At 36.6% G+C, this 288,358-nt stretch overlaps 1 protein-coding gene and 1 long non-coding RNA gene across 8 annotated transcripts; both read left to right on the top strand.

Moving 5' to 3' along the window:
* The first annotated feature begins 67,015 nt into the window (after nt 1–67,015).
* On the top strand, nt 67,016–248,598 carry ZEB1 (zinc finger E-box binding homeobox 1). 7 transcript variants are annotated; one of them, XM_057304735.1, is made up of 12 exons: nt 67,056–67,141; nt 110,725–110,884; nt 119,565–119,650; nt 126,393–126,535; nt 189,129–189,329; nt 215,898–215,960; nt 223,659–223,820; nt 231,281–231,483; nt 235,303–235,408; nt 241,883–243,690; nt 245,781–245,961; nt 246,080–248,598. In XM_057304735.1, the coding sequence occupies exons 8-12, from the start codon at nt 231,454–231,456 to the stop codon at nt 246,670–246,672; spliced, it is 2,718 nt and encodes a 905-aa protein (XP_057160718.1). In that variant the 5' UTR covers nt 67,056–67,141; nt 110,725–110,884; nt 119,565–119,650; nt 126,393–126,535; nt 189,129–189,329; nt 215,898–215,960; nt 223,659–223,820; nt 231,281–231,453; the 3' UTR covers nt 246,673–248,598. The 7 variants fall into 7 exon arrangements, with proteins under 7 accessions (XP_026339269.3, XP_026339270.3, XP_057160718.1 ...); XM_057304734.1 differs by lacking the exon at nt 119,565–119,650 and adding an exon at nt 113,511–113,608; XM_057304736.1 differs by lacking the exon at nt 119,565–119,650 and adding an exon at nt 112,219–112,368.
* Nucleotides 248,599–269,240: 20,642 nt separating this feature from the next.
* Nucleotides 269,241–273,401, top strand: LOC113244277 (uncharacterized). The gene is made up of 3 exons (XR_006408153.3): nt 269,241–269,351; nt 269,532–269,633; nt 271,716–273,401. It is a non-coding gene; the product is annotated as an uncharacterized LOC113244277 (long non-coding RNA).
* The last annotated feature ends 14,957 nt before the right edge of the window (nt 273,402–288,358 follow it).

Here is a 288,358-nt window from a genome sequence, read left to right as displayed (position 1 = left end):
GGTAGTAAGACGTTTCTAGAAATCACTCCTATACCAGTGCAGCCGGCAATCAGTTTGGGGTCTCAAAAATGTCATTGGCCCTTTCAACAGTAGGGAAAGTGAGACGGGAAAGAGACAGGTTAACCGTAGTTTAAAAAAAACTTCTCACGTTTGCAAAGTTTACCAGAATGTATGACCACGTATGTTTCTAGGGTCTCTCCCGGAGCATCAGAAGGGGCCCGTGTGAGTGAGGGGCACGGACACTGGACTTCTTTCACTTCATGTTAAATCTGCTTCCGATTTAACGTCACATTGTAATAACTTACGTCCTCATCTAATTATGCCTTCTTTATTGGACAGCCTTTTACGCTTCCAGTTCCTGATACAGTTCTTTTCAAATAGAAGCAACTCAGTGGAATTAATTCTAAGTAATTCTATACATTAATGGGCAAGTTAGAATAACCTGATTTCTCTCCCAACATGACTTCAGTGTGCAGTGGAATATTCCAGGCTGTCCACCTCTAGGCTGTGCCTCCTCCTTGGTTGGGGGGGGGGTGGTGCAGTGGGGCACCACTCGATAGCTTCGGTCTTGAGCTTCTCTGGAACCACAGAGCTTCTTCCACTGTCTCAAGAGGTCAGAGGCTCCTTGGTGAGGATTTCTGTAAGGATCATAATTTATTAGCTTAAATAACAAACTTTTTACTATAATTTAAAACTGTTTACCATAAGAGACTGGTCAATTAAATTATGATACATCTGAGAAATGGAATTCTATATTAAAATGGGTGAGATAGAACTATGACTTTTGAAATGGAAAAATATCCAGGGTGTATCATCAAGTGAGAAAAGAAAATGCTCCACTCTGAAATCAGTTCAAAGCTCTCCAAGCAGCACCTCGGTCTTCCAGCTTGTCTGCTCAGGTATCCCCACTACCACTCACTCTTCTGCAACCTCCGTGAAAGGTCTACCCCCCAAACTCTCCCCTTCTCCCTTTCTCCACTTCCTTCCTATCCAGTTTGGATTCCAAGACCCATTATTTCAACTATTCTCTTGCAAACTGTACACTCCCTTGGCCCTTGTACCTTTGCTTCCCCCCCACCATTTTTTTTTATTGTGGTAAAATATCCAAAACACAGAACTCACCATATTTCCAATTTTTAAGTGTACGGTTCAGTAACATCAAGTACACCCACGCTGTTGTGCAACCATCACCGCCATCGATACACAGAACTCTCTTCATCTGGCAAACCTGAAACTCTGTCTCTATTAAACACTAACTCTCCAATACCCCCTCCTCCAGTCCCTGCCAGTCCCTATTTCACTTGCGGGCTCTGTGATTTTGAGTAGTCTAGGTACTTCACATAAGTGGAAGTATACAGTATTTGTCTTTCTGTGACTGGTTTATTTCACTTAGCATGCTTTTTTCCAGTTACCTTGGAGTTGACTTAAACCAAGAGGAAAAGGTTGTAATGTTTTCCTGCAGTATATGCTTCATTCTTTAAATGACACTTGTGACAGCAGAAGGAATTAAGGAATGCTGCACTTGTGATCCATACAAAACACCAACATTTTGGTGTGCGCACAGATTTTTTTATTATGTTATGTTAGTCACCATACCGGGTTGTACAAAACTAGGAGAAGTGTCCCAAATATTTTGAAATGCTGTAGTAGCCAATGCATAGAGTCGTGCTTTCAGTGGAATAGGAAAACAGTTTAGGAAAGAGAGGTCATGCTGGAACTACTCAACGTCTCTAAAATCACTGAGCAAGAAAAGCCACGTTGGACTTCCATCCTGACATAATGTCATCTAACAAGGCTCATCTATGCCATAGCATGTGGCAGAACTTCCATCCTTTTCCAGGCTGAGTAACATTCCATGGTACATGTATGCCACACATGGCTTATCTGGACATTTGTGTTGCTTCCACATGCTAGCTAGAATTTTAGTTTTTAATTTTACATCTCTTTATAGATATTTCCATTTTGTTCACACACTGTTCACTTGGCTTTCTCCTCATCTTCTTTTAGTTCTTTGGGCATCTTTAAGATAGTTGTTTTTAAATCTTCGTCTAGTAGGTCTATCATCTGGTTTTCCTCTGGGACAGTTTTTTTCACCCTTTGAATGGATCATATTTTCCTATTTCTTTGTATTTTTTGTGTTTTTTGTTGTTGTTTTTATTGTTTAAAACTGCAAATTTGCTTCTAATGATCTGACAACTCTGGAAATCATATTCTTCCCCTGTCCCGGAGTTCACTGATTTTTCTTTTGCTTTTTATCTTTTCCTTTTCTTTCTTTTTCCCTTTGATTTTTGTACGCTGTCTTTATGCTGAGGATCAGCCTGAGGTATAAACTTAAGTCTTCTCGGGTCTTTTCTGAGCCTGCGCCTTTGCCTGGGTATGTGTAACTTTCTAATGATTCCTGTATATGCAGTTCCTTTTGAATATTCTAGTCTTTAAGGTCTGGCTCCCAATAGGGGACAGAGAGAAAAATGAAAGAAGGGAGTCACCAGACTTTTAAATGCCCTGGAAGTCACTTCGGCCAGAGGGGGACGGGCTTGCAACAATGGCTGCAGTCCTCTGTCGGCACATTGTGGTCAGAGCAGCAATCAGCCATCAGTGCACAGATCCCCAGTATTTGAAGGACAGGATTTTTATTGCCCATCCTAGCTCCCCAAAGTGGTGCAAGCTGCTTTAGGAACACACACATGGCTGCTTGCCAGGGAAGGAGGGCAGTTTGGAGAGGTTGAAAGGATGCGGAAGTTTCCACATAATAGCTGCTAGCATGCTGGGAGCTGAAATGGACTGAACGTAACCACAATTTACGGTCCAAGTTTTCCCTTGGAACTTGCTTGACTCCAGTTCCAAAATAGTTACATAGGAGAGATTCTGCCAGTGCAATTACGGTCTAAGTGGGAACATAGATTCCAGTGCTCTCTCTTCTGCCATCTTCCCAGTATCCTTGCTGTACCTTTAGTTTTTAATGACGCTTCCCTCGCTGGCAAAAACTTCAACTTTGGACCAACCCGGTCACTCCTCCTTGTTTGCCATCAGGCAGTTGAATCCCACTAGAGAAAATCATTTTCCCGGATAGAGTTCTCACAACCACAAATTGATGACCACCAAGCACAACCGGAATCTACATAATGCCAACCAACCTTTCTCAAAAAAGTTGAATCCACTTCTTCATCATTCTCTTAGTCTTTTTTTTCCTTTTAAAAATATGGAACGTTTTAAACACTCTCTAACACGTAAGTTCTCTGAAGCTGGGGATTTTTCTTTTTTGTTCAATGCTCTATCCCCAGCTCTTGAAAGAATGTTTGGCACATGCTAGGTATACATTTCAAATAAAGAGACCCAGATAAGTACACATTAAAATTAAGTACAAATTAAAATAGAAAATGCACTTGTACCCCATGTTATCAGATTTTGACATATTACCATATTTGCTCCACATTTTTTAAAGAAACTAAGCATTGCAGGTAAAGTAGAAGCCCCCTATGTACTCTTCCTGGATCCTTTTCACCTCTCTCCATGCCCAATGAGAGTTGCTGGTGATAATCTGGTATTTATCTTTCTATTGTTCATCTCTACTAGATATTGTCCAATTATTCTCCAAATATTTTGTGCAAATTAATATTTCCAACAGAAACATTTGAAAGTTCTCCTTGCTCCACATCCAAGTCACCATTTGATATTGTCAGATTTTAAATATTATTTCTAATCTCATAATGTGAAATGGCAACTTATTTTGCATTTCTCTCATTACTGGTAAAAGTTGAATAATTTTTCATGTTTATTGGTCATTAGCCAATCCTCCTCTGTAAATTGCCACCTAACTTTGCTTATTTTTAAAAATTAAGACTTTATTCTTTTAGGGCAGTTTAATGTTCACAACAAAATTCCCACATACCCCTGCACCCACATATTAATTATCAGCATCCCCTCAAAAGTGGTACGTTTGTTACAACTGAGGAACCTACATCAATAACCTACATTTCCACCCAAGGTCCACAGTTCACATCACGGTTCTCTCTTGGTGTTGTGTATTCCATGGGTTTGGACAAATGTATAATGACATGTACCTATCATTACGGTGTCATACAGAATTTTCACTGCCATAAAAATCCTCTATGCTTTGCTTATTCATTCTTCACCTCTCACAATACTTTGCTTATTTTTTGAGTGTTCTTTCTCCTTCTTTTTCTTTTCTTTCCTTCCTTCCTTCCTTCCTTCCTTCCTTCCTTCCTTCCTTCCTTCTTTTTCTTCCTCTTTCTTTCTTCCTTTCTTCCTCTTTCTTTTTTTTTTCTTTCTCTTTCTCCCTTTAATTTTTAGGCAACCATTATATACTCTGGTAACTAATCAACTATATGCATTGTCAATATCTTTTTTCAGTTTATGCTGTACCTTAACTTTATAGTATCTTTTTTATAAAGGAGTTTAATATTTTAAAGGAGTCAAATTTATCAATTCTTTCTTTGATTGCTGTGTATGTTAAGAACCCTCTTCTTTCCATCTTCAAGTCTTAATGACATTTTTAATGCTATGTTGTAAATTTTTAGAATGTTACTCTACACATTTAGTATTTAATTCAGCCTGGGGAATAAGCTAAGAACTAAGTTTTATCTTTTTCCTATTGATAACTAATTTTTTCCACCACCATTTTATTACTCCACTGAACAGCAATACGACTCCTGACAGATACTAAATGTCACTGTATGCATGGGACTGAGCTCTGTATTCTCTTCCGCTGGGCATCTTGTCTATCTCTGTGCCACAATTGTATTGTATTAATCAGTATAATTTTGTCAAAAATATTGATCTCTTCCCCAGCTTGTTCTTTAAATATTTTTTTAGCTATTCTTGTCCTTTTGTCTATCATATGAATATTAAGGACACTTGTCAAGTTCTATATAAAACTGAGATGATATTTTAAATGGAATTGGATTTTACACTTAATTTATAAGTTAATTTGCAAATATTGCCTTCTTTATTATAATGAATCTTCCAATCCAAAAATATAGCTTTTATTCAACACTCCTCCATTTATTTGAGACTCCCATTACTTTGGCAATGAATTATTTTATTTATAATTTTCTAGTAAAACTTTGTTGGATTTATCCTTAGGTAAATTATTGTTTTTGTTGTCACTGCAAAAAGTATGCTTTATGTGTTGCTGTTGTAATGGATTATTTGGAATGTTATTGATTCGACTGAGCTTGTATGCAAAAATTTGGACCAACATTCAATTTTGTTTTAGAATTTTGTATTGGTTAATTACTAGAAATAATATTACATTTAGGTTTTTGATGTATATAAATATGCCTCATGGCTTTCTTTCAAATTCTTGTACCTCTTATGTTTTTGTCCATCTCCTGGATTGTCTAGCACACTGTTGAATAGAAGTGGTGACATGAAATACCTTTATTTGGTCCCTGACTTTAATGCAAATGTTTTTAAAGTCTGATCAAAATGCATGATTATTGTAGGTTTTGAATACTAAGTAATGTTCCCTTCTGTTCCTACTTTTCTAAGATTTTTAAAAATCATCATGAATTAATTTAACATATGCTTTTTCTGGAATTATGGAACTAATCATAAAGATTGTCTTAATCTCTGTATCAAAAGATTTTAGAATTCCTTCTGAAATCACCTTTCCACTTCTGAGATGAGCCCAATTTAAACATAAATACTGCTGAATTTAATTTGCTACTATTTTATTTAGAATGTTTTGCTGCTGTGCTCCTAAATGAAATGTATATATTACTCAGCTATCAAAAAGAACGATTTATCAACATTTGCTGCAACATGGATGGCACTGGAGGAGATAATGCTAAGTGAAATAAGTCAAGCAGAGAAAGACAATTATCATATGATTTCTCTCATGTACGGAACATAAGAACTAGGAAGATCGGTAGGAGAAAAAAGGGATAAAGAAAGGGGGGTTAATCAGAAGGGGGAATGAAGCATGAGAGACTATGGACTCTGAGAAACAAACTGAGGGCTTCAGAGGGGAGGGGGTGGGGGAATGGGATAGGCTGGTGATGGGTAGTAAGGAGGGCACATATTGCATGGTGCACTGGGTGTTATACGCAACTAATGAATCATGGAACTTTCCATCAAAAACCAGGGATGTACTGTATGGTGACTAACATAATATAATAAAAAAATGTTATTATAAAAAACAAAAACACAAACAAAAAAATCCATCTATAGTTTTCTTTTCTTACGTTTTCCCTGATCTCAACATCATACTAGGTTTAAAAATGAGCTAAGTAGCTTTTCTTCTTTTCCAGTTCCCTGAAATAATGTGTCTAAGTTGGAGACTATCTGTACCTTAAAGATATAACACCCAGACATAAAATCATAAGTACCTGATGTCTTTTTGGTGGGGAAGAGAGTTTTGATTACTGATTTAGTCTTTTTAATGACTCAGAATATTCATGTTGTCCAATTTTTCATTCTGTTAATTTTTGTGATTCTTTTTAAAGAACTTTTTAATCTAAATATTTAAATTTGGAGCATAAACTTGTTCATAATAAACATTTATTTTTTTTTTAAATCTTGATCTGTCATTAGTTTTTTCATACATCAGTTTTTTATTGTTTATCTTCTCTACTGTTCTTTTATTTTTTTATTTTTATTTATTTTGGGTTTTTTTACTTTTTTAATTATTATAATAATATTTTTTATGGAATAATATTCCATTGTATATATGGACCACATCTTCTTAATCCAGTCATCTGCTGAAGGGCATCTTGGCTCCTTCCACAATTTAGCTATTGTGGACAATGCTGCTATGAACATTGGGGTGCATATGGCCCTTCTCTTCACTACATCTGTATCTTTGGGGTAAATACCCAGTAGTGCAATTGCTGGATCATAGGTGTTCTTTTATTTTTTACTTAATTAATTTTTATAAAATTATTTCTGTTTCTTGGCTTCATTTTACAGCTGTCTTCTAGCTTCTTAATCCAATCACCAACTTATTTTAAATATATCTATTTATATATATAAATAGATATATTTTATTTATATATATTTTATTTATATAAATATATATATTTATATATATGTAAATGTATATATATATATATTTGATATAGATATATACCAAAATATATTTTATATATATTTAAATAAAGGTATTTTGGTGCTATGCATTCACCTCTAAGTACCATAACTTTAGCAGTTTATCATGTAGTACATTTTTGGCTGCTTAGTGCTAACTGTAATTTCTAGTGTGATTTCCTCTTCAACTTATGCTATTTAAGTTTCCAAGCATATTTTCCCTATCGTTATATTGTTGATTTCTAACTTAATTTCATTCAGATTAGAGAATTTCTCTACATGTTAACAATTCTTTAAAATTTATTGTTTTTTTTGTCATTTGATACATAATTAATATTTGGAAATATTCTAAAGTTTTTGAAAAGAAAATATATTTCCTATGGGAAGGGGTATGCAACCCTCTATATAAAACTATTAGATCAAGCATATTAATTTTGTGTTTTCTGTAGAAAAATGGTCTACACTATTTGTAAGCAAAGGTACATTCTATAGTACTGTAGTGAGAACAAATCACGCAGTGAATATGGAGTAAGTTATGAAATGAGGTTGCAGAACGACTCTTCTATGCAACTTATAGATTTTATTATTTTGTAGTATGGTTGGTTACACTTGACAATTTATCTAAATCTTATCTTGAAACTTACACTTTAGCACTAAAACAGAATTCCAAAAGCCATCTGAAGAAAGAATGTGGTTTGAAGTTTCTGAATCTAAATCAGCCTTGGAAATGTGTCTCTTTGTCTTTAGTATACACAGTGCAAAACTTCATATAGCTTGTATGGTGGCAGAATGATGACCCCCTCGGAGATGTCCGTGTGCTAGTCCTGGAAGCTGTGAATATGTTACCTTACGTGGCAAAAGGGACTTGGCAGTCATGATTAAGGATTTTGAGATGAGGAGATTATCCTATTATCTGAGCAAACCCAATGTAATCACAAGAGTTCTTAGAAGTGAAGAAGAAAGGCAAGAAAGTCGGAGAGTTTTATAGATGCCCCGCAACTGGCTTTGAAGATGGAGGAAGGTGTCACAAAACAAGGAATCCATGTGGCCTCTAGAAGTAGAAAAATGCAAAGAAATGGATTTCCTCCTAGAGCTCATGGCCCTGTGGACACCTTGATTTTAGCCCAGTGGGAACCATTTTGGTCAGAAATGCTTGCTTCACATTTTCATTCTCATTATAGGTTATCTCAACTTCGTATTTTCTGCCATATCTTTTGTTTTCCTTACTAATTTTTGTCACCTTGATCTATTCATTTTTTCTAAAGATTCATTAAAATCTTCAACGTGGATTATAAATTTGCCAACTTATCTATGTGATTATGTCACTTTTTGGCTTTGCATATTTTGATGCTGTGTCTCGAGCTAATTCATGATGATTTGTTTTTTTGGTGATTATTCCCTTATTATTATGTAATTTCCCATTTTATCCCTTCCAGTGCCTTTTTCCTTAACTCAATTTGACTTCTAGTAATATTGTTCTAATACAGCAGAATTCACTCTTTGCCCAACACATATTCCCTCAGCGCTCATCTCTATGTGTACAGACTGCTTGCTGCAAGAAGCTGTGACTTTCTGCTCGAGGGCTTTTCCCCCGGCCACGGTAGAACTCTCTACTTATCCATAAGGCAAGCCAAGAGAGCCAAAGAGTTAATGTCCCCAGAGCCACCACTCAGCAATGACGGTTAGAGAGTTGGTCAATAAATGCTCAAGCTTCCTTGCTCCTCAGGTGAGTTGGCTCTGAGGCACATTCTCTCTGTCTCCCAGAGTTCCTCAGGGGACTATTCTCCAGTTGCCTAAAGTGGTAAATGGCTGACAATGCATCTTTGATCGATCAGCTTCTTCTCTTCCCTTTCTCATGTCTCCACTTCCCTGCAGATGTTTCCTGAGATTCCCTCTCAACGAACTACCTGCACTTGAATCCTTGCCTCCAGGTCTACCATTTAGCTTCCCTTGGCTTAATATATTTGTAAGTATATATTTTCCCACTCTTTATTGAAAATCCTTTATGTGTTTTAAGGTTCTTCTGAGAAGCACATAGCCGGCTTACAAAAACAAAAAAAAAGCCCAGTCTGGAAATTTTTGTCTGTTAAAATTTTAATCCAGAATTTGACCAACTCCTCCCATAGGCTAAATGTGGCCTTAATCTGTTTTTGTATGGCTTGCAAGCTAAAAAAAAATTTTTTTTAGGTCTTTAAAGGATTGAAGAAATTGTATGTGACCCACAACACCTAAAACATTTATTATTTGATCCTTTACAGAAAAAGGTTGTCTACTTCTGATTTAATCCACTCATATTTATTGTGATTGTTGGTATATTGCATGTATTTCCAACATTCAAAATTTTAATTTACTCTCATTCCCTTTGTTGTTTTCCTTTTTTCTATCTTCTGTTGGATTGATCAAGGTTTTGATCCTTCCACTTGTTCAGAAACTATCAAAAACTAATGATGTACTGTATGGTGACTAACATAGCATAATAATAAAAAAAGAAACCATCGATTCTATTCTTTCAGTGATCACCATTAACATTTAAAAATATATTCCTACCTATGATTTCTTTTGAAAGCTAAGTCTGAAGTTGTTCAGCATTTTAACCTTCTCCCACTGAATATTTCATATTGTTATTTAAAGTTTCGATTTTGGGGCGTGTGGGTGGCTCAGACAGTTGAGCGTCAGATTCTTGATTTGGGCTCAGGTCATGATTTCAGGGTTGTGAGATCGAGCCCCACATCAGGCTCCCCCACTCAGCACTCTCTCTCCCTCTGCCCCTCCCTGCTCATACACACAGTATCTCTCAATATATATATATATATATATGTATATATATATGTATATGTATATATGTATATGTATATATATACATATACATATATATATATAGCTTTAATCTTTTATAACCCTAAAAACTTTTCTAGTAGTCAGTAGTTAATATACTATCTTTTATTTCTATTGACATCTGTGTTCACCATTATCTTGTATCCATACCTTCCCTCTGGGTTTTTTTTTTTTTTAAGATTTTATTTATTTATTCGACAGAGACAGAGACAGCCAGCGAGAGAGGGAACACAAGCAGGGGGAGTGGGAGAGGAAGAAGCAGGCTCATAGCAGAGGAGCCTGATGTGGGGCTCGATCCCATAACACCGGGATCACGCCCTGAGCCGAAGGCAGACGCTTAACCGCTGTGCCACCCAGGTGCCCCCTCTCTGGGTTTTTTTAAGTGTATCCTACCGTGAGAGACTCTGATTGGTTAATTATCTAAATCTTTGTAATTATAAAAATGTCTACCCATTTTTAATAGTTTTGCTGAAGATAAAATGTTAGATTGACAGTTAATTTCTCTCAGGGTCATGAAGACATCACTGTCTTCTCACATCTATTGTAGTAATGACGATCGTCCATTCGTCCAGCAAGTGCTCCTCTGCATGGAATCTTTTATCTCTGATAGCTTTTAAGGTTTTTCTCTTTAATCTGATGTTCTTCAATTTCACTGTTTTATACTTATTTTCATTCACCTCACCTACTACTAGGGTACTTTTTTAAAAAAAGATTTATTTTAGAGAGAGAGAGCATGTGGGGGGGTGGGAGAGGGAGAGAGAATCTCAACCAGACTCCCCGCTGAGCATGGAGCCTGAAGCCAGGTACAATCCCACAATCCTGAGATCATGACCTGAGTCAAAATCAAGAGTCAGACTCTTAACAGACTGAGCCTCCCAGGTGCCCCAACCTCTAGTGTACTTTTAATGTGAGCATTCGTGCTGTCTTCCAATCCTAGAAAATCTCAGCTCCTCTTTCTTCAAATATTGCTTCTCCAGTCTCCTTTTCTTCACTCCTATTAGGCATATAGTAGAAGACTTACGTCCCTCCCTACCAAAATCCCTACTATTATTCACAAGGTTGTAACAATAATGCTTGTCCATCCTTACAGATGGAAAATTAAGATAAAATGTAAATAGTTAAGTACTTAACTCGTATTTTCGTAAAGCAAAATCCATTCAAAAATGCACTGAATCACATTATTTAACACAGGGCCATTTAGGCTATAGGATTATTGCAAAATCCTGTTTATTATACTATAAGACTAAAATAAATTCACACATTGAATTTCGTAAGCTAAAAATCAAAAATATTCATGAAAAAAATGAAATTTACAAGCAACAATGACATTACTGTCAAAGTCTAGGATTTCAAACTAATTATGTGAATTCTCTAATTTTTGAATCCTGAAGTCATTAGAAAACTTGTTGATGCATGCTTACAGGGCAGTGGCATGTATCTATGCTCCTGGATGCATGTATATTACAATCCTACAGCAATTAGCATCCTCCAGCAGCCCTTGCCTGCCGAAGTTTTCTACATAGTAATCACTATCTCATAATCATTTTTGACACAATTATCACTATCTGATATAGTGCTCATTTGTCTGTCTTCTTCTTCTAAAATATCAACTCCATGAAAGTGGAGACTTAGTCTCTCCTGCTCATTACTGTATTACCTGGAACGCATATTCCCCTCCACATAGGACTTCCTTAACATTTGTTGAATGAATAGTAAGCTTGTATATTTTTATATGTTCCAGATTTTGATTTAGGTTAAAATTAAGCCAGAGAGACATTTTTGGTTAAAATACATAAAACAGAAGAGCATTGTAGGTTATGTTGTGGGCCCAGGTGGGTCACAGAGACGACGGAGCAGAGTGTGTGGTAAGGAAGGTGGAACTCGGGCCAGGCCACCAGTCCGAGGATGCAAACAGTGCACTCGCTCTGGTCACGGGGGAGGTTAACTGTGGAAAGGAGAGTAAGAAAACTAGCCAAATGACTGAGACCTTATTAACTTGCTCAGATGGAAGCTTCGATACTAGCACGTCAGAATCAGTAAATGGCTGTTCCAAGGGAAACACGGTACAGAGCACGCATCCTTCGGCAGATCCCAATTACATTCGAATGACCTAACCTGGCAGCAATGGGCCTTCACAGTCATCATTCCACTGTTGTTCTACTCTCTGCTCCCTCCACTGAGAACTAATCACACTTCTCTGAATTGGATCTTCCTGTTTCTCACAGGCTCTGGCCTGCTCTTCTGCATTGAATATTTTCTCTCTCTTCCCCTTATGTCTCCTGCTTATCTCCTACTTTTTCCTTTAGGTCTTCGCTTAAACAAGGGAACTCATGGAAAGTGTTTTCTGCTCCCTAAGATCACGTATAGCACCTTTCTGATGTGTCCGCATAGCACCTGCTTACCCCCACGTAAGGTCCATCATACAGTTTTGAAACTGTCACTTTTCATGGTTATTTCTCCCAACAAGGCAGTATGATCCTCAAAGACAGGGACTGGGTAACATTCACAGATGTATCCCAACACCTAGCATGACAACTGGCACGTAGAGGGTAGTCTGTAAATGGTTCCTAATGCATGATGAGTAAATGGCTGCAGAATGGATGAATATGAACAGGTCCAAGAAGGCAGCTGAGTCACAGACAGCCTAAGCAGGCACGGTTATATAGCTGGTTAAGACTCAAACCCACCAAAGAAGAGTATGTGTTTGGCTCCAGAGTCAAGGAACTTTGGAGGAGACCGGGAGGACTTGCTATCACAGCTGAGGTGTATTAAGCAAGGTGAGGTCAAAGGCAGGGTAAAACCATCAAGTAGCCAGAGTTGGTCTATGGAAATTCCAGCCTTTCCTTTCTGATGCTTTTGCCAATTCCTGCTGTAGCGGTTCCTTATTTAAGCTGACTCCAGACAGCAAATTCCTTCCTACTCTTTCTCCTTTCTATACTACCGGCTCTCTAGACATCTCATCTGTGAAATCTCAGACACAGACTGGTGAAGGATGTGCTCAGAAACAGGCTGCTAGTTAGACGGGTGTGGGGCTCAGCACTCACTACATGGAAGACCAGAGAACCTCCTAGGAGGACACGAAATCAGCCTGAGAGAGGCACTGAGGTGCTAAAGTTGAAGTGCCTGCTCTACTTTCAGTGGGCTGGATCTGACCTTTCATGATGAACAAATCATACGTATACATGTTCGACCAACTGGAATCTACCATTTTTCTTGAGCCAGCTGTTCTCTGGGCTTTGTTCCCTATAATGGAAGGAAACTTTGAGATATTATATCTTTTCAAACCTACATCCTCAGAAACCTATACTGATACTTTAATGAAGGGACTCGTTTCTCCCTCCAAGAATCCCCCTGTGACAAAAGTATGTTTGGGTATAGCCTAATGCACTCATAATAAATACATACAGCCATAAAACAGAGCAAGAGTCCTGGTAGCCTGTTATTTACAGTAATTGTAGATTGTGAGTGGACATTTTAAAGAGACGCTTACAAGTTAGTTGTACTTTCTGGTAGTAATTACCTCCCACAAACATGACTCACTTCGGCAGTTTAAATGCAAGAGTTGGGTGTCCCAAAATCAACAGTCTTATAAATAAATCTCTGAATCATGAACTGAACGCATAAATGTTTAAATATTTCTCCCTGATCTCAAAGACAGCTTTAGATTTAAGATTTTATGCCTTAAAATTCCTGGAGGGAGGCAAAGCACGAAGATTAGGGAAGTCTCTGTTGTACTGGGGGGTAAAGCTTTCTCCACTTTGGAAGTCATCATCTTCTCAGGAAGCCATCGAAACTCCAGCAACCACGGTGTTGGGTGTATGTTTTCTTCAATCCAGGAGGGGAGGCTGCTTTTTGTGCTAATGCAGCCCCTTTGTTTTACTCACAGGGTAGACTTTTATGGTAATATAGCAACCTTAACGCTGTTGGGTGGGACGGCCCAGGAGTCTCTGGGGTAACAGAACATGTAACCGAAGCAACGTGGCTGTGTCAACGAGGATGGCGAAGAAAGAACAATCCATGCCAGAATGACATATTCACTTTTTTGGAATGCTCACTCAAAGACATTGTGTATCTCAATAAGCTTTGGCTTTCCAATCCATGAAACATTTTTTTTTATATTAAAAAAAAGCACACTTTGAAAGTATTAACAGAAATTTCGGCACTGACATCATCCACCTACTAGATTCATTTTTCGGTTAAGCCCTTAAGATTTCTTTGTGTCTGGATGGAAATAGAGCTATCTTAGAATTTTCTCTCCTTTTCTCATTATACCCATGTCTTTAGCACGTGATATTAATCACCCACACGGGTCTAAGAGTAAAATCTATAGTCTGCACACTTACCATCTGCATTTAAGATATGCACTCATGTGTCAATATACATCCCGTTCTTTTTTCCCTGTTCAAAACTGCCATGTGGCAGCCAACCTAGCACTGGATCCTACAGCATGTGCAGTGTCAGAAGAGAGCTGCTTCTGTTGAAATTCTTTTTCAGTATTTTCGTGAACTTGATGTCTATTTTGCTCCCAGTTATTTTCATATCTCCAGCTGCTTCTGCTGCATTCCCATCTTTTGGAAAGATTCAGAGAAATACAAGGTTCCTCTGTAGCCAAGGGGAAAGATGCCTGCCAGGATGCTGAGCTTCTGGTGAAGGTTACTGAATACGACAAAATGGACTAAGGACAGCAAATAATAATGTTGGTGCACACAAATGAATAGCCAATGGCGATGGCATTTTGTGGAGAAATTTGATATCATATAACAACACTACGGCATCTAGACACGGAGGAGCACAGTGAAATACCTCCAAAGGGCATGCGGCAATTCTGTGGTTTCGCAAGGAACAACCCAAAGCTCAGAGCGTCCCAGGATAATCCTCCTGACAAAGAACTGGCATAGGCTGCACGTATTAGAACCCCCGTGCACAGCTCAGCATCGCAGACCAGGAACTTAACCACCTGGCTCTCATTAAAAGTCCTTTGAACAAGAGGGAAAAACCAGGTCCGCACAGTTATTCTCTTGAATACAAAATGATCACCTTTAATTGACTCTCAGATTCATAGCATGTCAAAATATGGGACAGATTCCCTTTGTATATCTACAGAGATTCCTACAGTACCCAGGATATTATTTCTGGTACAAGAAGAGTTTAAGTTTGAATGGAAAAAAGTGTTTTGGAGGACATTCATCACATGCCCATTCACAAATCATTTTTTGAACAAGAGTAATTTAGTGCTAAGGACAGAGCTCGAAGGGACCTTAAAAGGCATCTGGGCAGAAGAGAAGTTGCCGTGAGACAGATCATAAGAGACTTGGGATGAGGGCACAGGATATTCACTGACCCTCCGATGCTAGGCTCCTTGGCCAGGGAACAAGTGAGGTCTCATTCCCATAGACAGCAGAAAATCCTTTATTTTTTTAATGACTTTAATAATAGTACCAAACTGTATGAATTTTCTCTGTAACTAAGGGAGGCTACCTTACAAGGACTTGTAGTCACATCATTAATATATAAAAAATTAATAAATTTGTTAATTTGATCCTGACAGAGACAAATCGAAGAGAATGTAAGAACATGCCTTTAGGAATAAGTGGGGAAACTCCCTTTTACAAATGTTATTGCTATGTTCCAGAACAAGAAAACTGGTTAATATGAAGATGTTAACTAATCCAAAATTTTCTTTCTCTCAGGATCTCCTCAAATGCTCTCAGCTTCACCTACCTGCTTTTGCTTCACTGACCGTCCTGTGTTGGCTTTGCCTGGGCTCTCTCTGGGGCTTCCCTCTGATATGTGGGCATGACACGCCATGGGACACACTGGGTGCTGCTGGGTCATGTTCAAGCCTGAAGTGTATGGAATAGGCTCCCAGTGTGGTGATATTTTAACCAAAGAGATATGAGGGCTGGTGGGAAAAATCCTCTCCCTTCCTCCACCTTGGACTGACTGGGTTGAGATACTTCCCAGAAGGCAGTACCATGAGGTTGAACAGTGAGTTGCACAGAGCAGCAGTGAACTAGGTGACTGACACCTTCTTGCATGGGCTCCCTCTCTCCTTCCCTGAATCACTCCCCTGTCCCTCACAGTGTCCCTTGGGGTTGCACACCCTAATATGCTTAACTCCTTTGTCTTGGCTTCTACTTTCTGGAGAAGCCAGGCTAAGACATGCTTTTCCAGGGAAAACACTACTGTGCAATTCATTTGGAAGAATAAGCCATCACAAATAGTGTTCAATTGCTTTATTAAATATAAGCAAATATAAACATGATAAAAGACTAGCCCAATCAAATATTAATACATATTATAAATCTGCAACGATTAAATCAGTATGCTCTTCCTGTAAGGAGAGCTAGGCAGAAAATTCAGTTAGGTAGAGTAACTCAGAATCAGATGCCTACTGTGTCTCTGGCCCTATACCATACACGCTAAATGAATGATCTCATTTCATCCTCACCAGGGCCCTGTGTAGTAGGTATCATTTAGTCATTCAGTCATCATTTCTAAATTAAAAGAAACTCAAGGCCTGGGAACTGTCCCACACTCACCCAACCAGTATATTGCAGAGATAGGATTTGAACTTCTTTACAATAGAAAAATATATAGTAATATTTAGTGAAAAAATAAGTGTATACAATTATATCTATAATCCATACATGATAAAATGTTAAAATGCATAGGTTAAAAAGCTTAGAAGGAAAGCAGTACGAATTCTGTTTTGTTTCCAGATTGGGATTAAGGACAATTTTTTTCTGTTTCTTTACAACTTTTTGTACTGTGGTAGACACAATGCTGTATGTTTATGAAGCATTTCACTCCTGCTCTCAGCGCACAGGAGGACTAAGTTTCCAAACATCCTGCCAGGTATGGTCATGTGACCTGTTCTGGTCAATGGGATATGGGCATTAGGTGTGAATTACTGCCAGGTCTCGCCCTGACAGGTTGCATAGACTCAGGCTCATGGTTTCAAGTTCCCAAAGGACTCCAGAGGCCCAGAAGGCAGTGGAGCCACTAGAGGAAAGAGGTTAGATCCCTAGTTGCTGCTAGAAGAGCAACCCAACCAGCAGGACTGTGAAATGAATGAGAAATCTTCTATTGTGTTTATTTCTCAGTGAGGATACTAAGCTTCAGGGTTATTTGTGTAAGAGTCATTTTATTTATTATTTTGGGGGGGGGCAGCAGCAGAGGGAAAGGGAGAGAGCATCTTAAGCGAGCTTCACAATCAGCGTGGAGCCCAAGTGGGTCTCAATCACACAACCCTGAGATCATGACCTGAGCCCAAATCAAGAGTTGGAGGCTTAACTGACTGAGCCACCTAGGCGCCCCTGTGTAACAGTCATTTCAATTATCTTCATAAATATACATACTTGCCATTTTTAAAAAATTGAAAGTAATTCAAACAAAATATAGCAATGTATTAGTTTTTTTGCCTCAAGAATTCCTAATTGAGGCAGTGATATTTTTTAACTCCCTTAAAATTCTAAGAACCCCATTCAAGGCAGCAATAATGACAGCAGCACTAGCAACAACAATAATAATTAGCTCACTTTAAGTGTGAATCTTCACAAATTTTGGCAATTGTGTATAGTCATGTAACCACAATCAAGATCTGGAAGGTTTCAATCACTCCAAAAAGCTCCCTTGTGGTGATCTTCTCCCCAGGATCCTGCCCCTAGGCAACCACAGACCTACAGCGCTATATTTCGCCTTTCCTAGAGATTCACACAGATGGAATCACACAGTACCTAACTTTTTGTGACTGACTTTTTTAAAGATTTTATTTATTTATTTATTTGAGAGAGACTGAGAGAGTACGAGCAGCGGGAGGAGCAAAGGGAGAGGAAGAAGCAGCCTGAGGTGAGGGGAGGTGCGAAGGGCTGGGTCCCAGAACCCTGGGATCATGACCTGAGCCAAAGGCAGATGCTTAACCGACTGAGCCAGGTACCCCTGTGATCGACTTTCACTTAACCTAATGTTTCTGAGATTCAACCATGTTGTTGCATATATTAATATTTTGACCCCTTTAATTGCTGAGTTACCCCTTTTACTTGTCAGTAATAGAGTGCTCCAAGTTCTAGTTGGGTACCCACAGCCCAGTTAGAGACTACATTCCTTAGGTGTGGCTGCAAAACTAAATTCACTCCAATGAGAGGCGGGCAGGAATAGTATATGCAATTTCCAGGCAAGTTGCTCCCTAACGACAAGTTGCTCATCCTGAATTTCTCCTTCCTGCAGGCTGGAAAATTTGATAACCAGAACAACCTTGGAAGCCATGTGGTCAGGGTGGCAGAACACCCCTATCGCCATGACTCACTCACTTATGGACTGCTACAGAGGGAATAGGTAAATTTCTCTCTTATGTAAGCCACCATATTTTGGATCTCTTAGTTACAGCAGCCAAGTAATTAGCCTAACAAATGTGCTCCCCATGAAGCAGGGGCTATATTTTATTTCTCTTTGTAACCTCATCATGATATAGCTCAATGGGTTACACTGAGTAAGCTTTCGTAACTATTTATTGGAATAAGTATTGAATAAATGAGCAAATGGATTCCATATATGTCTAATGTTAGCACTGAGAGAAATATTTTAAAATTTAAAATACCACATAACTTTTACTCTTTAAATGACATCAAGTGAAAGTATGTTCTGCAAGGTTTGGCCTCGACACATCAAAATATGCCTAAAACCAAAGTTGGTAATGTCAAAAGTGCAGAAAACGAGATGCCTTCCAAAAATGGCACCTATATAATAATGCTTTGGGTTTTTTTTCAGTTTTTAAAATATTATAGAGTTATAAAATAATACAAAGATAAATTATTATAGATTAACCATTTAAAGTAATTTTACATACAAATTTCTTTTTCTTTCCAAGAAAAGTGATCCATTTGCAAATCAACTGAAACATTGCTGTAACAATTAACTGGAAGTATGTTTCATAAGAGGTAATCAATATGAATCTAAGGGCTTGATTCCCCACTGAAACAAATTCGGTATCTTGCTGACAAAATCTGGTCAAACAATTCATAAGTCTATCCTACATTCCTTGGAAAAATAAGTTGTGTGAAAAATTTTAAGTACTTTAAAATATTACTTAATTCATCTCTAGTTACTACAATTAACTTAAACACCTAAGTCATTTTTTATTATTATGTTAATGTTAGTCACCATACAGTACTTCGTTAGTTTTTGATGTAGCGTTCCATGATTCGTTGTTTGCTTATAACACCCAGTGCTTATTGCAATACGTGCCCCCTTAATACCCATCACTGGGCTAACCCATCCCCTCATCCCCCTCCCCTCTGAAACCCTCGGTTTGTTCCCAGAGTCCATAGTCTCTCATGGTTCATCTCCCCCTCTGATTTCCCCCCCTTCACTTTTCTCTTCCTTCTCCTGATGTCCTCCATGCTATTCCTTATGTTCCACGTATGAGTGAAACCATATAATAATTGTCTTTCTCTGCTTGATTTATTTCACTAGCATAATCCCCTCCAGTTCCATCCATGTCTATGCAAACAGTGGGTATTCATCCTTTCTGAAGGCTGAGTAATATTCCATTGTATATATGGACCGTATCTTCTTTATCCATTTGTCTATTGAAGGGCATCTCGGCTCCTTCCACAGTTTGGCTATTGTGGACATTGCTGCTATGAACATTGGGGTGCCTGTGCTCCTTCTTTTCACTGCATTGTATCTTTGGGGTAAATACCCAGTAGTGCAATTGCTGGGTCACAGGGTAGCTCTATTTTTAACTTTTTGAGGAACCTCCACACTGTTTTCCAAAGTGGCTGTACCACCTTGCATTCCCACCAACAGTGTAAGAGGGATCCTTTCCTCCACATCCTCTCCAACATTTGTTGTTTCTTGCCTCATCAATTTTTGCCATTCTAACTGGTATAAAGTGGTATCTCAGTGTAGTTTTGATTTGAATTTCCCTGATGGCAAATTTTTTATAGCATAAAAATCAATCTAATTTCATGTAGTTTCACAAATATGATTTTTAAATGACTGTGTTGCTGTTCATGGCTAAACTACTTCTACTTTGATGTCATTCCTTCTGCTATTAAAGCTTCAGTGAAAAGTTCTCTCTCTTTTTTTTAAAGACTTATTTATTTACTTGAGAGAGAGTGAGAGAGAGGGCGCACGCACGTAAGTAGGGGGAGGGGCAGAGGAGAGGGAGAGAATCTCAAGCAGACTCACCGCTGAACTCAGAGCCAGATGCGGGGCTCAATCGCACACCCTGAGATCCTGACCTGAGCCAAAATCAAGTGTCAGAGGTTTAAGCAACTGAGCCACGCAGGTGCCCCCCAAAGCTCTCTTTTTAATGCAAAACCAATGAAATTTAGTATGGAGTCTAGATGTCAATATAGAAATATTGAGTTTTAGGGCTTATACTATTGTCAAGTGTCAGTGTCTTGTTTATACCAGAGAAGCTAAGTCAGTCCAGCTCTTAGGAAATTCTACAACGGTTCTCACTTCTTCTCACTCCACTGTCCTCTAACGGTTCAGTTTTTTCTTAAGGTCAAACTACGCCTTAGCAACTATAATTGTGTGTTCTTACCACCAGTTTACTTAGTAAAATCAAGTACTTGTTAGAGCAAATTCTGACTCTAAAAAATAGCAGGTCGATCTCCTTTCCCCAGTGAATGTTGTTTTAAACGTAATGATTGATTAGCATCCTTTTAATTTAATAAACTATAAATAGTATGTTCACATTGCACTATGCGTTGATATCTCAAACTACTTACCATTCTTTCATTTAGGATAATGAAAACTCACTTAAAGCCATTTACATAGCTGGCATGCAAATTTAAAGGGACTATTCATCACTGAAACATCACATGCAATCACGAAAATGGCATTTCATTGTACAGGCATACGTCCCTGTATTGTGTTTCACAGACACTGCTTTCTTTTTCCTTACAAATTGAAGGTCTGTGGCAACCCTGAGTGGAGCAAGTCAATTGGCACCATTTTTCCAATACCATCTGCCCACTCATGTCTGTGTATCGCATTTTGGTAGTTTCTGAGATCTTCCAAGCTTTTTCATTTTTATTCATTTGTTATGGTGATCTGGGATCAGTGATCTTTGGTGTTACCATTGTAATTGTTCTGGGTGCCAGAGAACACACCCATGTCAGATGGCAAACAATCAATAATGTATGTACATTGCCCTTTTAGACATACTACTATTGCACACTTAATAGACCACAATATAGTGTACGTATAACTTTTATATGCACTGGGAAACCAAAACATTCATTTGACTCACTTTATTGCGATGTTAGCTTTATTGCAGAGGTCTGGGACCAAACCCACACTATCTCCGAGGTATGCCTGTACTCAAAAATAGTTGTTCTAATGTGAATTTTAAGTGGGAAGTGAGCTAAATATATTCCCCATGTAATTTCTCCTCAAAAGCCTTGACAAACTGTTATTTGCAGAAGAATTTCAACAAATAATGATTATTTGCCCTACAATTAAAACTAGAATGGCTGCTTGACATTTAGAATTCAAAGTGGAAAGTTCTTTTTATCCACCCTGCCTACCTTTGGGATTGCATTTTTCTTACTATTTGCCTGTGAGGGACTCAGCTGGTTTTCCGACTTTGGACCACAGAGCCTTGGAAAACTATTGTATTATTTGATAAATTACCCTTTTACTAAAAAGGGTTTGCCTAAGGACCTCCCTCTATTTGCCTTTGATTCTATTTGCCTCTTGGGTGGGGAAGAGGAAGAGGAGTATTGGAAGGGGTGGGAACAGGGCAGATATGCCGGGAAGTCCAAAGATACATAAGGTCAAGGTGAAAGCATCCGTCTCCTATGTCTTCTAAGGCAGTGCTAGTCTTGAGGCGGCTGAGAGGGACAAATTGTCCCGGGGTAGTACACACCACCTGGAACTGACAAAAGGGATTAAGAATGATGATGGGTGACTGTTGGCTCTCAGACTGTCATCCGTGTATTTTATACAACCAGATGCTTTCTTGGACTGACCAGATTAATTCCAGGCCCAAAGAGCAAAAGAATCATAGAACAGAGTCATAGGATGTGAGAAGTGAAATAAACTGTGAATATTACTACCCTGATATGTAGAAGACCAAATATTTCCCAAGACTTGCCTGGATAGCACACAGGGCAAGTGGCTGAGCTGGCAATCTAAGTGCCAGGCTCCTCAGTCCATATGCTCATATGCTACACAATATTCATAAGGTGGTCCCAATCTTTAGACCCTGTCTTCCTTCTGCAATCATGCCTAAAGCAACAGGGCCAGTGGGGAGTTGAGAATGAGACTTACTTTGCTCCCTGGCTCAAGCCTTCTGAGAAAGATTGTTTTGGACTTTGAAACACTCTCCTTCCCTTCCCCAAATCTCCTACTTCCTTTCCTCTTTACTGTGCCTCATCTAGGCAACCAAGGGTATGGAGCAGAGAAATCTTGGAGTCCATGAAAAGATGACATAGAGATTACTACCACTAAAGGGCCTCAGAATCAATCACTGAGGCATGATATAGACTCTTGATAATAAATTAATAAATCTAGGGGCATTTCATCCAAAAATTCCTCCACTTAGGAGGGTAAATTCTCACACCATCACTATGATAGGTCTTTATAAGTAGGGCACTGCAGGGATGCCTGGGTGGCTCAGTCAGTTACATGTCCAACTCTTAACTTCAGCTCAGGTCATGATCTCACGGTTGTGAGACTAAGCCCTGCATCTGGCTCCTTGCTGGGCATGGAGCCTGTTTAAAGATTCTCCTTCTCTAGGGGCACCTAGGTTGCTCAGTCAGTTGAGCATCCCACTTCTGGTTTCAGATCAGGTCGTGATCCTGCAGTCGTGGGATTAAGCCTTGTAAGGGGCTCTGCACTTAGTGCTGCGTCTGCTTCAGATTCTCTCTCTCTGCCTCCCTCCCCCTCTCCCCACCTTGCTCGCTCTCTCTCTCTAAAATAAATGAACAAGTAAAATTTTAAAAAAGAGATTCTCCCTCCCCCTCTGCCACTTCTTCCTCCCTCTCTAAAAAGATAAAAAATAAACAAATAGGGGCACTTCAGGAGTCCCCGTCCCTTTTTTTCTCACAATTCCCACTGCAGAGTGTTTTCTTGTTGAGACGTGCACTGGCCTTACTATCAATAAGACTGCCCACATTTATCAGTTTGCAAATCATAGGACATGTGTTTTTTCTTATTAATAGACATTCATGGTAATCAGTCATATTAAAAATGAGATCATCTTAAAAAATGATATTCTTTAATATCAGGGTTCCAATGACCACTCTACCTGGGTCATCCATAGATGTAGTACTCTTCTCCTCTTATGGGATTTTTAGCAATAACTTTTATCTATTGAATGCTTCCTCTGTGCACACATGATTTAAAATATTTTTCACGCAAGACTCATTTATATCTTATAACAACTGCATGGGGTACGTTCTGATACTATCTCATTTTACAGATAAGGAAACTGAGTTGCAGAGGTTAAGTACAATCATTTGTCAAGTGCCACACCTAGTAACTTACAGAGTCAGGATCTGAACAGGGGCAGCCTGGTCCCATGACTGTTTCCTATTAACCATGTCACACTACCTCTCTAGAGGTCTGTTAGTCTGCAATAGCTCTGCGTGTGTGTGTGTGTGTGTGTGTGTGTGTGTGTGTGTGTGTGTGAGAGTTGAAAGGAGCACAGATTTTAAAGTCAACACAAGACTGCGCTTAATCCCAGCTCCTCCTCTATATGTTATTTGCTTTAAACAAGTTCTAAATGACTTAGTTTTCTCACCTATAAAATGAGAACAGAAATGACTACCTCACTGAGTTAAGGAACTAAATAGGAAATGTACAGAAAGTGTCTAGGTGTGCGTGACTCCTAGCAAGTGCCCAACATAAGTTAGCACACTCTCTTCCCTCTGGTTCTGACCCGATTATTTAATCTGATTGATCTGGTCAGTCCATTCTCATTAATGTAAACCTTAAGACAAGAAGTGTTAGAGCACATTATGGAAATTATGTACAGTACTTCTTTTCAGCCTGATTCTTTGGCTTCCAGACTCTTAGGTGTTTCATTACTGTCAGAAGCATGAAAGCAATCCTTGGGAACTGGATTTTCAATGAGAAAAAGATGAGGTAGGATAAGGAAACAGATTGACCAATATATAAAATTTCGGTACATATTTTTGTTTCTTGTATTTTTATAGTCTCAATATCTTAAGTTGTTTGCCCTGGGCATCTTCCTTTCTAGGACATTGCTCAGGATCACAAGAATAACACAGCCCATCACCTCCTTCAGCGTTTGTTCTTTTTTGCATTTGTTAAAAATGTTAAGAGGTTTTGACTGGTAAGAAAGGCAATGATCCTTTTCAACCCAAGCTAATTTATATTATTTCTAGTTCAAAAGTTGTCTAATATAAAAAACTTGTCCAAAAGTATCCAGATTTAAAAAAAAAAAAAAGCACATTTTCCGGTTCCAAAATGAGAAGTGAAACCTATGGTAGACAGCTCGGCTGAGCATCCCACGCTCCTCGGCACAGGACAGAACTAACTGACAGGGTGAGGGCTGAAGATCTGGAAGGTGTTCAGCTCTCACGGCTCTTGACCACAGGGTGGGGATAGGTCAGGAGAGCTTCAAGGGACTGAACTTGGTGTGACTGACTGGGAAAGTGTCATAGGGAATGTGGATGGTCAATCTGTTTACTTCTTCTAGAGAGGACACTATGTCTCACTTGTTTTAACACATGCTACACGTATCAGTTGGCAACGCTCTTAGTGCACTACCAACTAAAAATCATCACAGCTTTAATTGAGACAAACCCTAAACTTTGCATGATGTCACAGAATTGCATATGTGGAAAAGGCATCATCCCAGTCCCTGCCTCCCCCCCACAGTGAGTATCTACTATATTTGGGGCAGAGTATTGTCAGTGTATCTGGGGAGCATCTTCAAGCAAATACTCTCCACTGTTTGGTGACCTAACATTGACCTTGCACACTATTATGTTTTAGAATGGGTGAGTGAATTGTATACATGAGTAGAAAAAGAGGACATGGAAGGAAAGATGAGAATACCTTCAATGAAGCATCAGAACACAAAGAGCATAGATTTTAAAGCCACAGAAGGTAGTTCCAGCTCCGCCACTTGCTAGCTGTGTCACCTTGTGTAAGTAATTTAACCTCTGAGCCTCAATTTCTTCATCTGCAAAATGGGGATAATACATAAATTGGATCATAAATAATGCTAAAAATAGATATCTATTATTACTGAGTGCTTACTATGTACAGCATTTGGTCCCAGAACTTTATGTATTCATTTAGTATTCAAAACAACTCTAAGGAGATTTTATTACAATCTTGACTTTACAAGGAGGAACTGAGGCACAATAATTGACACAGTCGTAGCCATTACTATGAATAATTGTGGTGTCATTAATATTGTTGTGATTTAAAAGCATTAACAACTAATAATAAAAGTGAGTAAAACCAACCGGAATTTCTTCATTTAAAAAATATTATAAAAGCAAGATATATATAGTGAAAAAACTGAGTAGGGGTAAGATAAATCACTCTTCAGATTTACACTTGATTTCCTCCCCCTTTATCTCTCTCTCCAAAATGATAGGTCATCATGAAAACCATTTGCTATAAATGAGCCTTATGGTCTAAACAGCTCTGTAAAAAGGTGATTAAAAAGTGAAATTATTTGTAAGTCCTAGTGAGAACAGAGAAAATGGATGTGGGAAAGTATAAACAAAATAATTCTCCAAAATGTTCCCAAATTAAAAGATAAGAGTTTCCAAATTGAAAGGGGCTAGCACAATGAACAAGAAAACACCCACACCAAATCACATCATCATGGAAATTTAAGAGTGCTGACAGGAAGAGAAGACCCTAAAATCTCCCCAAAAGGACAAACGAGCAAACTGCTTGCAGATGGTCAGGTGTCAAATAGTATCAAACTCCCCAACAACACAGGAAACTAGACAACGATGGTGAAATTTCTTCAAAAGTTTGAGGCAAAACTACTTCCAACCTTAAACATTACACCCAAATTACCAATTTTCTCAGATATTTTATGAAATTCAAAGGCTCAAGAACTTTACCTCCTCTGTATATTCTTCAGGAAACTACTAGGGAATCTGCTCAACAAAAAAGAGGAAGTAAATGAAGAAAAAGGAAAACTTGAGATACGGGATAGAGGATGTAGGAGACTGAGGAAACTCTCAGGAATTAGTAAAAGAATGTTCCGGAATGACAGCTGTGCAACAGCCCCGGACCGCAAGGCTACATTTCAGCAAGAAGATCAAAAGCCATTGGAGAGAAATCTCCAGAGAGGGGAAATTGGACTTGATTGATGTGCTGTAAGTTATCTTTTAGTTGTTTGGCAAGTATGTCACAGCATGAGAGAAAAATATACAGTGATAGATACACAGAAACTAAGCAAATAAGCATAAAAGCAAGGTAATTATTAATTCTAGGAAGAATAAAAAGTGCTACAAGAAAGGAAACAAAGTATACTACCTGAACGAGCATAGAAAAGACTTATGTAGTCCTGTTCATGTAAACAATAAGTGCTGATTCAACCAAAAATTGAAATTTCACTCTATAGGGAAGATGGGAGAGAAGGTGTGGGGAAGGTGGGACACTATAACTCCACCTCCCAAAATATCCAGTTGACATTGTCTAGAATTCATAAACCAAGAAACTAGATTCAAGTATATTACTTCCAATGTTGAGAGGCAGATAAAAGAATTGAATTTGGCTGCCTCTGTGTCGTCAGTCTGGGGGGTGAAGAGGGATAGTGAGGGGAGTATTGTTTTTCACAAGACTTTTAGGGTTTATTTTATTGAGATGTACTTGATACAACATGGTATTAGTTCCAGGTGCATGGACTTCAGGTTTTTAAATCTCAAAATATGTAAATATGCTCATGTACTTACCTTACAGATGAAAACAATAATAATACATTTTAAAAGGACTAATCTTGAGTTGGAAGTCTTCATCAGAGAAGCTATACTAACTTTAAGAAGCTGATTTTAGGACTATGTTAAATGATTCCAATCTGATGGCTAAAGATTATAATTTTGCTCTTTTAAAAAAAAATCTTGAATTTAGGAAGTTAATTTTAGTGCCTCAAACTGATGGACAAAGATGAGAGATATTCAATAAGAGAAGTAGAAATAAAGAGGGGAAAGTGAGAGAAGAGAAAATAAGTTAGAAAAAAGAACTTGAAAAGGAAGTAACATTGAAAGCCAAGCAACTGTGGAAAGGTTTATGTACTGAGTAGAAAGTGCAAAAGGAGACAGACTCGCAGAGACCTGTGCTGGTCATTCACAAGCACAAACAGAAAGCAAAGGGAAGGAAAACATTCAATGAGGGAAAATAGAGCAGTTTAAATTTACTGGTAACTTGATTTGAAACTAATTCCTAGAAAGGTTTATTTTTTTCCTTTTGAGACTAAGAAAGGAAACTCATGAAATTATTTGAATATTAATAATTCGTTAAATACATGAATTATATATTTAATTATAATTAAAGAGACTAGAGCCAACGCTTTGAGAGGGAAAAAGAACACTTCCAAAGAGGCTGAAAGCTCTTCTCCGGTGTGTATGTAACAGGGGATTCCATGCTGGAGAGCAGTCTTCTCTGGAAGACAGGAGGATGTAGGGCAAATGAAGATCTGGGAAAAAGATCTTGGAAGTGTAGGGGTTGTTTTTCTTCCCTAATTGGAAACAGGTTTAACTCTGAATTAATAGTCTTTTCCTTCTATGCTTTCATAACTATTTGTGTTACATAAATTTCCAAATGTTCGGAGTTTCTGGGTAAAGTGATATTTAAAGCCTCATTTCCATGCATCTAATGCATTGTGAAATCTGAAAGCCTGTCTGACACTGTGGAAACTACAGGTCACAGGTAGATGGCTGTGGCCATTTTGATGCCACCATTATTTATGGCACCAGAAGTCTGAAGCCCTTTCAACTGTGTGGAAAAAAGGGAGAAAAATGCATTATCTTTTCTAGAAGGGAAATGTAACAAGACCCGCTTACTTTACAATAATTTATACAGTAATTCATTTTTTAATCATTTCTAACTATATTCACACGAATTCTAGGAATAAAAGTAGCCCTGGTCTGCAGTATTCTTTTCCCCCTTAAGTTCTGGGCCTGTCTTCTGAAGAGGAAGAGCAAGGCAAGTCTTTCTTAGAGATCCTACCAGGTTCCTACACCCAACTTTTGTCTTATCATTGCTCTTTGCCTCCTCGCCAGTTGGCTCATGAGTTGTCTCTAAGCAACACCCTCCTGGAGACTAATTACTGCAAAAGGTACCACACAATTTAATTGATTTAGTTGAATATGACTGAAAATAAACATGAATATAGAAAGTATATAAAATTGTTCTTCCTTTAGATAAGAACCATATGATCATTTCAACAGATGCAGAAAAAGCATATGACAAAGTACAACATTCATTCATGATTAAAAACCCTCAAAAAAGTAGGTTTAAGAGGGAACATACCTCAACTTAATAAAGTCCATATATGCAAATCCCATAGCTAACATCATCCTCAATGGGGAAAAACTGAGAGCTTTTCCCCTAAGGTCAGGAACAAGACAACGATGTCCATTCTCACTGCTTTTATTTAACATAGTACTGGAAGTCGTAGCCACAGAAATGAGACAACAAAAAAGAAATAAAAGGCATCCAGATCAGTAAGGAAGAAGTAAAATTTTCACTATTTGCAGAGGACATGATACTCTACATAGAAAAACCAAAAGACTCCACCAAAAAACTGCTAGAACTGATAAATGAATTCAGTAAAGTTGCAAGATACAAAGTCAATGTACAGAAATATGTTGCATTTCTATATGCCAATAATGAAGCAGCAGAAAGAGAAATTAAGAAAACAGTCCCATTTACAACCGCACCAAAAATAATAAGATAACTAGGGACACACCTAACCAAAGAGGTGAAAGACCCATACCCCGAAAACTATAAAACACTGATGAAGGAAATTAAAGATGACACAAAAAAATGGAAAAGCATTGCATGCTCAGGGATTGGAAGAACAAATATTGTTAAAATGTCTATACTACCCAGTGCACTCCCTATCAAAATACCAATGACCTTTTTCACAGAATTAGAACAAGCGATCTTAAAATTTGTATGAAACCACAAAAGACCCCAAATGGTGAAAGCAATCTTGAAAAAGGAAAGCAAAATTGGAGACATCACAATTCTAGACTTCAAGTTATAATACAAAGCTGTAGTACTCAAAACAGTATGGTACTGACACAATAACAGACACGTAGATCAATGAAATAGAGAACTCAGAAATAAACCTACAACTATATGGTCAAGCTTTAACAAGGCAGAAAAGAATATTCAATGGGTAAAAGGCAGTCTCTTTAATAAATGGTGTGGGGAAAACTGGATAGCAACAAGAAAAAGAAAGAAACTGGACCACTTTCTTACACTATACACAAAAATAAATTCCAAATGGATTAAAGACCGAAATGTGAGACCTGAAACCATTAAAATTCTCAGAGAGGACAGAGGCAATAACTTCTTTGACATCAGCCATAGCAACTTTTTTCTAGATTTGTCTCCTGAGGCAAGGGAAACAAAAGCAAAAAATAAACTATTGGGACTACATCAAAATAAAAAGCTTCTGCACAGTGAAGGAAACAATCAACAAAACTAAAGAGCAACCTACGGAATGGGAGAAGATTTTTGCTAAAGGACATATCTGATAAAGGGTTAGTATCCAAAATGTATAAGGAACTTATCAAACTCAACACCCAAAAAACAAATAATACAATTTAAAAATGGGCAGAAGACATAATTACACATTTCTCTGAAGAAGACATACAGAAGGTGGCCAACACACATGAAAAGGTGTTCATCATCACTTACTCTCAGGGAAATACAAATCAAAACTATAATGAAATATCACCTCACCCCTGTCAGGATGACTAAAATCAACAACCCAAGAAACAACAGGTGTTGGTGAGGATGTGTAGAAATAGGAACCCTCTTGCACTGTTGTTGGAAATGCAAACCGGTACAGTCACTCTAGAAAACAGTATGGAGTTTCCTCAAAAAGTTAAGAATGGAATTATCCTATGATCCAGCAATTGCAGTACTATTTACCCAAAGAATACAAAACACTATTTCAAAGGGATACATGTACCCTTTGCTAATAGCAGCATTATTTCCAATAGCCAAATTGTGGAAGCATCCCAAATGTCAATCAACTGATGAATGGATAAAGGAGATGTGGTGTATATATACAATGGAATATTATTCAGCCATAAAAAATGAAATCTTGCTATTTGCAACAACAAGGATAGAGGTAGGGTGTATTATGCTAAGGGAAATAAGTCAGCAGAGAGAGACAAATACTGTATGATTTCACTCATATGTGGAATTTAAGAAACAAAACAAATGAACATGGGGGGGGGAGGAGAGGCAAACCATAAAACAGACTCTTAACAATAGAGAACAAACTGAGTGTTGCTGGAGGGGAGGTGGGTGGGGAATGGGTTAAATGGGTGATGGGTATTAAAGAGAGCACTTGTTGTCTTGAGCACTGGGTGTTATATGTGAGTGATGAATAACTAAATTCTACTCCTGAAACTAATATTACACTATATGCTAACCAACTGGAACTTAAATAAAAATTTGAAACTACAAAAAAGAAGTGGCATATATATATATGTATACATATGTGTGTATATATGTGTACATATATATATACACACACACATACAATGGAATATTAAAAAAGATGAAATTTTGCATTTGCAACAACATGTATGGAGCTAGAGAGTATAATGCTAAGCAAAATAAGTCAGTAGAGAAAGACAAGTACCATATGATTTCACTCATATGTGGATTTAAGAAACAAAACAAACCAGGAAAGGACAAAAAGAGAGAGAGAGAGAGAAATCAAGAAACAGATTTTTTTTTTTTAAGAGAGAATCTTAAGCAGGCTCCATGCCCAGTGTGGAGCCCGACATATGGCTTGATCTCAGGACCCTGAGATCATGACCTAAGCTGAAATCAAGGGGTGGACGCTTAACCGACTGAGCCACCTAGGCAACCCAAGATACAGATTCTTAATTATAGAGAACAAACTGATGGTTACCAGAAGGAAGGTAGGTGGGGAGACGGGTGAAATAGGTGATGAGGATTAAGGAGGGTACTTGCTGTGATGAGCAAAAGGTGATGTATGGAAGTGTTGAATCACTATATTGTACACCTGAAACTAATAAAACACTGAATGTTAAAAAAAAGAAGTTTTTCCTTTAGATAGACAAGTATATGTACATAGTCCATGGAATACCTTTCCACATTAGAAAATCTATGATTATAAGTCAAAGAGCTTGGATTAAATTTTGTAAATTTAGTTTAGCATGTAATTTACATTGTTATGACTAAAACACAAGCCATGTTCTTGCTGGGCATTGGTTCTCACTAAAATACTCATGGTCCTCACATTCCTAGAGGATGTTCAGGCAATTCAGTCAATTTTATTTTTCCATCATGGAAAACTTCCTCAAGAAAACAATAGAAAAAGTAAATTTATTCCACAAATATTTGTTGAGCACTATCTTCTGGGTGCTAGGGATTTAATAGCAGGCAAAACATTCAGAAAGCCCTACATTAATGAAAACTACTTTGGGAAGAAAGAAAGCAGCAAATGAAAATCAACGTAAAAGTAGCCTTCTTTTTTCAGAAATGTGCTGGTTAGCTATACACAGTATTTGCTGTGCAAAATATTCTTGAATTTGGAAAACAGGTTGAAGATTGGTTAGTTTATGTGGCTAAAATTCACTAAAGTATAATGAAAGAAATTAAATTATTCAGTAACAACTACAGTATAGATTTAGTTATGGAGGAAACATATATAGTGTTCAGATTTCCCTTCTTATACCATGGAGAGCCTACACATAAAGTATTATCTTATATCCTAATTCCTATATCATAACATGGTTCTACTTCAATGTGGCAAAATCTGCATTTCTGTAACATGTTTTTTATATACTTGAGTACTACCGTCTGAGATTAATCAACTACTATCAGCCTCAGGAAGTGTCATATCTATTATATGAGAATTCTCCACTTATTCCCACACGGCAGCAGCAACAATAACAACAAAAAGAACAGTAGACCCAGACTCATGACAACTATTCAGATTTATAAGGGGGGTTAGAGAGGTGGAAAGGGATGAGCAAAGAACTGCCCCATTAACCACTGGCTTCTGTACAGAATTCCTCCTCGATCTCCCCCTGCTAGGCGGATGACAACAAGAAGGAGAGTGAAGGGGTGGGCAGTCAGGGAGTCACGGTCAGCATGGAAGAGACCCTGGCACCATGGCTTTGGAAATCAATGTTCCTTCTAAATTCTTCATCAAATGAGGAATAAGACAGCTAACAGAATAAGATGAGGCTGTTCTTAATCAAGACAGAGAACAGAGGGGATTCTATATGGCCCAGCACCGAAATAAAAGGCCAGTGGGTGAAGCACTGGTTCTCAGACTTGAGTGTGCAATCAACACCTCCACGAGGGCTTTTTCTGACACAGTAGGTCTGGAATGGGACCTGAGGATTTACATTTCCAAGTGGTATTGATGCTGAGAGTCCATGGATCACACTTTGATGATCACTTGGGTGAGATACACAAAAAGATGAAGAAAAGGGAGGGGCGTATGATAGGCAAAATGCGAAAATGGCCCCCATTATTTTTGTGCCCCTCTCCTTGAGTACAGGTGGAATCTACACATGTGACAGAGTATCACTCTGATGATTAACAATAGTTAACTACGAGTAATCAAAAGAGAGACTGTCTTGGGTAGGTTTTACCTAATTGTGTAAGCCTTTAAAGAAAAGTGAAGAGTCAGAGACGCATGTTCCAACTGGCCTGGAAAAAAACATCTGTATTGTGAACTGCCTATGGGGGCCACATGTCCCCTATATTTAACTGGACAAGTATTTATTAACTGACTAGTATCTGTAAGACTCTAGTGGGCTCTGCTGTGAATTTTTTTGAGAATCACAATTCTGTTCCTCAACGGGCTCAGTGTCTAATAATACTAGAACACAAATAATTTTTCTTCAAGGAAGATTATAATAAAAGTCCTAAGAGAGACATAAGCAAAGTATTAGAGCAGTTTAAAGGAAGAACAGGTCACATCTGGCTGGGAATAGAAATATTTACTAGAGAAAGAGGTATGGGAGAGAGTACTAAAAAATAAGGAAGATTACCATAAACAGAGAGATTGGAAAAAGAAAAGCAAAGAGGTTGGATAAAATGGGAGGATATATGCCAAGGAGATAGGCCAAATAAACAAAAGCTTAGAGGTATAAAAAATACAGGGCATATTTGCATAATTGCAGGTGGTCTACTAGGGGTGCAGTATAAGTACCAGCAAGGCAGAAGGGGAAGGAAGATGAGGCCAGAAAAGTAAGTTATAAAGACTTCTCAATGTTAAAAAGGATCAGTAATTGGAAGAGTTAAAATGGGAATCAGTGATGGGGGCTGTCTATAGAAGTTAGTGCGACTAGAATTAACTGGTGACACAGTAAGTTGATGATTTACCAACCTTAAAATTCCTTTTTTTCTGCCAATAGTTTCAAAATTGTTCCAGAGCATTATATTACCTTAATTTTAAATATAAATGTGTGTTTGGGGATATTAAGAGTAGAATGGATATGAGGCACAGAATTGGATTACACTTAGAAAGATAACCTTCATGGCAAATTGTAAATCTCTCATATATTTCTCTAGCTGTTTATAGGTACTACAAACAGCTTATCCTAACTTTCATTACTTACTCTTAATGCTAGCTGGGTACCTATATCCCAGTAGCTTATCCTTTGCCAATTTAGTCTTCATTTAGAGGGATTTTATCTCCTTGGCTTTTCCTTTCTAAGGACAGAAAATCTCATTCTGCTTTTCTGAACTAGTCATTAGAAATGTAGCTATCCCTATGAGTCAGCAGAATTCCTTATCTTGTTGATGTTGGTCAGATGTGTCCCTTTCCCCAATCCTAGGAGGTATCACGTGGAAGAAAAGAGATAACACACTTTCTCCATGTTGATAACACCCCCTTCCTGTAACATACAGAAATTTTCTTACCTTATTTTTAATTTTAAAAAGAGTATTTGAAAGGCCTTGTTTGGATTACAAACATTAAAAATATTTTTTCTTTAAGTAAGAATTACTTCCATGGGGCGCCTGGGTGGCACAGCGGTTGAGCGTCTGCTTTCGGCTCAGGGCATGATCCTGGCGTTCTGGGATCGAGCCCCACATCAGGCTCCTCCGCTATGAGCCTGCTTCTTCCTCTCCCACTCCCCCTGCTTGTGTTCCCTCTCTCGCTGGCTGTCTCTCTGTCAAATAAATAAATAAAATCTTTAAAAAAAAAAAAAGAATTACTTCCAGACTCCTCCTAAATTACATATAATTTATCTGACATAAAGTGCTTAGTATTTAAATAATAGTAGTAGTTGACCCCACTCAGCAACACACAGAAAATGTGGATCTCTTAAAACGTGGTTCAATTGGAAAGTTTAATGTGAAACAATCAACTTTCATTTTAAGGGATATACCTTGGAGTACACCAATGCTCCCCCTGAGGAAAAAAGAATAGACAAACAGAAGATGAGATGCATAAAACATCTATTTAAATGCATCAATGACCTGCTGAAGCAATGAGAAAGAAGGGAGGCCAAGATTCTAAAGATTCTTGAGAAGAAACAACCATGGAAAGAAAATCTGAGAATCTGTAGCTGCTCTTTCCCTGGGGAAATTTGGCAATGCTGGATCCTAGAATCTGAGAATTGGCTAATAGGGAGACACACCAGCAGAGTTTTGGGTGGCCTTTCAGTACTGGAGATACAAAATTAGAGATTTGTGGGGCTAGTACTCAGGTGAAAAGGATTGCTGAGAGTTTAGCTGAGCTACTCTACAATATTGCTGCTTCAGCACACATTTTGTTTAGCCAAGTGGCCTGCAGGGGTTTCAAACTGACACTAGCCCCTTGTGTAAGTGCACAACCTAGATAACAGCCCTTGGAGTCACAAGCAAATTGTGGTCAATAATCTCCCCTGCCTCCTGGGGACTTCTTCTTTGTGTACCCCATGCAGCTTATAAAAACCTCATTCTTTTTGGTTTGAATTGACCAATCTTAGTTTGGGAACCCCAAAGCACTCTTCCCACAGACCCTAATAAAGACACGCGCCTAGGTCCTGATTCTTTCTTTGCCTGCACTTTGCCTTGACCTCTTGGTGTTGCCTCTTGATTTACCATGTACTTTCCCCAGCACCTGTGAATAATAAACTTCTCTATTTCTATTTCAACTTCTCTTATGGTCTTTTGTTGAACCATGCCCCACCATCTAGTACTCTGTGCTCCACTTAACAAATGTTCATTTAACAGAGTCATAAGAGGGACAGATGAAGCACTAGATTTGGGACATGGTATTTTCTCCAAGATATTTGTTGAATTCTGAAGCTGAATGAGGTGGGAAAATAAGAACCTAAAAACAAAGACCACAAAATTCAGATCTGAGTTTCTGACTGAGGAGAAAAAAAGTAACAAAAGTAAGGATTAGACAGAAGGAGAGGCTCCAGTGAATACATCAGGCCTCCAACTGAAAGCTCAAGAGAGCTGTACCCTGGAGAGGTAAATGGAGCTCTATCTCCTGTGAACGAAGCTTAGTTCTCAATTGGATTTTGGTGATCAGTCTTCACTCCTGCCTAGTAGAGAAAAAGGTCAAACTGGAAAAAGATTCCATGACCTGGAGCCTCTCCGATTTTTTAATACCCAATGTCCAGAATTAATTTAAAAAAAAATTACTTAGCATGCCAAGAAAAGGATCATATAAACAAAACTCAAGAGATTAAAAAGACTTCTATATGACTTGGTGATTGGAGTTAGCAGACAACAACTTTGGAATGACTACGATTAACATGTTCAGTGAAATACAGGAAGAGGACAAAATACATTAAAATACTGAAAAAGAAAGAATTGAAATTAAAAAACTCAAAACACGGATTTAACAACAGGTTATATACAAGGGATTAAAAAGGAAGGTAAACCCAAAGACAGGTGATTGTGAAATAGTAATACTAAAGAACAGAGTAAAAAATGAGTGGGAGATACAAAAAAGAATATGAAACGCATGTGAAGCATAGTGAAAAAGTCTAACAAAAATGTAATTAGAGTCTTGTGAGGAGTGGAAAGAGAGAAAGAAACTGAAGAAATATTTGAGAAATAAAGATGACTATTCCAAAAGATGAAAGACATCAAAATACAGATCAATAAGCTCTGTAAACCTCAAGAAGGATAAAATACAAAGAAGGATAAATATTCATAGCACACCAGAATAAAACTTCTAAAAAAAAAAAAAGACAAAAAGAAAATCTTCAAAGCAGCCAGAGAAAACTTTTACTTGAAAAGGATCCACAGATTGGATGGTAATTGTCAACAATAATAAAAGCCATAAAACAATGGTGTGACATAACTAAGAGTACTGAAAAATCATAACTGCCAATCTAGAATTGTACTCCTCAAAGTCTTTCAAAATGACAGTGATATACTTTTCAGAAAAACAAAAACTGATATTGAGTTAATCTGTTGCCAGTAGACCAAGAGAAGGAAAATTATCACAGATGAAAACACCAAATATAATAAAGTCACGAAGAGTTAGAGAAAAAGTAAACATTTAATTGCATACTGACTGCACAGCATGATAATGATGGTGATGTCATCTTATAGAGCTCAAACTACAAAAGAACTAAAATGCATAATATAAAAAAGACAGAATGGAGGTAAATTGAATTAAGAACTTATTAGATCTTAGCATTATCTGGGAAGTGTTAGAAGTAATCATTTATATTAGCTTGTTATAAATCAAGAACATAAATTATCTCTAAGGTAGTCACTAAAGTTAAAGAATGACTAACAACATGTGAAAACAAAATAATAAGAAGCATTAATACAACAGTAGGCAAGAAAGGAGGAAAAAAACCCATAATACAGTTGAGTCAAATAGAAAACAACAAAAGACATATTTAAACCCAACAGTGTTAGTAGTTACAATAAATATAAGCGGGCTAAATATTCTAAGTAAGAGACTAAGACTGTCACACCGGAAAAAAACAATTCAACTATATTCCCAATCTGACACATTTTAAATATAAAGACACAGATTGAAACTAAAAGTATGAGAAAAGTTGCTTCAGTTATATTAGCATCAGATGAATAGACTTTAAAACAAAAAACATTATCAGAGATAAAGAGGAACTTTTCATAACAATAAAGAGATTAATCCCCAGGAAATATAAAAGTTCTAAATCTGTATGTACTCAAAGACAGAGATTCAAAATATAGAAGGCAGAAATTAATAGTACTAAAGGAAAAAATGGTCCAAATTATAATCACAGCAGGGAGATTTTAATATGTTCATCTAAGTGGTTGATAGAGCAAGCAAGTCAAATCTTAAAAGGCTATAGAAATTCTGAACAACACAAATAGCAAAGTTGGTCTAATTTATGCAACAAGAAGAAAAGAATTCACATTCTTTTCCAATATATATGAAATATTTAACAAGATCTACCATTTTTGGGTCACAAAAATGTCTCAACAAATTTTAAAAGACAAAATCATTTAGAGTATCTTTTTGACCACAATGGAATTAAGCTAGAAATCGATACTAATCCCAACTCCCTGCAAAACAACAACAACAACAAAAACAACAACAACAACACACTATAATCCATTAAACAGTTGTGAAAAGGAGCATTTTAAGAGGTGCAATCTCTTTAAAAAATGGATCAAACTCTTTAATTCAACATACTTGATACGTTTGTAAACTTATGGCATGAAAAAAATATGTATTATAAAATAATTCATGGGAAAAAAAGAAAATCGAAAAGAAATAGAATATATTTTGACCTGAACTGTAAGGAAGAAATAACATATCAAAACTCATGGGTGGGGTGCCTGGGTGGTGCAGTTGTTAAACGTCTGCCTTTGGCTCAGGGCGTGATCCCAGCGTTCCAGGATCGAGCCCCACATCAGGCTCCTCTGCTGGGAGCCTGCTTCTTCCTCTCCCACTCTCCCTGCTTGTGTTACCTCTCGTGCTGGCTGTCTCTCTCTGTCAAATAAATAAATAAAATCTTAAAAAAAACTCATGGGATGCAACTAAAGCCTTACTTAGTGAAAAACTATGTCCTTAAAAGCACTAATGAAAAAAGAAAAAAAAAATCCTAAAAAGCAATTTTTTAAGCTTCTATCTCAAAAGCTAGAAAAAGACTATAAGCCCTAAGAAAAAAATAACAGACACAATTGCAGAAATCAACTAAAACTGATGAAAATCTATCAAGATCATCATTGGGAAAAAAAGCATACAAAAATTACATCAGGAACAAAAAAAATGAACATCATTACAGATCTTACATAAAGAATATATTAAAGGACTAACTGAAACAAATTTATGCCATAAAATTTGGCAGTTTGGTTGAAATGAACAAATTCTTTAAAAATAGAACTTAGCAAAGCTGACAAAAGAATAAATACAAAATCTGAATAATCATACACATGAGCACACACGCACACATGTTAAATAATTAAATATATTATTGAACACTTTACCCTGAAGAAAACTCCAAGCCCAAATGGCTTCATTGGTGAAGCCTTCCACAAATTGTAAAGAAGACGTATCACTAATAAATTCTTCTAAAGAACAGAAAAAATCAGAATGAATCACAACTCTTTAATGAGATCAGAATAATCTTTTATTTATTTATTTTTTTGGTATGCATTACAATTCAGGTAGCTGCTCATTTAGATTATTTATTTTTTTGGTAATCACACAATAACATTTAATTGCAAATCAAGACATGGTATGATATAATGACCATGTATGTTCCCAAATAGGTTCAACTATTGAGAGAGTGGAAATAAGACCAGAATAATCTTGATACCAAAATCTAACAAGGACATTACAAGAAAATTACAATCTCACTCTTAAAGATAGATGCAAAATTCCTAAACCACATAATAGCAAGTCAAATCTAGCTATGTATAAAAATAATAATAGATTATGACTAAGTGGAGTTTTTTTTTTACAGGAACAAAAGGGTAATATATCATTTGAAAATTAGTTAATATAACTTACCTCACCAACAGAGAAAAAATGAGAAAAAAATGGTATGGTCATTTCAATAGACACAGAAAAAGCATGTGATAATGTTGAGCAATACAAGGAAGTTCACTGTGTACCCAGAATGGAGAAAAGGTTTCTCTAATAATGAAGAAGGAAATGGGAACAAATGACAGTTTGGAACCCGGTTTTCAGATGGGGGAAAGTTCCAGGCCCAGGGCACTGATTGGGCAAACCACGATAGGGATAGCAGGTGTAGTAATGGCTGTTTCCCCAACAGAAAAATACTCATTTACCAAATTCAACACTCATTTATGATATAAACTTTTAGCAACAAGGAATAAAGAGAATTTCATTAATCTGGTGAATGATCATTTACAAAAACAAAACAAAACAAAACTTACAGCAGGTGAAAAACTTAATAGTGAATTATTGAAAGCCTTCTCCCTGAGACTGAGACAAGCACATCCAATACTAGCATTTCTATTCAAAACTGTATCAGAGATCCTAGTTAGTATAATAAGGCAAGAGAAACTTAAAGACATTTGCAATACTGTATGTGACTAATAATTAGAATAAAATAAAAACTGAATTAAAAATAACAAGGCAACTGGTGGGAACTTAAACAATAATATTTAGAGGAATAAACATAAATGAAAAGAAGTAGTCAGGCTTCAGGGTGGGCTTGATCCAGTGGCTCAACAATGTTATCAAGGACACAGTTTCCTTCAGTTTCACCAACTCTACCTTCAGCAGTGTCAACTTTATCCAAAGGCTGGCTCTCACTGTGGTCAAAAGATGGCTGTCAATAACTTCATAGCTACATTCTTTCTCAGTCAAAGACAGAGAGAGGAGATTAAAATTGAGATTGTTCAAACATTTTAAGCAAGGGACCTGAGATTTACTCTGACTGGGCTGATTTGGGACACCTACTCACCTCTTATCAAAACCTAGAGAGTGTACTGCATTGATGAATTTAGCTTTTTCATATATACCCCTCCCTTGGATCTGGGGGTAAATTCAACGTCTCAGATCCACGTGGATCCTCAAAGAGAAATAACATGTTGGGATGGGGGTAATGCAGAGATGCCCAAACTTCCTCTTTCACGGTGCCCTTAGTGCCCCAGTAATTTTTTTTCTCACGTCAAAAGAAATATCCAACAGGCCCTTTTTATTCCTTTTATTAAGTAGTCAGGCCCAAACAACTTAACAATAGCAGTTCATGTAACACCCAGCTGTTGCAGTGTTTCTCTTGAAAATGTAAAGGATCTCACAGTGCTTCTGTGAGATCTCTGTGGCACCACGCCACAGAACACAGCAATGCAGTTTGGTAACTATGATAATAATGGCTGATGGAGAAGCAACCACACATGGCCACTGACTTTATAAGTCAACAACCATGATAAAAAAAATCAACCACCAATTGTTTTGGCACAAAGGCTAGAAACTTTCACACAGGAGAAACTAAGAAAGCATAGCTAGTGACACTACTTATCAACATCACATTTTGAATATCCATTACCTTTAATGAGACCACAAAATATCAGGACAGATGGAGCTTAGAGAAGAGGCAAAAGAGAGATGATAAAAACTCGTCCCCTCCTGCTCAACACTGAGCCAAGAGCTTTGAAAGATGATGAGAATTCCTGTGCTTGCCTTTGAAACGCCAAGTCCTGGTCGGGTATCTTTGTCTCTCTTCTACACTGGCTCCTATGCAATCTGAGCTCTGAACCAAAATAGTTAAACCACTTTGTAGATTTGTGATCAAATCAAAGAACAGGCTTAATGGCAAATAAGGATTTTTGGGTAGCAAAAACATAGAGACAAAAATAAGAGAATATTTAATAGCCTTTATTTTAAAGGCTATGGGTTTTAAAACTAAAATTAAAAACTTACCTATAGCTAACTAGCATAATTCTTATTTTGGTAGATCTTTCTTTCACTTGTGAACACAACATCTCAGGTCTCTAAAAACCTGCTCCAAGTGTTTTGGGAATTCCTGCGGACTGTCTCACATGAGCTCATTAACAAATCTGGTTTATTTTCACCAAGAAGTTAGAAAAAATGAAGATAACTCATCATCGTGTAGAGTTCTAATCCATTTTTTCTCTGTGTCCCCTCCACTGATTATCACTACATCCTTGGGCACTGCTGCGTCCACTGGGTCTAGCCAGGCCTGCCAGGCCTATCAGGTACCACTACATTTTATGTGCATGACTGGACATTGTTGTCATCTTCTGTGGATAGCACCTTATCTATAGTACATAGCTATATGGTTTTCCACTTGAAAAAGCAGAGATTTAGTCATAAGATTACAGAACAGTTCCCTCCCCAGTACCTTACGACCACAACAACAGGGATCCAGTCTAAGAGTGGATTACAACTGGCGAGACACAGACTCTATTTAAGAAGGAGTTCTTAGGGAAACCTAAAGACAATGGGAAGAAAAAAGCACACCAAAATAGACAAACAAACCCACACATGAAAACAAACAAAAAAACCCTACAGGAAACTGAAGCCTCTGACACAGCTACAGCAAACAGTAAACACAGCCCAGTTCCTGGCTAGATTAACATAACACCTCACACTATAAACCTGATTGCCTCAGTTCCTATTCCCAGGCATATCATATCCAGCTTTTAGCAAAAAATTACAAGTCATCCTAAAAGGCAAAAGTTTAAGACACCCAATCTCACAAATGGTACATACATAGAAATATATCTGCCCTTGTCTAGTCCCTTTGCCCAATGGCAGGGAGAAGCCTCATGACCAAATGACACTGTGTGCTCTGAAGTGGGTGAAGGCAAAAAAGATGTGGAGCCTCAGGCCTCAGAAATTCAGAACTGAGTGAAATTCCACTTCTAGTGAAATAATTAAGGGTAGGGGCTCTGTAGCCATATTACCTGGGTTTGAACACCGGCTCTGCTACATACCAGTGTCTACTTTGCTTAGCATTTGTACACTTCCTATTCCTAATCTGTGCAATGGTGCTTTTTGTAACATTCACCTTAGAGGGTTGTTGTAACAGGTAAACAAATAATACAAATTGGTGCACTTACAAGTGCACCAAGCACATCATAAGCACTCAAAAACTAGCTATGATTATTCACAAAGCTAAAAGTCATTCAGATACCTTCATTTCCACCATGTCTCCTGTTCTTTCACTATTAACAATGTTGTATTACCGTGAAGAAAGACTGTATTTTGATGCAAGGGTATAGGTAAATAACAAAGAGCTCGGGTACTAATTTTCTGGCTGTAAAAAAGAAATTGCATTCATTCCATCCTAAATTCAACTATTTTTAGAGCACATTAATACAAATGGTGTCCACTGCTTCATTTCTAAGAGGTTCTGATGCCTTCGTTTCCTGGTGTTAAACTAAGGATCACTATCAGCAGTAGGTACAGACTCAAACGATCAACGATTCTGCAACAGAAGAAAAACTCACTTCTTAGAACAGCATGACTCAAGGATGATCGCCTTTTAGAGTAAATGTGGCCTCATCCTGAGAAGACAATTTCTAATTTTAAGGAATCTAAGTCAAATATTTTACTTGACTATTACTATTATGAATTTGTGATTTAATTATATTACAATTTCTGTTTGTGAATAGAGGCTGTAATTTTAAGTTTTGCCTGTTCATTCTACATTTGACATTCAAGTGGTTCTTGTGACTATGGGCTTGGAGCAAGGGAAAATTACCTCCCGTATGTCTTTTTTTCTACTAAAACCCCACACCACTAATGGTTTAGTATACTCTGCCTTAAAAGACTCATTGGTTCCCAATTTGGGGCTTTACTTGACATCAGTTTTCTTGCTATGATGCTATATCCAATTCTCAGTGACTATTCACAAAAGTAAAGTTTGGTTTGGGTTACTGTCACTGTCAAAAAATATTTATACTCTTGACTCAGCAATTCCTATACATATACTCTCAAATAGACACACACACGCACACACACACATATTTGTTGTAACATTTTTGTAATGACAAAAAAAGATGGAAACAATCTACCTATTAGACGAAAGACTAAATAATGAAATTTCTCTATGTTGGAATATTGTGCAACCATTAAAAAGAATTATATAGATGTTATCTAGATTTAAAAGAATGATGTAAATATTTATGCACTGATATGCAAATATGCAAATATGCTGAAACTGTATTGATGAAAAACAAAGTTGCAGAAGAGTATGATCTCAAAGTCTGTAAAAAAAAAAAACCCAAAAAACCACATTGGCATACACAAAGAGAATTTATGGAAGGATGCAGAAAACAATCTGCTAACATGCTTAATTTTAGGAAGTAGGGATGGGGAGGGGAGGAATAAAGGGGAATTTACTTTTCACTCTATGGTCTTTTTCGTTTGAATAACTAAATTTTATAAAAATAAATTAAATGACTTCAAACATGTTTTAGGTATAAAAATAAATTTCAAGATAAAATTAATTTACGATCCCATTTTATCTTTTTAAAAACTATATATTTTTCCATGTATTAATAAATGCAGGTATAAATTAAAGTCTGGAACCATAGAAAAATATTTTAACTTGGAATTAAAATATTATTTGATAAGGTATTTACTTGATAAAGAATGCTTAAGATTTTGTCCACATGCTTGCTACTTGAAAATATCCAGTAAAATATCCAGTCATTTTTCACGTCAAGATTATGATTTCCTGAGGTGCTAATATATGTATTAGTTCACATAATGCCTTTCCCAACAACTCTAAGACACTGTACAGAAATACATGATTGACAAAACTGGTAAAAATGGCACCCAGTAAGTAACGGTTGCTATACTGCAATGGGTATTTTAAAAAAAACTCTTAAAAAATCATTTAGTATAGGGGCGCTTTTGTGGCTCAGTCAAGTGTCCGACTTTTGTTTTTGGCTGAGGTCATCATCTCAGGATCATGAAATCGAGCCTTGAGTTGGGCTCTGCACGCAGCTGGGAGTCTGCTTGATTAGTTGTCTCCCTCTGCCCCCACCATTCGTTCTCTCTCAAATAAAATTTTAAAAAATTATTAAGTATAAAAGACATATTAAAGTGAAAATCATAAACTCAATGAATTATCACAAGGTGAACACCTTTCTTTACCATCACACAGGTCAAGAAATAGAACATTACTAGCACTCCAAAATACCCCTCCTGGTTTCTCTCCATTTATAAATCCTCCCTCCTCCTAAAAGATAATCAATGTTCTCATTTTTATCACCATAGTTTTATCTATTTTTGAACTTCATATAAATGGAATAGCAGTGATTAGTTTATTTTCATTGCTTGAATGAACATTTCACAATGGTATTTGTTTGTATGCTGGTATGAACATTCTTGTATATGTCTTCTGGTATCTGTGCACATATGTATGCATTTCCACCAAGGAATGGAATTACTGGTATGAACCTGTTTGGTTTTGGTAGGTAATACAAAACAGTTTTCTAAATTACCAGTACCAATTTATATCCCTCCCAGCAATATGAGTACCCATTGCTCCACATCCTCCCCATAAAATACTGTCAGGCTTTTTTATTTTAGCCATTCTGCTGGATTTGAAATGCTATCTCTTTGTGGTTTTAATTTCCATTCCTCTGAAGAGTAATGATGTCACCTTTCCATATCTTTATTGGCCATCTGGATATCCTCTTTTGTGAAGTGTCTGTTCAAGTCTCCTGCCCACTTTTCTTTTGGTTATTTTTTTCTTATTGGCCTAAAAGAGTTCTTCACATATTTTGGATATGAGCTCTTTGTTGGTTATACAATTGGCAAATACTGTCTTTGACTCTGTGGCTTTCATTTTTATTCTCTTAATGATTTGAGTGGTAGTTCTTAATTTTAATGTAGTCTACTTAGTGTGATGTAGCAATCATTTTCTTTTTAGGTAGTCTTTCTGTGTTCTACTTAGGAAACCTTTGCCTATCCTAATGCCGTGAAGATAATCCTCTATTTTATTTTCTGCAAGATTTAATGTTTATTTCATATTTATATCTACAATCTACTTGTAATGGATTTGTGTAGATGGTATGACGGCTCCTGTTTCATCTTTTATCATATGGATAGCCAGTTGACTCATACCACTTATTGAAAAGATGCCACCTGTCATAAACCAAGAGTCCACAGATGTATATGAAAAAGTTTTGAAATCTCTTTTCTGGTCTTTTGGTGTTCTTCTCAAATCCTTTGCCAATCCACACTCTTAACTCTTCGATTCTATAAAAAATCATGATATTTGATAAATGAATTTCTCCATACTTCTTTTTCTTCTTTAAGATTCTTTGCTATTCTTGGTCCTTTGCATTTCCATATAAATTTTAGAATCAGCTTGTCAGTTTTCATAAAAACCTGGAGTTTTTATCTGGTTTGGTTGAATATATTCATTACATCAAAATCATTGAATTTAGGGAGAATGAACATCTTTACCATATCAAGTTTTCCAATGCATACATATTTATTAAGGTGTTCTATGCTTTTGATAATGTTTTATGGTTGTCTGGGTATGAAAAGCTTTTTATTAAGCTTTTATTAAGCTTATTCTTAGGCATTTGGTGCTTTCTAAGATTATTCTATATAGTGTCTTTAATTTTTTTTTCTTTTTCTAAGTCCTACTTATTGCTGGTATGGAGAAATACAACTGATTTTTGTATATTGCGTACTCAGCCTTCTTGCTAATACCCTAATTCTAAAAATTTATCTGAAGATTCTTTTGAATTTTCTTTGACCTAATCATGTCATCTGTGAACAAAAAACATTATGTTTTACTTTCAGATCCTGTATGTTTCATTTCTTTTTCTTGACTATTGCACTGGGCAGGACCATCATATTATAATTATAATACTGATTAGACGTGCTGATATTGGGCATCATTACTGATCTTACTGAGAAGGTTTTCACCAGTTCACTAATAAACTCAGATCTTACTGAGAAGGTTTTCACCAGTTCACTAATAAACACAATGTTTAAGTTTTTGTTTAGGTAGTCTTTGTCAGATTAAGTAAACTTCCTTCTATTCCTAGTTTGAGGTTTTGGGTTTTTTTTTTTTTAAATAAACGTTGAATTTTATCAAATGGTTTTTGGTGCATCTACTCAGATAAAATTTTTCTTCTTTAATCTATTAATATAATTCATTAATTGCTATTATAATGTTGAGTAAGACTTGCATTCCTAGATTCATTTAACAGTCATATGTCTTATTACCTATTGGACAAAGGCATTTGATAATCTTTGTTGCAAAATCACATGGGCCTTTTCCATTTTCTCTCTCTCCTTCTCTTGGATTTTGTTTCTCTCATTCACCACTGTATCCCTGCCTAACATGAGACTTGACACCCGTGTGGTCAAGGTAGATGCTAGCACTTAATAGGTACTGTGAAAATTTGCAGGCATTACTTAGATGCTTTTAGCTTAGATAGTCTGCATCATACATCACAGAACTCTGTTACATCTTCTTTTTAGTTCCATAATTAGTTTAAATTAGATTTTAGGAAATAGCCCAGCAACATGAAGTAATATGTTTAGAATTCCTCTTAATAGGGGCATTTAAAAATCAGTATATGATTTAGGTACTATGTTTCTATGAGAATATTCTGACTCGGATTTCTGGAGAGTCTCTATATAAATTATTTAGATTTAGGAACAGCATTTGGAATCTGAGAGACCTTGTTTCCAACCCCTTCTCTAGGGCAGAAACATGCTTAGCATATTCAAGGAACATTGAGGAGGCAGATGTGGTTGAACAGGGTGAAGGATGGGTACTGTAGGGGGTAGGGTTGGAGAGTTGGGTGTGGGAAGATCATGTAGACCTTGAAAACCATTGTAAGGACTTTGGCTTTAATTTATTGAGAAGGGAAGCCATTGGAGAGTTTGAGCAAAGACCATGATCTGACTAAAGTCAGGATAACTGTGGCTGGTCTATTGAAGCAAGCCAAAAGGCAGAAATAAGAATACCCAGTGAGGGAGAGAGTCACAAGAAAACTGATGAAAAGTGGTCAAATTCTGGATGTATTTTTAAAGTAGAAGATACGAATTTTCTGGGGGAGAAAATGAACACAGAGTTTAAGAAAATGGGGAGTCATGATTAACTCCCAAGGTTTTCACCTGAGCCTTTAGAAGGATGGAGTTACTTTTGTGTGAAATAAGAAGTTGAGATTGCAGATGATGCAGATTGGGGGGTGGATACCAGCAGCACAGTTTGGAGCAGGTTAAGTTTGCAATGTCTATTGGCCGTCCAAATAGAGAGGCCAAATAAGCCTGAAGTTCATGGATTAGGTCCAGGCTAGAGATATTTATTTGGGAGCCACTGGAATGTAGATAAGAATTAAAGCCAAGAAAAGCGGTAAGATCACTTAGGGAAGGCATGTAGACTGAGAAGGAAAGACATCCATGGACTGACCCTTGGCATTTTAGTATTTAGAGACTGGGAAGAGAACAATTAAGATGGAAAGGAAGAGCTTGAGAAGAATTAGGGAAATCAGGCAAGTGCCCTAAAGCTAAGTGCAGGAAGTATTTCAAAGAGGACAGAGGATCAACTATGAGGATTTGCTTATCAAACAAGGTATATGAGGACTAAGAATGAACCACTAGGTCTAACAATATAATAGCACATTGTATTACTGAAGAGAGTATGGACGCAGAAGAAAGGAGGTAACTTCCATCCCTGAGTAAATGAAAAGCTGTGGGTTTCAGTGTATAAGTCAAAGTTAAAGAGAAAAACAGAAGAAAATCCAAAAACGCAAAAGTGGTAAGCTGTCTGAGCAATAAAAAGGTTATCTTAATAAATCTGTAAAAATCTGAAGTGAGATTCTAAATCTCCTTACCTGGGGAATCACTTCAGTCTTTAGGGACACTTGATAAACGATACAGTGATTTTCACCTGGAAATGGGGTAGGGCACTTCTGCTGGATGCTACATTTCATCCCATTATTCAACAAGCAATTAAACTTGCTTAACAATTCCTTAATAGAGAGCACATGCATGCACACCTATGTGTGCATGTCCACGTGCGTGCACACACACACTTCCTCTAAGAGTATTTTTGAACAAGGAAAAAAAACCTTTAGATTTCAAGAACAGTAATTTTTTATTGTCAGTTTCATAAAACAAAATGTGATAGGCTATTCTTTTGCAAGCTTAGCTAATGGCCAACTTGAGAGACCTGAAGCAAAGCCTATGGCAGTTAATGTTCTAGACACTAATATACAGTAAAAGACTAAATGTTCAGCATTTCTACTTCTGTAATAATATGAGTATAGAGATTGGAAAATTTCACAAACTTGATTTTTAAATTTTGGCTTGATCCATAAATTGTGTGCAATGTAGTAAAAAGCTGACTTTGAAATATTAATTTTTACAACACTCATTTTGAGATTTTTTTCAGTCTTAAAAAATCTTGAATTAAGAATGACTGTACAAGAGATATTATTTCACTCAGAAAAATTCTACAGTTCATATTCTCAGTGAGCGTAACATTAAAAATAAGCCAAGTAAAATTTTTGGGCATCCTTTGTCAGTTCCTTTATTGGAGATTACAACAGTTCTGTTTCTGCCCTGGGAGATGAGGTGAACTAAGCTGTTGGCTGAGGCAGAGAAAGAACGGTGGAGCAAGAAGAAAGATGCTTTATCATTTAATGACAACCATTTACCTAGACAATGCATGTCTAGATTTGGTGAACTCTCTTTTACTTTTCCAGTTTTCACAACAAAACCAGGTCACTTAACACAGCTTAAATGTTGGTTTTTAAAGAACTGTAGGCTTCATCTCAGCCCCATGCATTGTGCTCTCCACCCCACCCCTACTAATTAGTAACCTTGGTAAAGTAACCCTCTCAGAGCCTCAGTCTGCAAAGAATCTTCCTGACATCATGTTATCATGAGAATTAAGTGAGATTTTAAGTGGTAAAGAGCACAAAGCTCTTTGAATTATTATTATTGTAGTTTAATAATAATACATTAGTTTCCTATTTCTAATGATCTTTCAAGGGTTGAGAAAAGGAGGCAGAAGTTCCTATATCCATGTGGTCTTGAACTTACATGTCATTGATAATGCTGCTGCATAAAACTGAAAGACCTACTAAAAGGTACATGAAGCTAGACCCTTCCCCTAACTTAATAAATCCCTGTGCAAACAGATGAGATGTGCATATTCATTTGTGGTAAAGAAATTATTCCTATTTTTTAAACATACTAAACACAGAAAATTATACTATCATTAACAATGATGGAAAGAATGTAATGTAAATGTTTTATGACTAATAGTGCACATATGTTCAATTATTTTGTTTTAAAACAGTAGTGAAATAGTACTTAACAAATGAAAAACAAAAGTAAGGTAAATAAAAGGAACAGGTGTTAGGGATTCAATTAATGGGATACATCACAGATTTTGTTTATTATAGCACTCATAAAAAAAACTATGTATTTCTTTTATGAGAATTCCACAACTTACTTTCTGCTATGACACCTGCTGTGAACCAAACAAGAATTACTGAGTAGTTAAAATCAAACAGTCATTTACTGGACATATCCTAATGCTTAGCTCCACTGACCTCCTCAATACACTCACGTGCATCTTTCTGAGAATCTGTTACATAGCCCTGGAATTTTGTGTTTTGTAATTTAAAAGAGCAACCATGATCTTTCCGCATCTCCAATCACTCTTATACTTCTCTATTTTTCCAGAGCACTTAAACCTCTTCTAACATATAATTTGCTTATTTATTTTATTTGTTATTTGTCTCATTTTACTAGACTATAGGTTCTGCTAGGCAGGGATTTTTGTCCATCTGTTTCCTTACTGTACCCCCAAGAACTTAGAACAGTGCCTGGCACAGAGAAGCAGATCAATAAATATTTGTCAAATAAATGAATGAATGAATGCTTAAGTGTCAATCTTTAAAAAGATTAGGCACTCTCCTTTGGTTTCAGACTAGGTTTACAAGATTAAATGGTATGTTTTGACATCTTTGGCTTAATATTTTATAACTGTTTTACCATCCTCAGACACACAGTTCCGTACAGTTTTTTAAAAACAATCCAGCAATATTTTCTGTAATGATCTTACCACACTGACCTTCCCCACCAATGAAAGAATAATTTTTATGCCTTAAACCCAATAGCTGGTTCCATCCAGAAATTCCTTTAAAAAATCTGTTTCACTACCGACTTCTTTTGTTCTTTGTTAACGACTTGATTTTTTTTTTTTAAGATTTTATTTACTCATTTGACAGAGAGAGAGCACAAGCAAGGGGAGCGGCAAGCAGAGGGAGAAGCAGCTCCCCATTGAGCAGGGAGACTAATGCAGGGCTCCATCCGAGGACCCTGGGATCATGATCTGAGCCATAGGCAGACACTTAACCGACTGAGCCACCCAGGTGCCCCATAACTTGAGTGATTCTTAAAAAGTATTCTTTCTCTGTTGACATTTCTTTGTGGAAAATTATTATCTATATTCTTTCCTGGTTTTTTTTCTTGGATGTTAGATTTTCTCCCAACTCTCATGTCTTTTCATCATTATCATTTTCCTCAGGTATACAGTTAATATATTTTTTATTTCATTTCACTCTTTAATTACTTAATCACTACATCTCGTGTGTTTCTGTGTAACACTATCTTTATTCTTGTAGAATCAGTCTTGGTTCTGAAACACAAGTGCTTTAAAACTTTTTTTTTTTAACTTTAAAATTTTTACTTTATTTTTTTTAATTATAATATTTTTTATTATGTTAGTCACCATACAGTACATCCCTGGTTTTTGATGTAAAGTTCCATGATTCATTAGTTGCGTACAACATTAACTTTTAAAATTGTTTTTTGGTAGGCTTCTGAGATTTCTTCCTATTCTGCAGGCCTTTGTTTTTGACTATAGTCTTGGTTTTGAAAAAAATAGATTGCCATGATATGAGTGATACATCGTTTTGAGATCTTGCCCTGCTACTTATATTTCATTCAATGAAAACCAGTGACAACTAGAACATCTTGTGTTACTTTAAAAGAACATTTCCTCCCCTTACCTCTATTTCTACCATTTATTAATTTTTCCATTGGCTAATCTAAAATGTGCATATTGAGGGAAAGATACCCTGAGAGTTCTGCAAATTAATGTTGTATCTGGTTGGTAATTTATTCTGTTCCAGGAGGAACTACTATAGTCATGGCCTCTTGGCTCCGCATACTACATTAATGCAAGAACTTTAAAATTGTTTCAAGAGAACCTTTTTGTTTGTGGGTAATGTTAATATCAATGTAGTATTAGATTTTTTCCAACTCTTAGCTTTCCCCACTAGAGGTATTCAGTCTTCTAGATACATTCTTTTCTGTCCCCATAACTCTAAAGAGGTATTTTCATGTGTCCTCACATCCATGAACAACATAGATTCCTTTCTATTCCAGAGCTACTAAATTCTAATTCAGAATTTGAGTTATTTTGGAGGGTGGATATGTCAACTTCTGACTCCTGTGTTCCTTTTTTGTTTTTGCCTTGTCACGTTAAAGGTGTTACTCCAAAAATCAATCTTTTCTTCCTTGGCTCTCAGAACTCAGGTAAACTAATTTCATAATACCATTCGTAATGGTACTAAAATGTAATGGCTAATCCCTGGCAGCTCATTTAAAAAGGGCTACCACTTTTTCAGCTCCTTTGTTTCCTACTGGGTTAAGTTCAGGCTATCAAGTACACGGAAGAAAACTGTGGTCTCTTTCCATATCAGCATTCAATCAGGATCCCCCCCCTTTTTTTTTACCCCCCCCAGAGATTTATTTTAGTGAGCACACGTGTGCGAGAGAGCGGGGGGAAGGAAAGGGAGAGGAAAAGAGAAAAATCCCCAAGCAGACTCCCCACTGATTGTGGAACCTGACCTAGGGCTCGATTCTAGGACCCTGAGATCATGATCCAAGCCGAAATCAAGAGTCTGCTGCTTAACCGACTGAGCCACCCAGGCATCCCAGGATCCTCTTCTTATACCAGCCGTAGATGGTAGTTATCTATCATGAAAGATATTTAAAATAGATTTTTTCCAGATATGCTCATCACTATAACAGGAAGAATTAGCCATGGTCTCTATCATAAATGAGTTTATAATAGGGAACAAGAGACAAGATATGAAACAACTGATTATGAAATAAAGATGATAAAATTTGTGGTGGGTGGTCAGAGACAAGGTGAATCAATGAAGATTAAAGGGCAGATGGGAGTGGGAAGGAAGGAAAAAGATCTGAAACGGGGGTTAGGAGACAATGTTTTATGTTCATGAAACAGAGAAAATGGAGTATAGGAAGAATTATATACCATTCAAAGTTTTGTATGAGAAAATAGAAATACTGAACATATAAGAAAATATTCACTAAAATATTTCTGTTCATAATTCTTTTTCTGAATATTAATTTAATGCTTTAGAATAAAGTTTTATGTTTTAGAATCTTGTCTTCGTACAGCCCTGGATATTTTATGTTTATTGAGTACAGCAGAATTTACACATAATCTGTAGCTATCTGAATTTGAGTCCTAGTCTAAATTATATGAACTGGGTGACTGCAGCCTCCGAATCTGTCTTATACATAGGAGATGGAAATAATATCTATTAATGCCATAATAAAGCTCAAATAAAACCATATATAGATTATAAAGGCTCTACAAATAGTACATTCTCTATTAACATTGGTGTGTATAAACTTACATAGGCTATATCCTTCCTTTTACTTGTTTTTTATTCTAGAATCTAAACAGAGGATATGTGATTCACCATTTTATTGTGAGAAGAGCTTTCATTCTTTATCTGGAACATGGCAGCAATCATTCTCTAGTTAGATCTAAATGACTGAATTGCAAGGTGAACCGTATTGGTGACTAACTCATTTTCCCTCACCTCCAGCACCCTCTTTTCCCAAGATCAAGCAATTTTCCTGTGTAATGAACTGTATCTGCTATCAAGTGGCCTGAAAATTAAGAGGTCCAAAGCATCTCCCAAGTCCTCATTTCCTATTTGGTATCATGATGTCTTTTGCTGCTACATCACTGATCTATGTTTCCCAAGGCTATACAAAGGAGAAATGCAAAAATGAATGGGAACTACAGAACAATTTTATATATGGGGGAAAAGCTTCAATCGATTTTGAATTATTCAGGTGACGGTTTTCTAGCTAATGGGTTGTCAAATTCTTTGCATCAAATGCTTTTGTCGGCTTGATAGTCTTTTGGTTTGTCTGATGCTGTCTAGCACTGGAAGGAGAGCACATGCAACAAGGACATGATTTAAAACCAACCTCAACCACCAAAAGTGGATTTTAGTAGTTTGATGTATGCCCATATCATACCCGAAGTCTGAAGAACTTGAGTTCAAGGGAGAACAAAAATATAAGCAAACTAGGTAATCAGGGGGAAAAAATCAGGTTGCATTTTCTTCTATAAGCACAGAAAATAAAATAGGGAAGAACTACAATCAATTTATTCAATCATCTCAAAAACCTAATTATATTTTTCTCATAGAGTCAATGTTTTTTTTTTCTTTAGCAGATATCTGAGTAATTTCTTCTACTAACCATTTCTGCTATTTATAAAGTTTATGCTGAACATATGATGTTTTATATTCATATATTACTTTTGGCATTTACTAAAAATGTTATCAGTTAGCTAATGAAAATACGTGCCAGAAAATTTTTCATACTATTATGACATTATTTGAAAAACAGTAACATATTTATCGGTGTCTTTATAGATCAAAAGCACAATATCAAATGGGCAGATTCAGGAAAGAAGTTGAGCTACTAAAAAGATACTTATTTAATGACAGTAATGAAATCAGCATACACAAAATGACTAGATTCCACAACTATTTACAACATTAAAATAGTGTAAATTGTTAGTTGTAATAGCAAAACACATTGAATAACGTTGGTTCTAAATGTGCATGCTTTACATACATTAACTATGAAATCAGCATACACAAAATGACTAGATTCCACAACTATTTACAACATTAAAATAGTGTAAATTGTTAGTTGTAATAGCAAAACACATTGAATAACGTTGGTTCTAAATGTGCATGCTTTACATACATTAACTAGGAATAAACTGAGCTGTAACTATTAAAATATGGTTTCTGAAGGTAAAACAACATAATTACCTAAACACATACCATATAAACAATATTAAATGTAGGAATAAAACAATAATTTGGCTCTTTGTGGACATTTTTATGATCTGTAAAAACACTTTATGAAGTAACTTAGAAAGAAAAATGTGATTAAATTCAATTGCATTTGACAGTTGGCCAAAATCTAAGTAGATAATTTCAAAGACAAAACTGGTCATAAAACCAAAGCCAGTTCTTTGCAAACACCTTTAAGAAATAAAAAGCAAATATTTTTCAGAACTATATCAAGGTAGATTTAACATAATAGCCAAATATTTGATATACCAGGTCAGTTCAGACCTGTTTTTGACATTTTAACTCCATCACAGGGTGAACAAGAGGAAGAAGTAAAAAAAATATAATCAACTCAATTTATGTTACTGAAATGAGTAAATATCATAGGGACTGTAGCAACACACAAAAGAGCCAATTATTCAAAACTCATTAGTATTTGACTCTAGGAAGAGTTATGTTGATCTAGCAGGTTTGTACAGTAAAAATTCAAAGTTCTAGGTCTTACAGCTTTTAAAATAACTTCCCCATACATGATCTCATGTGACACTCACCAAAACCATTGAATACGTAGGGAATTTTGGTGTGTAGAGAAATTAGATTTGATTTTGCAGAGAAGGACTCAGGCACAGAGTCAGAGAAGTTAGGTGATTTATCCAAGGTTAAACCCACAGGAATGAGTTGAGTGTGTACTCTAAAATCTCATTCATTCATTCATTCATTCATTCATTCATTCATTCATCTTTTGTTAATATTGAAAGTATCCTTCCATTCTCTAAGTGACTTTTGCCAGTTGAAGGCAATCTTGATAGAGCAGAGCAAGAAAAGCCACCTGAGATTAGGAACTTACCATAGAAAATCAGCAAAATGGAAAACTGGCCAGAATTCTATGGTTTGGATATGAATTAAAACTATAAATATTGGCTAACAGAGATTTGTAATTTTGTCAGACCATGCTATGCTGTCTGTTAGCTGGGTTAAGAATTGACTATGTCTCTACCATACAGCTTTAAATGGAATCACTTTTATATAGAGAGAAATAAATAAATCTTAGTGGCTTAAAATAACACAAATATATTATCTTATAGTTCTTGAAGTCAAAAGTCAAAAGTGGGTCTCACCTGGCTAATCTCGAGATTTTGGTAGGATTAGATTCCTCCAGAAGGCTCTGGGGGGAATCTTTCTTTGCCTTTTCCAGCTTCTAGGGGCCACCCACATTCCTTGGCTCATGGACCCTTCCTCCATCTTCAAAGCTAGCAACATTGGGCAGAGTCCTTCTCATGCTGTCAGCTCACTAGTTCTTTATATTTCTGCCAACCCCTTCTGTTTTTTTAAGGGTATTTGTGATTAAATTAGGTCCACCGAGATAATTCAAGATATCTCCCTATTTCAAGATCAGCTGATCAAAAAGCTTAATTCCATCTGTTTACCCACTTCTGCAGCCTCATCTGAAATAGGCAGGTATCCCTTTTATTCGATGCTCTTACTCTATTGGATTCTCTGCCCCCAAAACACTGTACTTCCTTCTGGAGGGGTCTGCATACACTGTAACTTCTGCCTTTAACATTCTTTCCTCATTTTCCTGATAAATTCTATCACTTCTCCAAGAAAGACTTCCCTGACTCCAGGTTAGTTTAGAAGTCTCTCCTATGTATACTGTATCTCCTGGACATTTATTCAACAGTCTTTTTGTCAATGTTTCTTTCTGCACTTCTTGAGGTCAGAAAGTGTATGAAGCATTTATAGCCCCACACAGCATTTGTCACACAGAATATGCACAAGAATAGTAACTGAATAAATGAGCTAATAATGGAATCATAATTTTGAGTACTGCAGTCTTTCTAGTTTACAAAAACCACCCCTTAGTGAATAACCTTACGCCCAAAACAATTTTTAGGATTATCATCTAGCCCTTTGTATCCATTATTAAAAATTACCATTATCCGTGGTTTTGAATGTGTTCATAATACAAAATTCAAAAAATATGAAGCTATTCAGTACAAAGTAAGTTTCTCTTTCCTGTGCTTTAGTCCCCCAGAACTCCACTCTAGAGGCAAACTTTACTACCATGTGTCCTCCCACATAAAATCTATGCACTTACACATGCGTGGGTGTGTATAATTGTGTATGTGTGTGTGTATGTAGTAAATAGTAGCAAACTATACACACTGTTCTTTACCTTGCCTTTTCACCTGACTTTACTTTTTATCTTTAAGAGCTTTTCAGATTAGCTGCTTCATCCTTCCTAAATGATTGCATAGTATTCCTAGGAATTCCTTTGAATTACTCTCCAATTTATTTTGTAGTAAGTACACTTACCCAAGAATTCCAAAATGGTTAACTTTTGCTAGCATATAACAGGAATCCTTGCAGTGAATTGATTATTGCATAAGAGCTAGCAAGAATTTGAAACTTAGAAAAATTCTAAGTATTAGACATTTAAAAATCCACTAATAAGTTTAGTTAGAAGCTAAAAGAAATACAAACTGTTCTTTCAGTAAGAGTATTTTAAATAAATACACATATAGATTTTTTTGCAATACTAGGCATAGAAGAGTTTGAGTAGGTTGCAAGATCCAGAGCTGAGATGATTATTGGTTTAATCCAGTATGGAATTTATTACACATTTAGGTGTTTTCCTGTGTACATATTCTAAACCATTACGCAATTCATGTTTTCAATCAGCGTAAATAAACTACCAATTTTCTTTTCCAATTTTTATTTAAATTCTAGTTTCAGGTGTAGAATTTAGTGATTCATCACTTAAATATAACACTCGGTGCTCATCACAAGTGCCCTCCTTAATAGCCATCACCCATTTAACCCATCCTTCCACCTCCCCCCCAGCATGCCTCAGTTTGTTCTTTATAGTTAAGAGTCTGTTTCCTGGTTTGCCTTTTTTCCCTTCCCCTACATTCATCTGTTTTCTTAAATTCCACATATGAGTGAAATCATATGGTATTTGTCTTTCTCTGACCGACTTATTTCATTTCGTATAATACTCTCTTAGCTCCATCCACGTTGTGCAAATGGCAAGATTTCATTCTTTTTTATGGCTGAGTAGTATTCCATTGTATCTGAACCCCCTCCCCCACATCTTTATCCATCCATCAGTCAATGGCCATTTGGGCTTTTTCCATAACTTGGCTATTATTGATATTGCTTCTATAAACATTGGGGTACACATATTCCTTAGAATCAGTATTTTTGTATCCTTTGGGTAAATACTTAGCAGTGCAATTGCTGGATTGTAGAGTAGTTCTATTTTTTTTTTAAGATTTTTTATTCATTTATTTGACAGAGAGAGACAGCCAGAGAGAGAGGGAACACAGGCAGCGGGAGTGGGAGAGGAAGAAGCAGGCTCCCCATGGAGGAGCCCAATGCAGGGCTCCATCCCAGGACTCCGGGATCATGCCTTCAGCTGAAGGCAGAAGTTTAACAACTGAGCCACCCAGGTGCCCCTCTATTTTTAACTTTTTGAGGAACCTCCATACTGTGGGACTGCAAACTAGTTCATCCACTCTGGAAAATAAGCTACCAATTTCTAAAAATTTTTAATCATGGTGAGACAAACTCATGTATTTTCAGTGGCATCATATATTGGAACCATCCTTTTCAAAAGTAAGCTGACAATAGGCTTAAAAAGATACAACCATATTTATTCCCATTGACTAATTCCAGTTCTGAGACTATTTTCCCAGGAAATGATCAAAAAAACAAACAAAAACCATACAACAGTGCTCATCATTCATAAAACAAAAAATGTAAGTGATTCAAACGTTCAATAATATGTAACTGGTTTAGTAAATTATAGTATACCAATTCGAGGAATGTTATAGTCAAGTAAAAAATTTAAGTATAAGGTTATGTGCCTATATAGGAAAAGGTGTGTGATATGTTAAGTGAAAAGGCATACTAAATTACATGTAGTTCTCGTATGTATATGGAAAAAACTAGGCATCATTGTAACTATATAAACTATACATGTGAAAAAAGTCTGAATAAAACTAGTATTGGGGTAGAAATAGGGATGATGGCTTTTCCTCTAAGTATCCTGTAATTTTATAGTGGACACATTTCAGTGTCTCTTCATACGTCTTTTGAGTTGATAGCACCTTCGTGCGCAGTGGTTAATTCCTGAAAGAAAAGTGAAACAGAAGTGCAGAGATGCAGAGGTAAGAGATGGAGAGGTGTTCCTATCTATCGAAAGGTGTTCCAACTCTTTACCTATGAGACCTGATTGTTCTCTTACTCTTGGATTCTATGAAAAAAAATCATAAACTTATATACTTATTATAAATTTCTATATTTTTTTTCCTTGGGTCTGTTTGAACTGGTGTATGTTACACACGAACCAAGAAATAAAACTAAGGCAGCTTTTATATTTCTTTCAATAATCTTTAACTTGTATCTTTAAAAAGTGCTATTGCCATCTAATTACATTGCAAATAGTGTTATTTATCCTTGGGTAGTAAGTTCACTTATTGTGCAGACAACTCCTTAGGTAATAGTTAATGGAAGCTAACAGTATTTCTAGATGATATGACAAATATTCCAACTAATGCTAAACAAACAACATGTTAATGTCATCTCTTCTTTTTGCCCTTTAATTAGAATCATTCCACCTATGCCTGAAGTGACATTTTTGGGGATAAAAATTATCTCTTAGCCTTGTTGAACAGAAAGGCATGGTGTGGGTTATGCTCCAAATATCTGGCTCTGATCTTTGTCTAAGAATTTGCTTTTGCTGTATTACCTACTGTTTACTGTTTACCATGTGCCAGGCACCATGTAAAACACTTCACCTACAAGATCTCGTTTGCTCTTCACAAAAGCTCCTGTGCCAGAATCATTCACAAACGGCAGGAACTTTTGCTCTTTTCCATAGTTACTGAGTCTGCTTCCCGTTTGACAGGCAATGCTTTTGGTATTAGAAATACAAAGATAAAAATTGCATGCTAGGAGAGAAGACAGATGTAAAACATAGTAAAAGTGGTAAATGCTACAACTGTGGTGTGTACGAGGCACTCTGAAGGATATCAGGAAATTACTAGCTATGTGAGGCAGGTTGTCTAATTCCCAAGATTTCTGACACAATTGGAGAAGTGCTGAGATAATTTGAAATCCAGGAAAAGAAAACAAGTCTGCCTTCTTGGAAATATAGAAGGTAATTTGGAAGACAGAATCTGAATGGAGAGGATGTTAACTTTAGTGCATTAGGCTGTTGTAAACATAATAAAAAGAAAAATAGTATTAAAAGATACATTGGAGACTTTTAAAATATTCGTTCACTTATCATATAATTTTGAGGGCCTGGCATGTAGTAAGACAGTTTTAGGAGTTGGAAAGACCACTACAAGAATGTCCAACCTGAAACTATTATTGTTATAAACATCGAAATATTAACTATGGTTTATATTAAGATTTGACAATAGTACTATACTACTTGTTAACATAACCTGAACACATTATTCTTCATCGGTGCTTCATTTGGTTAGCCGCATCTTGTGTTTGTATGGCTCTTAGTTGTGGAGTTCTTCCTTTATAAATGATTATTCAAGAGGAAAAAAACCTTTTATTAAAGTTCCCTTGATGACTGCTGTTCTGCTCACTTTTCTTCTGCTCCTCTTGCTATCTCCCCACCATCAGAATACCTGTATAATGTGGACACTCTTGACTTTTTAAAAACCCTTTCATGGATTACAATTGCTTTCATTACAAGGTCCCCAATCCTGGATAGGATCTTTGTGATCTGGTTCCTGTTTACCCACTTCTTCAGCCTCATCTGGAATAGGTACTCCTTTTGATGCTCTTATTCTCTTGGATCCTCTGCCCCCAAAACACTGTACCTTCATCTGGAGGGGTCTGCGTATGCTGTAACTTCTGCCTTTAACATCCTTCCCTCATTTTCCTGACAAATTCTATCACTTCTCCAAGAAAGACTTCCTTGATTTCAGGTTAGTTTAGATGTCTCTCCTACATATACTGTATCTCCTGGACATTTATTTAACAGTCTCTTTGTCAATGTTTCTTTCCGCACTTTTTTTTTTTTTAAAGATTTTATTTATTTGACAGAGAGAAAGACAGCGAGAGAAGGAACACAAGCAGGGGCAGAGGTAGAGGGAGAAGCAGGCTCCCTGCTGAGCAGGGAGCCCGATGTGGCGCTCGATCCGAGGCCCCTGGGATCATGACCTGAGCCAAAGGCAGACGCTTAACAACTGAGCCACCCAGGCACTCCATCTTTCTGCACTTCTTGAGGTCAAAAAGGATATGAAACATTTATAGCCCCACACAGCATCTGTCACATAGAATCTGTCACATACTATAAGAATAGGAATTGAACAAATGAACTAATGAATAATTATTAAAACTATGTGGCACAATGCTAAATGTTACATAAAAAGCAATGACCAATTACCATGTTAAAGCTGTTTATAAAGATGAACAAATAAATCAATAAAAACATTTATCAATCATGAAACTTAGAGCCTGCATACTTTGGTAGGCAGAATAGTGGCCTCCAAAGAGGTCTAAGTCCTAATCCCCAGAACCCGTGAATATGTTATGTGGGAATTGAGGTTGCAGATGGAATTAAGCTTTTTGATCAGCTGATCTTGAAATAGGGAGATATCTTGAATTATCTGGGTGGACCTAATTTAATCACAAATGCCCTTAAAAACAGAAAGGGTTGGCAGAAATATAAAGAACTAGTGAGCTGACAGCATGAGAAGGACTCTGCCCAATGTTGCTAGCTTTGAAGATGGAGGAAGGGTCCATGAGCCAAGGAATGTGGGTGGCCCCTAGAAGCTGGAAAAGGCAAAGAAAGATCCGCCCCCCCCCCCCCCCCGAGCCTTCTGGAGGAATCTAATCCTACCAAAACCTCGAGGTTAGCCAGGTGAGCTCCATTTTGGATTTCTGACTTCAAGAACTGTAAGATAATATATTTGTGTTATTTTAAGCCACTAAGTTTGTGATGATTTTTTGCAGTAACATTAAGAAACTCATATACATACCTATATCAAACAGGATTAACTTTGGCTGCCTACAACAGAAAATCTAAGATAATGGTGGCTTAAAGAAGATTTGTTTATTTCTCTCTCCATAAAAGAGATCTGGAGGTAAGAAGTCCAGGGCTAGTTATGTTATTCTAGTGTGTGAAGGACTCTGGCACCTTCAATCTTGTTGCTCTACCTTTCCTAATTTTAAGGAGCTCTAGCTAGCAGTTCTGATTCCAACCAGAAAGAAGAGAAAGAATGGTGAACCACTTGCTTTTGAAGGACAGACTTCCTCAACATTGCATACATTGCCTCCACTTATCTCACTGGCCAGAACTGAGTAGCACAGTAGCACCTAGATACATGCAAAGACCATTCAAGAGGCCATGGGTATGAGGGGAGGGTTCCATTATTAAGAAGAAGAAACATATAGGGGACAACCAGCTATCTCCACCTTAATACTGTGGTATATGAGTTTCTTTTCCCCTCCATGTTTTAAGTATATAAAAGTAGTCTCTCCTAGATTTTACATCATTAGCACAGGGGCCTTCATTCTACAAATAGTTATTGAATAATTATTATGTAATAGACTCTGGCATATTTCTAAGTATTTGCCAGATTTTGCATGTACACACAGTACAACATAAGTATATACTTAGCCAATGAATGACCTAAGATATTTGTATCTTTACAAACTTCAGTGTTGTGATCAACAGAAATAGAATTCTTGATTGACAAAGGTTAAATACATTCTCTATGTGTAGTACTGTGGGGCCTGGCAGGAAACAAATGGCACACTCAAAGGGTAAATTGAAGAGAGTTTGATTAAGAGACTCTTTACAGAGATGTGGGCAGGCTTTAGGGGAACCAATACGGGATAAAGTCTCCAAGGACTCGCAGCATGAGGACACCATTGCCATCCCTAGGCCTGAAGGGACAAAGGGAAGCAGTTTCTGGAACTTGCCAAGACCTGTCACCATGAGACAGGGTTGTATGACTAGAACCATGGCCCTAGGTAGAGGAATGAAGCTACTGCCAAAAGCCACAAACAGGCAGGAGGGACTGTGGGGGAAGGTGAAATAAATATCCTGACCTCTCTCTATTTCCTTCCTGTGATCATTTGCCAAGGCCTCCAAATTGGCTGAAGCCAAACAGAAACCAGAAGCAAAGGAGCCTGGGTGTTGTGGTCCATAAAAATCAGCCTCTAAGAACATAGAAAAGCAGAGAATGGACGTTAAGGGACACAGAAAAACCAGAATATGAAAAATCAAAGCATTTTACAGAGTTGGGATGACTCACAAAACTTTGAACAAAGAGAGAAAGGAATTGATCCAAACAGATCTGTATTAGACCTGGCACAAATAAAGATGAAGAGAATGATTAAAACATAAACCAGCGGAGAGGGGCAGAATCTGTGATCTATTTATGTAATTAGGATAAAGAGAGTGAGCTAGAAATAGAGACATAAGAAGGAACGAGAAGGATCTGACCAAGGATCTTAAAGTTGTGGATGTATTTGACCATAGGATGTTTCTTATTGTCAAGTTTTTCATGTGAGCTTAAGACAATTGGGGGACACTGAAAACCTGTTACTGACTGCAAGTATTTTAAATAAATATACTCCAAGGAATGAAAAGTGGCAGTGACTGTAACTGAGGATCTGTGGATTATGGGTCAATGAAATAGTTATACTCTGCACAGAACCAGTCGGTTACTAAAAAAAATAAAATAAAAAAAAGTCAAGATGCCAGTGAAAAGACATACATGGAGACAAAAGAGGGAAAAAAAACAGCAGTAGAAACCAGGTATCAGATCTCTGATGTGGTAAATTACTTAAAATTCACTCAAATCCAGAATATGCATGTAGCTCTTTAATTTACCTATAGTTGTCAAGCATACAAAAAAATGTTATTGATGTTCTAATGGATATCAGTAATAGAAACTATCTTCCATGAAGGCAGCCTTTGCAAACAATCATATTAATTGCTGTGATTTTATGGAAAGATTAGTTTTTGGATGTTCATTAACACCCTTCAAACATCTTTTTCTACATTCATTTATACTTACATCTCTCTGTACTAGACATGGTCCTGATAAAATACCCCCGAAATAAGAAGCTACGTGTGTTAACATTTCATTGACTTATATTAAAAATAGGAGCCTTATTCCCCAGAGGGAAAAACCATTTTATGGTGTAATATATAATAAAACCACAGGGAGGTTCAGGGAAAACATTTGTCCCTATTATTACCTCCTGGGAGACTTTATTAGAAAAACTGGTGTGGGTCCCAAAGGCAGCTGTTGGTTCTGGATCACTCAGCAGTCATGTTTCCTTCCTGACTCAGCAACTGTAGAATTTGGTCAAACTGCATCAGTTAAACCACCATTGCCCTCTTTTGTCTCACTGTGAACCCCATGTCCAGAGTCACTATTGAGCTAAGGATTGAGGGGCAACATTAGGGGATTTCTAAATTCTGTACTTTGATGGATAACCTGTGTCAAATTCATTCTTTTGCTTTCAAAGCTCTAAGATTAAAATTACATGGTAATGTAATTAATTTAGTTGATGCAGTTGATGTTATCTTTCAATGAAAATAACCAACTTCTTACTTGGATGAAGATTATAGAATCATATTAAAAGTTATACTTTGCAAATGTGTTCAGGAAGTGAGGTATGTGAAAATAATATGCTCGATATAGAACACCATGAAATATCTACATTTTAAATTCAAAATAATTTTATGTCAAATTTTATCCTAACTTATACATGAATTGTACATGGAAAGCAAACAGCAGGTGCAAAGGGTTTATGAAAAATTTATAGGAAAAAACCTCAGTATTGAATACTCTTCCCATTTACATTTTCCCTATAAATTTAAAAAATATTGTATTAATTCATTTTTACCAGAATACCTCTTTCAGCACATGCAATCCCAGTGCACACTAGAAGCAGAATATTAACATTTCATTTACACTTAAATTAGGAGCATATATATTGAATATATATTGTATAATGACACTATAATAACTAAAATTAATGATATAAGATACATGTTAAACTCTTACTAGTATCCTGACCATGGTTGATTTAAATGAACCTAAAATTTTAAATAAAGCTAAATTTTAATAAAGCTCTTCCTTTTCTAAATTTATTCTAAAGATTTTTTCCAATTCTTTAGTTACATTTAAGAGATAAGGAGCAACCATCACATATGCATAAAATAGCAATTTATTCCGAGATATACTGTTGTCTGCTTTCTTTTCAGTCTAGATTTCAACAATTTTGGGAATGTTACAGTGAACAAAATGTATTAATAAAATATTCAATTTGTAATATATATCATTATTCCAGGATTTTAAAAAACGGAAATTTTGTATTATAGAGGATTTAGGGTATCAATAATATTACCAATGCATATTTAAAACGGGAGTGAGCACAGTTAATCATTTGGGGAAAACCATTATGAAGACACTAAAATCAAGATCAATTAGTTTCAAAATAAGGCAGGATATAAATGACAGTAATCAGCTTTTACATCCATGATTTCAACTGTTCCTAACAACTAATGTGATGAAGGCAGACAAACAATTTTCAGTTTATATAGGAAAGGTCAAGAATATTAATTTAAGAAATATTTCCCTACTGAGCATCTACTATGTAACTAGGTACTCCACTAGGTTCTGAGGGCACAGAAATGAACAACAAAAAAAGTCTAGCCCAAGCTAACTAAACCGGTAACCATGAAAGTAAGGAAGACAATAACTACCTACTTGTCCCTTTGTCTCTTTGATTTTAAGGTGAGGCTGAATATTGAAGGAAGCTTAATAGGACCGACACTTCAGAAAGAGAAGAGGACATGAGAAATACTTCCTAAGTTTAAGAGTAGGTAAAACCACACACTTTCTACTTAGAAAGTATTTTCCCCCCCTTTCGACTGGAAATTAGGGTAGCTATAAAAAAGTTGTGTGTGGTGGGAGGAATCGCTGGATTCAGAAGGCAATTGAAGAACACTGTACAGCTTTTAGGAGGCAGGAAAAAATTACTGCTTGAACCAAGCAAAACATGGGCATGGTTCTGGTTCTGACATACACAAGTTCAGTTAACATGGCGTTAAGGAAATTGAGGACTGCCTGTACTTAAAATGATCATTAAGAGTAATGATTCTAGTTTTGGCATTGAGGATGAGTAGATATATAGACATAATGTATAGCAAAGAATATTTACAGTCACATTTCATGCACTAATAAATAATGCATTCACTTCTCAAAATGCCAAAGAATATGTGGAAGAGAAAATTTTCATCTATATTCAGGATTAAAGTTTCTAATTTTAAATTACCAGACTTCAGATGTAAATTTATTTCAGTTGAAAGGTTTGAAGACATTATTAATGGGTCTTCTAAAATTCTAGAGTTTTTAAAAGATGATTTTATTATAATAATCTTGCCATAGGTATGGCTAAAATTATAGACAAATTTATTGATCACCTACTATGTGACAGCACTGTGCTGGGCGACTTTACTGTGCTATTTCTAATACTCTATGTCACACTTCAGTTTTCTCCATTTCTCTATCAGTAACTTTTACATTGTTAATTTACAACTAAGTTATTTGAAATACAGCACATTTATTCTATAAAACTGGTACCAAAGACATGTCCTCATCTGAACGGGCTGGAGGGAGGGGAGGAAGGGAAAGCTAAATCCTACTGAATACTGAAGACTTGACTTGCTCACTATTTGTAGTGTTATCTATATGGTCTTTCAGAAATCCCCAAACTTGTATAAAGTCAGAGACTTGAGATAAGATCAGCAATCTATCAATTTCAAAGACCACGTTTGTCTGCCGTTGTTTCTCGCCTTAAGGTCCTATTCAGCGATCAACTGCCCATTTGGGTAGTAAATCATGGCCTGTTAGTACCTTAACTCTATGTCTCAGCGCCTCCCATCTCGTCCGTCTACTCTAAGGGGAAGCAGGGAGGAGGGCCCAGAGCACCGCGGCGGGGCGGGGGAGGCCGAGGTGACAGCAGGTGAGAGCCTGGTGCGGATGAGGAAGTGAGACAGGGGCCGTGTGGGTATTACTCATTCCGCTTTACCGCCGGTGTTGCCTGCAAGCGGAACTTCTCGCCTCTCTTTCGGTCCAGCTGAAGTTCTATCTAATTGAAGTCACTTCCCATCCCGGTTCGCTTGGGGGAAAACCGTGCGTCCGCGTAAGGGAAGGGAGTCAGAACTGCGGCGTCAGGTAGCCTCTTCCGTGACGCCGCGTGTCCTCGCCGTCAGAGGCCGAGCTTCCCAAATCAGTCCCTACCGCTCCCCGAACCCGCCCTCCCTCTACTCTCGGGAACTCCCCGGGTAGCCCGGAACACGACCCTCTCCCGCGCCCCAGGATGCGCTGACAGAACACACGCTGTGTGGGAGCGGAACCCAACCTCGACCAAGCGGGAGGACAGGTTGCTCCGGTCACTGCGAGGGGCAGCTCTGAGGGCACAGGGTCCTGAGAGCAATCAGCCAGACCCGACCGTGCCCCAGGCAGGCGCGGCGGGTGTGGCCAGTTCACAAGCAAAACGCCGCTGAGCCTCCTATTTTACCTTTCTCACTCCGACTGCCTGCCGCCCTTCTGACCACGTCCCCACAGTTTCCCAACGGCCCCCTCCCCCATCCCACGACACCTGAGGGAAACTTTTCCCTCTCCCGTCAATTCAAACTCAGCTGCTTCTACGGTTGCCGCAAACCGTCCTCTCCCTAGCAACAAGGTTCCGGCCGTAGAGCGAGCGGCTCTAGGTGTAAGGAAGGTGATGTCGTAAAGCCGCGAGTGTCGTAAACCAGGTGCGGTGGGGAGGGGGGAGGGGTGGAGGCGGAGGGGTGGGGGGGAAGGGGGAGGGAGGGGGAGGAGGTGACTCGAGCATTTAGACACAAGCGAGAGGATCATGGCGGATGGCCCCAGGTGTAAGCGCAGAAAGCAGGCGAACCCGCGGCGCAATAACGGTGAGTGGCGGAGGGGACCGGGGAGCGGCGGAGTCAGGGGGAGCCGGGCAGCCGGGGCGCCCCCGGGGGTGAGGGGGGCGAGCCGGGCTGGGGGCGGCCGGGGCAGGGACGGGCAAAGTGGAGTGGGAAAGTAGAAAGTAGTGCTCTCTGCCCCCCTCCGCTGCTGCCGCTGCCGGAGCCGCGCCGCGGCCGCTCGCTCTCCCTGAACCGTTATGTCTCTTACCTGGTCTCTCTCCGCCTAGCGGCTCCTGCCGCCCCTGCCGCCTCCTTGGACCGTTAGCCGCCGCATCCCCGGCGCAGGGCGGGCGGCCGGGACGCGGCCGGCCACTTTTCTGGTCCCGGGTGGAGCGGCTGTTGCTTCTTTTCGCACTTTTCCCCACTCTTTTGCCCCTCGGCGCCTCCCCTCTCCCCCTCCTCTCAGCCCCCTCCGCGTAATTCTCCCTCAGCGCGGAGGCCCCCAGGAGCCGAGGAACAAACTTGTGGCCGGCGCTGACCGTGCAAAGTGGCTTCCGCGCGCCGCGGCCCCGGCCAGCGCCGTCGCTCGGGCCCCGCGGCTCGGGCCGGGCCGGGCTGCGGGCGCGCGGCGGGCGGCGGCGGCGGGACGCGGCGGCCGCGGGCTGCGTGTTGTCCGTGCGCGCGTGTGCGCGGGCGCCGGCGGTGCGCGCCGCTGGCGGACCGGGCTCGGCCGGCGGCGGTAAAGTTGTGACCGGCCGGCGAGGCGCGCTCGCGGAATGGGGATTAGCGGAGCGGAGGCGCGGGTCCCTAAGCGCCCCTCCTCCCCCGCGCCTCCGGCCACTGTGCCCTGGGCCCCCGGCTGGGGACGCCCAGGCGAGCCCCGCGAGTGAGGTCCACGGGGAGCTGGCGGGGCGGCAGGGGAGACGGGGCAGGAGCGGGCACCTACTTGCTGCTGTGGGAGATCTGTGGATGGCGGCGAGCTGGGCAGCGGGTGTGTTTGTGGAGTTGTTACCTGGTCTTAGAGACAGGGAAGCACCACAGACAGATCCCCCCTCCCCGGGGGAGACTCCTTCTCCGCGCTGGGATGGGGTTCTTTGCTTACGCCTCTCATTTTTCTCTTTCGGTTTTTGGGGAAGTTGTTACCTGGGCCGGACACACGGAGCGCTGAAGCCGGATAATGGAGCTTGGATGGCGCTCTCGGTCTCGGGTGGAAGGAGGGTGGGGGAGGGGGCAGACGGACCGACGGACGCACGGGTCTGCTGCTCTCGCAGCAGCTGCAGTGTTTATTGATTTGTGCTGATGTGCCGGGGCAATACACACCCCTCTGCCTGGCGTGAGAGTTAAAAAAAATAAATAAGAGAAAGAGAGAGACAGCAAGAGAGAGCGAGACCCGAACATGTGGTTGTTGTTGCACAGTCGCCTTTTCCAGTTTGGAGAGACGTTGTAAGTTGATTGTATTTCTGCTTATCTTGGGGGCGATTCTGTGCTTTCTCTCCCTCTTGTTCAGCAGCGAAATGTCTGCTGATTGTTATTGTCTGGACAGTTCCTGTGGCGAGAGGGGCGAGACTTCTCCGCCCGGGGGCGGCGGGAGCGCGGGGCGAGGTACCCCGCCCGCGCCGGCCCGGTACCTGTTTGTATAATAATGGGCGGCAACGGCCCTGCCGCTGGCTGCAGCCGAGTCTATATAAGGAATTACATGTACATTTCGGACCGAGGGGCTCGTTTTGGTTCCTACGTTATTTTTAAAACGAGTTTTTAACTGTAGGGAAATAAATGCGCCTATAATGGGATCGCAGTTTCTTCCAGAAAATGAGGAAATACGTGTTTAAGTAAAAACTCTCGCGCGCTCCCCCCGCCCCACCCCCTCCAGGCTCCCTTTCTCCCTCCCCTCTGGGATGCGAAACGCGAGGTTTTGTAACCTTTCCTGGCAATTTTAGATTTTGTGTGGGATTTCCTGTCTAGAAGCAGATACGAAGATTTTAAGCTGTTTCAAGATGTTTCCTTCCAATCGTAAAAATATTTTTAATATATTTGAGCCGACATTAAAATCACTGCTTTCATGAATGATTTTAGTTATTAAAATAAACATTTGCGTTTTAAAGACGTCTGTTAGTTATGATTGATAACTAGTATTTGGTATCGTCATTGTGGAGAGATGACTTGTTACAGCAAGGAGCGGAGCATAGGTTATTGCAATTTTAATTTCCTGTTTTAGCGTCAAATAGTGTGCTATATTGAGCTGTTGCCACTGTTGCTGATGTGGCTTTATGAAAGGTAAGTTGGTTCGGAAAGGGCTGCTCGCTTTTTACCTTATTTAAAATGTTCATCGCCAGAGAAAGGGGCTTTTCTTGTTGCTGACGACATGTGTGTGACATGTGAGTCTGAACCACCCAGCGTCTGTGCAGCTGCTGTAAACATGTTTACCTGAACAGGAAAGAATGGATTTTTCTCCTAAAGATCCTGTGATATGAATATTACACTCATAAGGCATATCAACAGATGACTTAAGGGGAAAAAAGCTATCCTGAAAGGTACTTGAAATCAACAGGAAAAAGAGGTTCTCGATCGCTGCAGCAAATGGCAACTTGTGCAGGTAGAAAAAAGATGGTGTTTAGTTTTCTCCTGCATGTATGTCAGCCCCCTCCTGTCTGCTGCTTTCATTCTCAAGGGAGGGATTTATTTACCACGCTTGCTGTCAGTGTTTTTCCTTTGTGTTTAATATTAGAAAAACAGATTTGGGCTGTTTAGCACAAAATGTCTTGTCTGCAGTATGCATTACTCTCCGAAAACAAAAGGTGTTTAAGATAGCACCGTACTACTACAGGTATCTTCCATTTTCATCACTTTTGGCTCTGTCCTTGTATTTCTTTTTGTTCTCAAATGCATTTCATCCATTGCCGATGATTACAGCCCTGCTATTTGATTAAGCGTTATAATTTGCAAATTAAAAATGAAGTTATATGCCATTGTGTTGTGAAACCTCAGAATAGGTGCTGGTTAATATTTCTTAGCAACGCAGTCATATTTAAGTTGCAGTTGTTTATTGGAGAGAATTGCATGAAAAATGTTAACTCTTAAATCTTTTTAATGGGGGAATAAGTGATGTGTACAGTGGGCGATAGTCATAGAGATACTTTATATTGTTATTTATATGTAAATAATTTTTTTGTTCATTTGGAAATAAGATATGCAGATTTTACTGCTAAGCCTCCAGTAAAACATTTTAATTTCCTTTCTAGAATATACCTGCAGGGTAGTATATTAATGGGAGAATCAAGTAATGTAACTTGACGGGTAAACCAATTGAGCAAGGCTTGGCTAAAACATCAAACATTAGGTAGTAACTTTATGGTGATGATGTTAGTCATCTGTGAAGGAGTGGCATTAGAATTGCGTAAAATCGATTTTTACCTTTTGTAATGCAATGCTTTGTTGTATTTTAAAAATATGTCTTCTAATTTTCCACTTCTACTCTGTGTGGTTTTCATATGTAAGTACGTATGCATTTTGGAGAGGGGGAGAGAAATGTGCTCTAGCTACTAATGACCATATGCTGATTAATTCACTTTAAATGGAATAGCAGGTACATATTTTTCTGTCATTTGCACCATTTCCACTTGCTGTCTTTGGAAACCACCAGTAGAGGATGCTAACAAAAATGATTATTGGTGTAGTAACACCATAAGTCTCTCTATCTCCTGTTGATTGGGACCTCTGCATTAATAGGGACCTTTGGTGTAATTCTGGGTCTTAGTGTTACTTAAAACTAGCCCTGGGTGAATTAGGCATAAGCATTTTCTAATCTGCTACGATGGAAAGAAGTAGAAGTGTTTTAACTTGAACAATTTTATAAATTTGAGCTTTTTAAATACTGAGATTGATATTGCTATCAATTTAGTCTTGCTTTAGACCAGTTGTATTGCTGCTTTTTTTTTTTTAAGTTTGTTTATATGTTGTTAGGTTTGGAAAAGAATATGTAATGATTGGCCCGTATTTATCTTGCATATTTACTATACTTTTTAACCTTTTTTATTCATTGTAAGATTCCCTGAAAACATGTATTTTAGGTGTTTAAAAGATGCAAACTTAAATATGGTTAAGAAAAAATGCAATTAATTGATTGTTAATTCTGTCTAATTATGTTCCCGTAACTTATGTAAACTTAAACTATACATGGGTTGGGCAGACAACAACTAAAGAAGGTTTTAACCAGCAGTCACTCAGATGTTAGTGATTTTTAGATTTTATTTTTTCCTTTCCCTTCTAGTTAAGAATCAGAATTAGGTAGTGTATAAATTTTATATTTATCAATTGTAAATTAAGAAATACAAGTTTGTTTTGATGTTTTAAATGGAGCAAAAAAGTGTCTGTAGTTTGATAATTATTGTATGTTTGTATTCATGAATTCTTTTCATACTGTGTAAGTTGGTATTATAACTTTCACATATAAATAATTGCATGAGACTTGATGTATTTAATAATATATTTTTGTTGTGTGTCCATATAATTACATTAATATAACTGTAAACTTTTGGAAGCCTTTTGTTAGGTCAAATGTTAGAAATATTTATTTCTCTAATTATTTTTAATGGTGTTTCTATAAATGCACCAACAGCAGTATCATAATGCAATAGTAATACTGTTTCTCTTGAATTAAGTAGGACTTACCTGAATTACCAGGTAAGCCTGTGTGAATTTCTCATTTTAGGGTGTCATGGTTTTTCAAGAGTGTGTGTGTGTACATATAAATACAGTTTTACACTTCCTGACAGATGTTTCTTGAATTTGGTGTTCACTTAATTCCTAGAGCTCAGTAGTAAGTAGGCGATTCACTTACTACTTTTGTGAACTGGAGAAATTTACCACAAAGCCATAACATATATGATTGTGGCATGAAGCAAAACTTAAAGTATCTTATAAATGGAAAAGCATCAGTCATTTGTTAAGATGAGCTTTACGTAAAAGCATATGGAATATTTCATTATTTTTTCTTTCTATAGTATTTTTGAAAGTTTGTACCCTCTGTTTGCAATTTTAGTTGCTTCGAAGCATATGGCGAGAAGTGAGAAAGTTCTATCAAATTGGAAATGATACTTTAAAAATAACATAATCATTTCCCATAATTGGGTTTTTGTTTTTTTTCTCCTTTTTTGCTTTCCCCTGTATAAATTACTTTTTAGCATGTGATTAGAGCCATATGTAAACACAGATGCAACATCATGTGGAATTATATTGTTAACTACTCACAACTACCTGTATTGAATTGTAGTAGAGAGGAAGAAAAATCATGTAGATGTTGGAAGAAGATATGCATTAATATGTAAAAGTGTAATGAAAGGTTAGAGGACTTGATGAAATTGTAGAATGGTATATGGGATTGGAAAAGGCTTCTTAATGTTTGCAGCATGATCACTAATTCGTGGGGAAATGTCTGTTCCTCTCCAGTAGAGATAGAAGCTAGAATAAAAGTTCATTGTTGAAAGAAAATTTTAAAAATCTTAAACTAGAAAAGTACCATGGCTAGGAAATAAAATATTTTTACAAACACTTTTTAGAAGGCTATATTTTGTACATATTATTAGTAAAATATCATTAAACTAGATGTAAATTGAAAGAAGATTAATGGATATACACCTAATAAAACAAGTTTTTAGTAACCTCAATTAAAATGTAATCTATTATACATGCTTTGCTTTAGGAAATAATCTTTGCTTTGGATGGGATAGTGTTTACAGAATTGTATTCTTAGAGGAAGCATTCTTAGGACATCAATTTTAACTAATAAAAATTTTCAGTGTGGTGTATATGAGCATGTCTAGATTTTTAACCTTGATGGTGGGTTATACTGCTTGTTAACATGGAACTGGGTTGCTTGAAAAGATTCTGTAGCACTTAAACATAACAGTGTTCTCTAATAAGCAAAATCTCCCTTACGATTGTTTTCAGAGAAAAAATTTTAATATTTAGAACTCAGTTCATTAATTTTGTTAAAACATTTTGAAGTATATTATTTAGATGTAGACAAATTGAAAGATTCCAAAAGGTAAAGCAGAAACAGCCAAGTGTAAGTCTACACTTGTATTATAGCTATGAAATGTTATTATTTTTTCATTCTCTTAAAAGTTATCTTTATCTCATTTATTTCTTCAAACATCTTCCTGTTATTTAATACATGCCTACTATATTTATAGGGATGGCATGTATCTGTCCATATCGACAATTCTCTTCATAATCAACTTTATGTATTTATTGAGACTTGATACATGGACTTTGAGTATAAACTATGGCTGTTGGTAGGAGACCTTGTAGTATGGCAGCCTGGGAACAACTTCGTCGCTTTTGCAGTAACAACTACATCTGTGCTGGAATTATTAGTAACAGATGTTTTGTGACCTCTTAATTCCCACTCCCCTCCCCCCTCCCCCATCCATATTTAAAATTAAATGTGAATGGGAGATAAATAAGCAAACGATGTCGATTTCTCATGTTTATTGTTGTATTCTAAGAATATTGCAAGTCTTCTATTTTCCCCTTTAAAATATAGTTTCAAATTTTTAGGTATTGTAAATATCTTAATTTTGGTTTTTAGATATTTTTAATATTCTGGTTTCAATTTTCTTTTTATAATATGTGATACCATTGTTTTTTAGATATCTCAGTTGTCCATCGTCACCAACCTATGATATATTCTAATTTTCCTTACTCTTAAGGTCATTAATCCCTATTTAATCCACACTTCTAATTGAATGCTTTCTTTTTTGTTAGATGCTCAGAGTATGACTAGTTTGTTAATTTAAAAATTCATTTTTCTGTTGGAGTCTTACATGTTTATTATGGAAGGGATTTTTAGAGATCATATTTTTTTATCTGAAAACTGATACAGATAAGCTGAAGTTTAGGGCGTTCAAGTAGAAACTCCACGAGAGACTTTAACTTACGTTTTAGAAGAGGTAATAGTGACATGTGGTAAATCCTTCAAGGAGTAGATTGAACTTGGGCTGAAATACTCTGCGTTACATACTTGAAAAGGCTGTGAAAATCACTGTATCTCTAGTGTTTTCTCCTTTCTACCTTGAGAAGCTAAGTTGTTATTCATTCCTATTGCTACATCACTTTTTTAAGTATCTTTTGATCTTGTTTTGTTTTTTTTGTTTTGTTTTTTTTTTTTTTTGGTTTTCTTGTTTTTATTGTTGTTTTTTGGTGGGGGTTGGAGTAAACTGTTGGGGGAGAGAGAAAATAATTCCATATGAATAAGTATTAGGAAAACAAATAATTTCAGAGCTGGAGAGATTTAGAGAATCATTCAAATTTGTTTTTTCAGATAAGCAAACATTCAGGGAAGTAAAATGACTTTGCCAAGTTCCTTTTACTAGTTAGCTTGACTAGGTTACAGCTTTAAGCTCAGTATTCCTTTTTTTTAGGCCATTCGAGCATGTTTATGACGGCAACCAGGAAGAACTGAATGCCATGAATTTTCAAATTTATCATGGTTAAGACCAAGATGTACTGTAAGGAATAGTCAGTCATCCCAGAAAAAGGGATGTCTTAACCATTTGCATAACTTTATCAAATTTAATAGTTGACGTAACTGTATCACTTAAAACATTTCAGATAACAAAGTTAGGTTTGTATTGTTTAGAGGCATACACTCATTATTTGGATTATAATTTTTCCTTTTAATTCCCAGTCTCAACTCTTGCCCAACCCTCACTTGCACCCAATCTTATGTTTTATATATATTCGTGGTTATGCCTCTATCCTTGTAAAATAATGTTATTTGTGTGGTTTACATCTATATAACTGCTATTTCGCTATATATTTTACTTTCTTCATTAAGCATTGTTTGATATCTGTTCATGTTGCTCTATGTACATTTAGTTCATTGATTCTAACATTTCATGGTTTGTATGTAGCACAAATTATCAGTTCTCCTAATGATGGATGCCCAGATTGATTCCAATTCTTGAGTACAAATAATTTTGTAATAAACATCTTCATACATGTTGCTAATGGCTGTGGAAAGAGTTTTTCTGGGTATATATATCCAGGTGTGGTATTGCTGTGTAATAGATTAGTCATGTATTTAATATCACTAAATTATGCCAGATTATTTCTGAAATGGCTACACCAATTTTTACCCTCACAAAAATTGTATACAAATTTTTACTTTTTCCCAGTTTTGCCAGCATTTGATGTTGTAGAATGTCCTACATTTTGCTAATGTAAGTGTTGTTAAATGGAATCTTATGGTTTGGTTGTTGTGATACGTTTCTCTGTTTACCAGGGAGGTTGATCATTTTCTTCATATCCTTGCTAATTGTTTGTGTTTGCCTTCTCATGTCTGGGCCATTCATACCCTTTGCCCTTCTTTTTGGTTGGGTTTCCATTTTTTGTTGGCTTCCCAGAATCCTCTATCTGAGATAGTAATCCCTTGGTGGTTTTAGACATGGCAGATATTTTCCCAGTGTGTCACCATGTGTTGATTTTGACAGTGGTACATGGATCCTTGATTTTAATGTACTTAAAATTTTTTATTTTGTGGGCATTAAAAAGTCCTTCTGATCAACAAATTGCAAAGATATTTTCCTATGTTTTCTTCTAATAGTTCTGTAATTTTACCTTTCATATTTAAATATTTAATGCATCTGGCATTCACCTTTTGAATATAGAATTCCTTCCTTCCTCCCTTCCTTTCCTTCCTTCCCTCCCTTCCCTCCTTTCCCTTCTCCTCCCTTCCTTCCTTCCTTCCTTCCTTCCTTCCTTCCTTCCTTCCTTCATTTATTTCTTAAGGGAAACAGAGTGGTTAAGAGTGTGGGTTATCCTGTCATTTACTAGCTGAGTCACCTTTACCAAGTTACTTAGTCTCCCTATGCTTGAATATCCCCATGTGTAAAATGGGTATGATAATTTCAGAGTTGGGAAGGTTAAATGAGGAGTATAAAGCACTGTGCTTTATATTTGTTTAAAATTTTACTTACATTATTAGATTAAGTTTATTTGTTTTAAATATATTTTCCATCAACTGACAAATTTCTTATCCTCTTGTCCAATATTCACTCTTAAATAACTTCAATCCAAAAGGATGTGGTTATAAAATTTATTCATTGTTTCTATAACTTTGACCTTAAACAGTGCTTAGTTGTTCTGGCCCCAAGAACAAGGCTGTTTGTTAAATCAGTAGTAGAATAGTATCTTAATGCTATTTGTGATATGTCTTTCAGATTGAGGAAGTCTGCCTTGGACACTTTAAGGGGTATTATATTGAGGGAGACCTTACCATATTACTTTTATATCTAATAAGGACATGAACTTTAAGGATAATGTCCCCATGCTATTCTGTTGCATATCACAAAGAACCCAAGCCCAAAGAAGCCAAACGTTATAGTCTGTATTTGAATACCCTAAGGAGTGTGCAGTCCATAGAATTTCATGCAGATTCATTCACTTAGTTGGGAATATTTTAAAGAATATGGTTGGATGTATTCTTAACACATAGTATGTTCTTGTGGCATAGATCACAGCACTCATAAAAGTTGAAGTTGTGCCATTTTGTGTGTGTGTGAATAAACTTTATTGAGGTATAATTTACATACGTCATTATGCATTTACATTTTGATGACTTTTCACATACTTACATGCATGTGTAATCACCACCACAGTTAAGTTATAGAACATTTCCATCATCCCAGAAAGTTCTCTTGTACCTCACCTCAGTCTTCGCCTAGTCTGGCCCAAGCAACCAATGATCTATTTTTGATTCGTAGAGGTTAGTTTTACTCTTACCGTTTCTATAAACAGAATCATACAGTATGTACTCTTTTGCCTGCCTTCTTTTACTCATGTGATGTTTTCAAGATTCATCCATGTTATTGTATGTATCAGTAGTTCATTCCTTTTGTATTGCTAAGTAGCATTCCATTGCATGACTATATCACAATTTGTTTATCCATTCACCTACAGTGGGCAAAATATTTAGGTTGTTTCTGGGTTTTGGTATAGAATAAAGCTGCTGTGAACATTTACATACAAATTTTCATGTGGATATATGCTTACGTTTCCTTTGGGTAAATACCCAAGATTTGAATTGCTGGGTCATATAGTAGGTACGTGCTTGACTTTGTAAGACACTGATGATCTGATTTCTAAAGTGTTTGTAACATTTTACATTTTACAATGTATGAAAGTTCTAGTTGTTCCAGTCCTCATAAACATTTGTCCATGTTTTTAATTTTAACTATTCTAATAGCTACGTCATAGTATTCTTTTGGCTTTAATTTGGAACTCAGTATAATGATGTTTGAGTATCTTTTTGATGTACTTATTGGTCATTTGTGTATTTTCTTTTATGAAATGTCTGTTCCAGTCATTTGCACATTTTTAATTGGGTTGCTCATCTTTTTATTATCAGGATGTAAGGGTTCTTCGTATATTCAGGATCCAAATTCTTTTTTAGTGATAGGTATTTAAAGTATTTTTTTCCTTTCTGTGGCTTATCTTCTGATTTTCTTAATGGTATCTTCAAAGTGCCAAAAGTTTTAAATTTTGATGAAGTCCAATTTATAATTTATTCTTTTAGGCTTTGTGCTTTTTGTGTTTTAAGAAATCTTTGCCCATTCCAAGATTTTTTTCCCTTACGTTTTTAGAAGTTTACAGCTTTAACATTTAAGTCTATGATCCATGTCAGGTTAATTTTTGTCTGTTACCCTGTTTTGATCTTCATCAACAAGCCTGCCTGAGGTAGCCCTGAGTAGTTTACAAGAGGCTAAAACTCGGTCATACTAATCAAAATTCTGTGTGAGGATTTCTGTTTGAGTATTTTAAAAATATTATTTAGGACCCAACTAAGAACCAGAGCTCAAGATTGTAGAGAAACACAAACCCTACTTTCCTGGTTTTATACATTTTTAAACTGAGAGCAGTGACGTTGTGCTTAGTCAGTGTTTTCAGAATTTTTCATGTCCTTGACACATTTTTAATTCACAGAGACATACTTGAATGAAGCTAGAGTTTCAGAGAAAGATGCCCAAAGATAGTGTCCGTAGTGAATGTTATCTTCATGGTCTCTTATTTCCTACACAGTTTTAATGAGTTTAGCATTATACCAGTTCTTTTTTACATTCCATAGCTTTTATCTTTACATGGGAATTTGTTCAAACCTACCATTTATCTTGAATTCATTAAGAGACATAATTTTATCCCTTTGAAATGAACATTTCTTTAACTGTCTCTGAGTTTCTTGTATAAGGATTCCACCTTACTGTTCGTAGTAAAGGTCTCCAGTGACCTCCAAATCCTGCCAGCCTTTCTCAACCTTTATCTTACTTGACTTTCCTATATTTGTTATTGTTGAATCTCCTGGAAGGTTTTGCTTCCTTAGTTTCTGCATTTTTACTCTTTTCTTAAATTCTCATCTTTTCCAACATTCTTGTTTTAGAGCCTCTTTCTCTTTGATATGACTCTTCTCACTCAATATACCCTACCTAGAAGTCTGACCCAATTATTTTAGTTTTAGCTCCCACCTATATGCTAATGTTTTCAGAATCTTTCTCTCTTGCCAGAACTAGATTGAGTTCCAAATGTACATACAGTTGTCTGTGCAACTTTTCCCCATATATATTCCACAGCACTGTCAAATTTCACAAGTCCAAACTTGAACTTAAATTAGTTTCCCACCGAGTCTCACTTTCCTTCTCATTCATGATCTTGTCAGTGCCACCGCCAGTGTATTACACTCAAGTTAAAACCTGGGGTTTCCCTCTCATAATCTGATGATTACCAAATCTGCCAGTCCTATATTCTGAATGTGTTTCAAATCAGTCTTTTGCTCTCCATTTTTTCAAAGATTTTATTTATTTATTCGACAGAGATAGAGACAGCCTGCGAGAGAGGGAACACAACCAGGGGGAGTGGGAGAGGAAGAAGCGGGCTCATAGCGGAGGAGCCCAGTGTGGGGCTCGATCCCATAACGTTGGGATCACGCCCTGAGCCGAAGGCAGACGCTTAACCGCTGTGCCACCCAGGCGCCCCTGCTCTCTATTCCTATCTCTATTGCTTTAGGATCTTCATTTCTCATGTACTCTTATACTGGCCTATTGTTTGTCCCTACTCTTCTTTGCCATGCAGGCTGCTGCCAAGATTATATTTGTAAAAACCAGCTGATTTAATAATTCTCCCAATCAGATGCCTTCTCTGGATCTTAATTAACTTATTGGATAAAACCAAGATTCTTTCCATGACATATAAGGCCCAGATTTATGATCCTGTCCCTGCTATTTCTTCTGTCTGTGGACCACTTGCTTCCTCCTCCTTTTAACTATAGATTCCTATATCCACAGGCTGTTTTTCCCTCCATGCATTTGAATATACTTTTGTTCCTTCTACCTGAAGTATATTTCCTTTTTCCCTACCTCATATTTTCTGCTCTATTTTGAAAGGTGGACAGGAATGTATCTCAGATATTTCTTCTTCAGAAATGCTTTCTCTGATCCCTTTCAGTCCATTCTTCTTAAGTTGGTGATTTTTCACTTAAGTTAGAATATTACTCTCTTTACCTTTTTTTGCCCAATAAAAGGTAACTTATACAACCAAATAAAGCTACCCCCATTAACACCCCCTTTTACCTTGGCTAAAATAAATTATTATTGTGCCAATTACCTTGGCATAAATGCTTGGTCTTACTGATTTTTAGCTACATACGTTACCCCTCATTTTGTTATGATTAAAGAAAAAATGTTTTAATTCCTTTGAACTTTGATGAGTTGATTACAGATGCATTTATTTACTTACTCATATTTATGAGTAAAATATATGTCACCGAAATAGCTCCCACATAATTCTTTCTTTTAAGATAGTATTTTTCTGACTTTTCTTTTTATCACCTATTCCTATTCCTTGAAAATCCATCATAACTAACTTGTGTTTTATTTTTGTTTTTAAAGCACTTATTTTTTTATATTCCATTTAGCTCTGTATCTGCCTTGAACATTCTAGATACTAGTGACATAATTCCTTCTGATCTGGTATCTGTAGGTATATTTATGGAAAGAGCATTGAACTAGGAGATAGAAGTCTTAGCCAGAAATCTTAGTCTAATATTAAATCTGCCATTAATTGGCCTGTGACATTGGGAAAATAATTTATTTGGCCTAAATCTGTTCATCTGTAGAATGAATATGATGGATTAATGTGTGCTAGGCAATGAGACTCTGAAGATGAAAAAATGCAGTTTCTTGCTTTAAAGAGTTTACAGTGTACCAGAGGGGGAAAAAAATCCAGGAAAACAAACCTTTAGAATATAGTTTGATAACTGATGTGATGATATTCTATGCTATATGCATGGGGGGATGGCCAATATTAAAGGATGTGTGTAGGTTATCTTAGTAAAAATGTGGAATATATTACTCCAGGTAGGGGAATAGAATGTGCAGAAGCATATCACACACACATGCATGTGCACATGCACACGCATACATATATTGTGGGACCTGCAAGTCACAGGTTTGGCTGAACTCTGTAGGGTGAGTGGAGGAATGGCTAAACATGAGAGAATTAGATAGGAAACAAATGAAAAAAAAAAACAGCTTTATATTGCTATGATTGAATTCTGTCTTGAAAGTGTTAAAGAATCGCCAAAGATCTTAAAGCAGGGAGTGACTTGAATATAATTCTATAGTTCATCATCTTATTTTCCTTATGTATTAAATTTTAAATGATTAAAAATTCAGGAGTATACATGCTTTGCTAAAAGTGGGAAAAACTATTAAGGTAAAAGCTGATTTGTCCTGCTTTTCTGAGTTTTTGCTTATATATAATACAATGCTAATAGATTCATGTAGTACTTACTCTAAAATGTTGCTGCCATCACACCACTTCTACCATCATCATCAATATCAATAAAAAGCATCCTTTACTAGAAACAAAAGTGGCCTTGGTTAGAGTTGGTTGCTAAAATCTATGACATTGGGGAGAGTATGTATTGTAATGAGCAATGGGTATTATATATGACTGATGAATCACAGTCCTGTACTCCTGAAACAAATAATACATTATATGTTAATTAATTGAATCTAAATAAATTTTTAAAAAGTTACAAAATAAAATTTATGCATCAAGTTGGCTATGCATTTCTGAACTCTGCACTGTTGTAAAGAATTATGTTTTCATTTTTTTTCCTCTTTCCCAATCATTAAATCAGAGCTTATATAAATGTGTTGTATACCTACAGTCCTTATGGACTAAGATGGTTTTACTGCTATTAATGATGGTTCTCCAAACGTGTAAAATCCTTTGAGTTTATTATTTCTTCATAAATTTCTGGGTTATTTCTGGCACTCATTAATGGTTCTGTGTAGAACTCCATCTTGGGAACCTGCTATATATTCTTTGATATCCATTCTCTATTACAGATATTTAATAAAATACAGTTAGACAATCCTTGCCATTCCTTGGCTGGCATGATCCCAGTACCTGATTGCCTATGCTAAATGAGGCTAATAAGTAGGCTGGCTGTTTTATTGTTTACACTGAAATAACTAGGCATCCATGAAACTTCAGATTCCAAATAAAATAAAACTTTATTTTCCTGAGTGTTTCTCATTGAAAATAGCTGTAGGCCTGATATGTTTTTCTTACTGAACAAAAAAATTCAAGCTTTTTTGGGAGTTACTTTATGCTACAAGATGTAAAGATTAAAGACAGTGCCTTTTTTTAGTCCCAAGTGCTGGGGAAATACATGCTTCAACTTCTAAGTTAATAATTTTTATGTAAAAAAAGTGTCTTATTTATACACCATTTTTCTCACTCATTTCTTCTCACCATATTTTACATGTGACCTAATTTGTATGTTAAGGGGCTTTTGTGATCTGTATGTTATATACTAAGTGTTCTTAATCTAAACTTTAAAATGTAGCCTCATTTTACTTGTATCCATTTATACCTTTACCTTATTTATATGCTTACCTTGTCTTATGTATTATGTGTTACAATAGTCAAACTTAATGGTCATAAAATGCTATGTAATTTTAATTTCCATCACATCAAGCTTTTTTTTTTTTTTTTTTTTTAGTGGGAAGCATCCTCCTCCTTTTGTTTTTCATTAGAGATAGATTTGGAGTTTTACTGTACCAACTGCAAAAATAGTTCAGGGCAGTAAGACAGACTTTGAGTGTCTATTATATTGAGAGTCTAATATATTAAGCATGTGGGGAGGGAAGCAAGGTATTAGCTATTTTAAGGTCTCATGGCCACACTAACGTCCATCTTATTCTTGTTCACCTGGGTTGTATAGAGCTTGGGGATTTCCATCTGCCCTTACTGTATTTGGTTGAATCAGCAGTCAGGTAACAGTAGTGGTCATACTTCTGTCATCATGTTCTCTGAGTTTCTGATCACCATATTCTCACAGATGAAGAAAGTGGTTACAGATGGAAGGTCTGAGATGTAAAGATAAAGAACACAGGAAATGGTAAATATGGGTAGGTATAGACAAACACTGTATAAAACCTGGGAGGAAGGTAAAATTATTGATTAACTGTAGACTTTGGTAAGTTAAGTATTCATGTTAAAATTTCTGAGATAAGAAATAAAAATCTAGAAATAGTATGGCTATCTTTCAAATTAGTAGAGGAGGGAAATAGAATGAGAAAAAATAATCTAAAAAAGAAAAAAAGGAAGGAAAAGAAGAGAAACAGAAAAAAGACAAGTGGAAAGCACAAAGTAAGATTAGTAATAGATGCAAATATATTAGTAATTACAGTGCATGTAAACTGACAAAATGCTCCAGTTAACAGAAGCTGATTGTTGGTTGGATAAAATAACACAATCTAGGTATGTACTATTTATAAAAAACATATCTTTAAAAAGGATATAGAAAACTCGAAAATAGGATGTAAAAAGATACGCTTGACAGGACTTACTAAAGAAAGGTTGTGTTGTGTGGCTATATTAATATCATCTGAAGTTGGCTTTTTGGAAAAACTATCCTAGAGAGTGAGGGTCACTAAATAATGATAAAAGCAATGATAATTCTAAACTTGTATGTACCTGATAATACACTTTGAAAATATATTAAGCAAAAAATAGGACCACAGAAGGAACAGGCAAATTCATCAGCATTGTGAATTACTTAAAATAATCTTTCTTAGTAAATATTGGAATAAGCAAAGAAATTAAAAAAAAATATGGAAGAACTTAATAAGCAGGAATTACAACCTTGCTGTAATGGACATTTAGGAAACACTGAATCTCAGAATACTTTTTAAAAATTACTTTGGGGCGCCTGGGTGGCTCAGTCGTTAAGCGTCTGCCTTTGGCTCAGGGCGTGATCCCAGAGTTCTGGAATCGAGCCCCACATCAGGCTCTTCCACTGCGAGCCTGCTTCCTCCTCTCCCACTTCCCCTGCTTGTGTTCCCTCTCTCGCTGGCTGTCTCTCTCTCTGTCAAATAAATCAATAAAATCTTTAAAAATAAATAAATAAATAAATAAATAAATAAATAAATAAATAAAAATTTACTTTAAAAAATTCTTTAAGATCATATAAGACCTATTTACAAAAAGTGATAGCATTCTGGTCAAATACAGCCAGTTTTCACAATTTAAATGGATTGGCATTATACTACATTCTCTGTTTACAATGACATTAGCTGTAAGTTAGCACCATAATTTTCCTGTATGTTTGGAAGTTGAGATATATTGTTTACAAATAACTCATGGGTAAAAGAAATACTTGTAAGGAATATTAGAAAATATAATTTAACAGTAATAAAATACCATATATCAGAACTTATGTGATAAACTAATACTTTATGGAAATTTATAGACTTTAATGCTTACATTGAAGGAATAAATGCTGAAAAACAAAAATTGCATTCCTAAGAATTAGAAGTGACTAGAAGAATACTCCCCCAATTGAAGTAAAAAGTAAATACAAATTAATGAAATAGAAAATAAAAGTAAATCAGAGAGGAAAGAGTGCAGGTAAAAATAGATTATTTGAAAAGACTAACAAAATTGAAAACTGTCAGCAAGATTAATCAAGGGAAAAGAGAAGTCACAAAGCAATAACTGGAATGAAAAAGAGGATGTTACTACAGATGTTTCAGGAAGAATCATCTTTATGCTAGCATATTGAAAGTTTATATCAAATGGACAAATTCCTAGAAAAAAGTAGCTCATATTAGCTCAAAAAGGAATAGAAAATTGAAAAGTCTTAAAACATAAAGGAAAAATATTCTTGCAAAGAAAAATACCAAATCCACACAGGTTAGAGCAAGTTCTTTAAAACATTCAAGGGATAATAGCAAGATACTCATTAAAGAAACTTGATCTTTAATGGCACTTGTATTGCCAGTCAGTGGAAATAGGATGGCTCTTTCAATAACTGAGGTAGTTGGTTAATTAAATGGAAAAAATTGAGTTGGGCCATTATCTCATATTATTTAGAGAAATTAGTTGGGCTGGATTATAGATCTAGATCTATAAGGTAATTGTATAGTTATGGTAAAGCTAACACTTTTTAGAGATAATAGAGTAGAATGTTTTCATGACTTTGAATAAGATAAAAATACATAAAACACAAAATACAAAAGATTGGCAAATATGACTTCATGAAAATTAATAATTTCACCAATAGATACCATAAAGAGAGTTTTAAGGATTAGTATTTAGCATATATAAAGATCTGCCACACATTGTATTAAAGATAACAACTTAATAGACAACTGGGTAAAGGAGTTGAATGTACACTTCATAAAAGAATAAACTCATTTGACCAGTAAACACATTATAAGATATTCAACCTCATATGTAATCAGAGAAATGCAAATTAAAAACACAATGAAAAAGTTATTTCATGCCTCCTAGATTCTCAAAAATTCAAGACCAAATGGTATTGCTGTTCATGTGAATATGGAGCAACTGGAACACTTAGGCAGTGCAGATGGTAATGTTAATTGGTACATCCACCAGAAAAAAAAATGGCATTATTAAAGTTGAAGATGCACATACACTATGATCCAGTATTTCTCTTCCTAAGTATGTCTTAAAGAAACCTCTATATAGATGATCCGATGATGTATATAGTTGTTAATATAGTCTTATTTATAATAACAAAACAACAAAAAACAACTCAAATATCTATCAGTAGTAAGATGAATAGTGGTGTATTCATCCAACGGAATGTTTATACAAGTCTGAAAATGAATGAATTATAGCCATGCCCAGCAGCTTGGGCCATCTTAGGAATATAATGTTGGGAAAAAACAAATCATAGAAGAATATACAACAACATGTTTCTATTTATATAAAATTCAAGAACATGCAAAATGAAGTAATAAGAATACAAATATAGTACAGCTGTAAAGGAAATGATAAATATAAAATTTAGGGATGAGTGAATAACATGAGTTTGGGAAGATACTCTGTTTCTACACAGAGTAGATAAAACGGGTAAGAGTAATGATTTTTTTACTGGGTGTTATACACAACTAATGAATCGTTGAACACTACATCAAAAACTAATGATGTACTATATGCTGGCTAGCTGAAAGTAAAAAAAAAAACTGGATGGTAAGTACTCAAATAATTATTCTATTCTTCTTACCTTAAACTTATTCTATAGAATTATTTATTTCATACTTAGTATTGATAATTACTGATGAGAATGATATTTACTGATAATAATTAATGGATAATAGTAACTAGAAAAAAAGTGAATCATTTTGGGGAAAATGCTGTGTATTTCCTATATATCTACATTTAGTCTCTGAATTCTCAAATGTCAATTTTTTTGGCTTTTTTTAGTTTTTTAATACTATTTTTGTATTTAATAGAGCATAATAATTTCTATCCCTTGTGAGAGACTTCAAATGTATTTATTTATCTCAAAGGTACAGTTTTTAATTCTTTTACATTTTTCTAAGCACTAAATTTACATGTTTTCTGCCTTCATATAGTTCCTCGTTTTTTAAAAGATTTTTAAAACTTATTTAAGAGAGAGAGTGTGCATGAGTGAGGGTGTGAGGGGTCGGTGGGTAAAAGAAGAGGGACGAGCAGAAGCTGGGCTAGATCTCAGGACCCTGAAATTCTGACCTGAGCTGAAATCAGATGCCTATTAACCAGCTGAGCCACCCAGATGCCCCTCATATATTCCCTGTTTATTGGCCACATTTTGAGACGGTTGAGAAGGGTATTGCCTTAACTTATATTTTTCTTTTTCTTTTCTCTCTCTCTCTCTCTTTTTTTTTTTAGAGAGAGAGAGGGAGTGCGTGTGTGTGAGTGGGGCTAGGGGGGCAGAGGGAGAGGAGAAGGAGAATCTTAAGCAGACTCCACACTCAGTGCGGGAGCCCTACGGGAGCTCGATTTCAAGACGGGGGGTGGGGGGGGTGGGGGGTGGGGGCTCATTCTCAAAACTGCAAGCTCGTGACCTGAGCTGAAACCAAGAGTCCCAAGAGTCGGATGCTTAATCGACTGAACCACCCAGGCGCCCCTTCAAGTATTTTGTAAATTTTTTTTTTAATAAGCTCTACACCCAACATGGGGCTTGAACTCATAAACTCATAACCTTGAGATCGAGAATTGCATGCTTTACCAATTGAACCAGCCAGGTGCCCCTTATATTTTTCTAACTTATATGTCTTTTATTCTTATAATTGCATTTGTAGGCATAACACTTTCAGAATATTACCATTTTGTTTATTTATTAGACTTTATAGTGTTTATATGTTAGGTACTATTTTAAGCAGTTCAAAAATACTAACTCATTTCATCTGCAATAAAATCCTATGAGGAAGATATTGTTATTCTTATCCTAATGGTAAGGAAACTAAGGCACAGAGAGGTTGTTGTCTCAGGTCACATAGCTAGTAGGTGGAGCCTATATTCAAATATAGGCATCCTGGCTCCATATAGTGCTTTTAACCTCTAAGCTCTAGAAAACCATAGGAAGTAGGTCTCTAAGGGGATTATGACATCTTTTTCAATATTCTTTAATAAATAGGGTACTGTTTTTAAAGGTTGTTAGCATATTGTCATACAATGATGAAAAGATTATCCAATTCCCTTTCTTTTATCCAAGAATGTAAAATATATCAGCAATTGGTATTTTTAGACACTGCTCTAAAATGAAATTTATGTCCATAGATTAACGGGACAAGAGAAGTATATAGGTAAAAGGACTTGTTAGTCTAATTGCAGATATGACCATATGCTTAAATGGTGATAGTGACCTCTCTTTCTTATTCCAAAGGTAAATTCATAGAGTCATAATTTAAAATCAGAAAGTTTAACAGAAGTATGTATACATTTAGGAAAGCAATTTTCAGGGATGTTGACATGGTACTTTTGGAAAATTCTTAAAATAAAGTTGGGAGTGTGAATAGAGAAAATTAGGCAATCGTGATTTGTGACACTAGTAGTAATATTAGAAAGTGACACACCAGGGGTAAAGAGAGAAGAACCAGACAAATCCTTTAGAGCAATGGTTCTTTACCATTGAGAATATGATGTTAGCTTACAGAAATTTCTATATAAATTCAAGGGTTTTATAACTACACAAAAGTCTTTCCATGGGTCAACCCCTAACACTATTCCCACTTGGAGACTTTACTTTAGAGGCTCTTGAGAGAACTCATCCTATAGCTATGTGCTCATGATAATATGTTGTTTCTAAAAAGTTCAGCTTTTTTATGTGTGGCTTTTGTCAGCCACTTCAGATGACTTTCAGCAACACATGGTTTTATCAGTCAAAGCACATGACTGTTACTGACTTCTCCTTTAGAGTTGAAACTGTATATGTGGCCTAAATATACTTTCAGAGATTCTTCAAAGAGACAGTATTTCCTACTTAATTTACTTTAGTGGCCTGTTTTTATTTTGTAAGATCAAGCGTATATGTAGCATATTTTAAGCAGTAATTTACATTTAAATAAGAAGGAAAGCTCTTGCAGTTGAATAAAGGCATTTATTTTTAAGAACACACATGAATGTACAGCAATTTATAGCTCTGACCATTAGGTAATTTGAGATGCTAGCAAAGAATTCTGGGTGATTATGACAGTGTCCCACCCACATCTGTATTTGTTTTGCCCACTTCTCTATTAGAAAGACTAGGTAATATAATATATGGTGTTTTCGATTGTTTTAGGTTAATCCATCTCCACACAGCAGGGAAGAGTATATTATATGTGATACTACATGAAACAGCCTTCAAGAATTTGGGCGATAACCTTCATAAATTGTTTCTCAGAAAGTGATAAATATTTCCCGATTATATCTTTTATATTAATGCAAAACTGCTGTGTTACTCCGTAATTCATTTGTGCGTGTTAATGTAAGGACTATAGGAATTTGTATTAATTTTTTTCCTTTAAAAATTGGGTCAAAAGAGTTCTCTAGGATGATTACATTATTTAATCTGTGGCTTCAAGCCTCTATGTCGTTACTCCCCTCCTCTACCAAGTACATCCTGCTTTTGGCACAAGATATCTTTCTTTTAGATGTCAAAACACTTAGGAATACATTTTATAAATTATTAACTTACTCTTTTAGTGCAGACTTGAAACCTTTTGGAGGATAAACTAGAGCAATTTAAAAGTCTAGGTTTTGTTGAATGGAGCTGCAGCTAATCTTGAAGACCCACTGATAACATAGCACTTAACATTCAGAAAAGATAAATAAATCACCTAGCTTTTCATTTTCAGTTTTATGTAATTTTGCAGTTTGGTACTTGATATTTATTCTTGGTATGAGATAAGGTTATATAATGTGACAAACATTTAATAATTGCCTGCTGTGTTGTAGTCACTGTGCTAATTGCTAGGGATATAATGGTGGGTAAAACTGGGGTTCTGCACTTACAGAGCTTGCAAATGATGGATGGAATCACGAAAACAGATATTTGTAGTACAATGCAGCCACTGTAATATAGAGAAATGGAAAGAAGGGCCAAAGAAAGCATTGCTGGAAAAGTTAATGTCTGAACTGAATATTAAAGGATCAGAGAAAGAGAAAATTGAGGGAAAAAGAGAAAAAGTGAGGGAAACGGGAATGGGATTAGAGGGCAGGGAGAACAGGAGTGAAGGCACATTGGTAAGAAACAGCATGATGTGTTCTGGCAGTACAAGCATGTGTGTGTTGTAGGAGTATAAATAAGGGACAGAGAATGATGGAGGGGTATGGAACCAAATCATGGAGGGTTTTTAATGCCATGTTTAGGAGCTTGAACTTGTCTCTCTTTCTAGGCTTTGGGAAGCCATGGAAGACTTTTAAGCAGGGACCTGGTTTGATTTTGAATAGAATACACTGGTAGCTGTTGTGAATGATAAATTTTAAGGGGGAAAGATTGAAGGCAGGGAAGGCATTTATGAAGTAGTCGGCTTGACAAGATCTGATGGGGGCTTAAAGTAGGGCTGTGTTAATAGAAATGGAGAAGAGGGAACAGATTTCAAACTCTTTACTTTTGTTGTTAGTAAATCATAAATTCATTAGGACTTGATACTTGGGAATGGCCAATGGGGGAGAAGCAGACAAGCTTAAATCCAGAGTTTCTAGCTGGGGCGACTGCATGGTTGGTGATGACACCAAACAAAGAGAGCATACATGAGTAAGGGTCAATTTAGAAGCTAAAGAAATCAGTTTTGGATATTTTAGTTTGAGATGGTAGTGAGATAACCAGTGTGGGAGGTCTAACAAGGCAATTGACCTTTTGAATCTGATGCTGTGGGATGTGACTGGGGACCCTAGGCTGGGTCCATAGAGCCATAGATGGAGGGTATATGTGCTGAGAAGAAAATAAAAGAAGGCAGAAGACAGGATCTTGGGGAGCATTGGTGTTTCAGGGTCCAGCAGAGAGAAAGGAGCCCCATAAGGGAGAGAAGAAGCTAACCAGAAACAAAATAATCAGTGAGCCAACCTGTGGATCTAGCTGAGACTAGAAGCTCCCCATTTTTAATGGAACAAATTGATACAGTTGTGATTCACTCAGATGCCCTCTGTAGCCAAGTAAGTGATGGGAGATGTAACTTTAGTCAAGGACTGAGATTTTACCAGAGTGGTACAGTAATAAGTTATGAGGCTAGGGAAATTAAGGTATTGAAGTTAGAGCAGTTTAGATGATGAGCTGTGACAAATGTTGCATTATTATGTGCCCTGCATTATTCTTTATAAATATTAACCCGCTTTATCTTGACAACCAGCCTGGTAAAACCTCAGTCCTAGAATGTATATTCCATGAAGGAGGGGAGTTTATTTTGTTGTCTGTCTGTATTCTCACTGCCTGATTTACAGAATGAGCTCAAATACCTGTTGAATAAATGAACGAAGATGAAGTACGTTATTATTTCCATTTTACAGATGTGGAAACTGGGTAAGGAGAGGTTAAGTAATTTATGCGTTTTAGTGGCAGAGCTAGTGGGGAAGGGTGTGAGCCTAGGAGAGGGAGCTGTTAAAAAAAACTGAGGGATTCTAGAACATGAGATCTCTGTGGGGTGCAGTAGAAATGAAGGCATGAGAAATACAGAAGAGAAGTATGGTCAGAGAGTAACATGTTGGAAATTATAGTTTGTTGAGGAGGAGTTCTGGGTGATGACAAATGGTCAGGTCTTAGGAACAGAATGGAGTAGATGTTTATTACGGAAGCTCTATGGGTATATATGTAGACATTGAAAGATTCCAAGAATATGATAGAAGTTTGGATAGAGTGGAAGATTATGGTACAGTCTTCAACAAATGAAGAGTTATTATATGGAGATGTGTAGATGAGAAAAAGATAATGGAATGGAAGAATGTCATTTGGATAATCTTGTTGGAAAACTTTAACAGTACTCAAAATGTAAATATGGATGTTTAAAATTTTGCCTGGTATTGCAGCCATACTTAAGATTGAAGTCTAAATTCTAAATGTTACATTTCTCCCCTGCAAAAAAACCTCCACACTTTCCTTAATGTAGGGGTAGAGCAAAATTTTGTTTGAGTTCTAAGCAGCATGGCTCACCTCTCTTTGTTTGGTAGCTGTTGAATACACGTCTCAAGGATGGTGAAAATAAAATGCACTTGCTCTTCTAAATCTTCAGCAACTGCCCAGTTCATTGTCATTCCTTCCCAGTTCCCTTGCTGACCCTTTACCCTCCCCCTCCTCCTCCCCCAGGTCTCTTTTTGAATGCTTTTGTTTCAAGAAGCTCTTGAGGGCTTTCTTTCTACATTACCCTTTTGGCAGAGAAAAGTAAAATTTATTTCAGCACTAAATTATAGTTAACATTTTAAGTTGAACATTTTCAGAATGTTTCAATAACCTAAGCAATTAATTCTGGTTCATTTTAAAAAGATCATTCAATCTCATATTTTGTTTGCTTTAAAAGGTTCTGATTTCTTTTCATATATTTTGAGAGCATTGTAATTTCTGTCCTGAATATTTTCCTTCAGAAAAATATAAAAATCCAGTAATTTATTATAAGAGCATATTAAACCTAAAATTTAATCATTTATATCAGTTAAAGCATAGACTTTGAGTTATAGGTTTTCATTTTGCAGTTGTATAGTTATGCCCACTTATCCTTTTGTGTGTGTGTGTATGTGTGTGTGTGTGTGTCTTTCCCACAAGTAAGTATCATCCTGTGAATAACTCTTAGGAAATTCAGAGTTAATCAAATGTTATGAAATACGTTTATATAACGAAAAGGTTGGAAGAGATGATTTCCAAGATGCCTTCTAGAGCAGATATACTATGATTTTGTGGTTCTCTATGCCCTGCCCACTTCAGATTTTAGTAAGAAGTCACTGAAATACTGCTAAATGACCTTTGACACAGAACCATGAATGCTCCAAGTATGATTTCACTTTCACCTTCTTCTTTGTAAACCTAAATGCTTGTCAAATTAGATGTGTGTTTAGGTCATTTTACTGAACGTGCCTTGAGGAGGAGAACAAAGCTTGGGGTCAACTTGGCATAATCCCCACGTTTATCTTTTTCTGTTATAGAGATTTGTTGGGAGATGGGACGACAGTCCTTTCTTTCTGAGGAGAAAGGGCAAGTGTAGGTGGTCCTGCTGTCTTCTTCATACTTTTCCTTGCAGCCTTTCTGGGCCTTGTTGATTCCATACATTAATCAAAGCAGACTAGGTGGGTTACTGGTTGGTACTTGTGGCTCTCATTTGATCCAAGTGTTCGTTATAGGCACACTAACTGACAAATTAAATCAAGGCACTATATTTGGAAGTATCTCGCTTTTCTGTTATCAATAAACTAGAGTAGATTGTCTCACAGGAATTAATACCATACGAGGTTTTTCATGTGTTCCTGTGTATAGTATATGCTAAAATACTATTTTTATGTTTCTCTGTAAAAATTTTATAAATGCCAATTTATCAACTCTAAAGTATAAAATACTTAAATATATTTAAGTAAATAGTATTAAATTAGTATTTTAATTTATAGTAATGAAACTGAAAATTCTTGGATCTTATTCTTCTAAACTTTCTCATTTAGGTTCTGATAATCTGTTTGAAAATTAGGAAAAGGCTTAGGCTCACATGAATTTTTGTAGCAGACACTACTACATTGCACTGATATAATTGATTAGAAGCTGTGAACAGTCATTAATCTTCTAAATATAAGAAGGTTGTAGGAGACCATATAACAAAAGAACTAGTTACCTTTACAGTTTGTTCGCAGCACCTCAGGCACTTTGTTTAGAAGAAAAGCTCTATTCAGTGCCTTGGGTGAAAAGACCCTTACCTCCTTTTAGATGAGGATTGTAGGAAATTTCTTGCTAAATTGGAGATTTCAACTTGTTCAGGGTTATTTTGAACACACTGAGCTGGAGTTGTGAAATGGTTGAGAACTTAGCTAATTCATTTTTTGGGTGGTTTTGCTGAATGAGTGTTTAGTGACTAAAGCTTATAGCCTTTTTACAGATTTAATAAAGAAATGTTGAAACTTAATGAAATGTAATTAAATTACATGGAGGTGATATCCAATAATTTTGTTATTTTAGAACATAGAAAATCAAGGTATTTAAAGATTTGTCTAGATTTGACTAGGAGAAGATGTTTTCTACCAGAACTTGTTTTGATTTTAATAATTTGAGGGAGGGGGAAGTGAGTTGTGAAGGTGGTTGAGCCCAGATTAACCACTAACATGCTAACTATACAAATCCATAGGCATTTCACTAAACCATTTAGGCATTTTTGTTGAGTGGTCTTTTCATTTACAGAGCTCTGAAGTCACTCCATGTATCTATAAATTCATTTAGCTAAAGATTAAAGCATACATTGTGATAAATGAAAACAATTTTAGGGGTTGTTTTATATAAATTGCATTAAAGGTCTTTTAATTAGAAACATTTATTTCACCTTTCAGAATTATTTCAGTTATAGCAAAGTAGAGTGATAACGTAAAATTATTTTTTTTCTCTAAGTTTGTCCCATTCTTTAGCTGATAACGGTAGATATGGACCTGGTGTACTTTAAGTTGTCCAGCTGTACAAAGCGACTTTCCAGAAGCCTTGATGTTTCCCAAAAATGTATAAAGGCAAAACAAAACAAAATCCAAACACCTTTTATGAGAGAGAAACCCCATTATGGGTTATGGCACTCATCTTGACTAAGCAGAAGACCGTAGGAACTAGTAGTCTAAGAGGAAGTGACCAAAAGGAGGCTGTTAGCAGAGACCTCATTCATTCACAGGAATCATCATGTAATCAGGGAGATCAACTTCTCTAGAACTTAAGGAGGGTTTTGAAATGCTGGGAAAGGTGAGAATGTTTTCTTTCACTCTAAGTGCCTTATCACTTTTGAAAAGGGTTTGAAAAAGACTGAGAGAAATGAAATAAAGATTTTTAAATTGGAAAGGGACTTAAAGAAATCCATTTGGTCTAGTCATTTTGTAGAAAGAAACTGAGCAGCTCAGACAGGTACGTGATTTGGTGTAGATCACAGAGCTAGTTTGAGGTGGAAGCTACAATTTCCTCACCGGGTTTAGTTGGTTAAAAGTGCGAACAGTCATTGTTAAAATGTAAGGAGGCTACAGGGGACCCTATGACAGAAGAACTACTGCTTCATAGTTTCTTCACTGTACCCCATCCACTTTGTTTCAGAAGAAAAACTGTTCGGTGACTTGTGTGAGAGACTCTGACCTTCCTACAAATGGGAATTATTGGAAATTTCTTGGCAACTTGGGTGTTTAAGCTACTTCAGGGTTATATTTAGAAACTAGACAGTTTTTCAGAATCCTGGTTAGGGAGACTTAATAGCAAGAGAGTATAAGGGTTGTTGATGTATGGAAACCTAAGACCCAAAATAAAGATAGAATGATGGGAATTTATTACTTAAAATTTGAATTTTACCAGTTGTCCTTAACAATTTATCTTAAATACGTTTGAGAGTAATACTGTTTCTTTTGACAAAAATAAATACATAAATGGAACTTTCGTGTATCCATTTTCTTTTCTATTTTTGAGGTAGATAAGACATTTGAATGTTTTTAATCTAGTATGTCTTGATAAGTCGAGAACAAACCACTTATTGAAGAAAGTAATGAAATAGTAACTAAAAGAAAAAATCCTCTTAGGAAAAAAATAAACAGTTTCCACTGTCTTTTTATCTGGTTATAAAAAGAAGCTTTTATACGCTTTATGAATCTTGTCAACTTTCACATAAGTCCCATTTGTGTCCTATTTCTGCCACATATCATGCATGTTCAATAATGTTAATTATCAGGTCTTCTTTCACTATAGGTTACAGAGTAAATAAATGTGTTATCAGACCTTTGAGTCTTAAATATGAATATCCTTTGCACTTTTTTTTCAGCACTGCCTGGTTGGTGATAGCTACACAAAATATTTTTCTATCCTCAGACTGTGCCTCTGCTAGTTCAGCCCCTAAACTTGGGGTTAGATTACAAAAGATTTACAGGTTTTTTAGAGTGAGATTTTTGAAAGGCCTCTATTAAGGATCATTAGAAGATTTGGTATTTACGGCTTTAATAGCTAATAGTGCTTTAATAACTTAAAAAAATTTCTCAAATCACTTGGAAGATATTTATTCTAATTTTTCTAAGTAAAACGCAGTTCAGCTTTAGAGAAGGAGAATCTTCAAGTTTTACTTGGGGTTTAGGAAATTCATTTTCTTTCCAGTTTAAAGTGATTATCAGTGTAGGTTTTTGTTCCCTATTAAAGCACTAGAGAAAGAAAATGAATTGTGCACTGCCAATTAAAATAAAGCAAATGTATTTTATAAAGAAAGATCATTTTCTCTCCCTTTATAACCTCTTCTTATTTAAAATAAGATTCCTTTCTTATTTCTGTCCATCTTAATGTAATAGAATGAATGTCATTCAATGAAGAGCTAAGGATTTTTTTAAAAGATTTTATTTATTTGAGAGAGAGAGACAGAACACGAGTGGGGGGAGGGGGCAGATGGACAGGGACAAGACTCCCTGCTGAGCAGGGTGCTGGACTCGGGGCTCAATCTTAGGACCCTGGGATCATGACCTGAGCTGAAGGTAGCTGCTTAACGGATTGAGCCACCTGGCGCCCCATAAGGATTTGATTAAGAATGTTTGTTTTGCATACATTCATAAGTTTTGTAAGTTGTCCCCCTCCCCAAACACACAGCACCACTTACCATGGGGAAGTGCCTTTTCTAACAGTACTATAAAATTTTAATAAACATTTCAAATTGATCCATTATAGTTCTTTTAGTGGATATACCGTCTCCTCTTATTATTGGAGATATATTTTCTTAAATGTTCTTATTATAAATACCTGACATGATTATTTGTATATAAAGCTTATCTGACAATTTATCCTAAGATAGAGTCCCAGGAGTGGAATTATTGGGCAAACCCTTTTAAGCCTCACAGTACATATTGCTAAAGTGCTTTCCAAAAGGCTTTATCAGTTGATACTCTTCAATATGAATTCCAGGATCCTTTTGGGAAGTTGGTGAAGACATGTAGCAGAGAGCAGATGGTGTCTGGAAACATGGTTTCTACTCTCTGCTATGCCACATACTAATTGTAGATATCTGGATTAATAACATCACTTGTGTAGACCTCAGTTTCCTCACCATAAACCTGCATGAATTCTAAGTACTCTCCTAGCTCTGATTCTCATTCTATGAAAAAAAAAAATTCGTTTAAACAGGGATCAGTGCTGACATCTGACCAGGTGATTTGTCTAAAAGGAAAGCAGAAGCAGGGTGAATCAGATGTCCCTGGACCAGGGAGGGAGGGAGGCCAGGTGGACAAGACATTTGGTTTACTATTTGGGTACTTTTTTATTAATAATATTTTTTATTGTATTATGTTAGTCACCATACAGTACATCCCTAGTTTTTGATGTAAAGTTCCATGATTCATTACTTGCGTATAACACCCAGTGCACCATGCAATACGTGCCCTCCTTACTATTCGGGTATTTTATCTGAAGGATGCAGGCCAGTCAAATTATAGACACTTCTGTTGAGACTTAGGGATTTTCAAACAATTTTAAATAGAGAATGGAAGTATAAGGAGATTTGCATGTAACTTTTCAAAAGAAGTTGTGTTCTATGTGGGTTATAGGTTACAAGATGACTTAATCCAAGCCAAAAAAAGAGAGGGAGATTGTTAAAGATTCAGACATTCACACAAAAGGCAAAATATTTTCATATTTCTAGAGTAAATTGTTTTGTGATGAGAAAGGGGGAAAAAATTCTGCATCATCTCGAATATATAGGAAAAGGTATAGATTAAACCTGATTATTTCTCTTTTCAGGAAGCAAGTACTTTATCTCTGCCTTTAGTCAGAGACTTAATCTCTATTAATAATTTAGGCAACCAAACATCATTAATGGTTGTGAGGGAAATCTGACTCTAGCTTGGCTATCCTTATCAACAACCAGACTACCTTCCAGAGATTTCTATAAAACAGATGTCAATAACATTATCACCAGCGGAGAAAGGTTTCCTTTCTGAACCAGTTTCAGATACTTAATTATTAAGCACACACAGATAGTTGTAATAATAAAAATGTTGATAGATGAAAATTTTTGTCATTAGCTTCTTAAGAATAACAAAAAATAGTTTATTAATTCTTAATAACTTGTGATGAAAGTTATTAGCTGATGATTTGTCTGTTTTTGTCTGTTTTAAAAATTGACACTTCCCATCTGATTTATAAAACTTATAAATTAGAAATCAAATTATTCTGTAAAAAGATAATTTATAGAGTTCAAAATGTTTTTAAGTAGAAAAAATCAAGTTTGCTAAGTAGTGCTAGTTTTTAAACCTTATTAGTCTTTGAGTTCACTCTTTACAGTTCCCTGATAGATTGTTAGAGTTAGAAATAGTGAGTTCATTGCTTGACTGAATAAATAATTCATATGGCACAAAAGCGGCTTTTTCTTCCTCCCCAGCTCCTTTCTCCCCCATTATATTCACTTTCTTTTAAAAGGATCCTTTGCAGCCAAAGAGTAACTTTGTGTGAATGTGCAAGGGCTTCAGCATCGTTGCAACCTCAGTGTTAGCTGAATATATGGGGTCAATCTAAGAAAATGAAGAATCTGTTTTAAATGTATATTCTCTAGTAGCAACTGAAAAGATATATAGTAGTTATAAATCATTAGACCTTACCCTTATGGTAAAATTGCCTTGGGAGTTTATTTTAGCAAAAGACATTTTTCTTTTTGGATAGAGTATCTTTCATAGTGTCTGCCTCAAAATCAAATTGAGTTTTAAAATCGAGTAAATCATTGAATTTCTTCTAGTTTTTCAAAGACATTTTTACTGGATTAAATGACATGTAGTTAGTCTGATAACACATGAAATTTTAAATTCTTTTAATGATTTCTTAAATTCTTTACATGATATCTTAGGATTCTTTATTTTCTAAGGATGATAAGATTATATCAAGTATTTATGTGAATTCTATTTTTTCTACTTTTTATTATAGCACCAAAGTAGGAGTTATGCCAGATTATTTTGTCTCTGGTGTTTAAATCATAAGAGACTCAGTGTTATATTGGATCAAAGGAGTCGTCTGTCCTAATAATCTCTTTGGCAATGACACCACTGGAGATGATGTTTATTTTTCATAAATCAACTACATTCTTATTTTTTGTAATAAATTAGTATCTGATATCCTTAAGAGATATCAAGAAGTATTTTTTGAAATTTGTGTGTATTCAGCATATTTCATGGTGTAACAATAATAGAAATTTAATGTAAGACAGTCCAGACTTCTACCAACTGGAAATATTTATGAATATTTGATATTTTGCTGCTTCTTCAGTGTGTTAGTACCTTACTTCTTTGAAGAAGTTCCTGAATAAGATAAAATATTATGTTTAGCATAATTCAGTAGTGTATATTTTATTGTATGATGTTCTTCATATGATGGTAATATATAATATATAGGCTAATAAATCTGATCTGGATTATCTATTTTGATATAACCAAACTCTTCTCTGTTGCTTATTTGCCTTTCTTTTCTTTAACTTAAAGTGATGCCATCTTATTTTCTTATTTTAAGACTTAGTGATTCAATCAATGTTAACTTTATCCCTAAATAGTCATTGTGATTTTATGACACATTGTGATTTTAAGCACCGAACCACATTTTTTTTTATTTAAACGAAGTGTAACCCTTAGTAATTCTTAAAGCTTAAGCTTTACCATGTTTTTTCACAGTTCTCTTTCCTTAGTCACAGAAACCAAATATTTTTGGTTTTCATTGGCCATTTAAGTGCTGACACTGGTATCGTTCTAAGGCGTATAGTATTTCACTTATCAATTGCTGCATAACACACCACCCTGAGGTTTAGTGGCTTAAACACCAGTAATTTATTATTTCTCATCATTTTAAGGGTTGATTGGGTGAATCTTCTGCCTTGTATGGTCTTTGTTGGGGTGCTAGGAAGGCAGGGTATTCTCAGATGGCCCCCTCCGCATGACTGGCAGTGGATGCTGTTTGCTGGCTCCTCTGGCCCTTAGTTCTCCTTAAGGGTGCTTCTCTGTGATGTTAATTGGACTCCCTCACAGTAAGATAGCTGGATTCCAAGAAGGAATGTTCTAAAAGGTAACAGGAGAAGATGTAGCTCTTAGAAGGCTGAAATTCTGGAGTTACCCAGAATTACTTCTGCCCATTCTGTTGGTCAAAACAGGTCACAAGACCAGCCCAGATCAAGGCGAGGGCGCAATAGGTTTTATTCCTTGGTGGGGGAAATCACACTATAAAAGAGAAAATGGGATGGGATATATTGTTATAGCCAACTTTGGAAACTTAGACTCTATCACAGGGGAATAGAATTTTTTTCTGAATTTGGCTGTTTGCCATTACCACATTTCACAACCCGGTATAGTCAGGCACATAGGATTGTAAGCTGACTTTATACTAGAATTCACTCTTTTCTCAGCTGTACATAGTAATGTTAACATCACAGGATAATTTAGCAGTTAAATGAGATGGTTTGTTTGGAAGTACACAGCATAGAGCTGGAAATTCAGTTACTCCTCCCCCACCCTTTTCCCATATCCATCATGTTTAATTAATATATATATTTATGATGATAGTACTTTAAAAGTATGTTTTTAATGACAAGTCATAATTTATCTAAAGTCTTACCAGTCTTTATCAAGGCATATTGACAGTTGCACTCTGAATAAAGTTTATAATGATCATATAATTTATAGGCCTTTTAAGCCTCTATTTCATGCAAAATTCTTTATAAACTGTTCTATATGGGCTGTTTACAGAGTAATGAACTGCTGGTTGGCGGAAAAGTTTAAACAAACTGGCTGTCCTTATTTGCCATAGTTCTGCATTCTATTCTGCCTTCCATTTTGCAGGAAAGTCTCGTGGCTTTTCCTAAGCAGTCTTTTTAGGTCATCTTCCAGAATTTGTTTATGACCTAATGTATAATAAGTCCTTCGCATAGGGATTAACAAACTGAATCAGAAATAGAAGTCTGAAGAGATATATAATTTTCCAGTGGTCATTTATAAGAAGGGCATAAAGACACTATACTTTCTTTGCTCAAGACAGCAAAGAATTGTTCTTGGTACTAATTGTCAAAGGTTTGATTCTGTTTGAGTCAGCTATTGTTTGTCCCATTCTCAGTAGTTCCCACTGCCACCAACCTGTCATATTGTCAGTACATAGTTTTGGTCACCAGGTGAGCAAGTCCTAGAAAATCAGCACTGCTTGTATAAAAATAAGTGAAAGTCCGTGTACTGTTTTGCTCTTAAAGGTCAGATTGAAGAGGATATTGATTTGTCTTTAAACAATATCTACAAAGACACAAATAAAATATCATATTAAATATAACAATCGAAAGAATGGAGATATACATAAAGAAGAGTTCTTGAACAGTAGTAATGATTAGATATTAGAATAGAATTCCAAGGAGAATATTTGAAAGAATTGGACATATAACAGTGTTACAAATTGTGTGGGAAGTGCTGAAAGTGAGAACAGGACCAAAGAAGTAGAGTCAGTTTTGTCAAGGCAGTCTACTAAAAGGGGGAATGTTTCAGTTCCTCTAAAAAGTTAGTAACATTAGACTCTTGTTTTGTCTTATTTTTAAGCACTGACTTTATAAGTGATTTTTGGGAGAAGATTTTAAGTTTTATGTGAAGCATTATCTTTTGTACATAGCACACAATGGGCACCTTTAAACTACCCATTTGTGTAGCACTTAATGTGCAGAACATGTTCATGCCATGTTACTATATTTGCCCAATTCAAAGAATCAACAATTGTAAGGCACAACCTTTGATTTAATAACTTTTCCCTCTGTTTTTGGAAAAATGAAATACTTTTCTTAGGGGACAGAAGAGCATTCTATCTAGGGATTATTCTTACTTACTTTTAGCCACAGGCAATGTGGCCACATGCAACTCTTGGCCCCTAATACCTTTAGGATCGATAGCATATTTTTGAGGCACATCTAGCAATTACCTTGGCTTGGTTTCCATTTCATGTTTAAACTTGTAGCTTTTTTTTTTTTTTTTTTTTTTTTTTTACTAATTATATTACCTATTACTAGAAGTTAAGTAACTTCTCTTGAAAGTCATCTAGAAGAATTTAACATTAGGTTAAAACTCAACTGTATATGGTTCTGTCAATGCAGATAACTGAGGTGACAGATAAAAGGTATATTCTTGGTCATGGCTAAGTTCACACCTGCCTAGACAGTGACAAGGTATTAGAACATGTGTAATGACCGGCAGCGTTCTTCTGATAGCTACTCTAAGGCTCCTCTTGATCTGAAAAAAGTTGAAGTGAAAAAATACACATTTTAGAGTTGAGAAAATAGGCTATTGCTTTTTCTTGCCCTCCCAAAACCTATATGAGGAAGACAGAGCAGGTGTTGGGTGGTGTTGTTAAGGTAAAGAATCTGAGTGTTTGAGACTTAAATCACATAATGAGTAGTAGATCTGGGACAGATCCTAAGTACTTCCAGGTAAGTGTACTGTCTGCTGTACTGTTCTGCCTTTTCAACAGTAGTTGTCAGTTAACTTCAATTTCAAGAGATTGATTATTCAACAAATATTTATTAAATGCTATTTTTGTATGCCAGGTGTTAAGTTATATTGTGAGACAGTAAATAAAACAAGATCTGTGTGCTCACGAAACCAAGGAGTTTGGAAAAGACTGAAACGAAACAAATAATTACAACTACATGAACATTAAGAGAGAATTTATAGGGTGAAATGAGAGTACATCATAGGCAAACCGAACTGCCTGGAATGGGGGCAAGTGTTGATGGTCAAGTCAGGCAAGGACAAGAGAAATAACTTTTTGGCTGAGAAGAGAAGAATCCGCATGAGTCAAGAGCATTGCAGGTAGCAGAAATACTGTCTGCAAAAGCAAAAGAACTGAAAGGATTCCAGTGTTAGCTGAGTGTTGAGAAGAAGGAGGAATTAAAGATGGCGAAGAATGCAGGAAAGAGATGATGTGATCTTGTTCAGGATTTTAGGCTTTATCCTAAAGGCTATTGGGAAGCCTTGAAGAGGTCTAAAGCAGAGGCATAACATGATTAAATTTTCATTTGAAAAACATGAATCTGACTGCAGTGAATGTAGAAGCCTGTTGTTACAAGCTATTTCTGCACACAAGGTTGGACATGGTGGATACAACAGTTGAGTTGGAGAAAAGGTGATAGATTTGAAAGTTTTGAGATAGATAAAGCCTAGGGATTTGACAGAGATACAAAACCAGTATTATTATTGTTTCATCTATAGAGTTTGATTGCAAGATCATCTCTAGAATCCTTTCAATAACCTGTGCCTAATGTTAGGAAGTGTCTATATTATATAATTTAGAAAGCATTATTCCTTGACTAATTTGTGAGTTGACCTAATTCCTGTTGTTTATTTAACTCCATTAAATAGTATAGGGAGAGCTTAGTTTCAAAAGAGAATTTGGCATCTTAATTTATATGGTAAAGCATATAATTTTGTATATACACGGTGTGTACACATATAGTGCATGTTATTTTGTTTATCCCACTCTTTAATCAGTATCAGATTTGAAAGTCGACTGAATATTTAGGATTCTCCTATTCTTGGTTGATTGGTTGAAACTCAGATGAGGAATTTAAACCATTCTTTTTTTAAAATTTTTTAAATTATTTTTTTACTATCTTTTTTTTTATTATTATGTTGGTCACCATACAGTACATCCCTAGTTTTTGATGTAAAGTTCCATGATTCATTACTTGCGTATAACACCCAGTGCACCATGCAAAACGTGCCCTCCTTAATACTCATCACCAGCCTATCCCATTCCCCCCGCCTCTGAAGCCCTCAGTTTTTTTCCATAGTCCATAGTCTCTCATGGTTCATTCTGTTTCAAGTAACATTCTATTAAGAAACACTTTTCTCTTTATTATGATAGAAAGTTATTGCTGGATCATTTGTTTTAGAAATAGGCTCCTAGGTAAATTAGAAGATGCAAGAAGAGAAAGTTTAAGAAGCCTGTTTCCCTGAATACCTTGTGAACTGCTTTATTTTCATAGCTAACAGTTTCTTTTATGTACTTATGGCTGTTATTAGCTGTTGTGTCAGGGGTAGCGTAATCAAATACCTGTAAGGACTTTTGACTATGAAGAATTAGGCCAGTTAGGGAAATATCTGGAGACTGGACTTCTAGAAAGTTTGTGCTCATCTTAGTGGGGCAGGCGACAGCTAGTATTCTATTCCACTTGATTGTGGCCATGTAAGTATTCATGCTGATCGTTGCCAAGTTTTTCAGTTTTTCAGCAGGATCTTAAAATACACATCTTTATGCAGATTCGTTGGTAACTAATTCAGATGTTTTAAAAATACTCTAACACTACTGTGCACAATATGCCTGTGGAATATATTTGGTCCACAGGTCTCTGTTTTATATCTTCTGCTTTATGGAGGTCTTCTATATATAGGTAAAAGATCAAATTATTCCTAGGCAAAGTAAATGTCAAAATAAGGAAGGAAAGAGGAGATGAGATACTTTTTATAAGAAGTACAAAACTAATTATCTAGGTGGTATTTTTAGTTTAAACTAAGTTCAAAGAGAAATTCACTGTCCCCAGAATAATTTTATATGCTTCAGAACGTATTTCTAACAACTTCAGCCATCTGAATATGGATAACTGGGAATTCAGAGTGCAACAGGAGTGTATAGGGTATAGGGAGCCAATGAAATAGAAGAAAGTCTAATGGTTCTCTCTTAAACAGGAGTAAAGTATTGCAAAAACAAGAGACATATGACACCAGAGAGAAATCAGACTATAGTAATCTGAGTAGATCATGGACCCATGAAAGTATTACTGTATTAAAAGCACAATTTGACTTTTATATTCATGATCAAAAAGAGGACCGATTGTTTGGTACGTTTTAAATACTGCCTTCCCAATAACATATTTAATATACAATCATTGTGAGCAATTAAGAAAACACAGGAAAGTAATATATAGCACTTTTCTATAAAAGCCAGGAATAGGTAAAAATAGATTTTATAATTTCCTGAAATTATTTAGAACTTGGTACTTATTAGTTTTCTAAAAGCTAATTAGTTTCCAAATTCAGCTGATTTTGGCTTAAATAAAAAGAATATTAATTGCCTCATGTGAGAAAGCACCTTAAAACATACACTGTTAGTTAAGACAGTGGCTCCCTGATTTCTTCAATGACTCAGTTTCTCTTTCTGTTCTACTTTTTCTACACAGTATTGCCTTTCTCCCAATGCTGTAGTTACAGAATGGCTGCCGATTGCAGTCAGGATTAGGTGTTTCTTCTTTCAGATCCACAGAGAGAAGATAACTTCACTTTCAAAGGTCAATATAGCTTTTTTTCTTTCCCCAAAGAAGTTACCCTTTACCTTCACCCCTGCTTGCTTCTCATTGACCTAAATCTGTCTAATTCTAAAATACCTAAACTAATCATCGGCAAGGGGGAATGGGCTTACCATAATAATGGATGAGACTAATTGTGGTCTAGGCTCCTAGCTCAGGGTCAGTCAGCTTTCCCTGAGGTGCACTGAACTTGTAGGAGAGACTTGGATGCCGAATCAAGTCATGGATCATTAGGAAGGAGGAAGCAAGAGAAGCCTGGATAAGCCCTCAGCGTGGTCCACTACAGGTGCATTAAGAAGTATGTGCTGTCTGAAATTTTTTGAAGCACCCCCATGAAGCACTACGACCTTTCCCTTTCAATACTGGGCAGAATGAGGTGGGTCTGTGGGGAGTGTGTTCTGTCTCCTGTTCCAGCACCCTCATTAGCAAAACTTTTAGAGCTGCTGAGGACTTTTTTTCCAAAAATTTTCTTGTCACTTACTAGACAATTCTGTAGAATAAACTACGTGGGCCACAAATGGAACAAACTTAGTTTTTAGATAAACACAGTTTCTTAAATAAGCTTTACTTTGAAAAAATACATATTCTCCTTCTGCTCTTCAAAGGATTTTCATACCATGATGTCTGTAATAGATAGTGTCATCCTTATTATCTGATTATAAAGGTGAAATATAATTTATGAGATTATTTACTAAACAAAATACTTATTTTTAAAGTTTTAAAAATCTTTGTGTAGAAAATACAAATTATATTATTTTAAGCACCTATCATTTTGACTAAAAATTTTTTTTTTACTAAAATGTTTAACCAGCTGACCATGTATTTCATTTCTTTCAGTTTTCAGATTTCTAAATATTAGCCAAATATTTAGTATCTGGGTCACACTGTTATTACAAACAAATCTAGGCCAGAATGGTTTATGCTTCTCAGTTGCCAGCTTTAGTTCCTCTGTTTGACCATGCCTGACTTTCTGTTATTTGGTTCCCTTTCAACTCAACTTTACTTGTTTTGCGGGGTACTATGTTAGTTCTTTGTATGGAACTGGTCCTCTTCTGGCTCCCCCCGCCCCCGAATCAAAGTAACAGAGCAAGTACCTGTGCTCCTGACTGCGATGTTTTAGAATTGTGACTGTGCAGAGGGACACACGTGTTAAAATGACCTACTGCAGTGGTAATGATTGTGTGAGACCTTGTTTAAGATGCTGGAGAAACTGTGTTTGAGCTCAGGAGCTGTAACATTTCTTAAAGATTCAACCTGTATGCAGTCAGGTATTTAGAGCATCAAAACTCCTGAAGACCCTATGAAAATCTAAATGTCAGTTTGTTCCACTTGTCATACTAGATGGGATAGCATCTTTCTTCAAATTAAAATGAGAAGTCTTAAGTGTTATGGTACCAGAGATAAGGGAAGAGTGAGGGAAAGTATTGGGACAACAAATATTTCACCTGCATTTTTGAAGTAGTAAAGGCTGTAAAAGTCTATTTTGAAATATTTTTAACTTTGAAAAGAGTGTAGTTCATGGCAGTTTGTGTTAATGCAGGGCCCATAGTTTTGCTGAAATTAAGAATTTTATACCTTTTGGTATTTTTAATACTGTGTTCTCCTCTAAATTAGTAATGCTTGATTTCACACTGCTCTATCCTCTTTTGAGAATATAAAATGATAGTGTGTATACTTCTTGAAGGTTTCTAGATAAAATAAGTTTGTTATCGTTAGGTATTCAATTAGTATATTCTCCGGATAATAGATGCTAAAACATTTCATCTGAACCATTCTTATTGTAAAGTATCTTAGAAAGACTAATATACTTTAATGACTCTGGTTTGTTGAGGGATATATGTTAACAGTGTCTTTAGGGACAACTGAGGTTTGTCATAAGGCCATTTGTCTTTAACAATAAACAGTTCTCAATAACTATTGTTCTTTTGAGTTTTGTTGTTTCTATTTTTCAAAGCTTGATATTAATTCATATGACTACTAGCATGCAGAGAAGGGTATTTGTGACTTAAGTAAGAGAAAGAAGGTTCTTAATAGGCTTGAAGAGCACTTCAGTGAAGGAAGTACTTGGACTTCATGATGTTTACTTTTATTTCACTTTGTGCCTCCCCTCTGTTTCATGAGCCTGCCCCCCACCCCCTTTTTTCCAAAAAACCTGGTACTTAGCAAGTGTTCCAGATAGTTATTGTAAGAAGGTTGGGCTTAGATTTTGGAGCTAGACAAAAAATGATGGTGATTGTAACTGGATCATTTGGTAGCGACAGAATATTAGACAAGTTCACAGCTATGAAATGGGTATGTTATACCAATCTCTCAGGGTTGTGAGGATTAAAAATAATGGATTTTAAATCTAGTGTAAGAGATACTTTAACACATGCTAGTTCCCTTTCCTTATGTTTTAAAATAAGTGACCCACTTACTTTGGAAATGATACTTGCCCATTTTAGTATGATACTATAATGATTAATGAGTCAGTGTCCCTAAAATATGGTAGCTTTTAATATCTTTTTAATCAGAAATAAATGGTATATGACAAGATATTGTTGATTAATTTGGTTGATCACATGAATAAAATGAGGTGGAATATTTTTGAAGACTGAAATACAAATTCAGAAGCAAGAAAAATATTTTTTTAATAAAACGTGGGAAACTTTTTTCAGCCAATAGGACTAATCATATTGAAATATTTTGCTGATATCTTCAAAGAGTTCATAAACTAGTGAGTGCTGTTTCTTTAGTGCAAAGGTAGGTGTTAACCTAGAAACCATGTAGACAAGTTAAAAACCCACAGAGTTCTCAAGGCCATTTTGTATTTACTGGTGGCCATGTCAGTGGTGCACCCTATTGCAGCATGCTTCAGTAACCTGAAACAGTACTGCCTGGGTGCTCTAATAAATCACATACTTATTGTTATGAATTTTAGAATTGTCCATAGCTTTTAGTTAATACACTTACAGATCAGATAATAAAGATATCAGGTACTTAATAAGTGCCCTAAATATGCATCGAGTGCCACTGAGTTTTGATAGTACGGGAGGGGAAAAAAACAAAAAGACATATAAGGAGCTGTGTCACAGTAGTATGAACAACTTGATTGAAAAGACCTGTATGTGTAATATGATGAAATTCTCAAGATTGCCTATTAAAAACTTCCTAAAAAGACTGGGAGTGGAGTGGGATGGTGGATGGGCTGGAGGCAGGGTTTGAATGAGAATCAAAGATGTGATTTAAAATTTTCTTATGTTGAAGAATGATGTGTGAAATTTAAGGTGAGTTCGGTGTAACAAAGCAAGGATTCTCACTTCCAAAGGAAATAAATGAGCTTTCTTATTTATATTGAGATTTGTTCCTAAGTACAGACTTGTGATCCTTGTGGTAGTGGTAGGGTGAAATTAGTCTGTTTAGCATCATTGCCTGTTTGAAAGAGTTTTGGTGAGTGATGAGTGATTTTAGGTGTTGCCTAATGAGTACTCTGACTTTTGAGACCAATTGAACTAAAATAACATTGTTTCACTAGAAACATCTTCTTAGTTATGACTGGATAGACAATGAATCTCATGTGAGTTAGTAGCCAACTTTTATCCTAATAACTAAATCTAAGAAGTGTTTTGATTATTTCCTTTTATATTTCCCATTTACAAATATTCTGAACCTCTCTTGCTGCCCGTTTATACATCATTGAGTTTAGTTATATCACTTAAAGCAGTCAAAATAAGACATTTTATTTCTAGTGCTATCCATGTAGCATGCTTGAATTACTAGACAGTCCTATGAAAAACTGAATAAAATAGGGTGCCAGTGAAAGAAAAATAGAAGTGATGTCATGGTAAATTCTAGGAAATAGTCTTTTCTATAAAAAGATTTGATACAATTGTATAAATTCCTCAAACCCGTGTTCTTAGTCTGTAAGAGTTGGATATAAAACTGAATGTATGCCTTAAAGCTTATAAGGAGGGTTTAATTTAATCATATAGCTTTGTTTCCCTAACTTTATGAATTGGTTCTTTGCATTTGCTGGGGCTGATGATTTGAATGCTTAAGATTTAGTTTGGAGGTTAAAAAGTTGAAACCTTTCTAATAAAATTATATCTGTTTCTGAGATACAACTGTTTCTTTCCTTGATTATAATTTAAAAAAAAATTTGTTCTTAAGGAGTCTTGAGTTTGCTGCTGACTACCTGTGTGAATTTGCACAAATAATGTCATATTACTGGAACTGTTTCTTTGTTTATAAACATTGAGGTAGTGTTAAAATCTAAAAATTCTTAAAAGTAGAGTAGTAAAATATATTTCAGGTCTATACAAACACATAAACACATTGGCAGGTCCCTTGCTGCTCATCACTGCTGGAATATGAAACTAGTTTTGTTAAGTGCATTATCAGTAATGTTACTCACCAAGGAAATCATTGTGTGCTTTTTTTGATTCATGATTTTGTCAATCTGATAGTAATCTTCAGGATTATGTATCTTGTATTAAAAATTAAGTTACTGGCATAATGTTTGGAATTATTAGGATGAGTGACATAAGCAAGTTGAGAATTCTTTCTCTTATACTGAAGACACAATTTTTTTTTTATATACCCAATGTTCTGCAATTTCATTTGACTAAAGAATAGATCTTTGCTCTTCTTCCAGAGTAAGGACATGACTACATCTATAGTTGTATTCTGTAATTAATTTTTGCTTTGTGGATTTCATCAGGCTAAATAAGAATAAAGTGGTTGTATATTTTTTGCTTTAAAAATGTTCTTGTTATAAAGTCTTCTCAGATCAGCCCCACATACGGCAAACCTTTTCAAACAATTTAAGCTGCTCCAGTGTGCTTCTTTCTTGGAAATCTAACCATTTATATGTCTTTATGAGCTGTTTTTCTCCTCCCTCCACCCCCATGTTAAGTTGTAGGTTATAAGCTTGCCGAGAAAGGAATTTAATCTTCCTTTGTATCTCATAGCACCCAGGAAAGAATTCTGTTAGTCACTGAATAGTTTATAAATGTTATTACTATTGAGGATTTTGGATTAAAATTATTGGATAAAATGGAATGAGCCTTTTCTAGGATATCAAATTGGGGTTGGTGTGATTAACTCAAAGACATAGCAGTTAAGCTCTGGACTTTGTTCTGAAGCCAATTTCTCTTGATTTTAACCATAAATTGATTATCCACCTTATATACTCTCTTAAATAATACTTTAGTGTCAGGTTATTGGTAGCAAAAAGACTGTCAGGGGGTAGGTTGGCTAGATGTGCATGTGCACATACACATGCGCTCAGATATGTGTACGGGGGAGAGAGTGGGCACATGGGATATATGGGAATCGGGTACATGTTATGTTCAGCATTCTAATGTGAGTATTACATAATTATCTAGTTACGTGCACTTACTTTTAGATTACTGACATTCAGCAACAACTTCTAATCAATGGTAAATGTGATACTTCAAGAAGAAGAGGACATGTTTTCCATTCCTTTCATGTTTTCCTTTTAGCTTTATTCTACTGTATATTTTCCAAATACATAAATTGTGAAAGATTTAAAAAGTATTAACATGGGTCAACATCTGTAGTGGGCAGAGATGATTGGAGCTCTACAGTATATCTTAACAACATATAGGAATTTAATATGCTTAATATTTGAGAAGCATCAAAACAGACTGTAAAATTTAACAATCATAAAGCTTAGTGGTCAGAAATCATATATGATTGACAGGCTATACAAAGATTAGCTATAATAATTGAGAGAGAAAGAGCCTAAATTTGGTGCAAAAAAGGATCTGAGTTGCTTTTGCACTATAATTAGAAGTTTGTATCCATAGATTTTTGTCTTCTCAATACAAAGAATGATATTTGCAGGCAGGGCATGTCTTTTCAGTATAACCTTTAATTTCTCATGGTATGTACTACTACAAGTAGTTGAAGATTTAGTAAATATTTTATAAATGTAGATGATACTATCAAAATGTTTCCAAATATTACAATTAGTTTTAAGTTGGAGTCAGTGTTTGACAGAATTTAAATTTGAGACTCTATAATTTATAGATAATATCATTAAATACATGCCATCTTTATTGTGTGTTAATTTGGATTACAAAATAATTGGGGGAGCTTTGTTAAAAGAAATTGAAGTTTACTTAAAACTGTTCTCTGAAGAGATTAGAATTTTAGAGGGTTTTTTCTTTCTTTCGTCCTAGCATTTCTTCTTAAACAAATATTATGACTACTTGAAAGGAGATAAATCAGTCACTCACTTTATTTTCCAGTTTAGAGTCATTGTTCATTATCAGTTGGTGGGTGTGGAAACAACTTAATAAAGTTTGGGTAATTTAGTTTCAGTTTAAATTCTCAACTGGCAGTTGGCCGAAAACTCCCATCAGAAGACGCGAGCATCCAAATGTCCTTTTGTGATTTGGCTGCTGTCTGCTTGACATAGGAAGGCCCTATCAAGAAAAAACTAATGGAGTGATTAACTATCAAAAGAAAATCAATGGTAAGAGTTTTCATTTAAATTATAATATGTGTGTGTGTATGTGTGTGTATAAAACATACCAATTTATTATTTGAATTAAAATTTTATAACTTTAAAAATCTAGGACAAATGTTTGAATTTATGTCTGTGACTTACATTTGTAATAAATGCAAAGAATGGTTTTATAGATGTTTTATATGCTCAATGTTGATAAGAAAATACTAACTAAAAGTATGAAAAATCAGTTATATAATTCATATAATTTAACAGATTCGGGTTTTTTGTAGTTCTGTAGTTATCTTTTAAAAAAATAGCATATTATAAATACTCCTTGAGTGAAGCTTAACTTTTTTAAAAAACAATTTTATACCAAACTGATTTTTTTAGTTTCATAGAGGCTTCTTACTAAAGTAAATGTCCTAAGTTTTGCAGAAGAATAGCCTGTTGATCTCTGTTTTGTTTTTCACTAAAATGATTGGGGGGCAGGGGAGAGAAAAAATATTTCATGTAATGAAATCCACTTTAGCATTAGGTCTTAAAAACTGTATCATTGGTACTATATCTCTGTGGAAAATATTAAATGATCAGGATTAGATGTTTATATAGCTAAAATGAAGTAGAATATCTATTCATAATATAGCACGGTATCAAATTTTGGTGATAAAATCAGACATCTCTCCCCTGCCGTACACAGGTTTGCATTGAGAAGATAATTTAAGTTACGTGCTTCAAGTGACCTTAAACCTCATATTTTTATTCTCTTTGTATTTGCTTCCTTTATTCCCTTTACTTGGACATCTGTGTCCTATAAGATTTGTGATTAGTTATGTTAACTTGGACAGGAGTGGAAATAGTAGTTTACAAAGGTTGAAATAAAAAATTGTTGTTTATCAGAGCTTATTTTAGTATCCTCATAGACATAGTAGCTTTGTGATAACTGGATAATGGGTGATAAAACTCAGATATTAATAATATATTGTGATTCTTGTCAAACTTATAATTTTTGAGATTGACATAGTTTGAGTAATTTTTCTTGCTCAATTAGAGATGTCAAAATGATGGTAACTGAATGTGACCATGTTTTTAACTATTTTCTAGAGCTTAGTAATAACCATATCAGGAATTGCATATGTGGCAAGCACCTAGCACAGCATCTGTCATTATGTAAGCATTCAAACATTGACAGTGAACTAAGTACTCTAGATGGCAACATCTGTCCTTCAATCCATCTACCTCGTAATTCCAGTTTTTATAGATTGTCTGTTATGTGTCATCCATTCAGCTATGTGCTGAGGATAAAATGGCACCGTTAAGAACAGAGGTACTTCCTAACTGCTCTTGAACTTCCATTGTAGTTAGTAATTACAGTGGAGAAAAAATTACACAGACAAATGTAAAATTGCAATTGGAACCGGTACCATGGGAAGGCAGAAGTGGCGATGAGCATAGAAGCAATGTGGTGCGTGTGTAAATAAAGCACAGAACCCACACGTTCATTTCTTAAGGTGAATTGATAATCTGTTTTTTTAACTTTTAAAATTTATAATTCTATTTGAGTATCTTCTAAGCAAGGTATGCAGAAAGACTAAATTTTAACTGGGGAGAAAAAAATTTTATGCTGCTATTTTATTAGATTTCTGAAGAATTTACAACAAATTTAATCAAAGTAGCATTCTTATGTAAGAATTTCACTTACAGGAGTGAATTCTTAGAGGATGCTTTAACATTTCAGGATTGAATGCAATGAATGAGGACCCTGATTTCTTCAGCTGAATTTAAGTTAATTAAAGGATGTCAACCATAAAATAACTGCTCTCCTCTCTTAGCAACTGTTCCATTCTGTTATCAACCTATTACAGGGATTTATTTATCACTCCTTTTACGTCATTGAGTTATGACATGTAGGCATTTCTTAATGGCAGTATGATTTACTTAATCAACTTTTATCCCTTTTTGAAAGAGAAGAATGTAAAATTTATGTTTCTTTTTTATATTCTAACATACATATTTATTAAAAGTTTGAAAATAAAATGGGACAACATTTGGAGGCCTAAATTTAGTTTAAACTTTCTCTGTAGGACACATAGAATCTCATCAAAGGGAAAGACACTAATGATGTTTGAAGAATTATAAAATTGTTTTATATGTTCAATCTGTCAACATTTTTAAAAACTCTCATTGAAGACTAGCTTTTTTCTATTCATCTGATAGTACAAACAAATTGAATCAGAGCATACAGTCTAGTATGCAACTAAAATTTGAAAAGCTTAGTTTTACAACAGAAATGATCTTCCCCTAACTTACTACTAAAATATGTAAGCTATTTAAAATATTACAGAAATGTCTTTTTCAAACAGCAAAATCAAAATTAAGTCCATTAATTTTTAACTTAAAATTATATTGAATTTCATCTCTACAGTGACGTCTAAATTTAGTTTTTCCTGGATATACTCAAAAGAAGGTCACCAGTCTCAGTATTCTGATTTGAAGTTCTTAGGTCAAATACCCAGGCAGGTCTCCTTGTCAATGCTGGAAGGAAGATGTCCTTTCCACACCTCCCAGGAGTGTCTCGAGGGAGATGTTCCTTGCTGGGTAACATGCCTTTCAATCCCCATGACATTCCTTTTTTTTTTTTTTTTTTTGACAGCTCTTTTGCTTCTGTGCAGTGTTCACTTTGATTGGTCTGTGATGTCAGCTGGAGAATTGAGCGTTAGCCACACAAAGATATTTTTAAAATGTATATATGTAAGCATCACAGATGGAAGATGAGACATAACATTTCTATGACTGAAATGAATGAAAAATAACCCTTGTTTCTCAGCAAACAAAGGTCTACCAGAGGTTATCAGTTTTTAATTCTATAACTTAAATATAACAATGCGTTATCTGATTGGGTGCATATGTTGGAATATAATGACTTCTGTTTGGAATTTTGGGGCTACTACTGACAGAAGAAATGGTCACTAATGAAGGTGTCAAATTGGAAGTTTGAGAAAGGAGAATTTTAATAAAAGTTAGTGTTTGGAAGGAAAATAACATTTTCAGTTCAATATATAAGGAAGAATCTTTTAAATGTGGAAAATAAAATGGAGTGCCTTCTAGAATCGATTCTTTTAAGAATCTATGACAGAAATGTATAAAGAAGGAATTCTTGCTGATATAAATCATAAGGATTGTTTGGAGGAAATTTGTGGCCCCTTAAAAATTAATATAGTCGTATAATAAGTATATAAAATACTATATGAAACGGATGTCACTGGGAATGTTATGCTACTATTCATGGTGGGATCTTTACTAAAGAAACTTAAGATATAAAAGAACAAATCCAATTCATTTATTCTACAAATTCTTACAGTGTGCTTTATGTCAGTCAGGGCACTGTGCACTGGAGGCATAGTCATGAATGAGACTGGTGTGAGTCTCCAGTATATAGTCTGTCAGGGAAGAGAGACATTAAACAAATAATTACAATAATCATTATTACAAACTGTGACATTATAAAAACAAAGCAGTACTTTCTTAAGGATACCTTGAGAATTGATCTCTAGTATGCTAATCATTTCATCAGCTTACTTTCTTCAGAAAATGAAGTTCTCCATTTTGACATAAAAATGGGACTAAAAGTCTTTGGGAGTCAGTCTTAGAAATTAGTAGAGACTGAAGTAGTCTTGGTTTTCCTATGGCCTATTTAAAACAAGAAACTACTATGAAAAGATGAGCACCAAGAAATGTGAATATAAGTATAATTAACTTCATAATGCTTCATGTATGTTATACATTATACAGGTCATTTAGTAAAATTATTAAAGCAGTTTTACATGAAAAATTTCAAAGTTGTAGTGGTTAAGGAATTGCCCTCTGAAGTCACACTGGTTGGGTTTGAGTAATACCTCTAACACTTAAAAGCTTTGCAATTTAAAGTTGTATAACTCCTCTGCTCTTCAGTTTCCTCATCCATAAAATGGGGATAATAAGAGTACATATCTTATAGAAAAATTAATTATTTGATGTGTATAAAATGTCTAGAACAGTGTCTGGCTCATAGGAAATGCTTAAGAGCCCCATATGTTGTTGTAGTTAACAACAGCAATAACAATAACATAATTTCCTCATGTCAGAATGTCTTGGGTAAGTCATGAAGTTGGGTCAACTGAAGTGGTTTCAAAATGTTGCTTTAAATATATAGGTATTGTGCTACAATGAACTGTTATCTTTTTTACTACTAAAAAAAATCTCAGTGAAATTCTCACCCAAGTTTTGGGCCCTCTTTAGCAGCAATATAGCAATCACCTAAAGACCTCCATAGAGTGCCATCTCCAGGGCCAAGTTTATTTCAGCATTAAACCCAAGACTCGGTCCATCCTAAGCATCATGGAACTGATGCTTCTTGTCTAAGAAAGGAAGTAACAAAGATCTTACTTTTACCCCATGGAAGATAAGCCCAAACCAGATTAGAGTAAATTTGGGAAGGAAGTGACTATGTTGATATTAAGTACTTTTTTTCCTACAGAAATCTTAACAAAGGATTTCTTCGTATAATAGGTTTATAATATATTTGTAACATTTATAAACTTAACATATTTAGCACTAGTTGTTACTTTGCTTATATTAGAAAACAAATTTTCTGCCGTAAAATAGTCATAAATTACATTACTACTTCTGTACTTAATTTGTGAAACTATTTTTTAAATTTGTAAAAAAATATATTTTTATGTAGATTCACTGTATCTTTTAGTTTGATATCCTAGAAAAATGTTTGTAAGAGTTAAATAATTTTGTCTAAGTAATTCTTGTTGAAAAACAATTTCAGGGTAAGATTTAACATGACATTTTCAAGTCTGCATATGTAAAATGGGAATTTATATATTTGTAGATTAATTCAATTTAATTATAATAAGTGCAAGCAAGTACTCTAATGAATTGTTTTCGGATTAAATATTTGAATCAAATTTAAAGTATTTTATAACCTAGTTGTTTTCATTTGTAATGTGGAAATATTTCTTTCGTTGTAAGATGCTGAGAGAAAATTCTTTGAATAGTACAAGTGTGGTTTCCCTTGACCACAATGAGTTTAAATAGGATCAGTCAGTAGGTGTTTATTGAAAACTTACTAGCTGTCTAGCACTTGCTAGTAATAGTGTCATGATAGCCTAAAAGAATTATGCCACCATTCTCTTTAGGCCCTAGGATGACTAGGACCATGGAAGGAATACTTAGACATGAAGCAGAAAATCTAAGGTCTAGTTCCTATTCTGCTACTAATAAACAGAGAGATCTTAGATACAGAACATATTAAAATGATGAGGCCATCTTAGCGTCTCTGTCTCCTCATTATATATGTTACGTGTGTGTGTGTGTGTGTGTGTGTGTGTGTGTGTGTGTGTTGGCTCCATATGTTCACATATGTATGTATCTATCCTAAATTATGGCACTAAATTGAAATAAAGAACTAAGACTTCATTAAGTTTTTTAATGTCCAAATATACAGAGTAAAGAATTCTGTAGTAAAATATTTTATATGATTCCTTCACGTGAAAATACATTATTGATTTTTACACATATTATTTTAGGACTTCTCAAATATTCTCATATAAATTATGTACTGTTCCAAAAGTTCACAAGGGGAATGTAAAATTTCTTTAGTCTGCCTAATTTCATTTTTTAAAGGATTTTATTTATTTGAGAGAGAGGGAGAGCACAGAGGGAGAGAGAAAGGGAGACACAGATTCCGCACTGAGCAGGGAGCCCAATGTGGGACTCTTTCCCAGGATTCTGGGATCATGAGCTGAGCCGAAGGCAGATGCTTAACTGACTGAACCACCCAGGTGCTCCTAGTCTGCCTAATTTCAAACTGGATTTCCTTGTTAATTGATTCAGTTTTTTCTAATAAACATTTTCAGTAGATACCAAATTATTTTTTTATGCCATTGACTCACTTTTTATAAACCAGTTTTAAATAGCTACGTCAGTCATTACCAGTCTACTATTTGGAACATGATTAAGACTTCCCTAGTCCTATAGCATCATGAATTCTCAGATTAATTTTACTAATTCTTTAAAAGACTAAAGCATTTTAAGGGAAATTAAATAAAACAAGCATAATTTATGTGTACACACACATGCACACACACACTTGCTTTAGTAAGTGATCTCGCTGACTCACTTGCACATCAGTCACTGCTGCGAAGGAGGAGCAGACTAGTTGGGAGTTGCTAACTGAAGCACCACATTATTCGTGTTGGAGAGGTCTGTGCCCTGACTGGTTTTGAGTCGGGTGAGTGTCAGGTGGAAAATGTTATATATGTAAAATCTACCCATAAGAACTTGTTTAGTATGTTTATTGAACTACTATATGCTACTATACTCATAATTAGAATAATTTTTCGTATAAAAAATCAAAGAATTACAGTTGATACCTTTTTAAGCTTAATAGTTTTAAGAACACCTATATTGTTACTACATTTTAAATGTTAAAATGTTACAAGGGTATTGAAAGCAAACATTTTTTGGACAAGAATAACATTTAAATTTATGAGTTATTTGGAGGAAATATTGAAGCAATCATATGAAAGAAGACTAAAATTTATAAGAAAATAAAATTCACAGAAAAAAAATTTTCTTGGAGGATTTACTTTAGTGTTGTGTGGGAAAAAATTCATATACTTCATTAAACAGTCATTATTACAGTAAAAATGAAGTCAAGATCCAGCAAAAATAACCTATTTGCTCTGAAAATAAGATGACAAGTAGACAGTGCCACCTTAGGCCGTAGAATCCTTTTTATGAGGGGAAGAGTACCTGATGACTGCTGCTCTTTGATGGCGGCGCATGGCACTGTGCGTGAAGGGCTCGTGCAAGTCTTTCAGGTTTAAATGTATTTCTGCCACATACTTTACCCGTTAGAAATTCATTTAAATTTTTAAGAGAACCATATAAATCCAAATAGCCCTATGGATGTTCGACTTTTATCTGTCATTCACTTGAATTACCCGAGTATCTACTCACTAAATGTAAAATATTATGCTTTTATACTTAGCAGAGTGAGGCTATAACATACTGCCTCCTGTTACTTAGCTGAGACCAGTCAGTCTCATTCAGAGAAGGGAATATCAATTGGCTAAAGAAGGGATCCTTTGAATATTGGAACAGTTTTTGAAAATGTGACCCAACTAATATGTACCATTAAATATAAGGCGGCAACAGCGTGAGGTTATTGAGATTTGAAGGAGGTAGGAAGATATCAAAATAAAATAATTTACCTTGCATTGATTCAATGTGCCCTACAAGCTGTAATATCTTTTGTTTGTTTTGAGGATACAAATTATTTTACTTTTCTGAAATTTTGTTTCCTGAAGTATTGTTGGACTAGAATTAAAAATTTTCTGTATAGATGTTTATATACACAGTAACAATATAAGCAAGTCTAATTTAATTTTAATTGTTTTTTTTTTTAGTTAAGTTCATGTGCAGTGTTAACATTAGTTTCAAGTGTCCAGCGTGGTGATTCAACAAGTTTATGCTATGCTATGCTCAATTCAAGTGTAGCTACCCTCTGTCACCATACAGCACTGTTGCAATACCATCTACTATGAATTATTTTAAAAATTACAAATGACAGAATTTTTTTTTTTTAATGACTAAATGAACTGCCTAGAAAATGACCCTTTCTAGAGACCAGAATGCTAGTATTAGCCAAAGCAAAACCTTCCTGGTTGTGAGGAACCCAGGAAAACAAATTCATTGAGTTAGAACTTAGTCTTGGTTGAATGCCTTTTGTGTTTAACAGTGGATTCTTTTTTCTTTACGTGTTATTTCATTGAATCTCTCAGCAATTCTGTCAGAAATATGCTATGATCTCTCTTTTACTGATGAGGAAACGGGTTCAGGGAGACTGAGTGACTTTCCCAAGGTCACACAGCTAGTGTTCAGAGTGGTTTGTAGGCCATGTAAGGCAAAGTCTAGAAAGCATTCATTGCATTTTACAGCTGGAAGACCATTTGATGATTCAGTGGAGCGGTGGGGGCATGAGGTTTAAGGGTAGATGAAGACCTAGACAATGACTAGAACAGGTGTAGGCTGTTTTGGAGAATTCTGGCTGAGAGGAAGTGGAGGAGGGCTCAAGTAGGTAATTTGAGATGCCAAGGAAAGGAGAAAGGTTTGGATGACACAGGTGGAGGTTTTGCAGAAAGGCAAATGGGAAAAATTGATTTTAAAATGAATCTTTTAAAATGCAGGCCTGTCTTTTGCCAGTCGCAGGGCAGTCCGTCCTATCTTTTGCATTCTTGCTTTGTATAGATTGTGAATGTTTGGTATGTAGAGGGCAGTAAATAACAGTTCCATTTTTACTTTCACTAGAATGTATTTGGCTTATTAGGTGATGTTTCTAGGGCCTGGATTTTTAAAACTTAATATAAAAAATTTCAAACATATACAAAAGAAGAGAGACTAGCGTAATAAAATGTACTCTGCCTATGGCCCATATTTAACAATTAGCCAAATTTTGCCACATTTGTTTCATCCACTTGCTCCTTTTTTAACTATTTTAAAGCAGACCCCATATTTTAACTCTTTACTCCTGCATTCTTCAGTATGCATTTCTTTTTATCTTGAAGACATTTTTCTTCTATAAACAGAACAACTTTCTGACATCAAATAAAATTAACAGTGATTATTTATCACCTGACATTATCTCCCTATTCAGTTTCCTCCACTTTTGATTCAAAAATGTCATGTACCATTTGGGCTGCTCATGCGGATTGCACACAAGATCCATACAGCATTTGGTTGGTAGGTCCTAACAATTAAAATGTCTTTCTTCCCCTCTGTTTACCTCCTTACCTCCTTTACCTCCCTCACATCTTTCTTTCTCTCCTTCTTCTCTTCCTCTTTCTTTCCTTCCTGTTCATGACTTATTAAAGAAACTGAATGAGCTCTCCCATGTAATATTCCCATTCTGGATTTTTTGGTCAGCTTCCCCAGTTAACTTATTTCTCTAACTTCCAAACTGCCTGCAAATGAGGAGTTAGTTCAAAATACTTAATTAGATTCAGGTTCAGCTTTTATTTTGGTGAGGGGGTAGGGTGGACAGGAATACTTTATACATGGGACTTCTCCTTCGTACTGCATCATATCAGGGAGCATTTAATGTCTACTTGTTATGCTCTTAGTGGTGCTGAATTTGTCCTGGTGACAGTCCAGCCTCCGCAATGAGAGGTTTCCATCAACCTCTCCTTTCATTGTTTCATCTCTTGCTGATTGTTCTCCGAATCAATTCTATCATTAGGGTTTGCAAGATAATAAATTTTTAATCTCCTACCCCTTTCACATTTATTAGTGGAAATAAAGAAGACATTTCTCTATAAAGAAGAGATTCTATGAAGAAGAAATTCTATAAAGAAAAAATTTCTCTCATAAACTATAGCTTTTGGATTTCCCTGACATAGTTCATCCTAGAAAGAAACCTGGTGATTTTGGTATCTCTTAAATGCCTAGTTTAATATCCAAGAGTAACTTTAGATAGAAGGAGGACATAGCACTTAAGTACCCATGTAATTGTAGGATTTTTATAGAATAAAAGCATTTCTTATGTGATTTTCATTAACATTGTCAGTATTAGAATAACTTTGTATAGTCAACATATTCAATTTTGTTCAGATTAGGATTGGGGACCTTTTCCTGGTTTTCCTTGGTCAGATGTATTGCTTTGTGGTAAGTCGTGGATGATAAGTTGAGCTTCAAGGAATAGGAAGCTTCATTAAGTCAGCAAGCTAAACAGTATCACTTAGAGTAGTAGCGTAGGTGGGGGTGATTTTATATTGCTATAATCATAAATTCAAGAATGAAACAATCACCATTTTTATTAGTTTACTCAGTAACCACCACTAACTACATTTTTCTTTAACACTGTCAATGGGCAAAACCTGAAGAAGAAATAAAACCAAAATATTTCATTTTTAGATGACATGATCGATTAGTAAAATCTATGGCAGTCAGCTTTATTTTTTTTTATTTACTTTTTTAAAAGATTTTATTTATTTATTTGACAGAGAGACAGCCAGCGAAAGAGGAAACACAGGCAGGGGGAATGGGAGAGGAAGAAGCAGGCTCCCAGCAGAACAGGGAGCCCAATGCAGGGCTTGATCCCAGGACTCTGGGATCACGCCCTGAGCCGAAGGCAGATGCTTAATGACTGAGCCACCCAGGTGCCCCTTATGGCAGTCAGCTTTAAAACCATTTATGAATAATAAAAAATTAATAAACAAATCAAAATATAATACTTAGAAATAAACTTGAGAAAGATGTTAGACCTTTAGAAAGAAACTGTTAACATATTTGAAAATATTTTGAGATCAAATAAATGGAGAGAAACTTTCTGAATCATGAGAATATTGGCAAATTATCTATAAGTAATTTACAGATTTCTGGGTTCACTTTTAACACTCAAAATTCCTAGTGATTTAATTTTTTTTAAAGATTTATTTACTTATTTAGAGAGCACAAACGGGAGGCAGAAAGAGAGGGAGAGAAGAGAATCTCCAGCACACTACCCACTGAGCCCCACACGGGGCTTGGGGCTTGACCTCAGCACCCTGAGATCACGACCTGAGCTGAAATCAAGAGTCAGAAGCTTAACCAACTGTGCCACCCAGGCGCCCCCCTAAGTGATTTATTTTATAGTGATTCTACAATGAGGGGAAGTCTCACCCTTACTATGTATCAGAAACCTTTTAAAGCAACAGTGTCTAAAACAGTGGCGTGATGCAGGAATAGATATGCCTTGCAGATACTAGAAGAGACCTCCCTGCCCCTTGGCGATTTAAATATAAACTTTTCTTGACCCTGACTTCCTGGTCAGTGAACGTAAGAGAAATGCCCTTCATCCTGTGATTTACAGGATGAGATTTCTGTGCCTGATTAATGCACCTCCTGTTTCTTGCTTCTGCTTACATGCCACCCTGATTTCTTCCAGTGCCAATACAGAAGTGAAATCAGCTCCTTTTTAACTAGTTTCCAGAACTTATTTAACAGTTCGTGAGTTTAGAAACTCTTGAGTAGGTGACAGAACCAGGAGATTTTTTTCTTTGGTCTTGAGCAAAACTACTGTCCACATCCATGCCCTCCTTCTACTCATACACTTTTCTAAATTAATACAGTTGCTTTCTTAAGGGGAATTCTGAAGATTAAACCTTTTTTCCGTTTTGTAAAACATGGATCACTGCAGCATTATTAGGAACCCAAAATGAGTTGCATCTACATATAACAACTGAATATATGATACAGTATTCTTTCATATAGGAGAGACCACTAAGAGGATATTTACTCAGTAGTATTAAATAGTAGTCTTCAGTGGTGTAACTGCAAAACTGATCAGACAAAAAAAATTTTCATCCATACTTTATACAACCATAGGAATTTAAAAGAAAAAGCATAGAACATACCTTTACATCTCATATTGATGCATTAGTGTAACTCACCAAGGTGTAAAGATGTACTTGGATATTTTGCAAAATTGTTCGACTGAAATATTATAATTAAAAGGATCACAGGAGATTGTAGGAAATCTCTGCCTCAGTAGTTACAAAGAAAATGATAATAGCTTTAACAATTTTATAGTATTGCAGACTATGCTAATTTAGACATCAAGATCCTAATATATAAATGAGAAAAAATATGACAGATTAAGAATATGAAAATAAATAGGAATAATAAATACAAAGAAAAAATTCCAACCTTAGACTCATCACAAAGTTACAAGTAAAATGACTTTGCACAGTTTTGTCATTGTATTGAAGGAATTAAATTCTTTAAAAAGAAATCTAATATTGGCAAGATAAACAGTGATGCCAAACTCTTTTGGAAGGTAATACCAGGAGTATATGCTGAGAGTCACAATAATGCTCAGATATCTCACTCATAGGAATTTAGGAAATAAATACTGTGCCAATTATAAGTCATAAATATAGAAAAAAGCTTAGAGACTAATTATAGAACATCAATGTAAAATATGATGTTGTCTTTAATTATTTTTGAAGACTCTAGAACAATTGTCCAATAGAACTTTCCATGTTGATGAAAAGTCCTATAATTTGCACCTTCCGGTAATGCTATCCATTAGCCACATGTAGCTACTGAACACATGAAATGTGGCTAGGGCAACTGAGGAACTGAATTTTAGATTTTATTTAACATTATTTATACTGAAATACTCACGTAGGGCTAGTGGCCATGGTATTCAACAGTGCAGTTCTAGAAATATGCAGAAATGTTAGGTGAAAATAAATTAGTAAGTTTATATGACATGATTACAAGTATGTAAATATCTGTGATATTCACAATTAAAATATCTGTGTTAGGATTGAAGGAAATGGGATTTTTTAAAAATTCTGATTAAAGGATCAGGTAAAAATAATACAGTATTCCAGCACTGTGCTACTCAGTGTGGTAGCCACTAGCCTGATGTGGCAATTTTCATTTAAATTAAATTAAGTTAAATTAAAAACTCCATTCCTCAGTCACACTAGCCACATTTCAAGTACTCAATAGCACAACAGCTAATGTTTATCATTTAGACAGAAAAGAGTATAGAACATTTCTACCATTGCAAAAAATTCTATCGTATAGTTCTACAGAACTGATAGAAGGAATGTACTGCAACAAGTCATTGATTATTTATTAGTCAATTTCTAAGAGCACAAGTGAATTAAAACTGGAAAGTGGATTTAGTGAAAAAGTATAAGGAACAGTATCATCAGACCCTATACTTGCAACTTAGATCAGCTCTCATAAAGTATGAGCTGCAAACTAGTGCTGGTTATACCAGTCCCTAACTAAATGCTTACTCTCGATTTCATACCTGTTTAGAAAGTTTTATAGCAGTATGATAGTTGTCTGTCATCCAAGCACATCACCTGTCTTATCTCACTGACCTGAACTAGTTATTAATGAAGCTGCCTGTAGAGTTCTATGTAGTATGAGCTGAGTGTTAGGAGCAATAGTAGTCCATGTGTAGGGGTCCCCAGTGGGAATAAAAACAGTTCTTTACTGCAAATACCATGTGATTTCCCTCATATGTGGAATTCAAAAAACAAAAAAGAAGAACAAAGGGGAAGGGAAAGAAGAAGAGAGGGAAGCAAACCATAGAGACTCAACGAGAGAGAACAAACTAAGGATTGCTGGAGGGGAGGTGGGTGGGGGATGGGATAAATGGGTGATGGGTACTAAGGAGGGCACTTGTGATGAGCACTAGGTGTTGTATGCAACTGATGAATCACTAAATTCTACTTCTGAAATCAATATTAAAGGTTAACTAACTAGAATTTGGTATAAATTTGAAAAAAAATTAAAAAAAAAACCAGTTCTTTACTATAGACTGTATGAGAAACATTGGTCAAGATGAAAAAGAGAAAGTCGGCTCAGGGCAATTTTGCAAGGAACTTAGTTGTTAGTATAGCTTAAATATATTTGCAACTGAAATTAAAAATTGAACACTAAATCTCTGAATGTGATAAACTTAGACTTCATCCCTCCTGCTAGTAGAAATAAGACAAAAGATTCATTCTTCAACTTTGTGAATAAGGATTTTAAAAGAGTTCCTCCTAGTCAGTACCTCTATTTTGAGTGTCCTGTTTTCCTCCTGGGGATGGTGGGGATTCAACCAGCTAGCAGAATCTTTTCTTTTTAGCAAAATTTCCAATTTCGTGTTTTCCTTTACCCCTTCTAAGCTCCTTTTGGCATATTGGTTACATTTAGTTTGTAACTCTTTTCATCTCTTCCCTACAAAGTTAGTTTCAGAGGCTTGCAAAGTGTCCCAAATGAGAAAATTGTTTTAGACTAAGTGAGCTTCTCACATTTTGTTTTAAGATTTCCTCTTTTCACAATTAAGCTTGATTGATTCCCTAACACAAGATATTCACTTGAATTATTTGTGAAATTGGGAAAGCTTTTTACTACTATAATTAAGGTATAATCTGTCAGCTAAAGCATTGTTTTAATGATACAGGGTAAGCATAATCGTAGTTATTACCTGTTTTCTTATTGTGGTTTTGGCTCTACATTAAATGACTGCCTATTCCCTGAAATGAAATGCCCCATATGGGCTGTGGAATTGGGGTCAAACGGAAGCAAGTACCTACTATAATAGTTCTTTCTTCTGATTTTAGTGACCTTGCATTTCGGATTAAAAAACATATACATATTCAGTCCTTCATCAGTATGATTGATTAATCTGTTACTGATTTTAGCATTTCTTCTTTTTCTCCCTAGTTTATCAAATTTGAATAGGGTTAGAAAACACCTGAAGGAAATCAATCTGTTTTTAGTAACAGTCTATAAGTTACAGAAAAAGAAATAAATGAATAGTGTTCAGCATTTCTTGTTTAAATTTTGTGTTTTTTGAGATTGAACAAACTGTACATATTTATTTAAGATAGTTATAAATATCATACTGATAGAATGGCATCTTATGATTTTACTTTAATATTATGATTTGCTTTACTTAGGCAGAATTATAGTCATTTTATCACCTGGTTTATGTAGTATAGTATCTTCAAAAGATGAAAAATAATACTAATGTATTAAGAAAGCGTGTTACTTCTTATCTATATTAACCTTATTTTATTTGATATTTGGTAATATTATTTTTAAGATACAGTGTATGATTTCCTGATCTGAACAAAGTATTCCATTTCTTTTTAGGATTTGGGTTGTAATAATAGATTTATAGCATTTTCTCGTAAATATGTTAAGGTACAGCATTTTAAAAACATGATATTCTAAATATGTAATTAGAGGTTTATATTGCCAATATTATTTTTACATAAAATGCTTCAGACTCTTCATAGTATTTGTAGTCTTCTAATTGTTTTATTTATGCAAGTTTTGACCTTGAGAATATTGACTACCGGGTTAATATTCTTTCTATTCAAATTTTTTTAGTGCTTACTATGTTTTAGGAACTATTTAAGGCTCTTCAGATAATCAGTGTTAAAAAATAAAAACGCCAAAACCCTTTTCCTCTGGAAGCTTATATTCTAGTGGATTGCTTCATATATGATTCTGTGGCATTTAACACAGTCAGAGGGCTAGTTTTCTGTTGTCAGGAAATGCATCATGTTGTTATTTGGGAATACAGAGGTACAGAAGAAGCCCAAAACTTCTTCTAGCTCAATGAGTCTGACTCATTGTTCTTCAATGAATTTAGCTTTACTGATTTTTCTAATGGAATTTATAAGGATGATTATTTGGCCAGGATTTCTCTGTATTTTTCTCAACTTCCCAACTGATAATTCAGTGCCGGGGTAGAAGTTAAACTAGCCACATAACGTTTTGGGGTTAAGCAGTAATGTTTGGAGCATGTAATATTCTTTAGGGAAGATACTCTTTTTTTGAAAGAAGAGAATGTGGTTTTGGAATACTCATGATTTTATCTAATTTCTTTTTTCAGAACCTACTTTTTGTAATATAGGTAGATAAACTTGAACCAGATGGGTATGATCTCAGTATAATATTTTACTCTTCTCTCCTCCTTCAGGAAAATCTTTAACTTCCACCACAAGAAGATTAAAAAGAGGTCCCTCCTGCACCAAGAAAGATCTGCAGATCTTTTTCAGTGTTCTTGGAGGTGTGGGGTGTGAGAACTTGATCAGTTTGTGTCAACCACCTTGTTCTCTAAAGGTAAGCACTGTGTAGTGAGTGCACACTCATGGGCCCAAGCTCCTAATGCAGGTCTGGTTTTGGAATGCTCCATTGAGGGTTCAAGGCCATCAGATTTCCTCATAGGAGGATGGCCTAGGCAGCCACTTGTGGGCAAGACATCATACACATTCATCAAGAGATGGTTTTCCTTGTTTAGAAGTGAAGCATGTCCTAGAGATGTATGGGTGTTTTTTTTTTGTTTTGTTTTGTTTTTCTAAAAATTCCCAATTATAGTAAAACTTGTCTTTCAGTTCAGCCTGCATTTAAATCAGTTTAATAACTGCTGTGGTTGATCCCTCATCAAGAACTCTTCTTGGATGTCTTGAGATTTACATTCAGGAATTTTGAAGGTAGTGACAGTGCTTTAAGGAGTCCAGTGACTTAATAGCTTAAAATGATATAAACCACTCTGAAGAGTTGCTTTTTATTATCTTTTTGAAGCTGTCTCTTACCTTTATTTCAGAGAAAGTCCCTTAAACCATTTTTTTTAACTTGTATTAAGCTTCAGAAAGTATGGAAGCAATATGGTTATAAAATTGCTTATGTAAGGTCCTAATTGAAAAAAAATTACTTAAAATGAGCAGTTTTTTTCCTATCTTATAGCTTTTTCCTATCTTTAGGAAATGAAGAAATACACATTGCTGGTTCCATGAGGGAAACCTCATAAAGGATAAATAATGTCTCACCTTTACTTCTAAACTCTTAATATCAGAAAACCTTCTTGTTCTATTGTACAATGTATTGACACCTCCCAGAAAGACCAATCCTAAATTGTCATTTGAAAAGCATTCATTGACTGTGAATAAGAACAGGAACATGTTGATTTTGAAAATGTTAAGATTAAAAGTAGGTTAGCATTAAATAAGAATAATTTGAACTGCCCTAGTTGACTAAATGTCTAACAATATATTCACGCTATAGTCACCAGGATACTATGGTATTGACAATGAGGATTTAAAGTGCTGGTGAAGAAATTAATTGGTCCACATCTAGTTTCATTCATCTTTTTTTTTTTTTTTTTAAGCTCTTAAAGTGATCTTGGAAACTTTAGTTCTAAAAGACATGAACTATTCATGAAGCATTAAATTTGGGAGAAATCTGCTGGTTTTTGTCTGGTAGTCCTGTCTTTGGTGAACGATAAATTTTATTGTCTTTTCAAAATACTTGTTCTTCCTATATCCGTATAATAAAAGATACTGAGGAGGAAAAAAACCCTTTGTATTTGCTGTTAGAATGGGAAAAAATGCAGCTGAGACCTTTTTCGAAAAAACCTTGAGAACCAGGTTGCTGGTTTTTATGAAAATAGTTGAGGAATTAGAACTAATCTTGCTTATTTTAACTGTAGGCAACTTTAAAAGATTTAACTCTTCAAAGTAGATATGATACAGGTTATATAATGAAGACATATATACTACCAAGTATTTGGAGTTAATCTCTCTATATAATTCTTTTGAATTTTTATTTGTGAGAGCATGTTAAATATTTTTAACCTTTATAAGAGCATGGGACAGAAAAGATGAATGTATTAACTCTGAGCCAGTTGAGAAAAAAATTTGAACGAAAAGTCAAACCAACTGAAAATGTAAGGTGGGATATAAGAAAAACTAAATAGATTATTATTTGGTAACTAAAGTGTTATTATAGCTAAATTTTTTAATCAAAAAACCACCCCCATCTTTTTAAAAAGAGCTCTGTGTTACAGTAGTATTGGCACTATATTTTGTAAAAAGAAAGTTTTATTTCAACATGTTAGAACTAGTGTTCTAATTTCAAATCATTCATGTAGCATGAATATATAAAATGGGGACCACTGAGATCTTGCCTTCTGTATCTAGAGTATGAAAAATAAGATCTTTTTTTAACAATTCTTATTAATAACTTCTATCACCTCCATTCATATTAGGCAGTAAAATAAACTATTGTTCTTTGATTTTGATGCTATATAGGAGTGAAAACCCAACATATTGGCACTAAGGAATTCAACTCTTGGAATTGGAACTAGGATCTGGGGAGATTTTATTTTTATGCATACATATAAATACTTAATCATACACACATACACACCATAATATTTATTTCTTCTTTTGAATTATGTAAGAATTATTTGTCAAAGATCAGGTTTCTGATTTGTCTTTCACTAGTAGTTAGATGCCATGTTTTCTTTTTGTTTTTAAAGAGCCACAGCTAATCCATGGAAACAGTCCCTACTAGAAATTTAGTTTCTTTGGTATGATCATGCTCCCTATGTACTCTAAATGCTAAAGGAACGTGAGAGAGGCAGCCCTATTTTACCAGTATTGATTTTTTAGAGAAGGAACAAGGAAATTCTGGCCCAGCCCTCTCCTTGGAGCCATCTAGACCAGCACTGTTCGGTAAAAATATAATAAAAGCCACAAATGCAAGCTACATATGTAATTTTAAGATTAGTTTGTATTCACATTAAAAAAGTAAAAAGAAACAGGCAAATTTAATTTTAATTACATTTAAATTAACCTAGTATCTAACATGCATCGGTATAAAAATTTATGTTTTATTTTATTCAGTGAAATACTCAAAGTCCGAAGTGTATTTTACGCTTACAGAATATTTTGTGCTGAAGTAGCCACATTTCAAGTGCTCAATGGCCACACGTAGCAGTAGCTGCTGTATTAGACCATGCAGATCTACACCAAGAGTGGAGCTCCCGTTTTAGCCTCCTCCATGGTGAATTCCACTGGGTAACTCTGTAAGATGCCCTGGTTTAGAGTTTCCAGATTTAACAGAACACAGAAAATCAAGAACAAAAACAAAACAGGATGCCCAGTTTAATTTGAATTTCAAATAAATAACAAGTAATTGTTTAGTGTAATTGTGACTCATACTATACTTGGGATGTACTTAGAAAAAAATTGTTTATTTGAAGTACAGATTTAACTGGGTGTCCTGTATTTTATATGGCATTCCTACCCTAGTTTAACTGAGTGGAAGACATCATCAGGCTTCCTAGGTACTTGTAGGACTAGAGGATAGAGAATCTCCTCCTTTGCAGAGGATTTTGATACCCCCCTCAAAAAAATCAGAATGCAAACCAGAAACTATCTATAGCCCATTTCTTCCTAATTCCCTAAGATGTTTAAGACAGGAGATGGGCTTATATCACAGAGACTCAATCCTTACAAATTTAAATATTTTAAATCTAAATACATTAAGCTGTAAGGTTTTGAAATTTTATGACTTGCATGATTAGTTACTTGAGTTTATAAAATAGAAATTGTCTAAGAGCATATTACTAGTATCACATCTTATGAAAAACATTTCACCCTTGGTGACAGTCTCGGCAGTTTTCAGGGTCTTGGCTATTTCAAGTTATTTTCCTACCATCGGTTACCACTGCACCTGTCACATCGTCTCAAGTTGGCAAGCATTAACATAAAATATTAGGTTGCTAAATGCCAGGGTAGGGCTTACTTTACATGGCAAGTATTTAAGTACTTGTAATTCTGTGCTCTGGTGTTGATCATTGGACTCTGACCCAGTCGACACCCAGTGAGTGCTTAAACCAGTTCTCTCATATATTCTGAGGGCTTCTTTTCCAGAAGAACAGCTTTCCATTCGTATTTTTAATCATTTTTAATGTTCAAGTTTTAGCACCGTTTTGAAATATGTAACAATTTCTTTAGTAGTAGATCTATCCCTCTTAACTTCTAAAAAAGAGACCATTTATAATTCGTGTTCTCTAAGGACAGTAATTACACCAGCTCCACACTCCCTTTCAAGGGGAACACTTGCCTTCACTAGGGGAATGACTTCAGCTGTCAGGTCTGCTTCATTACCAGCCAGGCAGGTAGATTCAGCCGCCAGTGCGGTTGGGCAGTTCAGCAGTTCAGTCTAAGCTATGGCGCATTCCAAATCCATTCATGCTTAGGAGAATGTACCCAAGAGTGTGGATATGTTTATAATTACTGCATTTCCTTCAGAGAACAAGAATTACAGGTAAGGTTTTTTGTTTTTGTTTTTTTTTTGTTTGTTTATTTTGTTTTGTTTTGTTTTTTTGCAGTGATCCAAAAATTATTTTTAGGTAAGAAATTTAAGGATTTGAAAGTATCACTCTTTTCCTGAAACAGTCACCTAAAACATCTCAGATATAGCCTATATTATATAATAGTTTTCTTCCTCACTCTAAGAAGGAATTGAACCTGGAAAGGAGGGGAGTGGGAAGAGACAACTTATTGTCATTTGAAAGCTGTGAATATCGCACATTTCCATGTCTAGAAATATCCTAGGTTTATGTAAGAATCTTACTTTGCCTAACTTCTAAGGTCTAAGGTATGAATTATTTTGTCAAATTAACACCTACATCTATATATAGATAAGGTGTTCAGCCTTTGTGATCTAATATCTTTAACAGCAATGAGTAAATTAACGAATTGTGTTTGGGTTTTCACTTTTATTCTCAAGATTGACTTCCTTTGGTTTAAAGGCTTTAATCTTATTTCTGAAACCAAAATTTAAAGCTGCTGCAAAATACCTTAAAATGTAGCTCCTTTTTTACCCAGTGATGTTTGGATGAGCTTTAAAGGGTCTGAAATTATACTAAAATTGTGTGTGTGTGTGTGTTTTTGCTGGGAAGAGTGTACATAATTTTCATTCTCTTCTTGAAGGGCTTTGCAACAAAAAATTTGGTTAACAACCACTGATCAAGTCTAACATCATCACTTTACTGATAAACTGAATTTCAAAGAATATGTTATTTGCCTTCATTTGAAATTTAGTACTTGTGAAAACTAAAGTTTATTTCTAAAAAAAACATTGTACTTGTTTTTAGAAGGACAAGCTTTACCTTGAATTAATTAAACTTGAGAAGACTAGCCTAAATGAGGGCAGTTAATTTGCTACTAGTTTCTTCCATTCTACCCTTTGACTGGAATCTTTACAGCTGTTAACATAAAAATGGCCCCTCAGTAAAGTATGAGACTGTGTGATAAATTCTTGAAGATAAGTTAATGAAAAAATGAATTATCTATTATAATTTGACTCCTGCTTTTTTCTCTTTTCAAATCCTTTATTCAAAGAGATTAACTAAAACTCAAGAAAATAGGTGAACAATGTTATTTTGAGAGTATTAAAAGAGCAGTTAATTGCTTTGGTAAACATCACACTGAGCATCGTTGGGACTCCTTCTGGTCCTGATCCTAGTTAAAGAAGTTCTGCGGTAGACCGTACATACCTCAGGCTGTTTTTCAGTGATAGAGTATTTTAAGGTCATTCTTTTTTTTTTTTAAATCAGAAGTATTTTTATTATTACAGTAGTACTTTAGAAATAGTAAGTAATCAGATTCTATATTAATTAAGGAAACTCATACTTCTTTCTCGAAATGAAGGAAATTTTTTAAAATTTTTGTACTTATCGTTTTTTTTTTTCTGGTAAGGTCTTTCCTTGCCAGGAAAGTCTGCCCAATTCAGGATTTAATGAATGTATACCATTAGTTGAATGTTAAGATGTAAAGAAATTTGAGGGATGATTCACAGAAAGCAGTTATTTCCCAAAAGGAGCAGAAAAGAGTAAGACAACTTAGGACACTACCTGTATTTTTTATTTAAATTTAATTATACTTTAAGGTTGTAAAATGCATAATATAAAGCTCATTATAGAAAATGGCATTGATTTCTGAAATAGATTACAGTTTGGGGCATTATCACTCAAGGTGATTACCTATCGCTTAGCTCTTCTGCCTTTGTAGAAGGTAACTTTTGAAGTGAGCCAGATTTTGTTTTTTGTCCAAGAAGAACAGTTTGTATATGCTACCCAGTAGGCCACCTGTGTTACTTTCTGTGGGTAATTCTAACAAATAAAAGTTATATTTTTACTTTTCATTCATCATTTTCTGTTTAAAATAGAAAAGCTTAAATTCTTCTTAGGAACATTTACAAGTATTTAGAAATAGTTGGTTTTTTTAAATTTGAGGTAGACCAATTTTAAATATTCTCTGCATTCAAAGAAATTGAAACAATTAATTGACCTACTAACCCAGCTCATTAATCGGTGGTGGAGCTTTGGTTTCCATGGCAGATTAAGAGTAATCCAACATCTGAACATAGATGAGTAGAAATTTATTTACAGTCAAATTCAAATCAATTTTATTAACATAGATTATTGTTTAAAATAGAAGTTTCAAATAAACCAGAACTATTAAAAGTGGCTTCTGTGTGCCTACATGCATGGCTTATATCTTTCTGTGTATAAACAATTTAGCTTTAACTCTTATTTTAAGTTCATGCATCAAAAACTTTTTTTTAGCAATTTCACTGTTTATATTGCAGTACAGAGACTTTGAAACTTTGCCACAGCTACCTTCCATGTTCTTGTCTAGGGAATACATTTATTCAGTCAGTCATCAAAGTTATAGAGAATTATGAGAGTAGAATGATAAATGAAACGCATTCCCTGTGCTCATAGAAACTACAGTTTACCAAAGATGTGTGATGGAGTGGTACAAAGGGAAGATAGAGGGGATTCTAAACTAAGCCAGGGGTCAGAGAAGGCTTCTTTGCCAGAATGAAATTTTAACTGAACCTGAGGCATTATTAGGAATTCGTCAAACAGGGGCGCCTGGGTGGCTCAGTCGTTAAGCGTCTGCCTCTGGCTCAGGGCGTGATCCCGGCGTTATGGGATCGAGCCCCACATCAGGCTCCTCTGCTGGGAGCCTGCTTCTTCCTCTCCCACTCCCCCTGCTTGTGTTCCCTCTCTCGCTGGCTGTCTCTCTCTGTTAAATAAATAAATAAAATCTTAAAAAAAAAAAAAAGGAATTAGTCAAACAAAATGGGAAGATAGAATAAGCATACGTGAAAGCCCTGAAGGAAGAAATAAGACACACTAAAGAGGGAAGACTTAGGAGAGAAGGAGAGCTGAGACTGCACAGCAGAGTATCTTTAAAGTCATTATCAGATATTTGGGCTTTGGACTTTAGTTTAAGAGCAGTGGGAAGACATTGTATTTTATTTTTTCTAAAACTTTTTTTGAAAGCCTAATAACACAGTTAGAAAAGTGAGCATATCATAAGTATATCACTCCATGAATTTTCTCAAGCTGAATACTCCTATGTGACCACCACCCAGATGAAGAAACAGAACACCTTCAGCATCCCAGAAGTTCCCTTTCATCTTTCCTTCCAGCCAGTCTTGGCCCCCTCCACCCACCAAGGACAACTCTCACCTGACTTCTTATTGCATAGATGGTATCGCCTATATTGTACTTTATATAAATGGGGGCTTACAGTATACGCTCATTTCTTATGAGTGAAAGAAGCCAGACACAACATTCTGATTTTGAGTGTGGTTGTTGATCAGTCTTGTGGCTGAATGATGCATCATATGAATGTACCATGAGATTTGCCGCATTTGCCCAATGAAGGATAGAAAGATGTGAAGTCAGCAAGTTTCACAGTAAGTCTAGGGGAGAGATAATGGGGTTTGAGCTGGTGTGGTGACAGTGAGGATGAAGAGAAGTGGGCACCTTAGAGAGTTAGGAGTTAGAATTTATAGGGCATGAGGATTGATTCAGTGAGGGGATGCGGAATACAGAGACACCAAGGATGACTCGTGGGTTTCTGACTTGAGCAGAAGTGGATGGTGGTGCCCTTTAAGTCCAAACACTGGGGAGGAATGGATTGTTGTATGAGTTTTAGTGATAGAAGGGAATAATGAGTTCAGCATCCGTATATTTGAGGTACCTGTGAAACATTGCACGGGTCTGCTTTGTACAACTAAAGAACTGTTTATTAACTGAATCAATGCGTGACTTTACATTCATTAATAACCATGTGCTAACAAAGAACTCTTCTACATGGGGGAAGTTGTAAATCTTGTCTTCTCACTATCTGTTCTTCACCTATAAATCTTATCAGATGCTCTGATGTTTGTAGGAGTGGTTTTGGCACCTTATTTTTTTCATATATTTGTATATATAGTATATTTCCCCTAAAGTGCTACTAACTTAACATGCATGTTAAGTTAGTATACATGGAGGCATTGTAATACATGGAGGCATTGTAATACCTCCATACTTTAAAAATTGTGTTTCTATCTTTACAGTCTTGGATAGCCACGCTTTAAAGTGAGTTTATTTATGTGAAATGGTTAACCTACTTAGTTGGCAAGACTTAAAGTGACTGCAATAAATGTTCATTAATTTTTGGTAGGGGCAAAGAAAGATAAAAATAAGGTAAAACCTGAAGCCCAAGTACAAGCCTAGGTAAAGAGCCACAGAGAGAGCCTTCCGTGTCAGGGAGCAAAAGGAAAGCACCTGATTTTAAAGGGATCAGATACCAAAGTGGTTGGATGGGAACTAGGAACTCTGCCTTCTTTACAGTGCTTCCTGGGACTGGTACCCTTGGGGAATTAAGAAAATGCCTAGCACATAGTGGAGTACTTCATAGACTTGGCAGTTTACCCAGTTGACGCCACTCAGTTATGACTTAGTGTTCTATTTAGCCCACAAAATTTGAACTAAAATCAAGGCATTTTATCATGTCCATAAAAAAAAAAAGTAAGCAATCATGATCTTGATTTTCAGTCTATGGAGTTTTCCCTAGCTTTAGGTTCCGTCATTAATCAGGTAGTAGTGTTTTCAAAATTAAATACTCCCATTTCATTTCATGGAGTTGGGTGTTTTTGTTTTTTGGGTTTTTTTGGTTCGTTTGTTTTCAAATTTTTGCCAAATCAGCATTTATATAGTGAAATCAAACCAGTACTTTCTGAAGCCATTGAAGTTAATTCATTTATTCAACATGCATTTATGAAAAATATCGCATATATGTGATAGTTTTATAGCCTAGGATGATGATGATGATGCAAAAAGTATTTCTGCCTTTGCTGCTGGCACTATAGTTAGACTCAAAACATAAAAAATGGTGTGATAATACAAATTGTTATTGGATTAACTGAATAGTGTTGTAAAAGCAATGAATTCGGGGGAAAGAAGTTACAGGCTATGATTTCAGAGAAGAAATGATGGATGTGGTAGAATTTAATTTGGGTCCCAGTAGCTCAGTGGGGTTTGAATAGGTGTGGCAGGAGCACTGCAGGCAAGGGTACCATCATGAGAAAATGGCAGAAACAAATATGGCAGATTTTGGGTACAGTGAGAAACAGGCCAGACTGCCGCAGAGAGCACAGGCTGGCATGTGGAGAGAGAGAAATGTTTCATTAAAATTTGACCGTGTTGTAAGAAGCTTTGAATTACTTAAAAATTCACCAGATCTAAGAGCGTTGACTATTGTCTTGATTTTTAGATTATCTATAAGTATAATTTTACTTTGTCATTATGTGGTAATTATTTAGGTTTTACTTGTCATCCTGTGGTAATTCCTTAGATTTTTATCTTTTTAGAAACCTCATGTGGGATTACCTGCAGGAGCAAAGTGATTGTGCTTTTTTAAGTTCAGAGAATCTTCACCTGGGATCTATGGATTGGTTTCAGGAAGTCCGGATCACTCTAAAATTAAGACAGAAGTTTGGAGGTATCTCTTTTCTGGAGGAAGAGTCCATTACCTTTATCAGAGTCTTAAGGGATCTGACAATCCAAAAGAAGTTAATAAAACAGCTTTAGCTCTCCTGACTTAAAATATTTTTAATCTAATTCTTTTGTGTATACATATTTTTAATATAGGAAAAAAAATAGGGGAATTAAAACATATTAAATGTTACTGGACATTTTTCTTTCACTATTTACAGGTACAATTTTTAAGAGTTAAGTGGTATCAGTTGGATTGATTATGTAATCAAGATAGTAGCTATTATATATATTTCGTGGCTTTCAGTAAAAGAACTACTAACTTGCTTTTTTAGATACAAGCATATTGTTGAGCATGCTATTTCAAGTAGAACTTTCTTCCTATTTTTGGAAAAAATATGTATCTCCTTTCTGTAGAATGTAAAGCATTTTAAATAAATGTCCACTTTAATCCTGAGATCATGTCTAATCTTCTATACAACAGTTTAAAGCAGGAGTCAACAAATTATAGCCGATGGGCCAGATCTAGTCTTTGGCCTGTTTTTATATGGCCCACAAGCTAAGAATTGTTTTTACATTTTAAAATGACAAAAAAAAAAAAAAAAACAACGCATTGTAAGTGATTACGATTGTGAAAAAGAAGACGATGAAAACTTAACAGAGACTGTGTGTAGCCCTCAAAGCCTAAAATATTTACTATTTGACCTTTGGCTTTCTTGCCAACCCTTGGTTTAAAAGTAGTTCAGTTTTTAAGCTCTTCCGAATACATATGTCATGTTACAAGAGGATATATTGTTTGTGGATATTTTTGGCGTTGGACATATATTTGTATAATTCTAGCAATGTTGATTAGGTAAGATAATCTATTTTTCATAACAGGGTATTCAGCTAATAGTTCAGCTTTCTAAATTCGACACTGAAAGCATATAAAAAATGTGGACTTAGTGAGGACTATGTGAATGTAAGAGTAGATTTTGTTCTTCACAAATACATAGTGCAGCAGCTTCAATACAGATTCAATTGATAAATACTAAAATATGATCTTCAACTTAACATAAAAATATAATCTTTACTTTTGAAGATAACCATTTACCTAAAGCAAGTATATTGAATAAGGGCAAAAGAAAATACACATTTAACTGATCAAGTGTTAGGCAAGGTAGTTACTAAAAAGTGTATTATTCATTGATATTTTCAACATTTATATTTATTTTGGGGACTATTAAATATATTTTTGACTTTTTAATTATTAATGTATGAGATACTGTGATTCTAGCTTTTAGATAAATACTGAAATATTCTTATTAACGGAGAATTATTATATATCATAATTAAGTTACAAACAATTAGGGCGAATCTGACTTCTCTTTCCTGCATTATTATTTTTTCCTTCACTACCAGATCTTTTTTTACAACATGCAAATAATACTGGATTTTTTCATCCCATCTTATAAAAGTTCTTGTTTCCACTTTTCCCTCTGTTACTTCCCTATGTCTTTCTGTTTATAGCTCAAGTTGTCTGTGCTCTGAATTCATTTTCTGTAACCCCTGCCATGACACCAAAATTGCCCCTGTGACTGACCCCTGTGCTGGTCACTTCTCTGTCCTCATCTTACTTGACCTACCTGGCAGTAGCCCTGAACACATTCTTTGTTTGGCTTTCAGTTACTCTACTCTCCTAATTTCTCCTCCCACTTCTCTGCTTGCTACTTTCAGTCTCTTGCTGATTCCTTCTTACTTTCCAACCTCTAAATTGGTAGTGCTCCAACATTTGGAATTTGGACCTCTTTTTCCCCCCCATATTTTCTCTCCCTAGATGACCTCATCCAGTACCATGGCTTTAGATGACTATCCATTTGCTGATGAGCAGAAGTCATTTAGTGTTCTCAAAACGTAATGTAGTAAACCGAATTCCTTATCTCCCCGGCCCTCACCAAAACTTCCCCCCAAGTTTTCTGCATCTCAATAAATAATAGCTGCATTCTTTTGATCAATCTTGGTGTCATCCTTGATTCCTAGCTTTCTTTCACCCCCTATCTCATAATTCCCCATATCTCTGTCATCATATTCTCGTCTGTACCCTTAATATATACTCAAAATTCAGTACTGATAACCATTTCCACTGCTATATCGATGATCCAAGTCGTCTTCACATCTTGCCTATATTGTTACAAAAGCCTCCTATGATTGGTCTTCCTGTTTCTGCTCTTGATTTACTTCAATCAGTTCTTAATACAGCAGGTAGAGTAATTATATTAAAATAAAAGTCATGTTATGTCACTCCTTGATGAAAACCCTCCATTGACTTCTCATCTCTATGAAAATAAAAGCCAGAGTCCAAGAAATGGCCTACCAGCCTCTGTCTCCTGGGCCCCTCTTACTCCCAGACATCAACTACTTTTCTTCCCCTACTCATTCTGCTCTAGTCATACTGACCTCTTTGCTGTTCTTGAAATGTATCAGGCAAATTCTTGCTTTGGAAGATTTGCACTGGCTGTTCTCTCTGCCTGTAATGCTTTTCCCTATTATCTGTATAGCTCATTCCCTCCTCAGTTTGGGATTTTTATTCAAGCCAGTTAACTCTCCTTAGCCACTCAATCTAAAATTGCAAAATTCCCCCACTCTGCCCTAACTCTCCTTCCTCCTTTATGTTTCTTTTCTTGTAAGCCTTATTGCCATCTCCCATCCCATATTTTACTTAAATTCCTGTTTATTTTCTTCCACCTTCCACTAGAATGAAAAGGCAAGGATTTTGTTCACTTCGTTAACTGCTCTACCCTCAGCACATAGATGTATAGTGCCTGGCTCATGTTTTTCACTCAGTATTTGTTGAATGAATGAATGCAGTTGAAAATAGTCAACACAAAAAACTTAAAATAATTCAGAGATATGGAGAGCCCTTGGATCATCTAATAAGGGCTCAATAGAGAGCATGAATGGAACTAAGGAGTTAGATATATGACTGTATATACTGATATTAGAACATATAGAGCTTCTTTGAACAAATCCTTGGTTTTTACCATTTACGTATCCAACTTTTTTTTTTTTTTGAGAGCGAGAGAGAGGGAGCACATGCACTGGGGGTGGGGGCAGGGGAAGAGGAAAAGAGAGAATCTTTTTTTTTTTTTTTTAAGATTTTATTTATTTATTCGACAGAGATAGAGACAGCCAGCGAGAGAGGGAACACAAGCAGGGGGAGTGGGAGAGGAAGAAGCAGGCTCATAGCAGAGGAGCCTGATGTGGGGCTCGATCCCATAACGCCGGGATCACGCCCTGAGCCGAAGGCAGACGCTTAACCGCTGTGCCACCCAGGCGCCCCGAAAAGAGAGAATCTTAAGCAGGCTCCATGCCCAATGCAGAGCCTGACACAGGGCTCGATCTCTTGACCCTGAGATCATGACCTGAGCTGAAATCAAGAGTCGAATGCTTAACAAACTGAGCCACCTGGGCACCCCTTACTTATCCAATTTTATAAGTATAGAATGCTGAAAAAATAAGTACTATTTGAGATTAAATATGACACCTTGAGTATGCTACAGTGTGGATATTTATAAAAAGAATCTTTTTGTCAGGGAGCCTGGGTGGCTCAGATGGTTGAGTGTCTGCCTTCAGCTCGGGTAGTGATCTGCAGGTCCTGGAATCGAACCCCACATGGAGCCCCATGCGGAACCCCCCATCAGGCTCCTGGCTCAGTGGGGAGTCTGCTTCTCCCTCTGCCTCTCCCCACTGCTTGTGCTCGCTTTCTCTCAAATGAATAAATAAAAGCTTTTTAAAAAAATCTTTTTACCATTAAAAATATTGATCATTTAGTGCAATATAAGGGTTTTTTTTTTAGTTTTTGAAACTTTTATTTTGAAGTAATTTAGATTTATAGAAGAGTTGCAAAAATAGTACAAAGACTGTACTCTCCAGGACCCTTGTTTTATGTTTTATAAATTTGCAAGCTTCGAAAAGCGTAAGATGAATACTAATTCAGACTGCCAATGTAGCTTTTGTTAAGGTTATTCCTTCTTAAAATAACTTTTTAAATTAACCATTATAAGCCACCAAATAGCTACGGTTTTCAAATTTGCATATTTTCTGTCCCGACTACATGCATAACTATTTTAAATAGTCGTAGTCATAATGTGTATTTGATCTTGATTCTTAATTATGATATCCATTTTCCATGTTTCATTGTAGTCTCCATTTTTATCTTTTTAAACAACTGATAATAGGCCATATTGCCGATGTTCACCTTTATTAATAAACTATTCTTTTAGAGGTTACCATCCAGCGTGTTAGCAGTAAAAAGAAGGCATAAACATGAGTGGTAGGATTTGTTTCCCAATAAATGTAGAATAAAGAGGGTGTAAAAATAAATATTTGTCCAGTATTGCTCCTAAGTATCCTGAACAGCTAAAGAATAATGAGCCTAAGAAAAGAATAGAGGATCAGGAAGACTTCTGTGAGTGGAAAGAGAGCGTATTCTCGAAATGATGTGCTAGGTACTGAACTGAGTGTCAGGAAAGTTTGATTAATCACTTGGGACCCTGGACAGCCATGTACGTCTCGAGCTTTCAGTTTTGTCATCTGCAAAATAAGTATTGGGCTACTAGATGATTACTGAAGTCTCTTCCAACTTTGGGACAATTGCTGTGTCTTGTGTTTTATTTGAACGTCATTCCTGTTTCTTCTCACTGTTTTCTAGTGATCTTTCATGAAAGCTTCGGTTTATAATGAAAAGAGCATGAAATGCTCAATCCTGAGTCTATTGGAGATTAAACTTCCCTTAATACTGAAACACTTGACACAGGAAGTGCAGAGCTGCTGTTTCACTGTTTCACTGTATCTTTCTCAGCCAGAAGCAACTTCTCCTAGATCAAAATTTAGAACAAGAAAGATTGGATTAAGGCCAGACTCGGAAAAAAGCACTATGGAATTTTTTTGAATACATACTTTGAGAGTTCTTATTAGCTATGAGAAATCCCAATAAATTATTCAGAAAAAAGGTAATGCAATCAAATATAATATCATGTAAGTGTGTATATAAAATGAGTATAATAAGTGTAATCTAGGGGAAGCAATATCCTGTAGCAGAAAGATCAGACTTTGGAACTAGTGTGGGTTCGATTATCAGTCTTACTATGCTAGCTGTGTCACCTTAGACAAGTTGAAATGAAAAGCTTGATTTGGGAGGGTGATTTAATTTCTTTCCATGTAAAATTGGAATAGTAGCACTGAGTTTTCAGAGTTGTCATGAGGATTAGAAAGAATATTTATAAAGTGCTAAGTATAAAGCCCGATACTCCGTGAACAGTAACCCTTACCAATTATCAGTAACAGCGACTGTTGTTAGAATGTGTACTTAGTTAACACTTTTTCAAAATCTTACCTATATGAAACACTTATTCTATATTTCTGCCCTGTAATTAGGATCATATGTGTTATGTGTGTGGGGGATGAGACCTTGGGATTTCTAATATTCACCTTTTTAGCAGCTTTAAATGATTTGTCAAAACTAAAGAATTGTTTTAAAAATTCTCACTCTACAGCTTCAGCATATTCAAATCTCAGATGGAATAATGTTTCTTTTTAAAGAAATGTTTGTTTCCTTATAAATGCCCATCTTGTACTGCTCTTAAAAGAATACTTGTTAGATTGAGACCATAATTCAGTAAAATCACTGGAAGTACACTTTTAGGGGGTTGGGTCATATCATGCAGAATGTTTTGTGATAGGAATCAGGAGGGCTAATTTTCTTTTCCTTAAAGATTACTGGTTATATTTTATAATGTTATACAGAGTATGGCCATCTATTATTTCTAATGCCAAGCCAGAAGAACTGGCCTGGGTATTTAACTGGAGGAAGGGTCTTATGGTTCTCTGTGGCCTCTTGCGGGAACTTTATTTGTTTGGGGATCTAATGAAAGTAGATGTGCTTCACTGGCTTGATATATACTTTTTAAAGGAAGCCCAGAAAATTCTTTATTCAAATATATGTAGAGGAAGAAGAGTAGTAAGTGAGGGAACAAGGTTCATGTAGACATATCATGAATTTCAAAACTAAGAAAAGAGGGATGAAAATGACTTTATGGTTTATCAAGAAAGATGTTAATCAGGGAGGCAAATAGGAAAAGATGAAAAATCAGAAGGAAATTTTTAAAAGTCCCTAATACTCGGAAGATACATTTTATGACAGGAGCAGAAAGATTATTTACCTTCAAGAGAAAAGACATGTTGAATACTAAAGAAGGATAAAGATGCAGGTATTATTAATGCCAAATGGTATGCTATCAGAGGACCTGGTTTATGCTGGAAGTGATGAAACTGTCATAAGTTAGCTGTGTTTTCAGACCGGATGTCCTTAAGGAACAGGCATATTGTTTTCTCTCTTTTATGTTGCATTCCTTTTATGTTGATTTTGTACCTGGTGTGAGTTCAGTAGGTGTTGTGCACTTAGGATTTCTTAATTCCTAAGATTTATTATATAGTTGTTACTTATAGCATTTTTGGTGGTTCTTTTTAACCTGCTGTTGACCAAGAAATTACATTCAATCATAATTCCCTTCTCGTATGGTTTGGTTATATTATTGCTAAAAAGAGCAGATTTAATATATTTGTAAAATTCTGTGTTTCTTCTAAACTGCACTTTATTCATTTGATCTAAGGACACTTTCTGAATAAAACATACATGAAATTTGGACATTTAATTTCAAATACCTTACGATACCTTTTGAAGATATATTAAGACACTGGTTCTTAAACTTTAGCTGCATTAGAATCACCTGGAGAATTTGTTTAAATAAAGATTGATGGGCCCTTCCCCTATTGTATCTGATTTAGTAGGTCTGGGCAGGGACCCCAGAATTTCCAAGAGATTTCTAACAAGTTTCCAGATGGAGCTGATGCTATTGTTCTAGGGACCATAATTTGAGAACCACTACATTTAATAACTGGGTAACTTTACTTGATCCCTCCTCCAACCAATTAAAAATTAGTAATGTTTGAATTACATGTGTTAAAGCTTGTTTTGTGGCTCTTCTTTACAGGGTTCTAGCATAGAGGCAAAAAATGACCTTATTCCAGCTAAACTAATTTCTTCTGCTATTTAAACACAGAAATCACCGTTTTGCTTAGAGAATTATTTGTGTACAATTTGGATGACTTTCCCTTCCATTTCTTGTGTTTAAAAATAGCATTATTTCTGGGGCGCCTGGGTGGCGCAGTCGTTAAGCGTCTGCCTTCGGCTCAGGGCGTGATCCCAGCGTTCCGGGATCGAGTCCCACATCGGGCTCCTCTGCTGGGAGCCTTCTTCTTCCTCTCCCACTCCCCTACTGTGTTCCCTCTCTCACTGGCTGTCTCTCTGTCACATAAATAAATAAAATCTTTTAAAAAACATTATTTCTGAGACAAATATGAAAAACGTTCTTCAAAAATAAGAGTCTTCATACTAGTAATCTGCTAGCTAGATCTGACAAAATAATAGAAACAACATCTTATAGAATCTGTTTACACTACTTCCTTTAAAAGATAACTGATATTGTGGGTATTAAAGATTGTTCATTAGTGTATTATTTATATTTTATATTTATCTTTGCTTTTATAAAATTTACATATTTCAAAAAAAGTATTGTAAAACTAGGTACTTCTTAATGTCTCTTATGCTTTTGCTTTAAATGAAAACATGATGCTAAATAGGGTAAAACTGTCATGTTTTTGCAGAAACTCTATTTTCTGAAATAATAAAAACAGCTTTTAAAATAGGTAGAGAAAATATGAAAGGCACATTGCTGCTGAAAATTCCCATAATTTTAAGGGATAAACTATGTACGTGTTGACTCTGAACAGACTGGCCTATATTTATTAAATTTCTGCTTAAGTTGTAAAAGATTCAGTGTATTATCCTTCTGGACATTTAAGTAAATCACATTCTTTTTAAGAGCAGGAACAGTGTGTTTGAAATACGTTTTATGATTGCAATTATATCTGAAGAGTGTATCTTAATAAAATCAATCATTGCTTCTCTGATTGCTACATACCCTTCCTTTTCTACAACCTTTTTATTTTTTACTCTTAAAGTTTGTTTCGTTATAGTGATTCTCCTTCTTGTTTCAGAAATATAAATGATTATTTATTTGTTAATAATAAATTCAAGCTTCTTCTTACCTGCCTTTATACATTATTTTTTTACTTACCTATATACAGCACTTCCCTGTGCAAGCAAGTATTAATTTACTAAAAATGCCAACTCTGTGGCCTTAAAGTCATATTTTAAAATCTTGTTAACTGATGGCACTCAGGTTAAAAGCAAAATGCAACCTCCTACTTGAGAGGATTTGTTTTTACCTTTGTAGGAAAAAAATAACATATTTTGTCATATTTTAAGTTTACTTTCTGCTCACTTTCACATTATTACGTAGTTTGCATTTTGTGTTTGTATAGTTTTCTAGCAAGTTGATCTTTTTGTGGATTTATTATATACTATTCTTATCCTGCAAGGACTGGGTTACAATTAATATAACTCAAAGACCATTGAGAGGTATTGTGCTAAACTGAGGACCTTGCCTTTCATCATGTTCAGCCTGTCTCTCTCTTTTTATTATTCAGTCTGAAGAATCTGAAGATAGTGACAGTATCAGAGAGTAAGTGTGATCTCTGCCAGTAAAGCCATGTGGTGGCTAAGAGATGAAGGCAGATGTGGCTGACTTTAGAGGAAATAAGTCTTCAACAGAAGACTGGGTGAAGGGGCAGAACAAAGTCAAGGTCACACAGGGAGAAGAGTAGGGACAGCTTCATGGGATGTGACTTGGGTAGCCACACAGGGCCCAGCAGCACTTGGTTGAATGCTCTGCTGCTACCATCTTTAAATTTTTAATAATTTGCAAACAGGGGTCCTCCTTATATTTTCATTTCTCACTGGATCTCCCAAATAATGTAGCTGATTGTGCAATCAGTAAATAAAGAGGAGGGAAAGAAGCAGAGATCTCCTTGGTTCTTCATCATTTTTCCTAGTATAGCCAGAGTGGGAATTATTTTTAAAAGTATGACTTACAGACAATGAAATATTGTGGAAAATTAGCCTACTTTGAAAGTGATTGTGTGTGTACACACATCTGTACTTTATTCACTTACCAAAGAATTGAGTAAGGGGAAGTAGGAGGTTATTAAATTTTTTTAAATAAAAATATCAAAGGTGTTCAGACTTCTAATAGAGACTTTACCAAGTAAATATACAGTAAATACAGTTCAAGAAGTAAAAAGCACTCGAAGTACAGAATTTTATTTCTGAGTTGACCTACTACATGCTCATGCCCACCGCAGTAGTGTTTTCTTCTGCCATGGAGCCTGAGGCTTTATATTCAGTACGGTGCTTTATTACTCAGTCATTATTTCCCCCTAATATTGTTAGTGTATCTAACATGGTGATTGTTTCTTGCCTTTACAATGCTTGTAAAGTTCATTTTTAAAATATTTTGGAAATTAAAATGTAGAAATTCAAAATCCCAAACAGTTTTTAAGGAGTTTTTAAGGAGTCCTGTCTTGTTTGTTTTATTTGGTAGTAACATAGTACTCATCTATTGTTTACATCACATCCAAGACTCTTTTCCAGATCTCTTCCTTGCTTAAGCTTGTTAATTTCATTTACAGCCTAACAAAGCTAAAACAAAAAAAACAGACTTTTTTTACATTCTTTCACCTGAGAGTTCTTTTATTCTAATAACATGTGAAATAATGGGTGAGGGAGGGGATTGCCTAAATTCATAAAGATCTTTGCAGATTTAAGTAAGCCAATATAAGATTTTCTGCTGTATGTAATTCTCCTTTACAAATCTCAGCCAGAATTCATTATATTTAAACTGCATAATATAGAATGAGACTCTACTCTTTTAGGAGCAAAACTGTGAGAAAGATAGGAGTGTGGAGAAATAACTAACAACACTACTTGTTTCTCTGCTAATTTAGTGAAAGTACGTGCCCACTTTTATAATGTATCTAAGAATATGGTAGAGAACTAACTATTTGAAACCAGAGAAGGGAGGAATATCAAAATTTTCATTATAAGATGACTCCTTGTGGAATTTCTGTTTTAAAATTAATAAAATGTGTTTCTGTAAGACTCTTACATAATTTTAAGGACTCATTGGCTTGATTTTTAGTTCTCCTTGGCTTCAGTCCAAAATATTTTAACTGCCTGGGTTTATAAGTATTCCAAAAGAGCTCTCGAAGCATCAGGCTGAATGTTTAAGCAGGAGTACTGTCAGTCTAGTAAGGGTGTTAAAACTCTTCTACATCCTGGAAGTATAACTAAGGGAGAGAACCCCAAAGCCTGTGATTTACCCTGCAGTTTCTCTTGTTGTAAGAGGACATTTTTAAAGAGTCATATATTTAATTTTTAATAGCCATAGATTCTAAATTGTGGATAAGAATGATTTTATTTTACCTCTTTTTATCCAGAATTATACAACTACATAGAAAATAAACTACATTAGAAGTATTGGTTCTGCATCTAGTTTTGCATGACATTCTCTAAGTTAATAACTATAAAAATGAAGTTAAATATAATGTCTGCTCGTCAGAAGCCTAAAACTTACACACTGTCAACACAGTCCTTTACAAGATATGTAAGCAACTGAACAAATAGCATAAGTCAGAGAATATATTGATATAATGGTGAGTAAATTTTGGGCTTCACAGATAATAAATCCTTGTTTCCGTTGGAATAGTCTAGCAAAAATTGCATCTTTTTCTTTAGCCTAAAAAGCTTTACACAGAAGGTGGAATTTTAGTTATGTGCATGATGAGAGAAATTGCTTTTGACAAGTTGCAGTTAAAAAAGGAAGGGAATGTGTGATTACAGATACAGAGGAAGGAAAGCACCAGCTTTTGGAATCAGTGGCCGTAGACTTGTGGTGGTAGAGAACTAGAAAGCAAAACCTACTGGGCAAAAGGACTGAAGGTATTTGTCAAAAAAGAGGAAAGGGACAAACAAACATAAGAAATGAGGAAAAGCTGATGCAGAGTGAAGCGGGTGTGCCCAGTTGTTCACGCGTAGACATTTCAGTGTGTTTTTTCCAGAGTAAAAAGTTTGAAAGAGACAAAATATGGTCTCTTATTAAGGCTACCTATAAAACTTTGATTCTGTTGGCTCATATTTTTAATATTGAGAGTTGTTTACAGTTTAATTTTGTAGCTTGAACATTTTTATAATTTTTTGGCAGTTAAACTTGATGTTCATAAACATGAAAAGATAAAACGTCTTGGTCTCTGTGCCAGTGTGTGTCTCCAGCTGCCCCTAAAACAGCACTTTTGGTTGTCTGCTGCTGTGTGGAAGCTCTTCCAGTGCCACAGGCTTCTCCCCAGCTGTCTCCTGGCAAAGACCTGCCCCCTCCCACACTTCCTTTCCCTCTTAATAGCATTTCTAAGGACCAGCGAAGTTCTATTTTCTCTCTTTCCTCTACTCTTTTCAATCCTAGATATAATTTTTGTAAATCAGTTAATCTCTCTGTGCCTCAGTTTTCTGACATGTAACATGGGGCTAATAAAATTTTATTGCCACTTTCAGAATTAAATGAGTTAATGTTTGAAAGCACTCAACATAGTACCTGGCACATAACAGTTGTGCTTTAGTTCAACAAACGTTATTTGTTTTTCTTCTCTTCTCAAATGGTAATAACATCTCTACTGGAAAGATAATACAGTAATTTAGGGGAAAAAATTTAAATGAACTGTGACGTTTGCTAAAATTTTGGATTGTACTTATACAGTGGATTATGTATAAATTTGTTCTCATTAGATAGGTTATTGAGTGTTTTTACCTTAGTTTTTTTGTTGTTGTTGTTTTATTTTTTTTTTAAGATTTTATTTATTTGAGAGAGAGAGAATGAGAAAGCATGAGAGGGGAGAGAGTCAGAGGGAGAAGCAGACTCCCTGCTGAGCAGGGAGCCCTATGCGGGACTCGATCCTGGGACTCCAGGATCATAACCTGAGCCAAAGGCAGTCGCTTAACCAACTGAGCCACACAGGCGCCCTGTTTTGTTGTTTTATAGGGTTAATTGGGGCAGAGCAAAATGTAGCATCGTCTTGTAAACAACCCATAAAATCATAATTATTTAAAAATAAGTTTGAAAATTAGTAAGAGGGCTTGTTATCTAAGACACATTTTGAAAATTAGTAAGGGTGTTGTTATATGAGACACATTATTCTCAGTTTAGTTATGAAATTATTTGCTTCTCAAACTAAGGCCACCTCTCTAATTCCATCCCTCTGTCAGTGACTGTGTGATTTTAGAGGTTGTGATTTAATGTTTTCACATTCGTACCTCTAATGACTCATTATAGATTATCTGATGATGATATCCCTGACATGTGTGGCATTGTATTGGACACTTCATAATATTTATACAAAGCCTTTTACATGTCATAACTATCTCCCTTCTGTCTTTCAAGATCTCTTACTTAGTAAAGTAAAATTCAGTCCTCGCTTATTATAAATAGCATTATCAACTAGACCTTTAGATATATTAAATAAGGACCACCACTCAAAGAATGATAAAAGCATTGTTCATACTTTATAATGCTTAACTACTGATGAAAGATTGGAACTGAAACTTAACATGAGCAGATCAGCTTTATTCAAACAAGATTACTGAGAAACAGGAATCACAGGTTCCATCTAATCCAAGTTTTATCAGTTATACATTGTTTCTCCGAATCGTTTTGATATCCCCTTTGTCCACCTCCTTATCCTTACTTTCTGAAGATGTTTGACCTGGTAGACATTGCTGATGGTGAAATGCAATGTCCTGAAGTCTCTCCTTGCAATACAAAGTTCATGTTTCCAATATAATTAGCTGTTCAAAAGGGAGAACAAGATTTCTGTGAAAAGATAGAAGAGTCCTATAAAAATTTTAGATTTATTTTTACCTTGTTCATACAATTCTGGAAACTTCAACATCAAAAAATTCTTAACCATTGGCATAATACATATGTATGAACCAAATTACATTTCTGAGAAGTAACGTTAGGAACATTTAGCCCATATATGTTGTATAAATTAAGTAAGGATACTTTAGTAATTCCGACTGCTGCTGCTGCTACTAGTACTGGTATGACTGTACTACTGCTAGTATAGAAAAAGGTCTCTCTTATCATGGAGGAGGGGGCAGTGATTATGGGTGGTTGGATCACACCTTTTTGAGGTCATTTTATGTATCGTTAATTATTAAATTTTTAATTAAAAAATCTTATTTTATTGAGCTTGTTTATTTACACCATCAGTTGTTTTTCATTTACATAATTCATTTCTGACGTTCATAGAGCCATTTACAATTTACTTTGAATACCCTGACATACTCTGATGATTTTGTAAATACGGTTTGAGTGATTCTAAGTATAGAAAAGAGAAAAATACATTTGAATGTAAAACCTGTATTTGGGATATTTGTTGCCTTTTTTGCATTCTGCAAGATAATTTAGAAACACTAAATTGATTGGTTATTTTGTTTTGTAACCCTTTATAAAATCATTTTAGCGATAAATGTTAATTTCTCTTCCACTGTGAACAATAACAAAAAAGTTATTCAGAATTATTTGGTGTTTTAAGAGCTACCCAAGTTTGACACTCAGAAATTTGAGAGGGCTTCAGAACATGAGATAGAGAATTGTTAATTAGTGCTGAATTATTGGTAATAATCTTACATGTAAATGGTAATGTCTTGTTGGTTTTCTACCCTAACTTATAGCTGGTATAAAAATGTATTGAAATGTTTGAAATTATTTCTTCTGCTATAGTTTAGGTCCTATGCAGAATTGTGTTTATCTGAGGAGTGGTTTTTTTCCCCAGATTTTTAATATAGAGTATTATTTACTATTACCACATAGTTATAAAGACCACCTTGGCTAAATATTTTTTATTTTGATTGGTTATAATTTAATATTTCATATATTTGGGAAAGAAGAAAGACAGTTTAGTTTTAAGTATATTTATAAGTGGTATCTTAATATCTATTTTTCTGTGATGTAGACTTCTAAGCTGAAATTGGTATAATTAAATATGTTGAACATTTTTATATTTTACTACTATAGTACAAAATAAAATGGCCTCTGCCATTACATGCAGGCTAGCCACTAGCTTCAATTGCCCAGCTCCCACTGTAGTCTTGGTTTTCATTGCCATGCATGCACTGGTTGTCACCTCCCACATCTGCACACACAGTGTGCTGGCACTGCCCCCACACAAGTGCTTATAGCAGGCCACACATATGGCCCCCATGTCTGCATTCGGTTCCTGCCACCACCCTGGCTCCACTACTAAGCATGTTCCTGGAGATGACCCCCAAGCAAAACAACTGCACACAGCTGCCCTTGCCCCTCCTGCCACATTCATGCTGGCCCTCAGTACCATGCACACACTCACAGCCAGCCTAAGCAAACTCACTCCTAGACCTGGAGGCACTGCTGAGGACCCCACTAGCCCTCTCAGCCACTACTAAACCCCATAGTCATTGCCACCCAGGACCGTGTAGGAAGTTATGTCGTGGACCCTAGTTGCCATGCCACTGGGTCCCTCCTGACACCTGCAGCTGCTGTACACCCCTGCACTTGGTGCCCCATGAACAACTGGACCTGGTTCAACAGTGCTCTTATACACAGCCCTTCAAGTGGCACCCATATACTTCCCCTCCACTCCTCCCTACAGGTGAAGGTCTTTCCTTATGGAAGCCAATTCCTAAAATCTAGAAAATGTGACTACTTCTTCAAATGCACAGACGCCAATGCAAGGAAACAACACTAAAAATCAGGGAAACATGGCACCACCAAACAACACAATAAACGTCCAATAACCTATCCCCAAAGAAATGGAAATTCACAAATTGTCTGAAAAAGAATTCAGAATAGCTGTCCTAAGGAAAGTCTGCACCCCAGAAGTGAACATAGATAAACAATTTAATGAAATCAGACAGATAATACAAGAACAAAAAGGGAAGTTCAACAAGAGATAGGAAAAGTATGAAAAAGAAACAAATTACAGAGCTGAAACATGCAGTGCCTAGACTGGAAATGCAATTCAGAGTATCAGCAGCAGACTTGATCAAGCAGAAGAAAGAATCAATGAATGTAAAGACAGGTCATTTGAAATTATCCAGTCAGAGGAAAAGAAAGATTGAAAGAGTGAAAAAAGCCTACAGAGGTTATTAGACAGTATTAAATGAACCAATATACATATTATGGGAGTCTTGGAAGGGGAAGAGACAGAGAAAGGGGCAGAGAGCTTATTTAAAGAAATAATAACTTGAGAACTTTCCAAATCTGGAGAGTGAAATGGATATCCAGACTCATGAAGCCTATAGGACCGCAAATAGATTGAACATAAAGAGGTCTACACCAAGAAACATTACTGTCAAAACTGTCAAAAGTCAAAGACAAAGGGAGAATTTTGAGAAGAGCAAGAAAAAAGGGACTCATCGCATACAAAGGAACCTCCCACCCCAATAAGACTATCAGTGGATTTCTTAATAAAAGTCTTGCAGGCCGGGAAAGGGTGGGATGATATAACTCAAAGTACTGAAAGAACTGCCAACCAAGGGAATTGTATCAAGCAAAGCTATCCTTTAAAATGAAGAGGAGATAGTCGTTTCCATATAAACAAAAACTGAAGATAGCTTGTCACTAGGCCTACTTTATAAGAAATCCTTAAGTGAGTTCCCCAAATGGAATTGAAACATGCTAAACAAGAACATTAAAACATATTAAAGTATAAATTTCACTGGTAAAGGTAAATATATAGACAAATGCAGGATACTATAACACTCTAATGATGGTGTACAAATTATCTGATATAAAAATTAAAAGACAAGGTATTAAGAATAACTATAACCACAGAAATTGGATAACAAATTCACAGTATAAAAAGAAGTAAACTCTGACTTCAAGAACACAAAATGTGTGTGGGGTAAAAGCATAAAGTTTTTGTATGCAGTTAAACGTAAGTTGTTATCAAATTAAAATAAATTGTTATAAGTAAAAGAAGCTTTATATGAACCTCCCAGTAACAACAAAGGAAAAACTTATAGTAGATACACAAATGATAAAGAGAAAGGAATCAAATCAAGTTGCTACCAAAAGAAATTGTAAAAGAAGACCACCAGAGGGGAATAAAAATAGCTGCAAAACAGAAAACAATTAATAAAATGGAAATAGTTAAGTCTTTGCATATCAATAATTATTTGAAGTATGAATGAATTAAATTTCCCAAGGAAAAGGGATAGAGTGGCTGACTGGATTTTTTTTTTTTTTAAGAAAAATAAAAAACCAAGATCTAATGATAAGCTCTACTACAAGATACTCACTTTAGGTATCATAGGCTGGATGAAGGTACAGAAAAGGATATTCTATAGAAATGGTAACCAAAAGACACCAAGGTTGGCAATATAAGACAAAACAGACTTTAAGTCAGAAATTGTCCCTGGAGACAAAGAAGGTCATTATATAATAATAAAGAGAAGATATAGCAGATAAACAGGTGGATATATACCCAACATCAGAGCACCTAAATATATAAAACAAATATTGACAGATCTAAAGGGAAAAACTGACAACAATAGAATAGTAGTAGGAGACTTCAATATCCTGTTTTCAATAATGGATAGAACATTCAGGCAGAAAATCAATAAGGAAAGAGCTGACGTAACACTATAGACCAAATGGACCTAATAGACATATATAGAACTTTCTACCAAACAGCCACGGAATATACATTCTTCTCAAGTGCACATAGAACATTCTCCAGGATAGATCACGAGTTAGGTACAAAACACATCTTAACAAATTAAAGAAGTTTGAAATCATATCTTCTCAGACCCACAGGAGAATGAAGCTAGAAATCAGTAAAAGAAAGAAACACAGAAAAATTCACAATCAAGTAGAAACTAAATAACGTATTCTTGAGCAACGATTGAGTGAAAGGGGAAATTGAAAGGGAATTTTAAAGCTAACTTGAGACAAAAAAGAAAATGAAAATATAATTTAACAAAACCTGGGAGGCAAAAAAAGCAACAGTGAGAGGGAAATTTATAGCAATAAATGCCTGCATTTTAAAAAGAAGAAAGCTCTCAAATGACCTACCATTACATACAACTCAAGAAACAAATGACACCCAAAATTAGTGGAAGGATGAAATAATAAATATTAGAAGCAGAAACAGATAATAGAAAAATAATACCAAAATCAACAAAACCAAGAATTGGTTTTTTTGAAAAGATAAACAAAATTGACACAGTCTTAGCTAGTTCAAGGAAAGAAGAGAGAAGACTCAAACTCAGATACAATGAGACATTATAACAAATGACCCAGAAACAAAAAGGGTCATAGAGTCTATTAAGATAATTATATGCCAATAATTAGATAACCTAGAAGAGATCAATATATTCCTAGAGGCATACAGCCTATCAAGACTGAAAGAAGTAATAGAAAGTCTGCATAGACCTATAACAAAGAGATTAAATAAGTAGTAGAAAACCTTCCCACAAAGAAAAGACCAGGACCAGATGGCTTCACTGGGGGACTTTTAACAGACACAAAAAGATGCACTAATACCAGTCCTTCTTTAACGCTTCCAAAAAAAAAAAAAAATGAAGTAAATGGAATACTCCTAAACTCATTTTGAGGCCAGCTTTACCCTGGTTCCAAAGACAGACAAAGACAATGCAAGAAGAGAAAACTACAGGTCAGTATCTCTGATGGACATAAATGCAAAAATCCTCAGTAAATACTAGCAGCAGCTCATTAAAAGGATCACACACCATGGCCAAGTGGGATTTATCCCTGGGATGCAAGGATGACTCAACCTATGAAAATCAATCAGTGTAGTGTACCTCACATTAATAGAATGAAAGACAAAAAAAACACATGATAATCTCAATAGATACAGAAAAGGCATTCAAATCTTTTTATAAAATATCTCCACAAAGTATGTATAGAAGGAACATACTTAAACACAATAAAGGCCATATATGAAAAAACACAGGGCTAACACCATAATCAATGGGAAAAAATTGAGAAGCCGTTGGTCTAAGATTCAGAAGAAGGCAGAAATGTCCACTCTCACTACAACCAACAACATCATTTTAAAAACCCTAGCCATTGTAATCAAGCAAGAAAGAGAAATAAAATGCATCCAAATCAGAAGGGAAGAAGTAAAATTATTTCTCTTTGCAGATAACACAATTATGTTTGTAGAAAGCCATAAAGACTCCACACACACACACAAACAAGAAAGCCATTAGAACTAATAATGTAGCAAAGTTGAAAGATGTAAAATCAACATACAAAAGTTAGTTGTGTTCCTATACACTAACAAGGAATTGTCTGAAAAAGAAATTATGAAAACACTCTCATTCACATTAGCTTGGCAAAGAATAAAATACTTAGAAATTAACCAAAGAGGCAAAGACTTACTGAAAATTATAAAGCACTGATGAAGGAAATTAAAAGACAGTAATAAATGGATCCCACATTCATGGATTGGAAAAATTAATATTGTTAACGTGTCCATATTGCCCAAAGTGATCTACAAATTTATTTTTTAAAAGATGTATGTATTTATTTGAGAGAGAGCACATGAGCACAAGTGGGGGGTGTGCGGCATAGGGAGACAGAGAGATTCTCAGTCAGACTCCCTGGTGAGCATGGAGCCCATGACCCTGAGACCATGACCTGAGCTGAAATCAAGAGCCACTCAGGGATTCCCCAGAGTGATTTTTTTTAATGCAATCCCTGTCCAAATCCCAAAGACATTTTTTTAAGAAACAGAAAAAACAATCCTAAAACTTGTATGGAACCATGACCCCAAATAGTCAAAGCAACCTTGAGCAAGAAGGCATCTAGAGGAGGCATCACATGTCCTGATTTCAAATTACATTATGAAGTTATAGTAATCAGAACAGTACTGGCATTAAAACAGACATGTAGACCAGTGGAACAATATCAGGAAAGAAAGAAATCTGTGCGGTTATTGTCAGCTGATCTTTGACAAGGGTTCCCATAACACACAATAGGGAAAGGATAATCTCTTCAACAAGTGGGTATTAGGTAAACTGGATATCTACATGTAAAATAATTAATTTGGACCCCTATCTTCTACCATACACAAAAATCAACTCACAACGGTTTAAAACTTAAATGTAAGACCTGAAGTTGTCAAACTGCTAGAAGAAAACATAAAAGAAATGCTTCTTTATGTTGGTCTTAGCAATTTTTTGGAAATGACACTAAAAGCACAGGCAACAAAAGCAAAAAAATAGACAAATGGTATTACATCGAACTAAAGAGCTTTTCTACAGTGAAGGGGAATAATCAACAAAGTGAAAAGGCAGCCTACAAAATGGGAAAAATTGTTGCAAACTGCATATCCAGTAAGATGGTAATACCTAAAATATATGAGGAATTCATACAACTCAATACCAAAATACAAATAACCAATTTAAAATGGTCCAAAGAACCTAACAGACATTTCTCAAAAGAAATTCAAATGGTGAAAATACAAAAAGTTGCCCATCATCTCTAATCACCAGGGAAATGAAAATCAAAACCAAGTGATATCACTTCACACCTATCAGGATAACTATTATCAAAAAGATAAGAAATAAGTATTGGCAAGGGTATGGGAGAAAAGGAAACCCTTGTGTTCTTTTGGTGGGATTATGACTCAGAATAGCCACTATGGAAAAGAGTATGGAGATTGCTCAAAAAATTATCACTATACGATCTAGAAATCCCATTTCTCAGTATACACCAAAGGAAATAAAATCAGGATCTTGAAGAGATCTCATGCACTTCCAAGTTAGGTGGACCGTTATTCACAGTGGTCAAAATATGGAAACAACCTAAATGTCCTTCGACAGAGGAGTGGATAGAGAAAAAAATTCATATGTATACAGAAACACAAAGGAATATTATTCAGGCATAAAAAATAAGGAAATCCTGCCACTTGCAACAGTATGGATGGAGCTAGAGGATGTTATGCTAAGTGAAATAAGCAAGACACAGAAAGAGAAATAGTGCATGATCTCATTTCTATGGGGAATCTAAAATAGTCAAATTCATAGAAGTAGAGAGTAGAATGATTTGCCAGGGGCTGGAGAAATGGAGAAATGGAGCGATGTTGATCAAAAGATACAAAGTTTTAGTTATGCAAGAAAATTCTAGAGATCTAATGTACAGCATGGTGATGATAGTTAACAGTACCATATTATATACCTGAAATTTGCAAAGAGGATATATCTTAAATCTCACCACAAACAAAATGGTAACTATATATAGATGATGATATATTAATTAGCTTGATAATGGTGCTCTTCTCACAATCGTATACGTATATCAAAGCATCAAGTCGAAAAGCTTGAGTATATATAATTTTATATGTCAAAGGTATCTCAGTAAAGCTGTTAAAAAATAAAAAACTCAAGAAAAATATTTTTTAGGAAATGAAATTCCAAGTTCTTTCTTACTCTTATATGATGGTGTTTTAATATGTATTTTCTAGTCTTTGTCATAAGCTTACAGTTATCTACATGATGGTAATGCACCAGACCAATTAAAATGGAAAACAAGAAATTGAAAATACTGAATTTGAATCCTCTGTGAACACGTTATTCATTTTTCCTGTAAGATATCGAAGTAAATTTTAAAATGTGTTATTTGACTAAGGATTCAAAGCACTGTGTAAACTAGGAGATACTTCAGGTATACCTAAGTCTTATTTTGAAAGCACCAGAGAGAAATCCAGAAATACGTAGAGTGAATCTAGTGCACATTTTATAGCTAATCCAAGGACTTGACCACTTGGGCACATATTTGCCAAATATAATGATTCTACGAGGCAAGGATTTTCTTGATTGTACCATAACAGCCTAAAAGTTTATATTTGTGGCATTCCTCTGATTAAGGACATCAGTTCCAGTGCAAACATTTGGGCTGTTAGAGTATTTACAAAACCATTACTGTCCAGTTCTGCAGCTGCTACCCTAGTTCGGGCTCTCATCTTTTTACATCTAGTTTACTACTGCATCTTCCATGGTGGAATCCATGCCTCGGTCTTGCCCTGTTCAAATTTATTTAAGCAATGTCTTTATGTTTCCTAGTCCCCCTTAGGAGTTGTAGTAGTCCCGAATTGGTTACCAGATCAAACTAATCTCAACCTAGAATTTAAGGTTTTCCAAATCGTACTTATTCTTGCTCTTCAACAGAATTTCTTCATGGTAACATTTATTCTTCTTAGCATGGTATCCCATGTCTTGTCTTGGTACCTCATCATACCTCTTTAAGGATATACTCCTCCACCATTACAATTTAAAGCTGTAACAACCACAACGGCCAAAAGTACCTTGTTAGGTTTGAGTTTTAGGTTGATTTAGTTATCTTATCTGGTCATTCTTTTATTCTGGATCCTGAAAGCATCATCAGGAATTTGAGTATTCTAGTTAATTAATGGCTTATCCCATATTATAAGTGAACAATGCTAAGCACTCTTTATTCAAATTCATGTTATAAGAAAATATACTGCAATGTATCTAATGCTTTGGTGATATAAAAGGCATTTCGCTTAGAAATTTTGATCTATATGAATGCTGGTTAGTAGAAATGTCTAATTTTTACTGTCTTTCATATTTGATGATGTTTTATTTATTTGAAGATATTGTAAATATTTTGTATGTTTTATTTTTTTAATCAGACAGTATCTCTTTTCCCCTACTCTGAACACCTAATACGGTACTTTGTATATTATAGGTTTTCATAAAATACTTGATTCATTCTGTCAGAAAATACTTATTGAAGATCTGCTATGTGCCAGGACATAGGACTTTAGGACTATAGCCATGGAAAGACAGTCTTTGCTCTTAGCTTGCTTGTAGACTAGTGGAAGAGATAGACAAGTAGACAACATCCCTAATACAGCGTAAGCTCTCTGATAGAAGTAAATGCGCAATAGTATGTGGTACCTTTTCATTTTGAAGGGTGTCAAGCAAACTTTTCCAGTAGAAGCAGTCAATATCAAGGAGGGAATTAAGAAACTTAAGTCCCTCATAGTCTTCAGGCCCCCAAACTGCACCGGATGAAATTTATAATCCCAGGACAATGTGTTTTTGTTATACAAATATAGCTGTAAAACAAATCTCCAGTTCTCTTTCCCTTCAGAGTACCACCACTAAACCTCATATAGAGCCCCCTCTGAAAGGAAGGGATAGCTAAGTGGGGTAAGTAGAAAGTCATCCTGAAGGAGACAGGGAACAAGAGTGTTCCTGGAATGGGAACATGAACAAAGGACAATGGTGAAAAGAGAGCAAGGCGAGTTGGAGGAAGTAGTTCTTCAAGGCCACAGTATAGATTTGGTTGGAGGGGCTAGTGAAAGGAAAATGGTCATAGATGAGTTGTAGAAGAAGACAGGAGTGAGGTCATGAAGGGCTTTAAAGGCTTCATAGTTCACGATTCTTTGTCATGAAACCAATGGGAAGTCACTGCAAGGTTTTAGGTGAAAGAAAAATGACAGGATCCTGTTTGTCAGAGTTGTTCTAAGCCCAATTTAGATTCTTAGTTTATTTTTCATGCTTTTTATTAATCAGATTTTTTAACGTTTCTCTATACTTTCTGAATCTTAAAAAAATATTCTTTATAAAAAGCATTTGGAATCCTTACCTCAGCAATCTTAAAACTTTTGTTTTCCTAGCATTGGAATTCTTAAGAATTTAAAAATTCTACATAGTATTAAATAGTTCAGTATTTAAAAAGAGTAATAATAAAAGGAGAATCACTTTACTTCTGATGCTGTTTAATGTTTATTTTGTTGTTTTTATGGTGAGGTGGTAGAGTGGTAGGGATGATAGTTGTCTTGGTTGCTTTCCCCTGTACTCTACTGAGGTTAGGGATTATGTTCTAGAATGACATATCACTAGGCAGGGCTCCATAGTTCTAACGATGGTAGAAGTAACTTTCATAATTTATGCTTGGCAGTCTCGTAAGCGTTTAATTTTATTTATTCAACAGATATGTATGAAATAGTACTAGTGATATTTCTCTGAGCAAAATAGACACAATCCCTGACCTAATAGAGCTTCAGTGTAATGGAGGAGATGCATAGTAAAAAGTAACCATACAATATAATTGCAAACTATATAACAAATGCTGTGTAGAAGGGGTAATTCATATTGGGAGATCATTGAAGAAGTGATATTTAGAGATTTAAGCTGGGATCTGAGGGATGAGTAGGAGGTAAGCAAAGACAATGTTCCAGGCAGAGGGTATAACAAACATGCATGAATTCTCTGATGTAATACGGTGAGTGGCAAGGGATGAAAGCTGGAGAAGGAGGCAGAGGCCAGATTATGGAAAGACAGGTTAAGGGCTTTGGCTTTTATCCTCAGTATAATGAGAAACCATTAAAAGGTTGTCAACAGGGGAATGAAATAAGATGATTTGTCTTAAAATATTACTGTGGCCGATGTGTGGAAATTGGCTAAGAGCTAGAATGGATACAGAGATATCAGCTAAGAAACTATTGCAGGAGTCTTATTCTAGAATCAGGCACACAGTAGGGTATCAGTAGATATTTGTGGATTAGCCACATGACAACTCTATCACTGTCTCTGTTGTGACATCTCAAATTATTCATACTTTAACAGAGTTAACTTGAGTATTTTCAAGAAGTCACAGAGTAGTGCCAATTTATACTAATGTTTCCTCATAAAATTTCATACTTTTAATCTACTTTTTCACATTGCCTAGTGTGAAATTCATTCATTCATCCATCCATCCATCCATTCATTCATTCAATAAATACTGAGTGCTTACAATATGCCAAATACTGGCTGGGGCCTGAGGATATAGAATCAGCAAATAAAATAAGCATTATATCTGCCACCAGGTGACTTCTAGTCTGGTTAACCAGATCGAAGCAAAGCAAGCAGTATATTGACCTACAAAATGATGTGGCATGGACTTTGTCAGTTTATCCCAACCTCAGCATCAGGAATGTCCTAGATGAACCACGTGACCTTTATATATATCTATTCCTTACCTCCTCCTGGTTCTGATTTATACTACAAGGTTTCTACTTTATCTTTGCTGAAAATTCAGCCTTCATAAATCCTAACACATATGTCAGAGACTGACAACCCAAAGATTGAATCCCAGTCCTCCTTTACTTTTACAAAAGCTGGGACCTTGCTTAATGGATTACCCTTCTATTGCTGCATAACAAATGACCACAAATTTAGTGGCTTAAACAACACATATTTATTATCTCACGTTTTGTACGGATCAGGGGTCCAGGCACATAGCTTAACTGGGTCCTCTTCTCACAACTGCAATTAAAGCATCAGTCATACTGCTTTCATATGTAGCTCAGTGTCCTCTTCCAAGCTCGTATAGATTATTGACAGAATTCATCTCCTTATGCTTGTAGGAAGGCTGCCCCTCATCATAGGCATTCACAACATGGCCCTTTGCTTCTTCAAGGACAGCAGAAGAGAGACTGTCTCTGCTACTTGGAGTCTCTGAGCTCAGCGAGGCCTTAGGCCTCTTTTAAAGCTTTTGCCTGATTAGGGTAAGGCCACTTAGCGTAATCTGTAAACACAAGGTCAGCTGGTTAGTGACTGGCAATACAGCTTCAAAATCCCTTCACATTTGTCAAATAATTTAACATTGTAATGGGAGTGGTATCCCATCATATTCACAGCTCCCATCCACACTCAGGAGGGGATTATTCTGCCTGTGTCATTTGCCTCTTTTTAGAATCTCCTACATCTCTTGGCTTCCAACAAGGCATGCTCTTCTTAGTCTCTCCGTGTCCTTGATGGTTTCTTTTCCTCTCTGTCTTTCCATTTTGTAAATGTTGAGGTGCCCCAGAACATCCCATTAACCATCCAACCTGTTTCTTGACCCTATATCTGTTGTTTTCCACTGACTGAGGACCAATGTCCTACTAAAAATAGATCTAAGAGAGATTTCTTCTTCCTCCAGTCACTTGCTGAAGAACACAGACTAATCAGATAATGAATAAAACAAAAGCAATCTATTATTCTGCCATTCTGGGATCCATCTAGGGAGAAGGGAAGATTCCTAGCTAAGGGGAGCATTATTGATTCAGCTCTAGATACTCAAGGTAGGATAAGTTGTTCATGGGTGGTGAAGAAAACTCTGAGGATGGTTGGGAAAACTTCACCAGATCGAGGGATAGGGAGTTGTGTCAACTGATTCTAGATGTAGCTGCAATAGTCTTGTTATGCCAGGGTACCTTAGGAGAATATGGGTGTGCTCATGGCTTTTATTGAGAGGGACCAGATATGAATGAGTTGGGCAACGGTGTGTTAATTCACCCACCAATGATTTCAAAATATATTGCCAGAAACAAATAGATTCTTTGACATTAGCTGTAGAAACATTTCTCTAGATATGTCTCCTCTGGCAAGGGAAACAGCAGTAAAATTGAACTATTAGGACTACACCAAAATAAACAGCTTTTGCGTAGAAAAGAAAATCATCAGCAAAACAAAAAGGCAACCTAACATGGATGAATATATTTGCAAATGATATATTCAATGAGGAGCTAATATCCAAAATATATAAAGAACTTCTGCAACTTAACACCCCAAAAGCCAAATAATCCAATTAAGAATGGGCAGAGGACCTGGAAAGACATTTTTCCAAAGAAGACATACAGATGTCCAACAGACACATGAAAAGATGCTCAACATCAGTAACCATCAGGGAAATACAAATTCAAACCACAAAGATATATCACTTTATACCTCTCAGAATGGCTAAAATGAAAAACACAAGAAATAGCAAGTGTTCCTGAGGATGTAAAGAAAAAGGAACTCTTGAGCCATGTTAGTGGAAATGCAAATTGGTTTAGCCACTGTGGAGAACTGTGTAGCGGTTTCTCAGAATTAAAAATAGAATTACCTTATGACCCAGTAATTCCACTACTGGGTATTTACCAAAAGAAAACAAAAACACTAATTCGAAAAAGACATATGCACTGCTATGTTTATTATAGCATTATTTACAATAGCCAGGATACGGAAGCAACCCAAGTGTCCATTGATAGATGAATGGATAAAGAAGATGTGATATCTATATCTATATATCTTTATCTATATCTACACACGCGCATGCACGCACACAGACACACACACACACATACACACACACACACACACGGAATATTACTCAGCCATAAAAAAGTGAAATCTTGCCATTCTCAACAACATGGCTAGACCAAGAGGATATAATGCCAAATGCAGTAAGTTAGTCAGAGAAAGACAAATACTCTATGATTTTACTCATATGTAGAATTTAAGAAACAAATGAACAAAGAAAAAAATGAAAAACCAGATTCTTAAATACAGAGAATACACTGGTAATTGCCAAAGGGGGGGTGGGTAGGGAGATGGGTTTGAAAAACAATTTTTTATGTAAACTCAGCCCCCAATGTGGGGCTTGAACTCATGACTGCAAGATCAAGAGTTGCATGCTCTATGGACTGAGCCAGCTAGGCACCCTGAAAAAAATTTTTACTAAAAAAAAGCAAATAACGTTCTTACAATTGAAGTGTGGCATTTGCACCTGAATTTCACCTCTGTCCTCTAGCAAAATTGAGTATCTTGCATACAACTCAAGGCCTTCAGTCTTCTGCAGTCTTGAATAGCTTGGTGGAATTTACTTGGAAGAAGCAGTGCCTTTCTTCTTTCTGAAATGACCTTCATCTCTTTTCTTATCTGATTCGTTTATTGTTAAAAAACCAGCTTAGAGGAGTGCCTGAATGGCTCAGTCAGTTGAGTGCCTGATTCTTGACTTCAGCTCAGGTTATGATCTCAGGGTCCTGAGATTGAGCCCCACATTCAGCTCCGTGCTCAGCAGGGAGTCTGCTTGAGATTCTCATTCTCCTTCTCCCTCTGCCGCTCCCCACACCTCATTCTCTTCTCTCAAATAAATAAATCTTTTAAAAAATGCTTAGAAAAAAAAGCTTAGACGTTATCTCACTAAAGCACTTTCATTTTTAGAAACCTGCCCCCAGTGTCCATCCTTGAGAAAGTTTCTCTTCCAGATTTATATCAATTACACCTATCATAATGTATCACAACTTACTTATTTACGTGCTTGTCCACCCTATTAGACATATCCTTGCTGATAGAAATTGATATATTCATTTTCTTTTTTCTTTTAAGATTTTATTTATTTAGAGAGAGAGAGAGCGAACATGCAGGGGGAAGGGCGGAGGGAGAGAGAATCTCAAGCAGGCTCCCTGCTAAGTATGCAGCCTGATGCAGGGCCAGATCCCACAACCCTGAGACCATGACCTGAACAGAAATCAAGAGTTGGACACTTAACAGACTGAGCCACCCAGAGGCCCCAGCAGTATATTCATTTTCTTAGCTATAGTGCCTAACACAACCAGTGTTCCATAAATGTTTTAAATAATGAATCAATCATTGCACTCATCCAAATCATAATGTTTTCACCCACTTGACTTCAAGTGACCAGATCTGATTCCCTCAGCTACAGACACTGACCCTGATAAACCTCTTTTTACTTTGCTCCACGGATATATACATGAAGTACTGGCCATCTGTTCTGTTGCTAGTTTGGTCTGGCCTAGAGTTCTTTGCCTCCCCCTCCTCCTCAGCAGTCAGCATGGTTTAAAGTCATAAGACCAGACTTCCAAAGAGATATTATGGCTGGAACAAAGCCCTGTAAGTTACTCCAGAAAGTATAGGAAAAGAAAACAAAACAGGGTATAGCGAATAGCCAAGGATCTTCATTATGATTCTTCACATCTGAGTGAACTTCTGAGCCTATGGAATAGAAAAATAGGAGCTGTCATTCCAGCATCCTTAGGTTTGGGGTATGGACCAAGGAGGACCTCCAGAAATCCCATTTTTAAGGCTGTCGATGCTGACTAATTTTAAGGTTATATAATATTTGGACTACTAAGGAGACTAATTTTATAGTCATACTTAACAGAGAGCTTAGAGATAGTATTTTCAGATTTCATCTCCACTGAAGATCCTTATATATTTGACTGTTGAAAAGCAGCATTAAAGTGATACAGCAGCATCACTAGAAATACGGCCTTTTTCTAACTTCCATATTAGAAATATCTTTTTAATATGAGAATTCTATAAAATATTGATGACTATAGCATAGGAGTATAGAAATAAGAGAATGTGATACAGATTACAATGCTTCATTGATTTCAGAAAACTTTATTTAGCTCTTCTTCTGGAATACGGGCAGAAATTAGTTTTATGGTTTTCTCTAGTCATCATTTTCTTTTTTTTTTTTAAGATTTTATTTATTTATGTGACAGAGAGACAGCCAGTGAGAGAGGGAACACAGCAGGGAGAGTGGGAGAGGAAGAAGCAGGCTCCCAGCGGAGGAGCTGATGTGGGGCTCGATCCCGGAACGCAGGGATCACGCCCTGAACCGAAGGCAGATGCTTAACGACTGAGCTACCCCAGCCGCCCCCTCTAGTCATCATTTTCTGTTGGTACTTACCTCGTCAGAAGATATCTAACTGACTATAATTAACTAAAAGTTCTTGTTTAAAAAAAAAAGTCTTTTGTAGATGGAAAACAGAGCCCACAAGATTTTGCAAGAAATGATGTTTTTAACCTAACAGCTCTAAAACCAGGTGAAGGTAATAAATGACTCAGTAAAAATTGGGACATGCATGTGATTTTTTAAAAGATTGTAATCTTTTTCCAACTTTTTTTTCTGTTTTCAAATTATCCTGATAACAAAGGTTTATGCAGTAGGCATACCCCCACAAGGTTGTGTTACCATATAATGTGAACGCGTAAGGTCAGATTTTAAGAAACTAAGGAGGCGCAGACTTCTCATTTATCTCTTCCCTAAATGTAATGTTTTATCTTTTGTTATCTCTAAACAGGCACACTGGTAGGAAGAAATGGAAAAATGGGGAAAAGTTGGTTATATGGGATTTTTAGTTTGAAAACTTAATGGGAAATATTAAAATAGTCAATTAAAATCTGATTGTGGTTACTTGCTATCAAATGTTCTTCAGGCCCAGTCTTTTGATACTATTACTTCTTAAATGAGGAATTTTCACTCTCAGTCCAACAGGGAATCTTTGAAGGTGCCGTAATGGTAGAAAACCACTCTGGAATCATGGGGATAATTTAGGCTTTTTTTAGAGAGTCTATAAAGATCAGTTATTTATAAAGGACCTATTACACAAAACCAAATAGTTTCTTTTGTTTTTCCTTGTTATTGTCTGTTGTGTTGTCCCTGTTTTACTTTGTTTTAGCTTTTTATTTTAGATCTTTGCCTTCTAAGTGGTTGTTTATCCCCTTATTCTCAATTTTAATTTTTTTCAGAAAGATATTCTGCCACTCTGTTAAGACATTTTGCATCTTTTCTAACATGTTTACATAATTTATGTTGAAGAAATACATTCAGATTATCAGCTAAATGGGGTAATTAATAGCCAGTGGTATCATCAGTAATACTATACATTTTTCCTTGTAGAATGGTCTTTTCATCATGACTTTGCATGGCATTTTTTCAGGTAAATCAACAAATTGATTATTATATTTTATTTTTATTATACCACGAATAATGCTTCAAAATGAATGGATGAAATTTATTGGGCAGCCTTTCTTTTTAGGCTGTTGTATTTAAATAGTGCTACAATTAAGTTATTCCACTGAATCCACATAGAGTGCATACTTGACATAGTTAATAGAAGATTGTGTTAGCTTTCTTTATAGTGAACATTTGAGAAATACACAGTTCTGTTGTGCATTAGGATTTGAATTCCTTATGTACAAGAATATTTACTACCCTCTTTGTTTCATTTCAGAATGACCTTATTTAAAAATGTATGAGGCTATTTATAATCAACTCTGTGGCAGTGATTAAAGAGGTGTGAATAATAGGTTATTGGAACTTGACAGCTCCTGGTTTGCTAAACTAGTGTTAGAACATTTATGCTGCTCAGATGTACTTTATTTTTCTAAGGTGGGAATTTCTCTTTTGGCATGTGGGTTATTGGCATAATATATTCCATAGGTTTTTCTCTTTAAAGTGGTTTACAAAATCATAGTATTTTATTGATTTATTTTAGGTTTCATATTTTCTTCAACTTAATGAATCAACATTTTATGCTTAATAATTATAACCTGAGTATGGGTTATTAATCAAACATCCGATTTAAACAGAGGATTGGTCCCTTAGCAGAGCATTGGCCTACTGTCTGAAGCTTTTCTATAAGACAAATGCAATCAAGATTTTATTTTTTTTAATGGAAAAAACCCTTTCTTACAGAAAATTTGAAAATATTTAGTAGGTTGATACTCAGCAGTTATTACTTTGGGGGAAATGTTAGTACTTCTGAAGATATTTGGGATAGCACAATATATCCAAAGAAAAGAGTTGTATACTTAGTATTTCAGCAAACCTTTATTAATTTTAAATATCAAGACCAGAAAAACATTAATTTAAATTAATTGAATTTGGATTAGATAATATTTTTATTTAAGAATCAAAGGAAATGTAGGAAGGTATTTTAAAATTTTGAATAAATCAGTAATTAACCTAATGATTTTTCACTGTTATCATAGATTCAGAGCACTTGGTCAGTGCGCATTCTAAAATACACTAAAGATTTATTACTAAAATCCATTTTAGTATTATCACTCAGTTACGCATTACCAGCCAGGAGGTTAGGTTTCTAAAAAGAATGAGGTTGGCAAAACTGAAGCAGAAAAAGTCAAGCTTCACAGAAAACAAAGGTTAGGGAAATAACAATAAAAATTACTCTGTATATATTTCACTATAAGTCTGAGAAATCTGTAACCTAAAAAAAACTCAAAATAAACCCCATCTCTCAGCAAGACAGACTTCCTAAGCTCTTTACTTGACCCACTGTCCTCAATTGTGATTTGTAGCACCAGTCTCTCACAAATTTTGAACTATGTAAATTGTCCCCATTTTAAAAGTTTTAAACTGTCTGGTTTGAAACTTACTTTTTCACTTTATTTTTCCCTTGCTTTTTTTTTTTTTTCCCAAGTGAAAAATTATTGTGAAGCGGCTTGTATTTTTATGGAACTTAAGGGCATATTTTTCTAAAACTGAACATCTATTGAGAAACTGGAATACAAATGTTTACCAAAGGGTGGAAAAACTGGTCGAAGGTGTCAAACAGAATTTTATGTGCATACATATAAACAGCCCAAACGTTTTGTGAAAATTTGATGTGATGATGTATTCAAAGCACCCAGCAAGAGACTTCTATTTATTCCTGGAGTACCATGGTACTTTGGAGAGAATGCCAGAGACGTTTTTAATCCTTACTTTCCTAATTACTTTCTGTATGACTTTGAATGGTCTGCCTAATTTCTTCAAGCTTCATATACCTTTTTCTTAAAAAGTGATAATACCAACTCTACCAGTCAGTCTTACAGTATTGTTCTGAGGGTGTTCTCATTAAAGTACTTTGCAGTTTGTAAAATGCAGTAGAGTTGTAACGTTTGAAGATGTTGTTTTGCTCCTTGTCAACTTGAAGATTCAGGTTGAATACAAAACAGGTGACCAAGAGAGAGCGTGACTCTCCACCCCTCCCCCATCCAGGGTGACTCAAGTTGCCAGCTGTTCTGAGTTAAGAGATACTTGGGAAAAACAGGATAGTTTGGGGAGTTCCCTATGGATATTCTTTGACTTCAAGTTCATTTTGGTCTTCTGAAATGCTTTTCTTGAAAGACAGTTTTATGTCAGTAACTTCAAAGTCTATAATACTACGATATTGTGATTATAGAGTCAGCCTAACTTTATAGATCTGCAGTAATGCAGAGAACCCTCGTGTTGTTTAGGTTTTACAACTGGGGACGTCCTGTGTTCTGACCGTTCAAGTGCACAAGCTAATCCCACCCGTATCCTGTTTGTGAGTAATTGGATGGATGCCTGGAAATTCTAGTGCCAGATTATATAGCACCTTCTACAATAGAAGTCTCTAGTTGGAGTGTTTATTTACCTTCTCCCTAATCAAACACCTCTTGTTAGGTGAGTCTCTTTGCTCAAAAAGACAAGATTATATAATAAGCGAGATCCTTAGTTATTTTTCCATAGTCATGCTTTGCATAGCATTTCCAGTTGATCTGGATGGAAGATATATCTAAAGTACAAATATAGGGCTGTAGTCTTTCTGTATAATGGAGGAAATAGGTTTTGAATTGTACAGCTCTTCCCATAAAAATAGAAGAGATCCTTCTGGGAAAAGAAAGAATTTCTTAATTATCTTCTTATCTAAATCATTAAGAATAGGAAAATACCATTTACATCATTGTAGTCTCTATTGCTATTCCAGTCTCTTTACAAAGTGCCAAATATATGCTTAAAGATAGATACGTATAGATATGTGCAACCTTGTCTTAATTCAGGAAAGAATTCTATTGTTACATCTCAAGAGGATATATGTAATACTGCTGCCATTTACTACAGCATTGTGATTAAGGGCACAAGTTCTGGAATCAATATCCTGACTATGTTAAATCCATCACTTACTAAAGAATTCTAATGGGTATGGTAGAAGTAAAACCTCCTTTTTGTCTAATTGCTACATTGTCACCCATAATTAGTGTATTAATAAAGACTGTTTTGGTTGTAAGCTTTAGAAACCCAACTCAATCAGTTAGGCATAGCCTAAAAGAGGGAAGAGGGCAATCTCTCTTTCTCAAATCTTTCTCGCCTCATCTCCCATCTGAATTATAAAGAGCTTAAACTGGTTCTTTTAACAATCAATGACCGTCAGGAATACCATAGACTGAATTCTTACTGAGGGGAGGAGTCTCATAGGATTTGTTTTGTGTTCTTAGTATGCAGTTGTGCATATGATTTTGAAGTCTAAGTCTTTTAATTTTTGTATTTATAGTTCTAAATGATATTTGAAATAATATATTATTTAAAATTTCTTACTCTATCAGGCACAGATTACTAGAATGAATCGAGGTGAAATGCTTATAAATATACTTGTGTCCTAGGGAACCTCTGCGTGTGTACGGTGTGTAGGGCATTTATTAATCACTTATTGTGAATCATTTACTGTGCTGAGCAGTTTATATAAATTACCTAATTTGGTTCTTTAAGCAATCTTATAAGTGGTTTTAATTATCATCATAATTATCATGTTATATGTAAGGAAGCCAAGACTTAGGAAAGAAACTTGCCCCAAAACAACCAGCTATTGACTGTTTGACACATAATTTGAACTCAAATCAGCCTGACTCCAAAACCTCTGTTACATGGTCAGCTTATACGTTTATCTCTTTTATTAATAAACTGTCTCCTTAAGCAAGCTAAAAAAATACTGCCTTTTAATATAGTATCTTGCTACTGTTAATAGACATGACTTGAACTTACTAAAAATTGTCTCTTTTCGGTTTAATAACTACTTAGTCAAATGACTTTTATCTGAATTTTCTAATATTTCAATGTTAAAATTTAACCAGTCTGAACCGTAAAATCTGATTTTACTTTTTAAAAAATTTCTACCACTGAAAATATAGCACAAAAATTTCACCCTTGGCTGTAGATCGCTACTTCGAAAATAAATTGCTGCAAAGGCACACACCCAAACTGTATGGAAAGCAAAGCAGTTTATGAAAATATGTTAGCTCTCATCTAGATCATAAGCCTTTCTAGCCGCAGAAACATTGTTTAGAATGAACTTTTATAGCAAGACAAAATTGAAAACAGAGATTTTAGAATTTAGCATAATATAAAGTTTACGGTTTACAAAAATTATTTTATTTAAATAGCAATTATTTTATTTCCTTTTCTTGAAGAAATAAATACCTATGATTCCATTTATGGTACACATTCTTCTGCATGGAGTCGGCCTGATTGTGTGAGGCTTATCAGTGCCTACTCCATGTTGCACAAATAGTATATTAGGTTTATAGATCGTGTTTTTGCTTCTCTCATCCAAAAAGCAGACTTAAGAAATATCTTATTCTTTTTCCAAGAAGAATCTGTAGGAGTATATGGAGAGAGTGATGCATAGTCCTAAATTAGCAGAGGGCTTGTGCGTATATACAAGCAGCTAATCTCTCACCTAGTTCCAGGTACATCTCCGGGTTGTTGACCAGAAAAGTACCTGGCCAGAAGCCCACATATCTCTCCTGTTATTCTCCTTCCTACAAATGTGGTCTTGCTTGCCAGGAGCGTTGCCTCAAACTACACTGGAAACAAGCAGCATTCACTACACTATAAATCTCTAAGTACTGTACAAGGAGTAATAGAGGGCAACCAGAACATTACAGGCAAGCCCTAGCTTTTTGGTATCCCGAAGTCCTTTGCAGTTCTGAGACGTGAAAATCTCAGACACGTATTTAAACAAAATTTAATTTAATTTAAATTTTAATTTTAACAAGCTTTTACAAATTCTATTCACTACTTTTAGTAGGAATAAAGATTGTCAAATTAAAATAATAGGTGCTAAAATTTTAAGAAGTTAGAATCCTACAAAGCTATGAAGGAAATAAAATCAAGCTGTAAACCCTAGGTGATACTTACTCATTCAAAACAAATTTAGTTATTGTTTACAGATTTAATGTAACTTTTAAAACATTGCTTTCAGCCACATGTATGGAAGTCTTTAGAAAACTTGCAAGTCAGAATTAGTAGTCCATAATTATGAATAATATAACCAATAGATAATAAGAGGAAAGATTGTCTTTAATCCTCATTTATGAAAATATGAACTGAAGCAATGTAACATTAAATTGTTGATAGAATAGTTTATTATAATCACATGAGAACAGAAAAAGTGGAGACCCAGACCTTATAAATTTGAATATAGGAATATAGTAAAATATGAAAGATAATCATAATTGCATGATACCTGTCTTATATGAAAATCTCAATAAGTATTTATTGAGTTAGTAAATACTCGGTTTAGCAGCTATCTTATTCAGCATATTTATTCCTAGTAATATATATATAAAGCATCTTTTGGGCTGCAAAATCATATATATACATAACAATATCATTATCATATAGAGATATAGATATCTGTGTTCTAGTCTCAGCCCTCAAAGGGCACATATATTCTTTTTAAGGAGTTAAAACAGGTATGATAAAATATTGTAGGATTATACCAGTGATATTTAGTAAGATGCTAATTAACTGCCCCCACATACAGACCAGGACTGACCAGTAGGACTTTCTGTGGTAATAGAAATATTCTATGTCTATTATATCTTGTAGCCACTAACCACATGTGGTAATTGAGCACTTGAAATGTGTCTAGTATGAATGAGGACCCAAACTTCCTATCTTACTTACAATGTTAATCAACTTCAGTGTGAATAGACATATGTGACTAGTGGCAACCTTTATTAAACAGCATGATTCTGAAAATTTTTTGATCTCAGGATCCCTTTACACTCTTTAAAAATGTTGAAGACCCCAAAGTGCTTTTGATTCTGTGTGTTATATTTATCAGTATTTACTGTACTCACAAGTAAAAGTGAAAAAAATTAAAAATTTTTATTAATCCTTAATAATAAAGGCAGCTGGGTTCTCATATTTGCTTCTGCATTCAATCTGTTGTAATTTGTTATGGTTGAAATATATTAAAACTTGGCCTCACATAGATATATACATGGAATTAGCCTTTTGAGATAATCGTGGTTATTATTTGATTACTGCACCAAAGCTTACCATGTAGCATGTCTTAAAGTCTAGTTGTAATGCATATTATGAAACCGTATCTTGAATTTTATAGTCTGTTACATTAAAATTCCATCAGTCTATTTTGAACTTTAAATGGATCTTTTCTACACACTCATGAATTTGTATTTCCTGCATTAGTCCTTTGAAATATATTGGTTCACTTAGGTGTATAGATATTTCAAGTGTTGACCCATGGTATTTTACCCTATAAAAAAATCCACCAGTACTAGCATCAGTTTCTTCAGAAGGCTCTTTAAAATTGAGAAGCTGTGAAACTCACAGTGGCAGTTGCACGTTTTCCAGAGTTCTCATTTATACCTGAAAGCTCAAATTTTATTATTGGCAACACATTTGGTCTTTTGTTTTCCTTGAAGTGGCAGGCTTCTTACTTGGCTTATTTTTTAGAAAATGTCTTCCAAATATTCAAGTCTGAGAAAACCATAGTCAGTTGTTTTTCTTTCAAGTAAAATTGGTGTACCATGAAAAAAGCAGCTAGTTCAGCTGAAATTTCAAAACAACTGCCTGCTTTGGTACCCTGCAGAAGTAGTTTATGCGTACATCCCATTTTCTCACACAGCATAGTAAAGACACACACGGTACTAAGAGGTCATTATTTAGTAAAATACCTTTTCCTGCTTCATCGGGGGACATTCTTAAGTGAAATTGGCAATTTTTTTAAAAATATTTTTTACTGGGATTGAGCATCAGTGAAGAATACAGGATATGTATGGTTTGTTGCCATGGTCTTGAATCGTGCTAAAGTACCAACAGTTCTACCCACCATTGCCTTTGCATCAGTGCAAATGTCAAGAGTGAAAAAGGCACATCATGTGATACCGTAGTATTAATACAAAACCAATTTCGACCCTGGTGGCATAAACATGAAGGGAGGAGAGAAACTGCTGTTAGCTAGAATAAGTTGGGCAAGGCTTCATGGTGGAGATCGATGTGATGGGCATGCTGTGCTTTCTTTCTTCTCTTTTACCTGCTTTGTCCTATAAAAATTGTTTCATTTATTTAATTATTTAAAATTGTTTAATTATGTATTTTACTTTTTGATCATTTGATTCAAGTATTTTATTGAGTACCTACTTTGTAGAAGTTATTATATTGTTGAGAAACAGGAAATATATAGTGTTTATGGTGACATACCAGTAAAAGCGTCTACTGCACCCCTTAATTATACAGCAGTTGCTCTGGGCTAGGCACTGTGTTTACGCGTGTGCTTTTAAATGCATTAAGTTAGCTTTCATGGCAACCTCAGAAGGTAGATTTTTATAGAAGTTCCACTGGGTTTTGTGTCAGGCTCACAATTTTTTGTGTAACTAGACAAATTAGTTAGCTTCATTAGGTTTCAGTTTTCTCAAGTGTAAAATGTGGAACTGAGATTTATCTTCAGATCCTTAGCAGGTTTAAAATTCATTAAATTAATATGCATTTTACAGTAAGGTAATCCTTTACCAACAATTATTAGACTATTCCGCACACTTTATTAGGAATTATAAAAACAATTACAAAATCATTAACATAAACCTTTTGGAAATTTTTACTCTCCCTTTCACTTTAAAATTTATTGATTCAACACATCTTTCACAGCACTAAATCCTTTATTGACATATTATCATAACACTTCACACTTGACCAAAGACTTATGATAAGCATGTGAACATAATGAAAACATGATGGGATGTGGGCACTATTGCTGAGAGATATAAAAAATTATACAGGAGCACACAGTTTAGGACAAGAGTCAGAAAAAGTCACGAAGAGCATCACCAAAGCAGTAGTGTCTTAATTTGTTCATTAACTCAACAAATATCTTAAGTGCCTTTGAAGTCTGGAACTTAGACTGCTGGAGTGAACAAGACCATGTACTTGCCCTCGTGGAACTTACACTTTAGTGGGGAAATATGGTAGGTAGAATAATGGCCTCCCAAAGATGTCCCATGTCCTAATCCCCAAAACCTGTGACTATGTTATATTACCTGGCAAAGGAGAATTAAAGTAGCAGAAGAAATTAAGGTTGCTAATCAACTAACCTTAAAATAGGGAGATTATGTTGTGTTATCTGGTAAGAGTCCTTTAAAGTGGAAGCAGGAGACAGAAGAAGGGTCAATGTCAGACTAATGTGATGTGAGAAAAGTCTCAACTGGCCACTGCTGGCTTTGAAGATAGAAGGGGGCCGCATGCCAAGGAATGCGTTCAGCCTCTGGATACTGGAAGAGGCTGCCAGAAAGAACACTGCTCTACCAACACCTTGATTTTAGCCCAGTGAGACCTGTCTTGCGCTTCTGACCTTAAGAACTGTAAAATCACAAGTGTGTGTTATTTTAAGCCTCTTAAGTTTGTGGTGAGTTGTTACAACAGCAACAAAAACTAATCTAGAGAGAAAATAAGCAAGTAACTAAACCAGATAATTACAGATTGGATGCTTTGAAGGAAATAAACAGGATGATGTGAGGAATAAAGGATGGAGCATGTTTATCAGGTGGTCACGGGAAGGGTTCTTTGAAGCTAGGACATTGGAGTGGAGACTAAGGGAAAGAAAGAGCCAGCCCTGCAAAGAACTGGGAACAGCATTCTAGGCAGAGGGAAGGGCAAGTGCAAGGGCTTGCAAAGAATGAAAATTTTATTCAGTGAGAATGTAGAAGAGTAGTGGAGAAGAAGGTGAGGGCCCAAGCTTGCAAACCCTTGCAGGCCCTGGTAGAACACTGAAAAACCATTGAAAGTTTTCAAGAAGTAGAGTGACATGTTCTGCTCTATGGCTTGGAAAAAGTCACTCTGGCTGCTATGTGGTAAATGGAGACAAGGGGACCCAGTATAAGGGACATGACAGTTTGAAATAGAGTAGTGGCAGTGGAGATGGAGAGATACAACCAACAGGATTTGTTGATGGGTTGGACATAAATTTTGAAAGATGAGTAGAAATTTGGCAGTAAAGGAAAAAGGGCAAAGGGGAAGATGGAAGTCCAGCAATGTCTGGGGAATAGAATATATTGGGCAGAATGGTAGGAGTTACAGATGACTGAGGCCCTAACGTTCACCGTCTAGAGACCCTTATTTGTTATGCGTAGGAGTTTGGGATTCATAGTATATGCAGTGGAGAGCCGTCAAAATCTTAAATCAAGGGAATAAACCATCTCTGAACTGAGGTTTTATGTATCTTCCATTGTCATTCTGATACAAAGACGAATAGTAAGGATATCTAAATTTTTATTTTCTTAGATTCTGAGGTCAGAAAGATTTAATTAAGTTCTTGTAAATGAAGTGTTTAGTAATTCATTGTAACCTTTCTTCTCTTTTGTTTTTGAGGATTTTTTGCTCATTTGTTGACTATAATCTGCTTGCTTCAGAGAAGCAGTGTAAGTGGTTCAGAGCAAAGTCTTTAGAGCCTCATGGCCTGGGTTGGAATCCTGGCTCCAGTACTAACTGGTCTCCTTTTGGCAAGTTATACAACCTCTAAGTCTCAGTTTCTTTATCTAGAAAACGAGGATAGTAATTCTTCATGTGTCCCTTATGAGGATTAAGCAATTAAATGCATATAAAAGCACTGAATACTTTCAAGTACTTCATGGGGAAGGGTTGGAACAGCATGCAAAACTACATTAGACAGCATTGATTGGTTTAACTTTTCTTTCTGCCAGTAGTAGAAATTTGATAAAAGATAATTTCTTTGAAATACTCTAAAAATACCCTTTTCTGTGTTTCTACATATGGTACTTAAGTTTCCATTTATCTGTATTTTTCCAAGATGTCCACTTCTTTCACCACTAACTCCATCGTCTGTTTACTCTCTAAGATAAAATTTATATGAAAATGTGAGTTGGGGTGAGTTCACATGGTCTCCTAGTTAATTGGATATTATTTATTTTCTGAATATGTTGTATTCACAGATGATTACCATATTAAGTGTTTTTCAGATAAATAAGGTAAAACAAAACACCAGGAATGCTTTGGTACCTCAATTCAAATCCATTTAATTCTCCAACAACGTATTTCAAGTAAAAAAAAAAGTGTTTAAAATTTTATTTCTTTGGAACATTAGCAGGGCATAAAAAAAGAGTTTAGATACAGTGGGGTAGAGAATCCTGTAGTATTTATTTTCTATATCACTCTCAGTTTAGCATTGAATTATTTGTTGTCACATTTCTCACTATAATATTTAATGTACATGACTCATATTTTATAAATAGCGCACGTATGTTAGAAGCAGAGAGTGTAAGTACTCTCTGTCTTCATTCTGCCTTCCGGAGCACGTAGGTCAGAGGAGCTAAATCATTCATTCTAATGCGATAATTCACAAGCTTGTAACATGTTGTGATGTTTAGAAGGTCTCAGTAAAACTAAACTCTGATTGTTTGTTTTTAATGCTTCATTAAAATATAACTTCCAATTCAGTTTTTATTAGCATGATCCTTGTTGTTCCATGTCTAGCCAATAGAGGAGTAGAAGGACTTTAGACTCAGGGAATTAGCACACCTGTACTAAAATTTGGCCCTTCCCAAGGAAAGCTTCCTAAGAGGAGGTGCCCTGGATGGATACCATTAATCTTTACCTGGATTATTGTTTACTGCCACTCCCATGGAAACAAGGGAAGATAAGTCAACCGACTGCATCCTTGTAGTTCATGACCTGTTTCTTTTCACTTATCCTATGATTTCCTTTCCTGTTGTGGACACTAGTATCTAGCACATGACCAACAGTTTTAAATTTTACACACTAATTATATTACTAGTTTAAAGGAAACTGAAAAACCCAAATGAAAGGAATTCAGATAAAATTCTTGTCCTCTCCTTTCGTCTTATTTTTCATAACCGGTTCAGCTCTGAATCAGTGAGTCTCAAAACCAATTAGGGAAAAAGTACCTGCTGAGATTGCTAAATGACAGAATATTTCTTAAAACTTCCTTGTAAATTACGAAAAACTTAGAATCAAGCCAACTCCTATAGCAGAAGCTATTAAACATACGAGTGTGTGTGTATGGGGATGCGTATGTTGCTCTAACCTGTATTTGGGGGCAGGTATTAGTTGCCTTTGACAGGGGAAAGTATATTCTCTCCACAATGCCATCCGCCGGGACATCTGTGCAGCTGCCCTCAGCATTGGCAAGAAGAAGCAGAATTCACTTATCTTGGTCTTCACTTCCTTCTTTTTTGCAAGTGTTAGCTTCCTTTTCATTTTGCATAACTTCACACTTTATGTAGCTATGCATAGAAAAGGTGAGTGTTACTCATACTTTAAAGCAGACCACTGTCTTTCATACATAAAAAATAGAGATTGTTGCCTAATAAGAACTTCAAATATATTGTTTTATTTCAAAACCCACAAGATAAAGGTTTACAGCATAGCATTTGTTTTCTTCTTAAATGTCATTTTATTTATTTTTAAAGATTTTATTTATTTATTTGACAGAGAGAGAGACAGCCAGAGAGAGAGGGAACACAAGCAGGTGGAATGGGAGAGGAAGAAGCAGGCTCCCAGGGGAGGAGCCCCATGCGGGGCTCGATCCCAGGACCCCGGGATCATGCCCTGAGCCGAAGGCAGACGCTTAAGGACTGAACCACCCAGGCGCCCCTCTTAAATGTCATTTTAACCTTTATTTTTAAAATTTCATTTTAGTATGTTGATTGCTATTTCTTTTTTTATAATAATTTTTTATTATGTTATGTTAGTCACCATTCAGTACATCCTTAGTTTTTGATATAGTGGTCCATGATTCATCATTTGTGATTGCTATTTCTAATTATACCTCCTACCTACTGTTATCAAAATTCAAATAACAAAAACATTAAGAAAATATTTCCCCCAATCCCAGTTCAGTTTTCTAAAGTTTACCATTGGCAAATGGTATGCTGAATATTATTTCTGACTTTTTCTTCGCACGTTTGAAATCTTTAAATTTTTTTAAAGATTTATTTATTTATTTGAGAGAGCGTGAGAGGGGAGAGGGAAGAGGGTCAGAAGGAAAATCAGACTCCCCGCTGAGCAGGGAGCCTGACTCAGGGCTTGATCCCAGGATTCCAGGATCATGACCGGAGCTAAAGGCAGTCACTTAACCAACTGAGCCACCCAGGTGCCCCTAAAATTTTTTAAAGTAATACATATATTTAAAGAATATAGAAGGGGGCGCCTGGGTGGCACAGCGGTTAAAGCGTCTGCCTTCGGCTCAGGGCGTGATCCCGGCATTCTGGGATCGAGCCCCACATCAGGCTCCTCTGCTATGAGCCTGCTTCTTCCTCTCCCACTCCCCCTGCTTGTGTTCCCTCTCTCACTGGCTGTCTCTATCTCTGTCAAATAAATAAATAAATAAATCTTTAAAAAAAAAATAAAGAAAGAAAGAATATAGAAGGCACAAAATAGAAAAAACAAGTCATTCTTTCATTACCTTATTTCTTCAGTTGTATGTTCTTCTAGACCTTATCATTCATTATTCAGGTACATGTATGCATTGTTACATCTTCATTTTCTGCAAGAATGGAATCAAACTATTTTGGAGGACTCCTCTCTATATCAGTACAAAGGGTGTCTATTTAGGCTTTTTGTAGTTAAAAATAAGTTTGCGGATAAACATAAGTATCTGTATTTGCATACATGTGTAAGTTAATTTGTAGGGTGAATGCCAAGAAATTTCTGGGTCAACAGGTAAACATTTTAAATTTTGACAAAAATTAATTAAAAATAAAAATTTGTTTTGATGAACAAGTTAACACAACAGCATGTAAATGTGTACTCATTTCCTTAACTCTTGTGTGTACCCTATTTATGAAGATTTTTTTTTGCTAATTTATTAAACATTTATTGAGCAGTTAATACTTAATGGACAGTGTTATAAATGTAGGGGGCACCGCAGTAAACAAAACAAAACAAAAATAAACCTGGCTACATGGAATTTATATTCTAGTGAAAGGAGACAATAAAAAATAATAAAATATTATGGCAGTTGGTGATAAGTATTTTAAGAAGAAATAAATCACAGGAGATAGTGGGGTATGCTCTTGGTTGAAGGAGGTCTATAAATTTAAATGGAGTGCTCACAGAAGACCTCATTAAGCAGATAAAATTGAGCCATGCTCCAAGAACATTCCAAGGGGAGCAACAAGAAATACAGAAGCTTTGAGACAAGAGACCAGTGTATGTGGAATGGATTGAGCAAATATGAAGTAGAAGATAAGAGATAATGAATGAATGGGAGCCAGTTCTGAAGGGCCTTTGGATCACAGTGAGGTGGGATGCCATTAGATGGTTTCAGTAGAGGAATAACAGTTTCTTTAATGCTCTATAAGGATTGTGTTGGCTGCTGTGTTGATAACACTCTATAAGAAGACACAAGTGGAGGCAAGGAGACCTGATGGGAGCCAGTAGCAACACTCTAGGTGAGAGATGGTGGCTTAGAACAGGGAGGTGGTGGGGGGGGGGAGTTAGTGGTAAGGGGGTCAGTTGCCAAATTTTAAGGTATTTCTCTCTAGATTAGATGTGCGTTATGAGGGGGTGGGGTTGGAGAAAGAAGTCAAAACTGACACCAAGAATTTTAGCCTGAGCAACTGGAAGAGTAGAAGAGCCATTGACTGAAATGGAGGAAACTGAGAGGATCAAGAGTTGGGTTTTGGATATGGCGTGTTTGCCTAGACATTCAAGTGGAGATGTCGAGGCAATTGGGTTTGGGGTGCAGAGAAGTTTGGGCTGGGATATAAAGCAGGGAGTCCTCAAATGGTATTTAGAGCCATGAGACAATTGAAGTCCAGGAGGTGGAGGAAAGAAATGGAAAGGCAGCAGTCAGTGAGTTAGGGAAATCAAGGGAGTCAAGAGAAGAGATTGGTTTGAAAAGGAGAGATTTTATATCAGATGCTGCTAGTAGGTCAGATGAAACGAGGATTGATCATTGTCATTGCCTTTAACAATATAAAGGTCCTTCATAATCATGACGAGAACAGTTTTGTGACCAGAGAGGGTTTAAGAGAGAATAGGAAAAAAAGCTTTTCAAGAAGTTTGCGGTAAAAGGGCCTGAGGTATAGAATTTGGAATTCTGTAGCCTTAATCAAAATAGGGATTTAGCCAGGATAGGGTTTTTAGATTAGACAAAGGCAGGAGAGTTAACAGTGTATGCAAAGAGTGACTATAATGGTAATGGATTAAAGTAGGTATTTCTTTAATTATTACATGTTTACTGTCCATTCTTATTTGTGTGTGTGGATTTTCTTTGTATATTCTTACTGGATGGTTCATTTTTTCCCATGGATATTTAAGAATTCTCTGTATAATAAATCTTTAATAACATGTATTGCAGATATTTTTTACAGTTTGTCGTTTGTGTTTTGACTTGAATTTTTTTCTGTGTACAGTCATGGGTTTTATATCATGCTTATAACAGCCTTACTTATTCCAAGACTGTAAAACTATTTGCCTACATTTTCTTCTAGTACTTATCACTGTGACAATCCTATTAGGGACATACAGTTATTATTCCCACCTTAGAAATGAGGAAACTGAGGCATGAGAAGATTAAGAAACATGCCCAAGGTGACATGGATAGTTAATGGTGAAGCTATGGTTTGAACCAGGCAGCCTCATTCCAGAGATTGTGTTCCTACCTCTCCTTGTAAATGTTAGAATCATTTGGCCTAAATCACTTAGATTTAAAATTTAAAATACCATGTTAATATTTGGATCAGAATTGTATTGAATTTATAGATTATTTTAGGTAGAATTGACATCTTTACAATATGAAACCATTCTATCCAAATACAAGGTATGTCTTTTCATTTATTCAAATCTTCTTTTTTTGTTTTTATTTAAATTCCAGCTAGTTAACATACAGTGTAATATTAGTTTCAGGTGTACAATATAGTGATTCAACACTTCCACACAGCACCGGTGCTTATCACAGCAAGTGCACTCATTATTCCCCATCACCTATGTCACCCATCCTCCTACCCCCTCCCCTCTAGTAACCATCACATTTTTCTCTATAATTAAGAGTCTGTTTCTTGGTTTGCCTCTTTTTTTCCCCTTTGCTTGTTTGTTTTGTTTCTTAAATTCTACATAGGAGTGAAATCATATGATACTTCTCTTGTCTCTGACTTATGTCCCTTAGCGTAATACTGTCTAGCTCCATGCACATCATTGCCAATGGCAAGATTTCATCCTTTTTATGGCCAAGTAATCTTCCAGTGTGTGTATGTGTGTGTGTGTGTGTGTGTGTGTGTGTGTGTGTGTGTAAGTATATATGTATACACACACATCTTCTTTATCCATTTATCAGTCAGTGGACATTTGGGCTATTTCCATAATTGGCTATTGCAGATAATGCTGCTATAAACAGCAGGGTGCGTGTATCCCTTTGAATTTTTATAACCCTCACTAGAATGTTAAAATTTTCTTTTATAGGTCCTCCTTGGTTCTTTTTTTTTTTCTTTCGTGGGTTATCTTTTGATAGATAGAGTTGATAGATAGAGATTTAGTTGAGTTTTTCTTCTGTTATGTTTTTAGCAGGTTATTGTTGGTTTATTAGATAGCTATTGATTTTTCTATTAAATTTGTAACTAGTCATTTACCAGATTTCTAATTGCTATTAGTTTTTTGCAGTGATTTTTCTTGATTTTTCCAGAAACATCAATATATCCCTTGCAAATAATAATTTTGCATTCTCTTTTCCATTATTTGTGTTTTTTCTTTTGTTGTTTTTAAAATTTAGCTTATTCTTTTTAAATGGTGTCAGTAATGATGACAATAAACATCTTTATCTTATAAATGCCTCTGATACATAGTCATTTGTCATAATATTGACTTCAGTAATATTTTTATGAAAAATTATTAGCAAGGAATAGTGAATTTTATCAGATGCCTTTCATGGTCTATAAAAGTTCTATTGTTTCTCCTTTACTATGTTAAGATGGTGGACTTACATATTTCCTAATATTGAATAATGCTTGCTTTATTTAACTTCTGATGTACCACTAGATTTAATATTTTATTTAACATTTTTACATCAGTGAGACTGAGTTTATGAGTGTGTGTGTGCATGTGCACATGCTTAGAAGTGTGCTCTCAGATTTTAGTTGTCTGTTAGAAAGCTGGCTTCGTAGAAAGAATTTAAGCTCTTTACATTTTCCTCTCTTGAAAAAGCAACTGAATTATCAGTCCTTTGAAGATCTGAAGACGTTCACCTGGGAAAACACCTGGCAATTTTTGGGTGGTTAACTCTTTGATGTCTTCCTAAATTTATTGTATGGTCTGTCTACATTTGCCATCTCTTGTATAATTTTATAAATTCTGTAAAATAATACATGTAGTTATAATCACATTAATATTTTCCTAGCAAGTTATTTCATCCAAATTTTTAAATTTATTTGCTTAGATTTGTACAAAATATTTCTAAAATAAGTCTCAAATTCTTTTATAGCATAATTACTTCTCTGTTTGCATTAATCTTGAATATACTTGTGCCTCTCAATTTTTAGGATTAGGTGGGCTAGCAATTTATCTACTTTATTGATTCTTCAAAGATGTGGCTTTTGGATTGATTTATCAATTATATTTTTTCTATATTCTTCTCTATTTTTTGACTCAATAATTTCTGCATTTGTATTTTTAATTCAGTCTTCACACTTCACTTGATTTTGTCATCCTGCCTGTAACAAGTAACAAGTCCTATAAATTAAAAAGCTTCCTTTTTATGCATGCGTATTTTCCCATGAAGGAAATATCACTTATTGATAATTTCATGTGAATTATTTTAGTCTAGATACTTTCCTCACACACACAAGAGAACCACCTGTCCCTGGGACTGATTTTAGTTTATCTGCTAAAGAACTTTGCTATTTAACTGTTTCATCTATCTCTTTGTGAGTTGTACTTAACACTGGCTGAAATTAGCTCTCTGAATGAGTGGGAGCTTTGATAAGTCAGGGAAAGGAGAGGTAACTTGGGATGATTCTTGTTGGGGTATAGAGACAGAGGACCTGTGGAGAATGGGAAAGAGGGCAGAATAAAACCTGAGAGAACAACCAGAGAAACTTAGTAATGATTGTGTAATGAGAGAGGGGAGAAAATAAGGACTAGGATTCTGTACATGATGGCAACCCTCTCCCCTGCCTTCGCCTCTCAGTTATCATTCTAAGAATAGCTTGTATCTGAAGGCACTGAAAACCACCAACACTTTGCAGGGGTAAATGTCAGAATCACTGACTTTTGGGGTACTAGGGTGGCTCAGTCGGTTAAGCATCTGCCTTTGGCTCAGGTCATGATCCTGGGGTCCTGGGATCGAGCCCCATGTCAGGCTCCTTGCCCAGTGGGAATCCTGCTTCTCCCTCTGCCTGCCGCTCCCCCTGCTTGTGCACTCTCTCTCTCTCCCTATTTCTCTCTCTGTGTGTCAAATAAATAAAATCTTTAAAAGAAAAAAAAAGAATCACTGACTTGCATTGGAGTTATGTTTTTAAAATTATTTTGAAAATGTAAAAACATAAATGAGTGAACCCATATGATAATTGTCTTTCTCTGCTTGACTTATTTCACTTAGCATAAGAAATAGGAAGATCGGTTGGAGAAGGAAGGGAAGAATGAAGGGGGTAAAGAGAAGGGGGATGAACCATGAGAGACTATGGACTCTGGGAAACAAACTGAGGGCTTCAGAGGGGAGGGGAGTGGGGGATTGGGATAGGCCGGTGATGGGTATTAAGGAGGGCACATATTGCATGGTGCACTGGGTGTTATACACAAATAGTGAATCATGGAACACTGGATCAAAAACTAAGGATATATTGTATGGTGACTAACATAACATAATAAAAAAATATTTTAAAAAATTCAAAAACAAACAAAAAAAAGAAAATGTAAAAACAGTCTGTGATTATTGTTCAATTTAATAGGCACCCTAGATTAAAAAAGGTTTTACCTAGAGAGAGAGAGATTTAAAAACTTTCTCCTAGATTTGCTGAACTGTTAATATTTATTTAAACCTAACATTAGGTTCAGGGGTGCCTGGGTGGCTCAGTCAGTTAAGCAACTGACTGGTGATTTCGACTTAGGTCACGATCTCATGGGTTGTGAGATCCAGCCCCATGTCAGGCTCTGCATGCTCCCCTCATGCTCAGCAGAGAATCTGCCCCCTCTACCCCTCCCTCCTCCTCCCCCCCTACCTTGTGCACATGCACACACGTGTGCTCTCTCTCTCTCAAATAAATAAATAAACCTAACATGTTCATCATGCTTGGAGCACTCTAAAATCATTATTATGCCTATTTTTAAAAGACTTAAGTTATAATTACATAATATACATATTGCATATTATATTACTTACATGTTATATTAAATATGCATATTATGTCATGACATTTATTATACAGTAAAATACATATACATTAATATTATTTATCAGTTAGATTGAAGGCCAGACTAACAAATATTTACAGTATGCCTGGGTATAGTATTTATGGACACATAAGCTCCTCTTTCCTAGAGTAACATTATTTTCAGAAGTTTTCTCCCCTTGAGATTGTCACATGACCTCTCTTTTTCATTTTGTGTACTAATTTACCAGTTCTTTGGTTATCACTATAGTTTTGTCATTTTCCTGAATCATCAGTAACACTTAAGTATATTGACTTATATCTTCACTCAGAAAAAGTATGGCCCCACATCCAATTCAACAAGTAATTCTATACCTACTATGTGGAAGGCAGTGTGCCAGGGACTCTTCTCAGGATAAGAAAAACATGTTAAGTGGTGTTGTTATGGTTTTGTCCCAACTGATGTTAAAGAATAATGGAAATACTTGTTCAGTGTCTCTAAATATTATCTTCATATTTCATAGCATTCATACCTATATTGTGTTGTTCTCAGCATAGTGCTAATGTTATTACTTAATCGACCTTTAGTCTATTACTCTTGAGAACATGACTCAAAATGTATGTTTTTCTGGGTGTTTCTTAAATTATGACACTGGGTTAATCTGATGGATATGGAGCAATTTGTTAGAAGTACAGTAGTCTGTTATTTTGTAAGGTTCGGTCTTACATCTTTTCCTAAGAGAGATTTTATCTTTCTTTTCTGCCATGCAGATGAGTGTGTGCGTTTGATAGGAATGAGTGAGACAGCTAAGCACGTATTAACGGCATAATATAAGCAGAACTTCTCCCTCTAGGAAAAAAAAGAAAAAAAGCCTTTTTATGCCTGAAAATATGTTGACATGTGACCTTAGCCTGTGGCTTTCATCAGCACTTGCCGTGGTTATCACCTGATAAGAATCAAAGACCCGCGGGTTAAATACGTCCTGCCCTCCTTCCTCCTCTTCCCCCTGTGAAGCCTAACCTGCTATTCAGAGCTATAATAAACGGAGTTTGGCAGGGTTCTTATTTCTAAAGCATTTAGATGATCTCGCTCTTATCTTAATGACTGAAGTTGAGATGGTGTTGCTCTTTTTTTTGAACTGTATTCATCTAATTTATTTAATTCTTTATTATAATTGTACATTACTTAAGAAACAGATGTTTACATGGGAGTTTAATTAGTGCAGTTGATACCGTACTACATGCAATCAGGTGCTAAAAATAACATGTTATGTGAAAGTCTTTCAAAGGGTTTATTGACTATAATATACTGTTGGTTATATTATAATGAGATTCTTCTGATGGTTAAAATTTTTTAGCCATTTGAAAATGTGTTGGTAGCATATTGTTAAGTATGGAATTCCAGAGCCCCAGAATAGGCTAAACACAAAAATACAAGTTTAAGAATATTTATCATTAGTGTAACAATTTTCAGTCAGGAGGCTTTATATATAAGTAAAGTATGTGAGCTGTGGAATCAGGCACACGAGGATTCGAGTTCAGCTCTGTAACTTAATAGCTAACTAACCCCAAACAGGTTACTCAGCTACTCTAGTTTTGTTTTGTTTTGGTTTTGGGGGGGGTTATTTTTGGTCTGTAAAAGGGAGATAAAACAATACCAACTTCTTAGGAATTGTTGTAAAGATTCAGTAGGATGATGATGATAAAATAATAATGCTAGACATTTCTGTAGTATTTACTGTGTGCCAGACACTGATCTAAGCACAACACATTTTTACATCGTTAGATCCTCACAACTACCTTATTCGGTAGATACTGTTATATCTGTCATTAAATGTTAGCAAGTAATACCAACAAGAACTACCACCAAGAAGTCACTGTGTCCTTAAGCACCTTCTAGTGACAACAGATGCATTGAAATGTTACCATTTTTTCTATAGAAATTTCAATTCATATTGTCTATTGTAAATTATATTTAAAGATTCTAAAAACTGTTTACCTTTTCTATTTTCCTTTATCTTTGTTTTCTTGAAATTCTTTAATTAAAACTCAGAAACAAGAGGTGATAATCACCTGTCTTAGGTGACAATCACCTAAAAAAAGATAATCACTCTTTAGGTAAACTTTTTCATTATATTTTTTTAGCCAAAGATTTAAAAATATAGAGGCATGGAGATAGATGGGCAAACAGTTAAGATAATGGACATTTTCATTAGCTACTAGAATTTATCAGGGCCTGCATTATTATTTATGCTTTTCGTACTGGTGCTCTATTTTTTAAATTAGCTCCATGGAGCCACAAAAGGGTAGATCCAGAAACATAGGAAGCTTGGCTTTTTTCTAAGTTACACTAATCAACATAAGCAATTTTCAGTGCTTTTCCTCTCAGCTAAGTAACTGTGAAGCAGAAGACAGAAGACTTGGAAAATAGTTATTGGTCTTTTTTCCAACTTAATCAATAAAATGTAGGTGTTTTTATTTTTCAAGTTCTATGCCACTATTCAAAACATGCTTTGAGAAAATTCCCAAGATAACTATAAAATATATGCAATCTTTGTTGTTTTGGGTATTTGACTTAAAATCTTCCATATCACAATGGCAGCTCATACTGGAGGCCAGAGTCCTAAAAAGTGACAGGTACTCTTGAAGACTACTTTGGGCAACAGTGACCTAGGCAGAATAAAACAGGGTGAAGGAACTCTGGATAAAAAGAACCTGGTGCAGCTCAAGGTACAATGAACTTAGTAAAAACTATGAAGCATGCAAGCAAATATTGGAATGAAAATACGTATATGTCTTGAAGACTAATTCAGTAGGGTACTTTTTAAGCCCCAAATACTCTAAATGTAAATGTAGGGTTAGAAAACCTGTGGCTAACAAAATTGATAGTGATAAAACTGAACTACAGTTTACATCATTAAAAGACAAGAATAGCACCAGTATAAAACTGTGGCCAACTCAAGATACTGAAGAATCACTAAACCTTCTCTTCACAAAATAATCAGAATTTCAACTATCCATACCTGTCCAAGCATGGTGAGAGCTATGGAACAACCTTGGAGAATCATTCCCTTTATCCACACTTAAAATGGCGCCATTTACTCTGCTCATTGTGTGTGGCTGGAGTACAAGAATTCCCCAGGTTTCCATATCTAACTACTTTTAATAAGTTTTCCCTTTGACTCAGCACTTCCATCTGTACTAGTATACCTGACAAATGTATTTAAGGAATGGCCAACGATACATTTACAAGAAAGTTTGTTGCTAATGCTTAAAAAACACTTGGAAACATAAATTTTATCAATATAGGTTATTGGTTAAATTGTATCTATACAATGAAATTATGTATAGCCAGTGAGAAGAAAATGAGAAAGCTTCACATATACTGAAATAGAAAAATTTCTATGATATGTTATTAAGTGGCAAAAGACTGGGTGGCAAACCGTGTAATGTGATCCCATATGTGTGTATTTAAAGATGTAGAATACATTTATATAGAGAAATGATATTAAATATGATATATACATGTATAAGTTGAGGTCTGCATTATAATTAAATAGGATAAGGTATATAAAATTATTAGTACCATGCCTACCTCATGCATAGATAAATTAAAATTTGAAGAGTGAGCCAATGAAGCGGTATTTGGTGTGAGGGCTTTTACTAATTTTACATGTTTTATATTATCTGATTTTTTGTGCTAATCCTCTATTACCTCTATAATAACATTAAAGAATAGCTTGCTCTTGGGAAAAAATCTGGAAAAATGTATTCACACTAAAATATTAATGACACAACAAAACTTGGTCTTTTTCTTCCAACACAAGATATTGAAGGATTTCTAATGTGAGCGAAAGGGTAACTCCAGTACTCTTTTGAACAGAGGGGTCTTCCTAAGGTCTATAAAAGCAGTTTTGGAGATTTTTGCTTATTCATTCTCATTGTGACATATACATCCATACTTCTAATTGTATTTCTTTCTTCCTGTTCTCAGCCATGTGTGTGTATTTATATGGGAAGAGGGTATATATGCATATCATTTAAACATTTGGTTATTACCTTCTTTCAAGAATGGTTGGAAATTTTAAGGAAGAAATGGAAAGAATAACTGAAAGTAATTACTGCTTAGTTATCTCAATGAAGCAGGTTCCCTTTTCTCCTTTTCAGTCTTTGCTTAGCAAATAAGAATCACCTTGCCAATAATTGAAAAGAGGTATTCCAGTGACCACACCCAATGAGGTACTAAATAATTTATCCCAGTAGAATGATTATTACAAGGACTTTGAAGAAAAAATATTGACTATACTGTATTATTTGTTTTAGAGAATTTTATTCTCAGCTATTACTCATGGTTCTGCAAACTGTGGTCATTCCAAATACTTACTTATCTTCATAATGTTGGCATTAAATTTTATTGAAATTCATTAAAAGTATAGAAAGGATGCCCATTTGAAAGCTTCTGGATGTCAGTTATTTTTTCCAAAATTACAGATTTACATACAAACATTACTTAAATCTTGCCTTACTTATATAGAAGTTTGGCTGAATTGATTTGATAGATTCTTTCTAAATTCAATGTGGGATTAATATGAAATACACAGACCCAATTTGTATCTTGAAAATATCTTTCTTATGGTAAATTCGATGAGGTTTTGTTGTCTTATTAGGCGAGATTAATTCTTTTCTTAATTGTAATGCCTTAAGATTTGAGGCCCTAACTGTGCATAAGAAGTATCATATAGTATAAACTCATTATGACTGGAGAGGATATTTAATGTAGTATTTAAGAGCACAGAATATAGAACCAGACTGCTAGGGTTCAAATCCTGGCCCTCGTACTTCTTAGTTATATGATCCTGGCCAAGTTACTTACCTTCCTATGTCTTGGTTTCCATTTCTGGTTTCAGAGTTATGAGTAGTAGATGGTAGATACTCACTCTACTTCATAAGATTGCTATAAGGTAATGAGTTACTATTTATAGAGCACTCGTACTCAGTCCGTTTTAAAATAAAACTGATTTTTACACTAGTTGGTTTTGATTATTTGTTTCTTGTTTGTATTACAGTTACAAATTATAATACTGTGGTAGAAACAAATTCAGATTCAGATGATGAAGACAAACTCCATATCGTGGAAGAAGAAAGTATTACAGATGCAGCAGATTGTGAAGGTGGTGTGCCAGAAGATGACTTGCCAACAGACCAGACAGTGTTACCGGGGGGCAGTGAAAGAGAAGGCAGCGCTAAGAGCTGCTGGGAGGATGATGGTAAGTTTAATTTTTCTGTAATATTCTACTGTCTTGATTCTTTAAAAATATGTATATTAACTGAAAAGATAAATTTGATGAAGTTTGAAATGATCTGTGAATTTGTCTATTAATCAATCGAAGGTATCCCACTTAATGAAAAAGTAGATTGTGAAACAGAATAATAGTTATTCTAATTATTTGTACAATGCCTATAATATATTGAATTTTAGTGGGTTTTTTTTAACCAGAATCAAGCTTTCCATATACTGTTGATACAGTTGACCTACCTTTAATTTCATATTATGACTTCTAATGAGGAATCTACTTAGAAATCTACGGGTTATATTTTGGTACAGTAAAATTATAACACAACTCAACACAAATCCTCAAAACAGATAAATCACAGTAGTATTTTTAGTGTTTGAAAGCTTCTTCCTCCTCCCTCTCCTCATCCTCTCCCCTTCCCTCCCTTCTCCCATATATATCAGAATGCTGTAAATTTTCACTCAAGTAATATTTTTACTTTTACTTATCTCAAGCATGGTCGAGTGGAAGGATTAGTAAAAGTCTCTCTAGAAGAGAGAGTCTCTCTACTTACTTACATTGAATATTTAAAATTCTTCCTCATTTGTCAAATGAAGAAATTGGACTATATAGTCTTTTCTTCTAGATTGAAAATTCCTCCTCTGTGCTTTTCCTAATAAAACTAAGTAAATTATTTAGCTTTTCTTGCCAGGATTTAGACAACAGTGGTATAAAACAAGAATGTGAAGAAAGAAGGTATTGTGAATTAGAGGGATTGGGGATCAGGAATAGGGGCATCAGCAAAGGCAAAGAGGAGCCTGGGCAATAAGTGATCACATTCAAAGTCAGTGAAAGGCGAAGCCTTCCCAGCAAAAGCTTAAATTTGGGGAGGTCGTCTAAATAAGATATCAAAACGCAGTTTAGGCAGTCTGGGGAAATGAGTCCGGTTTGCAGATCAGAGAATCGAGATATGAAAATGTGGAGGCTTAGATAAAGTGTGGATCAAATAATAGGCACAGTATAGCACTAAAGATTTCTACAATAAGACAGATTTATAGCTAATAAAAAACTTTCAAAATCATGTAACTGCCCCCTCATTTTATAACCTTGTTCACTGGTCCATTGAGCAAATTCTGCAGGAATGGAGTTGCAAACTTGAATAAGACTGTCTCTATATGAAAAGTGCTTATAGTTTAGTGAGTGAAGAGGATAAATACGTCACAATTCATTACAGTTCGATGTAGGTGTAAATTTAGAGTTCTTTTTTTTTTTTTTTAAAGATTTTATTTATTTATTCAACAGAGACAGAGACAGCCAGCGAGAGAGTGAACACAAGCAGGGGGAGTGGGAAAGGAAGAAGCAGGCTCATAGCGGAGGAGCCTGATGTGGGGCTCGATCCCAGAACGCCAGGATCACACCCTGAGCCGAAGGCAGATGCTTAACCGCTGTGCCACCCAGGCGCCCCAAATTTAGAGTTCTGTGGAAACATTAAGCAGGAAAATCCAAATCAGAGAGAGGAAGAGAAGTCCTTAAAAGAATTTCTGAGTAAAACAGTGCTGGGCTTGATTTATGAAGGACCAGAAGAGGTTAATTAGGGAAAGGAGAAGTAAAAGAAGGTGTTTCCAACAGAAGAAACAATACTCACGAAGCCATAGACGTTTGAAGAAGTAGTTTACAGAAAATGAGATCAGAGAAGTAAACAAGGAAAAGATTATGAAGGGCACTGTGTGCTAAGTCAAGGAATTTGAACTTTTACCTTAGAAGCTATGAGAACATCATTGATACATACTTTAGAAATAAGTCTGGTAGCAATATGGAAAATGAATTTTGAAGGAAGAGAGTGTAGAGACAGGTAGCACCTTCAGTAAGGAGGCTATGAAAATGCGGCTAATGATGAGAGTTTTGGACTAAAGAAATGGCCCTTGGAATGAGAATAAAAGGGAAAGATTTAACAAGAATGTAGGAGGTAGAAAATATAAGATTTGGTTTGTTATTATATGGAAGCTAACAGAAGTAAGAACTGACAATTCACAGGCTTCTAGAAAGTAGAACCCAGAGAAATTAAATTGCTTATTTATTATCACAGCTTATTAATAGCAGAGGTATTAACTTGTTAAACTATAATACTGAGCTCAAAACTTTTGGGAACAGGATTTTCATATATATTTCCTGTCTGGGGCCAGAATTGATCCATTGGTATAGTTGATCCAAAGTGGGTTTGTTGTTTTGTTTTGTTTTGTTTTTTACAGCCCTTTTAAACTTTATTTTTTTAATTTTTTATTGTTATTGTCTTTTATTGTGTTGTGTTAGTCACCATACAGTACATCATTAGTTTTTGATGTAGTGTTCCATGATTCATTGTTTGCATATAACACCCAGTGCTCTATGTAGTACATGCCCTCCTTAATACCCATCACCGGGCTAACCCATTCTCCACCCCTCTCCCCTCTAAAACCCTCAAAGTGTTAATATGGAAACAAGAAGGTAATTATTTTTCTGGAAAAAGGGGAGACAGGAGAATGAGGGAAATGGAAAAAGAAAGATGAAAAATCAACGAAGAGGTTCTATTTCTGAAAATATTTTGGGATAAGTTATTTGAACTGTCTCACTGAAAGTAACTAATGATACCAGATTTAAAAATAAATAAATCTTCTTAAAAGCTTTAAAAGAGCTAACTAGAGAGTAGACATTAATAGATCAAAATCTAAGTGAGGACAGGATACCGTAGAGGTAAGCAGAGCACAGCGTAGAAGACCCGTTGGCCTTAAGGACATTTACCTACCCAGGATAACATAAGACATGGTTTTTCAGGCCTCTGAGAAGAAACAAAGCCTAGGACCACCTACAAGCTTAATAGCAGATCCTCCCCTAATATGAATTACATCTTAACAATATGATGGACTATGGTGATCTAAAAGCAAACCCTCTAGCATCCCTACCATCCTCAGGAGTTAGCAAACAACATTGCCGTGGCTAGGGATTGGGAAAATGGAGAACTGTCTACCAGCTGTCTCGCATTGATTTACAATTTAAATTCACATTACTATATGGCCTGATAAATCTCAAGCCATAACTGAGTTTAAAGTAGAATTGCTGCTGATACTCATAGGCACCAAGAAGAAGTAAATCCAAATCTTTTGGAGGAACATACCTTTATCCTGTGCTACAGAAATCTCCCAAATAAATTAGTAGGAAGAGGGCAACATTAGTGACAATTACCAGAAACAAAAGGAAGCAGAAACTCACCTGTAAAGACTTTAATTAGTAGAGTTCTCAGATACAGATTATAAAATGACTGTCATTTTTCAAGAAAAATGGACAAATTTGCAATTACCTGCTCTGAGAGAATAAAATATAACCAACAGATTTTAAGAAAAACCAAATGGAACTTCTAAAAATGAAAAATTAGAATAATAGAAATTCAGATTAAAAGATGGATTTTAATAACAAAGTAAACAGAATTGGATAAAGAATTAAAGAATTGGAAGATGGAGAAATTATACTCAATACAACTCAGAAGACAGAGATAGAAAGAAAAAACAGGATAAAAAACATGAAGGATATAATGAGAAGGTCCAATATATGTCTTAATTCTAGGAGAAGAGAGAATAGGGAAGCAGCAATATTTGAAGAGATAATGGCTGCGATTTTTTCAGAATTGACGAAGGACACCAGACCAGACTCAAGAAAACCAACATATCTCAAGAAGTATAAATAAATCTACCCCCACTGACATTATGGTGAAATTGCAGAACATCCAAAACCCAAGAAAAAACTCTTAAAAGTAAATTCAGAAAAGTGAGATTGTGTTTGAGAAAGCGGCAGTTAGACTGACAGCTGAATTTTCAGTAACCACAGTGGAAGCCAGACAGTAAAAAATGCCTACCAATACAGACTTCTGTACTAAGCAAAAATATCTCTTAAGAAAGGAGGTGAAATAAGGTAATGATTTCAGGCAAGTTTGAAAGTAGAAAATTTATTGTCAGTAGACCCTTATTACAAAAGCGAATTTTAAAGAATGTATTTTAGGCAGGAGGAAAGAGATCCTTGATAGAAGATCTAAGATGTAAGAACAGAGAAAATTACAAATAGATGGAACAAATAGATACCATAGATACATAGTATTTCCTATGAAAATACTTTAAAAAATGAATGTGACTAAGTTAATTTCAGATAATATCAAATTTTAAGCCTTAAAAGCATTATTATAGATAATAGGAACACTTTATAATAATGAAAGATTAAATTCCCTAATAAAATACTATTTTAAGTGTGTTTGTACCTAATAACAAGACTTCAAAAATATAGAAAGAAAAATAGGCAATCTACAAGGAGAGAAATACAAATCTAGTCATTGTGGAAGATTTAATACACCTCAGTTAGTTATTGGTGGAATAATCACACAAAACCAGTGAGGATGTATGCCTAAGGTGTATAAGAGTTGTATATAGTAATCACAAAATATTTTTCAACTATATGGAATATTTATAAAAAGCAGTTTTTAGAAGGAAATTTAGAACCTTGAGTACATATTTTAGTAAAGGTTCTGGCTAAAAGTTAATGAGCTAACCATCTATTTTAAGAACTCAGAAAAAGAACAGCAAACTGAAATTTTTGAAAGTAAAAACAAAAAAAGTAATATAAAATTGAAAATAAACCTACAATACAAAAGGTCAACATAGGCAAAACTCTGGTCTTTGAAAACTATTGACAAACTTTTGACAAGATTGACCAAGAAAAAAAGAGAGAGAAAATATATAAATAGCCAAAATCAAGAATGAAAGAGGATGGGACGCCTGGGTGGCTCAGTTGGTTAAGCCTCTGCCTTCGGCTCAGGTCATGACCCCAGGGTCCTGGGATCAAGTTATGTATCAGACTCCTTGCTCAATGGGGGCGCTGCTTCTCCCTCTGCCTACTGCTCCCCCTGCTTTTGCACTCTCTTTCTTTATCTCTCTCTGACAAATAAATAAATAAATAAAATCTTAAAAAAAAAAAGAATGCTAGAGGACATAACTAAGATACTATAGACATTGACAAGGTAAAAGTAAGTATTGTGAACAACTGCATTCCAATAAATTTGAAACTATGGACAAGATACTAGAAATTCTTAACCAAAATTGGCTGGGGAATAATTGGAAAACATGAATAGTTCTAAAACCTCTAAAGAAATTGAAAGGATGGTAAAAAAATATTCCCATAAAGAGGTAGTGAAGGTATGGAACAACTGAAACTCTTGTACATTGCTCATTTTACATGATATGTCACTCTGGAAAACAGTTTGGTAGTTTATCATAAAATTAAATATAAACTTAACTATATGACCCAATAGTCCCACTCCTGGGTATTTTTTCTAGGAAAATCAAAACTTAGGTTTACCCAAAAACTTGTACACTAACGCTTAAAGAGGCTCTGTTCATAATTGCCAAAAACTGGAAATAACCCATTGTCCTTCGACAGGTGAAAGGATAAGGAAACTGTAGTACATCCATATAGTGGTCTACTACTTAGCAGTAAAAATGAACAAACTATTAATATAAGCAACAAGTTGGATGAATCTCAGAGTCATTATACTGAGGGAAAAAAGCCAGTCTCAAAAGGTTACATATTATATGATTCCATCCATATATATGACATTTTCAAAAAGACAGAGTATACACTGGGTAACAAATCAGTGGTTTCCAGGGGCTGGAGCTGGAGAGAGACTGACTCTAAAGCGATAGCATTAGGGAGTTTTGGGGGGTGATGGGAACTGTTCTGTATCCTGATTTTGGTGGTGGTTACATGAATCTATACATGTGTTACAATTCAAAGAACCATACACCAAAAGAGAAAACAATAAAATTTTCTGTATGATAATTTATATATCTGTATGTGTGTGCGTTTGTATATGCATATAGATGTATATACATATATAAACACACATATGTTTGTATATACATATATATATGTATGTATGTATCATATATGTATGTATTATAAAATTTATGTTTTTCCTCTCCTACAAAGAAAACTCTAGCCTAGATGGCATCCCTGGTAAATTTTTCTAAGCATTCAAGGGACAAATAATTCCAGTTTTAGACAACTCTTCCAAAGCCTAGTGTAGGAGGGAAGATTCTACAACTCTTCAAATGAGGCTACCGTAACCTTGATACTCACTCAGTAAGTGAGGAAAATAGTAAAATATTAGTTATACAAAATATATGTATGTACATATGTGGAATGCAAGGTCAGAATAACACTTAAACTAATTCAAAAATACCACTTTACTGTACTGAATGAGAACAATCAAATTATTCATCTCAACAGACAGGAAAACGTTAAGTAAAATTTAGTACATATGAACAGTATAAAAACCAGAAACCTAGGAATAGAGGGTACTTCCTTGTTCTAATAAAGTATATTTCTTTAAAATCTATCACATTATACTTAATGACAAAATGTTGAAAACATTATTTTGCAATCAAGAACAAGGTAATGATTTCTGCTATCACCACTTTTCATCAGTCTTTTATTAGAATTGCTACCCAGTGTAATAAGACAAGAAAATAAATCAATAAATATAGGGAGTAGAAAGAAAAAAAAAACAAAACTCTCATTATTGACAGATGATATAACTGTATATAAAAAGGAATCCAACTAAATTATTAGAACTAATAAGGGAATTTGGCAAGTTTTTGGATAAAAACAATATACTGAATTCAAAGTCACTTTTATACATCAGTAAGAGCTATAAAAGAGAATAGATGTATAAAACCACATGAAAAAATCATAAACTCTTATTAGAGGTATTAGCAAATTTCTCAATAAGTGGAGATATAAATTTTGTTCATGCATTAGAAAACTCATTTTTTTTTAACCTCAACTCCAGACTTTATTTGGATTTCACTAGTTTTTCCATTAACATCCTCTTTGTTCAGGATCCACTCCAGCCTACTGCATAGCATTTAGTTATGTCTCCTCAGTTTCAGGAGACTAGCCTTTTGTTGTTTCTCGTGTCCTTGACAGTTTTGAGGAGTACTGGTGAGGAGTTTGTGGTTTAGGTTTATCTGATACTATTCTCATGATTATATGAGTGGGAATTTGGAAAGAACAACACAGTGGTAAAGTACCCTTCTCATCAACTTCATATCAGTGGGCCACAAGCCATCACTTTGATTTTTTTTCCTACTAATTTCATAAACTTATTTTTTGTTGTTTTTTTTCTTTTTGTATTCAAGTATAATTAACATACAGTATTACATTACTTTCAGGTGTACAATATAATGATTCAACAATTCAATCTATTCTCAGGACTTCACTACCATATTTAATCTAGCATGTCAGGAAAAAGCCAGGAGTTTCATAAGCAAAGTGAAGGAGGAAAAGATTAGTAGAAAAGAAGCCAGCGGATTAATGGAATGCCAGAACATTTAAAGGTCTTAAAAACTGTTGGGAATACTTTTTCTTCAAAAGATTTTGTTTATTTATTTTTAGAGAGAGAGAAAGAACATGAGCAGGGAGAAGAGCAGAGAGGGAGGGAGAGAGAGAATCCCAAGCAGACTCCCCACGAAGCTGGGAGCCCAACGAGGGGCTCAACCCCATGACCCTGAGATCATGACCTGAGCCAAAATCAAGAGTCGGACCAACTGATATATCCTGGGAATACTTTTACTGAAATGTGGAGACATTAGAAGAATTTGAATAGAGTAATAGTATAATTTGATTTTTATTTTGGAAGTATGACTCTGGCTGCTGTTTTGAGAATAAACTATAGAAGGCAAGGGTAAGGGCAGGAAGACCAATAAGGAGGTTTTTACCACAATCTAAGGTGGCAGTTTGAATTAGGAAGATAGCAATAAAGATAGTGAGAAGATAGCAAATTCCAGTTATATTTTGAAAGTAGGAATCAGTAGGACTTATTGATGGACTTGGTCAGGATTGCAAAAAAAAGAGGAGCTTAAGATGATTTCATGGTTTCCTCCATTTGATGGTTATGTTTGGAGGGGATCTAATTATGAAACATTTATTACTCTTAATCTTGTTGGAACCAGTCCCTTTATCTGTTTTTTATTCTGATTCTGTCATTTGTCATGTCCATGTCCTTCTTGTCATCCAGAAACGTGGTGATTCAGGCCAAGAACAGACCTGGTGGCATGGCACTAGCTTTCTTCTATTGTCATCATTCTATAAATCACCACTTTTGAATACATTTATTCAATTACTTTTAATCCATCTATATGTTCAGAAATAAATATATTGAGAACATGTGCTGTCAAAAATGGATATAAGAGGGGCGCCTGAGTGGCTCAGTCGTTAGGCGTCTGCCTTCGGCTCAGGGCGTGATCCCGGAGTTCTGGGATCGAGCCCCATGTCAGGCTCTTCCGCTGGGAGCCTGCTTCTTCCTCTCCCACTCCCCCTGCTTGTGTTCCCTCTCTCGCTGGCTGTCTCTCTCTCTGTTAAATAAACAAACAAACAAAAAAATGGATATGAGGCCAGTTTGACTTTCAGTGAATGCATCCTGGATGCTCACGATCAATGTGGTTTTTTTTAAAACACACACACAGACACAAAACCTTTATGATCTATTCTAGAAGACATTTGTAGGATATAAATCAAAATCTCTGATCTGTAGTTTACAAAAGGAAATCAGAGGTAGAAGGTGCAAATTAAATGACATTTGTTCATCTATCCTAATCTTCACCGTTCCTTAAAGATCATAACCAGGTCAGTTATTTATTTTCAAGTGCTTTTATATTTTCTAAAGATATTTTATATGAGCCAGGAGATCCAAGTGCTTCTGTTTAATGATTTATCTATCCTGAGCTTTGATTTTCTTTTGCTTCCTGAACTTACAGTTTCTGGAAGAGAAAACAAAACTAATTCTTGTAGTTCCTGGTTTCCCACAGGATTTGAGTGTAAATTCTTTAGCATGACAGCTATGCATTGTCTTTCCAAACTTGGTTCTGCACCACTCCCTTTGTCCATACTCATTCATCTCTTTAACCTTTGTATATCCTATTCCATCTTCCTAGCATTTACTTCTCTTCCTTTTCTGTCACCTCCTCTGTAAACCATTGCTTAACCTCCATAGACATAGTAAATTAGCTTTCCACAATTGATTATAGATTTTGCATATTGTATTGTGATTGCTCACTCTGTATCACTAAAAATTTATCGAGGGCAATGATTCTATCTTATTGATCTCTTTTACCACTAATGCTTAATATTATATGCCTAAATAAACTCCTACAAATGAGTGAGTGAATGAAGATGTTTTCCTTTTTTATTTTAATCTTCATTAATTATACCATCAATTTTAAAGAAAATTGTTTTCCCCTCTTTGCTTTCCCTAGCACTTTGAAAGCTTCATGTTTTTTACATTTTTTATCTTCTTAGCACTGTTTAGGCATTGCATTGTCTTAACTCATATATTTATCCTTGGCTATATGACGTTCTTTCTATTCTTTGTAAATATACTTTTAAAATGTGAGCTACTGGAAATTCCATCTGTGTGTCACTTTTCTTTCTTAAGAAACATTTCTTATGTAAAATATGGATAGAGATTAAGGAGTTTTTGTGGCCTTACATGAGGCATCCAGGAAGAAGTAATATAAGATAATCACAAAATTCTTTATCAGTTGTTTAAAAAAGAAAAAACAACTATAGAGACTTCCTCTTCTAGAAAGATGGAATAGATGCACTTTTCTTTATTCCTCCTATTAAGCACAGCCAAAATCTCAAATTATATATAAAAAAAAACAGAAGAGTCTAAAAGGTAGATAGAAGGAGACAGACAGGCTTAGGGACCTGAGGAACAAAGGAACAATACTGCAGTGAGTTCCCTGGTTTTCTTCTAGCTTATGTACCTTCTTATACATCTCTCATAGATCAGACTGGGTGCTAGAGAAGCCAACCCACAAAAACCTTAAGACCTGCCAGTAATGGGACAATGCCTTCTTTCACACAGAAGTCCTGCTAAAATAGAAGATTTAAATAAGATTTAGTGTCTTTCTTTATGTAATAACTGAAATATCCAAGTTTCATTCAAAAATCATTTGTCACACCCAGAACCAGAAAAACTTCAACTTAATTAGAAAAGACAGTCAACAGACACCAACACTGAAGTGATACAGATGTTAGAATTACCTGACATGGATCCTCATGGATTGCAGCCATGATAAAAATCTTTTGACAAGCAATTATCAACATGCTTCAACTAAATACAGTCTCAGAAAGAAGAATGAAAATGAGAGCAGAAATAAATGAAATAGACACTGAAAAGACAGTAGAAAAGATCAATGAACTAAGAGCTGGTTCCTTAAAAAGATTAATAAAATCAACAAGCCATTAGCTAGACTCACCAAGAAGGAAAGAGAGAGGGCTCAAATAAGTAAAACCAGAAAGGAAAGAGAAGTTACAACTAACACCAAAGAAAACAAGTATCATAAGAGAATACCATGAACAATTAAATACAGCAAACTGGACAACCTAGAAGAAATGGATTGCATACAGTCTTCCAAGACTGAATCATAAAGAAATCGAAAAATCTAAAAAGATCAATTACTAGCAAGATTGAGTTAGGAATCAAAAACCCCAACAAACAAAAGTCAAAGACCAGATAGTTTCACTGGTGAATTCTTCCAAACATTCAGAAAAAGTTAACACCTGTCTTTATCAAACTCTTCCCAAAAACCGAAAAAAGGGGAATGCTTCCAAACTTATTTTATAAAGCCAGCATTACCCTTATACCAAAACCAGACAAGGATGTAACAAAAAAAAGGTAAATTATAGGCCAGTGTCCCTGATGAACATAGGTACAGAAATCCTCAACAAAATATTAGCAGATCAAATTCAACAATACATTAGGATTATATACCATGATCAACTGGAATTTATTTAAGGAGTGCAAGGATGGTTCAACATCTACAAATCAATATGATACACCACATTAACAAAATGAAGAATAAAATTAAACGATCATCACAGTAATGCAGAAAAAGAATTGAAAAAAAATCAACATCCATTTATATAAAAACTCTCAACAAAGTGGATATAGACAGAGCATACGTCAACATGATGAAGGCCATCATACTCCATGGCAAAAAGCTTTCCCCTTAAGATCAGTAATAAGACAAGGATGCCCACTCTCACCACTTATATTCAACATAATATTGGAAATCCTAGCAAGAGCAATTAGGCAGGAAAAAGAAATAAAAGGCATCCAAATTGGAAAGGAAGAAGTAAAACTGTCACTATTTGCAAATTACATGATTCTTGTATATAGAAAACCCTAAAGACTCCACCAAAAAAAAAAAAAAAAAAAAAAAACTTTTGTTAGAACTAATAAATTCAGTAAAGCCGCAGGGTAAAAAATAAATATATGAAAATCTGTTGCATGTTTATACATAACAGTGAACTATTAGAGAAATTAAGAAAGTAGTCCCCTTTACAGTTGCATCAAAAAGAATAAAACACTTAGGAATAGATTTAACCAAGGAAGTGAAAGACTTGTACACTGAAAGCTATAAGACATTAATGAAAGAAATTGAAGAAGGCACTAATAAATTGGAAGCTATTTTGTGCTCATGAATTGGAAGAATTAATATTGATAAAATGTCCATATTACCTAAAGCAACACACACATTCAATGCAGTCCCTATCAAAATTCCAGTGGCATTTTTCACAGAAATAGAACAAACCATCCTAAAATGTTTATGAAACCACAAAAACTCCCAGATAGAGGAATCCTGAAAAAGAAGAACAACGCTAGAGGCACCGTGCCCCCTGATTTGAAATTATACTACAAAGCTATAGGAATCAAAACAGTATGATGTTGGTTTGAAAAACAGATATGTAGATCAGTGGAACAGAAGAGAGAGTCCAGAAATAAACTAACAGATATATGGTCACTTAATTTACAAGAAAGGAGGAAAGATTATACAATGAGGAAAGGATAGTCTTCAATAAAGGATGTGGGAAAACTTGACAGCCACATGCAAAATAATGAAACTGGACCACTATCTTACATCACACACAAAAAATTAACTCGAAATGGATTGAAGACTTGATCTAAGACAAGAAACCATAAAATTACTAGAAGAAAACATAGGTGGTAAGCTCCTTGACATTAGTCTCATTGATATGTTATTTGGATCTGATTCTAGAAACAATGACAACAAAAGCAAAAAATAAAAAACCAAATGGGATGATATCAAACTAAAAACTTTCTGCACAGTGAAGGAAACCATTGACAAAATAAAAAGGCAACCTGCTGAATAGAAGATATTTTCAAATCATATATTCAATAAGGGATTAATATCCAAAGTATATCAAGAACTCAAACAACTCAACAGCAATAACAACAAAAAAGCAGTCCAATTAAAAATGCACAAAGGATCTCAAGAGTCATTTTTGCAAAGATGGGCCAACAGGCACATGAAAAGATGCTCAATAGTACTAATCATCATGGAAATACAAATCAAAACCACAGTAAGATATCACTTTATTCACCTGTCAAAATGGCTGTTATCAAAAAGATAAAAATACAGAAAAGGAAGCCCTCATACGTTGTTGGTGAGAGTGTAAATTGGTATAGCCACTATGGAAAACAGCATGGAGGTTACTCAGAAACTTAAAAATAGAACTGCCATACAATCCAGCAATTCCGTTTCTGGATATTTATCTGAAAAAAAGGAAAACACTAATTCGAAAAGATATATGCACCCATATGTTCACTGCAGCATTATTTATAATAGCAAAGATATCAAAACAACCTAAATGTTCATCGATGAATGAATAGATAAGGATGATGTGTGTGGCATATCTATATGTAATAGAATACTATGCAGCTATAAAAAAGGATGAAGTCTTGCCATTTGTGACAACATAGATGGACCTCCATAGTATATATGCCAAGTGAAATAAGTCAGACCAAGAAAGACAAACGCCATATGATTTCACATATATCTGGAATCTAAAAAACAAAACAGATGAAAAAAGAAAACTCCAAATATAAGAAAAGTTTGGTGGTTGCCAGAGGGGAGGGTGGTGGAGGGTCAAAATTAGTGAAAGAGATGAAGAGGTACAGACTTCCAGTTACAATGTAAATAAGTCGTAGGGATGTACAACATGGGGACTATAGTTAATAATGTATTACAATTTTGAAAGTTCCTAAGAAAGTAAATCTAAAAAGTTCTTATCAAAAGAAAAAGGTTGTAAGTTTGTATGGTGACACATGGTAAATAGACTTAATGTGGTGATCATTTCTCAATGTATACAAATGTCAAATGATTATGTTGTGTATCTAAACTTAATACAATGTTGTGTCACTATACTTCAAGGGAAAAAAAGGATGGAGAAAGATACAGTCTCTTTGTTGAAATAGAAAATATAAAGAAGCACGAAATAGATAATTTAGAACTGAAAAATACAATAAATAAAGTTTTAGAACTCAGTATACAGACTCAGTAGCAGCATGGAAGGACAGTTGAAACAATTGATGAAGTTGGAGATAGAACAGTAGAATTTAATTTAACCAATTTGAACAAAAGAAAGAAAATAAGCTGGAAAACAGAGCAGAGTCTGAGCAACTTGTTTAGATCTAATGTTTATATCATCAGAATTCCAGGAGAAAAGAATGAGGATGGGTCTGAAAAAGTATTCAAAGAATTAATAGCTGAAATTTTCCAAAATTAGGCAAGTGACAAAAACCTGTGTCCCAAACAGAATAAATCCAAAGAAATCCATGCCAGGACACATCATAGTCAAACTCCTAAAAAAGACAAAGAAAAAATCTTGAAAGCAAAGAGAAAAAAGGGATATCTTTATCTTTACGGGGAAAAATGATTTGAATGAAAGTAATTTCTCGTAAAAAACTGTGGAGGCAGGCAGAAATGGGACACTTCAAATGCTGAAAGAAAAGAATTGTCAACCCTGATTTCTCTATCCAGAGAAAATATCCTTTAAGAATAGAGAAGAGATCAGGACATTTTCAAATGAAGGAACACTAAGAATTTGTCCCCAGCAAATCTATCCTAGATGAATGATTAAGAGAAGCTCTCTAAACAAAAAGGAAATGGTAAAAGAAGGAATCTTGGAATATCAGAAAGGAAGAAAGAACACAGGAAAGAGTAAAAATGTGGGCATATACAATATAATTTCATTCTAGGGTTTTCTTAATTATGTATGATGTTGAAGCAAAAAATATAAGTATGGGTAAATAAAATTAAAGAAACGTAGTGAACATTAATACTTACTATGATTTGTATAATAATTACAATTTGTTTTGTATACAACCTACCTAAAGAGTTATATATAACCAACTTTTATGGTAAAGTTGATACCCAAGTCATAGGATATTTAGAAATACACTTTAATTCCTACCTTAACTATTTTCATTTGAGTCATTATTATTCAACATGCATTATTTTAAAGAGTATATTCTCAGACACTAAAAACTACTTAAAATTCCTATAAAGAAAAAAAATCCTCCAGCTGAAGATACATTTCTTTTGTAAGTAAACTATATTTCTAAACCTGTCTAAGGACTAATTTAGGTTTTACCTCACCTAATTTAAAAAAATGAAAGGTTTATTTGTGTCAAACCATGTTCAAAACAGTTTTGCCTGAGCAAATAGAACAAATTAGTAAGCACAAAACTATGTTCCTTTCATAAACAATTTTGACCAAAGTAAGAAATTATTATCAGCCACCAAAAGTCACAAATTAAGATAATTCTGGCATTCCCTCGTTAACAAGTATCTTTTCCCATTGTGAGAGTTTAAAATGTCTTTATGAAATGGGCACAACAGATCTGTAACACTGCCTAGTGATGCAAGGCAACCAAGACTTCTTGCTAGAATATTGAATCAGAATCCTCAGCAAATTAATTTAAATTCACAAATATCAAGGTTAGTAACTCTTAATAGTTCATTTAGTTGTTTACCATTAAGTCCCGCATTAAAATGAAAGTTTATGTAGCGGAGCATCAGATCCAAACAGAGTACTCCTACCCTTGAATTGTTTTATGGCTCCTCAAGATGATTCCTGTGGCTGCATTTGAAGTTAGTCTATCAAACTGTGTGTGGTTGACCAAACCAACCAGCTCCTGAAGCAGATAAAGAAAACGTGAGTTACCAAGAAAGGAGCTTGCTCTCAGGGACAGTCAGTCAGCTTGATAGAGAGCCACTGTTTTCACAGTTACTTTCAGATTCTTTTCTTTCACGAGCCCTGTCTGCACTGCTCTTCCTATGTTCTTTCTGGGGCATCCCATTCATAAACTACTACCCAATGTGAAAAGCAAATGAAAACAAGGGGTAAAGTGTAGGGTAATCATATCACTACTAAAACTTCAAGAAGATAGCAATATGTAAAACTTCCTGCTATTGAAAAAAGAGATTATCAGTGTTTTTGCTTACAAAACAGAGTAGCTGCAACTTAGGTTTTTAGAAGTCAAATTGCTCAGTGTTTCCTTTCTAGTTACTCGAGGGTGACCAAAAAATAATGATGCAAAGGCCATTTACTGTCACTTAGTTAATGGGAGCCACACCATTTATGCCAGTGAGTTACTTTAAAACTTTTAAGAAAAGGGAGAAACAATAGAGAAGAAAGTGGTCACTGACATTTACCCATGCTAGAGACCAGCACATGGAACTGATATCCACAGATCTGTAGCATAGTGTAAATCAATAATCCAAAGTATATTTGAAAATATAATGTGCCATTGAAATGTTAATTATGTAATAATTACCTTTAAAAAGCTATCCGTAGCTGTGAATGAAATCTCAAGTTAGATCAAGTTCTTAGAAGGAATATATAGAAGAAGCAATATTTTTATTGTAGATAGTAAGTAAACTAGGACGTGTTCACTTTCAAAAATAAATAAAACTAGGCTAATTAAGTCCTGTTTTTTGTAGGGAAGACAGTATAACTTGGCAGTACTCCAACATATCTATACTCATCTTAGAAGAGCTTCTTGTGGTTCAACCCAAAACTCTTCTGCATCTGTCAGTTAAACGTTTTTATGTTTGTGCTCCTACTTTTGAGACACCTGTTTTTATAGGCCTTTCATAATTTTAGTTTTAAAACAGTAATCTAATAACTAATTAACTAGTAACTAATTTTAGTTTTAAAACAGTAATCTAATAACTAACTAGTAACTAATCTGAATATATAAAATATTGTTTAGTATTTTTGTTATTCCTTTTTTTTTAATTGATGAGCTGAAAAAAATGATCCCAGGAGTGACTTAAATATTTTTCTGACTCGAAGTTCTTAAAACTCTGTAGAAATTTGCACATTTACAAAAATGCCAAGGAAATGAAAACTTCTTTACAATAAAAATATTTAAAATTCTGATGTTATCCATAGCAAAAAGGCTTTCTTAGGTACAGGTTATAACAAAATACAGTAAGTAATCTTATGCAAGGAATACATCAATCACTATATAACTCAGCATTGAATCATATTATACTTCTCTTTCAAGAGTCAATTTAACCTATTCTTTGGAACCTTTTTCTACCAAAGGTAGTGTGTAATGTGGGAAAAGCTCAGCACATAGTTTCTAGTCTTCATTATCCCACTGTGTCTCTTGAGTTCCACTTCTGCGTCTATAAAATGAAAAGGCTGGCCCACATGACCACAGAGGTATTTTTTAGCTGTACTTATAAAAGAATCCAATTTTCATTTGCACTAAATATACACCTCTAATATTTAATTACCTCCAATATCCGAGTAATAAGAGATGACACTAATGAAGGAATTTGGGCTTTTCCCACAATGCTGAACCTCAGTTGGATACTCTCTTCTCTTTAAAATCCTGGTCAAACAAATTTACTACCTAGATGTACAGTGCTTTTTGCCATTAGCCTTATAGTATATATTCAAAATGTTATTTTCCAAAGTTACTTAGGTTATTTCTTATCTTTCCCACTGCCTTCAATGTGTTATAGAACTCATTTATAATATAGTTAGGTTCATTTGTCATCGCTTATGTTTCATTGTCCATTCTCCCTGTCTGCTGAGGCTTAAATTATTTTTGCGTGAATGGGAAACATTTTCATGGTTAAAGGTATGCTCAGAGATGGGTCATCCCCCCATGTCTACTACCCCAACCCCATTTTCCCTCTAGTAAATACATCTGTTTCTTGAAAGCTATGGTTTATTCTGAAACTACTTTATGTATATACTGGAATTGAACAAATAAGTAGATATATTAAGGGTAATGAGATGAAAATTTCTCACTATCAGAGAAAGAAGTTACAAACAAGGAAAAGTGAGAAGGCTAGAATAAATCTATGGCTTTCTATTGGAATCAGAGGTGTCAATATGAACTCATGGTACAAAAATATAGATGGGCTTTACGTGGGTATTAGTATACATATATATATTTCCTAGCTCTGTTTGCTGAGAATGCATGGAAACAATGATACCCAGTAGCAGTGAGCATACCTAGTGCCCAGATCTGGGATCCAAATACCATTCTCCAATAAAAGGTACCGACGCACTTTGCGTAAATGGCTGATTCTAGAACTGTGGTAGGGAAAATATAAGCTATGCCCAGAACAACAAGTAAGAAAGTATTTTTAAAAAAGTCATCCTGTGGAAAGGGGCCAAGAGCCAGCCTGAGGAGGAAGCTCCCACTGGCCAAATTTGGAGCAATTTTAGCAGCAAAATAAATAATGATAGTACTGGATTATAATCAGTAGAATAAAATAAATATACATCGATCCATACTGATATAAATACTTTAATAAATGGGGGAGAAGGAAAAGTTTAGTAGAATTTCAGTTATAAATTAAGAAGTAATTAGGGAAGTGGAAAATCACTGTTAGGCAAACACCATGGTAATAATTGATGCAGGCAAGAACCACCAGTGGGGCATCTGGGTGGCTCAGTTGATTAAGCGTCTGATTCTTGGTTTTGGCTCCAGTCATGATCTCATGGGTCATGAAATGAAGCTCAGCAAGGAGTCTGCTTGAAGATTCTCTCCCTCTGCCCTTCCTCCCATTCAGGCATGCTCACTCTCTCTTTCTCCCTCCAATAAATAAATGAATTGTTAAAAAAAAAAAAAAAGAATTGTTAAAAAAAAATTCATTACCATCAATGAATGCTAAAATTAGTGGGTGAAAGTATATGAAGAAAAAGGATATTTGCATAATATCAAAGTATTTCCTCACCAGAGGAATTATTATACTATATACTATTATACTATAATTATTAGTGTAAAGAAACCTGACAGATACCTTCTTAACCAGGTGATCAAGTTTAATGTCCCAGTAATAAGATAAAGTGACATTATATACCACTGGTGAGATATATTAACAAAGGCATTATCACTTCAGTGGTATTCTTGCTGACAATGTGTTTCCTCATCCAATCAGTAGAAAACATCAGGGAAATCAAATTGAGGGACACCCTGTAAAACCAGTGATCAGTACTCTTCAATAGTGTTAAGGTCATGAAAAAAAGCAGACTAAAGCAACTTCTCAGAGACATGATCAGATTGTGAAATTTTGGAGGAGGTTATGGAGACCTGACAACTAAACGCACTGTGGGTCCAGAATTGGTTTCTGAACCAGAAAAGGAAAGGGCCTTAGTGAGAAAACTGGCATAAGTCAAATAAGGTCTTTATGTTAGTAAGTAGTATTATGTTAACATTAATATAATATAACCATTAATATCCTAATCCATAATAGTGTGATTATGTAAGCTGTTCTCATTAAGGGAAGTCGGTTGAAGGGTATACTAGATGTCTGTGGTAGTTTTACAACTTTTCTGCAAGTCTAAAACTATTTTAAATTAAAACGTTTTTTAAAATCCTAATCAGAAAGAAGCAAAACCCTTTTCCTTCATTTTTTTTTCCTCAGGATTGCTTTGGCTAAATAGGGCCTTTTAAGATTGTTTTTTCTTATTTCTGTAAAAAAAAATGCCATTGGAATGTTGGTAGGGATTTCATTGAATCTACAGATGGCTCTGGGTAGTATGGACATTTTAATAATATTAATTCTTCCAATTCATGAACATAGAATATCTTTCCATTTATTTGTGTCATATTCAATTTCTTTTATCAATGTATTATAGTTTTCAGTGTATAGATTTTTCACCTCCTTGGTTAAATTTACTCCTGAGCATTTTTTTTTATGGCTCTTACATGTGAGATTCTTTTATTTCTCTTTCAGACAACTCATTATTGTTATATAGAATTGCAACTGATTTTTGTATGTTGATTTTTTTATGCTGCGTCAGTCCTTGATTTCTCATTAGTGTTTTATAGTTTCAAAAACAGATTATAGTGTGTTTCATTAGAGTTATACCTATGTATTTCTTTTTTAAAGGGAGAAACCATTGTGAATGTTTTGTTTTTAGTTTCCATTTATTCATTTGTCTTAATATAGCAAGCAGTATGATCGATTTTTGTGTGTTGACCTTGTATCCTGTGGACTTGCTAATTCTAGGAATTTTTTGTAGATTCTTTGGGATTTCTGACAATCTTCTCAAATAGGGCAGTTTTATTTCTTCCTTTCTAATCTGTATACTTTTTATTCCTGTTTATTGACATAAGGTGTCAGGAGTGGTAAGAATAGACATTTTTCTTTTTCCCAATCTTAAAGGGAAAGTACTCAGTCTTTTACCTTTAAGTATAAGAACACTACATCAAAAACTAAGGATGTACTGTATGGTGACTAACATAACATAATAGAAAATTATTAAAAAAAGAATAAAACTCTGCAGACACACACACACACACAAATGTTACCATTAGGTTTGTTATAGATGCCTTTTACCAAATCGAGTAAGTTCCTATCCTAGTTTGCTGAGAGTCTTCATCCTGAATAGATGTTGAGTTTTTTCAAATGGTTTTTGTGTCGGTTGATATGATCATGCGGTTTTGCTGCTTTAGTCTATTAACACAGTAAATGCAGTAATGGATTTTCACATATTGGACCAGCCTTGGATTCCCTGGAAAGCCCCACTCAGTCCTTTTCCTTTTACATATTGCTCAATTAGATGTGGTAATATTTTGTTGAAGATTTTGAAGTCTATTTTCATGAGGGATATTGGTCTATGGTTTCCTTTCTTTTTTATACCATTTTTATACAGTTTTGGTATCAGGAAAATGCTAGCCTCATAAAATGAATTGGAAAGTGTTCCTTTCTTTTTTATTTTCTTGAAAATATTATTTAAAATTAGTGCTATTTCTTCTTTAAATGTCTGATAAAATTTTCAAGGGAAAGAAATCAGCTGGGTCTTGAGTTTTGTTTTGTTTTGGGGGAAGATTTTAAACTACAAGTTCAACTTCTAAAACAGTTATAAGAATATTCAAGTTAGCTTTTTTATCTGAATGAGTTTTAATAATTTCTAATTTTTGAGGAATTGGTCCATTTCGGTTTTCAAATTTATATGTGTAGAGATGTTCACCTTACAGACCTGTATTAAGGAAAATAGCTAACAATTACATAGCACTTACTATGTGCCAGGTACAGTACTAAGCACATACTGTATTTAATTTAATCCTCACAGCTACCCTGAAAGGTACTATTATTATCCTCTAAATTTATTATATGAAATAATTATATACTGCCTCCCAAATTTCTTAATGGGCATCCAGAATTTTTCATTTTAAGTATAAGTAGTTGAAAACAATCTAATTTCTACCATATTAAATATATTTACATTTTTAACATTCTTATATATGATATCCATAGCAATTTAACACCTACTGTCATTCAATTTTTTAAAAAAAGAATAAGCTCTTCAAGAGTCAAAAATGTTATATCATAATGTTTACTCCTTGAACTCAGAGCATTCCTTTTACTGTCTCCTCTTACTATCCTTTTATTATCCTTTTACTGTCTTCTAGCTCTGTAGTGATATTCCCTTTTCATTCCTGATCTTAGCAGTTTGTAGCTTCCCTCAGTTTTCTGTCAGTCTTACCAATGGTTTGTTAATTTTATTGATCTTTTCAAAGAACTAGTTTTCTTTTTCATTGTTTTTCTCTTTTTTTGTCTTTAATTTTATTGATTTCTACTCTTTATTCCTTCCCTCTCTGCTTATTTTGTTCCTTTTTCTGTTTTTTAACACAGAAGTTTAGAATTTTAATATGAGAACTTTTCTGTAACATAAGCATTTAATATTATAAATTTCCCTTTAAACACCGCTTTATGTACATCGCACAAATATTGATGTTTTTTCATTTTTCTCTTTGACCCATGGACTCTTTAGAAATATGTTAATTAATTCCCAAAGTGTTTAGAGATTTTCTTATCTTTCTGCTATTAATATCTAGTTTAAATTTATTATGGTCAGAGGACAGACTTTGTATGATTTCTTTTAAGTTTTATTATATGATCTTGGATATGGTCTGTCTTCATTAGTTTTCTATGTGTATTTGAAAAGAATGTGTAGTCTGCTGTTGGTGGGTGGAATGTTCTACAAATGTCAGTTGGATGGAGTAGTTGCTAGTGTTGCTTAGTTCATTTATATCCTTGCTGCTTCTCTGCTGCTGCTTCTTGTTCTGTCAATTAATAAGAGAAGAATATTGAAGGCTCCATTATACACATGGATTTTTCTCTACTTTCTGTTCTGTTGGGCACATGTTTTGAAGCTGTGTTGTTAGACACATACTCTTTCAGATTGTTATGCCCTCTTGGTAAATTGGCCCTCTTATATGATGTTTTTCTAGATTTCTGGTGATTTTCTTAGCTCTAGAGTCTACTTTGTCTGATGTAAAATAGTCACTCTAGATTTCTTTTCCAGCTCTTCACTTTTAACCTCTCTATATTACGTTTGAAATAATTTTTTTTGTAGAGTGCTATAAATGGGCCTTGGGGTTTTTTAAATCCATTCTAATAATCTCTATCCCTTACATTGGCTCATTTAGATCATTTACACATAATGTAAGTTTTGATGTTTGGATTTAGGTCTATCATTGTATTATTTGCTTTCTGTTTGTTCCCTTCATTTTTAATTTCTTCTGTTTTCTTGCCCTCTTTTGAATCATTTGCATATTTTTTAGTATTCAGATTTCATTTATTTCATTTTTTACTATATCTTCTTGTATTGATTTTTTTTTAAGATGTACTTTTTTTTTTTAAAGATTTTGTTTATTTATTCCACAGAGATAGAGACAGCCAGCAAGAGAGGGAACACAAGCAGGGGGAGTGGGAGAGGAAGAAGCAGGCTCATAGCGGAAGAGCCTGATGTGGGGCTCGATCCCACAACGCCAGGATCACGCCCTGAGCTGAAGGCAGACGCTTAACCACTGTGCCACCCAGGCGCCCCTTGTATTGATTTTTTAGTAGTTGCTCTGTAGATGAGAATGTACATACTTCTCATAGTCTACTTAGAATAAGTATTTCACCACTCAAAGTAAAATATAGAAACTTTACCCCCATATGGGTTCCATTACCCTCCCTGCTTTATGTGACACTTGTCATGTATACTACATCATTTCTTGTGTCCTCTTTCAGTCCTAACATTTCAAATTTTCCTCTAATATCATTTCCCTTTCTTTCTGAAGATCTTCCCTTAGTAGTATACCAGGTTTTCTGGCCGTGTACTCTATTCACTTTCCTTCCTCTGAGAATATCTTTATTTTACCTTTGTTTCCAAAGTATATTTTCACTAGATATAGAATTTTGGGTTGACAGGTTTTTTTTTTCTTTTAGCACTTTAAAGATGTTCCATTTCTTTATGAAATCCCTCATTTCTAATGATAAATAAGCCTTCTTTTAAGTCATTGTTCCCTTATAGTTATGTATCATTTTCTCTATCTCTTTTCAGAATTTTTTTACCTACTAAGGTTTCAGAGTTTGATTGAGGGTCTAGGCCCAGATTTGGGGGGCTTTGTCCTGTTTGAGATTCAGTTTAACTTCTTTAATCTATGGGTTTGTGTTTTTTTATTAAATCTGGGAAGTTTTTAGGTACTATTCCTTCAGCTATTTTTTCTGCAGTATTTTTTCTCCTTCTGGAACTCTAATGACTGAATGTTAGATATTTTATATTGTCCCACACATCTCTCGAGACTCTGTTTATTTTTCTAAATGTTTTCACTTTATTGTCCAAATTGGATAATTTCCATTTACTTACCATCAAATTCACTGATCTTCCTTCTTTCATCTCCATTTTCCTATTGAGTCCATCCAGTGATTTTTTTTCCAAAAAATTTGTTACTATATTTTTAGTTCTAAATTTCCTTTGATTTCCTATCTATATCCTCTTTTTGCTGATAAGAATTAGCCTAGACTTTTTATCTTTCCATTCTTTCCAAGTGTTCATCCTTAGCTCTTAGAGTACTTTCATAACAGCTGCTTAAAGCCTTTGATAGCTTCAACGTCTGTGTCTTCTCAGTATTGCCATCTTTTGGTTATCTTTTCCTATAGAAGTTGAGATTTTCCTAGTTCTTCATATGCAAAGTAATTTTGGATTGTATCCTGGACATTTTGAATATTATCTTATGAGACTCTTGGTCTTATTTAAATCCTGTGGAGCATCTTGATATTTTTGGTTTAGCAGGTGACTTATCCAGTTCTATCAGGCTGTATGTTCTAAATAACTTTCTTTGGGTTATGTTTCCAATATCAGTTTAGTTGTCAAAGCCTTTACAATTCTCTTTGGATCTGTGCCCTACAGTGGCCATTCTGGGACATGATTAGTGGTCTTATCCTTACTTCAGTTCTCAAAGCCTGGTCAGATCCACACATGGGAAGTTGGATATGAGCCCAGGATTTCACAAGCAGCTTTATACAAAGGTTATATAGGTTGCTTTCTTGCGCTCCTCCCTTTCCATGATCTCCCTAGTACTTTCACTTCCCTGGGACTTCCCTTGTTAGTTCTCTATCCAAAAATCTGGGACTTCCTTTGTCATACTTCGCCACATACTTCCCAAAACTATGCCTGCAGGAAGAAGAGCTGCAAGAAGATGGGGAGAAAGAACTTGATGGAAGTTTGTACCATCTCTTGGGGACACTGCTCCTCTGAGTGGATAAGAAGGTTCCCCTTTCTTGGCATTTTAAGCATCTTTACGTTCTTGCTGTCACCATGATCTCAACCACTACCTTGCGGTGATCTAGGGACTAGGACACAACAGAATTGAGGGGAAAAAATAATTTCTCCCTTCTTTGAGCCCTTTCTTATCCCATGAGCCTAAACTAGAGGGTTCTTCCTAGAGTTTTTCTCTGCCATGCCCCAGTGCCCACTTCTAAATCTAGGCTGCCTTCAGTCCAGGCCAGGGGGTAGGAGAAATTACTCCTCAGTGATTCAGTGGTACTTTGAATTCTTGTCGTGTTTTCTTCCCCATTCTTCCTGCTATGATTTAACTTGTAGAGCCTTCAAATAATTCCTCCGTGAATTCTCCCCAGGTTTTTTTAGCTTCATTCAGTGGAACACACAGGGTGGTTTGTGTTCATTTCATCTTAACCAAATCTGACCTCAGTTATGTATTTTTTTACCTTTGTTTAAGTTAACAGGTATTCGTGGAGACTGTGAGTTGCATTTACTGTGACTTTGATGGACAGTTATACCAAAAATATATGCATATATATAGAAACTAGGGGATATAAGAGAGAAAAAACAGTACACCTCAGTACTGTTCTAGTATACCCTCATGCTGGTCCATGGATGAAGCAGGAAGGAGACTGTTCCTGGCAGCAGTCTGGAGTGAAAGAAGTTTGTTCATGCTGCAGACCAGCATTAGGATATTTTCTGTTTTCATTAGGCAATATGATTTTACTTGTTTAACCAAAATTCCAGCCCCAGTGATGAGGGAAAGAATGGAGACTTCCAATTTTTAAATCACAGTAGAGAAGTCTGGGACCAAATTCTGAAGTATGTTAAATGCTTAGATTTTATCCTGAGCAGAAATGAAGAAATCATTTAATTGAATTGCAGACAGATTTTTAATTAGCTATAATAACTATAAGCAAAAAATTTAGTATTGTCCAAAATATCATAACTTTTAATATCACTGTCATCTTTCATCTTAGTAACTCTGGCTGTCTTAATTTTCATTTGAGGAGAAATAAAGAGCATAGATCGATCAACAATCAATAACTATATTACTATTCTATAATTATCCAGCTGTCATACTGTTTATTATTATTTTAATTTAACTAGATGCTTTAGAGAGAGGAAAAAAAAGATGTTAAAGATTTGCAAACATTTATCCAACACTGGTGTTCGTCCTACTATATTATAAACAGTTTAGCAAGGGTTTTTTAATTGTCATTTTGCTAATGGCAAATATAAAATGAGAATTATTTATCAGACATTAATCTCTTGATTACCTACTTTAGACAGTGTTTTTTATGCTGATCTAAAAAGGTTTAGGCATATTTCAACTATTTTCACCTAGTGATCATCTTTAAGTACTAATATAAAGGTTAATGAGTAAAGAAGATCTGCTGAATAAATCCGCCTGATAATCCAAGGTGCTTACAGAAATGCGCGCTTTCATGTGAGCAGAGATTTCTCTTGATTACTGCTCTGTTTCTCAATTCAGTTATCAAACTCGGGAAATCTAAATCAAGATTTTTGACTGGCATATTCAATGGCATTTGATTGGGGTGTAGATTAACCACATGATGGGATGTTTTAGCCTGACTTATAAAGTACTCTGATCATAATGATGTATCCTCTGCTGCGAGTTTTTTTAAAAGCAGTTTGTAACTCCTTCCTGTTTTTTATATGCAGACATGTCCATAATAAACTATTATAATAAATAAAACGTGCCTGAATATACAAAACATACTTTCTCCTTGCTACACTAATATGCCTATTTACTCTGATCTTATTCTGTATAGAATACTACACTCAGCTCACTATAAACCTAGGTGGCCAAGGAGGACAAATGACATCTAAAAATGTTTACCAGTACTATTATTATGATGATTTATCAGTAGTTAGAATAATGAATAGAGTGAAAGAGAAAATATTGTGCCCTAGCTGTTTACTCTGGACACAGTGAAGTTCAGTACAGTCTTCTCTTTGGTGAGTTGTCTGGTCCTCTGGTCGTACAGGCAAGGGCGGAGCGGGAAGTAGGTTTTACAGCCATTCAGACCTGAATTCAAATTCCACTTCTGTCACCTAATAGCAGTATGTCCTTGGGCTATTTAACCTCTTCAAGCCTCAAGTTTTGGTTGTCTTTTTTTTTTAACTTATAAAATAGGTAGTTATGAAGGTTAAAGGAAATCAATTTATAAAGCATCTAGCACAGTGCCTAAAACGTAGAAACTTGTACTTTGCAGAAGAAATTTAAAAAAAAGAAGGAATCCTGCTACCTAGAGGCAGAACTCCTCTCCCAAAAAAACACTAAAATTCCAGTATTGCGTGTAATTCTAATGTACGTATAATTCTAGGATTATGTACAAATCTTCACTAATTTTGCTTCTCTAAGGTACCTTTGTGAGTCTGGTAAAACTATCTGCTTAATCTCTTTTAGAAAGTTCTCTTTTCAAGCGCACATTACTTCTAAAAGGGAAAAAAATCCAAATTAAATATAATCTAAAAGTTCCTTTTCAGATTTCTAGATGTTAAAAATGTTTGTGCCACATGGATCTATTTTAATCCTTTGTTCTTTGAATTTAGCAGGAAAGGAAGGACAAGAAATCCTGGGGCCTGAAGCTCAGGCAGATGAAGCGGGATGTGCAGGTAGGCTTTGGCCATTTTCTTTCATACTGTAGCCTTTGAAAGAGGTCTTTTGTGTCACTGGTTTTTGCATTTGTGAGTCATGAATTCAGTCTGTTTCCTCCTCTTTTATCTTGACCTCCTTCAGTGTTTCAGTACTGAGGCATATAGGGCACGATACGAAAAGTTAGAAATTTATATTCTTTAAATACAGCGTAAATCTGCAGATTCATCTAACACAGCATATTTTCCATTCCATAAGGATGACAAGTACAATCTACAGATAATCCCAAAAATAAGTATTTAAATGATGATTTGAATTTATATCAAATTTTTTACCAAAGCTATAGAAATACAGATTTAACTATTTTGAGTTTCATTATTAGTTACCAAGATCTGCATTGAGTTGCCCACAAGACAGAAAGCAGAAGGGGGAAGAATAAGCAAATATCATGAGTTATCTATAAACCAAATGAAAATCATGAATATTGATGAGCTGAGTGAACATGTCACAGCAAACAAGAAAATCAGAATTTTTTCTTGTAATTTCTGTGGTTTTGAAAAAGGCTAAGATGAAGTTAAATTATAGTAAACAAGGAAATTTGCTTCTAGGTGACTAAAAGTACATACTCCCTGAGACTTAAGGCTATTCCTCTATAATGGATTCAAATCAGATTTAAGAAGCAGAAGAATAAGTGGAAAATTTAAGTCAAGATCTTACATATAATAACACCAGGCACTTACTGTGTCACATAAGTCAGCCAGAACTCTTAGAATGAAAACTTCAAAGACGGATTCCAAGTTATTAAAACATTTCCTCAAAATACTATACTTCCAAGTAGTATGATTGTATTTTGTATAGTCAATCATAAATTAGAAATTTGTCATATTATTTTAATTAAATTTTCTGTTTTTTCTTCTTTTTTTTGGTTGAACACTTGCAGTTTTTTCTTTTCTCTGCAGTGCATTTTAGGAATACTCCATAGAGCCCTATAAGTTATCTTTCATTATGTAAGATGAGTATATTTCATAGTAATATGTCAAAAATAGATTTTCATCTATAATATAAACAAACACTCCCATACTTGTCAGTCAGTTCTTAAAGATGCATTCCAAATTAATTAAATAATAATGGGGTATGTGATGATTTATGGTACCTGCTGCCCAAGATTTTATATTCTGCCTTTAACTTGGTTGTGTTTAACTTGCATGAATAATGTATTCAAATATGTTGTTATCAACTATTTGTCATGCTAACTTACACATTATATAAAATATTTAAACACTCTATTTTTTATTAGCAAAATAGTCTTAATGAACACAAAAGAATGCTGTTTATTAACTGTTTTACCTAACGTTAAAATTAGATGATTTACATTACCAGAGTTACAGAAGATTGTTTGCCCTTTTAGGCAAAATGCTATCCAAAAAAAAAAATTCACAATTCCAAGTGTTAGTATTTTACCTCACGCTTTGCTCTTCACTACAAAAATAAATTCTTTCATTTAGTACTGAGTAGTATATACATTCCTTTAACCACCCCTCCCCCCAAAAAAATCACATCTGGAATGTAAAGTAACCCTGTATTAACTTAAATTGTTGCTGAAATCTGAGGTTCCCCCCCCCCCAGTGGAAGATGATCCCTGCTGCACTATTTCCCTGGAACATGGGAAGTTAGGAGTAAGCAAACATTTAATAAAGCCCTGATCAGTGTAGTTTCAAGGGAAGAAGGATAGAAATTGGACGGTCGAGGCTTTTAAGCATTTAAACTTAAAAATTATGTTTTGCCTTTGCTTTTGCTACTTCCTTGACTTCTAGGGAATAATGTGCTGACAAAGTAAACAAAAACATTGTACAAAGGTCACCATCATTAGTTCAGAACTTTGTCAGATCCTTTCTTCAGCTGACTTCCTTTTGCAATTCATGAAGTTAAGAGAACTGTAGTCTCAGCTTAGTATTCAGAGAGTGAAAAATTTACCCAAAACATCCTTTGTTCCTTCTAAGCATCCCTTTTTTGTTTATATAGTTAATAGCTTTACAAAGTTTGAAAAATAGAAGATAAAGATAGGAAGGAGCCTAAGGACAGCTGATCAGAAAATACCTTCAAACAGGAAATATATACTCTGTTAGCATCCAATTCTACTGGTTATGTAGAATAAGACTATGAGTTCAAGGAGTAAACATTATGCTATAACATTTCTGACTCATAAAGAAGAGCTTATTCATATTCTTAAAAGTTGGATGATGAGCGGGTATTAAATTGTTGTGGATTTCACATAGAAGAGTGGCTCAGGTCATGATTCTAGTGGAAATAAAATATAGCTAAATAATTTTTAATCTTTATATTAAATGTTTGCCTCTCTCTCTCCTTGCTCTCTCTAATCTGTGATTATAACCCGATAATTCTTTGGCAAATGGTAATGGTCATATAGGCCCGTGGTCCAAAATAATTTTATATTTGACAGCTCTGAGTTTTGCCATACCTGAAGAAAGCCAAATTATTATTATGTTTCTATGTATTTGCTCATCTCTCTATTATTTAAATATGTAAGTTTATCAGTCTTAAGACTAGAAATTTTGCTTTATAATTGACCTTTTTACAATGTGCACTTCCCAGCACTTTAAATTTACATGTAAAACTGCAGAATTGCTGGTCTCAGCTTAAAGTTGTTTTGGCTTAGATGCAGGTTCGTGAAGACAGGGTAGTTTAGTTGGAAAGAGCCCAGAATTTGATACCACACCTAATACCAAATCATCTAATCTAATAGTAATAATTTAATTCTCACAAATACCCTTAAGAGGTACTGTTATTATCCTCTAAATTTTATATTATGTAAACTGATTATGTGCTGTCCCACATATTCCTTAATGTACATTTAAAATTTTTCATCTTTAGTGTAAGAAGTTACAGTCTAATTTCTGGCACATTAAAAATGACATTGTTAGGGGCTTAGTTGGTTAAGTGTCTGCCTTCAGCTCAGGTCATGATCCCAGTGTCCTGGGATGGAGTACCAAGTGGGTCTTCCTGCTCAGCAGGGAGGCTGCTTCTCCCTCTCCCTCTGCCCCTCCCCTGCTTATGCGCACACATGTGCGCATGCCCACTCTCTCTCTCTCTCTCTCTCTCTCAAATAAATAAAATCTTTTAAAAAAATAAATAAAAAATAAAAATGACATTTTTAACGTCACTCTTGTATGTAAATCTATAACAATTTAATACCTGCCCATCATTCAATTTTTTAAAATATGAATAAGCTCTTCTTTATGAGTCAGAAATGTTATATCATAATGTTTACTTCTTGAACTCATATTTCTATTCTACATAACCAATAGAACTCAATGCTAGCAGTGTATATAGTCCCTGTTTGAAGGTATTTCTGATCAGTTATCCACTTCTTTATAAGAAAAACATGTATATAAATTAAAATTTATGTTTCTTTTTAATTTCTAGGGACAAGGCTCTTAAGATGTTTTTTAATTTATGGATTGATTTATCATATAATTTTCAGTACTACGCAGTTGATCACAACATAAATACATTACAAATTTAAACAAATAATTATTACAAAAAAAATTTTTGCTGGAAATGAGATTGAAGGAACTGAAGTATTCCTTCAATTAGTTCGTTTATCAATAGTTTAATGTTACTTATTTTTTTTTTTAAAGATTTTATTTATTTGAGAGAGAGAGAGCATGAGCAAGGGAGGGGGGAGGCAGAGGGAGAAGCAGCTCCCCACTGAGCAGGGAGCCTGAGGCGGGACTTAATCCCAGGACCCTGAGATCATGACCCAAGTCAAGGCAACCTCTTAACCAACTGAGCCACCCAGGGGCCCCAATGCTGCTTATTTCTAGAGGAAAAAATGTTCAGCATTAATTCTGTTTCTGTGTTTTGTTTAGCACTCAGATAACTTTATTCTCTTAAATAAAAAGGTGAAATACATTTTTGTGATAACTGATTTACTTTGATTCTTTATACATCCTTAGAATGATGTGCAAAGAGTTATAGTTATATACCGATAAAAATACTTTTAATGTCCTGTTAAATGACAATTCCTTCAATTCTGTTGAAAGCAAAAATTCAAAGCTGCCTAATTTGCTCAAGAATTTGTTTCCCAGTCATTAGACTCTTTCACTCCCTGGTTTTCTGGGACATATACCAAAAAAACTCTGCCAACACTTACTTCTCCAAGTACTGATGCTACCTGTTCTTGGCTTTTGTTATTTCTTCCCCTCACTTAGAGGTACCTTGATTAATATATTCAGAAACAGTTAGGGAAATTGAAATATTGTTAATTTCAGTAACTTTTGCCAATATATTTTGGCAAAAGGATAAAAATCATTTTATCTTACCGCATGAGATAATAATATTCTTATTAATGCCTTAGAGCTACAAACTTAGTTCATTCAGTTTCTAGAAATTTTGTACCTAATAACCTAACTAGCAAAGCCAAGTATTACTATTATATCAATCAACCTCATCAGACTTGTTGTCAAGAAAAAGTGTGTTTTCATTTTTCTAATTCAAATAATTTTGCCAGTACACAATTTGAGAAGTTTTATAAAAATTTCCTCTATGAAAAATATATAAATTATAAATAATGAGGAATATGCAAAGTACAAATAAACATATCTTTTAAAAAATAGATTATTCACTTAACAATAGAGAACAAACTGATGGTTACCAGAAGGGAGATGGCTGGGGGGTTGGGTTAAATAGGTGATGGGGATTAAAGAGGGCACTTGCTGTGATGAGCACCAGGTGATGTATGGAATTGTTGAATCACTATTGTACACCTGAAACTAATATTATGCTATTTGTTAACGAGACTGGAATTAAAATTAAAAGCTTAATGATTTTTTTAAAAAGTAGATTATTCAGTAGTGAGATGAAGATTATTTATAGCTAATATAATTTTTTTAGTTATGAAAATTTTTGTTTCCAAATGAGTAGTACATTTAGAACCAGCCAATACATAGGTAAGCTTCTAACTTATTGAAGATGCAAGGTTCATGTATAAAATACAGACTATATAATTCTGCAAAATGTATACTATTTAAAAAACTCATTATTCTAGCATCTAGCCTATACACACACACGTATATACACAGATACTTAATAGGATGTAGAAAAATATAAACTTTATAAGTGAAGACTATAATAGAAATAAATATAATTTGATAAAAATATTTTTAAGTATCTTGTAATCCATATGGAATCAATAAATCACATAAAATATAAATTTCACTCAAATTTTATCTAGTTTAACTTGAAATTTTGAAGTTACATTGAAAAGACTCAGTGACACTGACTTGTACTGCTTTAGCAAATAAGCAAAAATGCTCATTTTTCCAGCTAATGACAAATGTAGGAATGATTTTTGAGAATACACTTTGCTTTGCTCTGACCAGGTTCCTGAAGAGCAATGAAATTTTTAATAATAGTTAGGGAGTGGAACAGATGACATCATTAAAGGAAACTACTCTCACTCCCTCTGACCATACTATTGTATAGCTGATTTCAGAGCTTCCTAACTAGAGTCAAAATATCCCCATTTCAGAAAATTGCCATGCTTTACCCCCAATAGAAATCCATGTAAACAGGAAAAACTGGAAGGCCTGTGGTGGTTTTATGTTGTCCTGATTAATCAATAAGAAAGTTTTCGCAGGGTGCCTGGGTGGCTCAGTCAGTTAAGCCTTCAGTTCAGGTCACCATCCTGGAGTCCTGGGATCAACACGCCCTCCCCGGCGGTGGGCTCCCTGCTGAGCCGGCTGAGCCGGGAGTCTGCTTCTCTCTCTCTGCCCCTCCCCCTCCTCCTTCTCTCTTGCTCTCTCTCTCAAATAAATAAATAAATCTTTAAAATAAAAATGAAGCTATGCTAAAAAAAAGAAAGGGAGGGAGGGAGGAAGGAAAGAAGGAAAGAATGTTTTCCCCAATCAGTATTTTGAATATTTTCCTTTGGCAACTCCAAGGCGATGCGCCATATTAATGTACTGGGATATGCCTTTTTCTCTTCTTCCTTTTTTTTTTTTAAGATTTTATTTATTTATTTGAGAGGGAGCAGGGCTGGGGCAGAGAGAGAAGCAGACCCCTCACTGAGCAGGAAGCCCAAGGGGAACTCGTTGCCAGGACCATGAGATCATGATCTGAGCAGAAGGCAAACACTTAACCAACTGAACCACCCAGGCGTCCATCTTCTAACTTTTTTTTTAAGGATTTTATTTATTTATTTATTTATTTATTTATTTATTTATTTATTGAGAGAGAGAGAGAGAGCCAGTGTGAACACGGGGGGGTTGGGGGAAGCAGAGGAAGAGGGAAAGCAGACTCCCAGGTGAGCACAGAGCCAGGTGAAGGGCTCAGTCTCACAACTCTGTGATCATGACCTGAGCCAAAATCAAGAGTCAGATGCTTAACCCACTGAGCCACCCAGGCACCACTTCTCTTCTTCCTTTTAAGTTTGAGCAAAGGTACGGTGGAAAGGGGAGAGTAGAGACAGTCTCCCAGATTCTAAGAAAGAATGTACAAAGAAGGTGAGGATTTGAAAACAGACTCCCTTAAAACCCACAGTACCAGCTTACCTCTTAAAGAGTCTTCAACTTACCCCTGGATCCAGTAACCCATTGCTACATAATTGATAGATATTGGCTATATTAAAAAGGAAGGGGAAATGATGGGTCACCATTATTATTATGCTATTGGCTTTAAGGTTTTAAACAGCAGCTGCCCTGAGGAGGTCACTTACTACGCTGTGCAGGAGATTTAGCAAGATTGTTTCAATAACTGTTACACAAAAAACATGCCCCCCGCCTCGGCATTTTAATCTGGCCCAATTTTAGACTGCTGGGAAGTGCGGTTTTACAGATTCAGAACTGAGAGTTCAGCCCGAAGTGTATAAAGGAGTCAGCCATGAGACACCTGGGAGCCATACAACCCATTACAGTTCCCACCAGCATGGAGTAAACACTGTCCTCTGGAGCCAGTGGAGGAAATGGAGGGAAACATAGTGCAGAAATACTGCTTTAGAAACTCAGCAGCACTCTGGGTTACTTTCCCAAAGTGAAAGCGTTCCGTTATCTCTTGAACCTTTCTAACCGAAGGAAAAAAATGCCTCTGCCCTCAGCCCACCGTTAAACATTTATTGAAGCGAAGTAAAGGAAGAGTAGCCTTGTTTATATACGAATGCTAGAGGAGATAAGAAGCAATTTTATGGGTCTGATACTCCTGACCCTTACTAGAAATATTTCCAACTACAGATAACTATTAACACTGTTTCCTAAGAAATCACATAACCGCACTGAACTCCAAAGTGGTTTAAATTGAGAATGATTGAGATTTAAGCTACAATTCTAAGTAAATATCCAATAGGTTACTAGGAGGGACTAAGGTTTTTTCCTTTTTTCCTTGCTTTATCCTTGATTGAGAAATTAAGAATTCAGTCAAGTATATAACCTTGTCTGCGTCTTGCTTATCAGTCAGCCTAGAAGTACACTCTGAAGTTTAAAAGGGATATTGTGAAAATTTTAAGACTTCTATAATACTTTCTAAAAGACTTCTTAGTAGTGCACAACAGAATGAGTGAATTTTGTTTTTAATTTTCAGTAAATATTTCCTACAAATTCAAGAACAATAGTGTATTCTCTTAAGGTAAATAAGTTCTTATTTAGAAAAACTTCGTAACAGCGTGGTGATGAAACTGCTTTCTATAAAGTATGCATTTCTTTCAGTAAAAGATGATGAATGTGACTCAGATGCAGAAAATGAACAAAACCATGATCCTAACGTTGAAGAGCTCCTGCAACAACAAGACACTGCTGTCATTTACCCTGAGGCACCTGAAGAGGACCAGAGGCAGGGCACCCCCGAAGCCAGTGGTCACGATGACAGTGGTAAGTGGGGCTTCACAGCTGTCTTTGTTTTCATCTTTACAGGCTGATTATTTCCATTGCTGTACGATGGAAACCTACTTTACTGTAGGGAACATTTCTGAAATCTAACATCTATGGCAGGTGCCCATAGAGAATAATCTCTTTAGTGAAAGGAAAATGTTTATGATAACAGTGTAGTATTCAATTTGTGGCATTTCCTGTGTATCATGGTAAGGCCATTGCAGTGAATGCTTAGAACAATGCCTGGACGTTGATTTCCATTCACTCACATAGCAGCAAGTAGTAGAAATGGGAGCTAGGATGACCTTTAACTGTCTCTTGATTTTTTTCCACCATTCTGGCAAGCAAAATATGATCGTCTGGTTCAAAACATACTGATTTGGAGACAAATGAGGTTTTTTATATTTGCTCTAGTCTATTCTGATATGAACAGTGAGTATATGAAGAGTTGTAAAACGCAGTTCTAATATGTTCATACTCTCCTGAAAGGAAACAGGCTACTGTTCCCTCCTGCCATGCTAGAAACAGATGACAATCGATGAAAATATTCCTGTAAGAAATTTTATGCAAGACGTGCACCAAGAACTAAGAAGTCACTTGGAATGTTTAAGGATATTTAAAGCATTAAGATCCTAAATCTGGTTTGATTTTTTTCCAAGGTTCCCAGTTTAATGGATAGATTTAACTTAACATTTAAATAATCAACTTTTTTGGGGCGCCTGGGTGGCTCAGTCAGTGAAGTGTCACCTTCGACTCAGGTTGTGACCCCAGGGTCCTGGAATTGAGCCCCACATCGGGCTCTCTGCTTAGCGGGGAGCCTGCTTCTCCCCCTCCCTGTGCCTGCTGCTCTGCCTGCTTGTGCTGTCTCTCTCTCTCTCTCTGCCAAATTAATTAATTAATTAATCAATTAAAATCGTTTAAATAAATAAATAAATAAATAAATAATCAACTTTTTAAAAAGACATTTTTAGAGAAGCCTAAAGCTTACCAAAAAACGTGAGACAGAAGTACAAGTATTTCCCATGTACCTCTTGCCCCCCAAAGTGCATAGCTTCTCCCATTATCAACATAATTCACCAGAATGGTACTTTTTTTTTTTTTTTTTTTTTACCAAGGATGAACCTACATTGATACATCATAAACACCCAAAGTCCATAATCTACCTTAGGGTTCATTCTTGGTGTTATACATTCTGTGGGTTTGGACAAATATGTAATGACATGTATCCATCATTATAATATCTCATAGAGTATTTTCATTGCCCTAAAAATCCTCTATGCTTTGCCTATTCATTCATGTTTCCCCACCTCCCCGCACCCCTGGAAACCACAGATCTTTTTTTGTCTCCATAGTTCTGCCTTTTCCAGAATGTCATATAGTCGGAATTATATAGCATGTAACCTTATAATTTGGATTTTTTCACTTAGTAATATGTATTTAAGATTCCTCCATGTATTTGCATGGTTTGATAGCTCATTTCTTTTAAGTGCTGAATAATATCCTGTTGTCTGGATATACCATAGTTTATTTACCCATTCACCTACTGAAGGACACCTTGGTCACTTCCAAGTTCTGGTAATTATGAATAAAGTTGCTATACACATCCATGTGCAGATTTTTGTGTAGACCCAAGTTTTCCAACACCTTTGGGTAAATACCAAGAAGTGCATATGCTGGATCCTCTAGTAAGAGTATGTTTACTTTTGTAAGAAACTGCCAGACTGTCTTCCAAAGAGGCTGTACCGCTTTGCATTTCCACCAGCAGTGTGAGTTCCTGTTGCTCCACATCCTCACCAGCATTTTGTGGTGTCAGTGTTCTGGATTTTGGCCGTTCTGATAGGTGCGTGGTGGTATCTTGTTTTAATCTGCATTTCCCTGATGACGTATGATGCGGAGCATCTTTATTTGCCAGCTGTGTTATCTGCTAAGGTCTTTGGACTATTTTTTAATCAAGTTATTGATTTTTTTATTGTTGAGTTTTAAGAGTCCTTTGCATATTTTAGATAATAGTCCTTTATCTGGTGTGTCTTTTGCAAATATTTTTCCCAGTCTGTGACTTGTCTTCTAATTCTCTTGAGATCATCTTTCACAGAACAAAAGTTTTCATTTTAATGAAGTCCAGCTTGTCAATTCTTTCTTTCATGGATCATGCCTTTGGTGTTGTATCTAAAAAAGGCATCGTCATACCCTGGGTCGTCTAGGTTTTGCTCTGTTATCTTCTAGGAGCTTTATAGTTTCGCACTTTACAGTTAGGTTTGTGATCCATTTTGAGTTAATTCTTGTGAAGGGTATAAGGTGTGTGTCTAGATTCATTTTTATGCATGTCCTGAATGTTCAGTTGTTCTATTACTATTTCTCTTATTTTGTATTTAAATTCATTTTAGTTAACATATAATGTATTATTAGTTTCAGGGATAGAATTTAGTGATTCATCAGTTGCATATAACACCCAGTGTTCATTACATCAAGTGCCTTCCTTAATGCCCATCACCCAGTTACCCCATCCCCCCCACCCACCTCTCCTCCAGCAACCTCCTATGTTTGTTTCTAGGGCTAAGAGACTCTTATAGTTTGCCTCCCTCACTGTTTCTATCTTATTTTATTTTTCCTTCCCCTCCCTATGTTCATCTGTTTTGTTTCTTAAATTCCACATATGCATGAAATCATATGATATTTGTCTTTCTCTGACTTATTTCGCTTAACATAATACCCTCTAGTTCCACCCACATCATTGCAAATGGCAAGATTTCATTCTTTTTGATGGCTGAGTAATAATCCATTATGTATATATACATACACATATGTATACACACACACACACACATGTATATATATACACACACCTCATATCTTCTTTATCCATTCATCTATCGATAGACATCTGGGCTCTTTCCATAGTTTGGCTCTTGGGGACATTGTTGCTATAAACATTGGGGTGCATGTTCCCCTTCAAATCACTATTGTTGTGTCTTTGGATAAATGCCTAGTAGTGCAATTGCTGGGTCATAGGGTAGTTCTACTTTTAACTTTTTGAGGAAACTCCATACTGTTTTCCAGAGTGGCTGCACCAGTTTGCATTCCCACCAACAGTGTAAGAGGGTTCCCTTTTCTCCACATCCTTGCCAACATTTGTTGTTTCCTGAGTTGTTAATTTTAGCCATTCTCACCAGTGTGAGGTGGTATCTCATTGTGGTTTTTATTTGTATTTCCCTGATGCCAAGTGATATGGAGCATTTTTTCATATGTGTATTGGCCATTTGTATGTCTTCTTTGGAGAAATGTCTGTTCATGCCTTCTGCCCATTTCTTGACCAGATTTTTTGTTTTTTAGATATTCATTTGGTAAGTTCTTTATGGATTTTGCTTACTAGCCCTTTATCTGATATGTCATTTGCGAATATCTTTTCTCATTCTGTAGATTGCCTTTTAGTTTTGTTGATTGTTTCCTTTGCTGTGCAGAAGCTTTTTATCCTGATGAAGTCCCAGTAGTTCATTTTTGCTTTTGTTTCCCGTTCCATTACTATTTGTTGAAAAGACTATCTTCACTCCATTGTATTGCCTCTGCTCCTTTGTCAAAGACCAGTTGACTAGATTTATGAGGATATTTCTGGCTGTCTGGTTCCACTGGTCCATTTCTGTATTCTCACACCAATACCACACTGTTTTGACTACTATAGCTTTATAGTAAGTCTTAAAGTCAGGTAGTGTCAGTCCTCCAGCTTTATTTTTCACCTTCCATATTATGTTAGCTATTATGGGTCTTTTGCCTCTCCATATAAACTTTAGAATAGTTATCAATATCCATCAAAGGACTCTCCAGATTTGAGTTGGAATTCCATTGAATCAAGTTGGGAAGAATTGGCATCTTGACAATATTAAGTCTTCCTATCCTGAAACATTGACTGTATCTCCATTTATTTAGTTCTTTGACTTTGTTCATTAGAGTTTTATAGTTTTTCTCGTGTAAATCTTACTCATGTCTTGTTAGAGTTATACATAAGCATTTCAACTTTTTTGCTGCTAAATAAATGTTATTGTATCAAGCAACTTTTAAATTTTTAAAGGCAATTGAGAAGAAAGAAGAAAATAGATGCTGTTGCAAAGAGTCAACTGTACTTTCCTTAAATCAGGAATCAGCTATGAAAAAGCAGAAATAGAAGTTTCACCTCAGAATAGATAGGATTTTCTGTAACTAAATGAGTGACAAAAGAAATAGAAGAAGGACATTCTAGAACTGATTCCTCCAGTATGCCAAAAGGACACATTTTTGAAGACTATGGATTATTGCCCCTGGGGACACTGCATTACAGCTTTATGAATAGTGCTGTGTTGATCTATTTGCATATTTGGAAAGTCTATAGTTATAGGCACTGTAATCCTGTAGGGCCCTACCATTTCTACTTTGATTTCTCAGGTTTTTTTTCTTTTTTTCTTTTTTTAATATGTATTTATTTAGTTGAGAGAGAGAGCAGGGGGAGGGGCAGAGGGAGGAAGAAAGAATCCCAAGCAGAGTGTGCTCTGAGTGCAGAGCCTGCCACAGGGCTTGAACTTGCGATCCTGAGATCATGACCTGAGCTGAAACCAAGAGTTGGACACTTAACCAACTGAGCCACCCAGGCGCCCCAGTTTTTTTTCCTTAAGGAAAATTTGTTAACATTTCACATGAAGAAGCAATAGGTTACAATAAACATGAAAAGAAATTTTCAAAAGTTTAATATATATGTATATATATGTAAATGTTTTATGTAACAAAAAGTTTTTCAAGAAGCCTTATGAAAGAAAATAATTAGAACTAAAAAAATGTTTCATTGCACAGACCAAATAAGGTTAAACTTTGTAAAGCCCATTGTTACTAATCGACACAGTAAAATCCCGTAAAACTTGGGGCCCTAATCATTCTGAATCAGTAAAACATTTGAATTCTAGAATCTGTCTTAGGTAGTCCTTGAATTCAGGCAGTCATTACTTCCAGGTATACAGCTAATAAAGCATTTCACAGTAGGTGTTCTGTCACACCACTAGATCCAATTATCCTCAGAAGCCCTTAGTTTTTTAAGTTTGAGTGGACTCAACATGCTCTCCTACACTTCATAAATTGTGAAAGGGCAAACTTTACTCGAGCAGGTTGAAGTATCACAAACTCTGAATCAGTGGGGCACAAGTAAAGAAGATTTTTCAAAAGTTTTATATCAAGTACTACTATCAGTCTGAAACGTCATGCTACCCAGCAAAGGAAGTTCAGGATACAAAAATTAGTTTTTTTTAAATAAGCATGTTCATAGTCACAGATCTATAAGGAAATTATAGATAGCTCAAAAAGTAATCAGACATAAGTTGGATTTTTTAGTAGTCTTCAATCACTACCTTAAGTTTATTGTAAGAATTCTAAAAAGAAAAATTTTTTCCTTACATGACGAGCCTTCTTTGCTAAAAAAGTGATTCTTTTTAAAAAGCAAACATCCAATATATTTCAAAAATAGAAACAAAAATTTTCATTTAACTTTCAAGCCTGTTCATTCTATAATTTGCTAATTATGTCAAATATTCAGGTTTACTTTTCGTTGTTTTATGCTAGTATCCTAAAAGAATAAATTCGTATCTCTTGTGTGAGAAATTCAATAGATATTGATTTATGAAAATAATAACTTGCTGGTAAAATATCATGAGCATCCTGCCATTTTTCAGAATTATTAGTATTTCGTTTATTAATGATGAAAGCAAAGAAGAAAATAGAACATAATGAGAGCAGACAGCTGTATTACGCTATGGATTATAAGCAGCTTAAGTAATGGAAATCACATAGTGATTGTGGTGCCAATAATAAAGCACCTGAAATGGCTGACTTGGACTTTTGCCCTTGTAACCAGCTAAAATCAATAGGATGGATTAGGTTCTCTGGCAAGGAGAATGTCCCAAATGTTGATTTCCTACCTGCCTATACAAATAGGAAATTAATACTGGACCAAACATAGCATGATTTCCAAAACAATTTCATGTGGCTAATCTACCCCCCACAGAAGTAGGACATTTTAGAGACATCACCAACAAAAAATTCTCTGATTCCAATTGCCTCGATATATGATGATAATAAAGATATCATCATAAACTTTGGGGGATTTGGTGGTTGGATTTTATGCATGTATGTGATACATATTTTAACATAATTAACAAATTATGTGGGGTCAGGTCCTCAGTCTATTACATGCAGGCTGGTTCTTGAGCAAGACTTTTAATTTATATGGACTTGGAATTTCAATAAAGGTAATATATGTTTATGAAGGATTTTGAGGTTATAATAAGATTTTCTTTGGTAGTCTTTTTCAGTAAATTCAAAATGAAGGTAGAGATATGATTTATAATAAATTATCTTTTAGGAACTTTTTTTTTAAAGAAACAAATCAAATATGGAAAACCACTCTTAGTTAAATAATATTAATTGGCAAAATAGTATGTTTTAGGATTGTCAGGCGTAGACGGTTCCATATGTAAAAATATGGTCCATTCAGGGGCACCTGGGTGGCTCAATCAGTTAAATGTCCAACTCTTGGTTTCAGCTCAGGTCATGATCTCATGGGCCCTGGGATCAAGCCCTATGTCAAGCCACATGGCAGGCTCGGTGCTCAGCAGGGAGTCTGCTTGAAGATTCTCTGCCTTTGCCCTTCCCCTCACTCACACGCCCCTCTCTCTCAAATAAATAAATCTTAAAAATATATATATGGTTCACTCAGTGAATTCTAGTTTTTCCATATTGCCTTTATTTTCTGAATGCTATCCTATATTTATCCATATAAAATTCTACAGAAAATGTATCCACGTATTTCAGTAAGAGAAAGAACATAAAGAAGTATGCGTGGGAGGCCTTTGTGGGCCAGACCTAGATTTGGCTCCTTTCTTTTCTTGTGGTCCGAACTCTGTCATATGGCTACACCTACCTGCAGGGGTGGCTTGAAAACATAGTCTAATTATATACTACTTACTATCTAATGACAATAACTTTAGTGTCATTTCCAAATTAGAAAGAATGAGCATTGAATAAATAATGATACATTGTTACCAATAGAAAGATTCTATTATGGTGTACAAGTCCCCTTCAATATGTATATATTTACAAATGTAATGCATATTTTAATTCTATCTTTATTTTCTTTGTCTAATTAACCATATAAAAAGAAGGGAAGATTTGTGGTTTAGTGGAAAAGATAGGGGACTTTGAAGTCAGACAGCACATGTTTGAATCCTGACTTCATCATTTACTGGCCATGTGACTTTTAAGTTATTTAACCTTTCTGAGCCTCCTGTTTGCTCTCTTATAAAATAGAGATGAGTATCATTGTATTGGTTTAAGGATCAAATATAAAGTGGGTGGCAAAATATCTGGCACAAAGCATAGGGACTCAGTGGTAGCTTTGGTAATATGTTTTGAATGTTTTAAATTCAAAATACCTGATCTTTCTTTTACAGGAACACCAGATGCATTCTCCCAGTTACTCACCTGCCCGTATTGTGATAGAGGCTATAAACGCTTTACCTCTCTGAAAGAACACATTAAGTATCGCCATGAAAAGAATGAAGATAATTTTAGTTGCTCCTTGTGCAGTTACACCTTTGCGTACAGAACCCAACTTGAACGTCACATGACATCACATAAATCAGGAAGAGATCAAGTAAGTGAAATCAATCATCCATAGAAGGCAAGGGTTTTAATATACTTAATAGGATGTACCAGAGAGCGTCTTATCTGTAGCCTTACAAGAATTAAAGTGATTATTTGAAGTATCTGGTCATTTCTGAGTTACAGAGTACATGTGAACATTATTTTCGATGTTTTTAAATTCTTTTTCAGGTAAGATCCCTTTCTTGTCGTTTTAATTATTTTGTTTATACTGTAACAAATATTTCCCTTAAGTTTAAAACTAGATTTCAAAATGCATTCTACCAAAATACTCAGTGTAGGAAAAATAAATACTAGTTTCATAAACCATAGGACTAAGTACAGACCAAACTGAGAAGAAAGTCAAATAATAATAATAAAAGTAAATTTTCTGGGAACCAAAGACTACTTTATTTATTCTCGGTATAAGTTACTGTGTTCTGTTTACTATAGGAAAGGAAGTTGCTTCCTCTAAGAATTTAAAGTTTAGATTCTAAACATTTTTATTCTGAAGACTCAGTTTTCACATGGTTTGTTCTATTCCTATGTCACTTTGCCTTAATTTCTATATGTATAAACCAAGACTATTCTTCTGTAAGTTAAGTTATATTTGAACTGTTGGTTCTATACTTAAGGATTAAAGGCTAAGAAGCTCTTGCCAGTTGTCCTTTTTTAAATAAGATCCTGATAAGTGTCAACTCTAAAAAATCAAATAATACCAACATGATTCTAACTTTAAAAGTCAAATAAATATTCAGCTGCAGAGTATATTTTAAGGGTATGTGTTATTATTGGGGACATGTCCAGTTTCTTATATCAAAGGATTATGACTGTCTATAAACACGAATCTGTGAGAACTCTGCCCTATGCATGTACCTAATATAAGTCCTGTATCTCGTAGAGAATAAGTTAGACCCTTTCTAAGATGATGGCTAAACCAAACAAAAAATTATGGCAGAAACAGGATCATCAAGGAGGGTCAACCTTTCTTCTCAGGACTTTTCAGTAACACTCACAAAATCACAAAATAAAGGGGGAGAGGATGGCAATCAGAAAGTATAGGACCAAGATTTCCTTAGATAGGTTAATGGTTAAGTGCATAAGGGAACGCTTGAAATGGGGAAAATACCAAAAGAAGGAAGAAATTGATACAGAGAAGGAATTACTGAAGACAAAGACCATCTATGTACCATCTGCCCCTATACAAGTCTTATCGGGGACAATGCAAAAGAGTGCTTTTTCCATCTGAGAGTCCTAACATGACTACAGCATAGTCAAGCCTTGGGGAAAGAGCCTATTCATGTGACATTTGGGGAGCAGACCCAAACTGCACCTGTTGCCCCCATATCCTTTGTCTACAGAGGCCCACCGTCAAAGAAAGAATCTGCAAAGCACAGATAGAGCTGATGGTGAAAGTGAGAGATGCCATTATAGAAACAGATCGTAAGATCAGTGGTGAGCATGAAAGCCAATTTTGTGGTGATTTTTCTGATGGGTGAAAGGTAGTAGGTTTTATATATGAGGTATGTGATCAGACAAAAATCAGGAAGGAGCTGTGATTAATATGGGAACCAGTAATGTGAGGAAATATGATCGGGATGTCCTGGGAACAATTTAGATTATGGGGCAGCAAACTTGAGTTTGAAAATCATGCCAGGACCTAAAGGTAAGAATTTCCATGTATTATTAATTTATTCTAAGAATGGGACATCTGAACTAAGACCCAAATGAAAGGAAGGAGCCAGTCATAAGATGACTGGGGGGAGGGTGTTCCAGTCAAAGGGAACAGAGGGAAACATGAAAAGGCCTTGAGGCAGCAGCCTGCCCAGCATCCCCGAAGGATAGCAGGGAGGCCAGTGTGAATAAAGAGGAGTAAGGTAAGCGAGGCCAGGAAGTATTAGGGGCCAGATGATATACCCCCTTGTATAGACCACGATAGAGACTTTTAATTTTATTCTTCAGTGTGGCAGGGAAGCCTTGAAGGATATTGAATTTTGTCTTTATTTTTTTAACCATTTTTAAGGAAACACTGGCTGTTGGATAGAAAGTAGATCAAGAAAGACAAGAATGGAAGCAGGGAGACCATTTGGAGGCTATTGCTATAATCCAGGCCAAAGGCGGTGGTTTTGAAATCACTGGTGACACAATGATGAATGTTGCATGCAGAGTGTATTCAGATGGCTTTCTGATGGATTGAGTAAGGGCGTTAAAAGAAAGAGAGGAATCAAGGATTACTCCGTAGTTCAGGGTCTAAGCAATAATCAGGTAAATGAAGGTGTCATTCACAAGGGCAGGAAACGCCAGAGGAGGAGCTGAGTCTCAGAAGGGAAACGAAGAGTTCAGTGTTAACCATGTTCAGTTTCACATGCCCATTGCTTTCCACCTGGCAGTATCAAGGACTCAATCGGCTGTAAGAGTCTGAAGTTAAGGGGAAGAGGTCTAGAGATACACCGCTGGGAGTTGTCACCATATATTTGGTGCTTATAGCCATGGGTTTGGATGAAGTAGGGCCTGATACGTAGTAAGTACTCATTCTTTTTCCTTCCTGTATGAAAAACAAAAGAAGGGAGATTACAGTCAGGGTGAGCATGAAGCAAGTAGTGCTTGAGTTAAGCCTTTGAAGTATGGCTAGAATCTCAATAATCATAATTATAGGGAAACACAGCCAAGAAATAAGAAATAGTTATAAACCAAAGCAAGGAGATAGAGTAGTATATGTGCCAAAAACTGAGACTCACGAAGTGACTGGGGCATGAACTTCTTATAGGGAACTGGTGAAGAATCAGCCTGGAAACTCAGGTAAACTTGGAATGTATAGACTTAGAATCTATATTCAGGGGCTAATGGGGGGAGCTTTTGGAGTTTTATGAGCAATTTATGGTTTATGAGGTTTATGATAGAATTCAATTCAAACAGTGCTTTTGTATGATTAATCTAATAAAAAACAAACAAAAAAAAAAAAAACCAGAAACAGACTCATAAACACAGAGAACATACTGGTGGTTGCCAAAGGGGAAGGAGGAGGATGGGCAAAACGGGTGGAGGGGAGTGGGCAGTCCAGGCTTCCAGTTATGGAACGAACAAGTCATGGGGATGAAAGGTACAGCATCGAGAACGTAGTCAGTGGTATCGTGATAGTGTTGTATGGTGACAGATGGTAGACACTTGTGATGAGCATGGCGTAACATATGGATTGTTGACTCACTGTGTTTTATGCTGAAACTAACTTCGTATGTCAACTATACTTGACTGGAAAACATTTTTTAATAATAAATAATTTAATGATGGATAAATAAAAGTAAATAAATAAAGTTAATTGGACCTGGAAAAAATCAAAGAGTGAAGAATATATTTGAAATATATAAAAGTGAGAATTTGATAAACCAGACAGAAAGCTATTGTAATACTGCATATGTGGATGAACAGATGGAAGTATTTTTTAAATTCATCAGATTAAAGTACATTTTGGAATACCAAGCATCTAAGAGAGAGAACAAACTACTGGGAAAAGCCTGGCCACAGAAGAGATAATCTCTAGTTTCTAGTAAAGTATATGTTATCTTATTTGTGCTAAATACTATATTACTCAATAAAGTATGATTCTAATACTCTAAACTAGCAAGTGGAGATTTTTTTCTCTACGTCAAAATTCTGATCCCACCATCACCTTTCTTTCTGGTGTAATACTCCAAGTGTTAGAGTTTTGTGACTGCCTCAATTTGAAGCCTTTGAGAAGCAGAACTCACCAAAATATTACTTTTAGCAGATTGACTATTCTTTTATGTCCAAAGCTTTTTTGCTTTATAATTAAAATATCAATTCTTTCTTACAGAGACATGTGACACAGTCTGGGGGTAATCGTAAATTCAAGTGCACTGAATGTGGAAAAGCTTTCAAATACAAACATCATCTAAAAGAGCACTTAAGAATCCACAGTGGTAAATATTTGTTTTCTTTCTACACCTTGAATATCATAGCATATGTGGTAACAAAGAAATCTGTTGTAACGTGGGCTACACACATGGTCAGAAACTTTTTGCTTTTCTTGTAGAATAAAGACTAATCTGGAGAAATTTTCTATTTATAAATGGTATTTTATTGGAGTCTTAATCTTTAACTGAAGCATATTAAGCTAATATAATATGACATACTCCAAATTTCCTAATCAGAATATAGCATGTTGTAACAAGAAGTACAACCTCCGTGAGCTTTCTGATGAATGCTAATTTCGTTGCCTCTTTTGCACAGTTAACTAGGGAATGGAAAAGGAGCTAGAGGTACAATTTGCACAAGAAAGTAAGGAGGCGTTCTTTACATGAGAGAAGTAGAAGTGGAAACTCCAGATAGGAAGTGGTCAGAGGTGATGTGGAGTCACCCAGACAGGGCAGCACTGAAAATTTAGAAGAAAAATGTGTTTACCTACATTTCACCTTTGTATTCCACATCCTTTTCTAAATTTTACTTAAGAAATGATACGATATGATTAAAAAAATATGTCTGTTTTAGAAACTTAGAAACAAAAAGAGCTGTATTTGCATGTCTTTAGGGGCTCTACTTCAACAAAAGCTATAACGAAAACTTGGTAGCATCTCACATTGCACTGTGACATCTGTTCATCTGATTAATTTTGGTATGTTATTTTAGATTTAAATAGTAGTGAAAAAGAACTATTTTCTAATTAATGAGAAATGATGGGTGTCTGCACGTTGCTTATTTTGTGAAAATGATTATATTGACATTTACAGCTTACAAACATCCTACAAAAAGAGGACAGCGGGTGACTTGTGATATCTGTTTTATTTTGGAACTACATTTCTAGAAGTTTCACTGTCTTGTTTGTTGAGGGCTAAATAATGTTAACGTTACCAATTTGTTGAAACCAAGATTCTTGCAAAAACATGTATATATTTTCACACTCGAATATTCCTGGAAATGAGAAGTTGTCTTTTGCAGTCTCCCACAAAATCCTATTTCTTAGCTTCTGGGCTATCAAAAAATTTTCTTCTAGAACATATTTTTAATGATCTGCTTTCTTACTACAGCTGATTTGTAGTTGATAGAGACATAGCCAATTCAAGGGAGCTTTCTTAAATGTTGAGATTGGGGTAGGGAAAATAAAATAAAATTTAGAGTAAGATTCATGTACAAAATGAATGTCCTGTGGTCCTCTTGCACGTAGACAGGATACGGCTCCGTCAGACCTGGAGATGTGACAGAATCGGGAAGCATGCATCACACCAGAGATTACAACGCAGGGCAGAAACAGGAAGTTGGTATTAATCACAAAATTCTGCATCGATATTCAAAAATCAGTCTCAATCAGGTAGTAAGTAGGGAGCTACCGTCTGTAGAACTGACCGAAAAATCGTAGGAGTTTGGAAGGACAGGAGCTTTATACGAGCTCCTCCACTGCGCGCTTTTGCTGCGGCCGCTAAGTAGCCGGCGCAGACTCAGGCCGCATCGCGCAGCGCGCGCACCTGCCGCACTCTGCACTGTCCGCTCCGTGTGTGTTTGTGCGATAGTCGCATCCCGCAGGTTACGGAATGTGAGGCTTGCGTACCTTTAATACAGGAAGAAATTCTAATTTAAAAAAACATTAGGAAGATCAAGTTAAGAAAGTAACACAGGCATGAGGGGCCCCTGGGTGGCACAGCGGTTAAGCGTCTGCCTTCGGCTCAGGGCGTGATCCCCGCGTTAGGGGATCGAGCCCCACATCAGGCTCCTCCATTATGAGCCTGCTTCTTCTCCCACTCCCCCTGCTTGTGTTCCCTCTCTCGCTGTCTGTCTCTATCTCTGTCGAATAAATAAAATCTTAAAAAAAAAAAAAGTAACACAGGCATGAAGTAAATATGAAATAAAACGGGTACTCTGAAAAGCCAAGCACATGCAGCCTCTAAGGTTTAGGAAATCAGAAAACGGCAATCAGTAACCAAGACCCAGGCTGTCTGCAAGTAAAAGAAATCAGTCGCTAGGAAAAGGACAACTCTTCCTGCTACAAAGTCCGTAGAGAAGCAAAATGCATTTTATACTATTTTCCAAAATATCCTTGAAATAGTATAACAGAAAACTCGATAGGGTTTCCTTTTTAAAGTAAGATTCTCCAATAGGAAGCCAGTGTGTTATTTCACCAAAATGCAGTTCAGAAAAAGCATTTCTCCAGGGTAGCCGCTTGGGTACAATGTAAGTATACAGCTCTCTGATGGTCTGGTTCATTCCGAAGGAAGATTTCTGAGTTGTGGCGACTCAGTGTCAGCCCAGGACTGGTACCAATCTGTAAGCGTGTTTGAGACTGGTTCTCGAAGAGCCAAATATAGAAGCTGAGAGTAATTTAGAAACTATGAGACAAAGAAAATTCTGTGACAATTTTATTATATTTTATACACTATTGATCTTACGGTAGATTGGAAATTTAAAACAAAAAATGGGGGGGAAGGGTCCTTCACCACAGATAGTTTTGAAAGGGCTGTTTAGAGTATCGAATAATGGATGAGCTTCATATCCTTCAAGAAACCTCTGTAATCTTTTTTTCTCAGCTGAGTTTTTAATCAGGGTCTTCAAATTATACTCCCTAAAATTACCTGGATTGTTGCCATCTTCCGACACCCTTGAAATGAGCCGTACGCAGAGTCATGTGTTTCAGCCATCATCCGAACTCCTCATGTGGGAGTTGAGCTACGATGACCCTCCCCAGAAAATGCCTCGGGTTTGTTCTGTAGCCCAAGGAACTGCAGCCTGGAAAGCTGTTACGTCAGGTGCAACCAACTGCCCACCTTAGCCATTACGAAAAAGAAATCAGTATTCATAGGACATCTGACTTCTTACAGCACAACTTTACATCCAGGTTTTAACAGTTACTAGACAAATTAGGTGATGTACTTTAGCGATAAACCTTAAAGCTCTGAAGTTAGAAACAAGGGGTTTTCCAACAAACATAGTGGATTTGGCTTTAGAACAATTGTTCTGCACTTTCTTTCTGGCAATGATAAAATATCAGGTAATCCCCAACAAGAACACTGATAACTAGCATTTATTGAGTACTTAAGTATGTACAGCCACATTCTAGTTATTTGTCGGCATTGACTTCTGTAGTCCAACAATAGCCCTATGAGATAGATACTGTTATTTCCTCCCTTTCTACTGATGAGAAAATGGAGGGAGAAAATGGAGGCTCAGAGAGCTTAATTAACCTATCCAGAGTCACTCGGCTAGTCGATGGCAAAGCCAGGGCCCCAGTGTAGGTATCTTGACTCCAAAGATGTTGCCTTAGCCACTGTGCTTTTCTATCCCCCTGTTTGTAAAGATAAAAATAATCTATGGGGCACCTGGGTGACTCAGTCAGTTAAGTGTCTGCCTTCTTCTGCTCAGGGCATGATCTGCAGGTCCTGGGATCAAGCCCTGTGTCAGGCTCCCTGCTCAGCAGGGAGTCTGCTTCTCCCTTTCCCTCCTCCTCTCCCTCTGTCCCTTCCCACTGCTCCTGCTCTCTCTCTCTCTCCCCCGTCTCCTCCTCTCAAATAAATAAATAAAATCTTTTTAAAAAATCATCTATATTATAGATTCTTATTTTCCGAGTGTCTCTAACAAGAGAACAAGCATATAGCTCATCTAAAAATGTTACGCAAGAATTTAAAATGTTAAAATGGAGATACTAGAACACATCCCTTGTTTCCCCTTTCCCCCGGAAATTTACCTGATGCATTTCGAGTACTGAATCATATTTCAGGCATCCCATTGGAAAGATACTGAGAAAGTGGAGAATTTCCAGAGATGAGTTAACAAGTGGGTAAGTGGGAAGTGTTCTAAAAACCATGTCCTATAAGGAATCTTTGAAGGACCTGGTTATATTTAACCCACGCAAGGAAAGTTTCAGGATACAGATGACCGCTCTTCATCCGTTTGAAAGTCTGGCTTTTAGAAGAGAAGTTAGGCTTGCTCCGTCTGGCATCAGAGGGCAGGCTAGGACAGAAAAGTGGGCATTAGAACAAGTGAATTCTGCCTTAGTACTCAACCTGTCTCTCCATAGAATTACTTTTTAGAAGAATCACTAACATGTACTGAGACAGAGCTTTGCTATCTTGTCATATAACTGCTGCAACAACCCAGTGAGGATGTATTTACATTTATTTACACACCGAAACCCTGAGGTTTAGAAAGATCAAGAAGACAGTAAGCGACAGGGGCACTTGGAGAGCTCAGTCATTTGAGCATCCAACTCTTGATTTTAGCTCAGGTCATGATATCAGGGTCATGAGATTGAGCCCCTAGTTGGACTCCATGCTCAGTGAGAGTCCGCTTAAGATTCTCTCTCCTTCTCGTTCTTCCCCTTTCCCCACTTGTGCTCGCTCGCTCTCTCAAAATAAATAAATAAAATCTTTTAAAAAAAGAAAGAAAGAAAGAAACTAGTGGCAGAGTCAGGTTTTGAACCCGACTTCATGATCCTGAGCAGAACCAAACCAGACCATCTTCCATAGAGCTGTGCAGCAAGTAATAACCGCCTTTTAATAAAGGAGCTTAAGCAGGAGGCTAGCCAGAGTCAAGGATGATATAAAATGGACTCTTTTACTGTAGATCCCTTCCAGTTCTAATATCTGATTCTTCAAGTAATTATACTTTGAGAAATATAGCTCACTCTTTAAAAACTTTACAACACTGAAATTACATTATTAGAAGAACTTACATCGACTTTCTCACTGCTTTCATTTTCATTCTTTAAAAGAACAGAGGAAAGAAAAAGCTTTATCTTGGTACTGAGTAGGTAAATAGCATCACCATATTCCCTAATTTTGCAGTTCGCCATTCATTCATCCAAAAAAGGTTTACTGAGCCCTTTTTGCGACCTGCCCTTCAGTAGGTACAAGGCATAAATGGCACACAAGACTCAAGTTCCTACCTTATTGAAACTGATCGTCTTTAACCTGTAAATTATAAATTAATGAACTATAAATATAAATTAAAATTAAGGTGAAAAATTAGGGTTGTCTGAAAGTATTCCATTTGGCTCCATGCTTCTCAAAATTTTCAACCAAAGAATTCCTAACAGCCAAGAAGAATAAATGACTTCTCTCCTGGAAGGTCTAGGGAAGCAACTTGTAGAAGTCTCTACAAGCAAGGAGATTCTTTGACATTGTGGTTTTTTCCTAACAGTTCACGCGAATGCTGTCTTTTTCTCCACAGTATAATCTGTGTTTTAATATTAAAATGTTTTAAATTACTGTAACCACTGTCACTAAAACTGAAACTACAAGAAAGCTTTGCATATCCACTAGAGCATTGCCTTCTAGCTCCCAGAGTGCATACCTCCCAGTTTAATAAGCCAAGGCTTACAGTAATACCTCATATGGAAAGTTTCCTGCCCATTGAGAAAGATCTTTTCAAGGAAACCTAAAAACCTTGTGGATATGGAAAGGGATAGGTATTCGTACTTGTTAAGTCTTATATAAGGGAGATTTTACTTACTTTTCTTTCCTCTAATATTAATTTCTCCTACAGATGGCTAAGTATAGTGAAATATAGAAAAATTACATAGGTAGGTGAAATAGGATAAGAAAAAAAAATTACCTGAACGAGTAGATGTACGTCGGACCCTTGAACAATGCAGGGGTTATGGAAGCCGACCCCTCCATGCAGTCAAAACTTTTGACTCCCCCAAAAACTGAACTGCTAATGGCCCACTGATGACCAGAAGCCTTACCTATCACATAGTCAATTAATACATGTTTCGTATGTTATATGTATCGTATATTGTATTCTTACAATAGAGTAAGCAAGAGAAAAGGCTAATTAAGAAAACTCATAAGGAAGGGGCGCCTGGGTGGCACAGCGGTTAAGCGTCTGCCTTCGGCTCAGGGCGTGATCCCAGCTTTGTGGGATCGAGCCCCACGTCAGGCTCTTCCGCTGTGAGCCTGCTTCTTCCTCTCCCACTCCCCCTGCTTGTGTTCCCTCTCTCGCTGGCTGTCTCTATCTCTGTCGAATAAATAAATAAAATCTTTAAAAAAAAGAAAAAAGAAAACTCATAAGGAAGAGAAAATATATTTACAGTACTGTAGTGTCTTTATCAGAAAACATCCGGTATTCAGTCAGCCCGTGCAGTTCAAACCCATGTTGTTCAAGGGTCAACCATAATTATTTTTAGCACTTGAGAGTTGTTTGAAGTTTTAAAGGTTAGCAGGAATACTATACGCATATGCCGAGAAGATCCCCTAATGCGTTAGCACACGTACGACAGACGAAGGTTTCGCTAGTCTTTATAACATTTGTGTCCGTTTTGAACTTAAAATGAATATTCTAAATAAAATTGTATCCCAAGATACATGGTAATCTCTTTTCAAATTGATACTATTTGTTTTAAGGAAAATGTGGACACATAAAAATTTGGATGTAATAATTCAGTGAATATGATTTTTGTTTTTGTTTAGGAGAGAAGCCATATGAATGCCCAAACTGCAAGAAACGTTTTTCCCATTCTGGTTCCTATAGCTCACACATAAGCAGCAAGAAATGTATCAGCTTGATGCCTGTGAACGGGCGACCAAGAACAGGACTCAAGACACCTCAGTGTTCCTCACCATCTCTTTCGGCATCACCAGGCAGTCCCACACGACCACAGATACGGCAAAAGATCGAGAACAAACCCCTTCAAGAGCAACTTTCTATAAACCAAATTAAAACTGAACCTGTGGATTATGAATTCAAACCCATAGTGGTTGCTTCAGGAATCAACTGTTCAACCCCTTTACAGAATGGGGTTTTTAGTGGTGGTGGCCCGTTACAGGCAACCAGTTCTCCTCAGGGTGTGGTGCAAGCTGTTGTTCTGCCAACAGTTGGTTTGGTGTCTCCCATAAGTATCAATTTAAGTGATATTCAGAATGTACTTAAAGTGGCAGTAGATGGTAATGTAATAAGGCAAGTTTTGGAGAATAATCAAGCCAATCTTGCATCCAAAGAACAAGAAACAATCAATGCTTCATCCATACAGCAAGGCGGCCATTCTGTTATTTCTGCCATCAGTCTTCCTTTGGTTGATCAAGATGGGACAACCAAAATTATCATTAACTACAGTCTCGAGCAGCCTAGCCAACTTCAAGTTGTTCCTCAGAATTTAAAAAAAGAAAATCCAGTCCCCACAAACAGTTGCAAAAGTGAAAAGTTACCAGAAGATCTTACTGTTAAATCGGAGAAGGACAAAAGCTTTGAAGGAGGAGTGAACGATAGCACTTGCCTTCTGTGTGACGAATGTCCAGGAGATATTAATGCACTTCCAGAATTAAAGCACTATGACCTAAAGCAGCCTGCTCAGCCTCCTCCGCTCCCTGCACCAGAAGCCGAGAAGCCCGAGTCCTCTGTTTCATCGGGTGGAGATGGCAATTTGTCTCCCAGTCAACCACCTTTAAAGAACCTCTTGTCTCTTCTAAAAGCATACTATGCTTTGAACGCACAACCAAGTGCAGAGGAGCTCTCCAAAATTGCTGATTCAGTAAACCTGCCACTGGATGTAGTAAAAAAGTGGTTTGAAAAGATGCAAGCTGGACAGATTTCAGTGCAGTCTTCTGAACCGTCCTCTCCTGAACCAGGCAGAGTAAATATCCCTGCAAAGAGCAATGAGCAGCCTCAATGTACAAATGCAAGTGAAGCCCCGGACAGCACAGTAGATCTGCAGGGCCCCCTGACGATGACTGACTCGCCAGTTCTACCAGCGGGATCAACCATCGATGGTTCCAGAAGTAGTCCACCCTCCCCGTCACCTCTAAACCTCTCCTCATCCAGAAGTACACAGGGTTACTTGTACACAGCGGAAAGTGCACAAGAAGAGCCACAAGCAGAACCTCTTGATCTTTCACTACCAAAGCAACAGGGAGAGTTATTGGAAAGGTCAACTATCACTAGTGTTTACCAGAACAGTGTTTATTCTGTCCAGGAAGAACCCTTGAACTTGTCTTGCGCAAAAAAGGAGCCACAGAAGGACAGTTGTGTGACAGACTCAGAACCAGTTGTAAATGTAATCCCACCAAGTGCCAACCCCATAAATATTGCTATACCTACGGTCACTGCCCAGTTACCCACAATCGTGGCCATCGCTGACCAGAACAGTGTTCCATGCTTGCGAGCACTAGCTGCCAATAAGCAGACTATTCTGATTCCCCAGGTGGCTTACACGTACTCGACTACAGTCAGCCCTGCAGTCCAGGAAGCACCCTTGAAAGTGATCCAGCCAAATGGGAATCAGGTAAAGAAGATGTCCCCATCCCAAAGCTATTTGGTAAAATGCTAGCGTGACTGCTTTTGGTGAAATTTTTCAAATAAAAATCAATCTCTGTAGAGCCAAGCAGGTTGTTACAAACTGTCATTTTTGAAAGGAAATAGATGAACATTTGCTTTAACTTCCGTACCATCACGCCTTCAGTTTCTTCCTAACCCAAGGCATGGTTATCAGTTAGAGTTGTGTTATTCTACTGGGGAAATGAAAGACTCAGCTAAAGACTTGACTTAGCTGAAGCTTGAAACAGAGAAGAAAACTTGGAATACTCACCAATTGGATTTCTGTTTTTCGAGTTATATTCCCAAATTTAGTAACAGTTTCTGCTGTATCATCATTACTACGTGAAAGTACATTCCCATTCACAGACATTTCACACCAGCAAAACCGAGCTATTACTTTTTACATGTTAACACCTGTATTTATTAAAGGCTTTAATTAAACAAGAATTAAGTATACGAAGAGCTCATCTAGTGAATTTGCTGATCACTCTATGAGCTGTAAACTAAAACAGTATTCAGTCATAATTAATATATATGAACCTATATGTGCATTTTCCTCCCTACCTTTCCCCCAAAATCCGTGATGTAGTTTTACATAGAACCGTTTTGTGTGACTATTGTGTGGCTCATTATCCAGACTTTTTCTAGGTTACTAACCTTGATGGCCCCCCAGTTTTTTTCATCAGTTTCTTATTGAATCAACCAAATACTAGAGATAAATTTGTTCTTTCACCCAAATATTTGCTATAAGTAGGTGCAGCTGAAATAATTACAGCATACTGTTCAAATGTGTATCTGCTGCTTTTTTCCCCTGAAATACTGCTACTGATTGGGGTTCCTGCAATTGTGGTTACTCTTGAAAAAAACTCTCACATAACTAATGAATCCACCTAGACTCTCAGTGTATAAAACACTTGGGGCGCCTGGGTGGCACAGCGGTTAAGCGTCTGCCTTCGGCTCAGGGCGTGATCCCAACGTTATGGGATTGAGCCCCACATCGGGCTCCTCCGCTATGAGCCTGCTTCTTCCTCTCCCACTCCCCCTGCTTGTGTTCCCTCTCTCGCTGGCTGTCTCTATCTCTGTTGAATAAATAAATAAAACCTTTAAAAAAAAAAAACCACTGTGCACACCTTTGAATAATAACGGGGGACTCACCAGCACTTCACTTAGTCGTATGACCACATCAGATAGCAAGGAAAGTAGTCCAGTTACTGGCGCTCACAAACCAGCCAGGCAGATGGCTCCGCCTCGCCCATTTTGCACAACTGTAAGAAATGTTGTGAAAAACCTTTGAGCTTTTAGACAGTTTGTGGGTTTAGAGGCAATAGAATGGAAGGCTTTAGGAACGGCATAAGGATCTTGAGGGGCCAGTTCCACTACCAGTCATTCTTTACCTCCATGAGAGCTTCCTATACAACATTACCGCCCTGAGACTGCCTGAAATGTTTCTATTCCGCTGAAATTCTGAAGATTTATCTTGTCTAGCAAGTATTCTTGTTTCAAAATATGGACCCGCCTGCATCGTTTTGCCCTCTTGTTCCATAGAAAAGTAGTAGAGCAAACCCCTCTCTTTTCAAAGAAACCATGAAGGTCAGTTCACAGACCTCTGAAGTTCTGGAGGGTACAGCTGGAAGACCACCTTCCAAAAAAGGAATCTTCATTTTTGCTTAGTAAAACCCAGAAGGGAAACAATGAAGGTAAATGAGGCAGTTAGAAATTGGCGATGACGTAGCAAAGTCATGAGTTAAAATTTCCTACAAATTTCTCATAAAGTCAGGTAAATTTTGTTAGTATACATTTTACATTCTTTGTTTTCATCAGTTGATCACTTGTGTTTGTCATCGCTGTGACTGTATTGCTCCCAACCTCACTGTTTTCTGTATCAACCCCCACCTAGCATCTAGCCCCCCCACCCTTGGAGCCCATCTGCAGCAATGAGCTTGATTTGGTCAAGCTACTGAAAGTAAAATCAAATTAGTTTTTTTAACCTGTGCTTTTATACATGTCTCTCGTTTACCTTGTAATTTGAAATTAAATGTTCTTCTTTCCTTCCTTTAGGATGAAAGGCAAGACACTAGCTCGGAAGGAGTATCAAACGTAGAGGACCAGAATGACTCTGATTCTACGCCACCCAAAAAGAAAATGCGGAAGACCGAGAATGGAATGTATGCTTGTGATTTGTGTGATAAGATATTCCAGAAGAGTAGCTCACTATTGAGACATAAATACGAACACACAGGTACGTCGATAAACCTGACCACTTGCGAAAAATGACCCTGTAACGCTTTCTTCAAACCGAAGTGCCCCCCAAAAGCCTTCTGAGGACTGTGTGTCATGGCTGTGTTCTTATTTTGCAGGTAAGAGACCGCATGAGTGTGGGATCTGTAAAAAGGCGTTTAAACACAAACACCATTTGATTGAACACATGCGGTTACATTCGGGAGAAAAGCCCTATCAATGTGACAAATGTGGAAAGCGTTTCTCACACTCCGGGTCTTACTCTCAACACATGAATCACCGCTACTCGTACTGCAAGCGGGAGGCGGAGGAGCGCGACAGCGCGGAGCAGGAGGAGGCCGGGCCCGAAGTCCTGGCCAGCGAGCACGCGGGGGCCCGCGCGTCTCCCTCACAGGCTGACTCGGATGAGAGAGAGAGCCTGACGAGGGAAGAGGATGAAGACAGTGAAAAAGAGGAAGAGGAGGAGGAGGACAAAGAGATGGAAGAACTGCAGGAAGAGAAAGAATGTGAAAAACCACAAGGGGAGGAGGAAGAGGAGGAGGAAGAGGAGATGGAGGAGGAGGAGGGGGAAGAGGCAGAGAATGAGGGAGAAGAGGCAAAAACTGAAGGTCTGATGAAGGAAGATGAAGCTGTAAATCAAGCGAGCAGCTTAGAACAAAAAGTAAGCAAGAATAGCGAGCAGGTGTCTGAAGAAAAAACAAATGAAGCCTAATAGTTTTTCTAGAAGGAAAATACATTCTAATTGGTAATGAAGTTTGTTCTATATTATACATGCTTTTCATGGAAACACAGTAACCTGTATACTGTGGTTTCTGTTCACTACTGTGTAAAGTAAAAATTTAAAAAAATACAAAATACAAAAAAAAAAAAAAAAACACACACACACACAAAAAAAATCCGGGTGTGCCTGATCTCAGACCTAGTAATTTTTCATGCATTTTTCAAAGTTAGGAACAAGTTTGTAACACGAAGCAGATTAGAAAACTTTAATGACTCGGAAAGCGAAGATTTAACAGGTTAAAGGAAACTGATTAGATAAGCATCTGGCATTGTTTCATTTTGTCAGTATTAATTATCACTCTTACGTTGGTTTATTCTTAAGCTGTACAATTGGGAGAAATTTTATAATTTTTTATTGGTAAACGTATGCTAAATCCGCTTCAGTATTTTATTATGTTTTTTAAAATGTGAGAACTTCTGCACTACAAAATTCCCTTCACAGAGAAGTATAATGCAGTTCCAAACCATGCTAACTACCTTTTATAAAATCAATCTAGAAGGTAGTAATTTCTAATATTTAGATGTCATAGTGGAGTATTATCATTTCAAGTGTATTGTTAGCCTTAAGAAAGCAGCCGATAGAAGAACTGAAGTTTCTTACTCATGTGGTTTAAAATGGAGTTCAGAAGATTGTCATTGAGTTCTGATTGCAGGGACTAACAGTGTTAATCCTGGGAAGGGTAGCAGAGTCGTCAGAATCAGTGTTCGTAATTGTGTTTGCGTATGTGGTGACAAATATGAAGGATATGATATGAAGCTTTGTATCTCCTTTGGCCTTAAGCAAGACCTGTGTGCTGTAAGTGCCATTTATCAGTATTTTCAAGGCTCTAACCCGCCTTCGTTCAATGTGTGGCCTACAATAACTAGCATTTGTTGATTTGTTTATTGTATCAAAATTCCAAATAAAACTTAAAACCACTGACTCTGTCAGAGAAACCTAAACACTGGGACATTTCATCCGTTAATTCCTCAGTATTCATTTTGTGTTAATTGACTTCCAAAATTTCTCTACAGAAATGAAAGGGAAATTTTCTAATCTGCTCTGTCCATGTACTTGCATTTCAGACATGGACATGCCATTGTTATTTGGCTCATAACTGTTTCCAAATGTTAGTTATTATGGACCCAGTTTATTAACAACATTAGCTGATTTTTACCTATCAGTATTATTTTATTTCTTTTAGTTTATAGATCTGTGCAACATTTTTGTACTGTATGTCTTCAAACCTGGCAGTATTAATACCCTTCTTACTGACATGTACTTTTAGTTTTAGAAAACTTTTATATTTATGTGTCTTATTTTTATATTTCTTTATTTATTACACAGTGTAGTGTATAATACTGTAGTTTGTATTAATACAATAATATATTTTAGTATGAAAATTTGGAAAGTTGATAAGATTTAAAGTAGAGATGCAATTGGTTCTCTTGCATTGAGATTTGATTTAACAGTGTTATGTTAACATTTATACTTGCCTTGGACTGTAGAACAGAATTTAAATGGGAATGTATTAGTTTTACAACTACAATCAAGTCATTTTACCTTTACCCAGTTTTTAATATAAAACTCTTAAATTTTGAAATTCACTGTGTGACTAATAGCATGATGCTCTGCCGTTTTATTAAGAGATTAGCCTAACCATAAACCTCTCATTTCCTTAGTAAGCCAAATTAGGATAACCTCATATAAACAGTGTTGGGAACAATGTTTAACATTTTGTGCCAATTTGTTCCTGTATTCATGTATGTAAGTTACCAATCTGATTCTTCATTTTTAAGTTCCTTGTTACACCATGGTCATTTTCTAGTTTTTTACCAGACTCCCCCATCTCACAATAAAATGCATCAACAAGCCTGACCTGCTGTCATTCTTTTCATTATTATCAAGATTTTCTTCGGAAAGCTGTCTGTGAAATGGGGTGTTGCACGGTCATCCTGCACTCAATTTATCTTGGGCTGAATGTGGGTAACTAAATGTTTCAGACATTCACCACCAAATCATGGACTTCCCTGTGGCCGAATGTTTCTGGGGAGATCAGAGTTGACAACTAAAGGCTTCCTGAGAGGTTGCTGTCTCTTCCTGAAACCCTGACCGCACCCCATCATGATCCAATGACTTCTCATCCTCAGGCCACTTCAGGGAAGCCTGGGTGTAGATGCCTTTCCTCTGTACGTTCCTTGTCCTTTCTTGCCATAGCTCTTACGCGCTTATTTACATTCCCTCCCCACTAGGAACAGGAACCGTATCTGCCAGAGTCACTCTCACATCCCCAATGCCTAGCAGAGTGCCTGGCACTAGTAGGTACAACAGATTTTATTGAATAAAAATGTAATTTGCATGTTAACAGAGCTCAGCTATGTCTTTACTACTCTTTTGCCTCTAATCCAAGAATATGTATATTAAATAATTCCAGCAATCCAATATTTTTCTTACTCAGGTCCTATTAAACATTGGACATCATAGACAGTAAATTATGCCTTTTTTTCCCAATAGAATGCCTTACTATTCTGATTTGAGAGTTTATTTCTAGGTGTCTTTCTGATGCTTAACTTACCCTCATGGTACATGACACAAGCTTTCAAGGCCTGTGGATATGACTGCTGCTGGTATGAACGATGTCACCAATTCTAGGGGACTCTTATTTTAGGACTCACTTCTGTTTCTGTGACCCCACATTCCTAAATACTCATTAACGTCATGTTGCTTCATTTCTTCTGTCACTGACGACAGCTACCCGATAAACAAACTCACTATGTAGGATGAAGAAATAAGAATAACCCTTTCTAGGAGGCATTTATACAGCAACCACTGTAACAAGAAGCTCAAAGAAGGTAGTGCTTGGTAGATATTGATAAATGGCTAAGAAAGGAGTCTAGCCGTTATCAAAGAGGGTTTGGAAAGGAGGACAAGTGAACACTTGCCAGAATTTGCTGAAATCACATAATAACAATAGAGCCATATGTTATTTACTTGTGCCATGCAAAGGTGCTTCGCTACTATTATCAAAATTAATTTTCACAAAATATATATAAAAACCATGTGCCCATGAACACACACACACACACACACACACACACACACATTAATAGAAGAATAAGGATTTAAACACAGGCCTATCTGGCTTTAAATCCATGTTCTTAACTAGCCTATGTCATATCTCATAAGAATAGCTCACGTAATTACATTTAAATTCAAACCTGGCCTTAAAGAATATGAGAAGAAAATGTCACCAAGACCAATATACATTACATAACAGGATGAGAAAGGAAAGGAGGGGCATGAGATTTTTCAAATCTGTGTGCAAACTTAAAATTATCCTTGAAAACATGAAACTGTAAACTTAGATTTCTCCTCTTAAGATCAAGGGAGGACATACTAGGACAATCACAATATGGACTTTGTCTCCAAAACTTAAGAAAAAGCAGAAGCTCTTCTTCTCTAATGAACAAATACATTCCATTCAACACAGCAGAATACACACTTTTTTTCCCAATAGCACATGGGACATTGATAAAGAGAAACCAGATTATGAGCCATAAAACAACTCGCAAATTCAAAAGAATTGCAAATAAAATGTTTTCTGAGACTACAAATAATTAAACTAGAAATCTATAACAGAAATATATCTAGAAAATCCCCCAAAACTTATTGGAAATAAGAAACACTTTTCTAAGTAACCCATGGATAAAAAAAGAAATTAACAATTATAAAATGGGGTGAACCAAATGAAAATGCACTATATCAAGACTTACAGTGTGCAGCAAAAGCAGTGCATTTAAGAAAATTTATAGCATTAAATGCTTATATTTAAAAAAAAATAGAGGGCTCAAGTATCTAACCTTCTACCTTAAAAACTAGAAAAAGAATAAAATTAAACCCAAACCAAGCAGAAAGGAGGCAATAATAAAAGACAAATTAATGGCATAGGAAACAGAAAAATCATAAATCAATGAAAAAAAGTAAATCAATGAAATCAGAATCTGATTCTTTGAAAAAATTAATAAAATCGATAAACTCCCAACCAAATAAAAGGAGACAAACTGCCAATATCAAGAATGAGAGAGAAGACATCTTTGCAGACCTACAGACTAAAAGGATAAAAAGAAACCATGAACTTTATCCCAAAGAATTTGACACCTTTGATGAAAATGACACATTTCTTGAAAGATCCAAAATACCAAAACTTACTAAAGAAGAAATAGATAGCCTCAATAGTCCAATGTCCAAGAAGTTAAATTTCTAGCTAAAAATCTCCCCACAAAGACTCCAGGCCCAGACAGCTTCACTGGTGAATTCTACCAAACGTAAGGAAGATATCATACCAATTCTATATAAACTCACTGAGAAAATTAAAAAAGGAGAAAACACTTCCCACCCTAGTCTGTGAAGCCAGGATTAACCTGATAACCAAAATCAGGAAATGACATTACAAGAAACAAAAACTACACACCAACATCTCTCATGAATATTGGTGCAAAAATCCCTAAAACAATATTAGGCAATCGATTTGAATAGTGTATCAAAAAGAAAAGTTCTCACGACCAACTGGGATTTATCCCAGGATTGCAAGGTTGATTTTGAATTGAATTCATAATTCAATTAATGTAATGCATCATATTTACAGAACAAAAAGAAAGCCCATATAGTCATCTCAATAGGTGTAAAGAAGCACCTGACAAAATTCAACACCAAGTCATAAAAATTCTCAGCAATCTAGGAATAGAAGGAAATTTCCTAAACCTGATAAAAGTCATCTCACAAAAAAAACCTGTAGTTAATATCATACTCAATTATAAAAAATGAAAGGTTTTCTCCTTAAATTATGAACAAGGCAAGAATGTCTGTTCTCACACTTGTATTAAACATTGCACCAGAGGTCACACCAGGGGCAACATGACAAAAAGAAAAAAAAAAAGGCACACAGGTGGGAAAAAGTAAAACTGTATCTGCAGATAGCTTGGTTGTCTATGAGGAAAACAAGGAATTTACAAAAAAGCAACTAGAAATGGTGAGAGCAAGGTTACAGGATACAAGGTCATTATAAAAACTCAGTAATATTCTATGTAGTAGTGATTAAAAAAGAAATTTAAATTTAAAAAACAGTACCATCAAAAAATGAAATATTTAGGGATAATTTAACAAAGTTCACATACACACATAAAAAACTCTGTGCCCTGAAAACTATAAGACATTGCTGAAAACTGAAGATGCAAAGAAAATAAAGAGATATTCCTTTTTTATGGATTAGAAAATTCAATATCATTATGGTGTCAATCCTCCCCAAATTTATCTATTGATTCAATACAATTTCAGTGAAAATCCCAGCCGCATAATTGTAGAAATGGACATGCAAAAGACTTCAAGTAGGCAAAACAATTTTAAAAAGGAATAAAGTTGGAAGACTTACACTAACTTACACTACCTGATTTCTTGAGTTACTATAAAGCTAGAGTGACTATGAAGTAGTCAATACAGGATTGTATTGGCATGAGAATAGACATATAAATCGAGAAAACAGGATTAAGAGTTGAGAAAAGACCCACATATTGACAATCGATTGTTGTCAAAGATGCCAAAATAACCAATCTTTTCAAAACGTAGTGCTGGTATTAAATATCCATATGCAGGAAAACGAACTTGATGTTTACCTCACACCATACACAGAAATTTTTTCAAAATGAGTTACAGACCTAAATATAAAAACTAAAATTGTAAATCTTGAAAAATTCTTTGTGACCTTGGGTTAAGAAAAGATTTATGAGATAAGACACAAGAAAGATGAACAAATCATAAAGAAAAATTTGACAAATGGAACTTCATAAGAATTGTAAACTTTTGCTCGCCAAAAGATACTGTTAAGAAAATCAAAAGGGAAGACAGATTGGGAGAAAACATTTGCAAACATGTATCTTTATCCCCAAGAGAAATGAAAACATACATCCACACAAAAACCTGTATACCATGTTCATAGCAGCATTTTTTATGATAGCTAAAAACTGGAAACAACTCCATTGTCAATCAACTGATGATAGATAAATATGGTATACCCATAGGATGAAATATTACTTGACAATAAAAGAAATGAAGTATTGATGCATGCTACAACATGGATGCACCTTCAGAACTTTATGCTAAGTGAAAGAAGCTAGTCACAAAATACTATGTGTTCTATTATTCCACTCTATGAAATGTCCAAAATAGGCAAATAGACTAGTGGTTGTCTAGGGCTAGGAGTGGAGAGAGAATGGATACTGACTGCTAATGGGTATGGGTTTCTTTTTGGGATAATCAAAGTGTTCTAAGTTAGATTGTGGTGATATTTGCACAAGTCTGTGAATATACTAAAAACTATGGAACTGTACACTTCAAATTCATAACTTTATGGTACATGAATTAGATCTCAACAAAACTTAAAAATATGTGTATATAAATTTTGAATATAGAAAGAACTATACAACTCAATAATAAACAACCCAGTTTTTTTCAGGAAGCAAAGTATTTGAAAAGATAACTTTACCAAGGAAGGTCTAGAGATGGGAAATAACCACATGAAAAAATGATCAACATCTTCAGTGATTAGAGAAAGGCAAATTAAAACCACAATGCGTATCACTACACACCCAATAGAAGGCTAAAATTCATAATTATTAAAATCCAATAATACCGAATGTTGGCCAAGACATAGAGCAACCAAAATTTCCAGGCATTGGGGGTGGGAATTTAAGATAGTACAACCACTTTTAAAAATAGTTTGTCGATGTTTTGTAAACACATGCTTAACATACCCAGAAATCCCCTCCTTGGTATTTGCCCAAGATAAATGAAAACCTACGTCCAAAGACTCATACTAAAATGTTCGTGGCAGTTTTAGTCATAATAGCCACGGTGACAATAACCCAAATGTCTATAAAACATTGAGTTAATAACAAATTGTAGTATTTTCATACAATGGAATACCACTCAGCAATAAGTAACAACAAGCACATAACAACATGGGTGAATTGCGAAAGCAGATGTGGTGTACCATGATTGTGTGTCGGCTACACAAAAATCGTAAAAATTATCTTTTCTGATGTCAACCTCACATAACCTCCATTTCCTTTATTAAGTGAAAGAAGATCAAACCAACAGGTAATAAGCACTGGTTTTGTGTTCTAAGTATATATTGGGTGGTGTTGCCATTGTTTTTGTGCAGTGACTCAATATTTCAGTGGTTGGATTGAGTTTCTTTTTCTTCTAAGTCTTCAAATACTAGAAGGTGGAAAGAAATATCTCTGAAATCAGGCAGAAATATTCAAGGCAAATTAAAAGTTAGATTTTTTCCCAAGTCATCTGGATCTTAGAAAATGTTGTTTTCTACTATTTTTTGGGCTTGTATGTTCCTTTTTGTGGTCAAATATACACGAAATGTAAAATTTACCTTTTAAACCACTTTTAAGTGTACAGTTCAGTGACATTAAGGGCATTCTCAATGTTGTGTGACTGTCACCATTATCTATTTTCCATCACCCCAAGCAGAAACTCTGTTCCCATTAAAGAATAACCCTCATCACCCCCTTCTCCCCAGCTCCTGTTAACCATTTATTATATTTTGTGTCTCTATGAATTTGTCAATTCTAAGCACCTTATATAAGTGGAATTATGCAATATTTGTCCTTTTGTGTCTGGCTGGTTTCACTTAGTATAAAGTCCTCAAATCCATCCTTGCTGTAGTTTGCATCAGAATTTCATTTCTTTCTGAAGCTAAATATTCTATTGTTTGTTTATGCCACGTGTTTATCCACTCATCTGTTGATGGACACTGGGTTCTTTCCACCTCTGATTATTGTGAATAATGCTTCTATGAACAGTGGTGTACAAGTATCGGAGCCCCTGCTTTCAATTATTTGGGGGTGTGTATACCTACAACTGGACTTGCTGAATCATATGGTGATTCTATGTTAAACCTTTTGAGGACTTGCCCAGCTGCCTTCCACAGTGGAAGACATTTTGTATTCTGCTAGCCATGCACAAGCATTTCAATTTCTCCACATCCTTGCCAACACTAATTTCTGTTTGTTCTCTTATAATAGCCATTCTAACGGGCGTGATGATGGTTTTGATTTGCACTGACTCTTGATTGCCTGCACTTACCAACAACATACTTCTTCCCCAGCCATCCCCATCCCAAGAAAAACCACTGTCACCCACCCAGAGGCTCAGGCCACATTTTAGAATCAAGAAGAAGGCATGAAAGAGGGAGCCTTTCTCCTGTGGAATATCTCTGTAAGGAACTGATCTCTTATTCTCCCTTTCGAAAATGAAAACAGCAGCTTTTATTTTTCTGATTGCCATAGGCACCATTATTTTGGTTATGGACATAAACATTTACCAGTGTAAAAATGATAAAAATCAAGACCTATGAGAAGGAATAGCTGTCTTTTAATTCACTCAGTATTTTTCTTTTTATTATTATTATTATTATTATCAGTTTCAGGAGTAGGATTTGGTGATTCATCAGTTGCATATGACACCCAGTTCTCAACATATCAAGTGCCCTCCTTAATGCCATCACCCAGTTAGCCCCATCCTCCCACCCACCTCCCCTCCAGCAACCCTCAGTTTGTTTCCCGTAATTAAGAGTCTCTTATGATTTGTCTCCCTCTATTTCAGCTTATTTTATTTTTCCTTCCCTTCCCCTATGTTCATCTATTTTGTTTCTTAAATTCCACATATGAATGAAATCATACGGTATTTGTCTTTCTCTGACCAACTAATTTTGCTTAGCATGATACCCTCTAGTTCCATCCACACTATTGCAAATGGAAAGATTTCAATTTTTTGATGGCTGAGTAATATTCCATCGTATATATATACTACATCTCCAGGAAACAACAGATGTTGGTGAGGATGCAGAGGAAGGGGAACCTCTTACACTGTTCGTGGGAATGCAACCTGGTGCAACCACTCTAGAAAATAGTATGGAGTTTGCTCAAAATGTTAAAAATAGAATTACCCTACAACCCAGCAATTGCACTACTAGGTATTTACCCAAACGATACAAACATAGTGATTCAAAGGGGCACCTGCACCTCAATGTTTATAGCGGTAATGTCCACAGTGGCCAAACTATGGAAAGAGCCCCAGATGTCTATCGACAGATGAATGGTTAATTCACTCAGTATTTATTGAAACTGAGTTGGAAGGCAGTAAGCATAGTATTAAGGACAGAGCAGATTGCCATGTTCACATCCCAGCTTAGACAGTGATGCACCTAACAGCTCCATGATCCTTGGCAAGTTACCTAACATCTCCGAGCCTGTTTCCTTCCTGGTAAAATGGAGATGGTGTTAAAGGAATCCACTTCAAAAGGTTGTCGTGATGATTACATGAATTTATACACTGAAAGCACTTAGAACGGTGCTAGGCACATTGTTATTGCTAAATGCAAGCTGTGATTATCTATGATGGGGTATGTATTGTGAAGGGGAAGCACGTGTGGAATACCTTAGTATACCACCGGATACAGTCATACACACAAGTACATACAGGAGAACACAAGGAAACCTACAGAGCATAGGACATCTCCTTTTCCCCCCAGCTTCTCTATCATTTGGGACTTTCTTTCCATTCTTACAGTCAAATCTCTTTGTTACCTCTTATCCCATCACAAGGAAACCTGTGGTTTCTCCCAGTCAGATAGACAGAGGTTTAACTCTCAGAACGTGAGGAATTACTCCTCAGATTCTTCATTCATAAAATGTATTTAATATGCTCTGTCATGAGAATTAGAAGATGTGTGCAAGTGTTTTGTGCATGTGCTGCATATAGTAGACACTTAGTAAATAGATTTTCTCTTTTGACTATTCATCTTCACACGCTGCCCTATTAATCTTCCTTAAGGACACCTCCGATTCCATGTTTGACCCATTCGTGTGTGACCATCTTAACTGAATGAATGAATAAACAAGGATGTGAGAACAAGGAATACAGTATAGCAGGGAAACATCTCACAAAGTGTGCTCTCTGGGATATTAATGAATGTTGTTTGAGGTGGGGGAAGGAATTCCATGGGCAAAGAAGTTTAGAAAGTGCTGAGCTGAGCAAAAATTAACAGATGTCTTTAATGTATGACTTCTCAGAGCATTTAAGGTGTTACTTTTGCTTTGTGACTCTCCAAAGAGCAGAGTCCTTATGATCATAGAGTCCTTATGATCCTAAGATTGGTGTTCTGAGGTTGGGAAACATAATTACAAAGAGCACGTAAGGTTTCCAGGAGGCATGGGGCATATGAGCTGATTCTAAAAAAATTGCTAGGATTTCAGTAGACCAAGATGGAAGAAAGAAAAAGAACTTTCCAGGCAGCATTTCAGAAACTACAGAGGCAGGAAGGTGCAAGTCACATTCAGGGAAAAGTATGAAAACTGTTTATCTCTAAGGTTCCTATAAGAGCCTGAAGGGCGACAGGGTCAGGAAGGAAGGTTGTGGGAGAGTTGCACTGCAGACTGTGATATTTGGCATTTATCAGCTAATGCTGTGAAGGTTTCTGCACCCAGAACTGATGGAAGAAATGGTGACAAAGGAATCCCTGGTTTTAATTAGAAGCATGCTACATGTGTAATCGTTGCCAAGAAGAAGTCCATATGCTGCAAAAACCAAATGAAGCAATCTCAGGTTTTATAACCAAAGCGATTTGTTTGTCACATTACTAAATCCATAGTCATAATAAGGCTTCTGTCATGCTTAATGTTCTAGCTTGCAATAAGTGTCATGGGAAAGAATCTATTAAAACCCTATTAGGATGAGCAAATTATTTTTTTCCATTTCTTCAGAACAGAAGCTATAAATCACTTGCTCCCAATTTCTTGGCTCAGATTTGCAGCCTATATTCACATATTTGGGGCAGCTGAAGTTTGTATCCTTTAAGCAAACCTGAAGCTTATTCACTTCAGGTGATATTTAGTGCTCGTGGATACCATCTTTCAACCAAAAAGCTGGTATATGGCGCGACGTAGACAGAAGCGCCGATGCATGCACACCACTTCCTCCGTAAATCAAGGGGCAACATCATCAAGCGTTGCTGCTGAGTTTGTGCTCTTAGGAAAGACTGGTTGTTGCAGATTGGAAATTTCCTAATCAGCACCTTTGCATTCAAATTAAATGAAAGGCCAATGCTATTTTATAAACGGAAGATATATTAATCTTCAATATTAAGTAATGGGAAAGCTGAACAAATTTTACTCCAGATCTAATCCCTTGGATTATATCATCCCAAAGAACCATTTTTTTTTCTTGTAATAAGAACTTCTAAGACTTACTGTCTTAACAAACTGTTGGTTACCAGCAGGAAGGTGGGTGAGGGGATAGGTGACATAAATGATGGGATTAAGGAATGCACTTGTCATGAGTATTGGGTGATGTATGAAATTATTGAATCACTACTATATTGTACACCTGAAACTAATAAAACACAGTGCATTAACTATACTGGAATTTGAAGTTACACTACAAAATAATTTCATAAAAAATAGTGTTTATTCATGGACACACACAAAAAGATTTACTCTTAGCAACTTTCAAATATATAATACAGTGCTATTCACTATAGTCATAATGCTGTGCATTGCATCTCCATGACACTTATCCTATAACTGGAGGTTTGTACCTTTTGACCCCCTTCACCCAAAGACTCATTTTAAATTTAAAGTATTTTTTACTTCAAACTGCAACATTTTGAGTTTTAATTATTTCAAATCAATGTAGGAACAATTTCAAACTCTTCCAAAGACAATATTTGTTATGGCGCTTGCAGTGAGGGAGAAGTGTTTCCTGAGGGTATGTTCACTTATTAAAATCCGTCTCTGTACTTCTTCTCCGGATGCAAATAAGATTTATATCTTTCAATTTGTCTTTTTTTTTCCCAACTGTAATTCATAACCCTTTTAGTTTATAACCTAGTGCTCATACTCAACACTACTCTTTCTAAACATACAACCAACCCCACTGTTACAGACTTGACTATAGGAATCCCTGGATGCATTTATTTTTCTTCTCCTCGCTCAGTCACACTGGCTCCCTGCGCTAGGACCTTTGTTCATGCTGCACTCCCTCCCCACCCAGCACTGTATAAAATGCTGTTCTTTCTCCTCTTCACCAGATGAAGTCTCATCGTTTGCAAAGAGAAACCTTCCTTGACTGCCAGCACTGAGTCAGTGCTCCTTATATTACCTCTCATAGCCTTTCTCCACTCCTTAGAACTCACCACAGGTGTAATTTTTGTTTTTATGTGATCATTTGATAGTAGCCTGATTTCCCCTAGATCCTAATCTCCCTCAGATAAAAGGATCTGGTCTCTCTCTTCTATCATATATGATATGAAATTACATTTAACTTACATACTCTAAACCCTTTAATATGACTCCCAAGGAGTTGTCTGGTTTGGAAAAGTCCCCCCCAAAATTGAAAAGAGGACAAGAATGATCAAAAAGTGGGAAAGGTTTTGCTGATTTTTAAAGAAAATTGGATCTGCTTTGGCCAGTACAAACAAATTAGAAGATGAATCTGCCTAATTGGGTAGACATACACCTGGCCCAACTATCCAAGATAAAAAGAGATGATGTAAATCAAATCCTGAATTAAGGGAGGATTAACTATGACACAACAGAGATATAACAGAAGTAAAAATATTAAGAACCCAGCCTTAACAAGCATAGAAAATCTAGACAAAATGAATAAATTCTGGAAAGATATAAAATATAAAAAAAAGTGGTTTAAGGAGAAAGAAATATTGAGCAGACCAATAATTATTAGGGAAATTAAAGTTTCCAAAAAGTACCCAGATGCAAAGGGTATTGTTATGGATTGAATGTTTGTATCCTCCCAAAATTCTTATGTTGAAGCCTAATCCCCAGTGTGATGGTCTTTGGAGTGGAGTCTTTGGAAGGTGGTTAGGTCATGAGGGTAGAGCCTTCATGATGAGCTTAGTGTCCTTATGAAAAAGACTCCCAGAGAGCTCCCTCTCTTTCTTTCACGTGGGGAGTACAGCACGAAAATGGATGTTCATGAACCAGGAAGCAGATCATCAGACAGCGAATCTCTTGGTACCTTTATCTTGGACTTCCCAGCCTCCAGCACTGTGAGAAATAAGTGTTTGTTGTTTATGCCACCCAGTCTATGGTATTTTTGTTATAGCAACCTGAACTAAGACAGGTATTATGGGTGCATTCTACCAATATTGTAAAGGTAAAATATCAGCCCACAAAAATTAATTTTGTTCTTCACCTACAATAGCCAACTCAGAAATAAAATAGAAAAGAAGATAGAATTCACAGTAGTTACACAGACTAAAATGTACATAGGAATTAGAATAGTAAATCATGCGAAAGATAAATTATTAATTGATACAAAAAGAATATCCAAATAAATGGTGAGATATACTATGTCCTTGGATGGATGAGTTAACATTAAAATCAATTATTCTCTAATTAATCTATAAATTGAATGCTTAATTAAAATTCCAGCTGGATTATTTGAGGAGTTCAAATATTCTACTATAGATTGTTTACAGAAAAACTAAAGTGCACAGAAAGAAAAGTCAATTTAGAAAAAGAAGAACAAAGAGTTGAGAAATCCATTCTATTGGACATTGACACAATCCAAAACAATTAATAAAACTCGGGCAGTGGTACGGGGATATGCCAATAGACAAAGGGAGCAGGAAAAGTGGCTCAGAAACAAATGTAATTGACCATCATTAATTGTGGATTCCATATTTTTAAATCTGCCTACTCACTAAAATTTATTTGCAACCCTAATATCAATATTCACAATGTCTTAGTGGTCATTTGAGAAGACGCGCGGAGTGGTGAAAAATTTGAGTATTGGACGTGCATGTTCGTAGCTGAGGCACACAAGGGAACACTCTGTCTTCTTGTTTCAGCTTTCATACTGTAACAAATGCTTTGTGGTCTATTCAATATAGTGCCACATTTTTCACATTTCTGTGAGGGTTTTTTGTTGTTGTTGATTTCAATGTTTAAAACGGTCCGCAGGCATAGTGCTGAAGTATTGTCTAGTGTTCCTAAGCAAGAAAGTTGTGATGTGCCTTATGGGAAAAAAATACCTCTTTTTAATAAAGTTTTTCCAGATATTTTTGAACGTGCTGTTGACTATGATGAGTTCAATGTTAAGGATCCAATAATGCAATACGTCCACAAAAAGAAAAAGGAAGTTTGCTCATCTGTACGTGAGGCTGCCCCAGTAACATCCGGCGTGCGTGATGACGCGATGGCGGAGGGGACAGCAGCTGCATTTGCGGACTTGCTAGATGAACACCTGTAAGAGAAGCACAGCAGAGAGCACTGTTGTGAGCCACTAAAGCCAAAAACGTGTACTATCACATTTTACCCAGGGGCAGGGGATGCTAAATCCTTCTTGGCAGGTGCTGGCTGGCTTGCAAGCTTCAAAAAGCAATACAGTCTGGAAAATGTTTAACTTGCAGGGAAATTGGTTCCGCAGGCCAAGAGGCTGCAGGAGAATTTTTAAAACAGCTGCTAAGTGTTATGTAGGAAAAGAGTTCTACGTGGAAGAGCAGGTGCTCAATGCCAATGAGAATGCCCTGTTTTACCAGGATGTTGGCAAATGAACCTATAGAAAGCCCCTGGCTTTAAATCATTCAAAGACAGAGAATTTAATTATTTGTGAGAAATATCTCTTAAACAAGTTGTCTCTAAACAGAAACACCTACAAAACCAGGTTCTGTGTGGACTGGTTGATGAAAACCTTGTGATCAGAGGCTCAAAGAAACTTGACCTTGGATTCCCCTAGGAACAATGGTTCCCTGTTCACCAATTCTGTGTCAATTTAGCACTATTCCCTAATTTAGCAGCAGAAGAGAACTACAATGAGTAACGAGAATTGACTGTGTGTGTTGTTCTATTGGTTGAACACAGAGGCCATTCGGCTGAGGTGGACCTGATGCCCTAGCATCCTACTGAAGCAACCAAAACCTAAGCCTATAAATACCTCAGGGTCATGAATTTGAAATGCTAGGGACAACCAACCACAAAGAGCCAACTAGGCTTTAAGCTACAGCTGATCAAATAATTTCCATTCTTTGCTTCTAAACCTATGCCCTTCTCCCAGCTCCTATCAGGAGAGTGCCCCTAACGTCTTCTGGCGTAGTGCTGCCCTATTCAAATCGATTTTTGCTCAAATAAACCTAAAAATGTTAATATGCCTTAGTTTTCTCTTAACAGTGTGTATGTGTGTGTGTTTGACATATAATAAAGTTGGCACCACAAGTTAATGGGAAGAGGACAGATTATTCAGTAGGTGGTACTGAGTCAATTGAATCACCATATGGAAAAATAAAATTAAATTCCTATTTATATGACTTGTAAAAATTGATCCAGAGGAATTAAAGACCATTGAATTTTCCGGGAAAAACTATAAGGCTAATGGAAAAAATGCAGAAGAGTATCTCTGATTTAGGGGCAGAAAAGGACTTCTTAAACAAGACCTGAAAAGAATGAAGCATAAAGTTAAAAAAAATTAAAATATTTGACTACGTAGAGTTAAAGATTTCTTTATCATAAGAGGTAACAATCAGAGTTAACTAACATATAACAGACTAGGGAAAGATATTTTCTCTATCTAAAACCATGATAGGAGATAGATGCCCAGAATGTGCAAGAAATCCCTGGAAATCAATAAGAAAAAAACAACAGAAAACCCTATAGAAAAGTTCAGAAAGGGATATGAATGGGCACTTTATTAATGGGAAATCCAAATGACTAGGAAAAATATGAAGAGATGCACAAGCTCACGATAAAAAAAATGCAAATGTAAACAAAAAGAGCATTCATCAGACAAGGGGGATAATGTGAAAACAGATCAAATCAAATGAGAGTAAGAACATGAAAAAAACAAAATGCAGAAACAGGAAACCTCATATACTGTTAATGGGAAAGTAAACCAGTCCAGCCATCCTGCCAATATGTACTCAGGGTAAGTATGCCCATATTAGTGACCCAGCAGTCCCACCTCTGAGTATATAACCCAGAGAAATTCCCATAGAGGTCTTTCCTGGTGGTGAGTAGGAAAGAGTTCACAACGTTGGGTATGGTCTCAGGACGTTCAGAAATCTGTGTTGATTTCTATGAGAATAAGCAAGAAACTATGCAGGAGGCATATTGTTTAATGTTGTGCAATATTAGAAGCTACAAAATCGATCTGCCTCCCGCAACTGGAGGAGGTCTTAAAAACAGCGCTGAGCGGGAAAAAAAAAAAAGAAATAGAATCAAAAATACACACAGTATTGTATATTTTATACAGATGCATCTATACGGTGGCACTAAAATCTGAAAACATGAATAATGTTTTATTTTCCTGTATATCAAACCCCCTCGATTTTTTTTCCTGGGGTATAATAAAGGTGCAAGTTTATTGAGTATAAATCAGAGGCACAGGTCATCAGAACCAGCACATGATAGACATGTGCAGGGATGGATAAAACACTGCGTTGATGCATTCCTTGAGTTTCTACACTGAACTATGCATTTGCTAAGGAGGGATCACACACCAATTTTTTTCATCAATAAAGCATTTTTAAATTTTCAATTTCAATAAACCATTTATCATGTGAATTTAATGATGTACCCAGACTTTATAAACACACTGTATGTCTGTGGGCATATCAAATACAGTACAGTGCATGTCTATGACAAATGCAAGATTGGAAATTAGGACTGTGGACAAGGGAGGAGAAAAGTTTAACAAGAGGCTTTCCCATGGACTGATGAGAAAAGTGTGTCATAAACTGAACGTGATGAACTCAGCTTTTGCCTGTGAGCTTGAAGCCTGGCTGCAGCCAAGTGTGACAGGTAAGCTGTAAGTGGACTTGCCCTGTCATTACAGGACACAGGCTTGAGCCTTTGGTCTGTACGTTTTTTAAATGACTCTTACTGTAGACAATTTTGTTAAAAGAAAGTAGATCTTCCTCCATCTTCACTAAATAATTGTTGAATGCATCTGAAAGATCATCAGGGCCTAAGGAGTATAACCTAAGACTATAGACTCCCAGAAGGAAACACGGGCAAAAATATTTGTGATGTTGGCATAGATCAAAATATCTCCGAGATGATAATAAAAGGCCAATCCAAAAACGAAAGAATGGATAAATTGGATTTTGTCAAAATTAAAGCTTTTGCTCTTTAAGAGACATCACTAAGAAAATGAGAAGACAAGACATAACTGGGAGAAAATACTTGCAAATCATGGATTTGATGAAGGACTGGTGCAGAAAATATTCAAAGAACTCAAAACTCACAAAACAACCCAATTATAAAGTATAGATGATGTATCCAAACAGATGCTTTATCAGAGGAAATATGCAGATGACAAACTCACGCAAACATGCTTAACATCACTAGTCGTTAGGGAGATGCCGATCAAAGTCGTGAAAAAGTGCTGAAGTACCACTGCGTACTTATTCAAATGGAGGGAAAAGCCCAGAACTTGACAATGGCAAGTGTTGACAAGGACAGGGAGCAGCTGGAAAGCTCATACCAACCGTGGGCATGCAAGATGGCCCAGCTACCCTGGAAAACAGTGTGGCAGTTTCTTATAAAGATACACACACTCTTACCAGTAACACCCAGTGTTCTCAATCCCGAGAATTTACTCAAATGAAATGAAAACTCTGCTCACACTAAATCTTGTATGCAACGGTTTCTAGAAGCTTTACTGGTGATTGCCAAAAATCTCTCAACGGTGGAAAAGATAAACAAGAGGGAACAACGCAATCTCAAATGCATTCTGCTAACTGAAAGGGGCCAGACTCAAAAGCTGATGATTCCATTTATATGACCTCCTAGAGGAGATGGGAATGATGGGAACAGAAATGAATCAGTAGTTTCTAGGAGCTGGTGGTGGGGAGAAGGAGCTCAGGGAAATGTTGAGGTCAGGGAGGGGTGCCGGAATGTTCTCTATCTTGATTGGGATGGCTGTTCCGCAACTATATACATTATGCCAAAGCTCACAGAACTGCCCACTGAATGAGCTGATTTTACTATATGTGAATTATACCTCAATTAAAAAAAAAACAGAAAAAATCATCAGGCTTTGAAGGGACCTCAAATCCTGAAACATGAAGGGCACATGCATGTCTCCGGCGGATCCGAGTGCTGCCCTGTGCCTTCTGGTTGGTGTCCACCTCTGCCTCACTGAGTTCTGCCCCTCCCTGGAGCACGCCCCAAAGATTGCTGTGGCTACGTGGCTTCCCTTGTCCCTGTACCCCCTTCAACCCACTTCCTACTGTGCACACACTCACGCACACTCATACTCATACTCAAGAGGCTGCCCTTTCTTTCTCCCTCTCCCTCGCCCTTCTCTCAGAGCGAATCAGAGCAGAGCTCCTAAGGAAAGCTTGGGAACCACAACTGCTATTGGTACTGTACCCAGCTACCTCGTGGGGCAGTCAAACTCTTGGGGGCTAACCCAAGACCCTAAATTACCACCAAGCGGGGCACTGTTCCCACCAGAAAATAACCAAATTAATACTGAGTGTTCAGAGCACACCCTGGTTCTAAGCTGAGGACTGTCTGTACACTTTCCTTGAAACAACTTCCCTTTGGGGTTTCAAACCGGGCCTGTAGACAGGCCTAGCGGAAGATCCGGAGTCATCCCATCCCACCTCTGCTGGGCCTAACGAGAGACGCCCCACTCCGAGCGCGTCTGCCCAGACAGGTTGCGAAGCTAATGGAGCTTAAGGCCCTTTCCTCTCTTCCACCGCAAACCCCCCCCCCAGCGCCCCACCCCTGCCCTAAGGGTATCCAGCACCCTGGTGCTTTCCCGTACTCACTGTGTGGGAGCTCCCTTGCAAAGTCTCAGGCAAACTTCCATAACAAGTGGCAGAGCCTCATGAAAGCGAAGGGTCTTCTCCTGGACCCACTCTTTACCCAGGAAAGAAGCCTTAGCTCAAGTCGAAGCCTCTCAGATCCCAAATTGCAGGGGTGGGATTTAGGTGGGGGAGAGGCAGGGGAAGCTTCTTATGGGCAAAGGCGTCTTGCGTTGGGGGGGCAACAATGGCTTCCCCCGCGTGTTTTCAGTCTAGAGGGAAGGCTTTTGTCTCGGCACTTGGCCAGAGATCTGTCACAGGACCCTCACCGCCTCCTGCTGAGCCACAGCTCAGTATGAAGGACAAATGGCCTGGAGGTCACTGCTCAGGGGCTCCCTCGGGATGAAGTGCAAACCTTCAAGCCACGTCTGAGGATCCTGCTGGCTCTCCTGCCTGCCCCTCCCCAGGGTCCGTAGCCTCTCCAGCACGGCAGGCCCCAAATGTCTCATCCTCTGGCCTAAAATGCCCCTCTCCATCCCCCACCTCCTCCTGCCCTGGCGGAGGCCCCCCACTGCCCTCAGGCCAGGCTCCTGGAGCTGCTCCATCCGGTGCCATCTCAGAAAATGGGCTCGACATAGCCAGGCTGGACTTACTCTCTGTCCCCCTGCCCCTGGACAGCCTGCTAGGAATGGCATCTGGAAACAGCGCCACAAACCGGTGTCTTTGGTCCATGCGTCCTCAGATGAAAGGACCTCCTCCCTGAGCCAGTCTTAAAAACTAGGTCAGACCGGTCTGCCTGTCATGACTCAGGAGTCACCCACCTGAAGGGGGGGGGCAGCTGAGATGCTTGTGGAGGCTGAACTAAATGCAGGGCAGACCTCCAGCAGCAGAGGGGCCGTCAGGATCTGCCTGGGAGCAACAAGCCAAATCTGGAGATTGTGGACACCATGGTGGAGAATCCCCAGGAACTTCCTTTCCCCTTAGAGTCTCACTGAGAGGCCCGGTCCTGGGCAGCTCATCCTCCTGGCTGACACTGTTCGGGGAGGAAGTCCAGAGCACACAGCTTACTGAGATGAGGGGCCACAGCCCCGCAGGAGGGTCCGTCCACGGGGAGGGTTCGAAGGGCCCCGGGCATCAGGGCCTCTGCACACACCAGGCTGGGATGTGGTCACTCAACACCAGAGGCTGTGGGGAGTCCAAGCAGGAAGTGAATAAGGAGGCTCCGAGATTCGAAACTCCAAGGTGGACACTGAGTAGGGACAGCATGACCTTCAATGGGCCACTTAACCTCTCCAGACTCGGTGCCCTCATCTGTGCTCTGCATGGGAAGGAGGACAGTCTTTATCAGGAAATGAGAACATGTATCTGAAAGCAATTAAAATTAGTAGTGTGACAGAAATATAAACTATTTTCTGAGGTCCCTCCCAGACCCAGGCTGTATGTGTCTGCAAAATCCAGACTCAGAGAGGCCAGCGGCTTGGTGACTCGGCGGACGAGGAGCTGGCAACACAGCAGGAGGAAGGGGCTGGGTGTCGACAGGCCGTCTTCCCACTGACACGAGCACGTGGCCATCTCAAGGTCTGGCGTGACACTGTGGAGAAATTGGAAGCACATCACAAAAAGGACACGGGTGGTCCTCAGCGTCTGAGATGCCTCCTTAAGGAGCCAGGGGTATTTTCCTGTTGGCTCGTTCAGCCCTCCGTCATTGATCTTACTGGCACAGCAACATCAGAAACCAGTCCATCATGGCTGCCGGCAGCCATGGAGGACAGCAGGGCGGCCACCACTCTCAGAGCGCAGGAACACAGCACACAGTCCCCTTGTCCGTCTCCCATCACAGACAGACCATCACCAAGGGGACCGACCTCCCGGCATCCCAGCACTGAAGGAAGCGGCATCTCCATGGAGAGCCTGAGGCCAGACAAGCCAAGCACAGGAGGCTCTGAGGAGGCCGTCACAGGGGTCTGGCTGAGCTCTGGCTGAGGTGGCAGGGCCAGCGAGGAGAGGCGACTTCTAAAAGGGGTTGAGGCCGAGGGTGTGGTCGATGAAGGAAGGCAGGGAGGCTGTGGGCACCTGCCCATATCCCTCATGCCAGGGCTGCAAGGCGGGAAGGCCCAGAAGGTTCTTAGCCCCCTGAAAAGAGACTCTCCATCTTGTTTTTGTTTACGTAGGCCTTTTCCCTCGAGCTCTTTGAGCGAGTTGACTGATCCCCTCCAGTCATGACCTCTCCCGTCACAGTCGTAAGTTTTGCCATATCTTTATGTTGAAAAGAATCATGTTGTTTTTCATTCTTGTCCACTGACTTTTTTCCAGCCGCGTCCCTGAGGGCTGCCTACTTTCACAGAGCCACTGGAGGACGATGACTAAAAGGGGAACTTGGCTGCCCGGGTTTATTTCTCCATTTCTTACAGTCATTTCCCCTCTGGGGCAAACCTAGAAAAAACGAGTGGCTGTAGCTGGTTCGGGAGCAGAGATGCCAGGGGCCCCAGGGGGCTTACGATCCTCTGATCTCTCAGCTTCCCTCACTCAGTTCTGAGATTTATCCAGAAAAAGCACTTTCCTGTCCGTCTGTGGAACGATTATATAAATGTAACATTTCATCTACATCAGCTCCTGGAGGCTTTGGCATCAGACTGACTTTACTGCTGAAGGAACAGAACGCAATCCATTTAGGGGACCAGGAACATCTCAAAAATGTCCTTTCTTCCCGTTCCAGCTGCTCCATGATGACATTTACACAAAATGAGATAAGATAATAACATTTTTTGAGAACCCTGATTCTCCGGCTCTGAGCCACAGAATGAAATTAGCTCAATTTAATTACACGTAACAAATGGCTGTGCTCATCTCCGTGGTGTGCAGCAATCCCGAGAGTCCTTTGTGGGCTCCCTGCCTCTACCCACCCCCATGAGACCATCTGGGGGGCGGACATGTCTCCCTCAGGGCCATCCCCAAAAGAGAACGAGCTGTGATCCAGGCGTCCTCTGATGTTTGTTTATCTTGGTGACGGTTGCTAGGGCCAGCCAGTGGATTGCCCTGAGCAGAAGCGTGGTGCTGCAGAAATGAAGAGCCCCAGAGAGCTCCCAGGCTGCAGGGCTCCCAGCCCCCTGCCCCAGAGTATGTGGGACTTCCACAGGCCACAGCTGTTCCCCTGGGACCACGCTCAGGCTTCTCATAGTTACTGGCCTTGCCCCAGGAAGCCAGGGGGCAACCACGCAGCTAATGCCCCCAAGTCCTCCAAAAGCCTGCCCCAAGGGGCAGATGCGGTGCAGTGGGGACCCCTTCTGCCTGAGCTCCATCCACTCTTGGGCCCCCAATCACAAAAGACTTCGGGTTCTTGGGCACAGTTATTTCTGGCCTGTGGCCTGTCTGTGAGCTCACGGTGTCTCTACATTTGCCCAGCAATATTTATCTAGCACTTTCTGGGCCAGGCGCTGATAAGTGCTGGGGGTTCAGAAATAAGACACAGTCGCTGTCCTTCAGGGAGCTGGGACTCCAATCACCCGGAAGGACGAGATACCCGCTGCTCTCTCACCACAGTGATGCAGGACTACCCTGGAGGGTTTTGTCTCCCTCCTCCTCCGAATTCAGAATATCCTTAGATACACAGCTTTCTGAGTTGCTCAGCAAAACATACAAGACGGCTTCTGGCCTCTGGCTTCCCCCTGACGGGCACAAGGTCAGCACTTCCCAAAATGTGAGAAAAACAACAGCTAAATATACGCTCCTACAAAGGGTAGGTCGATGGGAATGAGGTGTCCCCAGGCAGCGCCAGTCACAGGCAGATAAAAAGGTGAGACCCAAGGGCTTTGGGGCTGGCTCGCGGTCGTGGCTCTGCAGGCTGGCCCACCCGGGCTGAACAAGGCTGACGATCTTCCCTGCAACCCGTGAGAGCCGACAGGCCCAAGCGAGGAAGGCAGGTTCTTGAATCGAGGTTATTTGGAGTTAATAACTTTGATTTGTCTGTGCACAGTGACAGCAGCCATTTCACCAGAAGACACGAGATGCGCAGGACCCCTTGAGATGAAAGAAACTGCCCTGCCCTCTCCAACCGTGTCATTTTCTCTTGTTGACTGTGAGTAAAATTGCTTGGATGATGGTCAGTTTGTGCCATAGGTCCGGGACGCAACTGTAAGTGTGGGGGAGGCGGGATGGGGGATCACTGCATCCTTCCAGGAGGTAGGAACCTCGGAAGTGGAGATTCCAGGAATCCAGGAAGGGAAGTGATTTCTGGAGGGGTGTGGCTGCCTGCCAGGGGCTGATCTGACATTGTTCGGCACCAACCCTCCCGGCCCCTGGGCTGAACACCCCAACAGAAAAACAGGATGCCCTGCAAAGTGCTGAGCACAGACCAGAATTAGCCTGTCTTCCCCAACATCCTTCCCCTTTCCCTGCTGAGACAGAAGGGATACAGGTGGGGGTGAGCGCCAGGTTTCTGCGAAGGGGAAACGGGGGCACCCGTGGCACTGGAGGGGAAGGCAAGGGTTTGGGGGGTGAGTCAGTTCCGGGCTCAGCACTCCCCCCGCTAGAGGGCTTTCGTTCTCGGTCCCCGATCTGTAAATGGGGCTGAGGGCTCCAGACATGCCAGCCTTCCCCTGCCTTGGCCAGCTGGTGGTGGATGATGCTTGCCATCCGGCAGGCCTGGCACCTCCCCAGTGTCTAGCATGCTGACAAGATGGACCAGGGAGAGGAGAGCAGGAGGGAGCAGCTCCTGCTTCTCCACCCCTAGCTGTGGATGGCCCGCAGCTGCCCCAAACCCTGCAAAGCCCTCCTCCACCCTCCACCCTCCCCCACCTTCATGTGCCCACAAATCGCAAGCCTGTGTGGCCACCCCATGAGCTTCTCCAGGCTGCAAATTGGAACCAACCAAGACAATCCAAGCCAAAAAACCCCAGAGATGCTGGCCAAGTGCAGGACTGTGGGCAATGGAAATGGTTCGGGGGTCCTGGCCATGGGTTCTAGTCCCCTGCCACCTCCCGCCCCCCGCCCCGCCCGCAGCCTTCCTCCGCGAACTTGGCCGAGACATGTTCTCCCTGAGCCTTGGTTTCCTTGTCTGAACCATGGGGAATTGGCTTTGTGAGCACGGCCCATGAACGAGGGCTCTGAGAGTCCTGGCTGCAGGCTTAGTGCCCTGTCTGCCTGCGGGCTGAGATGTCTCCCAGGCGCCGCCACCCCAGCCTGGCCACAGGGCTGCGAGGGTTCATGTCCCAGGGCAACCAGACCCATTCTCCTCACCCTATTAATCTTCATTACAGTCCTCCCCAGGCCAGGGCGGCTTGCTGTGCGGCAGGCACTGGGACTCCACCTGCTTCTCGGCAAAATAGGAGGTGCCCTCCTCGCTTGTTTCCCCAGAGCAGGTGGAACGAAGCACTTTCTCAGCTACTAGACCAGGCAACCTGTTCCTGGAAATCATGTTATCTGCTCTCCATCCTTCTCCCCCTCTCTCCTCTTCCTTCCAACAGCAAGGGGGAATGCTGTCAAGCGCCCCATCATTCTCATCTGTGACCCACCAGCCTATAAATTATAACAATCTTTCCATAAAGTGACCGGGTGGAATCCATTGCAATTTTAATCGTACATATCCCTTCATTAGGTATCCTACAAAAAGAAATTCCTAAGGATGTGTGTGCAAGGTTGTTTCTTGCAACATTATTTAAAGTGACAATAAAAGGAAATAAGCTATTTATCCCACTGGGGAGGGGTAGAAGAAATTAGAGTGCCTCCAACTAGCAAATCCATACTATGAGATATGCAGTTATTAAAAAGAACAGTTTAGAGCTGCACATAGTTACCAATAAACCGATTCATTATGCATTGGAAACAAGCAAATTGTAGAAAATATTGTGTATAGAATGATCTCATTTTAAAAAATTGAAAGTGGTTAGGGAGACAGAAAGCTTTGCATATTTATTAATGACGCCCAAGAAAGGCGTGAAAGAATGCACATCTAACTGTTAATATGAGTTCCAGGTGGGGGGGGGTCCATAGAAGTCTCTCTTTACATGTCTTTGTATCACCTGATTTGTTATCAAAATACTTTGTATCACAAGTATTTTGAAATTTTAAAAAATTGATATAGTAGAAAGTTTGATGAAAAAAAAATGTGGCAGAGGCTGTTTGCTGTCCCCTCACTAATCATTCACTTTTTATGCCACAGTAATAGCCCTGTCAATATTCAGCTACATTTGTGGCCACATTTCTCTGCCTTCCTGTAGCCAATGGAGTGTGAAGAAGGGAAGTGTGCCACATCTGGGACAAGATCCCTTAAAGAAAGTGCCATGCCCCTCCTTCTGGTGTCTTCCATCCTGCTCTGGAGACATTGACTCACCTTGGACCTGGGGGCACAGAACCGCGCCCAGATGGCTGAGCAGGTGGCCGGGAGAGCCTGATTTGGGGACCATCCCTACTGCCCCCAAATGCCTTCATCCAGACTTTGACCGCAGAGGGAAGGAAACCTGATCTTGTTTCAGCCATAGTTATTTGGGATCTCTTTCACGTGCAGCCAAAAAGAATCCTCCCGAAAGTGAAAAATGGAAAACTAGACTCCTATCCTTATCATCAGAGATCCTGCCATGATGCCACACTCGGGGATTCAGGGGGACACCCAGGAACTTGACATGCCAGCGGGGAACAGAGAGAAGCCGGCAGCCGGGAGCTGCTCAGAGATCCCCTGCGGAGTCACACGGCCAGCGCGGGCGCCGAGGACGCCGGATTCTCTCTGCTGGAGTAGGACCTGGCCCTGAGCTGGGCTGCCTTCACTTCCCGCTGCGGACCTCCTTGGAACAGAGGCTCAGTGACCTCAGTAATGCCTGTAGGCCGAGAACAGGCTCTGGAAGAGTCCTGGGCAGGAATGGGCCCCTCTGTCCTCCCAGTGCGAGTCTAGATGGGGCGGCAACTCCCTTCCCTTGCTTCTAGAGCGCGGCATTTTACCACCCCTTCGCTGCCTTGGCCTTGGAGGTCAGACCTTCTGGAAGGAAAGGCAATCCTGCAGTGAGTTTTGGCAAAAACTGAGCTTTGCCTCCTCTCTCGGCTGTAATTCACCCCTGCCGTGGGGAAGACATGAACTCTTCCAAGGAAAGGTGCTGACTTGCTGCTACGGGGAGAAGTTGTGCTCCCTGCTGGAGAGCGGCAGCGTGGGGCACTCTGTGCTGTCTCTGTGGTTTCTGCAGTGCCAGTGAAAGAAGGGAGGGGAAGCGTTCTCGTCCATCAGACAGACAAACCAAGACCCAGAGCCCAGCATCGCCCTCCCTCACCTGTCTTAGTCAAGGAACGGGACCTCGTAACTCCGACTGCCAACATTTTCTGACTGACTTGGGTTTTGTGTCAAACTTCAAGACTGTCTTGGAAAGGCTCTGATTAACCTCAGGCCATATGGTACCCCAAGTCCTACCTCCACCCCACGTGGACTGCGGGGCTGCTCGTGGAAGGCTTTCCAAGGGAAGAAAGAGGAAATGTTAGCTTCTATCGGGACGGGCAGCCCAAGGCTGGCAGTGTTCCTTCCTGGCTCCAGGCAGAGAGCACACTCACGCCCTTCCCTCGCCTGTGACCCCTGGCGGCGTTGCCGAGGCCGCCGGGAGGCACCGTGGGGTCCGCGTCTGTCCTCCCAGCAAACTAGAAGTTTGATCATTCGTATCCAACTTCTTTGACACTTGTGACTAGTTAGAGAGGGCCCACCATTGGGCCATATCTGTCTCTTGAAACGCAAACTAATAATTTAAAAAGACTGTGATAATGTGTAGTCTATCTTAAAAAAATGAAAATCTCCAGGCTCCCATTTGAATATCAGCAAGTACTGTGCTAATTACAAAGTGTGCTTATCTAATCATAAAAGCAAGTCTAACAAGAATTCATTAAACATTGCATCTTGTTTGAATTGCTTAAAGGTATTAAGACAACTTCTTTTGAAATTTTTTTATCTGCTTTTATCACTGATTTGAGACTGAAATTAAGACTGTTCCTCAATAACATTACCCCTAGAGACTTTATTGCAAAACTGGTGCCTGAGCATGTTTGTGGGGGGAAAGGGAGGACCGAATCTGGATTTTCATCATATCTCATTCCACAGGAACTGCCGTGCTGGGCTCTAGCCATCAACACAGTTTGTCTTCCTATGTGTTCACACACTTGAATTTTAGACAGATCAGTTCACGATTAGAAAGCAAACACCATGAGAACATGGCCCATTGCAACTCACCTGCTCAGGGTTCTTGGGTTCCAAGGTAAAGCTGGAAAGTCCAGTCAGATTTCTTTAAGGACATTCCATTTCTCAGCTACTGTGTATTAGCCAAACCCAGTCTGTATTGGGTTCTTTTTTCTTTTTTTAAGATTTTATTTATTCATTCGATAGAGAGAGAGAGAGCCAGCGAGAGAAGGAACACAAGCAGGGGGAGTGGGAGAGAAAGAAGCAGGCTCCCAGGAGCCCGATGCGGGGCTCGATCCCAGAATGCCAGGATCACGCCCTGAGCCGAAGGCAGACGCTTAATAGTCATTAAGGCGCCCCTGTATTGGTTTCTTATGTTACACACCAAATTACCACAAGCTTAATGGCTTAAAACAACATGCATTTATCATGTTGGTTTCTGTGGGTCCCAAGTCTGGACTGAGTGCTCTGTTTCACAAGGCTGCAGTCAAGGTGATGGCTGAGGCACATTCTCAGTGGAAATCTCAAGTGGGGAAGACTCTTCCTCCGGGCTCATTCAGGTTGTTGGCAGAAGGCAGTCCCATGACTGGATAGCCAACAGCTCTGTGCTGGCTGTTGGCTAGAGGCCACCCTTGGGTCCTAGAGGCTGTCCACAGTTCCCCGGTGAGCTTCTCCAACATGGCTGCATCGTGCCTTAAGCTCATAAGGAGAGTGTCTGGCCCCAGTTTGGTGAGTCTTATGTAATGTAACCTAATCATGGGAGTGACTGTCCATTACTTTTGTCATATTCTATCAGAAGCACAGGTACCACTTACAATTATGGGGTGATTATGCAAGGTCAGGGACACCAGGAAGCAGGACTCACAAAGGCCACCCTAAAGTCCCCAACACCAATTCTAGAGTCTTTAGAATTTGTTTTTTAGCAATGTCTACAGAAATACCCCTACAGAACTTTGGAAAAAAGATTACACTAGGGAAAAAAGAGGTAGGGTCCGGTGAGAAGATATTATTAGTCCATAGCCTGTGGGCTAAGTGGTAGCCCGCAAGACATGAGAACTCACCTCCCACTCAGACCTGCTCAGGACGCTCTGGTTTAAGCGAAGATGAGTAGCTCGGCTGGATTAAGGCCTTGACCTGTTTTTCATGCAAACAAGCATGGACCCTTAGAACTCAAGAGATCTTCATTATCATCTACTTCAGTCTCCTTGTTTTGAAATTTTGCAAAGGACATTCCCAGAAAGGCCACTGTAAAAACATCTCTGGAAGCCACGTGGTCAGATAACAAGATGCAAAGTTAGGAAGTGTGGGAAATACAAATGTACAGGGCACGGTGCTCAAAGTCCAGCCAGGAAGTCTGTGTGAAGGGCTGAACCATGGCAATGCAGACAGAACTCACTCGTGCTGTTGGGGGAAGAAATGACTTGTCAGTGTTAGGAATTTCAGGGAGAGCTTCTTAAGGAGATGGAGTTCAAGATGCCTTAGGAGGCTGGATTAGGACTGAGACAGGAGACGAGGAGGACAGCAGCATGGAGGTGTCTGTTGGGGACATTTCTGGCCACAGTGGAAACGGTGGGGGTTTGTGAGAAAGGATAAACAGAAATCAGATTATAAATCAGAAAGGACTTAGATTTTACCCTGTAGGCAGTGGGGAACCACTGAAATATCACAAATAGGATAACAACATTACCAAGGCTTTACTTTGGGATAATTAATCTGGTCCTTTAGACAGAATTATTATTTATTTCCTAATTTATAAGCTGCCTCATTCCACACACCAATCGAAGCATTTAAATTGCACTAAAAAGGGAGGAAGAAAGACTGTGAAAGTAGGGGGAGTGGTGAAGAAGCTGCTACATGACTTTATTATAGTGAAATATTCAAGACATGAAATGTATTGTTTTGACATCTTTAAGTACGCTGTTCATTGGCATTTGCTCTTGCTGTTGAGTTGTACAAGTTCTTTCTATATTTTGCATGTAAATTCCTAATCAGGTATATAATCTGGAAATATTTTCTCCCATTCTGCAGGTTGTCTTTTCACTCTGTTGATTGTTTCCTTCAACAAGAAGTTTTTAAGTTAAATGTAGTTCCATTTGTCTACTCATTTTCTGTGGCTTGTGTTTTTGGTGTCACACCCAAGAAATCACTGTCAAATTCATTGTTGTGAAGACTTTGTTTTATGTTTTCTTCTAAGAGTTTTATCATTTTAGATCTTACATTTAGGTCCTTGATCCATTCTGAGTTAATTTAGCATATGGTGTAAAGTAAGGGTCCAGTTTCTTACTTTTGCATGTGGTTATCCAGTTTTCCCAGCCCCTATGTTGAAAGACTGTCCTTTACCCCAATGAATGGCCTCAGCACCCTTGTTGAAAACCTACTGACCATACACGTAAGGATTCATTTCCAGCCTCCCTATTCTTTGCCCTTGATCTATGTATCTGTCCTTATGCTGATGTTTCACAGTGGTAATTGCAGTGGTTTTATAGAAAGTTTTGAAATTAGGAACTGTGAGTCATCCGACTTTGTTCTTTTTCAGGTTGTTTTGACATTTGGGGCTCCCCAAGATTCTGTATGAATTTTAGGAGAGATTTTTCTATTTCTGTGAAGAAAACTGTTGGAATCTTGATAGCAATTGCATTGAATCTGTAATTTCCTTTAGGTAGTATTTTCATCTCGTCAATATTATCTTCCAACCCATAAACATGGGATATCTTTCCATTTATTTGTCTTTGCTTATCTCTCTTAGCAATGTTTTGTAATTTTCAGGGTAAAAGTTTTTTTGCCTCCTTGGTTAAATGTATTTCTATGTATTTTATTATTTTTTATATTTTTATAAGCACAATTGTTTTTCTAATATACTTTTTGGATTGTTCATGGTTGGTGAATAGAAATGCAACTGATTTTTTTAGTGTTACTCTTGTATATTGTAACTTTGCTGAATTTATATTAGCTCTAACAGGTTGTGTGTGTGTGTGTGTGTGTGTGTGTGTGTGTGTGTATCTTTAGAGTTTTCTACATGTAAAATCAAGTCATCTGAAATAGAGATAATTGTACTTTTTGCTTTCCAGTTTAAATGCCCTTTTTTCTTCTTGGTTAATTGCTCTGTCTGGAACTTCCAGTAAGATGTTGAATAGAAGTGGTGAGAGTAGACATTCTTGCCTTGTTCCTGATCTTAGAAAAATGCTTTCAGCCTCTCACCATAATGTTAGCTGATGGTTTTTCATATATGACCTTTGTCATGTGGAGCAAGTTTCTTTCAACTCACAGTTTATTGAGTATTTTTATCATGAAAGGATTCTGCATTTTGTCCAATACTTTTTCTGCTTCAACTGAAATGATTGTGTTTTTCACCCTTCATTGTATTTATGTAGTGCATTATACTGATTGATTTTCATAGGTTGTACCATCCTTGTAATCCAGGAACAAATCTCACTTAGTCATGGTATGTAACATTTTAAATATGCTGTTGAACTCAATTTGCCAGTATTTTGTTGAAGATTTTGCATCCATATTTATAAAAGATATTGGCTTGTAGTTTTCTTTTATTGTAGTATCTCTGTCTAGGTTTGGTGTCAGGGTAGTGCTGACCTTCTAGAATGACTTGGGAAATGTTCCCCTCTCTTCAGTTTTTGGAAGAGTTTGAGAAGGATTGGTGTTACTTCTTCTTTTAATGTTTGGCCTAATGCACCAGTGAAGCCATCTAGTCTGGGGTTTTTATTTGTTGGGAGGTTCTGATTACTGATTGCATCTCCAGCTAGTTTATAGGTCTGATCAGATGTTTGATTCTTTCATAATTCCATTTTGGCATATATGTGTTTCTAAGAATTTGCCCAGTTCATCTCGGTTATCCAAGTTTGTTGGCTTATGATTATTCATGGTATTCTCTTATAATTCTTTTTATTTCTGTAAAATCAGTAGTAATAGTCCCACTTTCATTTTTGATTTTTTATCATTGGGGTCTACTTTCTTTTTTTTCTTAGTCAGTCTAGCTAAACCTTTGTCAATGTTGTTGATCTTTTCAAATAGCCAAACTTTGATTTTGCTGATTTTCTCCATTGTTTTTCTTATTCTCTATTTTATTTACCTCTGATCTAATCTTTATTATTTCTTTCCTTCTGCTAGTTTTGGGGTTAGTTTGCTCTTCTTTTTCTAGTTCCTAATGGTGTGCAGTTAGGTTATTGATTTGAGATCTGTCTTCTTTTCTGACTTATACGTTTAATACTATACATTTCCCTTTTATTATTTTAAAGATTTTATTTATTTGCGAGACAGAGACAGAAAGAGAGAGCAGGGGAGGGGCAGAGGGCGAGGGAGAGAAGCAGATTCCTGGCTGAGCGAGGAGCCCGATGTGGGGCTTCATCGCAGGACCCTGAGATCATGACCTGAGCAGAAGTCAGACACAACTGACTGAGCCACCCAGGTGCCCTGTATAAATTTCACTTTAAGTACTTCTTTCACTGCATCCCATAAGTTTCAGAGTATCATGGTTTTCTTTTCATTCATCTCAGTATTTTCTAGTTTCCTTTGTGATTTCTTTCTTGATCCACTTTTGTTTAAGAGTATGTTATTTAGTTTCCATATATTTGCAGATTTTTCAGTTTTCCTTCTGTCACTGAGTTTTAGTTCTATTCTATTATGATCAGAAAAGGTCTTTGTATGACTTCAATCTTTTAAAATTTATTAATACTTATTTTGTAGTTTAACACCTGGTCTATCCTGGAGAATGTTCCACGTACACTTAAGAAAAATGTGTATTCTGCTGTTAGTGAAGTGTTCTGTACATAGCTATTAGATCTGGTTGGTCTTTTCTGTGGTTTAATTCCTATGTTTCCTTATTGATCTTCTGTCTGATGCTCCATCTATTATTGAAAATGGGATATTAAAGTCGGTTACTGTAGAGCTTTCTATTTCTATCTTCGATCTGTCAGCGTTGGCTTTATATATTTTGGGGCTCTGATACTTGGTTCATATATATTTATAATTGCATATCATCTTTGTGAACTTTTTTTATCTCTTATAACAGTTTTTGACTTAAAGTTTACTTTGCATACTGTTTATTATTTGTATGGGATTTTTTCCCATTCTTTCACTTTCAACTGATTTGCATCTTTAAATCTAAAGTGAGTACTTTGAGATAGAATATAGTTTGTATCTATTTTGTGCAATCTGTCAACCTATGCTTTTTCTAAAAAAATATATCTTTAATTTTAATGTTTTATCACATTTCTAATGGTTACATTTTATTTTCTTTCTTAGGATCTTTGCAGTGTAAGACTAGAGACATACTGTAATAAGTGTATGGCAGATTTTTACCCAGTCCTTCTTTATTGTGTAGCACAATGTATGCCTTTGGAGAGTTTAATCCATTTACATTTAAAGTAATTACCAACAAGGAAGGGGATCTGGGTCACTCAGTCAGTTAAGTAGCTGCCTTTGACCCGGGTCTTGATCCCAGGGTCCTGGGATCGAGCCTCACGACATCGGGCTCCCTGCTCAGTGGAAAGCCTACTTCTTTCTCTCCCTCTGCTGCTCCCCCAGCTTGTGCTCACTTGCTCTCTCTCCCTCTCTCTCATTCTGTCAAATAAATAAATGAAATATTAAAAAAAAATAATTATCAGCAAGGAAATACTTCTGCCATTTTGCAATATATTTTTTTCTGTGTCTTACAGGTCTTTTCTTCCTCATTTCTTCTGTTAAGGCCTTTTTCTGTGTTTACTTGATTTTTTTTTTTTGTAGTGACATGTTTTGAATCCCTTCTGATTTCCTTTGCGTATGTTTATATTTTGTTTGTATACTTACGGCATACTGTAAATGTAACAATCTAATTTGAACTGATGTCAATTTCAACCACATACAAAACTACTCAGATCCAGCTTCATCACTCTTCCTTATGTTATTGATGTCACAAATTACATCTGTATACATTGTGTCCCCAAAAACAGATTTATGATCATTTTTATACACTTGTCTTTTAGAGATAAAAGAAAATTCAAAGTGCAGTTACAAACCAAAACTGCAATAATACTGGATTTTATTTTATTTAAAGGTTTTATTTATTTATTTGAGACAGAGGTGGGGGGCAGGGAGAAGGAGAAATAGACTCCCCATTGAGCAGAGAACAGGTCTCGCTCCCAGGACCCTGAGATCATGACCTGGCCAAAGGCAGACGCCTAACTGACTGAGCTACCCAGGCATCCCAATACTGGATTTTGTATTTGTCCATATATTTCCCTTTACTAGATATCTCATATCACATCAAGCTACTGTCTAAAATCTTTCATTTCAGACTGAAGAACCCCTTGTAGAATTTCTTGGAGAGCAAGGGTAATGGTAATAAACTCTCAGCTTTTGTTTATTTTTCTTTATTTATTTTGAGAATGTCTTAATTTCTCATCTTTCGAAAGACATTTTTACCAGATACAGAGTTTTTGGTTGACAGGTGTTTTTTTTTTTTTTTCCAGTATTTTCAATAAATCATACCATTGCTTCCTGGACTCCATGGCTTCTGATGAGAAATCAGCTGAAAATCCCTTCTATGCAGCAAGTTACTTTTTTCTTGCTATTTTCAAGATTCTTCTCTTTGTCGTTGGCTGTTGACAGTTTAATTATATGCTTCCCTATCAGTCTCTTTAGGGTTATCCTATTTGGAATTTATTGAGTTTCTTGGATTTGTAGATCCATGTCTTTTCTCAAATTTGAGAAATTTTCAGTCACTCTTTCTCCATATAATTATTCTACCTCCTTTGCTCTCTTCTCCTTCTGGAATTCCCATAACGCATAAGTTTGTCCATTTAATAGTGTTTCATAAGCTCTTTATGATCTGTTCACTTTTCCTCGCTCTTTCTCCACCCCCCACACCTTAGATTCAATACTTTCAATCATTGTATCTTTTTTTTTTAAGATTTTTTATTTATTTATTTGACAGAGATAGAGACAGCCGGTGAGAGAGGGAACACAAGCAGGGGGAGTGGGAGAGGAAGAAGCAGGCTCCCAGCGGAGGAGCCTGATGTGGGGCTCGATCCCGGAATGCCGGGATCATGCCCTGAGCTGAAGACAGACGCCTAACGACTGCACTACCCAGGCGTCCCTCAGTCATTGTATCTTAAAGTTCTCTGATTCTTTCTTCTTGCTCCAATTTGATGTCAAACTGCTCTAATGAATTTGCATTTAAGTTATTGTGATTTTAAGCTCCAGAATTTCTGTTTAGTTCCTTTTTATAATTTCTATCTCTTTGTTGATAATCTCATTTTGTTCATATATTGTTTTCTTGATTTCATTTAGTTCTTTGCCCATATTTCCCCTTAGTATTTTAGAGTAAAATATATATCTAATATCATCAGCTTGGTCTTTTTCTAGTAATTCTGATGTCTGACAGCTTCTGTCAGTTAATTTTGTTCCTTTGAATTAGCCTTGTGTTCCTGTTTCTTTGTTTGCCTTAGCAGTAACTGTGGAAATCAGATTCTCCTTCTCCCTTACCTCAGAGTTTGCTAGCTTGCTTTTCCCTTCCTTTCTTTCTTTCTTTCTTTCTTTCTTTCTTTCTTCTCTCTTTTTCTTTCTTTCTCCTGGTGGTGGTGGTGGTGGTGGTTGAAGGCTGCACCAATACATTTGCTTCTAAACTTTTCCAAATATTTTTGCAAAGGCAATATACCTTGTCATGTGTAATCACTGGGGTTTCTATTCCTTTAGCTTGTGTTCAGCTAGTGTTTGGATAGAGGTTTCCTGAAATGCTAGGAACTAAAAAAAAATAAAAAAAATAAACACACACACAAAACCACCCAGGCCAAAACAAAACAAAACAACAAAATAAGAAAACATCCACCACTCCTAGTCTTTGTGAAATGATTTGGTCCTGGGGTCATTCCTCCACCATTTAGGTAGGCTTACTCTGAGCCTAGGGATTAGCCCAATGTGGAAGATTAAGTTCACAGGGTTTTTCTTAGCATGCATCTTTGTTGGCATGCACACATGTTTATACATTCCCCTGTATACATGGCTACTTTTGAATGTCTTCATTCCCCAAAGCATCTCACCTCAGTTTATCCTTCTGGCCTTAGATGGTAGATGGTTACTGTATGTCTCCACTCAGAATCTCCTTCCCCAGCTGTCTTTAGGTCTGCAGCCACCTAGTAGCTTTTACAAGCAGTGCCCACTGTTTTTCCTACTTGCATTGAAGTTATGGGGAACAGGGCTACTACCTTGCATCAGTCCTTCAGGTACCCCCAAATGATTTAGAACAGACATACACAGCAATTTGAAAATAAGATCTGTTCTGCTCCCTCTGGTAGGGAAGGTAGTGGCCCAGGAGCTGGGCCGCTACCTGTTCAAAACCAAAATCACCATCTACTGGGAGGGGTGAGTTGGGTTGAATCAAGAATGAGTGAAAACACTGCAAAATTTCCTACCATTTTGAAAATGAGTTTTTCATGACTGGGCATTACTTGGTTGCTGTAAACCTTTAACCATTTTCCAGAGCTCCTGCAAAGTTGTTTAAGACAGCTTGAGTTTTTGTTTTGTTTTTGTTTTTATGTTTGTTTAGGAAAATAAGACCTAGGAGTTTTCTAGTCTGCCACTTTGCTGGTGTCAGTCTCTGCTATATGACTCTGAACACAGGTGCTGAGGAATTAAATCAGGCAGGACGGCTGTCATACAAATTGGGAAGAAAGGCTCAGTTCATTATTGAATTTAACAAATATTTTTTAAGCAGTTACTATATGCAAGGCATGGTTACAGGTGCTGACACTTAGGCCAGCAATGAAAACATAAATGAAATATTTTTGTACCTTTATTAGTTCATATAATAAACATTTATTGAGTTCCATCCATACACCAAGCACTGATAATACAGTGATAATGCAAGCACCATCCTGCTCCCACAGAGCTTAGAATTTAAGTAGAGATTAGCTAAACCATTAAAGTGTAAAAATTAGATGTATTACTGCCAAATTACTAGAGGAGAGAAAATGGAAGGAAACTTGTCTTAAAAAACACAGGAAATGAAGAAGGGTGAGAACAGAATGATGAAACTGGTAGAGAAATAGCAGTGTTGTGAGAAGACGTAGGCAACCAAAGAGGCCATGTGATAAGTAATGTGGTAGGGAAGCACAAGGCGTTATGGGAGTCTAGAGGTTAGGAACAAGGAGCGCTTTGCAAGGGCAAGTATAACTAGGCAGATCCTTAAAGATGAACAAGAGGTAACCAGGTGAGAGGTGGCACAGGTGTCCTGGCAGAGGAAAAAATATGTGCAAAGACATAGAATCAAGAGAGAATATGATATATTCAAGTAACTAAAACAAGCCCATTTGAGCCAGCTATTTGAGGTTGTAAGTAGCGAGAGATGAGCCAGGAAATATGAGTAGGACCAAGGTCATGCAGGATATTTTAAGTCATACAAAGCAGTTTGAAATTATCACAAGAGCAATGGAAAACCATTGAACAGTTAATAAAGGAAGTCACGTGCAAAGATAAGAATTTAGAAAGATTACTTTGGCTGTCTTGCAGGTCATAAACCAGGGTGGTTTGTTAGGAGGTATTGCAGTAATAAGAACAATAGATGATGGAGATGTCAACTGGGCAGTGAGCATGAAAATGGAAAAACTAAGTGGAATGATTAGGAGATTGAATACATATTTCGGAGATTGATTTGATTGGATTGAGAATTGAAAAAAAGAAAGGGGACAACATGATTCCCAGGTTTCTAGCTTGAGCAACTGGTGGACTGAGGAGCTATTTACTGAAATAGTCTTAGAAGTTGTTGGTGTCCTGCCCGGATCACTTTACAGGCCACTACACCCATCTGCCAAATACCAGAAAATTAGCCTCAGCCAAATAGAATCCAGGAGCTGCCTCAGGCAGGAGGTCACACCACCCCCAGAAACCTGCAGCTAATGACCAATGGGCATAGAAATACAAAAGGCTGGCTCTTTTGCTTCAAGGTGGGACTGGTTCTGAGGTACCCTTCATGCTCCAGGGCTACCTGAGAAGTGAAGTTCTATCTAGACTCCAGCTCTATGCATAGGTCCTTCCTCTGGCCTATCCTACTTCTCTCACTTCCTTTCTCCTAAGACCACTCCTTCAGTAAACCACAGCAGCCCAAATCCCTGTCTCAGACTTTGCTTTTAGGAAAACCACCCTAAGATAGTTGGTACAAAGAATACTCTTAAGAGCAAATTCTGAAGATGAGATTCTGGAGTTGATCACTTGCCAACCAGCTGGCAATGAGGACCCTGTTGGTAGTGGTAGAGTGGGAGATTTGAAAGGCCTTGCCCGGATGTAACAGTGTAATTGCTCACCTGTGGCGAGCTGAGAGGGATGCAAGTTGAAGGAGATGCACTTGAGAGGTATGGGACAAATAGTAATTAAAGGACTGTGGGATTGGTGGTTATTCTTGATCATCATTAATGCATTAAAGAGAGAAAATGACAGGCTCAGGCAATCAATTATCAATTCACAGCAAAAGGTGAAAGAGGCTTCCTTGGCAATGTTAAACAAACAAATAAACAAACAGATTTTTAAAAAAAATCTCCAATAGCCAGAAGGTAACCAAGTTGCAAACCAAAACCAAATTCAAGATTTTCAGTAAAGCAGACCTCTTATATCAAAGACGGGGCCTGACACAGGTTGGAAGGGACTGAGTGAGACTGAGATGTGGACGGGTGTTTCCGGGGAGATGTGCTAGAAAAGCCAGATTCCCCTGAACTTCTAAGGAACTCAGTCTAAGACAGAAATAGAAGAGGATGAGCTCAGTTTACAACATGCTGACTAGAGGTGTTTATGAAACATTCAAATAGAATGAATAAACATCTTGGGCTGCCTGGGGGGCTCAGTTGGTTAAGTGCCTGCCTTCAGCTCAGGTCATGATCTTGGGGTCCTAGGATTGAGCCTTGTATCAGGCTCTCCTCTCAGTGGGAGTCTGCTTCTCCCTCTCCCCTCCCTCAAGCTCATGCTTCCCCCCACTCAAATAAATAAACAAAATTTTTTTAAAAAATCATCTTAATTATAGCAAGGATTTATGGAAATATTATCAAGTACTAAAGCACTGAGTCTAAGTTTGACTTACTAATTTTGCCCAACAATACTATGAGATAAATTTTATTATTATACTCATCTTAAATATGAGGAAAGAAAGGCACAGAGAGATTAAAGAAGTAACTTATTAAATGTCACTGTATTGGTCAGGGTTCTCCACAGGATAGGGTATATACAATTCATTATAAGGAATTGGCTCAGATAACTATGGGGGCTAAAAAGTCCCAATATCTGCAGTCAGCAAGCTGGAGACCCAAAAGACCTAATGGTATGGTTCTAGTCCGAGTCTGAAGGTCTGAAACCCAGGAGAACTAATGGTATAAGTTCCAGTCTGAAAGCCAGCAGACTCAAAACCTGAGAAAAGCCGATGTTTCAAATAGAGTCCAAAAGCAAGAAAAAACCAATGTCTCAGCTCATCAGTCAAGCGGGAGGAGTTTTCTCTTACGTGCGGGGGTCAGCTTTTTTGCTCTCTTCAGGTCTTCTACTGATCAGGTGAGGCTCACCCACATTAGGGAGGGCAATCTGCTTTACTCAGTGCATTTGAATGTTAACCTCTCCCAGAAATAGCCTCACAGACTCACCCAGAATAGTGTTTGATCAAATATCTGGGCACCCTATGGCCCAGTCAAGTTGACACATAAAATTAACTATCATAGTGACCCAGCTGGTAAACGGTGGATCCAGGATGGGATCGCCATAGTCAGATGGATATGAGGATTTTGATCTAAGGAGAAGTATCTGGGCTAGACAGAGATAGAGACTGGGGAGTCAACAACATGTTGGTGGTAACGGAAGCCGCAGAAGGCAATAAAATAACCAGGGAGAACATGTAGCAAACTACATGTTCATGATCAAAGAGAAGATAGCCTAGAATAAAACCCTGAGGACTAGCAGCATCCAAGAGATGGGCTGAGGGGCGCCTGGGGGGCTCAGTCGCTTGAGCGTCTGCCTTCGGCTCAGGTCGTGATCCCAGGGTCTGGGATGGAGCCCCACATCGGGCTCCCTGTTCAGCGGGGAGCCTGCTTCTCCCTCTCCCTCGGACCCTCCCCCTTGCTCATGCTCTCTCTCTCTCAAATAAATAAATAAAATCTTAAAAGAGAGAGAGAGAGAAAGAGAGATGGGCTGAGCCAAAGACACTAGGGCAGATTGGCCAGAGAGATGCAAAGAATTCAGGGGAGAAACTAAAGGGAAATGGTGTGGGGTGGGAGAGAAAGGGTTAAATAGGGCAAAGTGACCTAATGACCCTGGTGAGGGCCAATCCAGGGGTGGTGGAAGCCAGGTTGCAGTCATTGAAGACCCAAAGAGAAGAGGATAAATCAAGCTAGTAGATGTGTATAACTTTTTAAAGGAATTTGTCTCTGAAGTGAGGGTGAGAGAAAATTGGGAGCTGAAGGGAGATGTTGGGAAAGTTTTGTCAACTTGTCTTTAGGATGGAGAGACTTCAGCATTTTGGGTCAGTGGGACTTGGGACCAGCCTGGCTACCAGTCAGTGGGGGGACGTCTCCGAGACATGGGGTAAGGCCAGGAGTCCAGTCTGAGTACCGCTCTGAGATTATTTTGCCTCTGCAGGTGTCATTTCTATAGTAGCCTACTTCAAAATAATGTTGAGGGTGAATTAGAAACGCATGTGAAGGCACTCTACTAATAATAACTATTATTTCCAAATAAGAAAGGCGAAGGAAGACACCTCCAAGCTTTTCAAGCCCAAGAGTCTGCAAAATAGTTGTGTGGATGACTGAATCAGGGAAATCCTCACAGGAAAAGCTTTGGAGAAGGGACAAGGTTGGTTCGTGCCGGCTGATACTTAAGTCATGGCGGGACATCAAAAGTGGGAATACTTAGCAGATATGGGGAGACGGAGACCAGACACAGGAGAGCAATCGGAAATGGGGAGAGACTGCTGTCGTTCCTCGGCCCAGAGGTGAGAGGTGAGCGTGAGTCAACACGGGGTTGTGTAATGCTTGGCAAAGTCACAGAAGAACACCCCTAACTGCTGTGCTTAGCAGGTACTTGGTGGCAGGCCCTTTACCTGCGATATCTGCCAACCCCATGGTTACCTGCAATTTACAGTTGAGCAAATGGAGGCCAGAAAGGTCACCCAACTAATAAATGATGCAGCTCAGAATCGGACAGAGTCACTCTGGCTCCCAAACCTACATTCTTTCCACTACCTCACGCTGCTCCCAAGCGTGGTGTCTTAGGGGACGAGAGGAAACAGCTCACTGGACAGAGGACTGTTGAGAGGGTGTGACGTATGGAGGCCCAGAAGGGATAGAGTTTCAAGACTGTGGACCTGGCAAGCAGCACCCCAGACTGCAGACAATAAGGGTGAGGGCTGAGAATCATTACTGATTTGGTGAGCAGAGGGCTCTCCGAACCGCAGACGGTGAAGGCTGGCGGGGGGACTGTGTCAGTAAAAACCAAGGTGCCCACAAAGGAGTAGGACCACATCCTCCCGTGCTCCTGCTCTGGGGCTGGTGGAGAAACTCCTTCCGGAGGCAATGCAGCCGCTGTCTGCTGGCCACTTCACGTAACTAATCGGGGAAGGAAAAGCCAAAGCACTCAGCCTCATGCCGCTCACGACTTCATTAGGGACACAGCTTCCACATATGACAACTAGAGAACACACGTCTGCCCCAAGACTCCTCCCATTGCCATGACTTCTGTCTACTTCTGGATGGGGGCACCCGAGCTCCTGAGAGAGAGCTGGGCCAGCCCTCCGTGCCACATCTGCGTGTGACCCATGACCTCCCCGACAGCGTGTCCCGCTGGAGGAGAACACAGGGTACAGGACGGAACCCTAAGTAGCATCAGCATGTCAGGGAGAGGCAGAAACAAGTGGAAAATGACGCTGGGAAAGAGAGGCCAGTGGGGAAGGAGGACAGACAAGACTCCGGGTAGGGGAGAGGTGAGCTGAGGCTGAGTCCCTCATTCAAGTGCCTCCTTTCACCTTGAGCCCTGACGTGCTTCTTCCTCTCTCTACACTTGCCTTGGTGGCTCACTGCTTTCCCAGTGCCTCCAGCAGATTCAGCCTTATTTCCTCCTTCTTGCCTCATTTTCTAAATTCGCAGGCCAGTGGGCATTGTCCTTATGAGAGAAACAAGGCTCTGGACTCTTCTCTCCTATTCCACTTCGGCCTCTCACCTGCTGCGGTTCAAGAGAGGACAAGCAGAGTTCCTCTGCTGGACCAGCCTGGTGCTCGGATGCCTCTGCCCGAGAAGCTTCCAGCTGCCCCCTGCCTGAAATGCCAACATTCTCATCAATTCCTCTGGTGAAGAATTCGTCTCTCCCCTGGTTCCTGTCTGAAAATGTGAATGTACCTGGGAAAGTAACAGATTTTGTCTCAAACACTCTAGAGCAAATCACTGAGAAGACCTCTTCCGCATGTCTTGATTCTATACTTTGGGAGCTCCGGACAGCGGAAGCTGGCACCAAGAGATGGTTTCGGGAACAGAGAGGAAAGGTGGAGGGGCTGACGAAAACCGTAGCCCGTTACGCAATCACGTCCTGCATTAACCTCATCTGTTGGCTTGGCTTCAGGGGAAGTTGTCATAATTTATTCCTGGCCGAAGCTGTGGATGCTCTAGCCATGTCCCCTTGGCCCACCTGAGAACCCACCCGAGGAAAGTTCCAAA

Source organism: Ursus arctos, unplaced genomic scaffold, assembly GCF_023065955.2.
Source record: "Ursus arctos isolate Adak ecotype North America unplaced genomic scaffold, UrsArc2.0 scaffold_30, whole genome shotgun sequence".
Lineage (NCBI taxonomy): Eukaryota > Metazoa > Chordata > Mammalia > Carnivora > Ursidae > Ursus > Ursus arctos.
Note: the sequence above shows the minus strand (reverse complement) of the source record. Positions and strands in the feature narration are given on the sequence as shown.

Coding starts and splice junctions, on each gene's coding strand:
- ZEB1 (XM_026483484.4), top strand. CDS start 67,084: ATGGCGGATGGCCCCAGGTGTAAGCGCAGAAAGCAGGCGAACCCGCGG. Junction 67,142..189,128: donor GAACCCGCGGCGCAATAACG/GTGAGTGGCGGA, acceptor TTTGTATTACAG/TTACAAATTATAATACTGTG. Junction 245,962..246,079: donor ACATAAATACGAACACACAG/GTACGTCGATAA, acceptor CTTATTTTGCAG/GTAAGAGACCGCATGAGTGT.